Genomic DNA, 288,358 nt, shown 5'->3' with positions numbered 1-288,358 from the left:
CTCTCTGTGCACACACACTTCTTTTTGGCTGCTATGGTCCCTGCATTCCTTCACTAATTTTTGCATTAGCAACAGGATGCACATGTAAATCCACTGTAATCCTTATCTTTGAAGAGCTTAGAATGGGTGATTTTTGCACCTGAGGGCAGGTCTACCCTGGAAGCACTACATCCTGCACCGCTGTAGCCCATCTGGTGAATACGCTCTATGCCAACGAGAGAGCACTCTCCCATCGGCATAATTACTCCATCTCTGTGAGAGTCAGAGGCTGTGTCATCTTGAGATGCTCTCCCGCTGACATAGTGCCAATGTCAGCACTTAGGTCACTGTAACTTGCGTTGCTCAGGGCAGTGTCTTTTTCACATCCCTAAGCAATTTAAGTTAGATTGAGGTAAGCAGCAGAGTAAACCTGCCCTCCGTCTTCCTTTCCTGAATCAGGAACAGCTTCCATTAAGCCAATAGACTTATATTGATCTAAAACCACTGAGAGGGGAAAACAGACCCTGGGATTTAAATCAATTTAATCTGCTACTGCAACTAGCATAGAGAAAGAGAAACACTGTGAAGAACACACAATCTGAGAACTAGTGACAAAACAGAGAGTAAGGTTGTTTGGGCGAATGCCTCATAGGAGCACAGGATTTGAATCTATCCCACTCATGTGTGGGATGGCAGAGGAGGGTCTTGCTGTACCCTTGCCAACTTTTTATTTCTTTTTAAATGTTTGTCCTCTGCAATTTTAAACATTTATTGGACTTGCCAGGACATTTTGTTTGGTGCTGGATTTGTTTCTCGAGTCACTCCTGCTAGCTTCCTTCTTACAATACAGCTCACTTAGCATTAACTTTTCTTCCAATAATCTACTCTTCTGCACTCCACTAACCACAACTGAAAAATTCCTCTCTCAATTTTTACCAACATCACAAGCAACATTTTCCAAAACTGGGCTTGCAGCTTGAAACTGGTGAAATTTCACAGTGTCAGAATTTAAATGAAATTTAACTTTGTACAAACTTGGTTATTTATCAACACAATCATAGCATAGTTTCTCAGACTGGTGAGAATGAGGCGACTGTAAAAGAGTGTCCATTAAAAACACCCACACCAACATGCAGTGCTTACTTATCAGCCTGTTCTGATTAGGTGGGCAGGGGTAATCAGAATATGCAAAGTGGGCATGCAGGTCCTAGGGGACTTTCCGACTCCACTCCTTCTTCCAGGAGGCCCGCAAAACAGCAAGGGGAAAAAGAACAATGCAAAACTTTTTATATGGAAAGCTTAGGAACAAGTTGAAGCTGAGAGTCCGTCATTTTTTGCAAGGAATGCTGGGAATTGTAGATCCCTGGCCTGTGGACTGAAAGAGGTTCCACCCTTCTGTTTGAGGTTCTGACGCATCAGAGAGAGTGAAATAAGACCCTATATATTAAAGGTCTCTTTCACTGTCCTTTAATCTGTAACAGGAATAGGGGGATGGAGAGGAGCACAATGGGATCACAAGATGGAGGAGGTAGCCTTTTGATGGGAAAGATAAATTGTCTGTACTTGATCCTGTTTAGGTTTGGTCCTTTTGTTATTTTCTTAGTGTAGACATCAGTATTTAAAAAAAGTCCATTATGTTAACCCTTATTATCCCTACCTTTAGAGGAAAGAATAGGAGAGAAAGTGAATTTTGAATCCCTTATTAAACGGGTCTCACTCAAGCAATTAAGGACTCCCCGGGTCGCTAAGAGAGAATGCTGTTATAAAGAGGACAGTAAATTATTTTCTTATAGCACATTGAACTAAAACCTAGAGGAAGTTGTCTATAGCCCAGTTTGACTAGCCTGATTCTTAGATAAAATACTTACCCATGTTAGGTATGAACTTCATGTTAAAATTGTACTGTTATTTTAAAACAATTGTTGCTTGCATAGTTTATACTACATTGTGAATTGGGACTAAGTAATAAGGAATTAATATATAAATACAGTTCTGTTGTTTCTGTGACCTAAATTTTGAAATCTGGCTTGATTTCTAATATAACCAAGAAAAGCTGCCTTCTGAAATGCTACCAGCTTTTTTACTACATGCATTAACAAAATTACCAGACATTCTGAGGAAAAGGACTTAAAAAAGGCAAATAAAAAAATCCTCTTTCACTATACTTTTTACTTGTCAGTGACGTGACAAATCTGTTGCCTATGGTGTTTCCACAGTGTTAGAATTTGAAGCCCAGAAGTCTTACTGCGATAAAAAAATCCTGAAATTGACTATAATAATTTGTTCGTCATCAGAATGATAAATCCATTCTTTTTGCTGTTCAGTTATTACACTTTCCATGACAGAGGAATAATCTCATTAATCTTAACTAATTTCTTCAAATGAAACAACGGGAGACTTTTTTCCTTTCAGCTAGCTGCATATATTATCAGCAAGGCATTAATGAAAAGTGAGCCTGAGGGTTTTGGAACATTGGTCACTTGAGTACATATGGCTAAATGAAACTCTGGTGTCAATGGAGTTACACCAGCGATTAACTAAAACTTATAGGCAACCAAACCTGCTGAATGGATAGCATAATCAGCAGCAAGAAGAAAAACCACACTCATTTTTCTGTACCCTTAACATCATTACAAAATAATAAGCAAAGCGTATTATATGCAGACATACCCTTCATCTAAATGGGCTCAATAGATTGACAGAAACTGTGGATACAGTTCTTGCAAACACTCAGTTGCAAGAGAGACACACATTCTGCCACCTGTGATCTTTCCATAGCATTTCTCAGAAACATTGGCTGGCTGGTGCTGGGACATTATCCCCAGAAGAAACATACTCAGGAGGGAGCTAGTCCAAGAATAATTCCACAGTGCAACTCTTCAGTGTATTCATGTGGGCATGTGTACATGCACAGGTGAAGCAGATGGACGAAGGGTGGTAAAACTCAATTACTCAGCTTGTATGCAAATGGAGTAAATTTTCATCATTGGAATGTGATGACTAAAAAAGGAGGATTTGCCACAATTTGCCTATTGGATGCTTATGCCATTGGGTTTAAGCTAGAGTTCATTTACTGTATCCTGTGTGGTGGTTAATCACCTAACATACCTTAAACATGCTCAGTGCAAGGCATTACAAATATCAAGGGTTACAGAAAACAGGTTTGGAAGTCACAAAAGGCTTTAAATAATATTTTTCAAACAAAAGCTCCTTTTTGAAATATTTAATACAGACTGAAGAGTAAACATCATGCAGTCAAGCTTTCAACTAAAGCGCTTACAGATTTAATCCTCAAGAAATTAAAGCTTCATGAAACTGGCGTTACCATTCTTATTTAACAACTTTGCAATATAATTCTTCAACTGCATTCAAACCTAGGAATATCTAGAGAGAGCTGAGCAAATAGAAGTGGTAGAAGAACCAGGAATGAAATGCCAGAGCTCCCCAGTCACCCAAGCATGTGCTGATTAAGGCCCTGTTCCCACAATATTCTGCATAGCTCCAGGACTCCGCCCCCATGTAGCACATTACAGAATTGGGGCCTTATTGAGCAGTCCACATTCACAAATAACTTTCAACTTGCCAAGAGAAAGACATTTGCCTCAGTTCGCTGATTGAAATACCAGGAGGTTTCCTAAGAACTTGATGACGCTGTGGCAAGTACTAGAAATAGAGTGTGCTGCCTACCATATACCTTATGTGTGGATTATGCAAGCGAGTAGAATAAGCACATGAGAGAAAATATTTTTAAAACTCCTATAGAAAATAGTCTCTCTTTAAAAAAAAAAAAATCACTGATAGAGCAAAAGACTCCCCAAAGTTATGAGGGACAAGCAGAACTTTCACAATTAGAATATGCTGTAAGGATTTGAAAGTGCATCATAATTGTCTGTTACACATATTTTTGCTTCTTCCTCTGCACCATTAGGTGTCTCTGCTCTCTATGACAGAATGCTGGAACAGCGGGTGCACTAATCTGGTTCAAATTAGCAATTCCTATTTTCCTAGCACATTTTGGGGAAAAACAACTTGACAATGTCTCTTTAGTTTAATCACAGATTAGTCATTGCCTGCACTATGCTGTCATGACTGGAGAAATCTTGAGTTGCCTGCCCAGAAATGCTTGCCTCATTTTCACCTCCTTTTAGACCTGAGCAATAACTTTCTCCTCTTCTGAAAATTACTATCTTGGCTGCTCAGATTCAAATTAAGACAGACAGAAAAGAGCAAAAGAAGGAAGTAACAGCATACATCGAAAAAACAATATAGAAACAAACCAAAATAATGAACATGGAAGGAAAAACATGAACTAGTATGTGCTATAAGGGTGAAGATGTGCTGGAGAGAAGACAGGTGTGGTGGTACACGTAGATACTAGTGACATAGGGAAAGGTAAGAGATACTATGGAGGCCAAATTTAGGCTGCTAGGTAAGAGATTAATGTCCAGGAGCTCCACAGTAGCATAGTGAAATATCAGCCAGGTGTGGTAAAGGTGAGTGGGATTATTTTTATATGTAATAAATTTCCAGGGAAAACAGACCCATTGGCCATCAGCGAGGATGACTGTATAGCTAATGACAGTAATTAGTAATCTTAATAAAAACCTAATTTTGAATTGATTTTTTCATCTGATAAAATAATGAAAGGGCTCAGCCCAAGCATTAGGCTCCAATCCTACTCCCAATGAAGCCAATGGCAAAATTCCCATGGATTTAAAAGGAAGCAGGATCGGGTCCCCAGAGATTTTGGTAACGTGCAAATAAAAAATGGACAAAAGATTACAGTGATACTGGTGTTTGCTGCAGTTCCAATTACTGGTGAGGATATTTAAGGCAGTTCCTTTTTGAGATGTTTAACTTGCAAGCATTGTAAAATAGTCAAACAAATAGTTATAGGGTGGAAAAAATCTTATATAAACACTTCCTGCTCAGGTATTTCTCTGCCCAACCACAGGGAGATGCTTAGAAATTTTGGTAGCATCTTCCTTGAAGAGTAAAATTCCCAAAACTGTGGATCAAAAGTGGACTTTTGACAAGTGGCAGGGCAAGGAAATAGCTGCTCCGCTACTAGCATGAAATGCTAACCCAGAATCAGGTCAGGGTGAAAAGTATCATAATGATCAAACACCGTAAGTTCATATTAAAGATAAATGTTGCCAGACAAGCACCTGGCTGTACTGAAAATGATTGCATTTTTAAACACAAGTAGAAAACAAAAACAAATGGATTGGACAGAATTTCATGTTTTATGGATTTCTGTAAGGAATCTGATATAGTGCTGGAAGATATCCTAAGGGAAAGCATTAATTAAGTGGACTTGGACTGAAATGCGATTAAATGGATACAGAGAAGGCCATAAAAAAAGCATAATTATAAATAAGAGTCTACATGGTGTGACAGACCCGGACCAGTGTAACAATGAGGCTCTATCAGGTGCTAGCGGCAAAAAGGGAGGAAATAAAAGCAGAAGTAAAAAAAATGCTGGAGTTGGGGATCATCGAAGAATCCCACAGTCAGTGGTCCAGCCCAATCGTGCTGGTGCCCAAACCTGATGGCATCACAAGATTTTGCAACGACTTCCGGCGACTAAACGAAATATCCCAGTTCGACGCGTACCCCATACCTCGCATAGATGAGCTAGTGGACCGTCTGGGTAATGCCTGGTACTTGACTACCCTAGACTTGACAAAGGGGTACTGGCAGATTCCCCTTGCAGAAGACGCAAAGGAAAAGACTGTGTTCTCTATACCAGAGGGTCTTTTTCAATATACTATCCTCCCTTTTGGACTACATGGGGCCCCAGCTACTTCCAGCACCTCATGGACAAGCTATTATGTCCGCATAACAGTTATACTGCTGCCTACTTGGATGATGTGGTCATTCATACCCCAGACTGGGAAACCCACCTGGAGAAGATGGAGGCAGTCCTCGATACCTTCAGGAGAGCTGGCCTTACAGCAAACCCTGCCAAGTGCGCTGTAGGGTTTACAGAGGCCAAATATCTTGGCTACATTGTGGGAAAAGATCTGGTAAAACCCCAAGTGAACAAGTTAGAGGCTATCCAAAATTGGCCCTGACCAAGTCGCAAGAAACAAGTCCGGGCGTTCCTAGGTGTGGTGGGTTATTACCGATGATTTATCCCCCACTTTGCCACAAGGGCAAGCCCCCTGACAGGCCTAGTGAAAGCCTGTGGACCTGATCTGGTGAGATGGTCTGACGCAGCAGAGGAAGCATTCACAGACCTACGGACTGCCCTCTGCAGTAACCCCGTACTGATAGCCCCTGATTTCACCAAGGAGTTTATCCTGCAGACAGATGCATCGGAAGGAGGGGGCCGTTCTATCACAGATGGCTGGGGAGGAGGAAAACCCAATTCTACACCTCAGATGGAAACTCCTTCCAAGGGAACAAAAATATGCAGTGGTGGAGAGAATGCCTCACTGTAAAATGGGCCATGGAAACATTGCGCTACTACCTGCTCGGGCGCAGATTTGTCCTCGTGACCGACCATGCCCCTCTTCAATGGATGCAGCGGAACAAGGAGAAGAACACAAGGGTGACCAGATGGTTCTTATCCCTCCAACCTTTCCAGTTCCATGTGCAACACAGAGCAGGAAGCAGTCATGGCAACGCCGATGGTTTGTCACGTGTGCACTGCCTGGCGTCCCAAGCTGCGCAACCCCTTGGCGTTGAGCAGGGGGGAGGGATATGTGACAGACCCGGACCAGTGGGGTACAGGAGTCTGGTAGAGGGCAAATATACTGGTCACTGGATGAGTAGTTTTCTGTTCCCTGAGTGACCGGAGCAGGGGCTGCACTAGAGTAATCAGGAACCTGCTAGAACCAGTTAAGGCAAGCAGGCTAATTAGAACACCTGGAGCCAATTAAGAAGCTGCTAGAACCAATTAAGGCAGGCTAATCAGGGCACCTGGATTTTTAAAAGGAGCTCACTTCAGTTTATGGTGTGAGGAGCTGGGAGCAAGAGGTGCAAGGAGCTGAGAGTGAGAGGGTGTGCTGCTGGAGGACTGAGGAGCACAAGCATTATCAGACACCAGGAGGAAGGTCCTGTGGTGAGACTAAGGAAGGTGTTTGGAGGAGGCCATGGGGAAGTAGCCCAGGGAGTTGTAGTTATCATGCAGCTGTTACAGGAGGCACTATAGACAGCTGCAGTCCACAGGGCCCTGGGCTGGAACCCGGCGTAGAGGGTGGGCCCGGTTTTCCCCCAAACCTCCCAATTGACCTGGACTGTGGGTTCTTCCAGAGGGGAAGGTCTCTGGGCTGTTCCCCAACCCACATGGTGAATCTCTGAGGCAAGAAAATCCACCTATAAGCGCAGGACACACCAAAATAGAGGAGGAACTTTGTCACAATGGATAGGAATAAGCATCTAATGGAGCCCCCAAAGAGTAAATTTGGATCCTATTTTAAATGATGTAAATTACCTGAAAAATTAAGTAGAGAGCACATTCCATTCACAATAATGCTAAACTAGAGGTAATGCCTAAGAGGTTATGAAAAATACAAAGGCACCTGGAGGTGCTAGAAGTAATAAAGGTGATATTTATCCACTTTACACATGTTTATATGTATTAAATTAATACACTTGGGGAATAAAAAGCCTAATTGTGAATATATAACAAGAGGAAAAGGCTTTGAAAAAGGCAACACCAAAGATGACCATGGTGTGTTAGTAGATGGCAAACTACACACATATGCATGATGCAATTCTGCAACAAAATAACCCAAGTACTATGGACATATCGCTGCCTTTTTACACAAAATCTGGTTCATCCACACAAGACCTAGTTTGCTCTCTGGTACAGGCGTGTATCTCCAAAGAGCAGACTGATTTATGAGTTTGACTTTATGTGTCTCTCAGCAACCTGCACAATAAAATAGCTGAACTGCAAGTATTCTTCTGTCTTTCAAAAACCATTGATTACGGCCCAAAAGGGATGTAATTTGAGAACAAATGGGAAGATTTAGTTACAGACAAATCCTCAAGGCCTGGAGATTCCATTTGGCTGCTGAATTTAACCAGAAATAGGCTGGAAATTTCACAAGAACATGCTCTTTTGGGAGATTTGCATTGCCTCCTGGATTTGGTCATGGTAGAAGCACCTCAAGAAGAAATTTGTTTTCAACAGTTTGGCACTTTGCTTTTTATCCTGATGAAAATCAGGATTCACAGAGAAATGAGAAATAAAAATGATGATTATTTTTTAACCTAGTTCATTGAGCATTCGCGAATGCTCAGATCAGCTCATATTTCATCGGAACTAGTTTGCCCCGGGAAACATGTAACAATGTATTTATCTGGGGTAGAATTTTCAAAGGCCTTTCCATAGGGTTTGTGCTCCTTCACTCACGTAGGTGCTTTATAAAATCTTACTCTTGGATTTCAGACTAACAGAAACCCCACACCAAAAGGCACCTGTCAAACTCTGGGAGCTCTTGACCTTCATTTAAAACCAACACTAATATATGAATTACAACATTTTAATTTTCCAGAGCACCAGCACCACCACTTCTTTCCACCATAGCGCACCTCATCTAGTTATCAGTCAGTAGGCCAGTGTGATTGTCAAAACTAGATGTTTTTCTAAAAGATCTGCTGTAGGAATTATTTGGGGGAATTTCTCTGGCCTGTGTAATACAGGAGGTCAGAGTGGATGCTTCTAGCCTTGGGATCTCTGAATGACTTAGGCTACATCTACACTACAGGGGGGAGTCGATTTAAGATACGCAAATTCAGCTACGTGAATAGCGTAGCTGAATTCGACGTATCGCAGCCGACTTACCCCGCTGTGAGGACCGCGGCAAAATCGACCTCCACGGCTTCCTGTCGACGGCGCTTACTCCCACCTCCGCTGGTGGAGTAAGAGCGTCGATTAGGGGATCGATTGTCGTGTCCCGATCCCCGAGAGGTCGATTTCTACCCGCCGATTCAGGCGGGTAGTGTAGACCTAGCCTTAGAGTCTTCACTCTCACCAGGCAAACCTTCCACTCTCAATTGCCTCAGCCCACCACCAGTGCCTGTCAAACAGATGGGCTTATTAAGGAAACAAGGTGTGTGAGGTAATGCCTTTTAATGGACCAATTTCTGTTGGTGAGCATGCCTGGAAGTTCAACAGATTTAGGCTGTTTTAGGGTTGAGAGTAGAATATTCCCAAGGAAAGGGGCCCTTCACCAAGAAAGCACCTTTCCTTTTATGTGAAGAGCAAATATTGCTTTAAAAATATTCACACTTTTTCAATTTAAGGGGTGAAATTCACCTTAGTGCAGAGAAGCCCTTTGCAATATGCAAACACCACTGGTAAGGGCTTAGCAATGTGGATTAGGTAAATTCCACCCAATGCATTTTAATTTGTCTCAGTGTAAGGTCCTAAATACTCTCTGAACATAATTATTAAAAATGTTCAAGACATTTTTACATCTTTCTAATGGGCCACATTCAGGCATAGAGAAATAAATTCCCCTTTTTATGGGGAATAAGTGCTTGGTAAACTGCTTTTCCCTGGGTCTAGGAACACTGCGTCCTGGTTAATACAAAGGAATGTAGGATCAAGTCCCAGAAATGTGGGTTTTGGGGGTTTTTTTTGTAAAAGAGGGTACACAAGTTACACACTAGCAAGAATTTCATTTCCACGCTTTATTTACTGTTTTTAACTAAAAATCTCAATTCACACAACATAGTATAGGAAGGAAAATCTGCCATGGAAAGCTGACATTGTGCTATGTTTTATGGTGGGGGACAGACGGGGGAGAGGCATATTGTGCTCCCAACTATATAATGAAAAACAGAGGATAAAATAATCTTCTGTCTGTCCTCATCCATTCCATCCTTTACATTGTTAGTGGGAATACAGCAAATATTCCACCCCGCCCCCCAAAAAACCACAGTTTGCTTCTATATGCTACTATAACACAAATAATAATAGCTTTGTACTCTCTGATATTGGAGCCTCATTGTAATAGGTCTGCACAAACACTTTGTAAGAGGCAGTTTTTGCCTGCAAGAGCTTACAATATAACTAGACAACACAGACAAGCTTTGGGAGAAAGTAAGTACTATTAACCCCAGGTGGAGAAGTGAGAGTTTAAGAGTTAGATTCACAAAAGGACTTAGGTGCCCAACTGCAGCTTTAGAAACCTAAATCCCAGAATCAGGCCCCCATAGAGGGGAGCTTACAAAAAGCAGCAGCAGCATGAGGGCACTAACCACTGAGCTATAGGATACTCTGATGTGTGGGGCTCTCTCAATCTGTCCTGTGGAAGCTGTTCCAGTTTGGACAAATAATAAAAGAATTATTGGGCCAGAAAGAGAGCATGAGAATGACTTTGTGGTCTGGTGGCTAGAACACTGATGAATGACTTTGTGGTCTGGTGGCTAGAACACTGACTTTCCACCTGACAGGTGGAAGACCCAGGATCCAGTCATCCTGTTTCAATCATAGGTGCTGGCTTGAAGTGGTTTACATTATATACAGGGTTTTCAGTTCAGTTCAATCGCTCTCAGCACCCCCACTATAAAAGCTGTTCCAGCATCCCTGGTTCCAATTACTTTTTTTATTATTATTTATTTATCCACAGTGATACAGCTTCAAGGGGAAAGGGGAAAATGGGAGAGCCCCCAGATCGGAATATCCTATAGCCTGTGGTGAGGGCACTGACCTGAGAGATGGCAGATCCCAGTTCATATCCCTTCTCCTCTGAGGTGGATGGGGGATTTGAACTGGGGGCATTCTAACACATCTCAAGTAAGAACCCTAATCACTGAGTTACAAGGGAGATGGTACTCCTCCCCACAGCTTCTTGTTTTAAATGGCAGAGGCACCTAACACTAAGAGAGGGTTTGCAGCTGAGAATCCCAAATAGAGGGAGGTGCCTCCCTGTAGCCATTGGCTAGCCCAGGCGAGGAGCCACCGAGGAGGCTGATTTTTGTGAATCCCATTCTGAGGCACCTGTCTCCCTCCATTCATTGTCTAGGGAGCAAAGGCATCTAACTCCGGCTTTCTTGGCACCTAAAAATTAGATGTGGCAACACTCAGCATCACCACACCTAAGTTCCTTTTTGAATCTAGCCCTAAGTGACTTGGCAAAGGTCACACAGGAACTCTGTAGCAGAATCAAGAACTGAACCTAGATCTACAGCATCCAAAGCTAGAACCTTAATCACAAGACATGCATCCTTCTCAATAAGGTGCTCAGAACTGAACGTAATATTCTAGCCATGAGCACACCATTCATTTATGTAACAGCATAAGCTTTTTCCAGTATTATTTTATATCCCATTCCTTAAGTAGCTTAAAGTTTTGTTTGCTTTTCACAGCTAGCAGACGATAACAGTTGCAAGTAAATTCCAGCTACTGACCATCTGACAGGCTTGTGAATTTAAACTGTGATTAAAAACATGCTAACAAAACAGCTGTCTTGTTCTCTGAAAACCAGCAGAAAGATTGCCAATGCAATGCAGATTTCACCCTGTTCTGGAAGGAAGCTTCATTCCTCAAAACCTGTGACACTGTCTGTGTGGGCAGGTCAACAAATCTGATGTCTGGGAATGGATGAGACATGGGTGAAGATGGTTACATGTAAGCAATTATTTTTTTTCACCAGACACAATACAAACCATAATTGGTAGCAAATTACTCAGTCTACCCACAGTTCTGTAGGTACCACTTTGTAATTTGATACATGATCTGCAGTTGAATTTTCATATGTGAGCTATACTGAAAACACTCAATGCCTTTAGAATGCAAAGTAGTACACTGCAGCAGCTGCTAGTGTGAAATTTCAGCTGAGATATGAACAGTCTACTATGTATCCACGTGGCAGTGAATCTGTGATGGGGAGACCTCAAAAGCACCAGAATATCAGTGGAGGATATGGATATGGATATGGAGCAGGTCCTCAAGGAATCCATTCTAAAGCACTTAGAGGAGAAGAAAGTGATCAGGAACAGTCAGCATGGATTCACCAAGGGCAAGTCATGCCTGACTAACTTAATTGCCTTCTATGAGGAGATAACTGGCTCTGTGGATGAGGGGAAAGCAGTGGATGTGTTATTCCTTGACTTTAGCAAAGCTTTTGATACAGTCTCCCACAGTACTCTTGCCAGCAAGTTAAAGAAGTATGGGCTGGATGAATGGACTATAAGGTGGATAGAAAGCTGGCTAGATTGTCGGGCTCAACAGGCAGTGATCAATGGCTCCATGTCTAGATGGCAGCAGGTTTCAAGCGGAGTGCCCCAAGGGTCGGTCCCGGGGCCAGTTTTGTTCAATATCTTCATTAATGAGCTGGAGGATGGCACGGACTCTCAGCAAGTTTGCAGATGACACTAAACTGGGAGGAGTGGTAGATACGCTGGAGGGTAGGGATAGGATACAGAGGGACCTAGACAAATTAGAGGACTGGGCCAAAAGAAATCTGATGAGGCTCAACAAGGACAAGTGCAGAGTCCTGCACTTAGGATGGAAGAATCCCATTCACTGTTACAAACTAGGGACCGAATGGCTAGGAAGCAGTTCTGCAGAAAAGGACCTAGGGGTTACAGTGGACAAGAAGCTGGATATGAGTAAACAGTGTGCCTTGTTGCCAAGAAGGCTAATGGCATTTTGGGCTGTATAAGTAGGGGCACTGCCAGCAGATCGAGGGACGTGATCATTCCCCTCTATTCAACATTGGTGAGGCCTCATCTAGAGTACTGTGTCCAGTTTTGGGCCCCACACTACAAGAAGGATGTGGAAAAATTGGAAAGAGTCCAGCAGAGGGCAACAAAAATTATTAGGGGGCTGGAGCACATGACTTATGAGGAGAGGCTGAGGGAACTGGGGTTGTTTAGTCTGCAGAAGAGAAGAATGAGGGAGGATTTGATAGCTGCTTTCAACTACCTGAAAGGGGGTTCCAAAGAGGATGGATCTAGACTGTTCTCAGTGGTAGCAGATGACAGAACAAGGAGTAATGGTCTCACAGTGCAGTGGGGTATTAGGAAAAACTTTTTCACTAGGAGGGTGATGAAGCACTGGAATGCGTTACCTAGGGAGGTGGTGGAATCTCCTTCCTTAGAGATTTTTAAGGTCAGGCTTGACAAAGCCCTGGCTGGGATGATTTAGTTGGGAATTGGTCCTGCTTTGAGCAGGGGGTTGGACTAGATGACCTCCTGAGGTCCCTTCCAACCCTGATATTCTATGATTCTAGGAGCAATACCTAAAACTGAGATCCCACTCTGAAGAGTTTGGGCCCATATACCTTCCATCTTCATCTTCTAAATCAGAGTAAATTAACTAACTACACGAGTCCACCAGCCTTGTATAGGAGATGAGACAGGAGGGATTAATCCTCTTCCATTTCAAAATAGCTGGTACACCTCTACCCTGATATAATGCGACCCGATATAACACAAATTCGGATATAACACGGTAAAGCAGTGCTCCGGGGGGGCGGGGCTGTGCACTCCAGCGGATCAAAGCAAGTTCGCTATAATGCAGTTTCACCTATAACACGGTAAGATTTTTTGGCTCCAGAGGACAGCGTTATATCAGGGTAGAGGTGTAGTTGACAAGGCCTGAAGAGAGCACAGTTGTGATTCAGATGGCACAAATCTAAATAATGGTTAGTGAGTGGTAATGGCAACAGCTGGCCATGTGGTTGGGGAGAAACCGTACTTTTGAAGGACAACAATCACAATTGCTGCTTTGAAGCTCCAATTCTCAGCTGCCTGTAGGCTATAACAAAAGGAAATGTTGTGGGGACAATAATGGGAAAGGGAAAAGGGTGTGGGTAACAGCTGGCAATGACTATGGCTGGCGGTGAGGCAGGACATGATCCACAACGAAATGTGTTGGGACAAGATGGGAAGCCCCTTCATTCTCTCAGCGATTGCAATAAACAGCTGTGGTGACTTATGAAACAGCTTTGTGCTCTCAATGTAGAAGGCTAGGACACACCTGATGTCCAGGGAATGGAGCATTCGCTCTCTGTTACTGGCACGTGGCTCAGGGAAGAACACAGGTAAAAGTATGCCCTGGTTCACGTGAAACTGGGTGACTACCTTTGGCAGAAATGGAAGAGAGGGTGTAGCTGCACCTTGTCTTTATAAAAGATGGTATGGGGGGGCTCAGGAGTTAGTTCTCTGAGCTCAGAGACCCTTCTGGCTGAGGTTATGGCCACTAGAAAGGCCACCTTCCAGGAAAGGTAGGACAGAGGGCAGGTCATCATGGGCTCGAAAGGAGGCCTCATGAGTGTGGACAGGACCAGGTTGAGGTCCCACTGGGGGACGGGCTGCCACACCTGGGGATAAAGCCTGTCCAAGCCCTTGAGAAACCGGCCCACCATGGGATTCCTGAAGACTGACCTACCCACTGCCCTGGGTGGAAGGCTGAAATGGCGGCCAAGTGCACTTTGATAGATGATATTGCCAACCCTTGCTGCTTCAGGTACAGTAGATAGTCCAAAACAAGAGGAATTGATGCAAAGGGCTGCCCTTCTGCAGAGACCAGATGGAAAACCACTTCCACTTTGGCAGGTACGTGGCACATGTGCAGGGTTTCCTATTTCCCAGCAGAACTTCTCTGAGTCCGAACACAGGAGCTCTAGTGAGTTCAACCATAGAGTTCCCACACCATGAGGTGGAGGGACTCCAGGTTGGGGTGTTGTAGATGGTCGTGGTACTGTTTGATGAGGGCTGGGCACATGGGAAGGGCTATTGGTCTGTCCACTGATAGGTTCAACAGCGTGGTGAACCAGTGCTGACGGAGCCCTGCTGGCGCTATGAGGATCAATGAAGCCCTGTCCTGGCGAGTCTTGAGGAGGACTTTGTGTATGAGAGGGAAGGGTAGGAACACATATAGCAGGTGACTCGTCCACGGAAGGTGAAAAGCGTCCGCAATGAAGCCTGGGCTACGATTCAGAAAGGAGCAGAACTGCTAGCACTTCCTGTTGCTCTGTGTCGTGAACAGGTCTATGTTGGGGAAGCCCCATCTCTGGAAAATTGAGAGCGCAATGTCCACTCTGAGGGACCATTCATGACTGTGAAACGAGCGGCTGAGGCGATTGGCTAGCTCGTTTTGCATTCCTGAAAGGTGCGACGCCTCTAGGTGTATCGAGTGGATGATGCAAAAGTCTCACAGCCCAAGGGCTTCCTGGCACAGGGGAGAGGAGCGAGCACCACCCTGTTTGTTTATATAAAACATTGCGGTGGTGTCGTCCATCAGCACCAACATACACGTGCACTGAAAGTGGGCCTGGAATGTCTGGCATGCCAGAGGAACCGCCCTCAGCTCTCTGACATTGATATGCAGCGATAGTTCTGTATGGGACCATAGGCCTTGGGTTCTGATATGACCCAGGTGCGCTCCCCCTCTGAGGCGTCCATGAACAGCAAGAGCGTAGGTTGTGGTTTGGCAAAAGGTACTCCCACACAGACCACTTGTGGCTGTAGCCATCAGCAGAAAGACTTGAGAATGTGAGGGAGGAAAGTAACTATTCTATCCAGTTGGGTCTCACCTGGGCCTGTACACCTGCACCAACCATGCCTAGAGGGGCCGAAGGTGTAACATGGCATGCTGGACCACGTGTGTGCAAGCTGCCATATGCCCAGCAGTTTCATGCAATTTCTGGCCATCGTTGTGGAGAACCGGCGGAAGTTTTCAATGGTGTCCCTGAGGGCTTGGAAGCGTGGCTCAGGCAAGAATGCCCTGGCTTGCGTGGAGTCCAAGAGAGCACCTATGAATTCTATTCTCTGCGTCGAGGTTAGTATGGATTTGGGCACGGTGAGTATGAGGCCCAGCCTGAGGAAGGTGGCAGGAGCCAAAGACACATGCTCTGCGGCCTGTGCTTGCAACTTGGTCTTGATGAGCCAGTCGTCCAGGTATGGGAAAACTTGCACCTGACATTTGCAGAGGAAGGCTGCCATGACTGCCATACACTTTGTGAATACCTGGGGTACTGCCGAGAGCCCAAACAGGAGCACCCTGCGGTAGTGCTGGCCGCTGACCACAAAGCGAAGAAACCGTATGGGGACCAGAATAATGGAGATATGAAAGTACTCATCTTTCAAGTCAAGGCAGCATACCAGTCTCCCGGATTCAGGGAAGGAAAGATGGAGGCCAGGGAGACCATGCAAAACTTCACTTTCCTTGGGGATGAGGATATACCGGAAGTAGAACCCCTTGCCCCTGAACTCCTGAGGAACCTCCTCTATTGCCCCTAGAGTGAGAAGTGATTGCACCTCCTGCAGAAGGAGTTGTTCGTGAGAAAGGTTCCTGAAGAGGGACAGGAAAGGGAGGGTGAGAGGGTGGGAAGGAACAGAATTGGATAGAATATCCCACCTACACCGTGCTTAGAACCAGTGATCTGACGTAATCTGGAACCAAGCATGGTAGAAGTGGGACACTCGATTCACAAAGGAGGGGTAAGGGATCCAAGTTCCGTACCGGTGCTCGGTCCTCGGGCACACCTTCAAAAGTTAGGCTTCGGGCCAGGGGGCTGTTTGGAAGAACCCTGGCTTTGGCCTGAGGAGGACTGCGATGGGCGCCTCCTATTATTTCTGCCCCGTCTCCTGGACAAGTCCTGCCTCAGGGGCCCTGAGTAGAAGCGGGAAGGGGGCTGTTAGAACTGGCTTTATGAGCTGGGGAGTGGTGTCAATGCTCCTTTCTCAGTACCGGGGTATCCCGCACCAAGGCCAGAGCGCTTTGCATTGATGCTGCTAGTGCAGTTTCCAGTACCAGCTGAGGGCGGAGGGCTGACTCCATTAGGAGGAGCTTCAAACGATAGTCCTGCTCTCTCAGTCCTGGGTCTAAAGCTCCTGCAAATTGAGAACTTGTCTGTCTGATGGCCTTCTCCTAGGCACTTAAGACAAGCAGCATGCGGATCGCCTCTGGGCATAGGTTTCCCACAACCTTCACCCCTGTGACCAAGGCATGCCCCAGTGTCTGGGGAAAACTAGGAGGGGGGGCCCCCCCAAAGTAAGCTTAGCTATGAAACTACAAACTACTACTCTATGAAACTATTTACAACTAAGAAAAGGGGGACCTATACTGAGCTGCTCCAATGACCATCACTGGCGATAAGAAGGAACCGAGCAGGCGGCGGATCGACAGGGACCTATATACACCGCCATGAAGGTGCCACTCCAGGAGACTCCACAGCCGACCCTATGGGTACTGCTAGGGGAAAAACCTTCCGACGATCGTGCATGCAGCGCACACACACACCTATTGGAATGCACATGAGCAATCACTCGAAGATGAACCAGAACTTTCAAACTTGGGTAACTAAGGTTAGACACCTAGATAAATGTGGGCTGATTTTAAGAGATGTTGAGCACCCACAGCTCCCAGTGACTTAATAGGAGCTGCAGGTGATGAACCCCTCTGACAGTCAACCATTCCACTTATATGACTGTCTAAAGATGGGGGGGTTAGGTGTTTAACCTTGGTTAACCAAGTGTGAACATTTTCGCTCTGCTGCTTCTAAGAGCTGCTCCTCCACAGACAAAATCAACCGTGAAAATTTACAACCACTCTATTACAGTTTAGAGAGGGTGAAAGGCAGGTGAATTATCATCTAGATTTTGGACAAACCAAAGGTTGAGGGTGTTTGGATTTAGGGCTTTTGTTTGGGTTCATCTCTACTCCAAAGTATGGTTACCAATGACTAAGGCAAACACTAAAACCAGTATATGTAAACTTAAATACAAAGTGTATGCAAATTTGGGGATTACAAACATTAATAGGATTCAAAGTCATTAGCGTAGGAACACTACAAAACATGGGCACATACAAACAGCAATTCCGTGTCTAGGGATGTAGACATACATCACTTGCAAAACTTATTTCAGGCCCCAAAGCAAAAGAGAAAACTGTATGCAATTCAATATTACGAGAAAATAGGATTCTAACTATGGTCCCAATCTTGCAAAGACTTGTGTATGAGCATTTTAGTATCTAAAGTTAAGCACATGTGTAAGTCTACAGACCAGGACCTATATTCCTAGAAAACTGTGTGTATTCTAATGAGCGTTAAGCTTTGCTGAGTGATCAGAAATTGTACAGCATTAGGAGTTCATTTTATAATTTATTACTGCTTTTATAGATATTAGTTATCATATAATTTGTACTCACTTGCCAATTTAAGAAGTTGGCTATTTAAACCAAATTGAGTCATGACTCTGAAATGCCTGTTATTTCAAAATCATCTTGTAAACAGAGATTACCTAACGTGCTGTTGACATTTACTATCACAATGGTTTATTGAGTCAGTTGTTATCAGTACATGTACTAACTGATTAAATTGCTATTCGAGTAGATACCTAGAAATGAGAGGTGATTTGATAAGGGAGGAATTTTCCACACAGATCTTGGAATCATCTTTAAAAATAAGATTTATCAGTTACAGAATGGATTACTTTACAGCAAGGATGGTCATAGTGGAGTGATGATAATCTATAAGTGTATGAGCAAGCAATTTTATTTATTTTTTGTGCTATTAAAAAAAGGGGACAGTTAACCCTCTGAAAACCAGTCTACTTTTGTAGAGACAAGCAGATGCCCTGCTGGAAATTGTTAAGCACCAACTCTGAAAATGTATGGTGTGTTTTTACTTCTCAGCAAATGAACTGAGAGCAGGTTCTTTTCTGGGAGAAAAACAGGGTGGCCCAGTCTTGAAGCCTTTAGTCACGTCATTAATCTCATCCATTTCAGTGCAGGATTGGTCCCTTAATGTACCGTTAAGAGGACTATCACTGAGGTTAAGAAAATAGACTTTGGTAAATGATATCTGGGAAATATTTAAAAATAACTAGGGAGTACATCAACTCATCTAGATATCTGTCTAGTTTTACAACAGGCTGCATAAAAAGCACTAGCAAAGTCAGTACAAACTAAAATTTCATACAGGCAATGACTTGTTTATACACTTGATGATTACCTGTTCAGTTCATTCCCTCTAGGGCACCTGGCATTGGCCACAGACAGAAGACAGGATACTGGGTTAGATGGAACTTTGGTCTGACCCAGTATGGCCGCTCTTATGTCCTTATGTTCTATGCTCTATATACCATACACTGAAACGTAAGTACAATATTTATATTCCAATTGATTGAGTTTATAATTATATGGTAAAAATGAGAAAGTAAGCAAATTTTCAGTAATAGTGTGCTGTGACACATTTGTATTTTTATGTCTGATTTTCTAAGCAAGTAGTTTTTAAGTGAGGTGAAACTTGGGGGTATGCAAGACAAATCAGACTCCTGAAAGGGGTACAGTTGTCTGGAAAGGTTGAGAGTCACTGGCTTGTACCATGCATGGCTCTAGATAATGCTAATAGTGCCCAAGGTTTTGAATATTTTTTAAGTTAAAAATTTTATTAAAGCTAACGTTCAAAAAATTATGTAATACATAGGTTGAGAAAAGAGTGTCCGGACATCTTCATATAGTGCTTAGATTATCCACATATACAGAGTTTGTTTTTAAAAGTCATATGATACATTTAGCGTACATAATCAGCAATAACCTAAATTTAGGTTAATAAATTTAAGAATACAGTTTAGATATTAGCATCCAAGTATTCGGTTACATCACTCATGAGAAGCTGTACAGAGATTTGGTTGTGGAAAGCCAAATATATCAATGAGTGGAGATTGTCCCTCAGTTATTGAGAATTAGGGTAGGTTGTCCATTTAGGAAACATAATCTATCAGGGAAGTCTTTCAGTTACTTTCCTTGCTGCGCTTCTCATCGGCTTTCCAGCTCATCCCTCCTGGTATTGCCAGTGTCCAGTGATGTGTTCTATGTAGATGTCCCTTGACCATCTGATGGCATCTGACACCATGAGTTGCCACATCAAATGAGCGTAGCACTGACCAATTCCGCATTCCCACAACACTCGCCTGTTATTGGGGTCCCATGCACCCAAGGCTCCGACGATCAGCACATGTCTCTGAACCTGGTAACCCCTAGCTCTCAAGCTGTTGGCCAGACAGGCATATTTCTCCACCTTTCGAGCTCAGGCATTATGGAAGGCCAGGGTCCTGTTCTCAAAAGGCACTGTGACGTCCACCATGATGATCTTCTTCCGGTCCTCGTTGGTGATGATGATATCCGGTTGCAGTTGGCTGTCCACTCTGGGGATGGTGGAGTTCACAGCAACCTTCCCTATGGGTGGTGGGATGGCTCAGACTAGGCGATCTTGGATGGCATTGGGTTGCAGCTGCCAGGCTCTGGAATGGGACTTGCAGCTACACAGGACGTGAGGTAGTGTCTCGTTGGCATAGCTGCATTTTCTACATTGCTCGTCCCAGTTCCCGTGGCGGACAGCTCCATTCAGCGGAATGCAGTTGAGCTGGGCCCTGTGAATTAATCTTCAGTTGGCAAATCAGGTGAAGCTGCCCCCAGGGAGGAAGTGGTTGCTGGTGTCCCATTTGCACGTCACCTCGAATGCCTTGCCCTGCTCCAGCTTCCACTTCAGGTTTTCCACATACTGGCAGCGGATGGCATCCTTCAGGGTGCTCTCCAGTATTGTTCTGGCTTTCAGAGTGAGGATTGTGTGGTCCATGTTCTTCACCTGTGGCACCAGGACTCCCAGCTCTTGGCGTTCCTCGCACCACGTCCAGCAGCCGATACACTTCTCCAGTCGTCGTGTAGCATTGCGGGCACAAGTCCAGAGCGAAGCAAAGTTTTCCCTGTCTCTTCCAAATTCGCTTTCCAGCGAGCCGCTCAGGTAGGTGGTGACATCTTGGTTGGAGGGGGTCCTGGTAATTCGCTTCTTAATGACATCCTGCATGGCACTTTCTGCAATGTTCCTCACCATGGCATCCGGGCATGTCAGGAGGCGTGAGTGATCACTGCAACATCGCACAGATCACCCATATGAGGGACGTTGATGCCATCCTGCCTGTGCAAGATGTACACCAGCTTATTTCTGGCTTTTGGGGAAGAAACGTCCACTTCTTTACTAGCTGCCTGATGGTGTAGTCTGCCTTGTTCAGAGGTACCTTTGCCACGGCAGATCCCTCAGGATGAATGAGATATGGGGGATCAGAAAGGTGTTCAAGGTGTTGACCTTCTGCCATGGTGCCAGTAGAGAGGAGTCAATCCTGGCCAGGATCTCGCAGGATCTCCACAGTGGTATCCTAAGGTGTCTGCTGGATGCGGAAACCCCTGGGCATGCCGAGATGTTGGTATGCTTGCCCGTCCTCAAGGAAGATCATAGGTTTACCCTGGATCTGAAAAGACGTCACCGGGACTGAGTCCCTTCTACTGCCATCGATATGCAGGGATGCGCACTTCCTAGCATTGAAGCGGAGTCCCACCAGTTGGCAGCCTGGCTGGTGATGTCGAGCATTTGTTGGAGACACTCAGGGTTGTCTGCAATCAGGACCAGATCAGCTGAGTAGGCCAGGATATTCACGCTGTTGCCATAAAGGTTGAAACCTAATAGTGCCCAAGGATTTGAATATTTGTTAAGTTAATAATGTTTTCACGCCTCAGCTCATAGAAAGTTGAGAATAATTCCAAATGGAACATAGATTGTTTTTATATCACACACACTTTTCTTTCGTGCCTGCCATTTCAGTCCCACCACAGCTGCTCTTTCCTTTGTGGTGTGTAAGGTCGTTTGCTTTGATTGAGCATCTAAACAGTTGAGTCAGATGCTGCACGGCTTTAGTGGCCCCTTCTGATTGTAGGGCTGCCTTTTTGTTTATCTTTAAGCAGACACACATGGCTCTGAAAAGTGCTGCCCCTGCACTGCAGCCCAGTTCTCCTGTTTTATATCTTAGAGAAAGGCTGAATAAAAAAAAATGCACAATTTCTAATCCAATCATTTGGATGTTAAATAAAAGCAATACCAGCCACAGCCCTGATACTGCAGCCCTGTACAGGAAAATCCCAATGGAGCCCTATTAAACTGTCAGTTATCTCCGCTGCTGATTAATATAGCATTGGAGCCACTAGCAATTGTAACTGGACAGCATGATAGGCATCAGGCAGGGAGAGAGTATAAAGTCGTTGTCTTCTATTAAGCAGAGCACCGGATTTCCTTCATCCTGAGAAATGCTGAGCACCTACAAATCCCTTTGACTTCAAGGGAAGTTGCAAATGCTTTGCACTTCTACGAATCAGGCTTTATATTAGAAATTTTGCCAGACCAACTAACCATAGATTCATAGATTCTAGGACTGGAAGGGACCTCGAGAGGTCATCCAGTCCAGTCCCCTGCCCGCATGGCAGGACCAAATACTGTCTAGACCATCCCTGATAGACATTTATCTAACCTACTCTTAAATATCTCCAGAGATGGAGATTCCACAACCTCCCTAGGCAATTTATTCCAGTGTTTAACCACCCTGACAGTTAGGAACTTTTTCCTAATGTCCAACCTAGACCTCCCTTGCTGCAGTTTAAACCCATTGCTTCTGGTTCTATCCTTAGAGGCTAAGGTGAACAAGTTTTCTCCCTCCTCCTTATAACACCCTTTTAAATACCTGAAAAGTGCTATCATGTCCCCTCTCAGTCTTCTCTTTTCCAAACTAAACAAACCCAATTCTTTCAGCCTTCCTTCATAGGTCATGTTCTCAAGACCTTTAATCATTCTTGTTGCTCTTCTCTGGACCCTTTCCAATTTCTCCACATCTTTCTTGAAATGCGGTGCCCAGAACTGGACACAATACTCCAGCTGAGGCCTAACCAGAGCAGAGTAGAGCAGAAGAATGACTTCTCGTGTCTTGCTCACAACACACCTGTTAATACATCCCAGAATCATGTTTGCTTTTTTTGCAACAGCATCACACTGTTGACTCATATTTAGCTTGTGGTCCACTATAACCCCTAGATCCTTTCTGCCGTCCTCCTTCCTAGACAGTCTTTTCCCATTCTGTATGTGTGAAACTGATTTTTTCTTCCTAAGTGGAGCACTTTGCATTTGTCTTTGTTAAACTTCATCCTATTTAACTCAGACCATTTCTCCAATTTGTCCAGATCATTTTGAATTATGACCCTGTCCTCCAAAGCAGTTGCAATCCCTCCCAGTTTGGTATCATCTGCAAACTTAATAAGCGTACTTTCTATGCCAATATCTAAGTCGTTGATGAAGATATTGAACAGAGCCGGTCCCAAAACAGAGTAAATGGAGTCAACTCTAATATCCTGTGTAGCTCGGCAGGGCTCAATAATTCCTATTATACTGACCAGGACTTTAAACAGGCACTAACAGAGATAGTATCAGAGGGGTAGCCGTGTTAGTCTGAATCTGTAAAAAGCAACAGAGGGTCCTGTGGCACCTTTAAGACTAACAGAAGTATTGTGAGCATAAGGTTCTTATCCACGAAAGCTCACTTCTTCAGATGCAAGAAGTGAGGTTCTTACCCATGAAAGCTTATGCTCCCAGTACTTCTGTTAGTCTTAAAGGTGCCACAGGACCCTCTGTTGCTTCTAACAGAGATAGTAAGTTATGAAGGTACCTAATACTATAAAGCAGGGGTCTCAAAGTCCAGTCCGTGGGCCATCAGCGACCCGAGAACCTCCCCACTGCAGCCCGCGGAGGAGAGACGCATGCAGACACACTGCCAGCAATGACTGCTGCAGGTGCCGCCCCTCACAGCTCCTATTGGCTCAGGGACAGGGACAGAGATAGCATCACTAGTCGCCGGGCAGAGTCAGCCTTTGAGGCAGCATCATTAGTTGCCAAGCAGAGTCAGCCATGGCGGCACCATCACTTTTTTCCCCATGAGGAATATAAACGAGTCAAAATACTGAACACAACTATCTGTTGCACACCTTGCTGCAATCCTGAAGGTTTCAACTGCTCAGTCACTGAGGCCAAACATCAACAAACTGACAGAACTGAAGTGTTGCCAGGTGTCTGGCAAACAGTAAAAACTCTCTGGCAGGCGAAGAATTGTATAAAGTTGTATGACAGTTTTATTATTTCTAAGAAATTTGAAATAGAAAATACAATATAAACATTTTCTTTTCTGAACACCATCTTCAGTGACATTATTGGTCCACTGGGAGGATTTGAGACTGGCACTGGCCCTAAGGTAAATTGAGTTTGAGACCTCTGCTATAAAGGGTTATGTTAAATTAAATTGGGACTCTATTTTGACTGCCACAACAGCAGCCATGGAATGCTGGGACCATTTACATTTATGTGGAAAGGTACCACCCAAAATATTCTCCCCAAGCTGACACTTTAGTTTGTTCCTTAATCACAGAAATTAACTTAATTTGTTCCTTAACCGCCAGCTGGGGAAGGCTAGCGCCCAGCCTTGCCCCTTCCACGCCCCCTGCCGGAGGCCAGAGCACCCTCTCCGACCACTGGCTAGGCTAGATCCCCCGAGCCCTGGACCGCCAGAAGGGAGAGTGTAGCCATGCTGAATGGGAAGCAGGAGGGATGGGCCTGGGGGCAGAGTGTGGGCGGGGCCACACCTGGCTGTTTGGGGTGGCACAGCCTCTCCCAGCCTATGATACCTGCCGCCCATGCTTGAGATGACTTTAGAAAGATTTGCTATTAAAGTGTAGGAGAGACAGGATTCAGCCTCTCTAGCCTACCATTATATCATGCAGGTTTTATTTTGAAACACAAATGGTCTTGTGGCTCGGGGTCAAGAAGCCGACGGTGCTCAGGGTGGTTGGATATCACGCTGCCCTGCATGTATGTCACCTGGGCTCCTTCGTGCACAACTAGGAAGCCAATACAATGAGAGCAAATTTCTTCTCCTAGCTTTTGCAAAGAAGGTTGGAGAATAATACTTAGCAAGTACAGTACACTGTATAAAAGTACACTGAAGTTAATGGGCAAACTCTACTGCCCACGGAACAGCTTTATTTTTCTCCTTGACCCAAAGTGACTTATTTAACACTGAGGGGGTCTTTTCCTCCTCCCCAGATTGGTGGGGTGGGGCAGTACAAAACTTTTCCCCCTGCCCCTCCTCTCCTCTGCTTTTGGGTACTTACCCTGTGTGTGTGTGTCTTAAGGGGTATCACCCTTATAAGGCTTTCCTCAAACCTTCCTTTGACTATTTCTGGACAGGTCTAAAAGTGCCTTTGCAGCCACATGCTTGCTTCTTCTGAGCTCAGCTCTTACTTCCTTTTCCTGTCTCTAAACTCAGCTTCCAAAGTACATTCCATTCCATTCCATTTAAAGACACAGTACCCTCTCCAGAGCCACTCCTGGAGCTAACTTGGTGACGTTTCCAACATTTAATAAAACACATTTATAATATTATTAATCATTTTAAGTGTTAGGAGTCTGCAGTTGCTAGTTATTTCCCCAAAATATTGATGAAAGGCAAGTGGTGATGTTATATATCAGGAATGCTCTAAGGTCGTCCCTTTGGGCAGCAAGGAGTTAGTAACTGAATAACAGTCTTCATGGAGCCTATCCTGGCTCCAAAAATGCTCCTACTAAAGGTTTGCAAAATATTCCAAACATTCAAAAAACAAAATAAACACCCAGATGAGGACAAATTCATCCCTGGTGGAATTCCAATGAAGTTAACATTTATAATCACATGGATTTCCACCAGGGATGAATTTGATGCATGAGTTGTTTACACTCAAAGCAAGGAGGAGTGCCAACACACTGGTAGAAATTGTAAATCAGTAAACAAAATTAACCAGCGTGAATATTGTTCAAACCTCAGAGACCTCTGGAAAATATAGGGGGAAAATCATATCAATTAAATGACTTTGAAAAATGTGAAGTACTGCAGTCCTGTTTCTTAGAGATTTATGACTGAGCAAGGTCAGCATATTAAAAAAACCTCTCTGCTTTGTAATCTACATGGAATATACTTTTTGAGAGAGTTGTGTGGTCGGTATGTTATTGGAGAATTTCACTGGGTTATTCTAATTTCTTTTGATGTATGTATTTCAGGGGCTTACACTTTTAAATTATAAAAATAGCCATCATTACAATGAAATCAAGAAATTATATCAGCTATATATAATTGACAGTCTGCATCTTGGCTGACACACCAGAGATTAAACTAAAGACCTGCTTGAGCTAAAGCTCTGTAGCTGGTGTCTGTGAAAGAAGCATGGCCTATAGATCAGAAAGAGTGGATGGAGTGGTACTCAGACTCACCAGTGGGTCACATACGCACATGTAGCCAATATATTATATGCTTACTCCACTCCTGTCAGTCCTAATCTCCAAATCTGTCTCATTGAAAGGATTTGCTAACACTTGTGTGTAAAAAATTCCAGTGTGTACTGTATGATGTTTCACACCCTCTTCTCCCTTTTTATTTCATTTTTAAAATCATATTATCAAGATTTGTTTTTTTTAGGGGTGGAGGTTCAGGATAGTTCTCAAACTTGTTCCGCTGCTTGGGCAGGGAAAGGCCCTGGTAGGCCGGCCCATATCCGCAGGTTCGGCCGATCGCGGCTCCCAGTGGCCGCGGTTCACTGCTCCAGGCCAAAGGGAGCTGCTGGAAGGGCTGAGGGACATACTGGCCGCTGCTTCCAGCAGCTCCCATTGGTACACAAAGTGGACTGGCCCGCCAGGGGCTTTCCCTGCACAAGCAGCAGAACAAGTTTGGGAACCACTGCTCTACTGCATTATGCAGCCCAGATACCAGTAGGGTAGGTGACATGGGCCCAAGTCCCAGACCACAGCTGAATTAATGCAATCCAGGACCCAAGGTGCGCACAGACACACCCCATGGACCCACCCTTCTGCAGTGCAGTTCTGCACTTATGTGGGGTGGCAGTGGAAGGAGCCACCATCCCAGGAGCCATTTGCTATGGGGGGCCCTTTGGGGGCAGACTGGGGCCTCCCCCTCTCTGGACAACTGCTCCCTGTCTTCAGGTGGGTTGGGGGATCTGTCCTGGAGGAGGGAAGAATCAGCCTCCTTGAAGCAGTGGACTCTCAGGGGGAGAAAAGAAAGAACCAATACCACCACAGCACAGAATGTATGTGGATTCTATAGTGCATGGGCCTGGTGGATCTCTGAGTATGAGCAACAAGTACTAGGATGTGTGGGCTTCAAAATCTTTTATTTGCATGAAAAAATTGCATAAGAAAAAATGCCACAAACCTGAATAAAACCCCAGCCTAAAACCACGCAATGATTTTTGTTAAATGCAATTTCTGAGTTGACAGCGTTTCTTTAACTGCAACCAGCTATAGAGGAACAAATTGCACTCCATTCTCCCAGAGCTCCGCTTGAGATCATGTTATAATGGAAAGAATGCCATGCAGCAAGGTCCAGAGTTGACCGCCATCCCCTTGCGCTGTACGAGACTTTCCCATCCCCACCACAGAAATGGCAATAGAAAAGAGAAATTCAGCTTTGATGAAGAATTGCCAAATCCCAGCCAATAACAAAAGCCAACAGAAGAGGCAGCCAGAGGGTTGTCTATTAAATGTACTATTCACGACAGCGTGTTTAATATTAATAAACTACCACAGAGAGCCCAGCCTCCCCCACCCCAGATCTTGGTTTGCTCTCAACCTTTCATAGAGCTTCACCAGCTGGTGCTGCATTATCTCCCCTGGGCCGGTGGAGACAGGGGGAGGGGGGAGGGGCTGGGGCTCCTAAGTGCCACATTGTCATCACTGCCTCCATTTCCCCGCCAGCCGGACAGAAAGCAGAAGCAGCTGCATATGGGCCACAGCTATGCGCAGAGAGAGCTGGGCCCCAATCCCTGCCTCGGTTAGCCATTGGTAAGATGTGCTCCCTCCCCATTCCTAGGATAGGACCAGCTCACCACCTCCCTGCCCACCTCCAGGATGGGGCAGGCCCACTAACCTCCGCCTCTCCCACCCCCCACGAGCAACCACAGTCTCAGCAGGGAGACAGAAGCAGGGGCACGGACACAACTTTGCCCTTCCCCCAAAGACTTTTTCTGAAATGATGCCCCTGAACTACAAGCACCTCACAACAAAGAGCAACAGTCTCCAACAAATTTTCCTACAATGCATTAACTGTCCAGCATTCAGAGCCCTGTTACCTTTGAGACTGCACATGTGTGGGAGGGAAACTGGCCATGATCATAATGCACATGTGTGTGATTGTGAAATGCTTTTAAACCATATTTAGGGTTATTAAAGTCCTCAGGAAAATGCTGAATACTTTTTTCTCCCCTCTGTTTATGGGTTTGTTTGTTTTTTTAATCTTTTCTGGTACATCTTTTCTTAATTGGACCTTTCACGATCTGTGTGAAAGAAAGGGTCAAAAAGATGGGAATATTTCATCTATCTCCTAAAAGGTTTGTGTGAAACACTCTCTGATCTCTTTTGCCTGTACTCACTTTCTGTTTATTGAAAATGCTGCCTCTTAAAAGCCATCCTGTCGCACGCTTTAGCATGGAAGAGAGTCACTTCCAAAAGCAAACTATTTCACGGTTAGTTTGTAATTCTATCTCCTTTACAGAAAGCAGAAATAATCAGGACCGCCAGTCAGGCCATGTGACTGCAGCCCATTTCTGAAGGCCACAAGTAATCAGCTGAAAGGCTCGCATTCCAGTAACTCAGGAGGGATATTTTGAAAGGCCCATGCTGTGGGAGGATTTCCTAATGTAATAGGAGCCATAAGACTCAAAACACATTCCTACTCTTGTGAAATTACTACAGCTAGACAGCATACAGATACAGGAAGACAAAAGCTTTCTTCTGTTGACTTCATCCCACTTCGGACAGCTGTAATCACCCCATGGGAGGAGAATAGGAAACTCTTAAGATTTTATATTTTAAATGTTCAGAGTTTAATAATTTAAAACAACTGTTCTTTACAATTCTTCTTCTTCAGAAGAATTTTGTCTAAGTTCCAGTTCTGAAGAGTGAAGTGTCCCCCATCATTCTTCAAATTAACAGGGACGGAGGATGTACTGGGCCTGTCTTTAATATTCCAGGCAGAGAATACAATTTACATGTATCCTTGGTGTAGATTGTAAAAATAAAAGAGATAACACTAATTCCGTTAGTCAGAATTGTACTCAGAATTTATTTATGTGGTAAAAGATGTTAAAGAAATTAAATATCAGGGGGTAGCTGTGTTAGTCTGTAGCCACAAAAACAACGAGGAGACCAGTGGCACCTTAAAGACTAACAGATTTATTTGGGCATAAGCTTTCATGGATAAAAAACCTACTTCTTCAGATGCGTGGAGAAATTAAGCTAATAGCTCCACACCGGGGGTGGGGGTCGGGGAGATTAACATTGGGTCTGAGGGGTTTAGCTAGAACTGCTGCAACAACCCTAGTACTTGGGTGGGGTACTACTTCATTGCCATATTGCTGTGTTTTGTTTTAAAGGCGTGGTGGATGGGAGTAAGCAATTCCTTTGTCTGGCCAAGGAATCCCAGATAGGGTGACTCCAGTTGGATATTGGCTCTGATTGGATACCTCTCCAAGGGGGAGTGGTTTCAAGGGACACATTCTCTATGCCAGGCTAAGAACACAAAAGAAAAAGACTTTGTAAACTGTGTTTAGGGCAGGACTAGAAGTTAGAGTTGATAACTCTCAGCCCTCCTTTTGCTAGATATGAACTATTTTAGATACAAGTTGATGGCAAGGTGAGGCCTTCATGGCAAGGGAAACCCTGGCAGCACCTGTATTAAGCATGATTTAAGTAGTGATGTTGTGTCATCACTTTCCTGGCCAGTGTTTAGTAGACAGGGCCATAGGACCACATCCACAAAAGGACACAGATTCCTAATGGCATCTAGATGCCTTAGGCCTCTAAATCCAACATTTAAGCACCACTTAGCTATCACTTAACTTTGCAGAAAACTAAAGTCTACTAGACACCTAAGTGTGTGCAAGTGAGTATGTACACAACACCGCAGTCTAGGTGCCTGTCTCATGTCTATGCCACAGCAGGATCCTCAAACTAGGTATCCCCAGTCTATCTTGTCTGCTCTGAACATGCCTAACCCCACATAAATCAGCTAGGGGTGGTGGGGAGAATGCGGTGGTACCCTCACCCTTCTAACTTTTTTAGGGCAGTGGTTAGTGCACTGCCCTAGGATGCAGGGGACCTGAGTTCAGTTCCACTTCCCCTCTGCCTAATGTGGAGAAGGAATTTGAACTTGGGTCTCCCTCCCTCTGAGGCAAGTACTCTAGACACTGGACTGCAGGGTATTCTAGGGCAGAGCTCTGCTGTTGAAGCTGTTCTATTGTTTCTTAAATATTCATTGGACCAAAGACAGAGTGTGAAAACTTCTCTAGAGCCCTGTGGGCAATGCACTCACCTGGGACCCAGGGGTGACCCAGGCTCCAGTCCACTGCCTCCAGGGACTACTTGAATATTGATACACAGTGGAACAGCTTCAGCAGGATAGATTGAGAGAACCCTGGTGCACAATACCAAATGTCCTAGTGGTTAGGGCACTCACTGGGGAGGTAGGAGACCCAAGTTCCAATCCCTTCTCCTGATCAAGTCAAGGGGAAAATTGAAGCTAGCGTTCTCACATCCCAGGGAAGTGCTCTAACCAATGGGCTGAAAATTATAAGGGGGTACCAACTCCCTGCCCACTACAGTTTCTTACAAAAAATTTCTTCAGGTACCTAACTGCAGGAGAGGTTTTGTGTCTGAGAATCCCAAACAGAAGTAGGTTCCTCCCTCTTGGCCAGACTTAAGCACTTAGGTCCTCTTGAGGGGCAGGGTTTAAGCCACACCCTCTCCTCAGCATTTCTTATTAGTTAGCTTAGGTAGCTCCCTGCTCAATATGCTGATTTCTGTGAATCCCATCCTTGGGCGCCTAACTCTCCTCATGCACAGTATAAGGAGCTTAACTCAGGGCTGTGGGATTCCACTGGGTGACAAGGTGCCTAGAAGTTAGGTGTTGCAACGTCAAAGTCCCTTTGTGGATCTAGCCCAGGGGTAGGCAACCTATGGCACGCGTGCCAAAGGCGGCACACGAGCTGATTTTCAGTGGCACTCACACTGCCTGGGTCCTGGCGGCTCTGCATTTTAATTTAATTTTAAATGAAGCTTCTTAAACATTTTAAAAACCTTATTTACTTTACATACAACAATAGTTTAGTTCTATAGTATAGACTTATAGAAAGAGACTGTCTAAAAACGTTAAAATGTATTCCTGGCACGCAAAACCTTAAATCAGAGTGAATAAATGAAGCTTTGGCAAACCACTTCCGAAAGGTTTCTGACCCCTGATCTAGCCCAACAGGACTGATGGATTCAGGCAGCAATTCTGTTACGACTATGCTGTCACTCACTTTGATAACCAAGTCTTTGACAATGTTATATTGCCATTACATTTCCAGTTCTCAGCGGTTCTCAAACTGTGGGTCATGAACCCCTTTTAGTGGGGCTGCCAGGGCTGGCTTAGACTTGCTGGGGCCCAGGCCTACAGCCTGAGCCCCACTGCCTGGGCCTCAATCTGAAGCCTGAGGGCTTGAGCACTGCGGTGTGGGGCTCAGGTTACAGGCCCCCTGCCTGGGGCTGAAGCCCCCACCCAGGATAGTGGGGCTCAGGCAGGCTCAAGTTCGGGCCCCACTTCTGGGGTCATACAGTAGTTTTTGTTGTCAGAAGTGGGTTGCAGTGCAATGAAGTTTGAGAGCCCCTGCAGTACTGCCAATCCTAAGCATTCAAAAATCACAAGCCAGGCCTCAAAACTCCTGTGACTAATTTTAAATTCATGAAATTAAAAAAAAAAAAAATTTGGATTCTTTTCCTTTGCCTTCTGCAGTCTGAGCCTCTAGAGTGCACTGTATCGTGTATTCAAACGTTTATTCACAGCCATGAGGGATAGAAACTTGCTTTAAAAAAAAAAAAAAAAAAAAAAGCTGAGATTCTCATGTAATTACTTGACTCCAGGGGACAGGGCTGTAAGAAAAAACACTAAATACCATAAGCCTGTTGATAAAATTGTGAGAGATGGCAGCGCTGTGTAACAGTCTTCTGGAAACTATCTGAGTATTATGGTCACAAGAAATTTCCTCCTCCCCTAAAGTCCTGGAATCACAAAGGCTACACCTGATTTATTTTCAGGAGGATCCTCCGCTGCACATCAGTGAACTCGCAGACCTCTCTGCTACTTCCAATAAAAAGTAGCAGCAGCATACGGTGAAAACCCTTATTAAAACCCTAGATTTACAGCCAAAGCAGCCCACTGTATTTTCAGAAAAAAATAACACTAAATAAAGAGAGACTATACTATTTAAAAGAAATAAGCTGATGTCAGGATGTTAGTTCCCTTAATCTTCCTTAAGGCTTAGTACAAGCAGCAGCGGGATCAACAGAAGTTTACACTAAATCTTCAGTATCCAGCACTGTATTTTGCTTTCATGTTACCATAGAGAGAATTGGCAATAAGCAGGTGTACCCACGAGGACAATGGAGAGAGCAAAAATATCTACCGTTTCTCAGAAGAGCTCCTTAGCGCAAACGATTCAGCACTTTACAGTATTGCAATGTCGTCCACAGAAATAAACTACAAGATGCTGGTTATCCTAAATCCACCTGTATCCTTCTACATCCCTTTCTGAAATGGTAAATGTAACATGATCCAGATGGGGAAAATAGAAATAATTCACTATAATATATGAACCATATACACAAGGGAATTATACATATTCACCATAAATATGCTTAACTTGCATCTAATTTTCTGTTCTGTTAGACACCCGCTTTTTAAAATAGTATGGTAACATTGAAAGTATTTTTCCACTTAATTATCAGAGAAATTCAAGAAAGATATAAGATTCAGTAAGCAGTAGGCAATTTTCTTAAACCATACTTGTAAGGAAGAGACAGGCCTTTAAAATACATGGGTATTTTTTTAATGTGATCTTTTAAAGAGAAGCTTTGAATTGCTAAATATCTACCATTTTTATATTGACCTAATGAAGGGTATTAGTTCAGCCAGAATTGTGTTTTGTAAAGTTATTACATGGCATGTGTCCAAACTCTTATGAACTACATCTGGTTCATGATTTTCTAAGATTCCAGATAGATGCCTCTGAGCGGAATTGTCATCTCACAGCTCAGTGAGGGATTTTAAAATACAATTCACAGCTCACCATCCTCAGATGTAGTATATTGAGCTAATAATTGACACAAAACAGCTTTATCTATGACAGTTTGATGAAGTAGGATAAATCTGTCTCTTTAATTATTAAAACAATGACATTTATAGGGAGCTTTTAATTGTTCGTATGACCCAAATTTTACCTAAAATGCAGAGACATTGGAAGTTTTTTAACCCTCCATTCTACTTTAAAGGTGTAATGGACACATACCTCCCATTTGACTCCATACCACAGTAGCTGTGAAATACTAGCATATCAGCTTGGATCTGCTCCTTCACATATGCCATTCCTATCATCCTTTTAAAAACTGTATTTTCTATTTCATAAGGAAACTTGAAAATACTTTTCCAAACTGATGATAAAGCTTTAGAAATGGACAGCAGCAAATCTTCCATGGTGTCTTTTCAAACAGAGCAGTGTTAATATTCAGATAGGCTTTTGTGGTAGCAGTATTGACAACCCCCCAAAATTCAAAATCATGGGTCAAGGCCCTCCACAATAATGAAATATTTAAAATAGGGCTGTGGATTAATCACAGTTAACTCAAGCAATTAACTTTAAAAAATTAATTGCAATTAATCGCACTGTTAAACAATATAATACCAATTGAAATTTATTAAATATTTTTGGATGTTTTTCTACATTCTCAAATATATCGATTTCAATTACAACACAGAATACAAAGTGTACAGTGCTCACTTTATGTTATTTTTTATTACAAATATTTGCACGGAAAAAATTATAAACAAAATATAGTATTTTTCAATTCATCTCATACAAGTAGTGTAGTGCAAACTCTATCATGAAAGTGCAACTTACAAATGTAGGGGTTTTTTGTTACATAACTGCACTCAAAAACAATGTAAAACTTTAGAGCCTACAAGTCCAGTCAGTCCTACTTCTTGTTCAGCCAATTGCTGAGAGAAACAAGTTTGTTTACATTTACGGGAGATAACGCTACCCACTTCTTAATTACAATATCACCTAAAAGTGAGAACAGGTGTTCACATGGCACTGTTGTAGCTGGTGTCGCAAGATATTTACGTGCCAGATGTGCTAAAGATTCATATGCCTCTTCATGCTTTGGCCATCATTCCAGGAGACATGCTTTCATGCTAATGACGCTTGTTTAAAAATTAATGCATTAATTAAATTTGCTACTGAACTCCTTGGGGGAGAATTGTATGTCTCCTGCTCTGTTTTATCCACATTCTGCCATATATTTCATGTTATAGCGGTCTTGGATGATGACTCAGCACATGTTGTTTGTTTTAAGAACACTTTCAGTACAAATCTGACAAAATGTAAAGAAGATACCAATGTGAAATTTCTAAAGATAGCTACAGCACTTGACCCCAGATTTAAGAATCTGAAGTGCTTTCCAAAATCTGAGAGGGATGAGGTGTGGAGCATGCTTTCAGAAGTCTTAAAAGAGCAACACTCTGATGCAGAAACTACAGAAGCCAAACCATGAAAAAAGAAAATCCACTTTCTGCTGGTGGCATCTGACTCAGATGATGAAAATGAACATGCGTCGGTCCGAACTGCTTTGGATCATTATTGAGCAGAACCCGTCATCAGCATTGACGCATGTTCTCTGGAATGGTGGTTGAAGCATCAAGGGACATATGAATCTTTAGCACATCTAGCATGTAAATATCTTGTGACAAGGCTACAACAGTGCCATGCAAACGCCTGTTCCCACTTTCAGGTGACATTGTAAACAAGTAGCGGGCACCATTATCTCCTGCAAATGTAAACAAACTTGTTTCTCTGAGCAATTAGCTGAACAAGTAGTAGAACTGATTGGACTCTAAAGACTGTAGACTCTAAAGTTTTACATTGTTTTATTTTGGAATGCAGGGTTTTTTGTACATAATTCTACATTTGCAAGTTCAACTTTCATGAAAAAGACAATTGAAAAAATATAATTTTGTTTTTTACAGTGCAAATACTTATAATAAAAAATAAATATAACGTGAACACTGTACACTTTGTATTCTGTGTTGTAATTTAAATTTATATATTTGAAAATGTAAAAAACGTCCAAAAATATTTAAATAAATGGTATTTTATTATTAACAGTGCGATTAATCGAGATTCATTTTTTTAATTGCTTGACAGCCCTAATTTAAAACAACAGCCCTAATTTAAAACTTTTTATTTGCCTTCTTATTTTAACCCTTTAGGGATCACGTTGTAAAGCTTTTCTCCTCAACCGTGTGGGCTATAAACTTACTCTTAAACGGAGACTGTCACGAATCACCTGACTTCAGGAGCTGAGGCTTTAAAAAAAAAAACCACTAAATATTATGACTATGGATAAAATCATGCGAGATGGCAATGCAGCAATGTTGATAACATTTCAGTTGACAATATGAATGTTTTACAAAACATTGAAAAGTTAGATATTTTAAAATGTTTCACAAAATATTTCTCTTGCTTTTCGACAGCTCTCTGAAACAGAAAGGGAAATGGGTTCTCTCTCTAAAACTGATGTCCTTTGCTACTCAGATTACAGGATAATGTCTTCAACAGGAGGCTCAGACAATTAATGTTAAATGCAATGAATAAGTAATTCCCTGAGGAATATACTTCACTATTGCTTTTACATTCAATTTGTCAGAGCCTCAGGACACAGCAAAGTTCTGAAACTTCAGCATGTTTTGCAGAAGTTTACAGAAAGCTGAAATGGAAGTTTTTATGTTTATTCAGTTAATGGAAACCCATGATTTTGATGTTCTGGCCTGAGAAAAAGTTACAGGGGGTCAAAAGCAGGGGAAACCCTCAAAATACCATTAACTGTTTGGTTACATTTTTGTGGCCACTTTGGCATCTCTCTGGCATTCCTCTCATCCTGCCAGTGTTTGTTGTTCTTCCTCTCTTCCCTAGTTAATGCATTTACCTCAATTTAGCTAATGAGCAACTCACCCAATGCAGCCATCTCTCTGAAGTACTGCATACTATCAAAGCACTATCGTCCCTTCTTGCCAACCTTTCCATCTGCTGCCACAGTAGGGGAATTGAGAAAGCTCTGCCTAGCTCCAGCCTTGTTGCTGGAAACTCTCTGCCCTCTGCTATTACCGCTAACTCTATGTCTTGCAATAGTACTGGTGACTTTAAACATATGGCAATCCTCCTATCAGATGTTTAAAATTATTATTTTTAAAATGTAAATGTTTGTTGTTGTGTTTGCACAAAAATGTAGCAAAATAATCACAGGTTGGGGAATAAAGATAACTTGTGACCATTTTTACTATTGATTTGCATGATACAATGTGAATAATGTCTGATTTCTCCCCCAGAGCTGAGCTCTGATTATATCACAGCAACCTCATCAATATAGAATGCTTCTGAACTTTAAAAACATATGGAACTGTTACACCATATGTGCATGAAGCATTCACTTTCTCAGTTTGTGCAGAATCCAGAACCATATGTTGGAATGGAGGGATTCCATTTCCTTCTGCCCCTGTTTTGCTAATACTTGTTTTAGAGTCGTACTTTTAAACACAGTTGACAAACCTAGCCCATGAATATGAATTTCTAGATATACACGAGTCATCTTTAGGATTTTGAGTTAACACCCATTTGAGGTGAAAGGGTCAGTTCACACCCTCTTGGAATTATTGTTTCAGGCAATCTGCAGACACTGAGGAAACACTGCTCCATTTACACTCAGTCTGCATTTTTAAAGTTGCCTTCACAGCCATGACGGCTAAAAACAATGTTTTCTATTTTTTGAATGAGAGCTTAGATTCTAGAGCATAATTCTGTGGCAAGGGGCAGAATTTACAGAAAGTTCTATAGAATATAGACACACACACACGGCATGGCCAAGATTATCTATTAAGACTAACAGTGAAAGGTAAAAAAAAAAAATCTGTCTTCCCATGTCAGAGAATCCAGCCAGTAAGTCTAGAAGCAGCCAAAGCAGGGACTGTTGCACTTGGGGTGACAGGGTAAAATATGGCCCAGCTGGAGTCTCCCTCCCCCCAGCTCCCCGTGGACCCAGAATCCCACACCTACGATCTGGGGACATTAGGATCCACATGCTGCCTCACTTCCCCTTCACCATGTGGCCTTTGGGAAAAACTGCAGAGAGCAGCCACCAGAGACTCCAGATGGGACCTTTGGACATTTCTGTGAAAACTGTAGAACATTCTCTCTCTGTGCTGTATGCTGATTGACTGTTTGCTCCAGTCCTCCTCCCACCTTTTCCTCAGTATCTCTTCACTGCAGCTTCACTCCACACCTATTCTATTCTGTATAGGTTTTTATATTACACTCATCACTGTAGTATTAGTGCCGTGTCACTTCTTCCCTCATCCGTCTCCTCAAGTCCCTCTTCCCTTTCCTTCCATTTACTTGATCCCCTCATAAGTAAACCCATTGGGGGAAAAAAACATCATGGAACTAACATGACGTTTGCTACCATAGCATTGTTCACTTTGCTCCCCCCACCCTGAGTCTGACTGGTCTCTTTAGGCAATGTTGTTCCTCATACTTAGGGTTACCATATTTCAGCAAGCAAAAAAGAGGACGGGAGGAGCCCCGCCCTAGCCCCGCCCCTGCCCCTCCCACTTCCCGCCCCCCCAGAACCCCCAACCCTCCCCCCGTTCCTTGTCCCCTGACTGCCCCCTCCTGGGACCCCTGCCCCTAACTGCCCCCCAGGACTCCACTCCCTATCTAAGCCTCCCTGCCTCTTGTCCCCTGACTGCCCCAACCCTTATCCACACCCCCACCCCCAGACAGACCCCTGGGACTCCCACGCCCCATCTAACCACTCCCCACCCCCTGACAGCCCCCCCCAGAACTCCCAACCCATCTAAACCCCTCTGCTCCCTGTCCCCTGACTGCTCCGATCCCTCTCCGCACTCCTGCCCCCTGACAGCCCCCCCGAGAACTCCCAACCCATCTAAACCCCTCTGCTCCCTGTCCCCTGACTGCTCCGATCCCTCTCCCCACTCCTGCCCCCTGACAGCCCCTCCCCAGAACTCCCAGCTCCCCACCCCCCCGCTCCTTGTCCCCTGACTGCCCCCTCCTGGGACCCCTGCTCCTAACTGCCCTCCAGAACCCCACCCCCTACCTAAGACTCCCTGTTCCTTGTCCCCTAACTGCCCCCTCCTAAGACCCCCCCCCAACTGCCCCCCAGGACCCTACCCCCTACCTGTACCCTGACTGCCCAAAACTTTTTCCACTCCCCCCAAAAAGCCCCCCCCCGTTTCTTGACTGCCCCCTCCAGAACCTCCCTGGCCCCCTTACCCTGCTGCTCAGAACAGGGTGTTGGGCTCTGTGCGAGCCGAGCCGGACACATGGCTGCGCTCCCCAGCACAACAAAACCCGGTCCCTGGCCCTGCACAGTGCTGCTGGACCGGGCTGCAGGGGAGAGCTGCCGGCTCAGAATGCAGGGCGGATCCGGCTCCTCTACAGCTGCTCCAGAGTCCAGCCCGGGACTTTCCTGCAGCCCTCCCAGCTGCTCGCTCTGCTCTGCCGGGGGAGGGGGGGAATCCCGGACATTTTGAGTGTTTTACAAATTCCCCCCGGACGCTATTTTTAGAACAAAAAGGAGGACATGTCCGGGTAAATCCGGACGAATGGTAACCCTACTCATACTTCTCCATCTGTCTGTATCCATCTGTTATCTCTTGTCTAACACTCAGATTGTAAACTCTTTGGGGCAGGGATGGTCTTTTAGTTCTGTGTTTGTACAGTGCCTAGCACAGGAATCCTGCTCCATTACTGGGCTCCTAGGCATTACAATACCACACATAACAAAGAAGAAGAATATTAATAAATGGGTTTCTAAAAGTATGGTCAGTGTTGGGGACTGGTACACGTAGTCCATCCAACTCCCCACATCCAGCACACACACACACACACACACACACACACACACACACAAAATGGAATCTAGCAGTAGTTAAAATGCCTTCTTTAGAATGAAGACAATGACTGAGATATTGTCATTCCAAAATACACAGCTATTTCATTAGAATTTGCCAATGCTACCACTGGGATTTGGGAAGAGCTCCTGAGGCAGATGCATATCCAGATTGATAAATACTGAAATCCATTGACTTCAATGGAGCTATGACAATTCGAACTAGCAGTGGACCTACCCCTAATAGAGTGGGACACCTCACCCATCTTTGAACATACGAGTGCAGATCTTTGAACAAGGTGCTAAATCTCATGGCCTCTGAAATTCCTCACCTGTAAAATGGGGGAACTGTCTATCTGAGGGGTTACCGTGAGGCTAAATTAATGTTGGTAAAGCGTGTCGAGATCTTCAGATGGAGGTTTTTATACACATACACATGCCACATGTAGATTTCGCTCATTAACTACAACCCTATCAGGGATAGGAAACATTTAGGAGTGCTTCTTTATTAAATGTCGGGGTGAAATTCTAGCCACTGCAGTCTAAGCGAGTTTCCCCTCTGACTTCATTGTGGTTGGGATTTCACCCCAGTTCTTTATAAGTGACACAAAGTTGATGTAGCCGTCATGAAAAGTTCTCTACCTCCTGAAGTCACTGACTTGGTGATAGTTCATAAAACTTGCTTTGGGCTCCCAAAAGGTACTTCTACACAGCAGCTGGGAGCATGCTTCCCAGCACAGGTAGTCAGACATATTCTAGATCTGCTCGCTGGCACTCTAAAAACAGCAGCACGGCCTTGGCAGCACAAGTGGCAGCTCAGCCTAGCTGCTTGAGTACATACCCAAGGGATCGGGCGGGTTTGCAATCTGGTTGCAGGTCCAAGTCACCACCCATTCCATCGGGATCACACCACTATTCTTAGTGTGCTAACTTAATCAGAGCTAGCCTGTCTGTCTACCTTTGCTGGGAAGCAGCCACCTAGCTGCTGTATAGCCATACCCACAGAGACTCTCAATTCTTTCCCTTTTTCACTTGGACAAGAGATTCTGAGATATATAGTATATGCTGACTCTGACACCAACACTGACTGATTAGTCATTACACCTATCACTAAGGGTGAAAGCACAGTATTGTGATGTTTGCTCTGGTTCTGTACAAGAGATATCATGGTAGCTCTTGCAGTACTCAAACATTGACCCTCTTCTACTTGTTTTTTCACCAACTCTTCATTTTAATCTTTGTGCTATCCTGCTTATTTTGGGATCATTATACTGTATAATAGTCAATGTAATTACAGAGAAGAAAGAAATGTGCTAGAAGAGTTCCTTATTAAAAAGTATATTAACAGATTATAAGGCCAGAAAGTACCACTGTGGTCACTTATGGCTTGTTTACACTGGCAAGTTTTTTCGATGAAACTAATGTCGCCAAGGAAAAATCAACAAAAGCAAACTCGCCAAAGTGTGTCTACATTTGCTCCCTCTGTTGACAGATCGTGTCCACATTTGGGGCACCTTTGCTGACAGTGAGAGCAATGGGACTGTGGGTATGTATCCCACAGTACCTGATGACAACATCCGTTGCTAGGTGTGGTGGGAATGCGGAAATGGAGCGCAGCGCATCCTGGGATGTGCAAAATGTACCATCATGCACCGCTTTGTATCCCACGCCTCCAAAGGTCTCTCGCTTCCTTTCACGCCGTTTTTTCTACTGTCGTTCTTTTGTAGTGTGTGCCAGCATCTGCAGCGAGAGAGGATGGATCCCACACTGGTCTGTCTCTCATCGCACTGTATAACCTCATGGAACATGTCTTCTTTGCTGCGCCTAGGTATTTTTCTTATCTGCTGCAGCCGGTCCACGGGGGTCCGTGATGTGTTCTTTGAGGTCTGTGCTGAACAGAAGAGGGATTCTTACATTCCAGCCAGGGCCGGCTCCAGGCACCAGCTTGGCAAGCTGGTGCTTGGGGCGGCCACTCCGGACAGGGGTGGCAGGTCCAGCTATTCAGTGGCAATTCAGCGGATGGTCCCTCACTCCCGCTAGGAGCGAAGGACCTTCCGCCAAATTGCCGCCGCAGATCGCGGCGCCTTTTTTTTTTTTTTTTGTGGCTGCTTGGGGCGGCCAAATCCCTGGAGCCTGCCCTGATTCCAGCAAACGATTGAAACATTTTAGTAAAAAGGGCATTTTGCTAGTAGAAATCACTTTCTCTGAGACTCTAGGCAGGCACACAGCTCTGTGAGCACCCCAATCATGGTGAGTTTTGGGAGTGCGGGAAGGTGATTGTGCATACTGACAAAAAGGTCATGGCTTGCAGGGCAGCTTTCAAGGGATCTCATTCTAAAATTATCCCACACTTTTTCACAGGTGGCCAACCTGCTGGCTGACATCTCGCTGCTGAGGGTGATCAGAAAAAAACAGGGCTCAGCTGCTGAATGCTTGCAGCTTTCACCCCGGTCTCTATGCAGCTCAGCTATGTGCCGCTTTGGTCCCAGCTCCAGTGCTTGCTAAGGGTACATCTTCACTACCCGCCGTATCAGTGGGTAGCAATCGATTTATCCGGGATTGATATATCGCGTCTCGTTAAGACGCGATATATCGATCCCCGAACGCACTCACCGTCGACTCCGGAACTCCACCAGAGCGAGCGGCGGTAGCGCAGTCGACGGGGGAGCCGCGGCCATTGATCCCGCGCCGTCTGGACCCCAGGTAATTCAATCCAAGATACTTCGACTTCAGCTATGCTATTCGCGTAGCTGAAGTTGCGTATCTTGGATCGATCCTCCCCCCAGCATAGACCAGCCCTAAATGGCACGGTACAGTTTCCTACAATGGGAGAACTAACAAGGCTGCAATCCCTTAGAATCTGCGGCAGAGGATTAACAAGTACCTCTTGGAAACTTTCCAGAGCCTCTCTCTGGAAGATTCTCTGCAGGTCTTGATGCCCATCGACACCCTGCTTGGTCATGCAGATAAGCTACACAGGGCAATGTCCAGCTCACAGAAAATACTACCTGCCTCCTGCTTTTCGATTCCCTACACAAGCCACAGCAACTTACCCGGAATCTCATCTGTTTCCTGCTCCCCATTGAGCACTTCTGGAGTGCAGAAAAGTTCCTGACTGCCTGCCCCACCGGGCAACCCCGCTGGGAGCACCCCATCCTCTTCTAGTTCAACTTCTTTATCCACAATTTCAGCATCTGGGTTACCCCCTTTCAGCTGCATGCGAAGTATCCACAGGGCAATCGGCAAGGATAGCATTCAGCCCTTTATAGAAGCGGGTGCTTCTTAGGTGCACCACCGGAGTGATGGTTCGCCTCCCGCTCCTTATGGTATGCCTGCCTCAGCTCCTTTATCTTCGCTCTGCACTGCTGCGTGTCCCGATCATAGCCCTTTTCACACAAGCCCAGAGAAATTTGCCCATATGTATCCCGATTCCTACAGGTCACTTGCAGCTGTAACTGAATAGACTCCTCCCCCCATATACTGATCAGATCCAACAACTCAGCGGTGGTCCAATCAGGAGCGTGATTGGTGCATAGCCAGCCATGCTCACCTGGGAAGCTCCTCTGGGAAGCGAGCAAGCAGGAAATGAGATTTAAAATTCCCAGGGCTTGCAAGGGGGAGGGGCAGGTTGGCTGCAGGGCAGCGGAGTTCAAACCGTTGACCAGAGCAGCAGCATGGGAATTGTGGGATACTTTCTGGAGGCCAATAACATAAAAAAAACCTGAGGTGTTTACACTGGCTGTTTGTCTACAATAAAGAGAGGGGAAAAGAAAAGTCCCTTGCAGGGATGGAATTTTTTTGTCACCAAATCTAGGCACTCCCTTCCCCGAAAAAAGTGACCTTGCAGTGTGTACGCTATCGTTGTTTTGTCGCCAAAAGCCAGTTTTCAGTGACAAAACTTGCAATTGTAGACAAGCCCTTAGTGTGCCTTCCTGGATAACACAGGCCATAAAACTTCCCTGAATTAATTCCCGTTTGAACTCTAATCTGGATTTAAAACTGTCAGTGATGGAGAAAAGCTTCAAAAGAACACACAATTACAGCAACAGTTTGCCACTGCTAGCTTTGGCTTGGGGGTCACCATAAATCAAAACACACATTGCTAGCCTGCAGATGGGCCATCCCTTTCACTACAGAATCCAGTTACAGAAAAATTGCCCTGGTGAATAGCTATAAAAGAGGTCAACCGAGAAAACTTTTCACCTCTTTGACTCTTCTATGCGACTCCAGTAGTGCAGAGCTATGGAAAAAATTATAACATTTACAGGAAAACAGCCTCCCTTCAGTAGCTGTGGAAGACTTCATTTGGCTCCTGCCAAGTCTTGGGAACTTCAGAAAATCTTAGACTCAATCAACAAATCTCCAAGGAGAAACAATGAGCATGGATTATATTTTGTTATGGGTTACCACTATATACAGTACACTATCCACTATGCACAAAATACTGAGTTAAAACAACTAGTCCAGTCTTAAAAAAATAATCTCAGTACTCTACTTCTGCCTAACCTCCTAAAGGAGAAGGCATTTTTACATGGTATTGAATTAAAGTTTCATACTGTATCTCAAACTTTGTCATGTAAAAATGCACCTATAAAAGGGCTTTCAGACCAAACCAAAACAGAACATGTCTTCAAGCTTAAGGATTCATAATGTAATGATTAAACATCATGAGGGTTATAAAATCAACAATCTAGATAATAGAAAATCACTGCTGGTAAAGTTTGCAGATGGTACAAATATTTATAGAGTAGTCAATAAGGAGGACAGGTTATTGTTACAAAGTGATCTGAATCGTCTGGCAAAGTGGTCACCATCTAACAAAAGGTATTTTTAATATGATCTAATTCAAGATAATACATCTGGGAACAAAGAATGCAGGCTGTAACTACAGGGTGGGGGAGACTGTCTTGGAAAGCATTGACTCAGAAAACAACCTATGGGTTCATCACAGATGAACCCCTCAACATGAGCTCTCAGTGCAGTGCGGTGGAAAAAAGTGCTAATAAGATCCTTGGATGTATAAACGGGAAGAATATCAAGCAGAAGTAAAGAGGTGATCTTGCCTCTGTATGGAGCATTGGCAAGACCACTATTAGCATAGTGTGAGACAAGCTGGCTGAGACAGTATCTTTTATTGGACCAACTTCTGCTGGTGGGAGAGAGAAGCTTTTGAGCTACACAGGGCTCTTCTTCAGGTCTGGATATTCTGAGCATCACAGCTAAGGACAAGGTGGAACAGATTATTTAGCATAAGTAGCTAACACATATTTAAGAGACCATTCAAGGTGAAGTTGCCAGTTAACACCTCTGTAGTCATAGGTCATAAGGGGGAGGAGGTGTTAGAGGGCTACAGATTGTTGTAATAAATCATAAATTTGATTTCTAAAATGTAATTTGATTTGCAATATTGTTCAAGCCAGAGGCTTTCTTCCTCTGGCATGCTTACATAGCAGGAAATTATAGTATGAATTAGATTATCAAATGACCTTGTTCTCATTGTTTCTTTATCTCACTTCAGCAGCTCTGGAGTGTGGTGAACTGCAGCAGTTCCAGAGAATAGTGGCATGTTACTATGGAAGTGCATAAATGCAAAGATGGCTATATTAGTCTTCAATGTTTATACTGAGGCATAATTCTGCACCAATTGAGGAAGCAAGCAAGCAAGATACCTTTGCATTTCAGTAGTTGGCATTAAACAGGGATTGTTTAACAACAATAATTACACACTGTTATGTAAGACACCACAATTGCTTCCCATTAAAACTACAGGAAAAAATGGGGAATTTCAGATAACATGGTAACAGTTTACCAACCCTGTTTATTGGCAACCACGGTGTTACTAATTTTCTTTACACCTCAGTGCAAAGACTCAGCATCTTTATTCCTAGTAAACATAAACCCCTAGTGTATGTCCAAAAACTGGTGGTCAGCCATTAGGGAATCATGTTCACTATGAATAAACGATTGTTGGTCAAAGGGGGGGGGTCTTCTTGCGGGAGACTGTCTACATAACTTTATTTTTAAAATGGGTCAAGAGGTGTCTAGAGCAAAGGAAAGACGCTACTTATTATGAAAAAATAGACATATGAATACCTTCTTAACATGCCCTCTCATTAAAGAGCTTTCAGCTAAGAATAACTGGATACTTAAAGCAGCAAAGAGTCCTGTGGCACCTTATAAGACTAACAGACGTATTGGAGCATGAGCTTTCGTGGGTGAATACCCACTTCGTCGGATGCATCATGCTCCAATACGTCTGTTAGTCTATAAGGTGCCACAGGACTCTTTGCTGCTTTTACTGATCCAGACTAACACAGCTACCCCTCTGATACTGGATACTTAAAGAAAACTATACCTACCAGAACTGTGCTTACAACCAGAGGGGGCATTATTTATGTTGCACTTACACAGACATGGTTTTTGTTTGGCACACTGGCAACCAGCTACCATCATCAGCATCGGTACCTTGCTTGCTGATACTTTTGGAGTGCTCCAAGCCATGCATCAGGCACCTTGACACTAATCTGTTTTCTTAATCTTGACTTGAAAATGTAAAGAGCTCTAAAATTTCCCACCAGCATCTGTCTGAAACTTGACTGCTCACCAAAAGAAAGCAGAAAGTCAGAGCCAATAACAGGAGAGCCAAGATCCATGAGAGGTGAGCAGACAGCACCAGCAGCCAAGAAAACTAGTATTGCCAGAAGCATTATTTCATCTATAGTAATTATTTTTAATCACATTTAAAAAAAGCATCCTGTAAAGTTCTCATCCATGTTGTTAACTGCTTTTGACACTGTCCTCATTAATCACTTCAAACAAAAAGTAGGCAATGTTGTGTTTGTACAAGCAAAAAGCTCATAAAGCTGTGTGTGGTTGCGATGACAGCTGTGTCCTTAACATTCAAAGATTAGAGGCAGGAAGTACATATGATGGAATAAAAGGGCTGATTCAACATTGGAGAGTCTGCAACCAGTTTCAGTAAAGATAGAATGTGACCCTTTGCTAGAGATATACAAGAGCAGCCTGTATACATGGCAGATATCTTGAGGTTCTACTTAGTTGGCAACTGTTGCTGTTCTGTTGGAAACAGATACTGCAGGAACATCAGAAATGATTTGTATGTGAAGAGATCTACTGGCCCACACAAGATGAATATGTGGCAACCCGTCTCCCTCCAGCTCCCAAACAAAGTTTATCAGTCAGTAACCTCATAACATTTACCCTAAGTTGTGAGTTTGGTCAGTATGTTCTGGATGTTGGAACAGAAATTACTTTTAGCACCTGAAAAAAATCAACATTTGTAGCACTGAACTTTCATTTCCAGGGGTACAATATTGCATCCAAGTTATATTTCAGAATAAGGGTCCTAACTGGACAGTGTCAGGGGCTACTTTGTCATTACTGCACAGAGGTAAATGTGACTTTACTCTTCACATCCTAAAATGTATCATCAGATAGAGTTAGAAAGGCATACTCACGGAAGTCACAATTTACTGTTCTCACTCTTTTACTTACCTGGTTTCCATCTTATTTTGCTTTCTTACATTCATGTGCTATTTGTGGTAGGTTTTAGTATTCATATGGAGGTTAAGCAGAATATCATTAAAATTAGTCTTGTTTCTGTTCCCATCAGTTATACCCCCAGAGAGATTTTTCGACACCTGTACAATTTCCTATTTAATACTTAGTTGGTAAAATATCTCTACTATTTAACAGTAAGTACAGCAATTAGCTCTCAGGTAATAGGTAGTAAACTCCCCTTTCCCTGTAGCTTCTACACTGCCCATGCATGTAGCAGCTTCCATTTTCCTAACTAGTTTCCACTTTAGCATTTTCCCTTAGCCCACCAAAAAGTCAAGTTGCAGCCCCCTCCAAACCTTCCCTCTTTTGCAGGCCACTAATTTTATGCCTTTTATAATAGCATAAATGTCTAATAATAATCCATATTAATTCATGTGTTTCTTGGATTATTACATTAATGGTAACTGTTTTCCTCAACATTCATCATGTATTGTTGCAAACAGCAACTTTTCAGCTTTTATATAACTGCTTCTTTATTATGTTCTGCCTTTTCTGTCTTTTAGTTTCCATGAAGTTTCAACAGTTCTTGGCAGAAAGTGGGTAATTTCCATCACAAGCTATTTATCTTTCTTGATGTTTTGCTTAAACAACATCTGGGATTGTTATGTACGTCGCTGCAGAGTCAATAGTCCTATTCTTACAGACTTGAGTAGAGTGGGAAAACTGTTGACATAGGAACTAATATATAATGTTCTACTACATTGTCACAAGCAACAGTGTTCAGTTCAAAATTTGCTGTTGAGGGTAACTCCTCTCTACTTTGACTATTTAGTATTGAAAATTTTGGAATATTTCTTTTTGTTTTTTAATGGCTCAAATCCTAGGTACGGACATATTCAGCACCCTGCACTTTAAGGGGGGGTGGGGTTGTCTGGCTGGCCGGGAGAAGAGGGCAATGCTTTCTGGCTTGGGGGAGGAGGGGAGACGTAAAACTGCTGGAAAAGCAGTCAGTCTGGTGGATGACTCACCACCTAGGAATGAGGGGTTTAAAAAGGTCAGCCTGGGCCTGGCTCCTCCCCTCATTCACTCGGAACAGGCTGGGCAGCAGAGCCTCTGTTGCATGGCTTGCTGCAGGACCAGGTGCAGTCAAATGGTGGGATAGCAGGGGGGAACCCCTTCCCCATTTCAGGACCAAAAAACAGGAAGGAATTGCCCACGGTGGCCAGGGGGAGTGGGCACAGGTTCCTTGCTCCCTAGAACCCTCACGTGGAAGCAGTCTGCACGATCAGTGGGGGAGCGGGGGGGACCACCACCTTCCCCTGTTGCAGAACATAAAAGCAGGCAGCAGTGTGGGACATGGCAGCAGGGTGAAGCAGGAACTGGTTGCCTGCTCCATAAAACTCCCCACGTGGAATCAGTCTGGACGGTGAATAGGAACAGCAAGGGGGGAGCAGTCCCTTCCCCAATTCAGGCCATAGAAACAGGGTGGAGTTGGGACACGGTGGCAAGGGGCAGCAGAAACCCCATGTGAGGCATGAAGCCAGACAGAAGGGACAAAGAGGGCACTGAAACCAACACAATTTCGCATATAGCCCATACAGTGGTCGGGGGAGGGAAGAAACCTCCCACTCTCTTGGAAAGCAGTGGTTGGGCTGGACTGGGGGACAGGAAGTGGATAGGGGGCTACAAGCCATTCCCTGTTTCAGTCAAGGAGGCAGAAACTGGTAAGCAGTCTCAGCATGGCTCCCTGGGGGACACAAAAAGGGGAAAGAAAGAGGTGCAGAAAAGGGAAGGCTTAATTCTCCTTTTCCTCTGGCACCAGTGGAGCAGTGCAACAGGAGAACAGATTCACAAAGGGAGGGAGAGTTAATTAGAGGGGGTATAGGTGCAAGGAGGAGGACTGGGGAGCGGGCTCCTCCATAGAAGTTGCAGTGTACATGAATGTTTAGGGAATCATGGTGGAGTTTTTCCCTGATGTAGTGAGAACACAAAGGGATGGAGGGAATTTGCATCCCATCCCCGCCCCCAGTTAGTTTCGTTACCACAGGAACCCAGCAAGCAATCAGATCTCACACTGGGCGGACCCAGTGCAGTTGGTTAGCCCCAGGGCAAGCCAGGGGCTGAGTCCTTACAGCAGGGGCAAGTGGCTGGGGGAGCCTTGGGTAGTGCACCGGAGTATCAAAGTCAGCCTATCAGGCTTGGGGAAATGGGGGCACCAGGTGCAGCATTTGCTCACCCGAGTGCATTGGATTGTCGCAGACAGCCTATTGGGCTTGGGGAAGTAGGAGCTCCAGGTGCAGCTCTGGCTCACCCAGCTGAGCTAGCAGCATCTGAGGGGGGGCCAGTTAGCATGGAGTGATATGATTAATTAAATATATTGTGTATGAGGTTTTCTCCACAGCAATACAGGCTGTACAAAGCAGAACAGGTCATGCAGATCCAGGACATCCTGCTCAGATGATTTCAGGAGCAATGGTAGACGCACAGGGCAGGGATCACCATCCACAAACCCAGACAAATACTGTTCACGGAACAGGAAGGCCAGTCAGCAATGTGGCCCATTACAGAGGAACAGTTGCTGTGGTACATGCGGTCATTGGCAATCCATCAACTGGCTCCTCCACAATTTCGAATCGCCTTTTGGCCATTACATTTGTCAGTAGGCTAAATGGCTCCCCAGATCCTTGTGGGGCTTTCTTAGTTTGAAGATTTTTGGTGGAATGGTCATGTAGCGGTGGACCCAGGGAGGATTCCAGTTGTCCCATTAGGGTTTCCACACTCAGGGATCTCCTTCACATCCTCAGTGTCATATGTAATCGCGCACAGGAGGTGACCCTATTTAGGGCAGCATTCTTGACAGCATTTTTTGGTGCTTTCAGGATCAGTGATCTAGTGCCTGGGTCCATCAGGGATTCTCCAGGAAAGGCTTTAGAATTTTGTGACATAGGCTGGCACAAGCATGCTGTGATATTACACTGATCAAGTTGGCCGGGGTGCATTCGTTACCCTATGGGAGAATGGTGAGACTGGCCTCTGCCCCGTTGGGACGTTGAGGGCCTACATGGCAATACGGTGGAAGGGAGAAGGCCCCCTTTTTGTACACGGAGACAGGAATCCCCCCACAGCATATCAATAGATTACCATGTTGAGACAGGGGCTAACGAGGTTGGGGCTGCAGGCCCATGAATTTGGTTCCCACTCATTCAGAATAGGGACGGCTATGGCAGCAGCGCAGATAGCCATGGAAGCAGAGGTGATTAAGGCAATCGGGCGCTGGCAGTCTAATGCATACCGAATGTATGTAAGACTGCAGGTGGGAAAATCAACAGTAATTGGTTGTGTTCTCATTTCAGATATGGGACAGCTGGCTATACACTTGAGGGTGTGGATCTGTGGGCACATTATTGTGTTTTGGGTGCATAGGCACACATCCAGGTTGCCCAAGGGCTCCCAGCTGGGATTCAGTGGCAAAGCATTACTCAGTTAGCATGGAGGGGCATGTTTTGGGATCAACTCATACCACTGTTGTATGCTGTGCGGGCGCGTCAGCGACCAGCGGATATACTTGTGATACACCTGGGAGAAAACGATCTGGGGTGGAGTTAATGCTTCGAACTAGGAGGGACCTGATGTAGATCCTGGGAATTCTTCCAGGCGATAACATTGTCTGGTGGGATATGCTTTAGCGCAGGGTCTGGCAGGGAGCCATGAACCCCACCAGAGTGGACAAAACCAGGAAGTATATAAATAGGGAAGTGGCTAATTCTAGTTGGGGGGCGGGGGGAGACAGTAATTTCACATCCTGGCATATTCTATGGGGCACCGGAGTTATTTTAGGAGGATGGGGTGCATACGTCAGACTCAGGTGCTGCCATATTTTTGGCTGATATAAAAGAGGGCATTGGGAGAGGTCTGGGAACTCGGTTGGGTGTGGGGAGGAGTAGCCAAGCTAATGTCTGGCACCTCCTTGTGGAGGATGTTCAGTGCAGGTATTCCATAAATTAAGGCACAAAAGAATGGATAAATGGCTTGGAAAAGGAATTAAGGAGAGGTACTTGATAATTGAGCAAGCCAGGGGAAGTTGGGGACTCCTCTGATTGGTACAGCAGGGAGCCAACCCCCCATCATTATAGTCCACCTTAACCCCTCCTACGAGGGGGGGGGGGTCCCAGCAAGGAAATTGCTGGAGGGACCTAGATGAAAAGGGGAGGGGAGCTGGTGGAAGCCCCTCCCGGAATTGGAGGGTCCTAGCAACGGATCTGCTGGAGGGACAAACGGAAAGGGGTGGGGTGGGGTGCTGAAAAAAGCACTCAATCACTCCCCCCACTGAATTGTTGGGGTTTTCACCTGCACTGCACATTTTATCCACTGGGTTAGCCCCAGTCATCTAATAATAAAGTTGCGGCCTGATTAACCCCATATCTAATGTCTCCTGTCATTCTTTTGGCACAGCCAATCACTCTGTATTTCCTTACGTGGAATTTCAGTAATTCCATGGAGTTTTGAAAACATTTTATCTAAGACTAATTTGAAAGGACAATGTGAAAAGGTGAAAAATATAATAAAATGATTGTATTTATACCTTTTATAGTAGCAGCCCCTTTCCAAAGCACGTCACAAAATCAGAACAAGTGAACTAAGTCCAGCTAAAAATTTGCCTTTCAGCTGGATTCACAGGCCCAAAAGGACTCCAAGCTGCTTAATTAATAGGATATTACATTTCCCTTGGGCTCATATTTTTAGAAAGCTCTATTTGCCTGAAAGCTACGATTAATTTCTTCCCTATTATTGTACATTTGCTGCAATTGTAAACATTTACCATCTAGCCAAAAATAAAATGAACTATCATGACATAAGAACAGCAAGTGAGGCTTACTTTCTAACTTTAGAGTCTGCCTTTCAATATTTTTCCTCTCTTCAAAGGGAGAGGAAAAATCTCTTCTAATTAAGAACAGTTGAATCCTCTTATGATTGGCATATCACAGTAGAAACAAATGTGACAAATGATTGTCCTACTTTTTTATTTAGATTTTTAATATATGCTTTCATTGACATCCTCTGGGATCATTTACAACATTAAAAACAAGAACAAAAAGTCAACTTAAAAGCAGAACACCTCACATGAAAACAAATCTCAAACCCCTAACTCACACCACATATTCAGAAAAAGCTTCAGCAAATAAATAGATCCTGCAACACGTCCAAATCACAGAGTGAGAGAGAGAAAAAAGCAGTTCTTCCTAAGTCTAACTGAGGAAGCCCATTCCCGAGATGAGGATTCTCCAATGTTCCTCTGCTGTTTTACCCCATAAACATCAAATCTGGGAATTAGTAGCTGGAGTTTCCCAGCTGCTCTTCCAAGCTGACAGAACAGAGGCACTCTGGACTAACCCAGGAGCTAACAGCAATACACAGTCTTAGTGTATATTATGAAGAGATGACAGGAAGGACTAATTATTAGAACACTGGCCTGGGACTGGCTGAGACATGGATTTCCTATGTGACCTCAGGCAAGTCATAATCTATACTGTGCTTCAGATCCCAATCTATAAAATGGAGATAATAGGATTGTTGTGAGGATAAAATCCATTAATGCCTGGGAGATGTTCAGATACTAGTGATGAAGGACCTCAATAGATAGCGACTGCTTAGTTGAGGTTTTAAAACAGTTTGTTATTCATCTGATTCTCACAACCAAGCTCTCAAACTTTTTCTACACCAGACTGCTCAAGTGTATGCCCTCATTAGAGAAGATTTTATTTTAATTTAAAGTTGGAAGGTAACTGGATAAACTGACTTACGGAGTCCTATGCTATAACTGATCCCCTCTTCATTATAAAAGAGAATGAAACACTGAAAAGAGGATGGATATAAGCCGCAGGCTGCCACTTTATATCAAGTTATGGCAGCAACTCCCTCTCCAAAACTACCAGGCATTATGAGTCTACTGCAGGGAAAACCAGCCTCAAGTCAAACTAGCAATGGGAAAGGAAGTTGGCTGACCTTAGCCTAAACCCATAAATCTGGTCTACGGGATCCAACTGAATGCAACCACTCTCCCTCTGTGAGGATGAAAGAGGATACGGACAAGGGGTGCTTGAGCCTGGGCTAGAGTTAGGACTTGCCCTGCTCGGCAAACCAGTAGAGTCAATGCCAGAAACCTCCCGCGTCCCATGCTCATGGTTACCTCGGAAAACAGCTGCTTTAAAAATCCCTTACCTGCACTGGACACTATCTGCAAGTGTTTTACTTAGCTTCACTTCTCTGATTATTTGGATATTCTTACCTTCTCTAGCAGATTTTGAAGCTTAGTTACAGCAATTTAATAGTGTTCGTATATTTGATCCACACTAGCAAATCTGTCTTTCTGTGTATCCTTGTTATAGCTGTCAACTTCCTTTCATTCCCTTTGGATCCAAGTGACAAGCTAGTTGTGGCTTGTGTTGCTACTATACAATTATTTATTCTCCTTTGTATAGATACTGGAGCATGATTTCATTATTAACAAAGTGCTACAATAAAGAATAAAAATAGTTTCAGCCCTAAGCAAATTCAAATACACCTCTACCCCGATATAACGCGACCCAATAGAACACGAATTCGGATATAACGCAGTAAAGCAGTGCTCTGGGGGGGTGGGGCTGCGCGCTCCGGCGGATCAAAGCAAGTTCGATATAACGCGGTTTCACCTATAATGCGGTAAGATTTTTTGGCTCCTGAGAACAGCGTTATATCGGGGTAGAGGTGTAGCTACATTCTAAACCCCTCATAAAAGAGAATATCAAATGGAAGCAGCATGGATTAACCTTGCAGTAGCAAAAATAACAGTGGGAATTTTTCCAAGGCTTTGCAAAATTAATTTGTTATACAAAATTTTCCTGCCATAACACTCTATAGTCTGCCATCTTGACTGCAAAGAAAATGTTCTCTTTGTAAAAAAAACCCGACTACACATGCACCAATTATCAGAGGCACCATACATAAAATAAAAGTTAGGCACAAAACCTTACATTTATATTTTCCAGTTGTGAAAAAGCATAAATAAATGAAATGTATAGAGTTTCAGGTCCTTGTGCACATAGAACTTGGTACACTAAGAATCTATACAGCTGTTCAGAATTTAGTGACTACAAGCTTGGCAAGAAAATGTATCAGATGAAAAGTACATTATGGGACAAATCCTGGTCCTACTGAAGTCTATGGCAAAACTCCCAAAAACTTCAGAGGGGAAAAGATTTTGTCCAAAATGCACGTGAAAGATCTGTCTAAAGTACATCTAAAGAAATTAAAGTTTTGTCTATACAGGGACACTCAAGAAAATTAATCCAAATTATCTAAAGGTGTGATTTTAAAGTGAATAAGTTTAATTGCAGTAAACCCATGTGGGACATACTCATTCAGAAGTGAAGTGGCCTTAATTTGATTTAACCTTAATTGGCTAAATTGAATTAAATTCACTTTAATTTTGAACTCACTTTAAATTCACACATTTAGGTAATTTGGATTAATTTTCCAGAATGTCCCCATGAAGACAAGCCATTAGATAATTGACTTCCCCATATGTAAACACATTTATTGTGCATCAATTCAGGATTACGGTGACCATTTACACTTAAATTTAAATCCATGAATGATGGGTGAAAATGTTGTACCTTAAAAATACAATAGCATTATTCCAATAGGTGCATACCTAAGGAAACATAAGAATGGCCAAACTTGGTCAGATCAATGGTCCATCTAAGCCCAGTGTCCTGTCTCTGAACAGTGGCCAATGCCAGGTGCTTCAGAGAGAATGATCCATCCCGTTGCCCATTCTAGCAATCAGAGGCTAGGGACACTTCAGAGCATAGTTTTGCATCCTTGCCCATCCTGGCTAATAGCCATTGATGGACTCATCCTCCATGAATGTAGCTAGTTCCTTTTGAACCCTGTTATAGTCATGGCCTTCACAACATCCTCTGACAGAGTTCCACAGGTTGACTGTGCATTGGGTGAAGAAATACTTCCTTTTGTTTTAAATCTGCTGCCTATTAATTTCATTGGGTGACCCCTAGTTCTTGTGTTATGTGAAGGAGTAAATAACACTTCTTTATTCACTTTCTCCACACCAGTCATGGTTTTATAGACCTCTATCATATCCCCCCCCTTAATCATCTCTTTTCCATGATTAAAAGTCCCAGTCTTATTAATCTCTCCTCATATGGAAGCTAATCATTTTTGTTGCCCTTTTCTGTACCTTTTCTAATACCAATACATCTCTACCCCTATATAACGCTGTCCTTGGGAGCCAAAAAATCTTACCGCATTATAGGTGAAACCGCGTTATATCGAACTTGCTTTGATCGCCAGAGTGCGCAGCCCCGCCCCCCCGGAGCACTGCTTTACCCAGTTATATCCGAATTTGTGTTATATTGGGTCACGTTATATCGGGGTAGAGGTGTATATCTTTTTTGAGCTTGGGGCGATCAGATCTGCATGCAGTATTCAAGATGTGGGTGCACCATGGATTTATAAAGAGGCATTATGATATTTTCTGTCTCATTATCTATCCCTTTCTTAATGATTCCCAACATTCTGTTAGCTTTTTTGACTGAATAAATGTTTTCAGAGAACTATCCACAATGACTCCAAGATCTCTTTCTTGAGTTGTAACAACTAATTTAGACCCCATCATTTCATATGTAGAGTTGGGATGTTTTCCAATGTGCATTACTTTGCATTTATCAACATAAAATTTCATCTGCCATTTTGTTGCCCAGTCACCCGGTTTTCTGAGATCCCTTTGTAACTTCACAATTTACTTTGGACTTAACGATCTTGAGTAGTTTTGTATCATCTGCAAATTTTGCCACCTCATTGACAAGACATGACTTGCATAATTTCTGCAATGGTAAGTTTCTTTTTCTTTAAAATACATTGTACTGACTGGTATTTCTAATGCAATAGTTTGTTCAACAGAAGGCTGGTTCTCTCTAAAGAGACAATTTAAAAAACATTAAAAATCCAAATGAGCTTTATCTGTGTTGAGGAGATCCCAATAGCAGCAGCATGGTTAAGTCTGAACTGAGTTTTGAAGTTAAACGGCTTTAACCACCACTTTTGTTTTTGATAAAGACAAAAATGTTCATCCCGGAATTTATACCATTGACTCTGGGGTATGGATTTAACTATCTGAATAGTATGGAATAAATTCATTCCACATTTTTGGAGTTCAAAGCATTCCAAGAGAACTCCTTTTGAAAATTTTCCAAGGGCTGTCCAACTTTTGTCCAAATTCCCCCAGCTTAATGATGGAGAAAGTCAGAAAGCTGAAGGAACATATTTATAGATGTTCACAGCATCTTGTGCACAAGCTAGTTTCGAAATAGATCCAATAAGGAATTCATACAGATTTTTCATGATAACTGTTTTGTATTTACATTGTAGAAACTGATGATAAAAATGTTCATCACTGAAGGAAGCTTTTCATATTTAATATATTATGACCCATGTCCTAGGTTATTTCTTGAGTCGAGAGCACTGGAAGCACCTCCCCAAAGGAATCCCAAGTTCTATTATGTAGGCACCTTTTCAAAAGTTTTACATTAAACATATATATGCACATATACACACAATTTATGCATCTCTACACACAAATATATGTAACCTCTTACACCTATTTTAGAAAGTACCACTAAGGGGTATTAATATAATATCTGAAAGGTGTTGACTTTACTGTAGTAAAACCATATCCAGGGGTCAAGGATTCAAAGAAATTAGATGAGGAATGGAAGGTTAAATTAACTCTGATGTGTAGGGTGTGCAGAAGATTCTGTACTATTAGCAATCCATAGTAGGGCTGCATCATGTCTGGGCACTGGGGACCTGTGCATTCTGCAGAGGGTGTCATTGGGATTGAGACATAGGTTATTAAAACATATCTAAATTACATATAATAATAATGGTGTTAGTATGTGCCTCATGGCTAATTTCTCTTAATATAATTAAACAATTCAAAAGACAAGAGCAACCCTAGTCAGGACTGCAGCACAGTCATTAATGTGTTCCATGCTTGTCAAATCTGAGCGAGGGCTTAGCGGCACCTGTGTACTAACACACTGCAGAACAAGGCTATATTCCTAAGTCGGCAAGCTAGAGAGAGCTACAATGGTTGTGTCTAGCACCCCAAATAAAGAATACCTTCTGCTTACTACCCGAGTCCTGTCTCTTCTTCATTGTCAGGGATACTACAAGGGCCATAATGCAGAAACAAGTGAACAATCCTGGCGACTAGATCTAAAATTCAGCTGGACCCAGGTCTAAATAAAAACCATTTAACTTACCAAACAGAATACCAGGGGGTTACATACATTTATTTTTTTCCATGTAACAATTGATTAGTTTTGAAAAAATTCCCATTTTTAATACTTTTAATTCCACCTTTCATTTAAAAAAAATCACTAAAAGGACAACCCACAAAAAATACAATCTGTATCTGCTCTATATTTACAGATAACTGGTCACTATTAAGGCACAGATTTAAAACTAACATTTTAATCTAGCAAGTCAAATATTTTGTGCATAATACAACATTGACAACACTGTATATTGCATTGTCATATTCCCTTCATGAAATTAAAAGAAGTGAGAAAAATGTTTTCCAGTGTGTGTTTTTTTTGTGTGCAGCCCTACTGAAAATAATGTTATTACTGGGAAATTCTTCACTTTGGTAATAGATGATATAAGCACTGCTCAGCAAAAGACCACATCAACTTAATATTGTAAGAATTTCAGCTTCCAGATATAATACTGTCAAACCGCATGTTATGTATTTATGAAAAAAATGAAAGAAAGTGACATGTGGAGTTTTTGCTGAAGTAAAATGTTGAAACTTAAAAAAAATTACACAAACTAAGTAGGCAAATGTCTAAGTGGATTTGCTAAAGATTCAATCTAATTTTAAAATATTATGTAAAACTAAACACACAAGTTCATATAAGACTTGATTTTCAAACCTAGGTCTTGCAAGCCCACAAGTGCTCAACTTTGAACAAGTGAGTAGTCTCATGTCAATGGGACTACTCACAAGTATAAAAATAAGCAGAAGAGTAATTATTTCCAGGATCAGCGTTTTAAGCTCTCATAGTTGTTTGATAAAGTTGAGCGTGCCTGAATTATACGCAAGTATCCGATATGTTCATAGACTTTGGGCACAACTTTGTTGCTTACAGCTCTGTGCTTGCAAACTGCATTGTCCTGCAACATTAAACACTGAAAGAGTTAGCTGTTATTTTATTTGCAGTGAAAGTTATTTCACTATACACCATTAAGTGGATATGGCTGAACTCCATACTGAGCAGTTAATTTTTGCTAATTGCAACAGGTCATTTTATTACTGCTTCATCATCTAAGTCCTCAAAGCAATTACCTCTTAAAAATTCCCTTTGTGTGCAAATTTCTCATCAACTGATTTTTTTTCTCACCTTAGAAGATGTATACACAGAAAGTGTCAAAACTATTTCTCACCCCATTTTTGCATAAAAACCAACTACTGTAAATGGTTATTCTAATGTCTTCTGTTAAGAGCACTTGACAGTGGTTTATGTCCATCTTAAAAGGCTTGTACACTGAACATAAATAATACATTACAGTACAAGTAAGTCACAATATTTCCTAGGGGAATGCTTTTCAACAAATTAATGTTTGGAAATGTCATATTTCATTGCAGAAAAAGAGGCACTTTATGATTTCCTTCATTACATGAGAACCCTTCATCAATCCATAACAAGACATCTGAAAAGACACAGAAATAGTATTGCCAGATTTTTTGGACTTTCACAGTATGAGAATGCAATAGTTCGCTCTAGCCATTTATAACATGGACTCTTTGTTGAATACAACTTCTTTCAAAAATAGTTCATCTTGGAGTTCTAAACACTTCCATAGCTGACAATCACAAATCTAAATTAAACAAAAGAGATGCTATTACAGCTATTTCATGTATGTTGCTTAATTGCTGCACGCATAGTCATGTAAGTAATATGCTTCACATAATAAATGGCAACAGTGCTGTCTTGTCAAATTAGATTAGTTGTCTGTTTAATCAAACTGGTGGCCCAAAGCTCTAGTTTGATGAATGCCTTTCATTTTCTACCATAAATATTTAGTAGATCTCAGTTTAAACTGATGCATATTGTAAGGTGTATAGAATCTAAAAAGAAAAGTTTTATATAAATAGATGTCCTTTAGTGGCAGTATACTAAAAATAGGCCTTTGATTTGAAAGAACCATTAAAATCAGTTTTAGCATTACAGGCAGCAGTTAAATATGACAACTGCAAAGGGTTAATATTGCAAGGTCCATTTTGGTCTTTCATTGCATCTGTTACAGTGAACTAGTTTCATTGTAAGCAGATCTAGGCTGCTTCATAAAGAGATAATAGGACTGGTCCACTTGCAAGTGGTTTGATTTTGCAACTTTTCCTCAGATATTTATACATATATAAAAAAATCTACATAAAGACTGATTCCTAGTACCATTATAGTGAGGAGATTTGACTATTGCAGGATCACCTGACAAAATTTGATTAGTGCCAATACAATATTTTATATGGAAATGAAAGAGAAAAATAATTCCCACAGGATAAGAAAACAGAACATGTAAAGTGCAGAAAGACCTCAATAATTATTTTAAGCAGTACCAGAAAATTCCATCTTGATAAAACCAAAAGTTAAGCTCTCTGGCATCCCAGCTCTTCATTTTTCCTTCATTCAACAAAGTAAAAATTCAGTGCATACATTATAGTTATAGGTAATAAAATACTAAACAAAGAACCCTATATTATTATTATTGCAAATGCTGTCCAATCTACAAGAGTAAAACATAATCCACATTTGGTGTTCTGAAAAATGACAGACAAGTGTCTTCTCTCTCTCTCGCGCTCTCTTTTTTTTTTTTTTTTGGCACAAGTACTCGTGCAGACAAAATGCTTTGGTCCTTGATACCCAAACTCCCAAAGTGCAGAGGGTGGTGTGCAGTGAAAGCTGTCCACAGGATTGGCAAGTCCATCTTTACAATTCACTTTGTGAGCCACAATTTAGTGCTACCAGCGACCACTGACACTAGCAATGTCCGAGTGATACTGACGTGGCAGTCTTCCACTAGCTCCACCTTCCAGGAATGAGGCACGTACATTTGATGGATCAAATAGCTTTCTTCGGTTTTTATTCAGTTCTACATGGAAAACAGCACATTTGGATTTTAATATTGGGAGCTGATTCAGGAGCAAAACTACTCTAAATAATGCAATTTCATTATAACATTAGAAGTGGGGAACCATAGCTCCAACTGAAAACTGCAAAGGGAGTTTAGAGAAACAGACATTACCCGAGTTGGTATTTGGTCAGGACACTAAGAATGCCGTGAAATGCTATCAAGAATTATTGTTCAGGCGAAACACAGGGTAATTGTCATAATTTGCTGGAATTCTGAATTCAATGATGGTGCCACGCTAGTACTTTGATGCAGCGGAGGGCCATATTTATTTCCGGGCAGGTGAAGTTTGAAATTAATCCTCTTATTTGAGGGGTTTCTAGGATTAAACATAATGCCTCAAGAGATAATATTTTGCCAAAATCATTTGTACACAAATTCTAAACAAAAAGGCAAAACCATCCTAAAAGTGATGAAATGATCCCAGCTGGAGTGCTTAAAAAATCCTGTTCAAAGCCTGCAAATTCTTCACAGAAAGGAATGCATTATGTGCACATCACATACTGAGCAGCATGTGCACATTATATAATCTGATGTAACAGAGCATGTTGTATACTAACTATAAATAACTGAAGTTGGAAAAATTTATTTCCCCAAAGCACATTGGTTATTTTTTAACACATTAGTAATGTTTTTATAATAAGGACCTGCCACCTCCAATATAGGGGCCATTATTCAGATCTATGTATAAACTTCTCAGTAGAGTCATCACTCATACAAAGTACTTTTTCCAGTCCCTTGTTATAGTGAACAATTTTCTCCATTACAGGTATAATCTTTGCTGCCAGTGATTCAGACAGACTTTTGATGAGTTCTACTGTTCATCTGAATACATTATTCATTTACCCTCTTTAAGCCATAATTTGAAATGCATTCATGAATGACATCAGCAAATTAAAAAAAAATAAATCTGTCATGCTCCACAAAATATCAGAAGAAAGCTTACAATCTTGAATGTAAAAAGATTCACCGCCAAGGAAAACAGGAATCTCAAACATAATTCTATGCAAAATATGAAATGAAACCTTATGCCATTCCAGTCCCTTGAACAAGTTCAAGTTGGTCACTGCTATCCTGTTGTGTATCTTCAAGAGTGGTACTTTGATTTTCCTTTATTGTAGTAAGATATAAGACATTTTAATTACAGCTGGTTGGAAAAAAAATCCGACAAACCATTTTTTCATCAGAATTTGTCCATTTGTTGAAACGGAAATGTTTCGCACAGATTGTTCAACTCAGCTGAAGTTCCTACAGACATTAGGACAGGCCTGTCAGGCAGGTTTCCATCGCATACCTGCCTGTTTACCTACCAGCTCACTTTCCTGGCTCCTAAGCAGCCAGCCTGGTGAGCTGATAGGGAGATGAGAGCATGGAAGTCTTGGCTCTCAATCTTACTGCTGCTTGGTAAGCAGAGTTCCCAGGAGCCCCAGGTTCAGGACAGTGTGCCAGACGGACTGTCTCGGAGTCAGTGTCCCCAAGCTCTATTCCCTTTTACAGGCAATTTTGAAATTTTTCTTTGAAAACCGTTGCAAAATGGAATTGGCTTTCTCTGCTCAGCTCTAATTTTAATAGTACAATACAACACTATGCAGCTAGAATCCTATTTGTTGTGTGGAAGGTATACAGTCCTTACAGTGTCTCAAAATTTAAAAACTGCCTTTTTATTACAAGGAGTGGCTGGTAAGATATGCTCTCTGTGGGTCAGATTGTCTGTCCGATACAGTTCCTTTGAGCTGCTCTAATGACTATGCAAACCAAAACAATTCAACTGAGCAAGGGAAAAAGTACAGTATATTTTTAAATCATGACATTTATAATCATGTATATGTTAAATGCTTTTTATTCACCTGAGATTGCAAGCAGCATTTTCCGTCTGGCACCAAAAGTAGTAATTCCTAGCTCTTTCAAATCTTGATCTGTGAGAGTAAGGAAGGTCTGAAGGTCAATCTATGAACAAAAACAAAGCAAATTAAAATGGGTAATTTACACAACATACAAATCCACAGTCTATAGGAAACCATTTTCTTCCTGTATTGAGAATTACTCCCCACAAACTATTAGCCATAAGTGTAGTGCTGATAGCTTCTTAAAAAAAAAAAAAAAAAAAAGTTACCTTTAACTTTTTTCTTTACATTTATTCTACAAACTCATTTTATTATGCCTATAACACCAACAATTACCAAATTCCAATCAATGACAGTTGGTTAAAATTAAAATGTCAGAAAAATGAGGAAAAAGGGAAATAGACATCAGAAATGTCATATATGCAGCAACCCTTGACTACACAGATAACTGCTTGTTTTAGTACTATGTATTTAAGACAAATAGAGATTAAAAAGTAAAGGTATCATTTTTACAGAAGCATGTAAGATTATGTTGATTAAATGATACTTAATTGCACACATAAGAGTCTATTTTCCCAAATTACTGTAAATGTAAATGGGAATCTCAGATCCAATCATCGATCTCTATAGAAGGAAAGTTTATTTCAAACATAATTATTAATATTAACAGCAATAAATCACAACAGAATGTGGGCTAGCAGACCATGGGTGAGTGCCCCCTTTAAGTGAATTCAAGGACATAGCCTTTCACAACACATCTTGTGTGTGCACAAATATCTTTATTAACAAATACCATGCTTAAGTTCAATGTTATTAATATGTCAAGATAATTTAGTGGAAACCTGTTTAGGTAGGTGTACTAAGGATTGAGAATGGTCATTTCTAAATTGAAGGACTGAATAGCTTTGACAGAATTGTCAGTGAAAATACTGCAGCTAGGAGAGAGAGTGATTTCATTCAGGAAGTACACAAAGGGTTGTAAAATGCCTCTTAAAAAGACTGACCTCTTGTTGTTGGAATACATCAGTGTATTTGCCCAAACCGAGTTTACTGAACAGCTCAGGCAGATCAGACCCCTTAAACAAACTGTTCAGGTTACAGCCATTGCTTCCTGTCAGCGAGGAAATGCAATCCATGTAATTACTGCTGCTGAGATAATGTTCAGCTGAAAGGCAAAAAGGATGTACACTTGACGTTTCAATCACTTCAAACAGCATGTTTTAATCGCCAAATTACCTCAAATTCTATTGTTAGGTGGAATATTCCATTCAGTTGTTTAGTAGAACAGCAATCTGTAGAAACCAGCTGAATTTCAAATGAACTTTTTGTTAATTAAACTCTAGTGGCCATTTTCAGAATATACCTTGTTATTATTGATTAGGGCATGAAGGAGAATGAAAAGGACACAGGAATGTATTTTAAAGCACATTTAAGGCTTTAAGGATTAAGCTGTATTTAAGGCTGTACCTTAATTAACTTTAATGGGGATGGGGCTCAGAGCTTAATATACATAAAGGCGGAGAGAGAATCAGGTCTCTATTCCCCTCCCCCAGTCTATCCAATGCTGGAGAAGACAACTGCACATGAACCTCTTCCCTGTCTCCACAGCCCCCCATACAAATGTAAGCAGCTCCTTTAGGTTTCGTTGGGGATGGAATCCTGGAGTTTCTTCTGCGAAAGATAGCCAGGTAATCTAGCAACTACGCCACTTTTTGTTTGTTTGTTAAAATAGTAGATCTGGGAATATTTGGACTACCTGAATAAATATCACATTCCCCAAAACTACATTAAAAATCCATGAAGGTTGCCAAGTCAAGCACTCAAAACTTAGTAAATACCACAATTACAGTTGTACAAACTTAATTTGGTCCCCTTTGTGTACATGAATTATGATATAGTCTTTACACATTAACATGCCATTTTTTCTACTCGGTGCACAGAATGGTCAGCTTTTCAATATTTCTTTTTGCACTCATTATTCAGCATGTGGTCTCACGGTGTATAGTTATTTACTGCACACCATCCAAATCCTGCACTAAATGCGGAATTATTAATTTCTACCTGGGCTTTTCTATGATGGCTTCATCGTAGCATCTTAGTGCTTTACAGACATTACCCTGAGAGAGGAGGTGGTTATATTATTCTCATTTTACACACAAGAAACAGGCGATGAAGACCCAAAGTGTCAACTATATTTGCGTGCCCAATTTGAGAAGCCTAGTGCCTGATTTTTCAGCACACTTTATAGTACTTTAAATGTTCAAAACACAGCTCCCATCAACTTTAGCTCAGCACTTCTGCAAATCAGAGCCCCAGATGTCTCAAACTCGATACCCAGAAAATGATAAAGACAAATGGCCACATGCAGAAAATTGGGCAAGTCATGTAAACCAGAATTTTTACATTACCACTTTGTCTCTCTCATTTTCTGGCTATCCAATCTGAGACACCTGAAATCTGATTTGCAGACATGCTGAGCACTCATAACTGCAACTAAAGTTGATTGGAGCTGCGTTCTGAACATAACGTGTAATAAAAATTCCATCATGTGGAACTATATTGACCCCCATATGGGTCATGAGCAGGGAGACCCACAGCATAGTCCTCTACCACTTGAGCTGATAAGTGTAACAGGAAGCAGTAGAAGGCTGTTATCTTCTATGTGGGCCTCCTACTAGAGGGCGATGAGACACATTGCCAGTGGCTTTCACAGCTATTTGCTAGATAGCAGAGGAATAATGAGACTCAAGAATCCTGTGTTCAATTGTAAGTTCTGTATGGAATATATTAGTAATTATAGATCCTTCTGCCCAGGCCCTGCAGTACCTTCCTGGTTCTCTTCTGCTCTTACTTCCTTACCTACTGCTTCTTCCACACCCTGCTCCTGTCCATGGCCCCCACTATCCTGTCTCCGCTTACAGCTTCTATCCCCTCCCCTGCACCAACTTGGCTCCTGCCTCTATTCATCCCCTATGCTCCTGCCTCTTTTAGTCTCTCACTTCCTACAGCTCCTGAGGCAGACACCCGGCATGGAGAATTTCAGACAGAACAATTTAAATTTGGCTAAGTTATAAACAATTGAAAACAAGGTCCATTAGTACCAGTGTTGCCTGTAACAAAGGAGCTGGATCCATGTGATGCACACCCTAGCACATAGCAGTTTAGCTCACAGGCAAAGTGTGAAATCACATCCCCTTGCATTACCATAGTTATTTTTATATGCCATTAATTTCACTGAGCTGTTATCTCCGGAGGCCATAGGCCCTGCCCCAGGGCTGATGTCAGAGTGAGGAGAGCGAAATGAAATGACTCCCTCAGCTAGACTGGCTGCTGCCTCCTGAAGACTTACCTGGCTATAAAAAGTAGAACGCTTTAGCGCTCAGTGATTCTTTGTTTTCTTATCTACTGAATTGTGAATGTATTTTAGAAAAGGTAAGTTGGAACCTTAGATAATTTTACTAGATGGGCCCAAGTTTTTGAAGATTTGTACAATGTGTCAAAATTCTTAAATTCTACTAGTAAAAGTGAGGAATTAAAATTACACTTCAAGTTTGTAGATCTCAAACAGCACAATCGAGTACACACAGTTATTGTACCCTTTTCGTCACCTATTGACCATAAAAGGCTTATCAGCCAAGTGTGGGGAAGAAAGGATATTTTTTTAAATCAAAACAAAAAGTACATTTTTGCAGATGTTTCAGGCTCTGAGAAAGGAGCTATGGCTTCTATGGACTGAGCAGCTTTTAGACTTAAAGGTTAGTGTCTTATTAAAGTTTAAGAAAGGATTAAAATGCATTTATTTTATCATTCTGATTACACTAGGACCTCCCTGTGTAAACAACTGACTTCTAGACACTAGGTGAGCTTGATACTGAAGATAGACTATGAAGCTCATTTTTATTATGTTCACTGTAGAAATACCATATGCAGTAATTCATCACTGTGTTAATACCATGTAAATGATTACAAATGCTAGGAAAGAGCAACAACATTTCCTTCTTTAAGTTAAACTATTTTCTCTAAAAATGTGCAATTCTTACTGAATGTATTATCAAATAAACCTGGGATTTAGGCGTTTTAGCACTGATTCAGGAAAACCATAATACAAAAAATAATTAAAACAAAAAACAGCAGAATATTTCTGTCCTCATCCTCCCCGACCCCAACAGTAATGAAACTTATTATAAATCAAAATCTCCCATTCTTCACTTTCTTGCTCCACTCCTTCCTCCCTCCTGGCAAAAAAAGATCAACCTAGAAGACAGACTAGTTGCAAACTGCTTTTGGGTATAAAACAATTTTCATAGAAAACTGGTTTAAAATCTGTTTAAAAAAATCTTTGTAAGATTTGCAGGTTGGATCCAAGGAAACAGGTGTCCAAGGTAATCTGCCAGGACCTACCAAATGTATTGGTGACCCTACTTAAAAATCAATATAATATGCCTTAAAATTCATCAAAGCGTGGCAGCTGGAAGAAGTCATAACTTTCATCAGGAAGCCTCCATCAGATTCAGCTAGTATTTTGCAGTATCTGGATAACACAGCAGAATCATGAGCGTCCAAGGATGAGCTCTTATAAACTCTGTTTTCATAGAAATTTTCACAGAAAAGACAGTAAGATAGCAGGGAGCTTAAAAAAAAAAAAAAAAAGGCTATACTATATCATTTACCTTAAACGTTTTACATTTGAATTGTTTTTTTTTTGTTTTTTTACATTTTATGTAGTATTATACAGATTTTTATTTACTTTGTACTTTTACAAACATAAAAAATCTTTAACATAATTAAGTATTTTCAATTCCTTAAAGTAAATACTTATTATTTTAAAAAATTCAGGACCTCAGGATTAAAGCAAAAAACTTAATCTTCCAAGTCCCATAATTGTATTCCCTGATGAAATGCACTGACAAGATATTACTTACTTGATTTGTTTTGTTTCCGCTTGGGGCTGCCAATTGACGAGACAAATTCACTGTGAACTGAGGGACCGATACCATTTCGATCTCTCCAGTTATCCGATTCACTACCACTTCCCAAATGTTCCCGACTGCTGGACCGTGAGAGAGACATCGATGAACCCTGCAAGAAACCACAAGGAAAATTACTTCAGAACAGAAGTGTTACATTGTGATTTGACAGTTCGTTTCTCTGAAGCAGCCCAGTTAACACGACAGCTTTTCAACAATTTTAAATATGCTGCCTGCAGTTAAATATGAACCAACTAATTATTACAATTTATGCATTTGACAGAACTGCTGTTTTTGTAATAAGTTTAAGCAGAAGTTACTTTTTAAAAAAAACACTAGCTTCATATCAAAATGCTCTATATTCTTAACCGTTTGTCACAAAATTTTTTCTACGGTCTCTTCGTCACACAGCTATCTACCTAGCATCTCTAAGTAACATACAAGTTGCACAGATTACCGCAGTACCAATTACAGTCTACACATTAAATTTGATTGTCTACATTAAGAAGTCAGAAATTACCAACATTAACCAGACACTAGAATCTGAGATGCTGCAGTTAATTCCTGTTTCAGTATCTAGAATTGTATGGGATAAGGGCTGGTAAAGGTTGACTTTTTTGTGTTTGTTTTGTTTTACAGCAGCCACAGTATACATGAAGTATGCATGGGGTGAAGCCTGACTGGGGAAAAGGATACATTTCCACAAAGCGCCAGATGAAAACCTTCTCTCTTGAGTTTATCTTTTATAGAGCTTCTCAGACATTAGAGAGTGTGATGATTGAATAAGTTAATTGGAACAGTAGATGAGAACAGGGCCAAAGCAAAGAGTAGAAGTGACAGGAATTACGTTTTACTATTGTACAGTCTCACTCCTGTAAGCCTTCTAAACTAGCACTATTTTGCTTAGTTCCACCAGCTTCACCAACCCTTTCTAACAAACAGCACAGAGGATCACGGGAGTTTAATAGAGCTGTTCCTTGATACATTTATAATGACAGAGGATAACTGCCATCACTTGAAAGAAAAGTAGAACTATTTTTCAGGTGGACAAATTAGGTTGGTGGACAGTGTGGTGAATATGGAGTGAAAGAAGGGACAGAATCCACGTCTGTTTTAAAAGAAAATAAAAGACTATCTACAATATGTCTGACCAAGGTGGTGATTACAAGTTGTGATACAATAAAACGTGAGCTAGCAATGCTGGGAAATAAAACACAAAGTAAAATATCACAGGGAGAAAAAAATTTGCCCAGTGAGCTTAGTTTGCAAATGAACTTCCCAAATGTTAGCACTGGATATCAAGACAATTGCTATTTACTGAAGAGCAGTTCTTCAGCATATCCCTTCTGGGCCACATCAAGAATGAAAATGTAAGGGGTAAAGTGACCAGGCGTGCTTTCTGATATGAATAACAAAGTCTTGAAAACAGCCAAAGGGAAGCAGGGAATATATTACAAGTGATCTAGGATTTTTATTTTCCCCAGATGTTTGCATAACAGCACATACCGAACTGGGAACTGGAGTCATTGTAAAAATAAGAGTTTAGCAGTAGAAAGAACTGAGGATGTGGTTTGTGCCTGGTCAGGCTCCAAGTGACTAAGGCACAAAACCTTTTTCTTCTGGAATAATGTGTCTGCTAATAAACTTGTAGAAACAGTGAGCGTATAACGGTTTGGAGAAAATGGGAAACAGATTAACAAATATACAAAGACAAATCAGTCTGATAGCCGAGAAGTAATGTTAGCAGTATATTTTATCAGAAAATTGGCTTTGAGTTTCGCTTTACATATATTTCTTCTATGTTTCTGGCTTACACATTCAATACTGCAAACTACCACATGTAGCTGAAAGACATATGTTAACTTTATGCATGCCAAAGGGGAAGCTCCACGCCACACCTTTATTGTGGTTTAACGTGTGTACTGCACCCAAAGTAGTATGGGAAGGTGCCTCCCAGGTCAGTCAAGGTCCCTGCCCAAAGAGCCCACCTACCTAGAATTTGGACAACATGAATGAGGGTGGAAATAAAGAGGAGGTAGGCTTTGGTGGGGCTTGACAGAGTTACAACAGCATAATGCAATGCAAAACAATGTCAGAATTATTACAAATAATGGAGTTTAAGCAGAGGACAGGGCCTTCTCTGTGCAGCCTCTGCCTTAGGCCTTTCAGTAAGCCCTCTGTGAAGTTTACAGCTGCTCTTTCCCAGCAGAGTCCCTAAGGGATGAGGTGCCACTCTCCTTGCACAGGAGTGAATCCCAATGCAGCAACTCCCGGGACAAAAGGGAGTGTGAACTGCACCCCCTGTACTCACAAACGTCACTTTAATGACCCGCAGCAAGCTTATTACAATTTACCTTCATACTAAAGGGATGGCTTTTTTTTCCATCTCATGAAACATAGCAACCAACCTAGGCTAGATTTCAATGACTATTGTAAGATACCGATTCCCTTTACTGATGCACTGAACCAAATTATCCCACTCCTGTGTTGTTCTTAATTTGCTCCAGAAAAGCAATTGTTGGGAACAGATTTTTTTAAAAACTGAAGATTAACAATGGAATTCCCATTATTCTATGGATGTACTTGATATACCCAGTATGTCCAGATACAAGGAGCTTTTTTCTGGAAGAGATTATGCAGTATCTTCAAGCACTAATGCCGTTAAGAATCTCATTTACAAGACTGACTTTTACAAACATATAAACATTCATGTTTAAGAAATGCCTATGCAATTTACTGAAAACATATTTAAAATGTTCTGTAATTTTACATACTTCATACGTAGTTGTCATAGATGGCTTGTACGATACATGATTAGCTCTTCTTAGTTCCTTGATCGTTTCTGCAGGCATAGATTTGGAGAATCCTAGGCCACTCCATGTATTCGTTGGAGTTCTCACTTCTGTTACAACAGGCTTCTTTAACATAGCTTAAAAATACAAAGAAAAAGACCTTTATAAGCATTAAGCTCCATGTATTGACAGATAAATGCATCTTTCAGGCCAAATACTGACATTCTCGACACAAATGGATCACATTAACCCACAGAACGGTACATTCCCAGCATCTCAGATCCCCAACAGGGCCTGATTCCCACCCTTTCTTAAACCACTGTAAGACACGAGTAAGTCCACTGAAGCTAGAGAGTAGTAAACACTGTGCGGAAGGAAGTGAAGAGAATCAGGCCCATGATGTTTAAAGAAAAAAGCAACCATTTTCCGGAAGTGGCAAATGAGTGCAATGTGCTTGTTAAAATTAGTCTGATACTAATTCATCCCCAAGGTTATTACAAGTACCAGAATGTTTCAGATCCACAGTGTTACTAGCAGTCTATGTACAGTACTACTAATAATGTATCTACCATGTAACTTTGAATTTGTACTAATAATATTCTATGAACTGGTATCAAAATATCCCTAAAATACATTTGACATAAATACATTGAGTTCATTGTACTTATCAACTTTTCATTTTAGCTAAAAACATATAGAAACTGCAAAGCTGAACCTTAGAAAAATTCTTTGACCAGTATACTGACAAATAGATGCATGTTAGAAGTCACTGTTTCTTCACATACCTTTGGTTGCTAATAGCTTCTTCTGTTCATAGTCAAATGCCTAAAAATTAAAGGGACACAAAATGTCTTAATTGCTGCTCTAACTAAATGTCATTCCAGTAAACAACTCTTTCTAAAAACAAAAATTTTTATCACGGTCCATGAATTCATCTAGGAAGAATGGTAAGCACTGCACAACAATGTAACAGTAAAACATTCATTCAAAACTAGCTAACTATTCTCTCCCACTTTCATGTGAGGAAAGTTGTAGCAGTATGTGAAGACTGCATAGGTAGTGTTTTTACAAGGCATTACTTGAGACCTTTTTTTCTGAATTGTCTGTTGACTAAGTATTTAAAACTCTAGAAGAAACAAGTCTAATTATAATAGGAAAACAAATAATTAAACAACTACACTAAGTATTATTTTTCTGCACACAGTTCTCTGGACTATACCCTTTGCAGATTAGATTCCATCTTCATTTTAAATCCTTTTATTCAGAAAAGTATCTTGATGTAATACAGGAAAACATGTTATACTGCTCATCACAATGAGAGTAATAAAAATGTATATAATTTTTGGATGTCAATTCTTTAGTAAATTACACTCGTTCTTTCCATTACAGATCATAAATCTGTTCACACAAATATGCATTACAAAAAGGCATTATTTTGCAGAGTCTGATTAGTATAAGGGATATCTGATGTTGTGCAGGGCTTTGGAATGATCCGAAGATATTTTTTTCCCTTGGGAGACTAGAACTTTGGTCATGGTAAAGGTGAACGCTTTGAATCTCAACCAGTGATTGACTATTTGCCACAGAGGCCTATGTAAAGGGCTCATCTATAGTGATAAATTTACCAGCAGAACTATACTGATATGACTATACTGCTAACTTTATGCCAGTATAACCCATGTGGACACACTTATTCTGGTATAAGAGAGCTTTTTTCCATTTTCCCCTTATATCACTTTCAAAGTGAAATAAACTAAACTGGAAAAAGGCACTCTTATTCTGGAATAAGAGTGTGTCCACACAGGGAGTTACACTAGCATATCAGTATAATTATACCAATATAGCTCTGCTGGTGAATGACCCTGTGTAGACACACCCTAATCCACAGGCAGGACTTCACTAACAGACAAAGAGACGAATGCATGTTGACATGTCTTATGAAAAATCTCAAGTAGCATTTCTATGAACATGTCTCTTCTCAAAGCTGTAACATTTTTACGTGTGTGCGTACACACACACACACACACACACACACACACACACACACACACACACACACAGTAAACAAGAGAGATTTAGCTTAGGTATTAGGAAAATCTAACTATCAAGATTGTCAATTATTGGAACAAATTATTTTGGGAGTTTGCATGATCCCCTGTAACTGGAAGTTTGTAAGAACAGGTTAGACAAGCATCTTTAGAGATGGTCTACATATACTTAATTCTTACTCAGCAAGAGATGTGTACTAGATGACCTCTTGATGTCTCTTCCAGACCTATATTTCTATGAAATGAAGTTTATTCCCTGCTTATATTTGTATTACATTTATCTTTTCTTTCATCAGAATTTTGAGAAGCATATTCAGGAGATTTTTTTTGTTTGAATATCAGGTTTTGTTGCTCTCTAATACTTTTTTTGGAGTGCATATACAAGAATGTGATTGGATAAATCCAACTAGATAGGAAAGTTCTATAAAAGTCACAAATGTATTTTATTGCCTATGTGAGAAGGCTGCATAATTCTCGCCATCAAATCATGTCACAAAATATCTACAGAGGGTCCTATGGCACCTTTGAGACTAACAGAAGTTAGTCTCAAAGGTGCCACAAGACACTCTGTTGCTTTTTACAGATTCAGACTAACACGGCTACCCCTCTGATACAAAATATCTAAAATCCACATACAGCCAAAAAAAGCCTAGAAACCTCACAAAGAAAGCCTGAAAAACATTTTATACACATATTGTTTTTTGCTATTATCAGACAATGCCTCTTATAATCAACTGGCAACTGGATTCAGCCTAAAAGAACTGAGAGAAGGGTTGGAGAGAAGAAAGATAGCTATGCAACTTCTGCACCTTCTCATATTCCTAGATACAGATTAATTTGTCTTTATCTAACATTAGATGTAAGCTCATTTATGCTTTACATTACCAGTTTGAAAATGCACCATGTTGTGGGAGGACACTGAAGGTGATAACACTGTTTGATGTTTTTGTCTACAATCCAAATATTGAAAAAAAGTCATGTAGCGGCCAAGCCAGTCACTTCATATTATTTGCACTGGACATTTATCAATGCTAACAATGCACTAGATTTGGGTGTAGAGACAGGTACCTGCATATTTACATATGACGACTGTGGAGCAAGACGCACTCTTTCAGAATTCTGTTGAGCAGCTGCTGCCCTCTCTGCTGCTCGTTCACTACCAGGAGCTTTTTTATCAGCAACGTGATTTTCAGAAGCACTCAGCTCAGTATCAGAAAGCAATCTCTCTGTGGTGCTGGAAAAGTAAAGGCAGTTGTTCTTCAGAATTATCTGTAATGGTTTCAATCACTACTCCATGTTTTAAACAATGAACATTCAGTGCAATGAATAAATGAACTACACTTTCTAGAAAGTTGGTAGTAAATTTGAAGAAAAAACAGTATACAAACATTACCTTTCTAAGAAACATTTTCTAAGGCAAAAAAAGACTTTCAAATGAAGCCTTAGAAAATGCCCCAAGTTCCCCCTTCTCCCCAGAAAACTGAAATGCCTTGCACCTTATGGTCAATAAAGTGAATTGTGATCAGAAGCAAGGCAAGGGAAAGCCACCTCTTTATAACTTCAGTCCCACTTACTTACAAAAGCATCTGGTATTATCAACTTTTCTCTACAAACTTCAGCTATAGTTGTCCGCTTACTTTGAGGAACCCGAAAAGCAATTGTACTTTAGATTTCTAAAGAATTCCTAATAAGGAAAGTACTCCGGACAGACTGCTTGAATTCTGAATACTAAAAAAAAAAAAAAACCATTTATATTTAAAATTAATAAGTCTAGATACTTGAATTTGATCAGCAGGAATTGTCTAGGAAGTTCCAAAGCTGTGTAACTAGAATGAGATGTATATACTGAGACTACTGGGTGGAGGCAACTGTCATTGTTATAAATCAAAATAAATAAGCTAACTGAGCATAATAAAATTTAGGCTGAATGAAGGAATTATTTCTAGGGCTGTCAAGCGATTTAAAAAATTAATCGTGATTAATCGGACTGTTAAAAAGTAATAGAATATCATTTATTTAAATATTTTTGGATGTTTTTTACATTGTCAAATATATTGATTTCAATTAGAATACAAAGTGTACAGTGCTCATTTCATATTTGTTTTTATTACAAATATTTGCATTGTAAAAAACAAAAGAAATAGTATTTTTCAGTTCACCTAAATACAAGTACTGTAGGGCAACCTCTTGATCATGAAAGCTGAACTTACAAATGTAGAATTGTGTACAAAAAAAATCCTGCATTCAAAAATAAAACAATGTAAAACTTCGGAGCATAAAAGTCCAATCAGTCCTACTTCTTGTTCAGCCAATCATTCAGACAAACAACTTTGGTTACAATTAGCAGGAGATAATGCTGCCCGCTTCCTGTTTACAATGTCACCTGAAAGGGAGAAAGGGCATTTACATAGCACTGTTGTAGCCGGTGTCGCAAGATATTTACATGCCAGATGTGCTAAAGATTCATATGTCCCTTGATGCTTCAACCACCATTCCAGAGGACATGCATCCATGCTGATGATGGGTTGTGTTTGATAATGATCCAAAGCAAATGAGCTGACGTGTGTTCATTTTCATCATCTGACTCAGATGCCACCAGCAGAAGGTTGATTTTCTTTTTTGGTGGTTTGGGTTTTGTAGTTTCCGCATCAGAGTGTTGCTCTTTTAAGACTTCTGAAAGCATGTTCCACACCTCATGCCTCTCAGATTTTGGAAGGCACTTCAGATTCTTAAATCTTGGGTCAAGTGCTGTAGCTATCTTTAGAAATTTCACATTGGAATCTTCTTTGCATTGTGTCAAATTTACAGTGAAAGTGTTCTTAAAATGAACAACATGTGCTGGGTCATCATCTGAGACTGCTATAACTTGAACTATATGGCAGAACGCAGGTAAAACACAGCAGGAGACATACAATTCTCCCCCGAGGAGTTCAGTCATAAATTTAATTAATGCATTATTTTTTTTAACGAGCATCATCAGCATGGAAGCATGTCCTCTGGAACAATGGCGGAAGCATGAAGAGGCATATAAATCATTAACACATCTGCCACGTAAATATCTTGCGATGCCAGCTACAACAGTGCCATGTGAACACCTGTTCTCACTTTCAGGTGACATTGTTATTAAGAAGTGGGCAGCATTATCTCCCCTAAATTTAAACAAATTTGTTTCTCTTACCAATTGGCTGAAAAAGAAGTAGGACTGAGTGGACTTGTACGTGCTAAAGTTTCACATTGCTTTGTTTTTGAATGCAGTAATGTAACAAAAAAACCCTATATTTAATAAGTTGCACTTTCACGATAAAGAGTTTGCAATACAGTACTGTACTTGTATAAGGTGAATTGAAAAATACTATTTCTTTTGTTTATCATTTTTTGCAAATATTTGTAATAAAAACAATATAAAATTAGCACTGTACACTTTATATTTGTGTTGTAATTGAAATCAATACAATTTGAAAAGCACAAAAACATCCAAAAAATTTAATAAATGTCAATTGGTATTCTATTGTTTAACAGTGCAATTAATCGCGATACATTTTTTAAATTGCGATTGGTTTGAGTCAATTGCATGAGTTAACTGCGATTAATCAGCAGCCCTAATTATTTCCTAACAGTGAAGACTATTATGCCTTGTTTCTAAAGAAGTAGTGGTGGAAAACCCATTTAAGTAATTTAAAACTGCACTGGAAAAAACACTAAACAATATACGGGTACTAAGGAATACTCCTGCATTGAAAAAATTATTCAAAAGGTTTTTTCCATTGCTAATTTTCTGTTTTTAAACTTTGTCTTTATTCAAGCTTTGAAAATGTAACAGTATTTCCTGAGGATTATTTTTCACTAAGAAAACAAATCTCAAGAACAGTTTTTGTCACAGCAAATTAAAGTTAGCTATGAAAATCTATTGGTGTTACAAAACACACAAAAAATATTACAGAGCTATATGTAACAAAAACTTCTCAGAGAAGCCAGTCTTGGAGAAAGCAAGGACTTCTGATAGGCAGATGTAGAGGAAGGAATTCTTAGATGTCAAAAATGTTTACAATATTAATAACTTAAAGGGACTGTTATAAAACAAACAGTAGTTTATTAAATATGTTTGAAAAATTAGTCTGATTTAAACCAATTCTCCAATATTCATCAATGACTGAACCACGCATCTCACCCCCAAAGAACATGCTAAATATTATAGTTCATCTCTAAATTCTATGATTCTATACTCATGAATGTAACATACTGTAAGTGAGAGTTTTTGGTTCCTTGCAGTAATTCTACTGTTTGCCTCTTAGTACAGGACTGTTTGGAAGAACTCATCATTTGCTTCAGATCACTGGCATTTGCTGAATGTGACGGACTTCTTGGCATGCCCACTTCTACAAAAGCATCGTTGCAGCCTACAAAACCAAGAAAAAAGAGCTGTAAAATAAAACCCTTTCACATACCAATACATTGCTGTACAGTATATTTAGAAAATCAGTAGCAATAATTTGCATAGAATTAAAACTATTTTACATAAAAGGCATATAAAGGGCTAGCATTTAAGGATGTACTAATTTTCGCAAAGTCAGAAAGCACACAACTATACTTCATATATGCATAGAGAATTAGGAGCATTCACATAGTATGTGTACTATAAAACTAAGGGGTATCTTTTCAAGTTATGTGGGATTTTAGCCATATTACAGCAAATAATGTCAAAACTTATAACCTAAGGTTGAAAGTCACTAGTGATTTTGGAGGGCCTCAGTTTCTGGGACCAGTCTGAAACATCTTAAGGGGAATGATTATCAGAAGCTGGATATTCACCACTTTCTAAAAATCCAGAAGCTTTTAATGTATTTTAATGTATGGGCAATCAAAAATTGAGGCACCCAAAAATCACCAGTTACTATTTAAAATCTTAGCCCAAATGTCAAGCTGAAAATTTCTCCATTGGAAACTAGTTTTACTTTTGCAATGAACAACACACAAATAGCTTACTCCCCTTCCCACACGGGAATAAACTATATATGGTGTAAGCCAATTTATACCGGTCTAGCTGCATCCACACTAGTTTTAACTGCCGGTATAGCTAAACTGGTGCAACTATTACGTGTAGACAATACGTAATCCATTGGACAACATGTATTGGGGGGGGGGGGGGCGGGCCAATGCTGTCCTCCAGTGTGGCTGAGGATAAAATGCTGACACAAAAATTAATCTTACCTTTCACAATTTGTCTGTAAAATGCACAAACACCGTCAAGCTATTACCATTACCAACCAGAATAACACAGGTCAAATGCCAAAACTTACCTTCTGCTGTATTTGACTTGGTGGTCACTTGTTCTGAGGTGCTATGACTATTTGTCTGCCTTGATGAATCACTGTGGTTTGTGCTCAACACATTTTCTCCTAGTGATGAGGCAGATAGTGCAGCATACTTGATATTTGATGTCTGAAATTATTAAAAGAACATGTTTAAATAAATCTGTTTCTGATCCCCTTTTCTTGCCATGCAGGCAGGCAGAAAATTCTTATTTGGGATAATTTGGCTTAATGTTTTTCAAGTTACATTTTATGAGCATTTTTATTACAATTTGAAATAAATGATCTTAAAGAGTCACAACAGATTAAAGCAATTAGTTTTTTTCCTAGAGTTTTTCAGAGGAAGCTCATTGCAAACCGAGATCATCTTGACCGGACTGAACATCATGCCACTTACCTTTACATGACCGTTTAAAGAAGTTGAAACTTTTTTGTTCTCGGATTTCATGCCATTGACATGAATGTCAACGGGAGTCAAGCCAGGAGGGGGAGATGGAGTGTTCTGACTATAATTAGGCACTCCAGATAGCAGAATACTAGTTAAAGCAGCTTGCGCAGTAGATGGTATCATCAGATGTGGTATAGCAGAAAAACCTGTAACAAAAATGAAGTCATTTCTGGTTCACTGACAAGTTGAGTACATCAGGCTGAATAAAAGCTGAATTTTATATAAAACCTTTGAATTACAATTATATTGAAAATGACCAATCAAACCAATTACTTAATGCACTATCCAAAACTTTGGATAAGATATTTTTCCCATTTAAAAAAAAAAATCTACAAAGTTGCATGTGACATTATAAAAACACAATTATGTTAGTTTAAAAATCTTCATATTTGGATATTTATGCATTTACAAGAAAATACACTGAATAATTCTTTCCTTCTATGAGACATTAAAGAATGAATGGGTCTGTCTTTTTCAGTTTTCTTTCTAGTGAATAATTAAGAACTAATTTAATTTCTATTTAACATCTACTGACCTGTGGCACTTGTGTTGGCAAGAGATGTTGCCCATAACGTAGGACTGGGCGTGCCTGAACTTGGGCTCTGTAGAGGACTAACAGAACTATTAAGGGCATTCAAGAGTGAGTTTGGAGCAGTAGAGGTGTTGACAGATAAGGCAGTAGGACCTAAGAGACCTGTCAAAACAATTATATCCATTATGCATTTGTTTATACAGGAATTGTAAAGAACATTTTAAAAGGGTTATATTAAGTGTTGGTGTTGATTTTTAAAATATTTTACAAAAATTACAGTGCTATTTCTGCTGAGAGAGCATACACACAACTTAGGACAGGGATTTTTGAAGTGTGCACTTGCAAATGGGGCAAGGGGATTCACCAAAAACCAGTGGCTGCTAAACAAAACTGAGGCGAATCTCTGCACCTTCTATCAATTTGGCTCCCACCACTACAGTACCTAAGTGCCTCTACCTGCTGCTCATACAGCCACCAAAAACAGCTTCTCACTCTTCCCTTTCATGTCTCTCCAACCTTTCTGGGAAGCATTGCTTAAAGGTGATGAGGAGGTAACAGCTACTTTACAGCCCTCCTCCTCTCAGCCAAGTCTTGACTTTCTTTAAGTTGTGCCTTCTTTGGAGCACATGGATGTGTAAGCGTGGAGGAAGAAGGAGAGAGGAAGCAGCATATCCTCACCTAGCAATACCATGCTGCCTCCCTCCACTAGCAAACCTCATCACCCCTAAGAACCCATAACCCCAGCCAACATCCACAACTCATCCACAAAACTCCCCACATTTTGTAAATGTGTAAAGTACTGGTATCATGGGGGAGGAGCATGGTATCAAAATGTAAACAGATGGCACAAGCCAAGATTCCAGCTTCCACCCAAGTCACAAGCATGGATTCTGGGATGCAACCATAATGGATTGCTGAACTGTGAGTCAAAAGAAAATATGGCTAGTTTGATCCCTTTTCTGTCAGTGATGGTCCTACATGGAGAAGGTTTGAGAACCCAAATACGGTGGAAAAAACGTAATATATCTATACATAAGCTTGTACGTATTTTTGGTGAACAAAGATATCAAGCAGTTATAGCTTTTAAACACAAAATGATAATTCCTTCCTGGATTATTTATGGCACAATAATTCTCTTCTAGAAAGAGACGGAAAATATACACACTCCTGGTTTAAGTTTTATACTGACAGACAAGTGCCAATAACACGAGTGAAGAAACAGTTGTTTGCAGTGTTGTTGTAGCTGTATCAATCCCAGGATATCAGAGACATACGGTGGGTGAGGTAATAGCTTGTATTGGACTAAGAGAAGTTGATAACATAAAAGATATTACCTCATCCACCTTGTCTCTCTGAAGAAACAGTGTCATTCAATATTTAGTTACTACAGTCAGAAACAAACATTGCTGCTACCTAAGGCTAACCTTTAAGTAATGTTAAATGGCAAACTATCTCCGTGTAGTCAAGGAGTCTTTTCCCTGTTCATCCACTAAAGTTTCTATTTAACAAGTCAAATAATATCTCCAGGAGTAAGGTGGTTCATTTGGATAAGGGTTTCTCTGAAAGCCATAAATGGGGTGCCACACGACTTATAATCTCTCTCTCACGTATTACCCTACCCGAAAAGGAGTACCTCCCTTTATATACATTAAGTTGAATGGGTAAAGAGTTTAGTTTTCAAATGTCTAAACTTCTCCATCTTTCAGAGGATACACTGAAACTATTCCCACTATCCATTACTAAAACATTGGAGGATGCTCTGTAATGACAAATACTCTTGAAATGTCAGGGTGGGCCTTAAATTTTCCAACACCTAATGCTACTCATAATTCAAAAGTATAGCTGGTCCTGTACTTCCCAGTACATGTGAACTGTGTTTCAAACATTATAAAACAAGAGTAAAGTATATACCAAGTCCAGTGAGTCCTAACCCTGCTGAGGGCAAGATGTCCAAACCAGGACACGAGAGGCCAACGGGGCATGAGATTGTAGATGGATTTGCTGCTATGGTGACTCCATTACTTTCAAGTCCCAGGAGACGTTTCCTTGCCTCATACATATTTAAGGCATTTCGTTCGACACTTTTTACAATCACAGACTGCAAAAAAGAAGAGAGATTGATATGAAGGTATAATATAAATTCATGAAAACACAAATCTTACAATAATGCTTCAGAGCCACAGGCTTGGTCTACACTGAAAAGTTACGTCAGCAGAACTATGCTGGTCTGAGATATGAAAAACCTCACTAGTGACCGACGTAGCTATACCAACATAACCCCCAGTGTAGGTGCAGGTATGTCAATGGAAGAGTTCTTCTGTCAACATAGCTAACTTCATTAGGGGAGGTGGCTGTTCCTACACTGATAAACCCCTTCTTTGTCAGTGCTGGCTGCTTCTACACTATGGGGCTATGCCAGAACAATTATGCCAGTGTAGTTTACACACAGTAAAGACACACCCCCAGTAAAGTCAGAGCACAACATAAAATAGCAGTAACAAAGTCCATTAGTGATTATTCAGGCATTCAGCGGTTGTGGCAAGGTTAGAACATTTTTCTTAATGTTTTTGTTCACCTTTAAAAGTGAAAACAGTCTGTCCCAGGAATACTGCTCATTTTTTTAATTAAATGAAGCTAATAAAGTTAGGAAGGATAATTATGGCCTGACTATGATGATGGAATGGTGCTAACAGCTACTGTAAGCGTCCAAGCTCTATAGAGGGTAGCCAAGAGAGATGGTTGTTAGATAAGAGTCTCATGTTTGCTTCCTATTACATTTACAAGAAACATGCTTCATGCAATAAACAAAAAACATGTTTCTTTTCTATTTGCATTAAATTCAATACAGGAGCCTAGAAGTACAAAATGAAAATGATATAGTCCTTTTTATTGACTTGAAATGTTCCTACATTTAGCATCAAAACCGCTGACATAATGGAATGTTCATCTGACATTTTACAATTTGTTTGTCAAACATTTATACATAATGGATTGGACCAGGATCCAAAAACAATGAACTGGGCAGGTTTAAAGTCAGGTGTCCTCAGTTTAAAAGGATTAATTTTTCAACCATTACATTCATTACCTGCTGCAAAGTTATATGAACATAAGACTTCTCTTTCACCAAATCAGAATAGGCCTAGAGATTGTTAAAAATAACAGGGAGTTGTGTGACTTAAAATTTGATCCTGTAAACCAAATCAAGAGCAGTTTTACTTGTGGCTACTTCCATTATCTTCTACTAAGGGTTTGCAGGATCAGTCATTTAGACAAATCAGATGATCCAAATTTTGTCAAATATTTAATACAAAAAAATTGCTGTAGAACAGAGATAGTATAGTATGGAACATTCAACCTGAAGACATTTTTGTCACGTTTGTAATTCATTTGAAAAAAATGCATTTTGATTGCAAACTAAAATCTAATGAGCCAAATTCTGCTCTTAATGTGTACAGCTTCACTGCAATCAAAGGGTGGCAACTACTGGAACAGAACGTGGTCATATCACAAGTGCAGTACCAAAGCGAAGACAAGACAAATCAGTGAATGGCTCTTTTAAATGCAATATCCAGGAATGAAGTGTTCAATATTTCATATAGCATTATGGGGGTTTTTGTGTACAGAGAACATACCTCATAGTTTGCAAAACTATGTTAGGTTTTGACCAACCTTGCTTGGTTGTTTTGGCTTTGGTTTAATGCTGATGAAGACATCTAGTTGTTCCATTAGTTGAGTTATAATCTGTGGTTCTATTTCAATTTCTTCCTTCATATCAAACATCAGCACAAGAGGAAGGCAACCCTGGAAAGTTAAATCCAAATTATAAAGTACCCTTGTACCAAATACAACATTGGCTAAAACATGACAGTCAACTTTTCCTGTCCTACGTAACACAAGATCTTAGCAGTTCTGACTGAAATGGTGAGAATGAAATTTTACAAGATGAGTATTACCTCCCACAACCCCAACAAGCAGAGAGCTTGACAGTTTGAGGGTGTGATGGTTTGTTGAATAAGAATCTCACCTCATAGTAAACAAAGATTTAACTCAAGTTATACACATTCACTACCCAAAATTAAGGATGTTGGAAGGATCAATTTTTGTATGTATGTACTGTCTAATTGCCACAAACTATTGTCAAGAGAATAGTTAGCAGTACCATTATTTGGTCATATTGTTTACCTTAAAATCATATTTCGGGTGAGAGAAAAAAGAATGTTATAATTGTGAAAAAGAAAATCCCACTGGATTGTCAAATCTTTAATAAAATTTCCCTTTGCCTCACCACTGAGTAGCTAAATCTGTATTTTCAGAGATTAAGCTGCAACACTTTTGAAATTCATGAGATTTTAAAATAAGACAACACTGTAGAGAAGGAAACAATTATTATCATATAGAGTAGCAAATGCATGCTGTTTGCTGTGCAAAAAAGGAAAGAAAACATGATACCTGACCCCAAAAATTTACAATTTAAAATGGACATTGACAGTGCAATCCAAAAACAGTATTACCCATTCATCAGAAAAATGTATATATAAAATATACACATAAAAATGGTCAAACCTTTAAGGACTGCCAACTTGTTGAACGTGCTTCAGATGCTGCTGAGCAGCATGGCAAGTAATAAATCATATCTATTCAGCAGGTATAAGTTCTGCATAACCTCACATATTTTCTTTCCAAAGGGTTTCAAAGTGTCCATAGACTAGACAAGAATCACTTCATCCACCACAGCAATGCAACCAGGAAAACAGCAGCAGTTCAACAGAGTAAAACTACACTACTCAGCAGTTTAGAGCAGAAAGTGAAGGCAGAGGCGGGAAGCAAAGCCACTTATTTAGGTGTATAAATATGGAGAGCACTTTCTGAAAATCTTGGCCATAATATTTTGTCATATTTGACTCTTTTGCTTTACTAACTTTGCACTACTTATATTCCATTCCCTTCATTTCCCTAAAATCTAGCCCTTCATTTATGAAAATAATATTTTGGTAGGTGCCCAGAACTTTTGAAACATTTGACTACTCACATAGGTTCTTGAATATGGACTTTGCAGCACTGACTTTAGGCATCCATTTTTAAAAAAAACCCTGGCATATGTTTAATTTTTTTTTTTAAAGGGACTATATTCAGATAGCTAACAGTGTCTAGAAGAAAATACCCTCCAAATTCACCAAAGTTCAAAAGGGATATTGGGAAAAAATGAAAAGCAGATAAGAATGCTTCAAAAATAATAAATGCCAAGATGGTCAACAGTTACAGGTTAGTCCATATAACCAAGTCAAGCTTAAGGAAAAAGAAAATGACACTATTTTAGGTTATCAGCTTTGGGAAGACGATGAAAAACAGTTTGACTTCAGAAAGTCAACTTGGCTGAAGAAGCCGTTGTCATGAGTAATCATTCTTTGAAAATAACACATTCAAATCAATAATCCGGACTACAACCCATTTTGTTGTGGTAAGAAAAATGTTGAGCACATGTCATATTTGGATTTTCCAACAGCTTTTGTAAAGCCAAAAATGTAATAATTCAATAAGCATTAGAATAAACAAATTCAACTAAAGGTCAAGAAAACAAAATAGCCAACAATTGAAATTTTACAATCTGGAAGTAAGTTTTAATAAGCATGTAACATGATTTGGTGGCTGGACTGTAGTTTTGTTATGTTTAGAACACCTGGGGACGGTATTGGAAAAAGGAAAGAAAGCAAATATGCCCAACCAGAAAGAAGCCAATGCTAAATGGGGAGGCTTTCCCCCCACCCTTAAAAAAAAAAAAAAGCAGAGAGTGTTCTTTGAGGGAAATTAAAGAAACAAAACTAACTTTTCAATATGGAAAATAAATTAATACTTTAAGGTTATGAGCAAATGGATCATAGATAAAATTATTTTATGCAGTCATTGAAATTAAGTTTCTTGAGCTACTGATTAGTGGATACTGAAATACTGAGAAAAACCAAACAAACCCCCCAGAAGACAACATGCTGAGCTTTTAACTGTTGACTTCTTTAAAAAAACAAAACAACTCACTCAAAGTTTTTATTCTGAGTCACAACATACATTTGCTTTTCTTTTATGGTTTGCCATTTACCACTTTCTCATATGGACATTATCTTAACAGCCATATTTGGGCACTAGAGTTGCAGAAAGATCAAAATGTGTAAGCTAGTGGCAAAGTGATGTAGTTCTCTGATTAGAACATATCTGGAATGTGGAAGGCTTTCCAAGTTAGAATTTAGGGGTGCCTGCAATTTATATCTCAATATAAATCATGGCCTTTTCGGTGAGTAAACTTGTGTTAATGTCACGTTTATATTAACATTTACATTTAGGAATAATGCAAATTAATTTTTAATACACAAAATGTACGCACCTTATAAAAAGGAATGTAATATATGTTGTATTAAAATCTTGTTTGACATGTTTGTGTCACATTAAATAATTAGTACATTGGACACATATAGGAATCAATATAAATAATTAGTTTAGATCCACAATATTAGTTTCTCAATTTCATTTTGTGAGAGTTGAATTGCTTTTAAAAGTTATCAATATTACTTTGTAGTTTATCCAGTCTTCATAGACTGAGAGAAACATACATATCACCTACCTCAAAGGGTTGAGCATATTGATTTTGAGGCTTTTGGAATAGTATATCACAAGACCTCTCCCAAATTTTGGTCTCTTTCACTAGTGTTATAGTATCATGCACTGACTAGCACTTCAGTAGTTCACAGGGAGCTTGCTTAGGCTACCCGTTTTGTCTTTGTTGATATTAGGGAGCCATGTAAAGTTTGCTTATAGAAATTGTCAAGCTCAGAGAAATGGCTAAACGGAAAAACAGTTTACACTGTTGTATATTTTTCCATCAAATGTATTATTACAAAAATCATGAGATAGTTTCATTGTCTAGCTCAGAGACAACATCAGCACCTATTTGGCCTGCTTCCAGGAAAGATGAAAGCAGCCAATAATAAATTGGACTATAGCTAGAAAGCTTCTGGTACCACAGAACTCTCAAAAATATAGAAATTTGAGTCCACTGAATGGAGCCAAAAAACACTATGCTGAAATTTATTTTAGAAGATCCAAGGAATGAATGCAGCTATTTATGCCACGCAGCTGACCGGGTTAAAAAAAAGTAGTTAAAGCTTTTAAGTTAGTAAATCTCTCTTGCTCCTACTTTCTCTCTCTCTCTCTCTATACACACACACACACACACACACACACTTAGTTAGTTTCTCCTTTTAAAAATATGTTCAGTTTTGTCATATCACCTAGCAAATATAGGGACTCTAGCATACATTAAAAATATCCATTCATTTTTTGTAACACTTGCTTTTAAAAACACGTTTAGCTATAAAATTGGAAACATGAGTAAATATTTCAAAATATATGGAACAATGCCAGGCTGGACAAACTAAATCTCAATTTGTTCCTCAGTTTAGGTCACTATACTTCTTAAGGACTGTAGACTTTCTGTAGCTCTGAGGAGCTACTGATGTTTTACCATGAGAAAGTTGAATTTTGCAATATTCTAAAAAACGTTCAATAGCTTCTAATCTTTCTTTCCTCCATGTAGCAAAGGGTATTTGAATATTTATATGTTATTCTTACTTATGTTTTGGGGCACTACTGTCTCCCCTATCTTCTCCAGCTTGAATGACAATTGGAGCAGCATACTTTGAAGCTCACTGATGATATATATAGCATAGCTGTCTCTCAATATTTATAAGCATGTCTAGTCAGGAATCAATACACTATTAGATTTTATTATTTGTAATATAGATAACCATGTACACATACATACACTCTCTCTCTCTCTAGACAGTCTCTCTTCCAGTGCAGATGGAGTATGTATGTTGGGGTGGTAAAGGAAGGGAGAATAGCTCAAAACAGTACAGACATGGGGTTTCAGAAGTCACTAATATAAGGGCTTGCAATACCTATGTCTCTAAAATACAAACTTCATTTTTTATTTTTATTCATCTATTGTATATATTTATCTAGTGCAAAGGGGTTACATCTACAAGTGATATTCCTACATTTTCTGTATGTTAGTCTTGATCATATGGTTATTCTCTTTGTTACATGAGATATAAACAAACTCCAATCATAATGCACCCAGTCTTGGCAGTCACAACTCTAGATCATACCCCATACTTCTCCTAGAAGCCTCTATTAAGCTCAGAAACTGTGACTAACGTAGAGATAAAGAACACTATACTAAAGATTATGTTTACTATGAAGAGCTTAACATTCAACCCTTCATACAAACTCACTAGAGATAGCTGTAATTAATTGTAAAACTTGAAAATATTACACAAACAGTGGCTAAAGAGATTGTGATGATGTGGCTAGCTGAATCAGTTATTTCATTTAAAAAAAAACTAACCCATTTTATTCTCAGTGAGGTGAAACACAAATATGCTACTTTTAGAAATAATGAGCAGTTACTAAACACCTTCACCTAATGTTTATTAATTAGTTGAAACCCTCGTGTCACCATATCAAGAGCTCTGTATCAGTCCTAAACCCCAATTGTCACTGTTATGAGACTAATATTGTTGTTCTTAGCATTACAAGACCACCTAAAGGCCACAGTCAGCCACACTAAAGGCTCACTAAGATAGCACTTGTAAAAACAAAACAAATATCCCCCCAATATGGTTAGCTTTGTTAAAGAAATAGTACCACTAATTAGAACTGGCTAAAGCTCAGGGAGATTTGGTTTGCAAGGGATATTGTTATTCACAATATTGCTTTTGTTCTGATTTGGGAAAAAAAGCAAATTTCCTGGTGAACCAGAGATCCCCAATCATTTTGTTTAAAGAACACTGAAATATGGTGTTCCCGAAACAAAATAGGAAATTAACATTCTTGTCAATTTTACTTAGCTGCTTCATAACAGTGAGCCTGACTGGGTTCTCCAGGTTGCTAGGCTCCCTCCTCCAGCCAGAGAGTTCCAGCTCCAGACAGGGCTCTCCCAAGGATGCTGCTATGGAGCATGGAGCTTAGCAGCCCCGAGAGTCCTGGCAGTAACCATGGCTCCAGCTGTGGAGTAGAAAACCTGCCACCTGCAGACTCCTGGATCCAGAGGGTGGCAGGCTCCATGCCTCAGTGTCGGGAGCTTGCCATCGCCCCGAGCCGCAACAGAAGCCTGTCTGTTTCTTGGTGCGTAATGGACTCAGAACAAAACGTTTTGGTCCAGAAAATTGGCATTTCCCAAAGAAAGTATGTTTCACTGGAAAATTTCTGACAGTTCTGCTGCTAACGTAGTTGACAAGACTACAGAATGTAGAACCTGCTAGGATGTAAGCAAGTGTCTCCAATGTATCTGATCATCTGTACTTCCAAGGAAACCTGCCCTAAAAAAGATCATTTGGTCCACACATATGCCACGTAACCTCTCTCACTGGCTCCAGAAAAGCTGCCCATTTATCACGCTAACAAAAAGATGGAAAAAAAGAGGTGGTTGGACATTAATGGAGGAAAAGAACTGCTTATCTCAATTTCTGCCTTCTAATCGGTAACATCACCATCATAACCAATTTTAATTATGTCATTTATATTGGCAAAGCATCTTTTATCATGATAGTGTATAACACATTTATTGATAAAATCAGATATAAGACAACTACAGTTCATAAAAACTATTTCATTAGAGACAGTCAGAATAAGAGCACTCATCTCAATCAGTATTCTGTTATGTAAATAAATACTATTTTTTCTGCTCCAATACAGAAAGTCATTTGCATCTGGATGATAAATACACAGGAACTGGTAGTATTTTCTTTTAGTTACTTGACATTTTTCCTACAGATGTCACTGAAATATTTACCATGAGATATTGTCTGGCAAGACAGACTGACTCAATAGTGCCCTGGAGGTAGACAGTGGATTTCTTTTGTGGGTTACTGGGGTCAGGGAAGTGGATCTGAGCACCAGTTCTCTGCATGATATGTTTGATGTTACTGCCATTTCGACCCATCATAAAGAGATGATGCTGTGCTGCAATATCTAGCTGCGTGCTCACAGGGATTGCAGAGGCCAGACTCCCAGCCAGGTGTTCCAGAAGTATGGCTGTTCCTTCCTACAGACAAATAGGAGAAAATACATTATAGAGAAACAACCAAAACTGCACAGCGGTGGATACAAAATAAGAATTTAATCACATTACATTTGCTTTAGACAGCACACATTTCACATTCCAGAATAAGTAAGCAGCAACATATAAAGGATTTACTAAGAGGGGGTGGGGGGGAAGCAATATACGATTTTGTTTAAAATCAAGTTAACTTATAATTCAGAAAGAGTTGGACTGTACCTAACTTCTCTTGAACTGCATCTGAACTCCACTGAATTCAAAGGAAGTTACGTGCTTTAGAAAATCCCATTGGATACCTATCTGGATCTTTAGGCACCTAAATACCTTTAAAAATCTGGCCTTTTATGTCTTGGCCTCAGTCCTGCGCCTGGTTCCACACAGGTGGAACCTGTGCCCACATGCAGCCACACAGAAGTCAATAGGGATATATCTGAACAAATCTAGTTGCTAGATTTGACCCTTGTTTTGGTCTCTGAAGCCCTAATTGACTTGAGACCTACCTACTTGACACCACCGTCTCTCTCTGTATCATACTGCCACAGCTGTCATCCACAGAAATACTCAAGCTGGAGCTCCCTTGCTTTTAGCTTAAAAGGCTGTTAGCAACATGTCCTGAGTGATTGGCCCCTTCCATGTCTTTTGAATTCACTGTTTCCCCCTTTGTCTGAAATAGCCCAAATTTGTTGACCATTAGGGTGTATTGCAAGTCCACCTATTTAACCAGACATTTGGGGAGGACTCAGGTATGTGGGGAGTTAGGATTTGATTTGTTCATTGGTTTACATTTTTTGCTTACTTGCTGTTTTTGGTGATAGGTGAGATTGGCCCCTGCTCTGGTATAGCTGTTTTTAATTTTGGTTTGCGATATTAATCATTTCTCAGAGTGCCTAAAGCCTGAATAAGGTCTCTGATATATTTAAAATGTAAACTGAAGTAAACATATAAAATTAGGTTTCAAATGGAAAATGTTTTTCTGTAAATACACAAATCCTATTTTATAAAAAAAAAAACAACACCCTAAAACATTTAAGATCAGTGCATCCAAATTGTTAAAATCTATAATAATAAATGCCTTCTGGATCAACCAGGATAGTACAACAAGACACCATTTAAGCAACTAAGTTTTTACACATTTAGGATATCTGGAATAACTTTAGTTAAATGTATTACCTTCACAGCACTAGTATTATTCTGTGACCCTCTAACAATGACAGTAGCACCGTACATTCGAGAACGTTGTTTAAAGGAAACTGAAATGTTATAAGTCTGTGATATATGCTGAATCGTAGGAGAATTAGGATCTGGGATAGGTTGGAGAATTCCAGCTATGGGTAATTCAAACATAAGTACCAAAGGAAGCAGCTCCTAGAGTGAGATTGAGAAAAATCACAGCATGTATTTGAAGCACAATCACATTTACTCAGCCTACCACAACTTTAATAAAAATTCAGAATTGTCTGTCACTCCGCTGAGATAACATTTAGGATATCTACAATCTCCCTGAGCTTTCTTTATAGAAACTTAAGTTTGTTGACATCATCCAAGGCAAGTTGTTTGCTGTCACAAACAAATGGAAAAAATGCATTACCTTGCCAGGGAAAAAAGTGTGAATGTCATACATCGTTAGAAAAATGGCAAAAAAGCCACAGTTTTTTTGCAAATAAAGTAAAAAACAAACAAACAAACAAAAAAACAAAACAAAAAAAAAAAAACCCATGTCACATTCCCACACTTTTCTATACTTACATACCATATATTGAGCTACATTTGTGAAATTTCATGCAGGGATCTTGCTCCATAGTGGGATGGCTGGGGTTAGAAAAACAATGACTTTTTATGGAAAAGCCCTATAAGTCATGCTTTCTGTCACAACCATTATAGCCATCAAATATACAGACTTAATGTATGTATCTGTATAGAATATTAAAATGTTCATAATATGTCATATGGTTCAAAATACAGTTGTGTGAGATATACATAAAATCAAAAGAGATTGTTATGATGGGGGAAATGAGTGCAGAGTGCGATTGGTGGGGATGGATTTATTTTGCTACAGTCCATCACATTACTTGCACCTACTGCATATAACAGTTAAAATTCAATCATAGGCAACTAAATTACCTCTGCAGAGGGAGAATTTAGCACATAATTCTTAGTAGAAGGACTGCAAGATCAATCTGGTTTAAATAACTGACACTAAATTCAGGCTTTAAATCAGTTTAGGTAACATAAGGTGACTAAACATGAGTCACTTCAGTGTTATGTAGTTTGTCCACATGAATGCTAACATTCTTAATATATTTGTAACACGTATGTACACACAACTCATGAGCCCTTTATGCTTATTTTGTATTATTATTTAAAATCTGCTAATTAAAAAGATTAAACAAACAAATGAATGTTCATTGTGAATATTGCTGATATTATTTTCTTGCAATTTTGGGTTTTACGATATGAACTGCTTAGAGACAACAACACAGAGCCAGTCAACTCAGAACTGAACTATCATTTCCCACTTCTATCCCCCAACTTCTTCTATCTCCAGTGTGTTTGAGATGTGAGTTACGGAAATACAGTTACCCGTATTCTAACTCTGGCAGACTCCACTCCAGCTGGCTGTCCTGCAATAGACACCTGAAAAAGTCAGAACACAGACAACATAGTATCATTTTCATATAAATTATCTGAAAAATTCTCCAAATATGTTATTTTTTATATGTATTGTACTTCTGTTGGTGTCTGAGGCATTTTTTAAAACAGTAGTTGAAAACTGAATCCCTCCAGTAAAGGGTTACTTTTGTATATTGATTTTTATGCTACAAACTCTTACAACATTCTGAAAACTTTGAACAAATAATGGAAGAAACTATAATCAAAATTCAACATAGCCATTCAGAATGAACCCTGCAATTACTATTCTGCAACAGTATATTATTCCTTAAGGTTGGAACTGAACACATAATATACTTTTTAAAAATGACATCCTAAGTTGCCACTGGGAGTTTTATGGAACATGCCACTTAAAAAAAGCCTGAATAAATTATTAGTATGCTATAATGACAGACTGAAAAGTAAAAATGTCCTTTAAATTTGGTATTACAGAACAGCAAGATTCTTTTTGGTATATTATAATTCAACAAGCAATCTTCACTCTAATAAAGTTGAACTGCTATTATCAGATGTTTTCATTTTTGTTAGACATCTACAAACTTTAGTTTCTATATAACTTTTAACATGCCAAAAACACCCAGAAATTTAAAAAATAAATAAAAATCAGTAATCCAGATGCCCTGCTTCTCTACCACTTCCTTATACTGAATGATTGTCCTCTGAATATTTGAAAGAATTTGATAAACACATCACTAATTGTCCCTATCTTTTGCAAAAACAGATTTTCTTTCAGTCCACCTAATCCATTGATTTCCCCACCTGATTTAGATATGAAGAGTTAATTTCCATAGCCATCAAGGTATACAAACCAGGCAAAAAATAATTAAACTAAAAATAATTATATAATACTTTAAAAATGGAATAACCAGCTTATATTAATAAGCAGACTTTAAGGCCAGAATGGGACCATCATGATCATCTATTACTTTCCCTTTGCCTTGTCCCCTCAATCAGAGTTAGTGACTCTTGTTCTTCATCTCTGTAACAGAGCACAGCTACCCTCCTGGCTCCTGCATCTGCTAGACTCAGATAAAGTCACTCAGAGAGCCTACCACTGGTGCTTTTATTTACAAGATTGTGCTCCTACCACCTTCTCACTATACAGCTTATACAGCTCCGGGTTCCTTGTGTCTGAACCCAGGAGGGAAGGGCTTTCTCCCAGTCTGCACTCCCTCACTCTCCTCCGTCCCACCATCCCGGCTTCCTTCTTCCCAACCTCTTATATAGGCTAATTGGGCTAGCAGCTGGCCCTCATTCCCCAATTAGGGCAGGTTCTTACCAGCCAGCTCCACTTTATTCACCTAAATGGGGCTGGCATGGCAGAGGGCTGATTCTGAAGTCTTTCTAATCGGCACCCTGTCACAACCTCCAAGCATTCTTGTCAAGTGCATCTTCCAAGCTGACATCGACCTTCTTCATCTCCTTCTTCATCATCCCAAACCACCCTTTTCTAGGTCTTTCTCATGGTCTTTGTATTGTGACTACTAGCTATCGTACTTTCTGGTCAACTTATCCCTTATCTCGTCACCTAACATGATCCAGCCATCTCAGTAGATACTCCCTCAGCTTTCCCGTTATGAGGCCCATACCATTTCATTGCATAGTCTATCAGCTCTTGTCTTACCTGGAATCCATCTGAAAATTCTCATTTTGGCAGTGGAAGAAGTTGTTCTTCTCTTCCTTATTGGCTAGCATTCTGACTCAAATGTCAGAGCAGGCCTAAACACGATCTTGTATACTTTGGACTTATTCTTATAGTAGAAAATTCCTGTCTACTCCCTCCATTTACACCACATGCTCTTCATGTGGTTCTGTGACAGAGCGCTGAAGCCTAACAGATGGATCAGCACTCTGATCACTGTGGCCTCAATTAGTTCCCCTGGTGATGGCTGACTGAGGAAATAGGGAGGAATTAGTTAATCAGATAGGGAGGCTGGATAAGTTAAGGAACTAATTGGCTCATCAGATGTCTGTCTAGCTTAATAAAAGACAGGAAGGACGTGCTGGGAGTAGGGGGCAGGGAGGGAGAACTTGGCTAGCTGGCTGTGCTCAGTCTGAAGGAGATCTGAAGGAAGGGAGATCACTTCCTCCCAGGGCCCCGATAAACAGGGTTTGAAGGAAATCAGGTCATAAGTATTAGATCTGCTGTATTGCACTGTACAGGAGTTGCTGGAGGGGACTTGAATAAATTTTACAAAGGGGACACACAAGAAGAGAGTGAGTGGTTTCTGTGGTGACCAAGGATGGGGAAGAATCTATGCTCCATTACAAGCTCCTAACCTCTGCATGCCCATTCCCATCATGGCTCAACAATGAACTGAGCATCTAAATTGTTGAACAGACTAACTCTATACCACCTAATTTTACTGGCTTCTCAGTGTCCCTCTCAACAAAGCATCACATATTCTGTCTTTTATTGGATAATTCGTAAGCCATTTTCTTCTAATGCAGCCCTCCAGGGGCCTCCTTCTAAACCCCTTTCCAGTGTGGTGTTATCTTCCTGGGACAACATGCTATCATCAAAAAGCAGGCTTCGTGGAGCCTCTCCCCTAATCTCCTACATCAAAGTGTCCACTCTAATCACAAACATGAATAGTGATTCTTGATGTAGACCTATTCTCCCAAAGAATAACTCTGTAGCCACAGTTGCTTCTCACCGCTTTTCTGCTACCCTCATACCTGTCCATGATAGTCTGAAGATGCGTCTCCAGCAGATTGTGTAATTGCAAGCACCACCATAACAATTCTCTAGGAATACATACTGTAAAATATAAATAAAATATTAAATACTTACTTGGTTGCTCTTTTCTGCTTGGTTATTCCTATTTGAGTCTGGAAAATGGATGTGACATCCTGTTTCTTCCATCACTTTTTTAATGTTATTGCCACCTTTGCCAATCACATGAGAATGTTCTGTATGTGAAACGTCCATCTTCAGGGTGACTCGATTACTCTAGAGGCCAAAAAATCTAATTATTATGGGATTCTTCAGTGTGGAATAGCTTAACATCAGTATTTTGCAGTAAATTACATTTATAAAACTATATTATAGACAGTTAGATCATGAGAATATTTTAACAATGGTTTACTGTTGACTGAATTAAGACTTGTTTAATACTGGAACTTTATATTTAATTGCAAAACCATGAATATTTTCTTTCTGATAAGGAAATCAGTGTGTACCCAAATACATTAGACTCCTAATGTTTCACAAATGGCAAAACACTGTTAAAGAAAGGTGAATGAGAGTTGCACTAGACTAAGAAACGTCAACAGAAATATTGATGTGTGTCACAGTTTGCTCAAGGTAAGATATACTTTTTAGTTTTCAAACTTCCAGATTAAGAGTTAGAAAAATAGTGTTTTAATTCTCTTAAATTAAGACCTAGCTTTTAGATTTCAGGATTCTCATTATATGGTTCTTTTTCGGTTGAGTCTGTAATTCTGCCATTTAAAATAATGCATAAAGTAGTTTGATGCAAATAATTTTTTAAAGTCTAAATGCAAAGACAGGTCTCATTCTCTAGTAAGCAAAGTGGTTTAATGAAATAGTATGTTTTACCTCTGAAGACCTCAGTTTGGTGATCTCTAGGTCACCCTACAGCTAGACAGAAATGACTGCCACTGCACAGGAGACGCCTATAATTAGGACAGTGCAAGTCTAGTGGGGGGAGGCGAGATTCAAGAAATAGCTGGCCTCATACAGTATCTAGCTCCAGTTTGTGTGGCTCAGTCTACTAAAACTAACATTTTAAAAATAGAATACAACAATAATAAATTCATGGTTTTTTGAGCCATGACTCAAAATGAGTGCCAATTCTAATAGGTACAATATAAGGAAATTTTTCAACTCTACGATGAGCCTTTATAGTTAGCTTTCATAAGCCTGTTTGGACTTGCTTTAAAATTGCCAGAGGTAAGACAATGATCTCCATTGGACTTGTAATTTTAAACAGGATACACAATTCTCTCCAGTATACTTGTGGTCACAGGCCTTCATAAATAAAAGTTCCCCAATATCAATTGATCTATCTATCTCCTGGACCATAATGGAATCTTAAGACTTACAGCATGTTTCAATACAGAAAGGTCTTTGAAAAGATTTGTGGATAAGATTATAAAATTAATAATTACCCTACGAAATGGAAAGTTCTCAATCAGTTGGAGGTCAATGCTTAACTCAACAGTATATGTCCCACTACTAGGTTTGAAATGCTAGGAGCAGCACCGAGGATAAGGGAGAAAGAGGGGATTTAGACAAAGATGTCAAAACTGTCTTGCTGAATCTGTTCATTTTGAACCTGAATAATAAACTGACTCTTCCTTTTGGACTCAGTGAAATTAGTTTTTCTTTTTCTTTTGAGTATTACCTTGCATTTTTAATATCAATTCCACTTTTGAAATAAGCTTTTAGTTCTCAGTTTGTTTTTCTGTAACATTAGTGTTTGTCCTACATCTAATGATACCAGACACCTCTGTGTTCCTGGGGAACCAGGGTGCAGTATCCAGCCGGACTCATGAAAGACACCTCCCCCACCCCAGCCTCTGCTTAAACCAAAACCCATCAGAAGAAGAAAACTTGCAGAGAGCAGTGAAGGGCATTGGGAGACACACCTAAACCCCTCCTGACAAAGGTGACAAGATTAAGACATCTCCATTAGCATGCAGAATGGAGAGCAAAGACAACTCCCCCAGCCTCATCTGCATGAAAGATGGGACAGAAGACATCTCAATTTACATACAGAATGGACAACAGAGAACCACATTGAATTCTGGGACCAGAAAAAGCAGGGAAGCACTGCATCCTGGGATTCTCTGCTCCAGATGCTAATGAACCTATGCCTGCACACACACCCAGCTCAGCAGTTATCAGACCAATTCTAGTAATGAATCCTTAATTGATATCCAAATACTGAAGCAGCCTAGTTGCATTGTGAGCTCCCTGGAAGAAAACACCACTCATAGCCAAGAGTGATCAGCTCCTATTGTCTAGTCTAAAGAAAACCCTTGAGTCATCAGTTTACCTATAAACAAATCTAGTGTTCTCCTTTGAACCATTGTAATTTCTCTACAAAAATCCCTACTCACCCTCTAGTCAGGGTTCTGATGCTTAGATCCACACTGTGCCTCAGTTCCACTGGAACTCCATCTCCTGACTGATCGTGCTGGGGGCTCTGCCTGTCTACAGCATTCAGAACCCTCAGCTACCACCATCATCTGGGAACCCTGACCAGTTCAAGCCTCATGGAGTGGGTGAGACCCCCCCCCCCTTCTCTCTCTCTCTGTTTTCCTTTCTACCTTAGGTATTAACCTTTAATCATGTATGTTATGTTGGTTTAGTCCTCCTTGTGTAGTTATTACTATTATTCAATAAATAACTTCTATGGTTAAGTTGGTTGCTTCTCTCTCTCTTGCTGAACTTTACTCGTTTGTGTTTTTAGCTTCCCCCATTCACTCTACAGCAACGCTTCTTTTACCTAAGCTAAAGATCCCTGCAGCGCCCAAAATACTGTGGGGTTTGCTCATCAAGTAGGTTACTGCCAGTACAATTGTGTTGTGAGAGTGGGGATAGGGACGTGCTAAATTTGGGACGCATAAGGGTAACAGCTTGAAAGTACTGCTTGACCCAGTCCATGGAGCCCAGGGGCATATAAGGATAGACAGCTTGAAAGTGCTGCTTCCTCCAGCCCAGTGAGTCCAGAGACATATAAGGGGTCAGCTTGACAGTGCTGATTGACCCGGTCCGCTCAGACTTGCTCTGTTAATATACGTGTGGGTGTTCATCCGGTTCTGGGGTGGGAGTAACCCAGCCCTAGGGACCCTAGGTCCTCCAGCATAGCTCCATTGGGAGGGGACTTGCAGAAGGGAGAAGTAGAGCTCCATATGTAAACACAAGTGACACAAGCAGTACATTGACAGGATTACAGAACCCCCTTCCCCAGAGGAGTAACCCGAATAAATGAGCATACCCCAAAGTAATGGGCAAATCTGGTAACACTAAACATTTACATATATAATGCTAAGAACATCATAACATCTGAGGGCAGAGAGAATGACGTGTCAATTTATAATTTTGTCAAACACTTGATCTGTGAACAAAACACCCCCCCCAGCCATTTAATTAGTAAGCCTCATTATAGTCTAATTTCAGACACAATATTTCATTTCTGAAATATCATAAAATTAGGAAAACACACCATGCTTTCCACAATTCTGTACAACAGAATTGGCCACACAATCCACTATTTGCAGTGGAGTTTGCTTTTTTTTTTTTTTTTTTTTTTAAAGAGAAAACTTCAAGTTTTTAGCCAATATGATACGGAAAATTTCCCCCCAAATGTGAACGGAACAGAACCGGAAACAGTGTTGTCTTCTTAAGTCTGCACAAAACTGAAAAACAGTTTCAAACAGAAGTGTATTGAATTAAGTATCAACACCCCCCCTCCCCCCAGGGACACGTTACTAACCATATTATTAATTTTAATGTAAAATTTTAATATAAGCATCTGCTTTTTAATTTCCTCTAAGTTGCTGCAGAATTCAGTGTCACTATACCATAGAAATAGGGGCCTGCACACAGGATTTTGGCCCAGGATTCAATTTTAAAAATATTTTCTTCTTACTTTTGTGTCCAAGACAGACATGATCTTCTCCTTAGCTTCTTTAACATTTTCTTTTTTTCCAGAGACTTTAATATGGGGATCTAAATAAAGAGAAATAAAGATCAATAAACAAGTCACATGGGGAAAAATCTACCAAAATACTTACTCTTTCACTATCAAGCATTAAACAAATAACCTACTTTTAAATTAAAAAAAAAAAAAAAGCTTTTTGTTGTTCCTTTTAAAAAGAAACAGCTACTTTAGATATATTAAAGTTTAAAGATGAGCTAAAGTACCAAACTCTTTTGGAATTGGCTAAATTACTGCAGCATGTTAATAATCAATTAATTCACTCTTCCCACGTGTTTTATTGTGCTCCATAATATCATAGTAACAAACCGTTTAAAAAAATGCAAGATTACACATTACTACTGTGATATTACAAAGCAATCTACTACGGTGTAGACATGCAACAAAACTGTACCAAATACTTCTCTTGTTGAATGCTAGCAATGGGCAACTCACAGCCATTTGATGTCAGTGTTTTTTGTATGCCAGTTTATGCTTCTACCACACAGAACTTAATCTGTGGATGCTTACCAACTCTTAATTATGTGATTAACATAGTTATTTGATCTCTATACTGTTGTTGTTGTTAGTCATTACACCTAATCGCAAAGCATTGGAATGGACATAAAAAGTTCCTTCCTTTGAGCCATTAATAACAATTCGTGCATGAACAAAATATATTTTTACACATTTAGGAGGCATTCAATACTGAGTATCACCTTACTGAAGCTTTTGCCTAATCAGGCCTAAAGTACTGGATGTAAAAACTTAGGTTTTGACCATAAGAGTTTTCAAGTATCAATGAAATATGAGAAGATGATGTATCCCCAATGAGTTATCAAGCAGAGTACAATGACAATAAAACAAAACCAGGGGGTTAAATTCTGAAACTTTTACTCAGTCAAAATGGTCATTGAAGAATCTGGCTCATGGAAGTTACACAGGACTTGGAACTAACCCCAGTGTCCATTAACTGAAAATGACACCTTAAGTAGAAGAGCAGCACCATCTGGTGTCTGGAAATATGAACTACCATAATCAAATATTTCCAAACAGAAACGAGCCCAAACCAGACAACTCTGAATTTCCTTCCAGGTGTCAGATCTGGATTTTGTAGTCTGGATCTGGTCTTGTCTCTTTTCTCCTAAAAATGAGACCGTATGCCTGTTGACAGTGTAGTGTGGCCCTTTCCTCCATAATGGAATTTGCACTTGCTCAAGGAACTTCTAAATCCACTGTTGCACAATGCATACTAATGTGATTAGACCTGGTACTGCATTTTAACAAAAGCCATCCAACATTCTGTAATATGTATGGGCATTCAAATTTTCAATAGAAGGGGAAAAACAGATATACCAACAGAATAAACCTGCCTTTCTTCTATCACCAGAAATTTAAAACAGTCCTTTATTTTCAACTGAGTACAAAAGGTTTACAAATCAAAAAAGACCACTTGAAATGCTTGGATACTGCTGTGTTCCAATACAAGAGAGAGCAGGTTTTATCTCAACAAGTTTTGAAAAAGTTCAACTGAGGAGCGAGGAATGCTGAAATTTTTTTGCCAAATTGCACAGAAATCACAAAAATGCAACATTTTGAGTTCTAGTTAGACTTAAACAGGCATAGTTTTGTTTTTTAATGGAAAACAGTCACAAAAATGTGATGTGCAATCATGGCATTTACAGAAGCTCTGAAATCCTGCTGTTTCAGACTTTCCACAATGGTGGTGCTGAGCAACTCAACAATTTTTTTAAAGGGCATTTTCTTTATTTTTTTCTCTTGTTTTAAGTTCAGCATAACCCAAGTGGTTAAAATATATTTTAGCTCAAAATCTTGAAAAAATATCTACAAGCAATGATTTTTAGAAGCAGAGATCCCAGCACATTATGAATGCTACAAGTATCTGTTTAGAAACGACATAAAAGGATACTTGTATTTTATTGAAAAGTGGATAAATGATTTTTTAACAATATCTTTCAACACACTTCTGACCAATGACAGAAAGTACCTAGGCCACCATCTTGGTATCTCCTGAAACTTTGTGAAACCAACCCACTTCTTTTCTCCAAATAAGCTAGTACTGTTCAACTGATAGTACTATGTCTGCCTGTCTCTGTTTACTAACATGTGAAAAATTAGGTGAGAATAGATTTTGGAAAAAAAATTTGCCATTTTTCATTTCCTTTGGGTTTTTAGATTTTGTTGGTGTTCTCAGACTCACAAATTTCTCAAGTTCATTATACTTTCAGCCTTTATTTTTGTATCCTAAAAAGAATAAAAACAAAGCATTTTAAATTATGTATTCAATTTTCTTCCAAAAACCAAGAAAGAAAACCCAGCTAAGCCAACAATAGAGATTTTGAAACTCAATACCATTTTTATAATCTATAAAATCTGTCAAGATTACAGTCTTAATCTCCATTCCTTTACAAGGTTTCCCCACAATGACAATACAATGTGATTAAGAATGTGCATATGTTGCTAGTCTATAGAATTTACCCTTTCAGACTCAGCCCTCTCTCTATTTCCAACAGGGAAGGGCAATTTATGGGAATGTCTTGCACCTAACTGCTATAATTCTAATTCTTGTAATTATCATTCCTGAGAGAGTTGCACAGGTACTGAAACTATAAGAAGTCCAGTGAAAACCAATATCTGCCCTGTAACATTGAATCACTAAATACTGAAAAGTGGCAAGTTGAATTATCGAGAAACTGCTCAGGGATTCATCCACAGATTCCGAGAGTTTAAACTCAGAACAGAGAAGATCATTAGATCTTCACCTAGTCTAGCCCCTTGTATAGCACAGGTGATTAAATTTCACCTAGTTACCCCTGTATTGAGCCCAGTAACTTATATTGGCTACCTGATATCTTCCACAAAGACATCCAGTCTTGATTTGAAGACAACAAGTAATGGAGAATCCATCAGTTCCCTTTGTACTTTGTTCTAATCTAATGGTGAATCTCACTATTAAAAATGTGTGCCTAATTTCTAATTTGAATTTGTCAGTCTTCAGCTTTCAGTCACTGGCTCTTATTATGCCTTTCTCTGTTTGATTAAAGAGCTGCAATACCTGCTACTTTCTTCCCATGAAGGTTCTTAGTAATCAAATTTCCTGCCAATCTTTTTGATAAAATAAACAGATTGAGCTCTAAGTCTCTTGCTGTGAGGCATCCAGCCCTTGAATAGTATTTATGGCTCTTTTCTGTACCCTATCTAAACGTTCAACATCCTCTTTTAAAATGTGGACATCAGAACTGGACACAGTATTCCAGCATCGTCACCAATGCTGTAAAGAGAGGTAAAATCACTACTCTCCTGTTTACACACCCAAGGTTCTTAGCAGTCCTATTTGCCTCAACATTGCATTTGGAGTTTGTGTTCAGTTGTTTATCCACTATGACCCCCAAATCATTTTGAGTCACTGCTTTCTAGGGTACAGTCCCCCATTCTGTAGATTTGATGTGCATTCCATGTTCCTAGATGTATAACTTTGCATATGACTGTAGTAAAACTGATGTTTGAAGGGGCCCAGTTTACCAAGCAATCCAGATCACTCTGTGACTGCCCTATCTTCATCATTTTTACTACTCTGTCAGTCTCTGTCATCTGTAAATTTTAATCAAAAGTGATTTTGATTTTCTTTCAGATTGTTGGCAAAAATATTGAGCAGTGTGAAACCTAGTTATGAAGTTTACACACTTGAAAATGAAACAGTGGTGACATCAAACAAAAATACTCAATGTGTTATTGCTTTTGAGGGATGGGGGGAGGCAGGCAGATGTCAATAAACAAGTACAGAACAGTGAGTTAGTTAATGGTAGGAAAAGAAGTAAAGGAGAACAAGAAACACTTTTGCAACTCTATTGTGAAAACAAGATCAAAAGAGGAAATAAGCCTGTTAGTGAAGGAGGAAGGAGAATTAAACTAATGACTCCAATGCCAGACTGAACTTTTTACAAAAGTATCTTCAACAACAGAAATGAAGTTTGAATTGTTATTGCTAAAGAACAGGTGAGGGAAAACTTGGATATTTTGAAAATATACATATCAGGTAGTCCTAACAACAAGGTGGATGAGGTAATGTCTTTTATTGAACCAATTCTGTTGGTGGAAGATAAAGAGCTCTGTGAAGCTCAAAAGCTTATAAGCTTGGAAAAGGTAACTAGAATGTCACAGCTAAATACAAGGTGTGACTGATTGTTAAACATAAGGGGTTAACATATAGAAAGAAACCATTTAAAATGAAGTGGGCAATTAACACTCTACAGTCATAGGATAAAGGAGGGGTAATAGAGTCACATTGGAGTATTGAACCATAAAACCATTGTCTGTTTTAGAAGTCCATCATCCACATCTACCACATCCCCGAGAGTCATAAACCACACACCTGACAATTACATTAATTACTTCCTGAAAAAAATCTCCTGCGAAATCCGTAAACATCACATCTACCACAATCTCTCTACCACTGAGAGGACAGCTATACAATCCCTGAAATCCAACCACCAGATACGGATCAAACCAGCAGACAAAGGGGGTGCCATCATAGTTCTCAACCATGATGACATCATCAACAAAGCCAACTGACAAAACTCTGACACCTACTATAAAAAAACCTCAAAGAAGACCCCACACCACAATTCACACAGGAATTTAAGGATATCATGAAATCCTTCCCCAAACAACTCCAAAAGAAACTCATCTCCCACGTACTCACCCCGGTACCCTCTAAATACCTCCAAAATATACAAACAAGAGAACCCAGGCAGACACACCATATCTGACCATGGCATTCTTAAAGAAGGAATATCAGGACTCTCAGAAACAATCCTCAAACCAGTCACCAAACAAAAGGTCAGTTTCCTCCAGAAACTCAACAATATTGACATCCTCCCTCAGAACATTATCCTTGCTACCATGGAGGTCATGTTCCTATACACAAACTTTCCTCAACATGACAGCATCGCTGTATGCCTCAAATACCTACAAGACAATGGACAACACTCACATATCCACCTTAAACTATCCATTTCATTCTCACCCATAACACATCCCGAAAGAAATCTGTCACAAATCCCCTCGTGGCCTTCATCGCTCCCCCTCCTCACCTCACCACATTCAACAGCAGCAGCAGCAAGTCCCCACAGACTAAGACTCACCAACTCAAAATGGCACCAGACCCTGCCAAAACAGATGCAAATCCTACAGACATATCTCCACTACTATGACAATCCATGGGTCCTACACATGCCTATCACACATGATGTACCCCATCCAGCACATCAAATGCTCTAACAACTAAGCTGCTGAAATCAGACAATCATTACGCTCTCAAATGAACTCTCACAGAAAAATGATAAAAAACAAAAACGCCATATCATCATTGGGTGAAAACTTTTCACAAAGCAAACACTCTATCTTCCCTCTCAGTCTTCATTTTCAAAATAAACCTGTACTACACCTTGAAAAGAAAGATGGGAACTTACATTTCATAACTCTGCTAGACACTAAAAACCAAGGTCTCATTACAACAATTTGTAACCTACTAGCCCTCCTTTGTCCTCTGACTACAGGGTGTTAATTGCTCACTTCATTTTGATTGGTTTCTTCCAACATCTGTCACACCTAGTATTTAGGTGTGAGACTCTAGTTACCTTTTCCAGACCTGAAGAGCTCTGTGAACCTCAAAAGCCTGCCTCGTCCACCAACAGAAGTTGGTCCAATCAAAGATATTACCTCACTCACCTTGTCTCTCATATCCAGGGACCAACATGGCTACAACAACACAGTAAACAAGTCCTAATAGCATGCATTCTGTGGTGTTAATGGAAATCAGCTCACAAGTTTACCAACTACTGAATTATTTTTCTTTTAAGAGTTATGAAGAACTGGGAAAATTCTTCTGATTAAGGCCTGTTCTACACTAGAAAATTAGGTCAGTATATCTCTGTTGCTCAGTGGCATGAAAAATCCACGCTCCTGAGTGGCATAGTTAAGCAGACCTAAGTCCCCACATAGACAGACTGATGAAAGAATTCTTCTGTCAGCCTAGCTCAGGGGTAGGCAAACTTTTGGGCCCGAGGGCCACATCTGTGTATGGAAATTGTATGGCGGGCCATGAATGCTCACGAAATTGGGGTTGGGGTGCAGGACGGAAGGAGGGCTCCGGCTGGGGATGCGGGCTCTGGAGTGAGGTCAGAAATGAGGAGTTCAGGAGTGGGAAGGTTTAGGGTGTGGGGGGAGGTGAGGACTCTGTGGTGGGGCTGGGGATGAGGGGTTTGGAATGTAGGAGGGTGCTCTGGGCCAGGATAGAGGGGTTCGGAGGGCAGAAGGGGGATCAAGGCTGGGGGGGAAGGGGGATGAGGGCTCCGGCTAGGAGTGCGGGCTTTGGGGTGGGTCTGGTGAGGTGTTTGGGGTCCAGGAGGGGACTCCGGGCTGGGACCGAGGGGTTCGGAGGGGGATCAGGGCAGGGGGATGGGCACTGGAGGAGGTCAGGGGTGCAGGCTCTGGGCAGTGCTTTCTTCAAGCAGCTCCCAGAAGCAGTGGCATGTCACCTCTCCGACTCCTATGCGGAAGCACAGCCAGGCGACTCTGCCCCATTCACAGGCGCCACCCCTGCAGCTCCCATTGGCCGCAGTTCCCAGCCAATGGGAGCTGCAGGGGCAGCGCCGGGGGCGCGTGTGGAGCCCCCTGGATGTTCCCTATGCGTAGGAGCCGGAGGGGGACATGCTGCTGCTTTTGGGAGCCCCAAGGAGTGGGACAAGCCCCTGACCCTGCTCTCTGCCTGGAGCACGGCAAGCCCCAGACCCCGCTCCCCGGTGGGAGCTCCAGGGCCGGATTAAAACACTTGACGGGCCAGATGCAGCCCATGGGCCGTAGTTTGCCTACCCCTGACATAGCTTCTGCCTTGTGTGGAGGTAGATTACCCAAATCAATGGGAGAACCCCTCCCATTGGTGTAGGTAGTGTGTATACTGAAGCGCTACAATGGGGCAGCTGCAGCAGTACCACTGTAGTATTTCAAGTAAAGACAACACTCAGTATGGCCATTCTTATGTTCTTAAGGTAACTGAAAAATGGAGAAAAGCAAAACTATTACCAACCTTCAAAAAACGGAAAGTGCCCCAGCAATTATTAATAAGTCTAGCGTTTAATTCAAATAAATAGGAGTGTGATGTTGCAGTCTATATGGTTTTTATAAAAATATGATAATAAGTGAATATAATGTAACTGGGATATGCTTCATGCAAAAGGTCTCTTGTAAGGTATCATTACAAAGCTTATAATCTACTGAGTGTGATCATCCTATTTGTATAAATGTATCACTCTTGAATCTAAAACTAGAAATATAAAATAATAACTGAGGGCCTATTGCAATTATGCAAAATATAACTCTGAGGGCCATTAATGGTGGTTTGAAATCTTGATGACTCCCATTAACCAGGACCATTGTCTGCAGATGGCTGTGTTTTACCTGTGAGTCTTCCTGTATATGTGTGTGCTGGCAAGTGGGTAATGAAGTCTTGCAGTGACATGTGATCATGTCACCTGAACTGGAATCCATCTTTAACCTGGTGCTTTTCCAGTGGGGGGTGGGTAGAAACCCAGAGGGACAAAGGGTTCCTGCCTTATGCAAAAGATATTTAAAGGGGTGGAACAGAACAAAGTGGAAGAGAGAGCCATCATGAAGAACCCCCTAGCTACCACCTAAGCTTGAACAACAGCTGTACCAGGGGAAAGAATTGTGTCCAGGCCTGGAAGGTGTCCAGTCTGAGGAAAAAACTTACTGAAGCATCTCTAAGGGTGAGATTATCTGTATTTAGTTTGATTAGACACAGATTTGAGCATTTTCTTTTATTTTGCTTGGTGACTTACTTTGTTCTGTCTGTTACTACTTGGAACCACTTAAAATCCTACTTTCTGTATTTAATTTTTACCTATTAATTAACTCAGAGTATGTATTAATACCTGGGGGAGCAAACAACTGTGCATATCTCTCTCTCAGTGTTATAGAGGGCGAACAATTTATGAGTTTACCCTGCATAAGCTTTATACAGGGTAAAACGGATTTATTTGGGTTTAGATCCCATTGGGAGTTGGGCATCTGAGTGCTAAAGACAAGCACACTTCTGTGAACTGTTTTCAGGTAAATCTGCAGCTTTGGGGCAAGTATTTCAGACCCTGGGTCTGGGTTGGAGAAGACAGGGTGCTGGAGCCCTGAGCTGGCAGGGCAAACAGGGACAGAAGTAGTCTTGCCATCAACTGGCAGCTCCCAAGGGGGTTTCTGTGATCCAACCGGTCACAAGGAGTTCAAACAGAAAAAAGAAAAGTCACTAAACAACTACATAAAAATAAAATCCTAAGCAATAAAGACCCCACAAAGAGAACGAACAAGCATGGCTGCTTTTGGGTAAGAAATATAAAACTGATGGATGAAGTGAATGAAGTAAATATTTTCTATGAGTTTGTACTGGTGTTTTTGAATAGGCATAATAGATAACAAAAGTGAAGCAACGCTTAGAGAGCTCTAACAACACTGATTTGTGTAGCTTGGTAAATATGATGGCATCAGGAGGATGGTAAGATCTGAAAGTGGGGCTTGGGACAGCTTACTTATCTAATGCTACTCCATCATAAAACAATGCCTACTTTAAACCATTTATAAATGACTCTTCCTCTTAGAGCTCATTGTCTTAATTGCTCAGCAATTGTGAAGACTATTATTATAATAAACTGTAGTTTAACCCTTATAATGAAAATTGACCAAACCCTGTATGTCAATGATTTCCAGATCTAATGTGCTCAGTTTAAAAATTAAATTAAAAAAATAGTCTCTCTCCATGCTAGTCCCAAACTCAATTTGTGAACTAAAATAAAGATGGATTCTTTGCTTTTCATTCTTCCTCACTATTATGTTGACAAAATTCTTCTCTCATCATATCTCTGCACTTCCAGTGCCTTCCAATTATTCTCTCAGTGACACCTGTGTAATCTCATTGCTTTCAGTAGCTTTGCACAGGTGTAACTGACTGGCACGGTTATTGAAACCTGGGAAAGATTGCTCTTGATTATGTACAAGGCGGAACAGAATCCAGTTCACATGTCCACGGCTATTTTTCGCTCTGCATTGCTAACAGGAGTAAAAGCTTATTTTACTAAATAAAGGCAACAGATATGAACAAGTAGAAGAAGCGGAGCTGATGAGAAAAAATGTGCTGTTCTTGCACAGTCACTTCATAGCATACAATCCACACTCCTGAGACACATAGCTATGACAACCTAACCCCCAGTGTAGACAGTACTAGGTTGAAAGAAGAATTGTTCTGTCAGACTAGCTACTGCTTCTCAGAGACATAGAATACCTAAATCAATGGGAGAACCCCTCCCATCCTCGTCAGTAGTGTTTGCACTAAAGAGCTGCAGCTGTTCTGCTGTAATGGTTTAAGTACAGACACCCTCAGATATAACAGCAACATGTCTAGGAGTACCATATCTTTGCCACTTTCACCATAATATAATAAAATTCCTATATCCAAATATTAAAATGCACAGCTGAGGTTTGCTACAATATCATCACCATAGCAACCATATAAAACACACAATCAAACTACAAATCCAATCACATTAAATACGCTAACTACGGGGGCTGTCTTAAAAATATGGATTAAAATTATATCCCCAAGAGAAAAGTAACTTTTTTTGAATATGTTACTGTATCTGTCAGTCTTGCTAGTGGAAAAATATTCCAATCGACTTCAATGGAGTCAGGATTTCACCCTCAATTTTATCCTTCTATGTGGCTGTGCACATTTTATAGAAAACTCTCAGAGCTGGACGGTTTACCCATTGGGACTGCTTTCAGAATTGCTATATCACTGGATGGGAGTGAAAAAGAAGCATTTTTTCCTGAACAAAAAAATAGCATATGAAAACGTGTTAAATGATTACTTCACACACACTAAAACCATAACATTCAAAGTGTTACCAATGAATGCATGGCTTACTACACACTTTGTACAAAGCATTAATTACAAATTCAGCTGCTCTGACTTTCTAAATGCTTTGGCAACTGCTGCCATCAACTAGGAGCCAATTACTTTAAAATCCTTGTTCCAAAGGAGTTGTTACTTTTGGGCACTACAAATATAAGGTTGTCCAGCAATTACAGATGACAAGAGATGTCCATTTGTTGTAGAAATTATGTCAGATACTGACTGTGGAATAAAAACCCATTTTCATACAATAATTTACTAACTGTGATTCCTTTATTAATCCAATGGCTATAAAGCCCAGATTTAAGTGTATATAAAAAAAACTTGCCCTTAGAAAAAAATCTTAATTCATTGGACAAAGTTCTGAATTCTATAGATATTGATACACACACTCAGAATAACTTTTCTGTTAGGCATAAGTGTACAATAGATGGAATTAGTATATTTGTAATGGTATACAATGTGCACAGGCATAATAAAACCTTCATTGGATATCTGTAGATTCAACTGGTCCTGATCCACCAAAGCACTTATGCAAAGCTGGATCAGGACTATACCAATGACATCAGTGTGTCCTGAGAAATGGATTGATGCCCTACAGGAAGATATGATTGTGACGGAAACCTGGAACTGGGGAACCGCTGCACCCCCTTAACTCTCCAGCCTGTGCTGTCTCTCACAATGCTTTGCTACTGACAAGCAACAAACCCCTCCAGGTGCTGTTACCACTCAGCACAACAGCATGTGGAGCACCACACCCAGCTATATTGCATGAATCCTTCAAGAACCACTCATAAATCTCACAGAGAAAGGCACCAACTAATTCCCCCCAGCTCCCCAGCAGAGAGGACATAGACCAGCCTTTGTAAACTGAGTTGAGATTTCCCAAGCACTACAACCAAAACACACTTTTAGGTAAAATATAAAACAGATTTATTACTACAGAAAGATGGATGAATATGGGGGCTCCAGGATGCTACTTTGAGGTACAGAGTGTCACAATTATTCAAAAGAATTTCTACCACAAGGAACATCAGTTGTGGGGATCCTACATTCTTATTGAAAAGGATCTCATTTTAGAGAATATGTTGAATGTTTTTGAGTATAAAGCTTTTAACCACATTGGAGTTAAGCAACCCAAAATAATGGTTCAAACACTTCATGATTTACCACAATAGGAGTTACCTTACAAAGTCAGAGCAAATAATGGATGTCAAGTTATGAACAATGAGATAAGATACTGGAAACCTAACTACAAATTTACATATGATCTTTGCTATACAGGTATGGAACAAATTAATGAGAAAAGCTTACTAGCTGCATGGAGATAGGGGTTCTAACTCTGAGCACGTAAGATAAGATAAACGTTACAAATCTGGGAAAGATTTTTCTTATGAAGTGTTAGATAACTGCAGTAATACTTCCACCCTTCCCAAAATAAAGTAAAAACGTGGCTTTCAATATGATCTATTTTAGTGGGGGCTATTTTTCTGTCAAAAGAACTTGAAGAGTTAATCTAATGTCAGCAGCAGTTTTCCTTCCTGAAGAACGGGAGGTTTATGCATAACAGAACTACATATATTATTCAGTGAGTCAAATTTATCACATGAAATAGTAGGAAGCTACAGTAACACGAATGTAAGGATCACCTCAGGAAGTGGTTCCCAACCTTCTTCAGTTTTTTGCATTCCCTGTTTGAAGTGGGTTGCTGGTGCCCCCACCCACCATCCCTTGCTTCGTGAATTAGCACAGTCGCTATCTTCTCTCCTCCTTTTGTGCCCATTCCTCCCGCCCCCCCTTGCAGCTCTATAGGGATGGGGGTTTCATGTGCTCTTGTAGTTGAGCTGAGTCCAGGAGAATGTGAAGTTTGGGCTAGCACTCTTCTGCCTGGCCCTGCAGCCTTGTATTTATGAGCCACTGCCATGGCTGGGTGCACTGGAGCATCTGTGGGAACAACTTTGAAAGGATTTGCCCACAGATTGTTCATTAATGACCATGGAATGGGGAGAATAGCGAAGTGGGCACAATTTACAGTGCTACACAAGTACAGCCAAGAGCGCAGAAGGCAAGCCATGGCATTCCACCTGTCCCAGGCTCCCTCAGAGACCAGTGCTGGGAACTGGACCCAGCTACCTCCATCTCTCCTTAATCTACTTCAAGCAGGTGGAGTTTGGAAAGCCCTAGCCCCTTCAGAACTCTTTTCCTCAAGCAGTCAGCAACAGCCACACCCAAGGCATAAGGTACAAGTCAGGGCCTTCCTGCTGCCCTTTATCCCATTTGTAGGCCATTGCTGCCTACTGACACTTTTACTCAGCTCTGAAACTTGCACTTGGGGTACTGTTTTTTTCATTTGCTCCATTTGACATGGGGTTTCTGTTTCCCACCTCTAAGAAGCCTTTAATTGCCCAATACATTAATACTATCTATTGTGCTTGTTCTTCCTCCTCATCCCCTTCTACTTCATAGACTCATAGACTTTAAAGTCAGAAGGGACCATTATGATCATCTAGTCTGACCTCCCACATGATGCAGGCCACAAAGCCGTCCCAACCCTTTCCCTTGACTCTGCTGTTGAAGTCCCCAAATCTTGGTTTAGAGACTTCAAGTAGCAGAGAATCCTCCAGCTAGTGACCTCTGCCCCATGCTGCGGAGGAAGGCGAAAAACCTCCAGGGCCTCTGCCAATCTTCCCTGGAGGAAAATTCCTTCCCGACCCCAAATATGGCGATCAGTAGAACCCCGAGCATGTAGGCAAGTTTCTCCAGCCAGACCCTCATTGGCCATTGATACTATTTACCAGCGATGGCACACTGTTCGTTTGACTAAAATCCTCAGTTTACTTCTTTCTTTGCTCTTTCCCATAATCCCTTGACTCCTTCTCACCAATCCTCTCCCTAATTCAGCCCCAACAAGAGCCCATTCCAACAAAAGAACACAAACAAAATGCAGCACCCATAAGACTAAGTTTCAATATATAAACAGAATAGCCTGCATGCACATCCCACATCCCCCCAGTTGAAGAGGGACCAGTTCCAGTAGCACCTATCACTACCACCTTCTACAAAGGTTCTTTCAGGGCAGCACTCCAAAGCCCCCCGTTCCCTCAGAGGTGCAGTACCAGCAAAAATTCTCATAATGTTTCTCTTACTCTACAGATACCAGAATCTATATGCTTTCAGCAGAATAATGGAGCTTCCAGGACTCCAGTATCCATTAACAACAAGGTAATGACCTAATCTGAACCCTCATGTCTGTCTTGCACCACTTTGCCTCCTGTTATCTTCTCCATCCACATGTTCCTCCTCTTTCCCATACATCTCCTCTTTCCTTGCATCCTTTCCTGCTTTGACATTACTCCTCCTCCATCACCCTTCTTACCTCATCTATTTTCTCCCTTTAAAAAAAGTACTTTTAAAATTAAAGTACAATCTCTCTCTTGCTAATATTAAAGGCTCACGTATGACAGACAACTTCCTAAATTTGTTTGTAACCTTTGTGCTCTCCCCTTCTTGTGTCCTATCTTAGGACAGGTCTACACCAAAAAGCTCTGCATTGGTATAGCTACACAGGTGTAGCTATACCAGCAAACCCTCCTAGTACAGATGCAGATTACACTGTCAAAAAAAAGTGCTTTGGGCAGTATATCTTATGCCAGTTCAGCAAGCGAAATAAGCTATTCCAGCAAAAGCATTTGTATGCTGGCAAACCGCAGCTTTTGCCAATATAGAAACATCACAAATAATCACACCCCTAACTGACTGAATTTTCTAACAGATTTACATTTAGATTGCAAGCTCTTCAGAGCAGAGACTATGTATCATTTGTTTAGAGACGAAACACTGAATGCTTTAAAAAAAATAACAGTCATGACTATACTAGACTTGGAGGAACTCCAGAAAGTTTTGAAAAGCTAGACAATTGGGCTGCAAATGGCAGATGAAATTCAATATTGAAAATTCAAAGTAATTTTCATTGTTTACATACAATGTGAACTACCTATACACATGTAGCTATTTAGGAAGAAACAGGCATTCTAGATGACAAAAACATCTTTCCAATGAAAACATCTGCTCAGTGATCAACAGTGGTCCAAAGCAAACAATATATTAAGGAGTTTGAAGAACAAGATCATACTGAAAACAAACACCATTATGTAAATGGAAAGTATGCCCTCACCAGGAATGCTACATTCAGGTATTATTTAAATGTTTATATTGCAGTAGCACCCAAAGGCCACAGTCAGGACTAAAGTCGCTCTGTGTTAGGCACTGTACAAACACAAGAAGATGGATGTCTCTATCCCACAGAATCATCCCATCTCATAAGAGGATACCAGAAATGGGATACAAATAATATAAGAAAATATAAATATAAGAAAAAAGGAACATTAATGAAATTGAAAGGCAAGACATTTCAAAGGAAAAATCTTTAAAAGTTAAAAAAAAAAAAACGGAATAAAATACCTAGTTATCCGCCGATCTCATTGTCACAAGACATGACTGATTGGTGCCAAGTGCTTAATACAGTGGTTCTCAACAGGATTAGACATTTATATGGATTAGAACATCCATGGTTACATAAAATGTATAAAGAGTGTTAAGAACACTCATGATTCACAGCAAAAGCCACCAACTAACTGATAGGAGTTAGGAAAATCATCCCTTTTGGGCAGCTTAGACCATACTTATTCATTATGGGATTTCTTGACCCTTCTTCTAAAGCATTTGGTACTGGCCACTATTGTTGGCCCTAATATTGGAGTCTATGCACCACTGGCCTGATTCACTAATTCCTATGTTAATATTTGCAATGGGGAATTCCACTAGCCAGGGATGTGGGACAAGAAACCTTCTTCATTTTCTCTCTTCTCCTCATTATTCCAATCCCCAAACTAGTCTGGTGCCTTCCCAAGCTAAGAAACAGGAGCCTCAGAACCTTTCTACTTTTCCCAAACACTACAGCACATTTTGTTTCTATTTTTAAAACAGTTCTATTATTCAAACTGAGGACTTATTCTCATTTACACTAAAGCTCCTTTATCCCACTCTGGCTCTGTAAAGTGGTCTTAGTGTAAATGATAATTAGGCCCTGAATTTTCAAAACAGAATATACAATATAAAATCTTAGAAAAGAAGGCTGGTCTTGTGGTTAAGACACTGAAATGTGACTTGGAGGATCTGGGTCAATTTCTGCCTCTGATACAGATTTCCTGTGTGTCCTCAGACTAAATTGCTTAATCACATGGTGTCTTAGATCACAATCTCTTTAACCCCCCTTTCCCTCCCTATGACGAAATGGGGGATTTTCTTGTTTGTTTTCTTGTTTTCGGTGGGGTTTCAATGGTTTGTATGCGGAGAGGGTGGGACTCAGTTTCCTTGGGTGTTACTGGTTTAACGAGGTGAGGGGAGAGGGAGTTTGTTGTTACAGAGGACTGGAGAGCGAACGTGGGACCCCAGCCAATGTCCTGAAGGATGGACACCCCAGCGACCGGTGACCTGAGACCCCGAACCGGAGACCCAGCTCAGGAGTTGCAGCCGGTTCTGGCCAGTGGGAGAACAATGGGCTGCAGAGTGAGGAGCCAGTGACCTAACCAGCCGGTTCCAGCCAGAGGACAGAAGCGAGCAGAGGAGGCCCCAGTTTACAACCCTGTTTACCTGGACAGAAGACAATGGACAGAGGCGGGGTTTGGGGCCGGGGAGCTCAGATGCCCAGCTGGGAAGCAGGGGGGCTCTGGGCTGGAGAGGGGGAGCAGGCAGATCCCACCTGGAAGCAGAGAGACTGGGATGTGCTGGGCTGAGGGAGGCCAGGCCTGAGGCCCTGAGAGTTTCCTGTGTTGTGTTCAACTCTCAATAAATCCTCCTGTTTTATGCTGGCTGAGAGTCACTCTGGTCTAGAGAACAGGGTTGCATCAACCCCTTTGGGGGTGGAGGCCCCGGGGGTCCTGAGCGAGTGGACTCCCTGAAGGGGCCCACGGCAGAGACAGACGTGCTAAGGCTCAGAGAGGTGCGGCTCCAGGAGGTGGAGGGGCCTGACCCCGAGAGAGAGTGGACCCCCGAGAAGGGCTGTCACACTGAAAGGGGTACTCCCCACGGACCACACGGGGCCAAGAGTGGGCACAATCTGTGAGTCCGTGACACTCCCCACCCCCCAAAAAAATAGTGCAGGCCTACCTCACGGGTATTGTGAGGAAAAATTCATTAATGTCTGTGAAGCACTTAATCTATGGTGATGGAGGATTTGCAAGTATCTAGACCAGGAGTAGGCAACCTACGGCATGCGTGCCAAAGGCGGCACGTGAGCTGATTTTCAGTGGCACTCACACTGCCCGGGTTCTGGCCACCGGTCCGGAGGGCTCTGCATTTTAATTTAATTTTAAATGAAGTTTCTTAAACATTTTAAAAACCTTATTTACTTTACATACAACAATAGTTTAGTTATATTATAGACTTATAGAAAGAGACCTTCTAAAAATGTTAAAATGTATTACTGGCACGCGAAACCTTAAATTAGAGTGAATAAATGAAGACTTGGTACACCACTTCTGAAAGGTTACCAACCCCTGATCTAGACAAATGTGATTACTATTTTTCGAGTTACACAGTTAAATTAAAAGTAAGGCTCACAGCATTCTGATAGAAAAAGGTCCATTTATTGTGACTCAAGATTACGAAATGTACTATGTGAAGAACTCTAAGCTCCAACCAGTGACTGAGTGGATAAGAAAAATTAAATTTTGAAGGGCTACATCCTACTCTCTCTCCCCTTGTGTCTTTGCTATCTCCCTGCTTTCCCTCTTACTTGTCTCTCCCGACAGAACATCCTTAGAAGAATATTTGTGCTGCTCCTGCATGGAGCATCACAATGAAGCTGGGAAGAAAAAATAAATCCTTTTCAGTTTGCTTCTGCCAGCATTTCATGGAAAACAGTGTAGGTACAACCCCTCAATAAAGGATTTCCTTGCTTAGTAATTTAAACACCCTAAGAACATTAAACTCTGGAAAACATTGCATTACAACAATCCTGCATCCACTGAAGTCTGCTGTTTCCCCTCATTACACTAGAAAGTGATCAGAGTATCATTTGGGTTCTTGCGAAGGAGACTAGAACAACAGGAGAAATTGCTAAATACTGGACAAAGTGCATTGTGGCATTTAGATTTGGGTAGCCATTGTCAAAAAATGATTTGGTGTTTGTCAAAACTTTCATCGTAGAAGTCATGTTAGATTTAAAAAAAATGAATATTCAAAGGCACACTAAGTAATGTGGCTGTTTAATGTGATCACGACTGAAAACAATAACTGCATAATCAGCCCCGGTAAAAAGAGTAATAATTTTATTATAAAATATATTAGCAAATCCTATGTTCAGACCTGTCAATAGGCATGGAAATATCAAGGCACAGCAACAAATTAAAGAAAAGTTTAGAATTCCAAAAAAGAACCAAAAAAAAAAAAAGGCCAGAAATATTAAGCAAGCTTAAACTGATTACCTGTATATTTTAGTATTTTTGGAGAGAAAACTATTGATGACTGGATTTCTGGATCCAGTGACAAGGAAAATGAAGTTGAAAAGAAGACTTCTCTTAAAACACAGGCAGAGGTAAGACAAGAAATAGTTAACAGAACCTAAGACAAAGGAAAGTAATATAAAAAGACAGTAAAAATGGCCAGATTTGAAGGGAGAAGAAGGCGGCCAATGTGGAGAAGGAGAAAACCTGCAAAGAAGAAAGAAGAATCAATTAATTGCAATCATTAAAGGGTTAGATTTTTAATTTCAATTTCTTAAGCTTATATAATTTTCAATTCAGAAATGGTTTTTTGCACAATGTTTAAAAGACTCAAATTATTTATTACAATGTTTTTCCACAAATAATATTGATGGGGATACTTTATAATTGCATTAAGACCTTTGAGGGCATGTGCCATGCTGAAATATTCCCACTTCTTGGATGATTACTCCTTAGCCTTATGCCTGACAAAACAACCAAAATGAGGCGATATCTTAGTATGATACAAACCCTGTCATGTCTTGTTAATTAAGTATGGGAGTAGTGAATTCCCAATTCTTTACTTAAGGGTCAACTGCCACCATACACCTCAAAGCACAGAACATAGGACCACAATGCAGGAAAGAGAAAATGTGAAAAAGATAACATTGCTATGGGATAAATTTAATAGAAAATAACATATTGAAAAAACAGCATTTTTAAGTAATGGAGAATGTCCCTTATGCAGCTCATTATGGTTGTCATTTTCCATTATAGCCTTTTTCTTGGTGGATTATTTTTTGAACTCAAGATTTTGAGGTTTAAGCCTGAAAATTATTTTAATTTTAAATTTTATGTTTGCATTTGCAAAAAATCAGTGTAGTTGTATCTTGTTAAAAAAAAAAAAATCAGTAAAAGTTATGGCACCTCCTATGGCATGAATCTAAGTGACTGAGACCCAATCTTCTTCATAGCTTCTCCCATTATCTATCCCAAGAGCATTTAGTTTGAATCTTTATGCTTCCAGACTCTTTTGCTATGCTTCCTACTGTCTTATTACTCCAGCTAACTGCATTCCAGTGTTTCTTCACTGCAAAACATGACTAATAGAGCTAAGCTTTGCTGACTGAATGATTACAATTAACCCTCTGTTAGTGCACAAAACACAGGCTTTGGGAAAAATCATGAAGCAGAGAATATTGAAACCAGTACAAGTTAAGCTGTAACAAAACTAGACAGAACATGAAAAAAAATTAAAGTGGGAGATTCTTGGGTGTTCATTAACACTACAGATGGACAATTTTTGGTTTTATTTGCAAAAAAAAGTACCAATTTTCTTTGCCCTAATAGACTTCCATTGGGCTTGGGAGAGATATTTTTCAGAGTTTTATTTTCCCTTCCTGGAGATCTGCTTTTTCAATTTTATTATCCTTGAATTATCTTTAAAAAAAATTGGATAGTAATTTTTTGGAGCCTGCTTTTACCTATGTAGCACAAAAAAGCAATTTCCTTAAGTAGCACAATCTTGGATAAAAAAAGCTGAAGCAAAATTCTATTCTAGACCTAGTCAAGTAGCAAAGACTATAAAATTCAATCAACATATGAAAACAGATCCTCACAGCAAGCCACAACAAAGTATCATCAGTGGTTGTTGTTTCAACTCCAGTATCTGAATCCTGATAAGCACATATTTATTATTCATTGGTTAAACAACAACAAAAATTATTTGTCAGGCAGAAGATGTACTATCTTCTGTACCGGTGGATAAATAAGGATCTAGATAACTTGTTCTAGGAACATGGTATCTACAATCAGACACTCAGGGTATGTCTACACTGCAATTAAAAACCCACGGCTGGCCCATATCCAGCTGACTCAGCCTCGTGTGGCTCGAGCTAAGGGGTTGTTTAATTGAGGTGAAGACATTCGGGCTTGGGCTGGGGCCCACGCTCTAAGACCCTGAGAGGTAGGAGGGTCCCAGAGCTTGGGTTGCAGCCCGAGCCGGAACGTCTACACCGCAATTAAACAACCCCTTTGTCTTAGCCCCGGAAGCCCGAGTCAGCTGGCATGGACCAGCTGTGGGTTTTTAATTGTAGTGTAGACATACCCTTAGATACCACAGAATATGCTCCGGGGAGAAAGTTCACGATGCATACCTTAACTCACTTAAAACGGCCTTCACCAAAGAAGGACACTCCACCAGAGAAGTAAACCACCACATGGAATAGACCACCCAAATAACCCAAGAGAACCTATTTCAATACAGAAGTAAAACTCCCTTTGACTGCACGTCTCTAGTTATCACCTAGCACCCAACACTGGAACTCGTATGGAGTATTATCAAACAATTACAACCCATGCTCAATGGAAAACACATCCTGAAAAAGTATCTTTCCAGAACCCCGTCTTCTGGATTTTAAACAACCCTCCAGCCTCTCCAAACTCATCATTAGAAGCAAGCTCCCTGCAGACCAGGGCACACTAAGTCAAAGAGGCACCAGACCCCGCAAAACCTGTAGACATATCTCCACTGCTACAATGATCAACACCTCCCCCCCCACATACCTTTCAAGATCCATGCCTATCACAATATGTGCTATACCTCATCCAATGCACTAAATGCTCCAATAACAACTATATGGGTGAAATGAGAATCACTACACTGTTCATTGAACTCGCACACAAAAAATGATTAAAGCCGAAACCACTACAAAAGCAATCACTCTGTATCTGATCTCTGAGTCCTCACCTGCAACATCTCCAAAAGACGAGGCTGGGTGGGAGCTTACATTTTTTACTCTGCTAGATACTAAAAATCATGGACTGAATAGACACACTGGATGTATCGTTTATTACGATAACCTATAACCCACTAACCCCCCCATCTTTTTTTCCCTCTCCTTTTCCCCCTGTAAGCAGAGAGATGTTAACAGTCCTCTTCACCTTGAAACTTGTGTTAACTACTTACGTTAAATAATCTGCTCCACCTTGTATTTAGCTGTGACACTCTGGGATGTCTACACAGCAAAGAAAAACCCGCAACTGGCCAGTGCCAGCTGACATGAGGGCTGCAGGGCTGTTTTATTACTGTGTAAAAGTCTGGGCTTGGGTTGGAGCCCTGGGACCCTTCCTCTCTGGAGGGAATGAAATGCCCCGCAGGCCTGTGTCAGCTGGCACAGGCCAACCATGTGTTTTTCTTTGCTGTGTATGTGGACATACCCTCTCAGTACATTTCCCAGACCTGAAAAAGAGCTCTGTGTAAGCTCAAAAGCTTACATCTCTCACCAACAGAAATTGGTTCAATAAACTATATTACCTCACATACCTAACAAAGCATACATCTAAATACCAGTATTATAGTGTGTTTTTCAATAAAAAGAAGCCTTGATTTTGTCCTGTTGCTGCCAGGGGCAAGCAGCAGCAGAAAGGTACCGGGCAGTAAGCCGGAGATGTGGGACAACAGCATGTATGAACGGCAGAACAGCAGCAAAGAGGAGTCTATGGATAGGAGAATGGAGATCTGTCTAGAAGTCCTGCAGCTCAGAGACTCATTACTTCCAGAATGATCGATTGGAACTAATATTCCAGGCTTTAGGGGCCTGAGGGGCCCCATGAGACATGGTTATCCTTAGACATTGTACTGGACTACTCTTAGGGGCAGTTAGCAAGTGTTAGCTGAGCTTCCTAGCATGCCCAGAGTATTTACCCCCTTTGGCAGCCCTAATATAGAATCCTTGGCTATTCAAAATATGAAAGTGTTAATGGGGATCCTCACCAAGGCCTAGAGCCCTGAATCCCAGTGCGTGGAATGCCTACATTGTTTGACTCTGAACTCCTGGTATACACAGCATGTTATCAGACATCTAGAAGCAACTGATGTACCACACAACTTGCAGAAGCACCCTGCAGTGGAGTCCGTTATGGTATCATAACTGCTAACGGCAGATGAGCCAAAACCAATAATCAGTAATGTAATACTAGCCTTTTTGGAAGACTGTTCAGATTATTGTCTGGAAAAAAAAAAAAACAATCAACGTGCTTCAATACAGGGAACACGTGTTCAGAAATTGACTCAATTTTTTGCTTCTGAACCTAGCAGAAACCAATTATGTCACAGATAATTGGCATGGGTTCTACATAAAAAGGCAATTGAAATTTTTTTTAATTCCTGTGTTTGTTTTGTTATGTAGGTTGCTTTATCTCGGGTTTGCTATTTTAAGAATCCTATATGAATTATGTATTCTAAAGTGAAAAGTGTCTAAAGTTTTTGAATAGTCACTTTGATACAAAGAAATGAAAAACTCAAATAATTACTGTCATGTGTATCTGCTGTTTCACGGAGCAATATTACCTTTTATGTCAGAGGCTGCTACCTGTCTCCTCCCCGTCTACTAGAGAGAGGCCAAGCTGTAATATCAGCCTTGAGAAAAAACAGAATAATCTGTTTCATCAAGATTAAAAAGTAGAATAAGAGGACTGCCTTCCAGACTACCCCAACAGACAGAGAGATGTGGAAATAAATTACGTTCATATGATTGAGAGAATAGCACCATCACAAAAATAATCTACAATGTAATACAAAGAACTAAATTCAACTCATTAGTTTATATTTTCCACATATTTCACAAATACATTTTCTGGAGTGCAGGAGATGGATAATTGATACCAAGTCTCAAGCATCTGGAGCTGGTTATTGGCAGAGTATTGCAACAACTACAATTAAGATTGCACAAGCATTTTCCTGTTTATAGGTCATGTTTAGCTGTTTATAATGTTTAATTATTTGGGCTGAAATTTGACTGTTCTGTTCTCAGTCCAGAAGTGAAGTTTATGCATGAGTAAGTATTTAAGTAGGCGTTTCTGCGAATAAAAGGAGTGGAAAGGTAATGCATGTTTTTCCTGTATAAAAAGCATTTACAATCTGCTTATCGAATAGGTGTAGCCCCTCATGGTTGGAGGCAGAAACTTAAAATCTGGCAAGAAGATAACACATAGGTCACAGATGTGTTTCTCAGGCTTTGTCTGGACTAGAATTTATAGGTATTAGCTAACGTGTTTGTTAACTGAAGCCTAAGCCAGGGCTGGCTCCAGGCACCAGCCCAGCAAGCAGGTGCTTGGGGCGGCCCAGGGGAAGGGGTGGCACGTCGGGCTCCTCGGCGGCAATTCGGCAGCGGGTCCCTCTCGGAGGGAAGCACCTGCCACTGAATTCCCACTGAAGAAGAAAGCGGTGCGGTGGAGCTGCTGCCGGAGTGACGCCAATCGCAACTGCGATCATGGCTTTTTTCCCCCCCTCCCCACCGGGCGGCAAAAACCCTGGAGCCGGTCCTGGCCTAAGCTTTAATTTGACCAACTTGGAGCAGCAGACACTGCCTTTCCTTTACCAAACTCCTAGATAGAATGTGACTTTAAAACCTTGTCCAGACAAAGTCTTAGGGAGCCTTGTTCATGATTCTTGAAGACCATAAAGGCTATTCAAAGGAAACTTGCACATGCACACTGATTTTTGTATTGTGTTCTCAATGGTTTGCCATGTTATACTGGTTGCATGCGTTAGCAGAGTTTAGGAAATATCAGTGGATTCTGCCTCGTTCCCCACTATGAGCAATGGCATATACTAGGAAATAGAGCTGTGAAGGAGTCCTACCTTCTTTTAATATGAAGTGCAAATTTTGAGTATCAGGGGTCCCAGTAAAGCACATACCTGAATACCTTGTTAGCTGGGTACACTGCTCAATGAGTTTTGCCCTTCAGAGTCTGTTGGACAGTTCAGTTGAAGAACAGAAACTCTGACCTCATTCTCCCTTTGTTTTCCCTTACAAGAAGCGGGAGGGAAGCCCAGATCAGCGCTAGTTCCCAGTTCTGCCTGGCAGGTGCAAGGGGAGTGAAGATCCCAGCCTGGCTTTCAACCCCAGCTTGAGGGGACTGAAATAAGATCCAATAAAGTTTTACTTATTTTGCTTTGCAACCTTAACATTCCTTTCACATAGGTTTTTGTCGAGAATACATTAAAACAGAAGAGATACTTAGTCATCGGTATACTCTGACTGATATAGTGAGAAGAAATTAACAATTTACAGAGAGACTACACAATGAAGAGTTTAAAAGATAATACTGTATAGTAAGGCAGCTAAGAGATAAAATTACTGAAATTAATTTCAGTTTTTAGTACATGCACTCATAAGCTGGTTTTCCATGTGTATATAGTTCATTATCAGTTGTGTTCGTCAGTACCATGCTTTTTGCACTACATATATGGGGTCTACCATTAATAGCCATAGAGCTAATTTTTCATTAAATAATTCCAAAAAATTTATAATCTCACTTAAAATTTCATAACTGTCTGCTTATCCCCATCAAAAATGATTTGCTAGGTATGTGTATTACTGGCTACTATATAGTGTTATATCCATGAAAAGTTCTGGACCTCAGCTCTGTAGAAAAATAGTCCTTAAATGTTTGACAATAGACACGCACACATGTACGTTTCTTTCAATAGTTATTTAAGCAAGGCCAATACCAAAAATGGAGGACCCTAGCAAGGTACAGGTGAGTAGCCTGGCGGGAGGCTCAGAAGGTCACCTACTAAGGTAGGGGAAGGCTTGGCTGCTGAGTCTGTCCCAATCCCTGCCAGAGAGAAGGGATTATTATTGAACTCCCAAGTGTCTCTCATTTTGCACCAAGCTGGGTGCTCTCCTGTAATATACTCTCATTCCTGCCTTTGCCCATGTGTTTTACCATTAGGAAATGCATTTTCAACCCGACAATTTTTTTAAAAGAATTTATATAAGTAAAGCATGTGCGCATGTACAGTATATATGGCAATTGACTTGGTAAGTGATTTTGATACAGTAACTCCTCACTTTAAGTCGTCCCGGTTAACGTTGCTTTGTTGTTACGTTGCTGATCAATTAGGGAACATGCTCATTTAAAGTTGTGCAATGCTCCACTCTTACGTCGTTTGGCTGCCTGCTATCTCCACTGCTGGCAGCCTCACTACGCGCCCTCCTCCCCACAGCGTCTCCCGACCGCCGGTAGACCCCACGGATCAGCACCTTCCCCTCCTTCTCCCGCCTCCTGCCCGTGGCAATCAGCTGGCTTGCAGCGTTTTGGGGGCAGGAGGGAGGGGGGACGATCGAGGACTGGGCACGCAGGCTCCCCCTCCCTCCCCTGCCTCCCCAATGCCGCAAGCCAGCTGATTGCTCTGGGCAGGAGGCAGGGAGGGGGAGCCTGTGTGCCAAGTCCTTGCTCCTTCCCACTCCCTCCTGCCCCCTAAACACCGCAAGCCAGCTGATTGCCCCAGGCAGGAGGGAGGGGGGAGGAGCAAGGACTCGGAGCGTCTCCCCCCTCCCTCCCCTGCCTTCTGCCAGCGGCAGTCAGCTGGCTTGCGGCATTTAGAAGGGAGGGGAGGGAGGGGGGAGGAGCGAGGACGCAGCATGGGAAGTAAAGGCGGAGGAGGTGCGGGGGAGAAGAGGCAGGTCAAGGATGGGGGTTTGGGGGAACGGGGGGAGTGGGTGGGCTGAGGGTTGAGCCCCTCTCCCCCGCCCCCGTCCCTGGTGCTTGCAGAGTAGGGGAAGCTGCCGCTGCTGTGCAACGTGCTTCTCCTAGCCTACAGCACCTTCAGCCTCCTTGCCTGCCTCATCTCCAGTGCCAGTGGGCTGTGCTTGTGTAGGGTAAGGCAGGGGCACCTCCCAACTATAGTACTGTACTGTATGTACAGTATGTTTGTAAACACACAGCACGTGCACACTACTCCTCCCCCCCCAAGCGTAGTATTAAATTGCTTGTTTAAAATTGTTTAAAATGTATATAATGCCTTTTGTTTGGAAAAAAAAAAAAAAAAAAAAATTCCCTGGAACCTAATCCCCCTATTTACATTAATTCTTATGGGGAAATTGGATTCCTTTAACATTGTTTCACGTAAAGTCACATTTTTCAGGAACATAACTACAACGTTAAGTGAGGAATTACTGTACATTAAAACAGTTTCCCAAGAATACTTGTAGATTTGGCCAAGTACTGCAGTTGCAGTCTAATAAGTATTATGTCAAACTTTAACACGAATAAAGAACAAAACTAGGAATAGAGTGTATATACGAGTATATATTATACATACACACATGCTAAATTTACTTATGCTTCTAGGATTTGCTTCAGCATACTAATATGCAGATTTGACATCACCATGTAGAAGTCAACTGATTTTACAAGATATATATATTTTGGAGAGCAGAATTTAAATTTAGTACCAAAAATTCTATACTCTACTCTTTCTTCCCTTTATACACCACATAAAAACAAACAAACAAAAAAACCCATTAAAGCTGTTCGTTAGGCTACATTGTTGGCCAGCATATACTATATAATGTATAATTTAAAACTTTTTGGACTTTTTTTTGGCAGAGACAATATATGGTTTAGATGTTTTTGTTTCACTCAGCTATATCAGTACTTAATTACTCCTATATTTCCTAAACGTACTTGAACTTTTGCCTAAAGTTAGATAAATCATCTCCATCCCTATTCATTAATTACACAGTAATTTCCTTCCATCCTGAATTTTACAGCCCTTGCATCTTGTCTGTCTATATTTAGCCAGAATTTTTGCTGTGACCAACTGCACCTTCGGTTAAAAACAAAACAAAACATCAAGAGTGGGTCAACAGCATTAAGTGGGGGTATTAAAGCTTAACATAACTTACACATTTTAGAAACTTCTTACAACTTCTGCTTGTCCACTGATTCTGCATATTGTGCCGTATGAGAATACAATGGCACTGAGGAGTACTACTATAATATGGCACTAAGAGAAACCTATGGGCTGCTACAGCCATGTAGAAGAATTTAAAAACTATAACAATACAATAATTCCTTGGTAAAAGAAAAGAGAACATGGTTTCCTAGGTTTACTATATAGCAGACATTCATTTCCAAGTCTAGCTTCATCAGGATTCTCTCAATAGCAGTTCTGCTTCCTGTACATATATTACGAGTACAGCAAACTAACACGTCAGCTCTCTGGTTACCTGCACGTTTAGCCATTGGCCAGAGCTCAGCAAAGGTTATGATGACCAAATCTGGTTGCAGGATGCCATGTTTTTTCCATCACCTTCACTTCTGATTTTGGAGAATCAACTTTGAAAAATGTGTTTTAAACTACATGGAGCATTTCAAGATATTACCAGTTATAGATGGTTTTTAAATTACTGTTAGTTCAGAAGGTCAAAAAACTGCAATTTACACAGAGGAAAATATAAGAAAATATCTTTAGAAGACACAAACTTAAAAATTATGCTTCTGTCTGAAAGTGGCTTATTTACTATTGTTATAAGCAATACCTTAAATTACTATAATCAAAGTGGAAAATATTTCTCTATTATTTCAGTTTTCTTACTTTGCACAGTTAATAGCATATGCTCCCCCACACTCCAGGAAATGAAGTTGTAAAAAAAGAAAAAAAAAAAAAAACACAATATTTGGAAGGGGACCACAGCATGTATAGTACCTGAAAATGCTTTAAACACATTTATTGAGATGACTAGATTTCAAGTTGATGGTCTCTCTTTGGCGGTAATTCCCGTAATTTAACTTTGGACATTTTAAAATTTAAACTCAGGGCATGGAGTCTCAGAACTACAGTGCTCTTTCGCTTTGTGTTCAGTTAAAAACGGTCCTGGTACTGCTGTGAAAACTTAGAGGGCATTTGCGTGCACGTAGGAGTTTGGAGTGTTTGTGAAGGAGAGGAATTACGTGCCGGTAAGTGCTGTATTGTCTAGTCCATGTAGTTTCTTATATGGCCTCATCATCACTATTAATGAATGTAAGATGCTCAGTAGCAGATTATCATCATCCTCATTAACAAAAGCACACGGTAGATTAAAGTGATTTGCCCAAAGTCATGCAGAATCTGTGGCTCAGCAGGAGAGAAAAATCAGGTCTCCTGCACCCCAATGGCCTAGCCACCAGAACATTATTTCCACCTTAAACTTTACATTTTGGGGGTTTCACTATTAGTCTCCCTAATGCACAATGTGCTTATTTTCATTACACTGACTTTGTGCTCTGCTTGCAAGGGCTTGGAGCAGAGTCAAGTGATTATTGGCATGATCATCAACATAAATAGTTCTCAATTGGAGCCTGAGCCACAAGTGCCACAGCAAACGTTTGTATTCCAAATGTGAATCCTGTCCACGAGACACATTAAATGTAGACAGACTAACCCTGACATAAGCGTCCTTCTCAAAATGAATTATTTCCATTACCAGCACTCCTCTCTCTTTTTTTTCTTTCCCTTTTGCAATTCTGGAACAGCACATTTTATAATTTAGCTCGTTTCAGAGAAGCTGATTGGTTACTGTGAATCAGTTTCAGCAAGACCATTTTCTTAAATTGCTATAATGTGTGCTTGAGAGTCTCAGAATTAAGTAACAGAGGGTCCTGTGGCACCTTTGAGACTAACAGAAGTACTGGGAGCATAAGCTTTCGTGGGTAAGAACCTCACTTCTTCAGATGCAAGCGAGAAGTGAGGTTCTTACCCACGAAAGCTTATGCTCCCAGTACTTCTGTTAGTCTCAAAGGTGCCACAGGACCCTCTGTTGCTTTTTACAGATTCAGACTAACACGGCTACCCCTCTGATACTCAGAATTAAGTCTGGTCTTCACCTAAAACTTAGGTCTACCTACTTAAAAATGTCATGGCCAGTGCAATGCAGTTCCCGTCTATCAAGCTACTGCCTCTCAAGGAGGTAGATTTACTACCACAATGGAAAACTCCTTCTGTCATTGTAGTAAGTGTCTACACAACAGTGGTATAGCTGCAGCCGTGCTGCTGTAGCACTTGCAGTGTAGACATGTCTTCAGTTCAAGAGAATGGGTAAGATCAATTTTAATGGGGAGAATGGGTAAGATCAATTCCTGGATGTGTATGTGAAATAATCCAACTGCAGATGGTGAGAGACTTAGGGCTAGTCTACACTGGCATCATTAAAACGCTGCCATGGCAGCGCTTTAACGTGGCTTGTGTAGTCATGGCATAGCGCTAGGAGAGCATTCTCCCAGCGCTCTAAAAAACCCACCTCCACGAGGGGCATGGCTCCCAGCGCTGGTGCACTGTTTACACTGGTGCTTTACAGCACTGAAACTTAATGTGCTCAGGGGGGTGTTTTTTCATACCCCTGAGTGAGAAAGTTGCAGCGCTGTAAAGTGTCAGTGTAGACAAGTCCTAAGTCAGTTTGGGGAAAGCGTGTGCTTACAACTGTACAGCAAGAGATCCTGCAGCTGCTGAAAGCCCCAACTGCTAACAGAATTACCAGAGGACAGCCCAGCCCAGCCTTGACTTGACTTGGCCAGGTTGCAACCATCCTTCATGCCTCTTTCACGGGACCCTGTTTCCCAAGTACCCTAACCACAATGGTGTTTGTGCATCACTCTAAGTTTTAGTTTCTACTACTTTTACTGCCAAACTCTCTCTTGGTGTTAAGCCCCTCGTACATTTTTGTTATAGAAAGTCTAAGTCTGCATTTCAGCTCTCCCCAGATTTCCCCACCCCCCACCCCCACCACCAGCCTGAGAATAAACTAAGAATTTAATGCTATTCTTTCAAAAGCAAAGTTAGCTCTGCCCCAGAGAATACAAGGAAAGCTTTCCAGCCCCCCTTTCCTGCTTAAATAGAGCAATGATCAGCTATAGCTCGTATACATTCTGAATTATTTTGGCTTCTCTGCCCCCTTCTTAACTATAACTTGGTTCATTCGCATTATTTCCCTGGAGTTCGTCTCTACAGGTCATTTAGAACCGCACTGCTGTATACTATTTTCTTATAACTACATCTTCCTTGATTACTTACAAATAATCATAATGTATTACAGAAAAACCAGGGGCCATGGTACTAGTTGCTGTATGTACAAAAACAGTCCCTTGTACGACAGTTTGCAGCGTAACAGGAGACAAGAAGCAAGGAGTGAATGAAACCAATCAGAAGACACAGGACTGTTCATTTTGAAAGGAGTCGCTTAATTGTCTCCTTCCCACTGCACCCGTAAGTGTAAGGGAATTAAATGCAATCCTTTCAAATACCAGTCAAGGGTCACCCTATGTAGAGGCTCAGGCAGCAGGCCCACTGAAGATTCATTTAACATATGTTGCTGCCCGCTCCTAGCACGAATACATTTTGTGGATGGATGCACATGTGACTGCTCAGGACAGAAGTAAATCAGCATGGATTGGAGGGGCCAAGTCTTATATCTTGGGCTCGTCTTTCCTGTTGTTCATTTCTTTTCATTTATACTATGCAAAATAGAGAGGGGGTCACCTACTCCTGGGGCAACTCTTCCAAAAAATAAAGCAACAAAAGCTTGTAACGGCAACACAACTGCTGTTTAATTTTTAAAACAGATTAGGCTTTTTTGCAGAGTAAGAAACACTACTCTGATAGTTTCTTATTTAGAGAGAAACTTAACAAAAAGCAGATGTAGCTTATAATACAAAGGCTGCAATACATACTGTAATTCATCTGGTATTCCAAACAATAAACATGATGTCAGCGGGAGACTTGCTTTAAATTTTGATCTGCACTAGACTGAGTAAGTACTGACTGTCTTAGTGACGCTTCAAGGAAAATATTTAGGGCTTCCAAGGTGCTATTACAGAAAACATAAGTTGAAATAGAAAATACTATGTATAGATAGAATATAATATTTAGTAGTTTGTAGGTCACCTCAAAACTTTTTTTTTTTTTTTAGTGAAATGGAAAGTGAATATTTGGAGCAATGATAATTAAAGCTAAAGTAGAGGGACAGAATCTTTGTTTATCCCCAAAACCCAGCCTCATGTACACACACCAGAGTAGAATTTTTCCAGCATTATGCCTCAGCTCTGGCGTGAGGGACCACCCACTCCAGACAGAGATGAGATATTCTTTTTACTCCCTGCAGTTTGGGACATGAACACTGCAGAAGTTGTCAATCTTTGGCAAATTATGAGTAAAATATAGTAAACTGTAGAAGATTTTGGACTTCCTTCAGACAGAGAACACATCCACTTTAAAAAGACTTTTCTGCTTTACCAAAGAGATGCTAAGAGACTAAAGCATATCTAGGCTTTCTTGTTTTAAGTTCTACACCAATACTTAGAAGTAAAAACCTTCTGAAATTAATGTAAAGACTTGCCACTAAATATTTAAGCCAAAAGCCCATTTTTTCTTGTAATAAGTAACTTCTACAATACTGTAACCGTAAAATAAGAGAAAAAATCTCTATTTTCTCTCTAATTTTACAGTTCCACTGTTTCCCCAAGATTGTCAGGTCTTTTAGCCTATATGTGGCTCTTTCACACATTGAAAGTAGAGAAAAAGCATACAGTAGAAGATATAAAAGAAAACCATTTAAAAATAGGAACCGGTGACTGTAAAAAAAACACAACACTGGGAAGAGGACTCAAGGGCATGGGTACTCTGAGGAAAATTCTACTTTTAACTCACTTTGTGACACTGACTAAATTTCAAGATGATGGTGTTCTTTTGAAACACTGAACCTGCTGCAAAGGCTACAAACATATTTGCATATTGTCTATCAGACAGAAAAAACATATACCCATGTCAGTTATTTGTATATGCTTTGTACGAACAAAACATCACCCCTCTACGTCTCCCACCTGTCCCTCTTCCATTCCTTGCAGAGATATACCAAACACAAATAATTTATTTTATATTTCTCCACCACTCACTGCTACATAACTTTAAAAAAATTAGTGTCCCTTTTTATTTTGCTGTTTACGCAACTCTCTTGCATTGTCTGCATGACTTCTGTTTTCCTGCAAATGACTTTCCTTCCTATCTTTCTGCTCTCAATCTTTTCCTCCCTAATTTTCTGTCCCCTTTTCATTTCACTCATTTCCATACCCAGATTCTCCAAGTTCTCAATCCTGGCCCTCTTTCCCAGCTCTTTCCTCACATCACCCATGTTACATTTTTTATTTCCTCTTGCTTATTTTCTTCTGCTCTTTGTTTACTATTCCTTGTTCTGTTTACTCTATGAGTTTAACTCCACTAAAGAGCACCTTGTGCAGTCATTTGCACCTGAGCCCAGTGAGTGCAATGTAAGAGTAAAATGATTCTAAATCAGAATTCTCCATTTACTCACTGTTGGCAGAATGACTGCAAAACATGAAGAGTCATGCCCCAATCTCCCCTTTTTAATCCCTTTTCTTCATTACTGCGCCCACCCTCCCCATATTCTGTTCTCTCTCATCTTTCTCCGCCCTTGAGACTCTCCTAACTTTCACATATGCTTTTTCAAACTCTGCATTCTCTACATCGCAGCCACCCTCAAATCATCTGTCTCCCTCTTAGCCATTGATCTTGTGCCTGTGTCCCTCCCCATTCAGCCAATTAACCCCTTGCCTCCTCTAAATCCTCCAAAACAAATAATCCTGCACAATTCTGCCCCACTTCAACAAATAGGTACTACAGTTCTCTCCAAAATAAGTCTATGAATGGCTCCCCACTCCTTGGCTCAGCAAATTCATAATGTGCATGGCAGGGTCTTTTCTAGGATGAGGACAGTTCTATACAGTTTCTTTCTACTCTCCAGTGCTGTACTAGGTGACTGTGTGGGATGAGGAGCCAACCACATATATTGGCCCTGCTTTAGCTCAGTGGAATACACCTATCTTCATCCACTCTGCAAGCTTCCTTTTGCACCCACAGCACAGCAGAGTAACACCCAGTGTAACAGTCAAAATCTCCATCTATCTCTGCTCCTGCACCTCTTTTCCTTGCAAGGCAACAAGCAGCCAATGGGAGTACTGCTGAACAGCTGCTCAAAGTGCTCCTGACTCACAAAGGCAGTTGCACATGTGCTCTGTAGAAGAGTGAACAAGGATTTGTGGGCACTGCTTTACTGTAGTGAGAAATTGGTAGGACCAGGACTAGGCAAACACAGTCTGAGTAAAATTCTTATCACTTGCTTACAAATATCTGAGCACTGTTTGTCAGATAGCTGACAGTAGAACTGTGAAGCAGTACAGATACATATGGTTTGAGCTGTTTGAGAAGGGGGGAAATAAAGAAATAAAAACAGCATCTAGAAAAGGATTCCCAACCTGTTAATTTTCTCTATGACAGTCCAGACACTTGTGTCATTGTTACTCCCAGCCAGCAGATGGCAACAGAACACTACGGCCAACAGTTTCAAACATGGCTGAATAACTTTAGGCTCCTAAATAGAAGTGGCCTGATCACCCAAAGGTGCTGAGCATTTGCAGCTCCCACTGAAGTCAACTGCAGCTGTACTTGTGACAGTTTGGCCATGTCACCAGAAGTTATCCAAGAACAGTCTGGGATTCTTGCAGAGATGGCAACTGAAGGGTTAATTGCAGAGACTGATCACTTGACAATTTCTTCCCTTTCCTGATCATAGAATCATAGAATATCAGGGTTGGAAGGGACCTCAGGAGGTCATCCAGTCCAACCCCCTGCTCAAAGCAGGACCAATCCCCAACTAAATCACCAATGCAGACACTAAAGTATTTTTTAAAAAAATACATCAGCTGAACAGAAGTATCATCTTTCTTCAAACCTACTGTTATCCCCCTTTTACCCTCTTACTTTTAACTTTTCTTAACCTATTCATAACTTCATCCAATGGAATTACCTATTCTGTTTTTCACTTAAATGCTTAATTAACATGTTGCTATTCTTACCCTATAACTCATGTTACTTTTTAACCCTTCCTACAATACCTTTTGTAGTTACTTTTTAAAATCTTATTTGTTGTTCTCCTCTGGAATGAGCCCCACCCCCCCCTCAAAAAAAAAGTCTTTTTGGGAAAGATCAAGAAGATTGTTCTCCCTTCCAGAGCACAAGTGCTCTTGTTCTCCCTCTCTGTCCCTGTAGATATATTTATAATTTATTTCCCTTTCTCCCCCTTATCCCCCATCTCTCTTCTATCTGGGTTACAAAAAATTTCATTTGATGGATATTTCTCAATTTATTTTTAGGTAAGCACTGAAAGTGGAACTCAGTTACAATTTCCTCTTTATTCTGAGCATACCTACGTTTTCTATCTTTCACCCTTAAAAAACAAAAACAAACTAGTTATTACATGGCAGTCCTTGGTATAAATCTATAGTGCACCAGTTTGCCAAGCAGTAACACGTGTGATCAATGCTATAGAATACTGAAAGTCCCTGAGTGCAGCTTAGCGTACTAGTGCTTCAAAGTGCAGTACATGATGCCATACTCAGGACTTTTCACTTCACTGTAGCAGTGACCACACGGGACATTACTGAGTGGCAAGCTGGGGCACGGCAGATTAATACCCTGGATTGCTGTTCAGTAATTTGCAAGTAGACAAGCTCTCAGTGTGCAGAGCGCTATGTTCTAATATATCCAAGGAAACAAACATCTAACTCAGCTGTTATGTAAAATCAGTTACAAAAGTAAAAATTCAAGGCAAATACTGGTTAAATACAAATTAAGAATGGTGATAAAGGGTCTTCAAGGCTCCTGGTAAATTCAGGGGTCGGCATAACAAGCTGAAAGATTCTAGAAAATGGGAAGCAATGTAGGCAACCTCCAATTTCTCAGCAGAATTGTTAAAATTGCTATTCTAGCATTCATTCTGCTTCCTAAACGTGGTCAAGGAAAATCTTGCTGTAATTAGAATAAAACTGGAATTTCAAAAGTTATGATAATTTTTGAAATTTAATTTTTAAAAAAGGGTCATGGTACCTTACCTCAAAACATCACAACACCCAGAGAGAGAGAGACTTTTCTCCCTATAGCTCCTAAGATAAATGGAATTAATGTCATGACATCATACATCACATGAAGTTTCTTTCCAATGAAGGAAAATATTGTTTCAGTAATTGGGCTTCCCAGTCTGCCATAACTCATCTGTAGGATAATTCCTTCTGTTGATAGGCAGCCAGTTAACAACTGCTTAGTACACATATTGTACTCTGCTTTTCCAACAGTATACCACAGTGGTTTGTGGGAGTGCTAACATTACTCTGGTTGGGAGCCACAACCCATTATGCCAGTAATGCAGCCCCTGACTGAGAAGAAATACGTAGCTGTTTTCTGGAAGTATTATGCCATTTTCAGCTATAATTTTTCTTACCTACACTGTTTGGTTTTAGCTCATGTAAACTGAGGAAACCTATCTTCAAGACCAAAGGAAGGCAAACCAGGGAGGCTGCTTTGATATCCTGTATAGACTCCATTCTTTGATCTACTGCAGGAATCGGCAACCTTTGGCACGTGGTACCTACCGTGTCTGCAGATTCGGCTTATCGCGGCTCCCACTGGTTTCTAATATTTCATGATTAAGGCAACATGACTACATCTGAAGCAGCTTCTCTAACTTTTGAAAGCCAATGCTTTAGATAGCAGGAGCAGTGCTGTACTTTGAAGTTACTCATATAGTTTCTTTCACCAATGTAAATTTGCTGTAGGTATGTCAAAAGAAAGGCTTTCTGAAACCTAAGGATTCTGAAGTTCAAACATTGAGCCTAAATGTCTTTTACAGGAGCTCATATCATCTACTGATCAGAACAAACAAAAGAAAGTGAAGATCCTGGTTTCCAACTTCGAATCTAGGTCAGTCATTTTTGATTAAGCAAAGTAACTTAACTTAACTTTCCTGGGCCTCATTCAACCTGACTCAAAAACTGGGCAAAAAGCAAGTGTTCACTGAACAGCAGATGCTGCTTCTGAGCAGAGTTTTTCAGTATGAATAAATTACATTTTAAACGCTTATATTCTTTGTGAAGTGGCCACATCCATATTTCTCAATAGTTAAGTCTGTTTTCACAATTCTGCAACTGACAGCATGCACAGAATGGACAGAAAGAAGAGGTTACTCACCTTGTGCAGTAAGAGGAGGTTACTCACCCTGTGCAGTAACTGACGTTCTTCGAGATGAGTGTCCCTGTGGGTGCTCCACTCCAGGTGTTGGTGCGTCCCTGCGCCTTTGCTCGGAGATTTTTGCAACAGTACTCATAGCGGCCACGCATGCTCAGAAGCTGCCCCCCCGCTGTGAATCTAGGTTGATAGTACGCATGCGTGGCCGGTCTCCTCAGTTCCTTCTCTACAACAGAGGCCCCCCAACTCCGAAGTAGAGGGGAGGAGGGTGGGTAGTGGAGCACCCACAGGGACACTCATCTCGAAGAACGTCAGTTACTGCACAGGGTGAGTAACCTCCTCTTCTTCTTCGAGAGATGTCCCTGTGGGTGCTCCACTCCAGGTGACTTAAAAGCCGTGTATCTTAAGGAGGTAAGGACTTCGGATCTGATAGGAACGCCGTTGATAGTACAGCCCTGCCCAAACGTATGTCAGATAGAGGGCCTTGAGTAAGGGCATAGTGTTTAACAAAAGTGTGCTCAGAGGACCAGGTGGCTGCTTTACAAATATCAGCCAGGGGAACTTTGCGTAAGAATGCTACAGAGGCAGCCAGAGATCTAGTGGAGTGTGTTCTAATGCCGTCTGGAGGTGTAACCTTCTTCATCTGATAGCACAACCGGATGCACTGGGAAATCCAGTTCGAAAGTCTCTGGGTAGAAATAGGCGTACCTTTGGAGCGCTCCGCAATGGAGACAAAAAGTCTGGAGGAAGTTCTAAAAGGTTTGGTTCTATCCAAATAGAATGACAAGGCTCTGCGTACATCTAGTGTATGCATTGAGGTTTCGAACGAGTTCGCATGTGGTTTCGGAAAAAAAGTCGGCAGGTGTATTGGTTCATTAATGTGGAATGACGAGTGTACCTTTGGAAGAAATTTGGGGTGTAATCTGAGGGTAACCTTGTCTTTAAAAAATATCGTATATGGTGGGTGTGCCATAAGAGCTGCTATTTCTCCTGCCCGTCTGGCAGAGGTAATTGCCACTAGAAATGCTGTTTTCATCGAGAGGTGTAAAAGGGAGCACGTGGCTAGGGGTTCGAATGGTTGTTGAGTTAGGCAAGACAGTACTAGATGAAGGTCCCAAGGGGTGGTAGGTGGTTTAATGTCTGGGTATAAGGTTTGTAGTCCCTTGAGGAAACGCTTCGTGATAGAATGAGCAAAGACAGATGTGTCATCAATTCTGTCGTGGAAAGTTGTAATAGCAGCTAAATGGACCCTGATGGAGCTGAAAGAAAGGCCGGATTGCTTAAGGCCCAATAGATAGTCAAGTATAAGCGAAAGAGGTACCGACGTGGGACAAAGGTGTTTAGCGGAACACCAATGTGTGAATCGTTTCCACTTTTGAAGATAGGTCGTGCGAGTAGATTGCGTTCTGCTATGTAGGAGCACCTTCTGAACTTGTTCAGAGCAATCTAATTCGCTTTGGGAAAACCATGTAGGAACCAGGCCTTGAGGTGAAGCATGGACAGGTTGGGATGGAGAAAGCGGCCGTGTTGTTGAGATAGGAGGTTTGGAATGAGCGGCAGGGAGATTGGTGGTTGAATCGACATTCTGGTGAGGAACGGAAACTACGGTTGTCTGGGCCACGACGGGGCAATGAGGATCACCTTGGCTCGGTGCGTTCATATTTTTATCAGGACCCTGTTGAGAACTGGTATCGGGGGAAATGCATACAGTAGGTTTCGGTGCCATGAGATCATGAATGCATCCCCCAGGGAATGTTTGCCCAGTCCTGCTCTGGAGCAGAAATTGGGACATTTCTTGTTTTTTGTAGTTGCAAAAAGGTCTATTGTTGGGTAACCCCAAGTGCTGAATACGTTGTGAATGGTTTTCTCGTCTATCTCCCACTCGTGGTCCCATGGGAAGCGTCTGCTCAATTCGTCCGCTGTGGTGTTCATGATCCTGGGAAGATAAGCAGCTGATACCCGGATGTTGTTCGCAATGCACCAATTCCAGAGCTTCATAGCCTCTATGCACAGCGAATGGGATCGAGCTCCTCCCTGCCTGTTTACATAAAACATGCATGCAATGTTGTCTGTCATTATGCGTACTTGATGATGTTTGATTAGTGGCAGGAAGTGACGGCACGCATTGCGAATAGCTCGGAGTTCTAGGACATTTATGTGCAGGGAGGTCTCGGTTGACGACCATAGCCCCTGTACTGTGTGGTGAGACGTGTGCACCCCAGCCTGTCAGAGATGCATCGGTGGTCAGGATGAGTGATGGAGCCTGCTGAAGAAACGGGACTCCAGAGCAGAGGTTGGAGTGAACGGTCCACCAGTGTAGCGAATCTTTGACTCGGGCAGGTAGGGAGAGAGTCTTGTTTAAAGAGTGCATATTCGGTTTGTAAACCGTGGCCAGCCACACTTAGAAGCACCTCATGTAGAGGCGTGCATTCTGGACGACAAAAGTGCACGAGGCCATGTGACCTAGTAGTTGTAGGCAGTCTCGGGCAGTTACCTGGGGACTGTTGCGAATGATTGTGGCCAGTTGGTTTATGGAGTTGAAGCGATCGGGTGGGAGAGATGCCAACCCCGTCCGGGAGTCGAGGTCTGCTCCTATGAACTGCAGGTGTTGGGTGGGGCGTAATGTGGATTTGTCTTTGTTTATTTGTAGGCCGAGAGATAGGAAACAATCGACGGTGAGCCGTTTGAACCGGAGAGCCTCGTCGAATGTTGAAGCTTTGAGGAGGCAATCGTCGAGGTAAGGGAATACTATGACCCCTTGTTTCCTGAGGTAGGCAGTGACTACAGCTAGGAGCTTGGAAAAGACACGGGGGGCAGTGGACAGTCCGAAGGGGAGTACCCTGTATTGGAAATGTGTCGAACCGAGGGTAAATCGAAGGAAGCGTCTGTGGGCCGGATGTATAGTGACATGGAAATAGGCATCTTGTAGGTCGAGGGCAGAAAACCAGTCGCCCTGCTCCAGCGCTGGGATTATGGTAGTGAGGGTAACCATCTTGAACTTTTGCTTTTTGACAAATTTGTTGAGCCGCTTGAGGTCGAGGATTGGTCGCCATCCCCCATTTTTCTTTTCTGTTAAGAAATAATGGGAGTAAAAACCCTTCCCTTTGTGTCGTTCTGGCACGATTTCTACTGCTCCCAGATGAAGGAGATGTTGCACTTCTTGGAGGAGTAGCTGCTCGTGAGAAGGGTCCCTGAAGAGGGATGGGGAGGGTGGGAGGGTGGGAGGCAAGGAGAGGAAGGGGATGGCGTATCCAATTGTAACTACCTCTAAGACCCACTTGTCGGAGGTAATGTTCTTCCATTGATGGGAGAAAGGTCGTAGGCGGTGTCCAAAGATAGGTGTGTCGGCTGAAGTGGGGGGCGTTGCTTTCTAAACCCTCGACCAAGGCTTCAAATCTGCCTATTAGTTGGCGGGGGTTGAGGTGCCCCTGCAGAATTTGGACGACGTCGCTGGAATCTTGGTCTTTGACGTTGTTGTTGTTGTTGATGTTCCTGCGGTCTATGGGAGTGTTGTGTGAATGCGGGATAGCATGGCCGGTGGTACGGTTGGTATCTATATTGCCGTCTTCTGGTTGTAGGTGTCTGGAGACCTAGAGACCGGAGGGTTGCCCTTGAGTCCTTCATTGAATGAAGCACGCGTCGTTCGTGGTAGAAGCAAAAAGTTTGTCACCATCGAAGGGAAGATCTTCAATGGTGCTCTGAACTTCGAGGAAAAAAAGGAGGAGGAGAGCCATGAGCCCCGTCGCATGACTACTGCTGTAGCGGTCGATCTTGCTGCTGTGTTGGCTACATCGAGGGCTGCTTGGAGAGCGGTGCGTGATATGCTTTGTCCCTCGGAAACCATAGCTCTGAACTGTTGTTTTCTCTGTTCTGGAATGTCATCGATAAAGTCCATGAATTTATTATAGTTTTTGTGGTCGTATTTTGCAAGGACTGCAGTATAATTAGCTATACGAAATTGTAGGGTCAAGGATGCGTATACTTTGCGACCAAAGAGATCCAATCGTTTGTTGTCCTTGTTGGGTGGGGTGGAACGAGAATACTGTTGTCTAGCCCTCTGGTTCACAGCGTCTACCACCAATGAGTTTGGTGCCGGGTGGGTAAAAAGGAATTCAGAGCCCTTTGGAGAAATAAAGTACTTCCTGTCTGCTTGTTTGCAGGTAGGTAGGCTCGTCGCTGGAGTCTGCCAGATGGACTTAGCGGGTTCTAAAAGGGCTGCGTTAATTGGTAATGCCACCCTGGAGGAAGAAGGGGGCTGTAGGATGTTCGTTAGCTCATGTTGTTGTTCAGTGACTACCTCCAAGCTAATTCTCAAGTCACTGGCAACTCTTTTAAAGAGGTCCTGGAATTTTGCATAGTCATCCGACGGTGTCGGGGGAAGGGGAAGTAATGCTTCTTCAGGTGCTAGCTCCGGCTCTGCTGGAATAGGAGCAGGGCTAGGTTTATCCTGGAAGTGTGACTGTGTTGCCAGGTGTCTCGTGTCACTGGCATATTCGTCAGGGGGTGGCGCTGGATCGGTGTTGCGCCTGGTCGAATGGCCATGGCGCATGTATTCCCGAGGGTACGATGCCCATGGTGTCCAGTATTGCCATGGTGGTGGGTAGGGCATAGGTGGTGCCATCCAGGGGTTCACCCCCCAGGAGGCAGGGTCCTGAGAGTAGGATGAGGTAGTTTTCTTATAACCTCTATTGCCTGAGGTCTGGGGTTGGGAGTCTTGATATGGAGAAAAAACTCCCTGTGGATCTGTTTCCTCCTCACTGGAGGAAAGCTGCTCAGATCCTGACTCAGGCATTGGAGAAGAATATGCATTCATCAGGGGAGACTGCAGGATAGGTGATACCAGGAGATCTGCTGTCTGAGTAAAGTGAAGTAGTGAGGCTCCTGCGTGAGGTGAAAGCTGATCAGGGGGAGGCTGCCGTGCAGGAGCATTCCTCCGAGCAGGGGTTTTGCCTGTGACCTCCCTGTCAGAATGCACCACGGGGGTCGGTGCCGCGGTCGGTGCCGGGCGGGCAATATCAGCCTGCATGGGATCAGGCATGTTGTAAAATGTCGGCACCGCATCCGTCGCGGTGCCGAACAGTGCCGTAATAGAGGCAGGCAACTGGAAGCCTGATGCCTCGGCACCGGAGCCTCGCGCCGCCGCCGCAGCCTCAGGCGGCTTTTGCGCGGTTCCTGAAGAGCCCGGTTCATCAAAGTTACTGAGGCGGGGAAACACAGGCAGGGAGACCGTTGATCTGCCTGGAGAGACTTTGTGCCTCATAACCTTGCTTGGTGAAGAAGGCTGCCCCTTCTTTGTAGATTTTTTCAGTTTTTTTGAGGCGGGGGGGCTGTGGTGGGCAGCGGAGCCGGCTTCAGCGCCTGGGTCTGAAACTGACCCGATAGACTTTTGAAGGAGGAGCAGTTTAAGTTTAAGCTCCCTGTCCTTCCGTGCCCTGGAGCTGAGTTTACAGCAATGGGCACATTTTTGGGGAATGTGAGCTTCCCCCAAACATTTTATACACTTTGAGTGGCCATCTGATAGTGGGATAGCTTCTTTGCATGTAGCACAGCGCTTGAAGCCTGTGGAGCCCGGCATGGCCAAAGTGGCCGCGGCTGACAATTTTTTTTTTTTTTTTTTAAACAGATAAACGGGGTAATTAACTACACTAACAAAGAACTGACAACAAACTAGTTACTAAAAGGGTAATTGTAGCAAGAGTGAGGGATTTCCTAGTGAGTCTGCTGAGCTCCGTCTCAGGCCGGGGACGGTAGAGAAGGAACTGAGGAGACCGGCCACGCATGCGTACTATCAACCTAGATTCACAGCGGGGGGGCAGCTTCTGAGCATGCGTGGCCGCTATGAGTACTGCTGCAAAAATCTCCGAGCAAAGGCGCAGGGACGCACCAACACCTGGAGTGGAGCACCCACAGGGACATCTCTCGAAGAAGAACTGCAGTTTTTCAAGGGTCTCCATATGGGTGTGCCACTTCAGGTGCACATGCACCTTGATCCCTTGATCAGAGATTTTTCCACTAGCAGTGCCCGTTCATCCCAAGCATCGCCCTATGCCTCATGTTGGACACTGAGGATATAGAGGGATGTGTGGGCAAACCATCCTCAGTTCCTTCTCCAACCAAAAGTCTCTACAGAAAACAGCCTGAAGCAAAGGGCAAGGAAGGACAGATAGTGGATCACCATAAGGGGAACACATCTCTAAGAACTGCAGTTACTCCTTCTTTGAGTAGTGTCCCTATGAGTGGCTCCCCTTCAGGTGACTTCCGAGAAGTTTATCCAAAGGGAGGAGGTAGCTTCAGAAACTGGGTCCGAAACTGAAGATACTGCTGCAGTATCCAGAGATACACTGCATCTGATAGAATGGATTAAAGTGTAGCACTTCGAAAATGTATGTGCTGAAACCCAAGTAGCAGCCCTACATATATCAGAGACAGCTACATTCTTAAGCAATGCTGTGGATGTTGCTTGTGACCTGGCAGAATGTGCTATCACACTCAGAGGACAATGAATGTCTACTGTTTCATAACCAGTGACAATACATCCAGATATCCATCTCGATAGTCTCTTTGCAGAAAACATGGATCCCCTGGATCTATCTGCAAAAGAGATGAACAGCCTTGGTGACCTTTGAAATTGACTGGTCCTATCCCAGTAGAAGGCCAGAGCCCTTCTAACATTCAGGATATGAAATCAGATTTCCTGCAGAGAGTTATGTGACTCTCAAAAAAAACCACTGGTAGATGAATAGATTGGTTCAGGTAGAACTCAGAGAACATTATGCCCATATCCTAAATTATTACCTAAAGAAATGTTACCCTTAAAGTATACTGTAAAGGGGGGGATAACCCTGGCTCTGTCCTGTCTGATTTTGTTCATCACCCTCCACCCTTTTGTGGAAAAACACAGAGAAGACCCTTCTTCCTGGACAGAAGAAAGGCAACCCCAAAGAGGGATGGCCCAAAAAAGAGGGCACTTGTTTCTGGAGGTGGAGAAGAAGATCCACCTGTAGCAGACCCCATCTTTGGAATATGCTGTGGAGGACTTGAGTCTAGCTCCCATTCATATTTCTTTGAAATGTCTGCTGAGAACATTGTCTGTGGCGTTCTGAGTGTCTGGAAGGTAGACCACTGAAATTTGGATCTGATGAACTATGCAGCAGTTCCATAGCTTCATGGCTTTGGTGCACAGAGAGGGGTATCTTGCTCCTCCCTGCTTGTTGATATAGAACATGCAGGGCACACTGTCTGTCATGACTCTAATTGATTTGTCCAATGAGAGGTATGAAATAGAACCAGGCTTTCCTGATAACGCTGAGCTCCAGCAGAACGATGTGGAGATTGGTTTTCTGAGTTGTATATCTGCCCTGAGTCATGACAGCATTGAGATGAACTCCCCTATTCCAACAGCAAGGTGTCTGTTGTTAAAACTAATGATGGAGTTGGGCAACAGAAGACTACACCCACACAGATGTTTAGTTGATCTTTCCACCAATCCAAGGAGTTCTTCATTTGCAGAGGAAACGTCACCTGTCTGTCCAAGGTGTGTGACTGGAGAATATGTTGTTCTGAGCCAACATTGAAAGCAGTGGAGACATAGTCTTGGGTGATCGGTCACAAAGTGCAAGCTGCCATGTGTCCCAGGTGTTGAAGACAGTTCGTTATAGTGGTCCGAGGATACTCCTGAATTGTCCATACCAAACCTCACAAGGTTATGAGCCTGTCTAAAAGAAGGTAGATTCTGTCGACAAATCCAAAGAAGCCCCTATGAACTGTATCTTCTTTATGGGGATTAACATGGATTTAACATTTAGCTGAAGACCCAACTCTTGAAACAGAAAAAGGGCCATCTCAGTGGAAGATAGCACTTCTTCATAAGAATGGCCCTTGAGTAGCCAGTCGCTGAGGTATGGAAAGACCTGGATCGACTTCTGTCCTGTCGGAGGTATGTAGTCACTATCATCAGGGCCTTGGAGAACACCCTTGGGGCAGAGGAGAGACAGAAGGAAAGCACTTTCTATTGAAAACAATCCTGGTCTACAGTGAATTGTAGATATTTACTGTGCAAAGGGTGTATCGTTATATGGAAATAGGCATTTTTAAGGTCAAGGGCCGAAAACCAATCCCTCTTCTTCAGTGAAGGAATTATAGCTGCCAGAGTTTCCATCCTGAACTGATGAGACTTTACAAACTTGTTTAGAAGTCTGAGATCTAAGATTGGTCTCCATCCTCCTTTCTTCTTTGGTATAAGAAAACAGAGTAAACCCCTTGCCTCTGTGTGAGAGAGGGACTGGATCAATTGCTCCTAACTGGAGAAGAGAATTCACCTCCTGTCTTAATACAAGCTCGTGAGAGGGGTCCCTGAAGAAGGACCAGGAAGGAGAGTTGAAGGGAGTGACATAACATGGATGATATAGCCTAATGTCATGACCTCTATGACACACTTGCCTGTAATAATCTGCCTCCAGGCAGTCTGCAAAGGGAGGGTGGTGAAAAATGGGTGCATCCCTAAAACGAGAGATATGGGAGGATTTGAACTCTCGACTGGCCAGAGAAAATTGCTGCTTATAAGATGATTGGGTGGTTGTGGAGGGTGGGTGGCCATCTTTGTCTAAAACGTGCGTACTTTTCCTGGGCAATTTGGTGGATCTATGGAATCCAGAGAACTGAGCAGGATGCAATCTCTGAGCAGTGTGTGACCTACTAAACCATCTCTTATTTTAGGTGATGGTATGCCCAGGGAATACCATGGCGGGGACCCATACGGAAATGGGTATGGCATGCAGGGTTGCTTCCACCACCCTTAATGATGGTCGTGATCTTCCCTGTGACGGTCAGAGAATGAGTTCCTCACAGGATATGTTGGGGAACCCTTGACTGAAATAGAAAAGACTGACTGGAAGTCCCCTTCATCCTCCTCAACATCATTCAATGGAGGAGCCCCCACAGAAAAGGCTGGAGAGTCCTGAAGTATCAGAGGACAGCAGCAGCCTGGAAACAGGTTTCAGTACCAAAAGACGCTCAATATCCATGAGGAGTGGGGATTCCAACTCATCTGTTATGGACAGGTCCCTCATGTATCTAAACTCTTGTGGTACTGAGTAGGGACCATCGCTACCAATACAGTAGCTGAAGCGGACAGTACCACTGATGGCAGGCATACTGACATAGGCATCAATATAATCTAGCGCCACTGATTGCTTGGTACTGAGGGTGCCAAATGGGTAGGTGCCGACCGTGGGACTGAGCCAGACAGAACCAGACCAGGGTGCTTATGCTTGCCCTCCTTATCCCTGGTAGAGAGTACCGAAGCTCTGTTAAAGCCATTTGTCTCCCTTGAGCTCTGGGGCTTTCCAGCTCCACTGGTACTGGAGGAGGAGTCCTTCAACTCAAACAGTACCAAACCAAGAGGTCAAGGCTTTGTACACCAAAGATCTTGCAGGGGACGTGGGCTTTTTCAGAGAAGCCTCCTTCAGATGAGAGTCCATACTCCTCTTTTTGGGAGCCCTCTCAGAAGCCTCCAACGACCTCTTCCTCTTAGGGGTAGCCTGTGACAAGGTGTGTAAGGAGTCCTGAATCTGCCCAGAATCAGGTATATAGCAGGGAGAGGCTCCTGACCTGACTCAGACACTGGTCAAGCATCCGCTCCATCATTAACAGTCTGAGCTTAATCATTCTCTTCTTCCAAGGCCTTGACTTGAGGACTAGGCAAATGTGTGACTCCCCCAGACAATGGACACACTCAGAGAGGCCATTGCTCACAGGCAGAGTCTCTTGGCAGAGAGGCAGTGTTTGAAGCCTGGCAAGCCAGGCATGCTCTGCCAGGAAGACAAGGCTCCCCAGGGAGAAAGAAAGAAGAAACAAACCCCTATTCTCTCACTATTAAAGCTTACAACTAACTATAACTAACTACACTAACTATAAGAAGAGTACAAAATAGCCACGGTGGGCATGCTAGAGCTCCATCTCAGGCAAAGGCAGAGAGAGGAAACTGAGGGCAGTTCGCCCATGCATCCCTATATAGCCCTGGTGTCTGGCTGGAGGAGGCACAGAATACATGCTTGGGCCAACTGGGCACTCCTGGGGGGGGGGGGGGGAACAAAAAACAACACTCCAATCAAGGGTTCAAGAGGTTCATGCGCACCTGAAGTGAAGCACCCATAGGGTGCTATCCAAAGGAGAAGTTGGGGTTGCAAAAATTGATATGATACAAGATGTGTTATATTTTTAACACCTCTGGAGATAGTAGCCACTAAAATCAGGTCTTTGTGGAAGTGAAAAGAGGAAATGCATGTTTAATGATTTTTTTTTTTTTAATTCTGATTCAAAAGGGCTAGAAAAAGGTGGTATGTATAATCACTGAAAATTTGCTGTTTCACAGAGATGTGCAGTAGTTTTTTTCCCTTGGTGATTCATTACATAGCATACCTCAAAATTGTGCCTGATCCCATTTACCAAACAGGCCAGGATGTTTTCAATATTTAATCCCAATCATCCTGAGGCAGCTGGCCACTGCCTACAACCTTCTCTCTCCACTTTATAAAACATGTTGTCTGTTTTAATCAGCTCCCCATCTTTCTCTCTCTCATAACATCTCCTACTTATTTTCCGTTTATCTCCATACCGTGTCTTCCCACATTCTATGCCTGCCTAATTCTATTAGTTTTGCTTAGTTTTCCTCAACTTTCAAAAGCAGCATTTACTTTCCATTCACTCTCTCCTCTCTTGCTTTTCCTGTGCTTCACTGCTGAATCACATTTTCCTCTCTTCTATAGTCTCTTTCCTCCCACCAGCCTCAGAATACCCCAGCACCTCTCAATGCGTGTTCCCTTTATTTCACTCCAACAGATCACCTCCCATTACCACCTGATCATGTGCATATAAGGAATGTATCATCCTGCAGGCCTGATTTTCACACAGGACACGCTCACTGATTATGCATGGGTTCATTCAGGTTGCAAAAGCTAGTCAGCCAGTTTCCTTACTGGCAAAAGCATACTACCTCAGCAGTTTGAAAAGCAGTCACAGGCTACAACTAGGATCAGCACCCCATTGTGCTGGGCATTGCGCACAGAAGACTGGAAACTAGAGCTGGCCAGGAAACCTAATTTTAGTTGTGGGAAAATTTCCAGAGTTTTCAGAAATATTTTCATCTCAAATCTGGATAATGGACAAATTGGAAATTTTTGTGGAACTGAAATTCCACAATATTTCATTTCAGAAACATCAAAACACAGTGTTTCCAAAATGCTCTCTGGGATCCCCGGCAGCCCACCGAGTAAGTCGCAGTAGAGCTGGGACCTTGGAAGCAAGATACTGAACTTGACATAATTCTTGTCATTTTCACTGCTGCCCACCACAGTGGTGAAACTGACCAGACTCTTGTTAACTTGACAATAAAATGGTCAGTTTTACCATTGCTATTCAGAGGTGAGCAGCATTGAAACTGACAAGAACTATGTCAAGTTCAGTCCACAGCTACCAGAACTTCCAGTGTCCCTGACTCCATGGCGGGCAGCCAGGGAGCCTGGTAGGCTGAAGGGAGGCCATGAGCCCTGGGAATGTTGACTCCCAACTTCTGAGACTCCTGGCTCAGCAGGCTGCTGAGGAGCTGGGCAGCGAGCTGGCAGGAAACCGGGGACAAACCATTCATGCAAAACATTTTGATTTTAACAAATCAGAAAATTGACCAAAAAACGTTCTCAGAATTATTCCAAACCGCTCTGGAGAAGATGGTCCCTTGTCACAATCTAAAAAGACAACCACTACTACAAATAAAGAAAAATACTTACACACATGCTTAACTTTAAGCATGTGAATACTAAGTCCCATTTATATCCATGGACTATAGACTTGCTTCAAGTTAAACAATGTGTCTAAGTGCTTTGCTGGATTAGGAGCAGAGTGCTCAGCACCTTGCAGGATCGAGTCCCAAAACAATGCACATCTTATACAGTCAATGTTTCAAAAAGCCATTCTATACCAGCATTTACCACCCAGGGATTGGCGTTTTTGGAAAATGGTTGGCTTTTTTAATTTGTGGGAACCCAAGAAGTTACAATAGTACCGGTAAAGAAAACCCAACACTTAAAAATGTAATTTGAGTTTACACACTGAAGAACAAAAACAATTATTTTAAGAAACCTTAAAGTCTGCACCACCTCTTCTGAGTTTTTGGTTCTATGCTGAACTGGAAAGATTTTTTTTCTTTATGTGGCCTTAAATTCTTTCAAGAGACCCCATAGGCTGTGCCCGTTCTCAACTATTAGTATACACACAAAAATATTACTGATTTAATAAAAAGTTTAATGTTTACATAATTTTAATGATAATTAAATACAAAATTATCAGACTGTAAGACACTTTGAAATCAGAATGAATCCTTTTTTTGTTTTTTGTTAAGTGGGGAACCAAAAGAGAGCTGTAAAGGAATTTTGCTTCATGTATAATCCACAGCAAAACTGACACAGAATACCTACAGCAACAGTTCTGTTGTCATGGGGACCAATAAGGAAAAAACATTTAAATGCCAGGATTTTAAAAAACCCTTGCTGAACTGCTATAAAGTCAGATCTACACTTTATATCTTGGGAACCAAAACTAAACAGCTTTAAAAAATTCTGCTGACAAAAGAACACAGGCCTCAATAAACCAGTAGTCTTGAATTCCCCTTCCATTAGCGAGTTCTGACACCAGGCATGCCAAGCTAGAGGATTCAGCTGCCTAGCAGGTAGCCATGGAAACTAAGAGACACACGTTAAGTATGCAGTAAAGCAAGAGAGATAAGACCACAACCGTGCAGTTTAGACTGTTTTCACAGCTGCTGATTCCTTGTTTTATTTCACTTATGGTGGGGGCTCTGGGCTGGGGCGTGGGCTCTGGGGTGCGGCCGGGGATGAGGGATTTGGGGGGGCGGTACGGGCTCTGGGCTGGGGGTGCAGGTTGCGGGATGAGACCAGAAATGAGGGGTTCAGAGTGTGGGAGAGGACGTAGGGATGTGGGCGGGGGTGCAGACTCCGGGAGGGACTTTGGGTGCGGAGGGGTGGGGTGAGGGTGGCACTTACCTTGGGAGGCTCCTTGGAAGCAGCAACATGTCCCTTGGATGCTAGGCATAGGGGCAGCCAGGCGGCTCTGCGCAGTGCGTGCTGCCTCCGCGCGCAGGTGCCTTCCCTGCAGCTCCAACTGGCCAAGGATCCCAGCCAATAGGCGCTGCAGAGCCGGAGCATGGGCAGAGGCAGCACACACAGCCCCCATGGCTGCCCCTGCACTTTGGAGTCACAGGGACATGTTGCCGCTTCCAGGAGCTGCGTGAAACCAGGTAGGGAGCGTGTCAACCTTGCCAACCAGACTTTTAACAGTCTTGTCAGCAGTGCTAACCAGAGCCACCAGGATACCTTTTCAAATGGACAGTTGACTATTTAATGTTTTTAGGGAAGTAAATACTAATAGGAACTGTGTAATCATGGGAGACTAACTTCCCGGATATAGATTGGGGAACAAATGCTAGTAACAATAATAGGGCTCAGATGTTCCTAGACGTGCTAGCTGATGAATTCCTTCATCAAGTAGTAGCTGAACCGACGAGGGGGGGAGGCCATTTTAGACTTGGTTTTGGTGAGTAGTGAGGACCTCGTTGAGGAAATGGTTGTAGGGGACAACCTTGGCTCGAGTGATCATGAGCTAATTCGATTTAAACTAAATGGAAGGATTAACAGAATTAAATCAGAGACTAGGGTTTACAATTTCAAAAAGGCTAATTTTAATAAATTAAGGAGACTGGTTCGGAAAGTGGATTGGGCTAACATATTTATGAATCTAAAGGCGGATGGCGCCTGGGATTATTTTAAGTTAAAGTTGCAGGAGCTGTCGGAGGCCTGTATCCCGAGAAAGGGAAAAAGGTTAGTAGGCAAGAGATTTAGACCGAGCTGGATGAGCGAGCGTCTCAAAGGGGGATTAGGAAAAAACAGAAAGCGTACAAAGAGTGGAAGAGGGGAGGGATCAGTAAGGAAACCTACCTTATTGAGGTCAGAGCATGTAGAGATGGAGTGAGAAAGGCCAAAAGCCGTGTAGAGTTGGGCCTTGTGAAGGGAATTAAAACCAATAGTAAGAGGGTTTATAGTCATATAAATAGGAAGAAAACAAAGGAAGAAGAAGTGGGACCGCTGAAGACTGTAGATGGAATGGAGATTAAGGATAATCTAGGCATGGCACAATATCTAAACAAATATTTTGCATCGGTCTTTAATGAAGCTAATGAAGGGTTTAGGAATAGTGGCAGCGTACAGAGGGGAATAAAGGAGGGGGGATTGACATTACCGTATCCGAGGTAGAAGCCAAACTTGAACACCTTAACGGGACTAAATCGGGCGGACCGGATGATCTTCATCCGAGAATATTGAAGGAACTGGCGCGAGAAATTGCAAGCCCGTTAGCGATAATTTTTAATGAATCTATAAACTCGGGGGTGGTACTGTTGGACTGGAGAATAGCTAATGTGGTTCCTATTTTCAAGAAAGGGAAAAAAAGTGACCCGGGTAACTACAGGCCTGTTAGTTTAACATCTGTAGTATGCAAGGTCCTGGAAAAAATTTTGAAGGAGAAAGTAGTTAAGGACCTTGAGGTCAATGGCAATTGCGACAAATTACAACATGGTTTTACGAAAGGCAGATCATGCCAAACCAACCTGATCTCCTTCTTTGAGAAAGTAACAGACTTTTTAGATAAGGGAAATGCGGTGGACCTAATATACCTTGATTTCAGTAAAGCATTTGCTATGGTACCGCACGAGGAATTATTGGTTAAATTGGAAAAGATGGGGATCGATATGAAAATCCAGAGGTGGATAAGGAACTGGTTAAAGGGGAGACTGCAGCGGGCCATACTGAAAGGTGAACTGTCAGGTTGGAGGGAGGTCACCAGTGGAGTTCCTCAAGGTTCGGTTTTGGGTCCCATTTTATTTAATCTATTTATTACTGACCTCGGAACCAAATGTAGGAGTGGGCTGATAAAGTTTGCGGATGACACAAAGTTGGGAGGTATTGCCAATTCGGAGAAGGATCGGGATATTCTGCAGGGAGACTTGGATGACCTTGTAAATTGGAGTAATAGAAATAGGATGAAATTTAATAGTGAAAAGTGTAAGATGATGCATTTAGGGATGACTAACAAGAATTTTAGTTACAAGCTGGGGACACATTGGTTGGAAGTAACAGAGGAGGAGAAAGACCTCGGAGTCCTGGTTGACCGCAGGATGACTATGAGTCAGCAATGTGACGTGGCCGTGAAAAAAGCTAATGCGGTCTTTGGATGCATTAAGCGAGGTATATCTAGTAGGGATAAGGAGGTGCTGCTTCCGTTATTCAAGGCACTGGTGAGACCTCATTTGGAGTAGTGTGTGCAGTTCTGGTCTCCCATGTTTAAAAAGGATTAACTCAAACTGGAACGGGTACAGAGAAGGGCCACTAGGATGATCAGAGGACTGGAAAGCCTGTCGTATGAAAGGAGACTCGAGGAGCTCGGTTTGTTTACCCTAACCAAAAGAAGGCTGAGGGGGGATATGATTGCTCTCTTTAAATATATCAGAGGGATAAATACCAGGGAGGGAGAGGAATTATTTCAGCTCAGTACTAATGTGGACACGAGAACGAATGGATATAAACTGGCCGGGGGGAAGTTTAGGCTTGAAATTAGACGAAGGTTTCTAACCATCAGAGGGATGAAATTTTGGAACAGCCTTCAGAGGGAAACAGTGGGGGCGAAAGACCTCTCTGGCTTTAAGATTAAGCTAGATAAGTTTATGGAGGGAATGGTTTGATGGGATAACATGATTTTAGTCAATTAATCAACAGCGTGCCATCGCTGGTAAATAGTATCAATGGTCAATGAGGGTCTGGCTAGAGAATCTTGCCTGCATGCTCGGGGTTCTACTGATCACCATATTTGGGGTCGGGAAGGAATTTTCCTCCAGGGTAGATTGGCAGAGGCCCTCGAGATTTCTCGCCTTCCTCCGCAGCATGGGGCGGGGGTCGCTAGCTGGAGGATTCTCTGCGACTTGAAGTCTTTAAATCACAGGATTTGGGGACTTCAACAGCTGAGTCAAGGGAAAGGGGGTGGGTCAGCTTTTGTGGCCTGCATCATGTGGGAGGTCAGACTAGATGATCATAATGGTCCCTTCTAACCTTAAAGTCTATGAGTCTATGAAAACCAGATACCTGGCAACCCTACCTCCACAGCCACTTTAGCCCACTTGGAGGACTTTTCTACTGCTCCTTTCTGGCATGAGGTGTAGCAGGACCCTGAGGCCTCCATAAGGGGGGCCCTGGGCCTGTACAGTGATCCCTGTCAGAGATTCAGAAACACTTTGGAACTGTTAATAGCCACTTCTTCTACATTAGATCAAAGAACACCTCTTACTAATCTCATATCTTTGTATTAATCAAAAGAAGTCTATCATATCAAATGTGGCCTCAATTTTAGGCTTTGTATAAACAAACTTTCACAATATTTAAGACAAATTGAAATGTTTCCAGAAATACTCCTTAAATTAAAATAATTGTTTACATTTTAAATAATGATTTTTCATTACCTATAAGTCAGAAACCATGGCAGTGCATAAAAACCCAAAATGAAAAGGTGAAAAGTGACTTGCCAATTTCTATTCCCCAAGATGAGAAAAATTCAAAAAAGTGGAATAAATATATATATACACACACACACATATACAGTGAAAACTAGTAAGATTATTGCAAGTTAAATATTGTTTAAAATCCTAAGTCTTAATGGTACCATAGGTAACCTGAGAAAGAACATTTTTAACCTTAAAGCGTGCCTATGTGTGTGTGTTGAAACGTTAGAACACAGAAAATAAATGACAATCATATATATTTTCATTGTCACACACCTTTTTCCTTTCTAGGTTATAGTGATATTCACTATGAAGACAAAATATGCATAACAACAATGCTGCTACATTGCTTATCTACTCTTCGTGCATAGCTAATGGCTTCATACTCAAGGTCAGGACAACACATTCTATTCACTACTACAATACAGCACCAAAATAGGTAAAAAGAGCTAGTCATTTTCTAGAATGCCAGTTTTATAATAGGACAAAAGAAAAAAACAAGTAACTGCCCCCCCAATATTCTTTTAATAACTGCAGAAAAATTGTGCATATGTGACAAATATAGACAGGAATGCTCTGACTTATACTATACAGCCTGTCACATTCTCCAATCTTGTCTCATTGCTGCTTTGTACTCCCCTTCGGTCTACGTGCATCTGCGGTCTCTTGTTTTATACTTCAATTATAGGCTCTTTGGGGCAGCAACTGGTCTTGTTTTGTTTGTACAACGCCTAGCACAAGGGGATAGTGGTCCATAACTAGATGCTAGGATAATACAAATAAGCCATTAATTATATACTATGTATATAATTTAAGTGTTGTTTCTGTAACAAGTAAAGATCATGAAAATATAATAAGATTAAAACACTTTCCCTAGAAACAAAAAGATGTTTTAAAGGGGAAAGCCACATTTTTTGTGATGCCTGGTATGGCCACAATTGAAGACTACCTCACCAAAGATAGTTTGCAGCTGGTTTCACACTACTATTACTCCCAGGTCAGCTCTTAATTTAAATTAGAATAAAATTCAGGTCACCTATGACCTGAGGCACATGCCAAAAGAAGTGGAGGCTAAGCAGGGCCGGCTCTAGGTTTTTTTGCTGCCCCAAGCAAAAAAATTTTTGGCTGCCCCCCACCCCAGCCCTTGGCTCTCACCAGTGCCCTCCTCCACCCACACCCCCGGCCGCCCCAGCCCTGTGCTATCTCCCCCATCCCACCTGCACCCCCAGCCCTGGGCTCCCCTCCACTAGTGCTGACTCCACCCGCTCCCCCCTCGCCTCCAGCCAGTCCGGCGCTGGCAGGGTCGGGGTAAGCAGCGGGGATCCCGGGCCGCGCCTCAGCCCAGGGTCCCTCCAGCCAGGGCTCCCACCTCCAGGACCGGCCGGGACCCGGGAGAGCAGAGCCAGAGGACCGCCCCAGCAGGGGGCTGAGGAGCCGGGGCAGGTTAGCCCCAATGGAAGCAGAGCCCCGAAGAGCAGGACGCTGGCCCCGCATGGCAGTGCCCCACCCTCTATGGCCCCGTTGCTGCTGCTGCTTCTGGCCGCCCTGCCACAGTCCCTAGGCGGCTCGGTCGGCTTCGTCCAGCCCCAGCTGCAGCGCTGGGGGGCAGCCGCCCTGCGGCACCTGCAGGCGGCTCCGTGTGCCCAGCGGGGCGGCCCCCAACCCAAGTGTCCCCCGCTTGGAGCCTGCCCGGCCCAACCACAAAGTGTGGGCGCTGCTCCCCCACGGCGCATACCGCAGTGGCCCCAGGGCGCCCCCCGCGCATGACGCGCTGCTGCTGCCAGGGCCGGCTCTAGGCTTTTGCCGTCCAAAGCAAAAAAATAAAAATAAAAAAAAAATGGCCGGAATGCTGCCCCTGAAAATGTGTTGCCCCAAGCACGTGCTTGGTTTGCTGGTGCCTAGAGCCGGCCCTGAAGCTAAGAATTCCTCAGAGGTGCATGGAGTGTAGGGAGTTAGAAAGAGCATGAGGATGAGAGGAACAATCAAGGTATGGGATATCAGAAGAAAATGGGGCATATCATACACGTCTGAAGCCCAAGGAAAAGTAGAACATTTGATGGTAGTAATTTGAAAACTTTTCCAATAAAGATTTATTTTTCCAGACATTTTTCATTTTGGCTCCCTCTCAGTCAGTCCTTGTGGATATTTATGATGAGGTTAAATAAACAAAGGTAATTCTCACTCATGATGCCATACCAAGGGTAATGATATGGCTATTACCATATCAGAATGCAGGATTTTAATGATAATTGTAATTTTATAATTATGCATATATTAAATGCACTGTCTGCTCTCAGGATAAGTGGAATGTTATGGAAGAATATTGGTTGAGATGTATGTGTTCAAAAGGTCAGACATTAAACAGGCTTTCCTATTAAGGTTGCCATGTCATCCCTCAAGAAGAGCAACATACACTGCACTCTCTTCTCCTCCCCCAAAACTGCCAGCATCAGCTCTGCAACGTTCTTAGTGCCTGCTGGCCTAAGAAATAACAGTCTTGAAGTCAGTTCAAATGCTTAGACTAATGTGATGCACGCAAAGCTCTATTAGCCAATCCGGCCAGATGTCAAGTTAAAAAACAGCACAATTATAAATTTTAAATCACGGGTCTCTTGGACACCCAGTAACTGAAAATACAGTTCACAATGTTCAAACTTGGGTGTTTAATGTCCACAACTCCCATTAAAGACAGAAGTATTTGTGGATGCTATGAACCTCTAAAGCCACTTATTCCAATGCCATAGAAAATGGAACAATGTAGGGAAACCAGGAAGCAGAAGTAATTTATATAGAAAAAATTAAAATGAGAAGCACTGTAGACCCCCGTTTCAGAGTTTCACAGGAGACAGACATTTCTATTAAAATACATGATTTATTCACAGCTGCTAGTCAAAAGTAGTATAAATGCACTGCATATTGTATGTTCTGTACAATGCATGATGGAGTGATCTGCAAGTAATCAGTGTTAAATTTAGCTATAAACAGACCATGTTAACTCCTTTTCACCCCCTTTCTGAAAAAAATAGTAAACTTTTAATCTTAGAACAGCATAAAAATTGGGAAGTTGTTCCATGAATATTTTCACCCAGTTTCCAATTACATAATACAACGGAGTCTTTAATTGGAAAATAATCTTCAATTTTAGTATATTTTCTTGTATCTTTTTTCTATTATTATACTCTTCAAAACACCATCACATTGGGGCTCTCAGCTGTAAAATGATAATGCCCTTACGTGACTGAAATGTAGGAGCATCAAATCATTTTTAATTGCCAGGGAACTATTGTGTTGTAACTGGGTTTCCCCAACAGAGGAGAATCTCCAGGGATGTGAAACAGAAAATTATTGGGGGGGGAGGAACAGCAAACTGAGCCCGTTTGCCTTCTCTTTAAAGCGATAAATAGCCTAGTGATCTGATCAAGTAAGGTACGTAACTTTTTAAATTAACCACTGAGTACTGAGGTACCTTCTTTTTAAATAAAAGGTTCTCAATGACCACTGAAAAAAGTTCTGTTCTTGTCTCTGTGATTTGTATTTATCAGAATCATTCTTATTATAAACAGTAAATCTCATTGATGCCAAGAGATCTGTGGTGCTACAAACTTGACACAGATGTTTGTATAATGTTAGGGTCCCAGACTACTTAAATATTCCCTAGAGACATTTCTCATTGTAGTAAAGTTTTCCTACCCATCTGTTGCCACTTCACAGTCCTCTTTATCTAATTTTTTAAAAACAGCCAGACATCTTTTGTTGTGAACCTGTTAGATTTCAGCAGAGTTTGGCTGGTCCATGCTTTGAAAGAGGAACCAAGGAACATCTAGATGCAGCAGAAAGTAGAGTTGGTATTTCAGTTGTTGGCTCTTTTCTGAGTCAGTTCAGAACCAAAACTACCAGCATCTTACAAGAAGGAACATGTTGCTGCAGTGTGGCAGCCTTTCCAGCTTTTACTTTCTTTAAAAAAGAAAGACGGTAAATAGCAGCCCAATACAGTCATCTTTTTTAAGGGGAGGTTGGATGGGGGTAGAATTAGGATCAGCTCTGTCAAACATGAATAACCCTCATCCCTGCTATGATATCCAAGGAAGCTTCAGATGGCTCCTCCATGGCAGCAGCAGGACTCTTTGATCCAGCAGACACATGGAAGGAGAAAAGTAGCAGTAGAAGTCCACTGCAACCAGCATGGTATGGCAAAGGCAGGATCAAGTACCGCAGCAATGCGGAGAGGGGACAAGAGGAACATATAGGATAACCCTTGAAACACAGCAAAAGGATTCTTCCCTCCTCCTACAGACACCCCCTACCTTTCAACCTAATGTGGTAGTACTGTGCTCAACACTCCTGCCTAACTTCCATTCAGTCACATCTATACAATCCCACTGAAGGCCTTGAGGTTTCAGAGGTGTCACAAAAGGGATAATCAGAACACAGTTACAGAGTGATAACTGAGGGCATGATTTGGCCTGCAGCACTCTTTTTTACAACAAGAAAAAGGGCCAGCTTGATTTTCATAGACCACATTGCTTAAAATGTTTTAAAAGAAAGACTTTTTACACATAAACAGCGTTCATTTGGTAGGAAATCAGTGCCACTGTTATTACAGAACTGCACTTGGAAGTATAAAATTAATTGCTCTTCCATTTTCACTGATATTTTATTTTTAAAATGAGGTGCACAAAATACAAAACAACCTCAATGTATCCACAATGTAGCTGAACAAAAAGCATGTTTGCTATGCGGTTCGTTGGCTTTCTGCCAAGCGTTAAGCTGATAAATTATTATTTAAGAAGGGTAACCTTATTTTTCCTCTGAGGGAAATTGAGATTCACTCCAGTTACTCACTCACAAAAGCTATACTGCATAATAAGAAGGGATGCATTTCTTTCTTTTAAGAAATGATGTAATCCTTTAGTGGAACACGTGAGTAAGTTATGAGGTGTTTGCATATGTAACATTTAAAAACTGGCCAAGCTATCATGCTGAACTGCTGTTATGGAAGCCAGGCTTTTATATATGAAACTTCTTTACAAAAAAAATATTAGCACAAACATTAAAAATAACCAGTTTTGATACAATTGAAAATTTCTTGTTGTTTAGTCTCTTTTTACATACAGTGATTGAAAAAATTATTAAGTACTTATTAGGAACAAATACCTAAGAAAACTTTTCTGAACTACATTAAATTAGAGTTCAGCTATATTTGAAAACTATACCTCTACCCCAATATAACGCGGCCCGATATAACATGAATTCGGATACAACGTGGTAAAGCAGCGCTCCGGAGGGGCGGGGCTGCGCACTCCAGAGGATCAAAGCAAGTTTGATATAACGCGGTTTCACCTATAACACAGTAAGATTTTTTGGCTCCCAAGGACAGCGTTATATCGGGTAGAGGTGTATATCAAAACAGCAGATGGCCAATTCACTCATATGCATTCAGATGTTTGCATTTGTATAAAAAAATCTCGTTGGAATCACTCAGATGACAAACTCGCATTCAATATTTGAATTTAAGGGTCACAGAATTCAAACAAAGCCTAGTCCCTAAATTCATTCTAAATTCTAACTTATCCAGTTTCATGCAAATCAGACTTTCAGCTTTGAAGAAGCAATACACTGTAAAATTAAAGAACTTTCCTGCATTTTAATATGAATATTTCTTTGAAAGGCCAAGACCTGCTCACCTGACTTTTTGGGGGGCATCAGTGCATAAATTATGTTGAATTGATATGTTCTGTGCATAAGCAAGAAGAAGAAAATTTCTGTGCTTGTTATTGTCAGGGCAATAACCAATCAAGTCCTGTTCTATACAGCTAATAATGGTAGTGGTATTTTTCCTAACTTGGCTAGAGTTGCTACTATGCCTCTTACCAGATTAAAACCAAGTCATCAACAAAATGACCATAATATATTTGGTTTGGGTCTTCCCTATGTGATCTTCAGTCAATATAACCACACAATGAAATTATCATGCTAGTCAGCTGTCTAAGAGTTCTCTCTACAGTATCTAAGATGTAGGTCCTGAATGAAGAAAAAAAATATCAACTAAAACTCAAACAACTGCAGGGATAGGAATGCCAGCATTGCTAACCCACAGTGATTCATTTCCATCACTTATACCATCAATGCAATTGTATTTTAGGTCCTCTCTCTTCCTCCTCATGCACTCCTCCAATACTTTACTTAATCAGACATACTACTTCTTGTGGGTGCTTCTTTCCTGACATCTTCTCTGCCTGTGCACTAGGGCAGTGGTTCTCAACCTGGGGTCCAGGGCCGCCTGGGGGGCCACAAGCAGGTTTCAGGTGGTCCTCCAGGCATGCCCGGTGTTAGACTCACCACAGCCCAGGGAAGAAAGCTGAAGCCCCACCGTGCAGGACTGCAGCCTGGGGCCCTGAGCACGACCACCCAGCGCTGATTTCAAAGCCTGAAGCAACTTAGCTATGTGAGGGCCCCTGTGGTGTGGGGTCCCAGGCAACTGCCCTGCTTGCTATCCCTTAACGCTGACTCTGGATTTTATATACAGAAAACCAGTTGTGGCCCAGCTGGGCCATGGAGTTTTTATAGCATGTTTGGTGGGGCTCAGAAAGAAAAAGGTTGAGAACCGCTGCACTAGGGAAATGGTAAGAAAATATTCACCAAATAAGGGAGGGGAAAAAAAGAGTAGGAGTAACATTTTCAAACCCACTTCAGTGATTTAGGAGACTGAGGGTTCATCTATATGGATAGCTACTGAGTGGCAAGCCAGGTTTGAATTTATACCACACTAGTCTGCCACATAGAATCATAAAAGATTAGGGTTGGAAGAGACCTCAGGAGGTCATCTAGTCCAATCCGCTGCTCAAAGCAGGACCAACATCAACTAAATCATCCCAGCCAGGCCTTTTTCAAGCTGGGCCTTAAAAACCTCTAAGGATGGAGATTCCACCACCTCCCTAGGTAACCCATTACAGTGCTTCATCACCCTCCTAGTGAAATAATGTTTCCTAATATCCAACCTAGACCTCCCTCACTGCAACTTGAGACCATTTCTCCTTGTTCTGTCATCTGCCACCACTGAGAACAGCCTAGCTCCATCCTCTTTGGAACCCCTCTTCAGGTAGTTGAAGGCTGCTATCAAATCTCCCCTCACTCTTCTATTCTGCAGACTAAATACCCCCAGTTCCCTCAGCCTCTCCTTGTAAGTCATGTGTCCCAGCCCCGTAATCATTTTCGTTGCCCTCCGCTGGACTCTCTCCAATTTGTCCACATCCCTTCTGTAGTGGGGGGGACCAAAACTGGACATAATATTCCAGGTGTGGCCTCACCAGTGCCGAATAGAGGGGAATAATCACTTCCCTCGATCTGCTGGCAATGCTCCTACTAACATAGCCCAATATGCCGTTGGCCTTCTTGGCAACAAGGGTACACTGCTGACTCATATCCAGCTTCTCGTCCACTGTAATTCCCAGGTTCTTTTCTACAAAGCAACATCCCCCATGAACACTGCTACAGCATGCTAAAAATCCTAGAGTGCAGCTTGATGTACTATGCTTTCAAATAGTTGTGAGCTAAAGCTGGACTCTGGGACTTTCAATACACTGCAGCAATGTCCACACAGGATGTTACTGCATGGCAAAAAGGTGCACTGTAAATTCATACCCATACCATGCAGACAATACCTAAGTCTCATTTTCAAAAGTGATTTGGGCACTTAGAAGTCCAAGTCTCATTGAAAGTCAATGGAACTTAGGCTCCAAAGTGCTTCAGTAACTTTTCAAAATAGGATATGGGTGCTTTTGAAAAATCTTATCCTAGAATTAAATGTAAATCAACAGCTCATATCACTCTTCAAAGTTGCATTCACAAAGCATTCTTAAGGATGTATACAATTACTTTTTCATTATTTTGACATTATGGAAGTGTGCCCTTAATTATGAGTCTCATAATGAGGAGAAGAACTTTACACAATTTCAAATTCTCTTGCAAATTTGGCAGCACTGATGAAACAGCAGTGTGCTTGAATTACAAGAATCCAACTAAAATCACAATTTGCCTACTTAACGGATTTTGAACAAAGGAATTTAAATGGCCATAAAAAAGTGGAAACGCTCAAGAAGTCTATATTCTGCTGCTGACGCACAGGCAACTCCCTTTAACATTAATGGAAGCTTGTGTGCACATCAGTAATAGTGCCAACCCCAACAATTCAAAACCATGACTGATACCCCCTGTCAAAAATCATGGTATTAGCTTAATAATTGTGCCATATAATTAAATGATCTTTTGGGGCCATCATGGGATGTTCTTGCCTCAACTTTATATGCACATAATGTCAACACAAAAATGCAGACTGGTCTCCCTGCTGGATAATAGGTATGGAAATCCACTTCCCTCTCTTAAGTAACCACTAGGGTAGGGGAGCAAGGTTAGAAGGCTGAACTGGAAGTAGGGTCTTTGGTGATCAGCAAGAGGTCTGGGCAGTGGGATGAGCTGGGGCAGGGTAAGGATGGAGAGAGGGAGCTGGCAGTAATATGGTCAATAGAAGAGAGTAACTGATGAGCTGGCATAGCATTTAGGGGAGTGAGGAGTATCCAGAGCCCTCCCTGCACCCTGACTCTCCCCATACTCCCCGGCTTTCTCTCATCACCTTTTCCCACTGGCTCATTGTTACCTGTCCCTTGACTCCTTAGTAAGGGGCATCTTCCTCCACCCTCATCTCTCCCTGCTGATTGATTAGTCTCACCAGGTCAGAGCTTTAGATGCCCAAGGCCTGCTGCATGTACTCTTCTTCAAGGCTCTCGCAAAAATCACACTCGGAAAAGAAGCTTTGGTGTTCCTGTGTCACAAAGGACCACAAAGCTGGGGTGAAATTGCCAGTCTTGAAAAAGTCATGAGACTTGGTATGATTAAATTGTCCCATAAGTGTTCAGACTTAATAAATAAATAAAATAAAAATAAAAATAAAAAAGGGTGGGCACCTCTACAGAATACCACTACATTAACGAAGGCAGGGAAAGCAGTAATACCTTCACAGATCTTTAATCACACAATTAATAAAGACCTGAAACCTGTGAAATACCTGCTTCAAGAAATGTAACTTGGTCTTAAGTACAAGAGCACAAACTTCCTTGACGTAGACAAAACAAAGTTCAAGACATCAGATTTTACCTTTATCGTTCACTATCCCCAAAAATGTGCAAATAAGGCATATGAATATACAAGAAAAAATTCCGCCCATTATATCCCCTTGTAGTGAGGGGCTATGCATCGTCCTATCATTACTAATGGCTGTCACTCATTTCTCATTCTCTCCCAAAAGTTTGCGAATAACTACTTCTAACTGACAAAATCTGAACACATGGTTTCCTTCAAAACTTATTTTAGTGTTTGGAAAAATTATATTTGTTTGGAAAATAAACAAACACATGTATTTCAAAATGTTTTATCCTCAGCTCCTCTTCATAACAACACACACTAAAGCATCTGTTACTTGTTAGAGCAGGAAATTCCTCTGTTTTGATCTTTATAGAACAGTTGAGAGTCAGTAATTAACTTGTGAATTCTGGCTTTTGTGAAGTCATACAAGATATTTTAGCAATTTTGTTAAAAACAGAATCTTCAATAGGCAAATTCCTTACATTCTAAACAGATGGAAGGTCCAAACATAAAATATTCTGTGAATCAACTATTTAGGGGGGTATATATCAAGTTTGCTATCATGTATTAATAAATTACCATCCTTAGTAATAATCATTCATAGCACTTTCTGACCATGGATCTCAAAGCTTTATCAACATTTCACAGCCTAAGAAGAAAGAGGTTAAGTGACTTACCCTTTGTGCAATGGTTCCTCCCACACCACAACTTATCTGCAGTGCCAGAAAATATAGCTGGGTCTCCTGACTGCCATGCCCTATCTACTGAACCACAATGCACCCTAGTATGTACACTTTGCATTACAAGTGTTAATGCTCATGTCTAACATATTAACAAGACAATATACAACCAGTCATTCCTGTAATAACATTAATAACTGCCGATCATAAAAGCCAGATGATACAACATTAGTGAGAAAATACTGTAGTAAACCATAAATTATTTTCATGCTAGATTGAAAAGCACACAATAAGGATGTTTTCCTGATTATAGGGGGGGAGGGTTAGATCAATAACAAAAAGCCACAAAATACATCTACCAAGTACTAGCCTACCAAAATTTCAGACTATCTTTACTAGTAAAATTTACTAATTTGGTGATAGTGAAATACTGTCCTAGGATTTAGAGCACAAGATAAATGTGGTGCGGGGTATCGCCATTCAAAGTACTAAAAGTTTTCTGCCTGTCAGTCTGTGGATCAACAATTATTTTCTATAGCTTTTCTATAAGCCTTACTCCTGTTCCTCCCCAACAAAATGACTGTTAATTAGATACTCATTTCCCGGTCAAGAAGATGGGCTACAGTCAGAGGTCTCTAGGGTGACCAGACAGCAAGTGTGAAAAATCGGGACAGGGGGTGGGGGGTAATAGGAGCCTATATAAGAAAAAGTCCCAAAAATCGGGACTGTCCCTATAAAATCGGGACATCTGGTCACCCTAGAGGTCTCAGAACATTGAGTCTGCCCACAGACAGTTGGCTGGTTACACTGTGCTGACTCTCCTTCTCAGTTCCAGCTGCTAAATTTTATGAAATGAAGTCAAGATACATCAAACACTTTGCCAGTATTATTTTTCCATATAAACAATTGCTGTGGCTGCAAATGGGCAATTTATTCAAATGTAAATGGGATGGGAAACAGTGTGGACTATTAAAATGTGGCCACCCTATCTAAAATTTAGGAACCCCTAGGAATAGGTTTTCTCCCTACATATTGTTGTAATGTACTATCTTGTGTGTATGCACACAATTTCCCACATATACAATGACTGATCAGAGGATACAAGTCTTTAGCCCTGATGCTGCTCACACCCTATAGCCCAAAACCTCACTGACCATTTTTAATGGTGTATCACATTGTAGAAATGTCTCATTGGCAATCTACCACCACACTAAGTTTCTTTTGGCATTAAGATTTTCCAAGTTTCTCATTCTCATTATGTGTGCATGCTTTGGACTATATTTCCTCAGTTGTATTAGTTTGCATTTTTCCAAGCTAGATTTCATTGTTATTTTCTGCTCATGTTTCTAATCTCTATAACCCTTTTTATTTCTCTTCTCTCACTGGCATTCCCCCTTACTTCTAATTTAATGTCATAAGCAAACTTCATTAATTCACTTCTTATTTCTTCTCCTAGTTCATTAATGAAGATGTTCAAGTCACCAACACTTAGCACTGTTCCCCATGTGATGAACTGGAAAAATGTCTATTATTTCCTATGGCTATTATCTGTAACTGTTTCCCTGTTCAATTGTGTGATATTGTCTTATATGAATGCATAGAGCTAAATCAAAGCTGTAAAGGGGTTGTTGAGCAGCCATGCAGGAAAGGTGCAATGACACAGATATGACAGCCTCTCAGGTACCCAGCTTCAAAGGAGTTAAGATAACTGGGCCATCAACTAATGAGAGAATATACCTACCTGGCTCCCATCAAGGCAATGACGTTTTGCTCTTTACTAAGCCTGGGATGAAAAGGAACTCAAAAAGCTCACAGACCTTAGAAAAAGGAGAATTTGAGGTAAGCTGAAAGTTGCTGGCCAGGATGCGTGAGTGAAAAGACTGACAGTCAAACATTCAGAGACAAGGCTGAAGCATTTTAGGATGTTCCTCCCAACTCAGAAATGGAGAATAAGCCCGATATGCCTGAGATGTCTGTGGATGGAGAGGTTACGCTTAGGTAAGGAAGCATGTGTGCTTATTTTAAAATCCACTTCTCAAAGCACTGAACCTACCTGTTGGGCAAAATAAATCAGACTTTGTTTTGAGGAAACTTTCTGTCTCACTGCAAATGTATGCTATTACAGGCTCCCGAAGAGAAACACTTGCAGGGTCTAGCCCCAGTTACACTTACTGAATTAACAAGGAGTCTGGTGGCACCTTAAAGACTAACAGATTTATTTGGGCATAAGCTTTCGTGAGTAAAAACCTCACTTCTTCGGATGCATAGAGTGAAAGTTACAGATGCAGGCATTATATACAGACACATGGAGAGCAGGGAGTTACTTCACAAGTGGAGAACCAGTGTTGACAGGGCCAATTCAATCAGGGTGGATGTAGTCCACTCCCAATAATAGATGAGGAGGTGTCAATTCCAGGAGAGGAAAAGCTGCTTCTGTAGTGAGCCAGCCACTCCCAGTCCCTATTCAAGCTCAGATTAATGGTGTTGAATTTGCAAATGAATTTTAGTTCTGCTGTTTCTCTTTGAAGTCTGTTTCTGAAGTTTTTTTGTTCAATGATAGTGACTTTTAAATCTGTAATAGAATGACCAGGGAGATTGAAGTGTTCACTTACTGGCTTATGTATGTTACCATTCCTGATGTCCGATTTGTGTCCATTTATTCTTTTGCGGAGGGACTGTCCCGTTTGGCCAATGTACATGGCAGAGGGGCATTGCTGGCACATGATGGCATATATGACATTAGAGGATGTGCAGGTGAATGAGCCCCTGATAGTGTGGCTGATGTGGTTGGGTCCTCTGATGCTGTTGCCAGAGTAGATATGGGGACAGAGTAGGCAACGAGGTTTGCTACAGGGATAGGTTCCTGGGTTGGTGTTTCTGTGGTGTGGTGTGTAGTTGCTGGTGAGTATTTGCTTCAGGTTGGGGGGTTGTCTGTAAGCGAGGACCGGCCTGCCTCCCAAGGTCTGTGAGAGTGAGGGATCATTTTCCAGGATAGGTTGTAGATCGTGGATAATGCGCTGGAGAGGTTTTAGCTGGGGGCTGTATGTGATGGCCAGTGGTGTTCTGTTATTGTCCTTGTTGGGCCTGTCCTGCAGTAAGTGATTTCTGGGTACCCGTCTTGCTCTGTCAATCTGTTTCCTCACTTCCCCAGGTGGGTATTGTAGTTTTACGAATGCATGATAAAGATCTTGTAGGTGTTTGTCTCTGTCTGAGGGGTTGGAGCAAATTCGGTTGTATCTTAGGGCTTGGCTGTAGACAATGGATCGTGTGATGTGTCTTGGATGGAAGCTGGAGGCATGTAGGTACGTATAGCGGTCAGTAGGTTTCCGGTATAGGGTGGTGTTTATGTGACCATCAATTATTTGTACTGTAGTGTCCAGGAAGTAGATCTCTTGTGTGGACTGGTCCAGGCTGAAGTTGATGGTGGGGTGGAAATTGTTGAAGTCCAGGTGGAATTCTTCAAGGGCCTCCTTTCCGTGGGTCCATATGATGAAGATGTCATCAATATAGCGCAAGTAGAGGAGGGGCATTAGGGGACGAGAGCTGAGGAAGCGTTGTTCTAAGTCAGCCATAAAAATGTTGGCATACTGTGGGGCCATGCGAGTACCCATAGCAGTGCCACTGACTTGAAGGTATAAGTTGTCCCCAAATCTGAAGTGGTTGTGGGTGAGGACAAAGTCACAAAGCTCAGCCACCAGGCTTGCTGTGGCCTCATCAGGGATACTGTTCCTGACAGCTTGTAGTCCATCCTCATGTGGAATATTGGTATAAAGTGCTTCTACATCCATGGTGGCCAGGATGGTGTTTTCAGGAAGAACATCAATGCATTGTAGTTTCCTTAGGAAGTCGGTGGTGTCTCGAAGATAGCTGGGAGTGCTGGTAGCATAGGGTCTGAGGAGAGAGTCCAAATAGCCAGATAATCCTGCTGTCAGAGTGCCAATGCCTGAGATGATGGGGCGTCCAGGGTTTCCGGGTTTATGGATCTTGGGTAGCAGATAGAATACCCCTGGTCGGGGTTCTGCAGGTGTGTCCATGTAGATTTGTTCCCGTACTGTAGCTGGGAGTTTCTTGAGCAGATGGTGTAGTTTCTTTTGGTATTCCTCAGTGGGATCAGAGGATAGTGGCCTGTAGAATGTGGTCTTGGAGAGTTGCCTGGCAGCCTCCTGTTCATAATCTGACCTGTTCATTATGACTACAGCACCTCCTTTGTCAGCCCCTTTGATGATAATGTCAGAGTTGTTTCTGAGGCTGTGGATGGCATTGCGTTCTGTACGGCTGAGGTTATGGGACAAGTGATGTTGTTTGTCCACAATTTTGTGAGGTTTTTACTCACGAAAGCTTATGCCCAAATAAATCTGTTAGTCTTTAAGGTGCCACCAGACTCCTTGTTGTTTTTGTAGATACAGACTAACACGGCTACCCCCTGATACTTACTGAATTGTCACAGTTGGTAGCCAGGAGACTGTACCCAGGTCCTAGTTTGAAAATGAGGGAATTGCAGAATTCCACCCAGACAGGTAAAGGGCCTGATGCATAACATCTGTAGGGCTCCACCCCAAGAGGAGACAGCAGTGCAGTTAGCTTGGTAACTGTGACAACCCAAACACAAGCCAGAACTCAATACATTGCTATTGCTCTACCCTTTGTTCATGGCTTTCGGCCACATTTCCACATAACTGTGTGGATATCCAGGCAGATTTGAATTAATTTTGCATGCAAGACCAAATATCAAATATTTTATTAATTAAAATCTAAACAGTATTATATGTACTGCTTTCCCTTTACCTTTTTTTTTTAATTCTGTTAAAACAACGCAAGGAAACTCCCACTCCCCCCACCGCCTTCTCATTTACATCTCAGGCTATAGCAGCTTGTGAAAGTCATGAAATATTGAGCCTAAAGTAAGCAGAAGAGGATTCAGGTGGAGAACAGGTCTTCATGGAGACTTTGCTTTTTACCACTGATTGTAAGCATTCCTTTCCTACCTATGTGATCCTCACCACTCTGACTACCACTAAAGAAATTTTTCCCTTATGCTTTCCATCTAGCTATTCTTTCCTTAAGTGGTATGCATTCCTAAACACATAGATGTGCTTTCTGTCTCCATGAAGCATATGGGGAGAGGGGGGAAATCTCTCTTAGGAAGTCTCTCTGGCTCGTTAAAAAAATAAGAGCCTGCACCTTTATGAACAGACCTTTTTGTCCTCTCATGAGTTCTTCCTCTGTTTAAAAGGTTACAGGAATATGACCATTTTGGTTTATGAAACGAAAGTTTAAGAGTTTACCATTTATCAGAGATTTTAAGAAGTTTGCAAAGGTGAGAACCTAACTCCATTTTCTGATATCCTCTACTTTGCCACCATAAACATAAAATAACCACAAAAAGTAGTTGAACTTATTGTTTGCAACACTGAAAAAGTCCATCTATCAATATTCTTCCCTTTTGACAAACATTTCCCTTACATTTCAAATAGATTTACGGACAATCCACTTGGCTTTCTCATGTTTACTTTCATCTGTGCACCAGCGGCAACCAAAATGCCCTCAACACTGTGAATCATAGAATCATGGAATATCAGGGTTGGAAGGGACCTCAGGAGGTCATCTAGTCCAACTCCCTGCTCAAAGCAGGACCTAATCCCAACTAAATCATCCCAGCCAGGGATTTGTCAAGCCTGACCTTAAAAACCTCTGAGGAAGGGGATTCCCACCACCTCCCTAGGTAACCCATTCCAGTGCTTCACCACGCTCCTACTGAAAAAGTTTTTCCTAATATCCAACCTAAACCTCCCCCACTGCAACTTGAGACCATTACTCCCTGTTCTGTTATCTGGTACCACTGAGAACAGTCTAGATTCATCCTCTTTGGAACCCCCTTTCAGGTAGTTGAAAGCAGCTATCAGATCCCTCCTCATTCTTGTCTTCTGCAGACTAAACAATCCCAGTTCCCTCAGTCTCTCCTCATAAGTCATGTGCTCCAGCCCGCTAATCATTTTTGTTGCCCTCCGCTGGACTCTGTCCAATTTTTCCACATCCTTCTTGTAGTGTGGGGCCCAAAACTGGACACAGTACTCCAGGTGAGGCCTCACCAATGTCAAATAGAGGGGAATGATCACGTCCCTCAATCTGCTGGCAATGCCCCTACTTATACAGCCCAAAATGCCGTTAGCCTTCTTGGCAACAAGGGCACACTGTTGACTCATACCCAGCTTCTCGTCCACTGTAACCCATAGGTCCTTTTCTGCAGAACTTCTGCCTAGCCACTCGGTCCCTACTCTGTAACAGTGAATGGGATTCTTTCATCCTAAGTGCAGGACTCATCAGGTTTCTTTTGGCCCAATCCTCTAATTTGTCTAGGTCCCTCTGTATCCTATCCCTATCCTCCAGCGTATCTACCACTCCTCCCAGTTTAGTGTCATCTGCACACTTGCTGAGAGTGCAGTCCACGCCATCCTCCAGATCATTAATGAAGATATTGAACAAAACCGGCCCCAGGACCCACCCTTGGGGCACTCCGCTTGAAACCGGCTGCCAACTAGACATGGAGCCGTTGATCAGTACCCATTGAGCCAGACGATCTAGCCAGCTTTCTATCCACCTTATAGTCCATTCATCCAGCCCATACTTCTTTAACTTGCTGGCAAGAATATTGTGGGAGATCGTATCAAAAGCTTTGCTAAAGTCAAGGAATAACACATCCACTGCTTTCCCCTCATCCACAAAGCCAGTTATCTCCTCATAGAAGGCAATTAGGTTAGTCAGGCATGACTTGCCCTTGGTGAATCCTGGCTGACTGTTCCTGATCACTTTCCTCTCCTCTAAGTGCTTCAGAATTGATTCCTTGAGGACCTGCTCCATGATTTTTCCAGGGACTGAGGTGCGGCTGACTGGCCTGTAGTTCCCCGGATCCTCCTCCTTCCCTTTTTTAAAGATGGGCACTACATTAGCCTTTTTCCAGTCATCCGGGACCTCCCTCGATCGCCATGAGTTTTCAAAGATAATGGCCAATGGCTCTGCAATCACATCCACCAATTCCTTTAGCACCCTCGGATGCAGCATATCCGGCCCCATGGACTTGTGCTCATCTAGTTTTTCTAAATAGTCCCGAACCACTTCTTTCTCCACAGAGGGCTGGTCACCTTCTCCCCATACTGTGCTGTCCAGTGCAGCAGTCTGGGAGCTGACCTTGCTCGTGAAGACCGAGGCAAAAAAGTCATTGAGTACATTAGCTTTTTCCACATCCTCTGTCACTAGGTTGCCTCCCTCATTCAATAAGGAGCCCACACTTTCCTTGACTTTCTTCTTGTTGCTAACATACATGAAGAAACCCTTCTTGTTACTCTTATCTCTTGCTAGCTGCAACTCCAAGTGTGATTTGGACTTCCTGATTTCACTCCTGCATGCCTGAGCAATATTTTTATACTCCTCCCTGGTCATCTGTCATTCAGCTTCTTGTAAGCTTCTTTTTTGAGTTTAAGATCAGCAAGGATTTCACTGTTTAGCCAAGCTGGTCGCCTGCCATATTTACTATTGTTTCTACACATCGGGATGTTTTTTTTCCTGCAACCTCAATAAGGAGGCAGAGTGACAGAGTTTTAATTCAAGTATTGCTTCAATAGAAATCAGGTGACACACACTCACCCATTCCGACAACAGTTTGATTCCTTGACCTATTGATCTTAAATACAATCAGTGTCCAGTTCCATAAATAAAATAAAATAAAAAAATCACACTGCTTATATTGTCTTAATTTGGACTTACAAATTTAGACAAAATTGTAGACACATCAATGATTACATTGACAGCCAGTCAAAAGCTTCAAACACATTTAGAGTTCCAGACTACTTTTGTAATTTAAAATAAATTGCTACACAATGTCAGCTAAACTTCTAAAGCTTACAAGACAATTCATATGAGTAGAGAATCAACACTTATCCAAGAAAAATAAAAAGATTAAACAAAGCTTTAAGGTCTAATATTATGGGAAATCACCTTATCTGTGATTAAATTAAATGCTGTTACTTCAGTGTTGACTTTCCCACACACAAAAAAATCAATTTTTTAAAAATATGGAAGTAAAAAGTGTATATACCTTTTTTGGACTTTGCCCCAATCTTCAGCTTGGATGGCCAAGCAATCTGTGTGTTCGTTTCTTCCATAATCTGTTAAAAGAAAAAAAAAAAGTTAATTTAAAATGCAATTCCCCCCACCCCATCATTCTATATTATCTAGCGTTCCTTTTTTGGAGAGATCATGTTCATCTTTTTTACACATGCCCTAGTAAATACATTTGAAAAGTATAGTTAATGATAAGGGGGGTTTGAGATGAGTTTGTGTGTGTGAGGACAGGAGGTTGATGTCTCGTGATTCCAAACAGCCTAAAAGATTGCAAGTAGGAACCAAGGAAGTCACACTTCAGTGGCCTCATCCAGCTGCCACTGGAGTCAAGGGAATGACCCCAATGACTTCAGTGGGCGTTTGATCAGGCCCATAGTGACAAAAAAATCTGTTTTCTTAATTCAAAGTATTTTTACATAAATCCTAGACTATTAACAGGCTCATTTTGAATGCTTACAGACTAAATTACTTCTGCTGTATTCAGTACATGTTGCCTAAGTTTATGTTTCACTATTCTTTAGTTATTTTAAATTTGAAGAAGAAATGTTATCCCTAGAATAGTTTATAGTCCAAAAAATCTTTTGCTTATTGGATTTAGCAGCTTATGCATCCTTTCAAAGTGCTAGAATTCCTATTTTTCTGAAGTCAGCTGATGTGGCTTGCAACTTGCCTATAAAATGTTCACCCTCTGAACATTAACAGAAAAATACAAGTTATCTTGCAAAAAAAAATTCCAATTTTGTGGGCCACATCCTCATCTGATGTGACTGCACTCACTTCAAAGGAGCTACATGAATTTATTCCAATAGAGGATTAGGCTATTTATTGTTCAGCAAATGATTTGCTATTGTGCTTTCATGCCTTACAATTTAATAATATGTAATATTTCATATAGTTTTAATGGCTTCCTTTTCAATTATACCAACAGAAATATTTTTATAACTCAAACAATGCAATTTGTACAGTAAGTGCTTTTGAATACCTTTTTATAAAAAATATTTTTAAATACTTATTTATTGAGCTAGATATTTTGACAAAAAAAATTCCAATCAGCAAGTGGGGAAAAAAATGACAAACAAACAGTACAATTTAATCTATCTTGGCACTGTCCAAAATGAGTGAGAGAGAGAGAGAGAGAGAGAGAGAGAGTGTGTGTGTGTGCGTGTGTGTAAAATTAAATTCCCAAAATAAATAACCAGACCACTTCAAAAAGTAAAATGAATACATTAAGAGAACCAGAAAACATTCCAACATTCATTGGTCCCGTAGAGTAGCAACATCCTGGACAGATGCACTAATTTAAGAATTCCTAAATGTACACTCTCTGCTGCCCAAATCAATAATAGAATTCCTCTACAGTCACAATTTCTAGATTAGCACACCATGTGGAAAAAGTGAAAATATCAGCCAGGACTCACTGTACTACACTTTGTATGTGTTTCAGCAACTATGGGATAATAAAATTCAGCTGGAGGAAGACATTTCCAACAGAGTGAAATTCTATCAGGAATATATACATATTTCTGAGCAGCCTCCAGTCCAGATGTGAAGAAATCCACTGGTAAGAAATCTGAGTTATAGATCAACCAAAACTCCCACTCACATTGACTTCATTTGTATGCAATTGACTTCACAAAGGAAAGACTGGAGCACATAATTTGAAATCTCAGTTGTTTGAAATCTCACTCAGTATTTGAAGTGGTCACACTTTTGGAACTACCAAAGAACGTACGAGTTTAAAAAAAATAAACTAGCAAACCCTTTAAAACATAGGCAAGTCTACTCAAGTACAGAAGGGGAAACAATGGTACTGTGCTATGCTCTTCCTGTCCCTCCCGATTTAGTGGAAGCCATTCTCCACATAGACAATAACATTCAGGGTCTGAAGCTGAAAAGAGCCTAGAAAGGCCAACCACATTCTGCCACGTTCTCTTCAAAGGCAAATCAGCAAAAACTTATGAGTTCTGTTCAATGTCCCTGTCTACCAATGGAGGGTTCTGCAGGCAGTGACCATAATGGGAGCCTTTGACAGCGCAGCTCCACTGCAGACAATGTTAAAGTCGCTTAGCTAGGAGTCAATGTAGAGGCAAAAGGCCTCTATACAGACAGTGATGGCCAAACCCTGTGCTTCTGGGGGGCAGGGAGGAAGGAGAACTTTGCTCATCACAATGGAAAAATCAGAAAAAAGTTTCTTAAATGCATTTTTCAGTCCCTTAGGTGGGTTATTTCAGAAAACTGGAGCCCATGACCACTGTGATGAAAGAACCTCTTAATGCCAACTGGCAAGGGGGGGTGTATCGTGGTTACAGGAATTTCCTGAATCTAGTATCTACGTTCTGGTTCACCTAAGAATGTTATGTGAGGTCTCAAACAAAAAGCTGGCATCACATCGGTCATCCAATATCATTGTGAAATGTATGTAAGGAGTCAGCATATGTTTTTTAAATCTGTATTGGGAGGCTGGTCACCAGCAAAAACAGGTTTTCTGTCAGAAACAGGACGATTAACCATCTATCTGTTTACATGTAAACTGAGTCTTCTCATTCACAATGGTTCTATCAATGGTCTGAACTGAAAGCAAATGAAAGATTACAAAAGAGAGTTCAGAAAGAATCTAACAGGAAGAAAAACACGAGAGGGAGGCGGGGGTGGGTGGGGAGAGGTTCACTTCAAAAGTTTCTTCCATTATATTTGGGAGGCAAAAATGACATGGACATCCCTCACTTAGGAAGTGAATGGACATCGGATTTGCTTCATGGAAGTGGGATCTCAACCAGGCTTGGTCAAAAACACTGGAAACAACCTTGGGTGAGAACTAACCGTTATCCTCTGGTCTAAAGAAGTTTAAGTTTAGTCTCTAGCAAGCCTGTTATGATTTTGTTATATATATATATATATATAAAAAACCATTTGTTTCCAATATTATTATTCACTATCTCTTGAATCTCTCTTTTTTGATGACAAGTTTATTCTTGTTTTCACTATATATGATTAGCTGGGAGGAAAGAGTAAAAAAAAAAAAAAGACAATAAAACAAGGAGGGTGGGATGCTAAAGAGAAAAATCAGCTATGTAAGTGGCTGGCAGGGGGGAAAAACCTCATTGGAATAAAAGCTACACACCACTATTCCCTTGTCCACTCAATAAAAATATGGAATTCTGTATTTGGAACAATATTAGGAGGAAAATCCTTCTATATCTTTATGTCAGACCAAAATGAAATTCAAACCTGTAATCTAAAAGGTGTGCACATTTGGGGGTACAGGAAAGAGACACATTTGGGATTTTCAAAAAAGTCTAGGAGTCAATTTTGAAAGACAAAGTGAATAGGAGTTGGCCGCCTACCTCCTTTAAGCTCTTTTGAAAATGCAAGCCTATATTTTTACTACATTTTACAATATCGAGGCTAATGTCCTATTTATTTCCTCTGACCCTTAACATGAGAGACAGTTACCCTACTTTTTCATAAAGCCTTTGTTGTGATTAGAGAACATTAGGCGAAACAGAATACCATCAGTTTACCAAGACAGCCAGGTCTGGGTGCATATAAATTAAGTATGTTCTATGAGTCCATAATCTCAGAGCAGATATTACAGGGATTTCTCATTTTATATACTATCTCTATCATCCAACTCTGATTAGTAAAGTTTACTGTAAATGTTATAATCAGTTATCAAATAATCTCCTACATAAGTTTGGAAACCGTGTGCAATATGTAAAAAAGAAATAGGAACATGCTTCTTTATTGCACAGTTGCATCTCTTTCTTCATTTTTGCAGCAATACACTCATTCAGTTTCACAGTTATTTTAGTCTTCTAAACTATTTTTACTACTTAAAAAGCTTCCTGTTTTCATTATTTTCTTTCGAGAAATGTGGGTTACTCCTAACAATCAGCTTTAAAAGAATTTAAATTACATTTCTTGATGTAATCATCCTGTAATCAAAAGTAAACTTCAAACACATACACCAGACAGTCACCTACTTTAGTACAACTTAGTTCTTGCAATCTGGAGAGTGAGACTGAGGTTGCATAAAAACAAATTATGACTATTACATATTTTATGATCATTTGCTTTAATTTTTTAACTGAATTCTATAACAGAACTGAAAGAGCCTTACAGAATTTTAGAAAAAGGAAAAAGATGAAGATTTACTATTTATCAAGCACAAAGTAGTTAAATTCAGACGAATCCTAGAACTATGCCATAGTGAGATTCTGCCTCTTACATTACATTCTTTTATTTTGGTTTCATGGTTGTCTCATATTTTGGAAACCAAAATGCTAGCCATCTAGTGATACTTTTTTCCTGAAACAAACTGAGATGCAATCCACACAAAAAAAAAAAACAATCGTGTGTGGCAATCAAAAGACAAGGTGGTTGAGGTAATATCTTTTATTGGACCAACTTCTACTGGTGAAGGAGACAAGCTTTTGAGTGGTCTGGTCTTGGAAAGTCACACTTAAAACGGCTAAAACAAGGTGGAATGGATTATTTAGCATAAGTAGTTAACACATTCTAAGGGATCATTCAAAGTTAAGTGGCCAGTTAACATCTCTGCAGTCACAGGACCAAAATAGAGGGGTTAGAGGGTTACAGATTGTTGTAATGAACCATTAGATCCAGTGTCTTTATTAAGATCATGATTTTTACTGTTTATGCAAAGTTATGAATCTAAGGTATCAGACTCGTCTTTGGAAGGTGCTGTGCAGGTCCCTGTGAGGATAATGATTGAGAGGTTAGATACGGAGTGACCACTTTGTGAAAAGTGTTTGCCTCTGGGTAATACTGTATTTTTGTCTCATCGTTTTTCTGTGAGAGTTCATTTGAGAGCACAGTGATTGTCGGGTTTCACCCACATAGTTATTGGAGCATTTAGTGCATTGGGTGAAGTATACCACATCTGACTGGCATGAGAACAACCCATGGATCTTGAAAAGGTGTGTCGCAGGGGGTATTGATCATCCTAGCACTAGAGATATGTCTGCCGGTTTTACATCTGTTGTTCTGGCAGGGTCTGGTGCCGATTTGAGTTGGTGGGTCCCAGTCTGTAGGGAACTTGCTCTGATGATGAGCTTGGTGAGTTGTCTGAAGGCCAGAAAGTGGGGTTGCAAAAGATTTCTTTCAGGATGTGGTCCCATCAAGTATGGTTGTAGTAGTTTAATGACATCTCATACGGGTTCCAGAGTGGGGGGCTAGGTGACAACTAGGGGTGTGCAGTCAGAGGGATTTTATTTCTGTATTGAAGCAGGTTCTCTAAGGGTATTTGGGTGGCCCATTCCATGATGCAATTGTCTACTCTGGTGGAGTGTCTTTGTTTGGTGAAAGCGGGTTTAGATGTGTAAAGGTATGTATCCCAGGCTTTCTCCCGAGAGCATACGCTGTGGTATCTGAGCACCTGGCTGTAGATAACAGATTTATTGGTGTGTCTGGAGTGGTTACTGGATCTCAGAAGTTAGGTGTGGTGATCTGTGGGTTTTATCTATATACTGTAGTTGTCTGTATGGTTTCACTGCTGAAGCGGATTGTGGTGTCCAGGAAGTTGATGCTGGTGCGGGACTATCCTAGCGAGAGTTTGATGGATGTGGCAATGGAAGGCTTTTATTGGGCAGGGATCAATATAGAGCCACACACTGTGCTGAAAACAAGCAAGAGAGAAGCAGGAGTAGATTTTAAACTTAACCAGATCAGCCAAACAGTAGCAAGTGATAAATAATATGGGTATTTACATGCACTTTAATTACACAAGTACTTAAATTATTAAACATATTGGGTTAAATTCAATACTGGTGTAAGCAAGTGAAACTCTAGAGGGGTCAATGGGTGTTTCACCCACTTACTACAAAGCTGAATTGTTTTGGAAAGGTGTGGATAGGGGAAGAGGATTCCTGCTTATCAGAATTATGTAAATTGGAAGACTGAGTCCCAAGCGGAGTAATTGTGCAGGCAATTTGATTGCAGGGCTACAGCTCTGCTTAGGTTTCCTGCCTGTCATTTGGCATAATAATTGATCATCTAAATGAGGAAGGTGGTTTTTTTCTGAGTGAAAAGATTGATTGATTGGATGGGGCTTCACCAGGGGATGGAACACACAACAAAAAACCTGATCGGCTGGAAGGAGGATGCCTCTGAACTGGAGACAAAGAGGGGCCTGAGCCCACCTGGATGCTGGACAGACTCAGATGGAGGGTGCTGAGACTTTCTATGCTTGAGGTCCTGAGAACTTCCTGTGCTGTGTTCAAACATACAATAAGCCCTTCTGTTTTACGCTGGCTGAGAGTCAGGGCTGTCTAGAGATCGGGGTTGCTTTGCTCCTCTGGGTGTTGAGGCCCTGGGGGTCCAGAGCAAGTGGACTCCCTGAGGGAGCTTATGGAAAGAGACAGGCATGTTGCAGGCTCAGGGGTGCAGTACCAGAAGGTGGAGGTGCCAAAGGGCATAACCCCAAAGAGCTAGAGCAACCATCGGAGAGGGCTGTCACATTGAAGGGGGCTAACTCCCAGGGACCAAATGGAGCAGAGAGAGCCTGGATCCTATAAGTCTTTGACGACACCCTCGGCAGCTGAGAGCTGTGGGGACCGCACCACCCCAGGGTGCAGGGCTGAAGCAGAAAATGCCACAGAGGTTTTTGAAAGTCACAGAATCCGCGAGCTGCATGACAAAATCTTATGCTTACTGCTAACATAAGAAACAAGGGAACATTTCAAGAAATTGAAAGGCCACAAATTTAAAACTGATAAAAGGAGGGTTTTGAAAAAACACAAAAACAAAAAAAAGCCACAGCAGACAGCCTTTGGAAGTTATTGCAACAATATGTCACTGAGATCAGGAACTCAGCAGGATTCAAAACAGTATTTTGCATTTATGAGGCTAACAAGAACATCTAGAGTTACAGTAGTAGGAATGAAAAAAATAAAAATCTACCCTAGAAGTTTGGAAGAGATATAAACCCTCATGCTTCAGAATATAAGCCAGTGTTGGAATGGGTTTAGAAAGAACTTTTCGTTATGGGCAGGTTATTCCATAACTGCCCACTTCAGCGTTTGTAGCACATTGCCTTCGAAGTATCAGGCGGTGGCCACTATCAAACAGGTTACTGGCTAAGAAGGACCACAGGTCTGTTATGGAAGTTCCTATCTTCTTAAATTTGAACCCTAAGAATTGCTTTCCCTTCCCATCATCCCAAAGGAGGCCTCAAAGACCCAGCTTTCTCAGAATTGTCCCAGGGTCATTTTCTCTTTTAAAGGTTGGTACAGTAATTATAGGATACTGACAAGCAGAATCCACCATTGCAAGACTTCACTCTACTCAATTGCTACTCCAAAGCATCCATTACTTAAACGAAAACTCAGGGTTGATGGTCCCAAAATATATTGAAATAACTCACTGTGTTTCTCATTGAAGAATAACTATTATATTTGGTTCCTAAACTTGACTGACAACAGTACAAACTATAATCACAGAGAACTTGATTTCTTTGCAAGTATGAGGGTTTCCCACACTGTACTCCTGTGAGCAGGCTCAGTAAGAAAGCTGAATTGATCACAGAAAGTTAGAAAATTTAACTGTAATCTGATGATCCTTTAAATTTTCTGTCAAAGAATTCTCTTCTGCTCAGAAAACAAAGAAACACAGATTTGTTCAGATGGACAACAGAGTACTAGCACCTTGAGAAAGAATAGAAGAAGTTTTACTTAATAGCCCTATAATTTTAGTTGCAATAAGCAGAACTCAGAAATTTAAATAAATTCTTGTTAGAAATTTAGACTAAGCCCTTAATAATGAAATAAAAAGTTGTAGGCCAAGATGTACAAAAGCGACTAGTCATCTTGAGACATCTAAAACTCATACCCCTTAAAGATATTAAGTTGGGAGCCCAAGAAATGTGGTCTTCAACACTAAATACTTTTTAAAATCTTATCAATAAAATATAAAATAACTGATTAGTATATAGAAAAACCACAGTAAAATAAAATAGATTACTAAACAAGCAAAAGACGGAACTGAAAATCTACAAAGCCATCAGAATAGCACATTGTAGTTTCACGAGAATTACAGTATTTGATTTGCTAAATATTTTCTATGGTTTCTTTCAATTAACCTTCCACCGTTTCCCTTCAATTAACCTGGTCTCTCCCTGAATTACTAGGGTCCTCTTAACAGTGCCTCAAACACTTAAAGAGGACTTGGTGGTGATTAGCACCTTAGAAATCTCTATAAAGAAAGGAAAATGCAAAAGTGGCAAAAGGAGAGGATGTCTGCTCAACAACAGAGAATCTCGCACACATTTGGAGTGGGCATAGATGATTATATACATCTATAACTTATATTAGATACAAGGTCAGTGTCTGAATAAGATTACTAAACATGAATCACCACTAGACACTAAAATATTCCCTTTAGGACTCTTGGTGGACAACCCACAGTTTAAGTTTAGGCAGGTAAGTCCATACCAAGCTAGACATTCCATACACAATTGTTTTAAGAAAGGCAATCGCTTATTTTGGCATACCCTTACTTGTGACATTAACTGTATAATAGATCAAATCAGAAAAAGAAAAAATATAGGGGTTTGTGTAGTAGTCAAACTGCATTTTACTGAGTTTCCAGCAGCTAACCCTAATCTCCATTCATCCCACTGATTCAGTATTATGTGTTGCTCAATATTCCTTTGTCAATTCTAGGCTTGCACCATTTCCTGATATTAAGGATTCAGAGAAAATGTATCTTCTCTAAAGTTCTCATGCTTTCAATTATATCTATTTTAACTATGGAAAATACAATAAAAGTTTTTGTTTTTTTTTTAACAAAACCTCAAATCATTAGGCCAAACATACAAGAGAAAAATCCTGCGTCAAGACTGATCAAACCCAGTTGTGTGATGAATCACTGTTTGTCACTCTCTCTGTCCTAACTTTAAGATCTGAAACAATTTTAACCATATAATGCAACCTGGCTGGAAGCAGCTAGCTTCATCCCTGATGAGCCTGTGATAGAATAACCAAGTCTGTGCTTTCTGATTCCCAGATATCTGCTCCCTGGCTCTGAAATAAATACTGTAGTGTAGTGGTTTCCCCACTCCTCAACTTCATCTTCCCTTTACAATGTTATTTTAAAAGAAAAATATAAATGTATCAATCCATTGAAGTCCATGTCCTCAATGGAAAGATTTTTTTATTAAAACATTTGCAGGGCATGTAGCCATACATATATTGTCTACTTGTTTAACTGATCACCAAGATTTTTTTTGTCTGGCCCTTCCTGGCAGGACACTGACAACTGCACATCATGTAATTGCTGGTCTTGTCAATGGAAGCATGGCTCAAAAAGAATGCCTTTTTCAGTTTTGAGGAGGAAGAGAGGAGCCATTTCAAAGCAGGTAAGAAGCCCCATGTATCTTCCCAACAGCAGTGTTTTCAAATAAATACTAATTTTTTTTTTAGAATAGTCAGTATTTATTCTCAGAGTAATCCATTTTTACTTTCATAAAGTCCGTATCTGCTCATAATACCACCATTTACATAGAGATTTTCATTCAAGTGCTTCACAATAATTCCAACAATGTATCCCTTTGTACGAGTGATTTAATTATAAAGACACAGGAAGTTAAGAGACTTGCATAAGATTACATAGCAAATCAGCAGCAGAGCCAGGAATGAAGTCCAGTAATAGCAAAATAGCGTAGGCAAGAGAAATAAGTGACATGGTTATGGCCTTTAAAATCTGGGCAACTATGCTTTTTCATAAACAAATACTTTTACTAGAAAGGTTATTTTACTGTTATCCTAAACATTAAGCCTTTGTATGCAAGTCTGAAACCCTGTCAAAGAGGTGCATATTAACATTTGTAGGTGAAGAAATACAACCAAATAATCTACTTTATTTGGATAGCTTGGCACAATCTGTATAATAAAATAAAGGTTCTTACTATTAACATTTGTAATTCTCTGTATACATGTTAAACCGCCAAAGATTCATTAGTCATCTTTTTCCTTTCAAAAGGTACATTTAAAACTTGTTTTGAACAAAGCATTCCTAGTAGGTGCTGGTTAGGCCTCTGCTGGAGCACTGTGTTCAATTTTGATCAACAATGTATACAAAGGAGGTAGAGAAACTGGAAAGGCTCCAGAGATGAGGGACAAAGATGATCCAAGGGATGGAACACAAGCCATAGGAACAAAGACTGAAGAAACTGGGTATATTTAGTTTGGAAAAGAGGAGATTAAAAGGGTGGGGGGGGAGAGAGAGAGACAGGATAGTAGTGTTCAAATACTTGAAAGGCTGCCATAAAAGATGGAGAAAAGTTGCCACAGAGGACAGAACAAGAGGAAATGGGTTCAAACTATAGCATAGCAGATTTAGATTAAATCTCATAAAAAAACCTTCCTAACTGTAAGAACAGTAGGAGAATGGAACAGACTGCCTAGGGAGGTTGTGAAAGCTCCTTCATTGGAGGTTTTCAAAAAGAGGCTGGATAGCCATCTGTCTTGTATGGTTTAGACACAACAAATCCTGCATCTTGGCAGGGGGTTAGACTAGACTTTTGCTGTTTAAAGCTTTTTAAATAGTATAGAAAGAACTCTAGTGAGCGAAGTAGAAATAGAAGAATTTACAGAGCTTTATAATTTAGAATGATAAACAAGTCAAACTTTAAAAACCCAGTGCAGAGCAATTCCTTCTCCCCTTCCCCCGTACCCGAAAAAAAGCTACGAGAATCTTTATTGTATTACAGCCAGGGGTGAAAGTAACTTAAAGGACTTACTGGTATGCCGGAGTCCTGAGCGGGGGCGTGGCCTTAACTGGAAGAAGTGGGGCCTTTCAAGAGTTAAAGGCCCTGGCTCCAGCTGTGGCTGGGAGCCCCAGGGCCTTTAAATCACCCCAGAGCTACCAGCTGCAGAGGCGGCTGGGAGCCCTGGAGCTCAGGGGCAAATTAAAGGGCCCGGGGCTCCGGCCGCCACGGAGCTCCAGGCCCTTTAAATCACCATGGGAGCCCAGCTGCCGGAGCTCCGGCAGCACTTTAAAGGGCCCGGGGCTTCCTGCAGCAGCTGGAGCCCTGGGCCCTTTAAAACACCGCCACGGAAGCCGGTCCAGTACTGGCTCTTGCCAGTACGCCGTACCGTACCAGCTTACTTTCACCTCTGATTACAGCATTTACTTTCATTTTGGAATATAAAATATATTAGAACCTCAACTATTCTAACTGCCCTCAATTATTTGGAACAGATTTCTGAGTATTAGAATTATTCTAGGTATTAGAATTCCCAGATAACTGCTGTAAATCAATTTTATATCCTGAAGAAAAGCCAAATCCCTTCAGAAGGGATAATCAATTGAAAATAATTATTTGGTGTTTGTGTACCTAAACATGACCTGCATATAATACTTTATATCCCTGCTGACCAGTTTTTATGCCACTCATGTGGTGATTGGTCCTGCTTTGAGCACTATGGGTCTCCACCATTTGCTCCGTGACTCTTCAACCACCCCCAGGGCCAACATCATATCGAGCTCTCTCCTCACCGTCTCCCACGTCTTCCTGGGGAGTGGGCGGTGGGCATCCCTCACTTTGTGGCCGGGGACGGTGGCTGGTCAGCATGGTCTTCCCGGGCTGTGTCGACAGGACTATGGGGAAAGCTGAAATCAGTTGTTGTACCTGCTCCCGCTGGACTGGGTCAAGCTCCAGGCCTATGGCCGCTGTCCCTGGTTCCTCTGGTTCCCCCGCCAATGGCCCTAACTCGGGTTCTGGAGGGTATGGGGCAATCATCAGGCCCCCCCGATCTCTCCAGGCCTTAAGAAGGTTTACATGGTAGACCTGAGTGTCCTTCCTTCACCCCAACAACTGCACTTCATAGTCAACAGGCCCAATGCGTCAGATCACCTCAAAGGGGCCTTGCCACTTAGCTAGCAGCTTAGACTCGGCGGAAGGGAGCAGCAAGAGAACGCGGTCTCCGGGCTCAAAACTTCTCATCTTGGCCCTTTTGTTATGTTGCGCCTCTTGGTTACATTGGGCTTTCACCAGATTCACCCGGGCCAAGGCCCCCAACTCTCAGAGCCGCTCTCTTAGGTGGAGGATGTACTGGACGGATCCTCTGACGCAGGTCTCCCGCTCCTCCTAGATTTCTTTTAGGAGGTCTAGAATTCCCCTGGGCTTCCTCCTGTAGAGAAGTTCAAAAGGGAAGAACCCTGTGGAACCTCTTGCATGGCAAAGAGGAGAGCTGGGAACAATTTATCCCAGTGCCGTGGATTCATCCACGAATTTCCTTAGCATGGCTTTCAAGGTTCCATTAATTCTCTCTACCAACCCACCCGTCTGAGGGTGGTAGACTGAGGTCTTAAGCGCCTGGATATTCAGCAGCCGGCACAACTCTGCCTTTAGTCTAGAAGTCACATTAGTCCCTTGGTCCATTAGTATCTCCCACGGCAGGCCGACCCGAGCGAAGATCTGCAAGAGCTCGTTAGCAATGACCGGAGCCATGGCGGACCATAATGGTACCGCCTCTGGATACCATATTGCATAGTCGACCACGACCAGGATATACTTGTGGCTCGAGCTACTCTTCTTCAAGGGCCCCACTAAGTCCAAGCCTATCCATTCAAAAGGTGTCCCAATCACCGGCAAGGGCACTAGGGGGGCTCTTGGTACGCCTTTTGGGCCAGTCTTCTGGCATTCGGGGCAGGAGGTGCAGTAGTCCCATACCTCCCTATGGATGCCTGGCCAGAAGAACCTCTGGGCCACCTGTTGTAGCGTTTTCTCCCTCCCCAGGTGCCAGCCCATGGCATTGAGTGAGCTAAGTGGAGCAAGTTTTGCTAGAACCGCTGCAGGACCAACAGCTGGCGCAGGTCTTCCTTCGTCTGCGGTTCCTGGACTACCCGATAGAGTAAATCTTGATGGATCTCAAATTGGGGTACTTGCTGCCGGCGTTGGGGCCCCGTCTTCCTCACCGGGTGGTCCAGTCGCCTGTTCCCAGGCCCGACTGAGGGTGGTATCCCCCCGTTGCTCTTCCAGGAAGTCGGCGTCTACCTTTAGCCATCTATGGTCCTCTCCCGTCGGGGCCTCGGTAGGGGTCCGGCTTCCCTCCTCTATCTCTGGATTCCCCGAGGGCCCCTCCAGGGGATCGTCCGCCACTGGTTGGCCTAATAATCCAGGCCTTCTAGCACACCCTCCACTTCTCCTCCCAGGCTGCGTACCCCACTCCCGCAAGAGGTCAGCAAGGCCCGGCCAGTCACGTCCTAGGATCACGGGGTAAGCCAACTTTAGGGCCACCCCAACTAGACACCGCACTCGGTGCTGAGCAGCCTCGAGCTGCACCCAGATGGTGGGGTATGGCTTCACGTCCCCGTGAATTACACTGCAGGCTGATGGGGGCCCCGGTGGGCCTGGAGGGCTTTACCAGCCCAGCCCGGATGACCATCTGGCTACACCCAGAGTCCACCAAGGCACAGGTAGATGTCCCGTCTACTTTCACCAGTGTGACTATCTTCCTCGGCTCCCAGCAGCCCACACCTGCCCATAGTTACAATCCATGTATGGACACTCCCTCTGGAAGTGCCTTATCTGTCCACACTCATAGCACTGGTCCCGCTTCCCTTCTTCGGTTGGGGTGGGGAGCTGCCCTGCCTCCCCGGCGCGTCATCTTGACTTCTTGCGAGGTCCGATCCGGATGGGTCCTTGGCGCTGCAGGTCGTGTGGGCCCCTGATGGCTGGGCATATCAACAGAGGCCTCCCCCGTCCACCTTACAGGCCCCCCCGGGCCGGGTTCAGGTTCCATTCACCCAAGCCCCCCTTTGGGGCTGGTCTTCAGTTCTCCCTCTACTGCCAGGTAATCCTCCATTAGGAGGTCGCCTCCACGAGGGTCCTGGGGCGGTGTCCCTGCACCCATTTTCTCCCCCCGGTGGGAAGAGAGTCTGCCGGAACTGTTCTAGTGCCACAGCTTCAGCTACCTGAACACTTATCCGTCTTTCTGGTTCCAGCCACCTCCAACAGAGGATGCGGATTCGCTGGGCCACGGCTTGTGGTCTGGCTCTTGGTGTGTACCGTTCTCTGCAGAGTCGCTGGCGGTAGGTTTCAGGGCTGACGCCTGTTTGGTCTAAGATGGCGGTCTTGACCTTTGAATAGTCCAGTGCGTCCTGTGGATCGAGGTTACGGTACGTTACTTGAGCTGGGTCCGTCAGGTAGGGTGCTAAAATGGTGGCCCAATGTGCGGGGGGCCATTGTACAGCAGTTGCAACCCGCTCAAAAGTCACCAGGAAGGCCTCGGGATCATCCCCCAGCCCCATCTTTGTTAGGTGCACTGGTAGTCGTCCGAGCCCCTCACTCGTGCTGCCCCCTGCAGCGCCTAGGGGAGGACTCAGTGCCTGTCCTATCAGCGTTGCCATCTGCTGCACCAGTCGCTCCTGGTTAGCCTGTTGTTGGGCGGTCAGCTCTCGAATCAGCTGTTGCTGCTGCTCTTGTTGCTGCGCCGCTTGCAACTGTTGTTGTGCTGCTAACTGCTGGAGCAACTGCACTTGCTGCTGCTGCTGTTGCATCGCCTGCTGCTGCTGGTTCTCCAGCAGCCATTTCAAAAGCTTCTTGGGGTCCATTTTGGGCGTCTGGGTCCTTGTCTCAGTCCCTGTTCAATGCCCACATTCTCCACCAGTTGTGGCGGACCGTGTACCCCAGTGCCCCTTGTGGCAGGGCTAGGATGGGGTGCCGGCGCCTCACCATTCTCAAGTCCTAACGTCCGCCTCTCTGCAGGCGGTCAGTGGCAGCCTCTTGGCCTTTCTCCCTATCACCACCCCATCGGGCGTGGTAGCGCGACCTAGCGGTCGGAGTCTATATAAACCCCCTTACAGGCGGGGTAGCGCGGCCTAGCAGCCAGAGTCCATACAAACCCCCTTACGAGCAGGTTAGCCTGGCCCAGCGGCCAGAGTCCATATAAACTCCCTTAAAAGCGGGGTAGCATGGTCTAGTGGCCAGAGTCCATATAAGATCCCTCACGATTCAGGGTGAGGGGGTAGGGGGACTCGGGCCCGCCCTCTCCACCGAGCCCCAACCCAGGGCCCTGTTAGGGGCAAGCTCTCCTTGTCCCTCGCTCAGTGGGGATCTGCCTGCAACACGCCGAGCATCAATGCAGCGCTAACACTGTTGGTCTCTCGAGTTCCCCTGGCTCACATCCTACCGTGAATACCAGTTCATCTGCGGCGGGGGGTCCTCTGGTCTGTTCCTCCCCTGGGACGACCTCCGTCGGGGTCTCAGGTAGTGCTCGGCTTGACTGACTCCTGGATCCTGGCTCGCAGGCCCTCCCCCCTGCAGGAGCTAGCAGCATGCATCCTTCTCCTCTGGCGGTCAGCCCCGACTGAGCTGATCTGCAGGCTTTCATATCTGATCTCCAGTTGGAGCATGCCCAGCAGAGCTTCTGGGGTGTGGCTTCCTCTGCTAGGAAGGAAGGGTTAACCCCTGCTGTACCGGTGCGGGGCCGCTCTGCCCCGTCACAGAGACAAACACACAAGCGATTTAATAACTGCAGTGGGTGCACGCTGATGTAAGTTAGGTCGACATAATTTTGTAGCGTAGACATGGCCTTATTGTAGTATAGCCACAAAATAGCCAATAATATATTGGCAACCAACACCACCTTCCAACATAGTGAAATAAATAAAAGAAAGCTGAAATGCTTTGACCGGGTAGTACTTCATCAGAATTTGTAGTTTGAAGTCAATGTGACTTGTGCTCCTAAATCACTATGGTACTTTTAAGAACATTAATCATAGGTGCCTAAATATGGACTTAGGAACTCCTAACAAAACTTTGACCTATGTGCATAAAAAATTCACATGAATCCGTTAAAGTATTGAAAATTTAAATAACTTTTCATTGTTAACACTGAAGCAATTTGTTTCAAAATGACAAAGATGACACCACAGAAATATCTAATAAAAATACTCATGCTTTCCTTATGCTGCAAAAAATGCACACAATTAACTTTAAGCACTACTCTAAGCCCAACAAGATTATTCATCTGAGTAAAGTTGCATGCCTATTTAATTGTTTGAAAATTAAAGACCCTATTTCTGAAATGCTGTGTGGAGGATTGTTTTTTTGTTTGGTTGGTTTTGTAACAGTTTTGTAAAATTCTAATAAGATACCTTACCTGTAGTCGCAATTTTAAAAAAGCAACATTTATAATTTAGTTCATTATACATTTATAATCTGAAGTTACTATGTCACACATTGCAAAAAGTCATTTCATAAAACCTCAGCCTGATTTAAAATCAATGATAAAAATACCTAAGTGATTTAAATGATGACTACAATCACTCCAACCTGACAGTCAATTAAATTTTATTCAATATTGAGTGCACCTAGCATTGTTTGCACACTATTAAAAAAAATCTTAAGAGATCAGCCAAATTAGACTTAACCGTTTCCACATAGGCAGACCCTTCACACTTGCATTGATTGGCAATGCCTCTGGTATCACCAGCTGTCTATTGTAGAATGTTGGCAAGAGGTCACAGTAAGAATCAAAAGGTAAATTATGCAAATTAAGAATTTAGTGTAGCGTTTATAGCACTTAGTTTTAATCACCTTTAAAGACAAGGGATTTGGATTTTGCTTTTCATTGTGTTTCAGTTTTTAACAATCCATTAGTGACAAAATAAAAATACGTAGCACAGAACTTGGTGGAGCAGAACACAAATTCTGCTTATTAAACTATTTTATCCAACACTATATTAAAACACTAGAGATGATCTGATTTTGTGCCAGAATCATAAAATTTAAACTAAGAAAGCAGTTACTAAAGGTTACGTTATTTCAGTGAAGAAATATTTGTTTAGTTCACCTAGCAACTATTGGCAATTTTGAAAGGACATTTATATATTCAGTTGTCTGCCAATTTGCCAATATGCTTTTGATTGTAAAGTAACTTCTAATGTTTATAGTAAGCTATCAATCACATTGCTTTATTCTTGTGCCATTTTTATTTACCCCTCTCTACTGTTAAAATGAACCCATTTGTTTTCCTTACATCCCAATAAGTGGGTCTACATATACATTAAATGCTTTGTGAATGCAATACATTTTTGTATTCTCTCTTTATACATATCTGTGTGTAACTGCAGTACCTCTCCTATGGTATCTGCATATTTCACATCTCTAAAAATCAATAATTTAAAAAAATCAATTATTTTCCCTGAAAGCTAACTACTGCCCTCAAGACTTGGCTGCAATGTTATGTCTTTACACTGCTATATAAAAATGTTTAGCCCAAATGAGCTGAACTGATTTAACCTGTATTTTATTTTGAGATAGGTCTATACTGCAATTAAAAACCCCCCAGCAGGCCCGTACCAACTGACTTGGGCTAAGGGGCTCAGGCACTGTTTAATTGCAGCATAGACATTCGGGCATGGGCTGGAGCTCTAGAATCCTGTGAGAGGGGAGGGTCCTAGAGCCCAGGCTCCAGCCCAAGCCTGAACATCTACCCCTCAATTTAAACAGCCTCTTATCCCAAGCCCCATGAACCTGAGTCAGCTGGCCCGGGACAGCTGCAGGTGCCTAACTGCCTTACAGACATACCCTTGAAGATCACCAAACCCTTCTTTCCAGCGTGCTAAGGGTAAGTCTTGTCTTCATGGGTGAGAGGGTTTCTTGTTTATCAATCGTGTTACTGCCATTAGTTTAATATGACTGAAAAGCCCTGGCAAGATGGAAGCAAACATGCCTGAAGCCATGTTAGCTGGCCACGTTGTATGCTAGGCTCCCATCTCGGTTTCCATTCTCTAAATTAGAGGTAGTACGTTTTGAGAAAGGATATAAGGAGGATTGGGAGATGTTATAGTGGAAGATAAGGAAGGAAATACTAGACCAACATGGGAAAAGGATGCAGAAGGGGCAAACAGACAGATCGGTTTGAAGAAAGATCTTGGGGAGAGAGGAGTATAAAAGGAGACAAAGGCAGTGAGCCAAGTTGTGGACAAGTCTTAAAGGACAAAATCAGGAGCTTGAGTTTTATGCTGGAGACAGATGAGGCAATGGAGAGACTGTAGGCCAGGCTGAACACAGTCACAGTGCTAGGTAAGAAATTATTTCTCAGAGGAATTTTGGATGGATCCGAGATGGGGAAAATGGATATCTGGAAATTCCAAATCTAAAACATATGTTCATATTAGATCACCTCATTCTTAAGTTTAAAATTTAACTGAGTAAGGGGAAGACGGGTAGAATAGAGAAATAAAATTAGCTATTTAAGTTACTATAAAATGTAAACATAATAGTTTCAGATCCTTGCAAAATTTGGAACTCTTAAATTAACCTTGCAAGCCATAAAAGTAATTGGAAATCCATTTTCTTATAATTTAATTTTATCTTGTTTGATCTACACTTAACATTGCCTTGAACATGCAGAGGAATACAGTGTATAATGAAGGAAAACATGAAATTCACTGCATTGAGTTGTGGGGGGATGGAAAGGGCAAAGGACTACCAAACTGCTTAATCTCAGTTTCATTAAGGAGTCAAGGGGTATTGGTAAATTACACTTGTCTATGCCTGGTTTTGAATCCAAGTGGATAGTTATTGAGAAGAGCAGAGTTCTCTCAACATAACCAGTTGACTATTGTGGCTTATTCACAAGTCTGAGGAAGTACAAATACCTCCAGCAAACCAGATACTATCTAGCCTCCTTCAGGGTTTTTGCTCCAAATTAGTCAGTCATCAAAAAAATAGAACCACACGTTTTCCTTTCTTTCTCAGGGGGTCTGTAGTAACCCACCCTCCACATATTTAATTCTACCTATAGTAGCTAAGGCTCTATCCAAAATGAAGGAAAGTCTGCAAGGGGGCATAACCTGCTCCTGCTGTAAAGCAGAAAGAACAAGAACTCCTGTTTCCACTGACATCCACCACCCTACAAAGCACAGGACAGACATTCCAAAAAAACATGAGTTCCCTAGCTACAGACCAAGAGCTGCCCAAGGCTCAGTACAGTCAGGCATGGGTAACAGGAGCAGAAGTGCCCTCTCCTCACTGCTAAAGTATCAGGAGAAGAGGATCATCAACTCACCCTAAAACCTTTTTACCTACATTGGAGATAGAGCAGCAGCAGCCACTTTAAATATAGTACATGACAGGGAGTGCCACCTGAAGAGACCTGGTGTTTGAGAAGCCAGCCCCAGAACACATCAGTGGTATGAGAACAAAGATTCTGAGATCTGGTGGGGAAATACAAATGTAAGAATTACAGAGGAGCCAGTGAAACTCAATCCAGAACTCAGACCAAATCTGTGTTCTTTTTGTAAAGCTGGCCTGAGTTTTAGGGTCATCAGTGAACCCCCATCTCAAACCTAAGTTGGCTTGAGTTTCTTTAGTAATGTTTTGCATTGCTCTTCTTACAACCTTCCATATGAATATCCTTGTTTTATATTTTTCTTTGCTTAAAAGGTGTTTTTAATAAATTTACAAGGAAGATTATTTTCACAAGCAACCAAATGCCCATTTCGTTTTACTGTGATAATTTTATGCATTTCAGTAAATCATCTGGGGGCAATGTGTTATATTTATTCTGCAGAGATCACAAACAAGCTAATTCTAAATAGAAAAGCTCTGCTATTTTATCTTTTACACACACCATCTCTCCATGACCCTTACCAGAGGAAAAACAGATGATCTGCGACTCCTAAAACAGAAGAAAGCCATTTTTAATCAGAGAAAGTGCTGAATACCTCCATTTGATGTAGGAAATGGGATGTTACTGTGGCCATGTATAATCACAATAATCAAATCACAATTTTACAGATACATTATAAACCCATATTAGAAGTGTTTTATCTGCAGCATAAAGTGTTTGCCTCCATATTTTAAATATTATTTTGTCTCTTCGGGGAAGGAAATTCACAGTTCTAAGCACTAGTTATACTAGGTGGTCCCAATGCATCCCCAAACTTTACAAATCTGAACCAAATTTACAAATTAATGCTGTTGTGTAGAAGAAACCTTCAATCTCCCAAATGGTGAAAAGGCAGAGTGACGAAACACAAGGTAAGTGTTACACTATAAAATATAAAAGTATGGATCCAATGATCCTCTGACAAAATTTTTAAAGCAATGACCCACAGAAAGAGCTAACTTTATGATAAAGATCCAGCTTTTCCCAGATTCCCCACATATATCCCAACATAATCCAGGAAATCACCTTTGATAAATATTGTCCAATCTTTATTCAGGCTCCACTGTATTAGCAAATAAACTGCTGTATCACCTGAAGTTCTATGAAAACTCTTGAGACACTCCACAAAGCCTGAGACGAGAGAGAAAAATTTTAGCCCCCAATTATGCAAATACCTGTGTAGGAAGAAGCCTGCACCCCACATAGGGCAGTAATGAAGATGAGGTTTCACTCAGGTGCAAGGGCTTGTTTGAATGCACGTCTTGCAGGGTTGAGGTCTGATTTCCCAGGTTATACTTAATTGTGACGTATACCAAACTATGAATCCCTCTGTTCATTTCCTTCCTTCATGGGCCATGGGGAGAACAAGATTGCCTGCACTGTCCTCAACATGTTTATAACAGTAGCAGCTCTGAATTAAGTTAATGACTATAATCAAACCTCATACTTAAGGGCTTCAGCCTGCAGGAGTGAAATGAATTTTTCCCTGAGGCACAACTGTCTTGATGTTGTCTAGAGTGCTTTCCCCTCACCCCCTTTCTCTGAAGCGTCAGAGACTGGCAACAGTTGGAGACAGTATTACACAGAATCCTCTTTCTTGATGCCTGGTTGGCATGTCTTGTTCACATGCTCAGGGTCATACCGACCTCGAATTAGGTCAAGAAGAAATTTCCCCCCAGGACAGAGTTGCAGGGGCCTTTGGGGTTTTGTGAATTCCTCTGTAGCAAGGAGTGTGGTTCACTGGCTGGAATCATCAGGGCACATCTCCCCTATTCAATTCCTTGCCACTGCAGGGGCTTAAGGAGTTAATAACCTTGGTCTCTCTTGCCCTCAGCCTGTGGCACTGAATTCAGTCTTCTGAGGGCTGCAATGTTTTAGTCTAACTAAAGCCTTTGGGCTCAATATAAGGGTATCTGGATGAAATTTAGTGGCCTGTATAACAGGGCAGACTAGATAACCTAATGGTCCATTCGGCCTTTAACTGCATGTAACTATGAAACTACTGGTTTGTGAGGAATTTGTACACAAATACAATAGAACCTCAGAGTTACAAACTGAGTGGTAAATCACACACCTCATTTGGAACTGGAAGTACACAATAAGGCAGCAGCAGAGACCAAAAAGAAAAAAGCAAGTAATGTGTTAAATGTAAACCACAAAAAAAGAAAGGGAAAGTTTAAAAACAAAGATTTTACAAGGTAAGGAAACTGTTTCTGTGCTTGTTTCATTTAAATTAAGATGGTTAAAAGCAACATTTTGTTTCTGTATAGTAACGTTTGACTTAGTACAGCTTTGAATGTTCAGTTGTAAACTTTTGAAAGAACAACCATAACATTTTGTTCAGAGTCGCAAACACTTCAGAGTTATGAACAACCTTGACTCCGAGGTGTTTGTAACTGAGATTCTACTGTACCCTAGTACCTAGGATTTTTTTTTTTTTTTTAAATCTCAGTCTATGTGAAGGACAATATTTAAATAAGCTACAGGCTACCCTATATGGCCTTTTAAATAAACAAGAATTAATATTAGCATAGCTTTAAAAAAAATGCTTTTGAGGCAAAGCGTTTGCTTCAGTATTGCAGAAGCCAAACACAGATTTTCTTCAATCAGACTATTTGGCTTGTGTGTATATTAAAATGAGTTACCATACTTATCCATTTTAAATTCTACAAACTCAATCAATGCCCATGGCATGTTAAACTGACAGTTTTCAGATGCCTGGCTCATCCACATCCACGTATTTAAGTTAACTATTATTTAAAAATGTGTAACATTTTCTGAAAGAGCACTTCTATACTATTTCTAATTGAATTCAAAGCAAATACTGAGAATTCTTTCCCCTAAACTTCTCACCACAAATAAACACTATCATTTTGCCATCTGCACTTTTAGTGCAGGGATTTTAGGCATACACACTTTAAAAAAAAAAAAAAAAAAAAAAAAAAGTCAGTGCCCTGATGTAAGAGACTTGATAAAAGTGGTTGTATTGGAGTAAAAGTGTCAATATGGTGGGGGCGGGAGGGCATAATTTTTTCTCTGTAATTTGGGATATCTGCCATTTGCTTTATTGGCGTAGTTACAATGTAATATTTCAGGGCACAATATAGCAGTACTTACAGAAACTATAATGAAAGACAACCAAGTTTCACTACATTGTTTAAACTGGTTATAGTTCTCATTTAAAAATAGGGTAAAAGAAATGGGAAATGCCATGAGCAAAGAAAGTGAACCTATATCCCTAAGCTTTTAATTAAAAATATTAGACAGACTAATGAGTTGCAAGAATAAAAATAGGTAGATCATAAAATTAATCAAAGTAGGAGTTTTATATATTACTTATTTTTTATGGCATCACCCACCATAATATGTAAAAACGTTTACTAACAAGATCAGGGTATATAGTAACTCCTCACTTAACGTTGTAGTAATGTTCCTGAAAAATGCAACTTTAAGTGAAACGATGTTAAATGAATCCAATCTTCCCATAAGATTTAATGTCAATGTGAGGGGTTAGGTTCCAAGGAAATTTCCACAGACTGAGGAAGGGAGGGGGAGGAGGCGGAGAAGAGGAACTTGTGCAATTCTCCCTTGTAAAGTCAGCCAAACAAAGTTATAAGAGAGCATTGCACAACTTTAAACAAGTATGTTCCCTAATGGAGCAGCGACGTAACTTCAAAACAACGTTAAGCAGGAGGACATTAAGGGAGAAGTTACTGTATAGGCAAAGAGAAATATAGTGTGACAGTCACACACCACACAAAGAAACCCAGAATCTTTGCTATGTCAAATTTTCAAATGTTTTCAAAACTGTAGTTTTCATTCAGAGCTGTTATTATATTACCAGGGATTAAGAGGGGATTATATTGGTCTAAAACAGATAGTGAAACTGATTAAATACTGGACAATAATTGGAATCATCAACAATTATTGGACTGATCATGCGTCACAAAGTTAACTTACCTTCTATATTAAAATCAATAAAAAGATGTAAAACAGGTTGCTAAGACAACTTGAATACAAACTTTCAGATTACAAAATGTCCATCCCAATCACTGATTTATAAAATTATGTAACAGCAAAGAGAAATGAAGAAAATTTCTCTTATACTACATTTGCTCAGTAGCAAACTCCCTTATTGTTAGGCTCCACATTATCTGAAGTGTATGCAGAGGAATGCTCCCAAATCCTGGGGAATAAAGACATCATATTTTAGGGGAGCAGGTACCTAAGGGTAGATGTTAATTTGTATCCAATTTTTAATGTATCAGATAAGGATGGAAGGAAGAGTCCAGAAACTTCTGAGGGACAGTTTACTTAAGAGGCCCATTTGCTTCTGTCAGTTCTCTCCTCGTTTTAAATTTGCATTAACACAATTCTATCAAGTGTAAAGGGCAGTCTTCAATTTAATTGTACTATTGTGAAAAAGAGCTCCCTCTCCAGTGAACTGTTTCTGTACTAGGAAAAATCTTGTGATAAACTTGTTGTACAATGCCTCAAAATACAATTTCAGCACCAGGTTCAGAAATCCTGGTAGGTCTTAGAACCTACTCTACTATACAGTGAAACAACTTTGTATCCACTTCTCCAATGGATTTGCAGCTTTTCCTTTTTTTAAATATATGTTACTATCCATATTAACATTGCTTTTTAGCACTTAGGTTTAATTTTTTCTGCCCTTTCCACTATGGCTTAGAAATATTATCTCTAAAGAAAGCTAGTTCTTTCCACATTCTGTTTCCTAATTAAATACATTTTTAAAAATCAGAAGATACAAGTTAATAAGATGACTGCTTCAGTGTGAACTGATAGGTTCAAAACAGATGATCACATTCGAAAAAATGTTTTACACATGAGCTAAATACACACTAATTTTTATAAGACCATTATACAAGTAACAGTGACTATTTTACAAGTCAAAAACGAAAACAATTATATTAATTTCCATATTTTCTGTTGAAGCCCAAAACATCTCTGGAAAGGTTTTTTTGGACCATACTACTCTACCATATTCCTGTACAATCCCTTACCATTTTTTCTATAGGGTAAGAAAACCTACCAAGTGCAAATCTCAGCCCTGGTCTACACTACGAGTTTAGGTCGACTTTAGCAGGGTTAAATCAAATTAAGCCTGAACACGTCCACACGACGAAGCCCTTTCTTTCGACTTAAAGGGCCCTTTAAACCGGTTTCTTTACTCCACCTCCGACGAGGTGAATGATGAAGATAATGAAGATAGCTCACAGCAAGGAAGCGGAGAAACTGGTTTCCCCAACAGTCAGGATATGTTTATCACCCTGGATCTGGAACCAGTAACCCCCAAACTCACCCAAGACGTGCTCCCAGACCCTGAGGGCACACAAGGGACCTCTGGTGAGTGTACCTTTGTAAATATCACACATGGTTTAAAAGCAAGCGTGTTTAATGATTAATTTGCCCTGGCAATCGCGGCCAGTACAGCTACTGGAAAAGTCTGTTAATGTGTATGGGGATGGAGCAGAAATCCTCCAGGGACATCTCCAGAAAGCTCTCCTTCATGTACTCCCAAAGCCTTTGCAAAAGGTTTCTGGGGAGGGCTGCCTTATCCCGTCTGCCATGGTAGGACACTTTACCACGCCAGCCAGTAGCACGGAGTCTGGAATCATTGCATAACAAAGCATGGCAGCATATGGTCCCGGTGTTTGCTGGCATGCAGACAACATCCATTCCTTATCTCTCTGTTATCCTCAGGAGAGTGATATCATTCACAGTCACCTGGTTGAAATGGGGTGATTTTATTAAGGGGACATTCAGAGGAGGCCGTTCCTGCTCAGCTGAACAGAAATGTTCCCCGCTGTTAGCCACGCGGTGGGGGGGGGGGTGAAGGGATCATCCCAGAGAATTGGGTGTGCGTGGGGGGGGGGAGGGGGATAGTTGGGTTTGTGCTGCATGTTAACCCGGAAACCCCAGCCCCTCCTTTTACATTGCAAACCCATTTTAAATGGCCAACCCAATGGGTCCTTGGTATGGGAAACGAGAGCGCTACTGTTTGAAGCAATTCCCACATGTTATGAGGATTAAAAAAGCCAAAAGATTGTGGCTTACCATGGCTGCCTGCAAGCCGAATTCTGTTGTCTGGCACCGCGTGAGTGATCTCTCACACCAAACCGACAGGCCCTCAATACAAGAGGAAAAATGTGACCTTGTAATGAAAGCACATGTGCTGTGTAATGTGAACAGCAAAATTTAACATGAAAGAGTGTACCCATTGTTCTCTAAAATGTCTTTTTTAACCACCTCTCCCTTGTCCTCCACCAGCTGCTAATGTTTCTCCTTCGCAGAGGCTAGCAAAGATTAGAAAGAGAAAACGGTGGACTTGGGATGATATGTTCACAGAGCTCCAGATGTCCTCCCACGCTGATAGAGCACAGCAGAATGCGTGGAGGCAGTCAATGTCAGACTACAGAAAAGCACAATATGAACAAGAGGAGAGGTGGCGGGCTGAATCGCGGGATGAACAGAGCAAGTGGCGGGCTGAAGATGATAGGTGGCGTCAGCTTGCAGACAGAAGGCAAGAGTCGATGCTCCGGCTGCTGGAGCATCAAACTAATATGCTCCAGCGTATGGTTGAGCTGCAGGAAAGGCAGCAGGAGCAGAGTCCGCTGCTACAGCCCCCGTGTAACCAACAGCCCTCCTCCTCAAGTCCCATTGCATCCTCACCCAGACGCCCAGGAACACGGTGGGGGGGGCCTCAGGCCACCCAGTCACTCCACCCCAGATGATTGCCCGAGCATCGGAAGGATGGCATTCAATAAGTGTTAAAGTTTTAAAGTTTTAAACTGCAGTGTGTCCTTTTCCTTCCCTCCTCCCCTACCCCTCTCGGGCTACCTTGGCAATTATCCCCCTAGTTGTGTGATGAATTAATAAAGAATGCATGAATGTGAAGTAACAATGACTTTATTGCCTCTGCAAGTGGTGCTCGAAGGGGGGAGGGGAGAGTGGGGTGGTTGGTTTACAGGGAAGTAGAGTGAACCGGGCAGGGGGGGCGGAGGGTTCATCAAGGAGAAACGAACAGAAGTTTCACACCGTAGCCTGGCCAGTCACAAAACTGGTTTTCAAAGCTTCTCTGATGCGCACCATGCCCTGCTGTACTCTTCTAACCGCCCTGATGTCTGGCTGCGCGTAATCAGCAGCCAAGCGATTTGCCTCAACCTCCCACCCCGCCATAAATGTCTCCCCCTTACTCTCACAGATATTGTGGAGTGCACAGCAAGCAGCAATAATAATGGGGATATTCTTTTCGCTGACGTCTGAGCAAGTCAGTAAGCTGCGCCAGCGCACTTTTCAACATCCAAATGCACATTCCACCACCATTCGGCACTTGCTCAGCCTGTAGCTGAACAGGTCCTGACTACTGTCCAGGCTGCCTGTGTACGGCTTCATGAGCCATGGCATTAAGGGGTAAGCTGGGTTCCCAAGGATCACAATAGGCATTTCAACATCCCCAATGGTTATTTTCTGGTCCGGGAAGAAAGTCCCTTCCTCCAGCTTTCGAAACAGACCAGAGTGTCTGAAGACGCAAGCCTCATGTACCTTTTCCGGCCATCCCACGTTGATGTTGAAGGTGAAACGTCCCTTGTGATCCACCAGGACTTGCAGCAGCACTGAAAAGTACCCCTTACGGTTTATGTACTCGGTGGGTTGGTGCTCCGGTGCCAAGATAGGGGTATGGGTTCCGTCTATCGCCCCACCACAGTTTGGGAATCCCATTGAAGCAAAGCCACCCACTATGGCCTGCACGTTTCCCAGAGTCACTACCCTTGATATCAGCAGGTCTTTGATTGCCCTGGCAACTTGGATCACAGCAGCCCCCACAGTAGCCACTGGGAATCGTCCCACACCTGCAACACGATACGGTCCCACCAGTCTGTGCTTGTTTCCCGGGCCCAGAATCGGCATTCCACGGCATGAACCTGCCCCAGTAACACCATGATTTGCACACTGCTGGGGCCCGTACCTTGTGTGAGGGCTGTGTCCATGTCAATTTCCTCATCACTCTCGTTACCACGCTGCAATCGCCTCATCGGCTGGTCCTGGTTTTGCTTTGGCATGTCCTGGCTCTGTATATACTCCAGGACAATGCGCGTGGTGTTCATAGTGCTCATAATTGCCGCGGTGATCTGAGTGGGCTCCATGATCCCAGTGCTATGGCGTCTGGTCTGAAAAAAGACGCGAAACTGACGGAGGGAGGGAGGGGCGACTGACGACATGGCATACAGGTACAGGGAATTAAAATCAACAAAAGGTGGCTGTGCATCAGGGAGAAACACAAACAACTGTCACACAGAATGGCCCCCCCAAAGATTGAACTCAAAACCCTGGGTTTAGCAGGCCATTGATTTCACAGAGGGAGGGGGAAGCAAATGAATACATCTATTTTTTACATCTTAAGCTGGCAGGGTGCAGCATGACTGATAGCCCTCGGCATCTTCTGGGTGCTTGTCAGAAGATACTGTACTACGATTGCTAGTCATCATCGTCAAGACGGTTCAATAGGACTGCCGGCAGGACTGAGTCTCCAGGAGACAAAGCATGTCTGCCCAGGTGCCTCTGATTGAACTGGAATACGACGATGGTGTACTAAGATTGATATCCGTCATCTACTGGCAAAAGGCAAGGGGCTGCTGCTGTGTAGCAATGCAGCCCCACGTCTGCCAGCACCCAAATAGCCGATGAAGGCTACCAGTCATACTGCACCGTCTACTGCCAAAAGGCAATTAGCTGCTGCTGTGTAGCAATGCAGTACCACGTCTGCCGGCACCCAGATGACATATGGTGACGGTGAGCTGAGCGGGCTCCATGCTTGCCATGGTATGTTGTCTGCACAGGTAACCCAGGTAAAAAGGCGCGAATCGATTGTCTGCCATTGCTCTGACGGAGGGGGGAGCCTGACAGCTGTACCCAGAACCCCCCGCGACACGGTTTTGCATCATCAGGCATTGGGATCTCAACCCAGAATTCCAATGGGCAGCGGAGACTGCGGGAACTGTGGGATAGCTACCCACAGTGCAATGCTCCAGAAGTCGATGCTAGCCTTGGTACTGTGGACGTGGTCCGCCGGCTTCATGCACTTAGAGCATTTTATGTGGGGGCACACACAATCGACTGTATAAAACAGATATCTATAAAACCGGCTTCTATAAATTCAACCTAATTTCGTAGTGTAGGCATACGTCAGCCTCCTGCTTCATAAAGGGGCCCTGGTCCTCACTGGTGTACGATTCCCACAGCACAGACCTTGCAGAGGGAGCTGGTTAGGATGCCTACCAAGGATCCCCTCAAGTCCTGGCACAGAAGATGCAGCTCCATCCCTGGTGTAACACCCTGTGCTGTGGCCCACAAGACAACCCTTGTGGCTTTGAGGCAATGCTTCAAGACTGTCTGTGTAACGCCAGTGGCCAAGAAGCCCAAACATTTGGAGGGCACAAAGTTATCTTAAACGACCAACCCTTTCCCTGGACCGAGTGTTCTTTGCCGCATCAAAGGTGCAGCAAAAAAAAAAAAAAAAATCTCATGCACAATCTCTGTTTAAGGTCTGATCATTAGAGCAGGGGCCACATTTTAATGTGTGTTTGTATAATGCCTATCACAATAGGGCCCCAATATTCCCTTTAAAGGGTTTAAGGCACTAAAAAGTGAATATAACCATCTAGAACGTTATTTAAATAATCTTATATTTATTCTCGACATTCATTATGTCTAATAAGGTTTGAGCAATCTTATTTAGATTAGCTTTAACAGTTGAGTATCTACTATACAACATAAGGTATTGTTTCATTAATTAACATGCTGAATTTATTGCAAATTCTAGAAGCTTAAACTCTGTGATCATGCATCATATTGGGTATCAACCACAAAGGTCACAAAAAAAATACTCATATTAATTCATTCTGGGAGCAGTTGTAAGCCCACAATCATTAGACTTCAAAATTATCTTTACAAACTGGAGATATGATCCAGGGGTGAAAGTAACTGAGGACACTTACCAGTACAGGAGGGGGTGGCTGACCCCTGGAAGGGGCGGGGCCTCGGGTGGAAGGGGCGAGGCCAGGGGGGTCAGCATCCCCCAGCCAGCCCTTGGCCCGTGCCGCCCGGGGCTCCCGTGTTGATTTAAAGGGCCTGGAGCTTTTAAATCACCAGCCCCAGGGCAGCTGCTCCCTTTGCCCCCGCCAGCGGCCAGGGAGGGCAGAAGGAGCAGGGACGTTAAAGTGCTGCAGGGTCCTTTGCCGCAGCTGCACTTTAATGTTGCTGCACCCTCCCCCCAGCCCCCGTCGATGGCCCTGCCAATGGGGGGGGGGGGGGGGACGGTGCAGCAACATTAAAGCGCTGCCGCGGCAAAGGACCAATCTTAAAGCACTGCCTCTTTAATGTCCCTGCCCTTTTTCCCTCCCCTGTCGGCGGCTCTGCCGGTACGGACCCTACCGGCAGGGCTGCTGATGGGGGGAAGGGGCAGCAATGTTAAAGCGCTGTTGTGGCAGCACTTTAAGGACGGTCCTTTGCCGCGGCATATTAGGAAACAACTCATTTAAGGGTTATAGCAGCATATTTCGTTTATTTACTTTGGCATAATATGTAGAATTGTGCCTTCTCTGCACTGCTCTGAACCACACACACACACACACACACACACACACACACACAAGGTTGGCATAAAACAATTTAAGCTTAATGAAACTGTTGGTTTTTAGAAATTTTTGTAAGCTACCCTAAAAGCAAAAAAGGTCAACTTTGAGGTTGATCTATTGTGTGTATACACAGACAGCATAATATACTGCAGTTATATTTATACACATACATATCAACCAAGTGTATTTGCATATGCACATGGCAACTGCATGTTTTCCATCTTACTATAATTCAAGAAGAGATAAAGGGAATTTGCCCAAACTTGTTTAAAAAAAAAAAAAAAGTAATCTCCAAAATAGAAAATCAGCCCCACAGACCAACGTTTTGGAAAGTTACAGCACTCTCTTTTACAGTGTTAAAGAGCGCGTCAGACAGCTTCCATAATACTTTTGCTACTGCCCTCTGCATATAATTACCAAAGGTAACACACATAAAATAATGTTTTTGCTTTCAATTACTGTTCATGGAAAACGCACTGAGCTAGGGACAATGTGATGAAAGATGTGATTAGGAATACTTATTTACTATTCACTCAAGTAACATTTCAATCACTACATTTTCTGTTAAACTGCTACTGTTTTTCCAACATTTGATTACAAATTGGTTTATGGAAAATACTTCTTCTAAAAGAAAGTCATGAGGTAAGTTCTCTGATGTCCTTTTTAGTTATATATTACATTGACAAAAACACTAAAAAATACCACCAGTGGACAATATCCTGTCTTAAGCAACCACTTCACAGTATTCTCAAAATTATGAGTGCAACCTTTGCCAACAACTGCTTTTTCCTTGGGTCTGGGTAGTTTCAGAAAATCACAAATCATGTAAAAACACTAAAGAATTTTTCTTTAGTTTCATTAACACTCTACTGTGATAAGTGTGAACAGCAAAGGAAAAAAAAACATCCTGGCATCCCAAGGTCTAGGCCACTATAAGCAGATTTTGCTCTAGGGTTTGAATATAGTATCTATATATAATGCATACAAACCAGCAACACCATGCAGAATACCAATGGGACAATTAAATGGGTAAAAACTTTTTAAAAATGAGTTAGTTCTTTTATTACTCAGATGGGATTTCAAATTTTCCAGTAATTGTGAAGCAAATATCTGGCACAAGAAAATGGATTAAGCATCTTTCTTTCACAATTATAATGGATGATGAACCCAGAAAGAAAAAACAAGTTGTACAGAACACATTTGCCTTGAACTGGGATGGAATGAAACAGTCATACTACCCCAAGAGAATTTGACCCACTGCTACATATGGAGGCTCTAAAACTATTTTTGAATGGTCTGTAACACCAAATGCAAGTTGGACCCTTTCAGTGAGGAACATGTGGGATCCCGAAACATTTGAAGGTCTGCCTGGAACTCAGAGAAAAAGTCACTAGATGTCCACAAAAAAAGACAACGAGGAGTCCTTGTGGCACTTTAGAGACTAACAAATTTATTTGGGCAAAAGCTTTCATGGGCTAGAACCCACTTCATCAGATGTATGGAGCGGAAAATACAGGAGCAGGTATAATACATGAACAGATGTGAGTTGCCTTACCAAGTGTGAGGTCAGTCTAACGAGACAATTTCAACAGTTTCACTAAATACTACTCTGTTTGCCCCCACAAAACCAACTCCTGTCTGTATGTTCTCATTTTGAATTGTAAGCTCTTCCGGGATGGGAAACATCACCTTCCTCACTGTATGTGAAGTGTCTTGCATATCTCTAATGCTACATAAATAATAAGCTTCTTGAAACAAAACTGGACTTTTTCTGACAAGTACCATTCATGTTTATAACGCCTGATCCAGATGCCATTGAAGTCAACAATAGACAGACTCCAATTGACTTCAGTGGCATCTGGATCAGGCTCATGGTGTGGAATAAATATGTAATATTGTGTATGCCAAGTTCCATAAACATCATTTACATGAGAAGTATATAGTTAAACACCAACGAATTATTCATGGTTGTCATTGAGCTGCACATCAACAAGCATTGTAGTAGTTGCAGCAAGAGGGAGCTCAGATCATGAGGGAAATCTGATACTTTACTCCAATCGCATCCATCATCTACCTAGCTCTCTTCACATCATTATCAACGTTGAATGCTTTTAAACAAAGTCTAATCAAACTATGCAGATTAAAAATTATTGCTAACACTATGGTAATTTGAAAATGATTGAAGGTGTGTTCTTTACTTCTTTTCTTATAAAGTAATGTTTTGATAGAAAAAGCTCAGCAAATGTCAGTCACAAACAGAATTTTTCAGAAGTTCTTAAACATAAAGGAACAGAGGATTAATGGATTGATTGATCTATTTATTTTGCAGTTTTAACTGCCTGCAGACATAGTACAGAACAAAGCTCAATGGAAGGCATCTCGGGTATTATCCCAAAAGGTATCCAACAAAACTATCTGCATGGCCACAAGAAAAAAAATGTCACTAATATACCAGAACACATTGTTTTTATAAGTGGCCTATTTACAGAAAAATTAATAGCTGTAATGTACAAAGATTCTGTTTATTTTACATCCTCTCATATCTAATTAAGGATAGGAAGAAATGGAACTTAAACACAGCCCGTAACATGCCCCCTAGTAACATGGTTGTGGATGCCATCTTAGCTTGCTCTTTGTAGCCAAGTGCCCCATGGTGGAGAGAGAATGGTAGCTTATTCTACAAACACAAGGTCCGTTACCAATACTATGATATTTCTGCTAAATTTCTCAACAGTGAAATAATTCATGTTGATTTTTAAATTGTCTTCATTAAGCCCCAGCATTAAACCTTCAAATTACAGGTGAATGGTGCAGTTCACACTTTTAAGAGCTATTGTTTCAGTAGGAAGATGGAGGTGGTCAGCACTGAACCAGCTCACGTTTGATAGATTACCTTCATAACCGCACTAGAAACTTCAGTTAAATTGAAAGAGTAAATTTTGCAGAAAATGATGGGCCCATCAGGGCACAGATTATAACATAACATCTTCAACTGACTCAGTTCAATCCCTGCCTGTTGAGCATGGGCAGCACGTGAGCTCCCCATTTGCGTAGGCTAGCCCCCAGCCCCATCCCTTCTGCCCTCCACCGGAGCTCTGAGCCCCCCGCTGCAGCCGGAGGAGCCCCGCCCCAGCTGCCCCAAGTCCCAGCCCAAGTTCCAGGATGCCGGTTGCCCTGCCCCAGCTGCCCCAAGCCCTGGCTAGCCCAAACACCACCCCGCCTGCCCCGGCCAACCTGAGCCTTAGCCGGATTTGTGGGAGAGGCTGAGCAAGGGCAGGAAGAGAAGCAGCACCACGAGGGAAGAGCAGGACATGGGAGCGGGGCCTCAGAGCGGAGCATGGGCACGGCCACACCTGGCTGTTTGGGGAGGCTTAGCCTCCCCTGGCCTATGATACCCGCCGCCCATGCTGTTGAGCCTTGTCACAGGAGCTTATGGGTTTCCTAAAACTCAGACAGCTATAGAAAAGAGATTTGGTAGGAGTTTAACTCCAAGTAACAATCCATTAGCCGTTTGTTGGGCCATCTGCAAAAAAACAATGCTGTCTCACTCCCTCCAGCACTGACCTTCTCTTCCCCTACATGCAATCCTCCATATCTGAAGCTCCTGACATCTGCAACAGCCTTCCTGTGTCTCTCCCCCATTGTCTCAGTCATTTCAGCATCTCAGTCATTTCAGCAGTCAGCTGAAAATATCTCTCTCCCCTTCCCACCTTTCTTATCTGTGTTTTGGAGAGTACAGTTTATATGGAAAGACACTGTAAAAAACAAAGTTGCATTGTACTGTACACATGATATACCCATCTGATCCTAACATTACTACTCAAAGTTGCAGAGACAGGCACTTCCCTCCTCCACTCTTCACAAGGCCTATGCCAATATGCCCGCTGAGAAAATTCTTATTAAAGACATTTTAAAAAATGCATTACATATTACAGCTTTAAATTTATATTAAGTAATTCTCAAAGTATCCTGAAGCCTTTGTACTGAAACATGTTGAAATGCCACTGATCACTTTCCTTCTTGACCCACATAACCTGAAGTACACATGAGATACTTTACATATCCCTCCACAAACTTGGCTTTATTTATGTCACATGACAGAAAGGAAAAACATTAAGACTAATTAAAGGAAACTGGACAGACAGTGAGTAAACCATGAACAACTGCCCAAAGAATTGTAAAAAAAAAAAAAAACTAACTCTGAAAATAGTTTCCATGTGTTTTGATTAGATACAGTATTGTGTGCAAGTAAACACACAAAACTTGTAATTTTTTTTAGTTAAACTTTTCTATAAGCCACAGAAGATAGATTGAATAGGATCAAAGTAGTCTCATCCTGCTATATGAACAAAATAGCCATATTTTATAGGACGATTTATTAATATCCTTACATGCAGATCCTACATACAGAGATAAATCAGGACTCACTTCCTAGTAGATTAACAATCTTGGTAATGTCTTAGAAACAAATCAAACATTATAACAAATGGCACTGACTACTGTACAACTGCCATGAGGTTCATTACAATTACAGTACACGTAGGCAGGCTTTATTTATTTTAATAGTGTGACTACCATATGGAAAGTATCCAAATACAAAAGCCAAATGTGTAACCTAATCAACCTCCCCACCCAGGAAATAGTCTGTGTAGGACTTCAGAGACCGTCAGCTATTTTGTACAAGAAAAAACAGAAGTGTGGAAAAAAGTAGTGCTGTAAAGTTGACGAAATGTGCATTACTGCAGCTGAGATTTGTTTGCCGAGTTTAAAATAAACTGAGGTAGGTTACAATGCAACCTCAAGGAATAATATTCATTGCTGACACATCATTGTCCTTCATACATGTTACTCTTTTGAAGTGAAATTTGGGAGTCAATGTGACAATCAGAGTCCAGACACCCCTCCAGGGGAGAGCAGAAGGTTAAAACCCCCAAAATGAGCAGGTGAACCAACTGATTGCATATTGTATTATTGTACTAGAAAACTATGCCAAGTAAGGACTTTTATGAAAGCTTTTAATGTTCTGTACTTGATGGTCTTTGTGAGATATGTATGCAAACTGTAGTTATGAACCTATGTACATATATAGAAAACTGTGCTCATAACCCAAACTACGCCACACAGTAGGGATGGGCATCTCCCAAACCAGCTGTTCCCAGGAAACTAGCTCCAAGTAACTATCCATTGTCCAGCCCAGGAAAAGACAATGATGGGCCATTAGAGTTAATAGGGAGCGATTAAAACATCCAACTATCAAATCAAGAGGAAATTTCCCCACTTTGAATAGTCATGAATTATCATGGACAGAGAAAAAAGGAAAATGCCTTTTAAAAACACACTTAGGACAGAAAGTGTGGACCCAGACAATGAGGGACAGTCTCCATGTGGGAGGCTGTCCATGAACACTAAATCCCCACCACATTTGGGGGTAGGGTGACCATATTTCCCTATGCTGAATATGGGACACCTGGTAAAATTACTCGTATTCAAACAAGTTCAACATCAATCAATCAGAATTATGCAGAACAAACATTCAAATTAACATCAAGTTGACTGAGCTCCTGTTGAAAAGAAATACTGCGTAGTAGGATTATTTTTATTTACCCATCTTTAAAGCTTTAGGATTCACACGGGGAGAGATGACACACACAAACCCTGTACACCTCTCTCACATGCAGGGGAGACAGGGGGGACGGACAACCGACCTGACCCTCCCTGCCAGGCGCTCTCCACCCTCTATGCCTGGCTGAGCCCCCGGGATGGACTCACCTCTCCTGGTATCAGGTGCCACGTCTTCCCGAGGTGACACGTGGGGGGCATATATGGTCACATGCCCCTCCTCCCCCAGATTTCTGCCAGGGTTCACACCAGAATGTGGCCCCTAGCCGCAACCTTTTGGCGCTGTGCGGGAGGGATGGGACAGGAGCTCTTCCAGCCGCAGGGGAGGAAGGGTAGAGGAAGGGATGACCTGGCCCTGTCCTTTGCAGAGCTCAAATCTCTTTCCCTCCCCATCCCTCCATGGTGGCTGCTGCCTTGTTCCTTCCTGCCCACACAGTGTTGAAAGGCAGCTAACAACTCCAGGCTGCTGCTGGTCACAGACATAACCCAGCTGCCTCCTGTCCCCCAGCTATAGTGCAGGCAGGAAGTGGTTAAGCCCTAAGGATGCATTGTGCACCAGGGCCCAGGGAACCTGACTGCAGGGCAGGATGGATAAAAATCAATTATTTAAAAAAAAATCGGTTTATTATTTAAATCGGATTTTTGAGGGAAAAAACCCTATCTAAAGTTTTAATTAAGATACATTATAGCTCAAAGATATCCCATCATTGAATAGACAATATATTCATGTAATGTTTAAGAAAAGTTTTGTAAATGACTTCCAATAGTTCATGGATTAGGGACCCAATCTTATGGGGTTCCACAGGCTTCTGTATAGATTATTTAGTTTAATCTTTCTATCTACCCAATGGGACTCAGTGCTCAGTCTAGAAGATACCATCAGAGATGCTTAGTTTTGCAGTTCTCAAAGTGTGGATTGTGTCTTCAGAGATAACATGCTTGTTAACGCAAAAATGTTTTTAAATAAATAAATAATATATAGAGGTAAGAAATAACAGACTTCAACTCTATTGTCCCTCTGCAAATTTGTGTACACAGAGTCTATCCCTTACTTCTCTCTAAAAGTGCAAATTTTCAAAAAGTCCAATGCATAGAAGATTGTTGGGGGCGGAATAGATCTGGACAAGGAGAAGTCTGGAGATAAATGTGAGAAGCGAGGGACATATGCTTGTTTTGTTTAAATAATACATGCTTGCTGTTGAAGAAAAAAATCCAGAATACTTAACGTTGTTGTTTTAGTTAAATAAAACAATTTAAATGTCTGTCTGGTGATGTTCTCCTCCTAACACAGCATGGCAAGAAAATCCTCCAAATATTAATAATTAACTTGTTGAATTGGAGATAGTTCACCTCCCAATGACTTCATAAATATCTGCTTCAATTACCTTGGTAAATGAAATAATCAAACAATCATTCATTTTCTGATATAGCTGTAAAACTAATCTGAAAAGTTTTCAAAATAAATCCCTGTTTAAAAATGTATATTGTGTACCTTCTAAAAACGAAACCTACATCTATCTCTGAGTTGTGAAGAATATGTATTAAGGTTATAATAACCAACAAGAATGCACTTTTCTGTAGAAAACCATGATTAAATCGAGTCTTCCTGACTAGTGATTTAAACCATGATTTAAATCAATTTGATTTAAACCAAATCCACCCTGCTGCAGGGGCTTCAGCAAACCTGGTCAGAGAGGTGACTCAGTAGTGTGTCTAAGGAACAGAGCAGCTCCACACGCTCTGGAGGCAGGACCCGGGGGAGGGGGGGGGAGAGAGGAAGGGTGGGATGAAGAGGGTGTCTAGCCCCTGCCCAGGTGGCTGCTGTGGAGCCTGCAGGGTTGGGGAGAGAACAGGCTGGAAATCGCTTTCCCCTCCCCGGCACTCCAGAGCGTAGCTGAGGGGCAGAGAGGCTTCCCCGTGCCAGCACTATGCGGGGCTTTGACACAGGCAGGGTTTGACTCCTCCTGGCCAGTGCACCAGGCCAGAGGGTCTTGGGTTTTCCCGGGGCGCTGGCCCAGCCAGAGACAGTGGGGGAAGGAAGGAGCCTGCCAGCCAGGCTGTTGGTGAGCTGAGCACTCCGACCAGGGGCTGATTCTCCGCAAAGTGATGGGAGCGGGATGTGCCATGCCAGGGGGAATCTGGAGGAACAGCAGGGCGGGGGGGAGGTGGGTGTGATGGGGTGAAGCAGGGAGAGGACAGCAACAGGGGGAGCACATAAAGGGCCAATGGGTGGGCAGCAAAGGTGACATGTAACCGGCCACTGCCCGGCCCCTGCCCACACTCACCAGCCCCCACATTACATAGCCAGTACCAGCCGGAAATGAGACAGGGGACAAGGCCCTGCTGAGCGAGACCCAGCATGCAGCAGGAGCTGTGCTGATACACTATGGGGGGAGCAGCCGGCCCCGCATGCTGCAGCTTTGCCCCGCCAGCAACCTTGCACATCCACCCACATCATAAGCCACTGGACCCTCCCACTCACCGCTGGTGGGCGGGCAACTGGCGAGCAGGGATCCAGCCAGTAGCAGGACCCACCTGTACTGATGTGGGGTGGGGTGGGGGGAGGAGGGACAGAAAATATGGGACAATTTGACCATTTTTGAGAAAAAGTCAGGACACCTGCAGGAGGGCTTAAATTCAGGACTGTCCCTTCAAAAATGGGTCGTCTGGTCACCCTATTTGGGGGTATGCAATTAAACTGTTCAAAGGCAATAGGTAAAAGTTTTATTAAAACAGGGGTTTCATCTAATATGAAAGTGTAAAACCTGAGATTGCTTATTTTCTGTGTCACTTATGTATATGTTTGCTTTCCATTACTATTTCATCTCTGAATGTGTGGTTTTTCTGTTAAATAAACGGTGTTTATTTTTACCCCCAAGCTGGTCTCTGGTGTGTAAACTATGTGAAGTGTGCACACCAAAGGAGGCTGGAGGGCTGATTTCACTCCTTCAGAATTGATGAAACAGAGGGAGACAGTCCGAGTATCTGGGAGGAGGCTGGACTGGAAGGGCTGTTGGTGTCACCTTGCTAGGAGAAACTGGGCTGGTGCCAAAATGAGACTTTGTGCTTGTGGGCAGGCTATTGGTGTCAGGGAATTGAACCATAGCTGAATAGCATGAAAGCCCCTAAGGTTACAGGGCATTGGTGACAGAACCCGTTGAGCCTTAAAACGTCACAGAGTGTAATTTATATTATTTCAGTAACAACCATGAAAAACTATTCTTTCTGGTGAAATATGCACTTCAAATCACTAAGTAAACTGTGTGTATATTTTTAATCAAATTGCTACAGAATTTCTAAATGAAGTTATATAGCTCAAACTGTACTTAGCCACAAGAAATCTTTACTCAATTTACATCCCATTCCACATCTAAAGGAAAACATTCCTTACAAATTCTTTCTACTTCTATTACAAAGAGAAACAAACAGAACATGGAAAATGTGGTGTTGTAGCTATGTTGGATATTGTAGAGACAAGCTGAGTGAGGTAATATCTTTTACTGGACCAACTTCTGTTGGTGAGAGACACGAGCTTTTGATCATATACAAAGCTCTTCCTCAAGTCAGTCTCTTACAACTCTCTCACCAACAGAAGTTGGTCCAAAAAAAATATATTACCTCATCCACCTTGTCTCTCATGGAAAATGTGCCATTCAGATAAAACAAAATGCGTATCTGCAAATGCAATATAATGTAAGGGTGGCGGAGGGGAGAGAAGAGTTACTGAGATAACTTGCTTTCTCCAAATGGATTGCCTTCACAGAGCCATACTAAGATCACATGCCCTACCATGGAATGATTTCAAAGCATGCCGAGGTCCTCCATTCTACAACCACGTGAATAGAAGTCCTTATTCGCCAACTGTCCCTTGGATCCTTTATAACCCTGACACAGCCTTTATAGTTCCAGGGCAAAAGATCACATCAATAGGTATCCATAAAGGTAATAATACATGTAGAGAATAGAACTTACTTCAGTAACCTACCTCTTTTCACCTTTATGATACTTTCTTTATAGACTCTCACAAAAGAAACTAGCTAGCAATGACAAGGAGGCCTATGGGAATTACTACTAATTGAAAAGTGAACAAATGTACTGCTTCCCTGCATGGAAAATCCAATCTGATCTGGACTCAAAAGAATATTTTTGGAAAGTTAAGAAATTAATTCTAGATAGCAGCTTTGTGGAATCAATCAGCATACTGCAAAGGGATTCTGCAGAAGCTGCTGCTCACTGTGGATAAAAATTGATAATTGTATTTAATAAAACAGATTTTTTAATATAAATTAAATACAAGTTTATATTTAAAAATGAACCTATTCAAAATTAAAATATGAAATGGTGAAAAGCTATATTAAAGGCCTAAATTTACTATAATCTATTAAAATCATTTAAATTAAATTAAAAGAGCAATATTAATACTGTCTATGGGGGGAGGAATAGCTCAGTGATTTGAGCATTGACCTGCTAAACCTAGGGTTGTGAGTTCAATCCTTGAGGGGGCCATTTAGGGATCTGGGGCAAAAATCTGTCTGGGATTAGTCCTGCTTTGAGCAGGGGGGTTGGACTAGATGACCTCCTGAGGTCCCTTCCAACCCTGATATTCTATGATTCTGTGATTAGGCAGTACATGTTTGCTGCTGAAGTTATACAGACAGTCAAACCACCAAAATGTTGGAAATGACTGGAAGCAGAGGTGATGCGTTGGGGTCACATGCCCCTTGGCTTTTACTAAGCATGCTCACATGGACTAAGTATGCCCAGTAACACTGCTGAAGCTGGCTACCCTCACACTGTCCCCCGCGACCAACTATCAGCAGGCACGGTCATCTCTCCCTGGAACCAGAGATTGTTGAAGTGCTAAAACAACTTTTGAGAGCAGTAGTCTTTTCTGCATGTGCAGGGAGGATACTTTCTTTATTTCGGTTTATTTAACTAGTTCAGTTCAATGATTGTTCATTCAAGTTAGTTCATACAAAGTTAAGGAAGCAACTAGTAGTTAAAAATACAGAAAAGCTTGTTTTCATCTTCCAATCTATGAATAAAAAGTAGGCATGAGAGAATAAGTCTGGATTGTACTAGTATTAAGGTTAAAACCCATTTCTGATCAAAGCTTGTGTATGCATGGAATCTGTAAATAAAAGATTAGGCCACTATTAACCTTTTGTTGCTGTCCAGTAATTTTCACTCTTAAAAAAAATAAACCCATTTCTTGAATATATCATTCACTAACTTCCCAGCAAGAGCTTCAAGTTCTGGTATATTTATTAATCAGGTAGAACCAAGAAATCATAGAATATTTATATATCAACTAGTTGTATAAAAAAAACGTCATGGACTAAACAAGTTCCAAGCAATTTCCAAATCAAAGATTGTTTGACACTACTTGTTCTCTACAGTACAGACAGAGTACACAGCAAACTGAACCTAAAAGCATCAGGACATATAGACCTCAATTAAAATAACATCCATAAAACTGTTTACAACTGGTCTTGAAAAAGTATTTGCATAACTCACTTTAACATTCATTTGCTACCCATTTTCTTCTCTTTGTGGTTCATATGCTGTCAGAGTTTTTTTAATCTTCTATGGTGTCTCAGCAACTGTCTAACCACATGCCTTCACTGTGAGACACACAAATTTCCTTCTTAGAGACACTCAACATATCTTAGAAGAAAACTTGTTCTCAATCATCTTAGAATCTAAGTTCCAAATCCTGTCAATGTTTGAAACTGCAGTGAAGCATTATACTAGTCTAAGGGCTGGTCCAAACTAAGCCCCCAGTTTGAACTAAGATACGCAACTTCAGCTACGTGAATAACATAGATGAAGTCGAAGTATCTTAGTTCGAACTTAAAGGTACTTACCGTGGGTCCACACGTGGCAGGCAGGCTCCCCTGTCGACTCCGCCTACTCCTCTCGCGGAGCAGGATTACCGGCGTCGAGGGCGAGCACTTCCGGGATTGATTTATCGCGTCTAGACAAGACGCGATAAATCGATCCCAGAAGATCGATTGCTTGCCGCCGAACCAGCGGGTAAGTATAGATGTACCCTAACACTACTAATGCATCTTAAGGGTTTTTTTTTTTTTTTTAACACGTTAGACTTCACAACATCATCTAATAAACCTCTAGTATTATAAAATAGATTATGGTAATAATGTATAGTATGTTTTATATAACAAGCCAGAACATTGTTCAATCTGGATAGAAACATTTAAATCTGGAGTAGCTGGAGAGGACATGTTGATACAAATGATGAAACACACAACCATTCACGTGACAATAAAGAAAAAAGTCTGCTATGCAGGTCTCCAGCCACCTATTTTGTTCAATACTTAGATGGACCATCGCTGTTTCATGCAATATTACAGAAACCAAAAGGCATGTGAAAGGTCTAACAAATCCTGGCCCCACTGAAGAAGTCAGTGGCAAAACTCCCACTGGCCTCAGATGGGCCAAGATTTCGTCCTTTGAATATTCAGGATAATTGTTGCCATTTCATGGATGTTCAGTTATACCTTTTGTTCATGACACTCAAAGAGTTGGACTGAATGTGACAGTAACAAGGAAAAAATATTTATCTGTAATTTTGTTTCTTTGAAGGTATCTCATATGATTATCATTCAGGGGGGTCATGCTGCCAGTTCAAGACATGACCGAATTCACCTAGCTCTAAAAATTATTGACCCTAGAAAGAAAGCGTTCGATCTTCTCCTGTCCTCACCCATGAAATACAAAGGCCAGTTTCACACCTCTAGATCACGCTGTCTCATCCTCTGGGAAGTTTCTCTAATTTCATGGAAAGCAAAATCTTCCCAAAAACAAGTCAGCTGATAAAAATGAACTATAAAGGCATGGAAAGTTTTGGAATTCAAGAACATTTTGAAAGACTTAGGAAAGAAAAATATTACTTCCAGAATAGGACTCCTCATAACTATCTGAGAATATACATTCTACAGCATATTTGGGAGAAAAGGGGCAATGATGTTCAGTTACTTAGGTAGTCTTCTCTCAGGGTGATGTAACTCAGTTGAAGAGGATAAAAACAATATTGAGAATTCTGTTCCTCAAGACAACTTGACAAACAATGCCTTCTGTATTGCTGCTGTTTGTTGGCCTTCATGTAATTTCATCTTCCCCTCACTACGTATTTACATCTGTCTAATAATGGGCTCTGAAAGAATGTATTTACAGTCAAACTTACTATACTGTTTACTTTGTGATACATACCCTGTAATAAACTGAGATTAAATCTATTATATGCGATACATATGATACCAAATATACATTCTACTAAAAAACTACGGTAACAATAAAAAAACATGTTAATAATCACCATGGCTAGGAAACTAAGGAATATTGTGGACGTTACATCAGAATATTCATTAGAGAGTACTCTAAACTAAATATCAATTTCACCATAATTTGAAGTATAATTCTTCCAACCATAATGTACTGAATTACTGTACTTATCAAACATAGGATTGTAACAAAGAGGTTTCTTACCTTCTGAAAAAAATCTTCTCCACTTTTGCCTTTGCCCTCAGCAGCAGCTGTAAATAAAATGACATTTATTAACAAAATAAATCTAAGAAATAGATTTACAGCAGCCAACTTTTAATATTATTTGAACAGAGTACTACTGAAATATAAATTCACACACATGCACATTTATTTCACTTTAACATTTTGCACTACTGTGAAATCATAACCAATCATCTTCAACTACTCATTTTTCTTATTAAATATGCAAACAGGGCTTTGGAGCAGAGCTCGGAGCTGGAGCGCGGAGCAGCTCTGGAGCAGTGGAGCTGCAGGTTTTTGCCTGGAGCTGGAGGGGAGCCGGAGCACAGCTCCAAAGCCCTGTATGCAAATAGCTTTCATAAAGAGGGACTAGTATCTAGAACAATAGTTCATGCAGTCCATTATCTCTGGAAACTTAGGCTATGTCTGCACTACCTCAGTAAGTCAACCTACACGAATAACGTAGCTGGAATCGACATACCTTAGGTCAAGTTACCATGGGGGGTCGATGGGAGAAACTAACCATTGACTTACCTTACTCTTCTTGTCAGGGGTAGAGTACAGGGGTCGACTGAAGAGCGATCTGCTGTCGATTTGGCGGGTCTTCATGAGACCCACTAAATTGACTGCCGGTGGATCAATCTCAAAGCATCAATCCCAGCTGTAGTATAGACATAGCCTGAGATTCAAGTTCTGGCAGAGGGCTGTATTTAGTTTCTATTGAAACTAATGAGAATGGGTTCAGACTCTTAATTTAAAAGTGAAGATTTATTTTGTAGCCTCAGTCTAATCATTCATATCATGCAAACACAGTGATTGATTCATTGGTCATCTCTGCTCAAAAGAAGTCTAGGCCCAGAAAGACACAGTGTTTACAGATCAATATTTGTAGTGAACTGCAAAGCAACAGTGACCATTAAGTTAAACCCTGAAACATGTTCAACAATACTACTAACTGGTTTTCAATTAACTATTTTTAAATGCTAACCTTAAAAAGCTTTTATCTTAAATATTTTTATCCTTTATGTAATCCTCTTGGTACTTCCTGGTTCATTTAACTATCAATATATCACCACAAATACCAGAAGCCTTTTTGAATCCTACGCATAATTCATGGTATTTGTGCTGTGAATAAATGATGAAACAGCTACATTTATACAGTGAATTTCCAAGGTAAACAATTTAATTAAGTATTTTTATTTAACACTAACCGATTTCAAGGAACAATATATAAAAGCTTTTTATATATTTGTGACTTATTTATGCTACAACTTACCACAAAACTTAAAACACACTGGATATTCCAGAACAAAGTTAATTATTCCCAAACATAAACACTTAGTTAAGAAGGAATTCCCACTGGAACTACATGCTCCTTAAACTTAATTACGTTACAGTAAAAACTCTAAACGGTCATTCTGCTTTTCATGTGAGTACTGTTCACATAGAGAATGGAGATCCAATACTCCGACAGCCTACCCTTCTACTATGGAAGAGAAATTACAACATTTTTTCATCTCTCTCTTCAGTATTCAGAGAACACTCTCGCACTACATGACAGAGAACCGAATCTAAAAAAATATTACATATTAGAAACTTGTATTATATGTATTTCTTTCAACATCTCAAGTTGAAAAAGACACCATGCTGCAAATATAAACCAGACACATGTCTTTAACAATTCAGGTCAGAGGTCTCAAAATAACAAGAGAATTTAGTCTCACTACTTCCCCCAGACTAACAAACTGAACTCTACTGAAATCTATTTCATTTTCATTTGTGATTAAGGATGTGAAAAGTTTCTCAATTTATTGTAACACACCTAACATCAACACCTAGTACTGAAAGCATTAAGCACATTAGAAATGCTCATGTGCTGATATAGAGTGCACAATTAAGAGTGAGTGTGGTATTGTAGAGGTGTGGTCCTTCACATGAGATCTTCATTCACAGCTCATTGTACAATACCTTGACATCCAGGGGGAGGAAGAAGCTGAAGATTGCATGACATTTTTTGAAGGAGAAATGGATGACTCTCCTGTCTTCTCAGTCTTTGTGAGGTATTGTTGAGTTTATTAAAGTGTTACATTTGTCTATGCAAGTTAATGCTCCACCAGTACGCAACACATACATTTATTTATAATATGTTTGAAAGGTGATATATTGTGACCCTAAGAGCCCCTTTATGCCAAGTGGCAAAGGAACAACACACTGTCAGAATATTTACTCAATGTTTTGCAAGGTATCATACATAAACTGGTGACACACTAGTCATGAATATCACTGTGCGATGTACATATGGCTGCAGATAAAAAGTTGGGTCTGAGTGCTGGAAATACATGTTCTTAAAACATATTGTGCAAGGAGTTGATAAACTACTTGACAAAAGAATGTGCATCTCCCTTTCTGCAGGGATCAAGCTAACAGGCCGATGAGAAAACAGCACGACTTAATTGCAAGCAAAGGACAATGAGAGCACATTTGCATCTTACACAAACAAAGGGATCAAACCAATCCAGAAAGCAAGTTGAGCGGAGGATGAAGAAGGGGCTTGGTGCCTGCACCCGGAAGAACAAGCAGCATAGAAGAGGAATTTTGTCTGGGTTAACTTTTCAAAGAATACATTTCAAATGTTTTCTGGGTTAAACAAATGGAAGAAAGGGGACTCCTGTGTTATCCATCACTGAGGGAACACAGGGATCAGCACACTCCGATTCTGTGAATGGTGGATTCTCCAGCATGAGGAGCTAGAGATGCTGATCGGTCAATGTAGGTAAAAAAGCTGCTAAGCCAAAAAATATAGCCTGCTAAAATTAAATTTTAGACACTAGAAAGCGTGTGATTCTTGTTTATAACCATATCCGTCTCTTTTTCTCTTGCTTAGTATCACTTAAATCCACGTCTTCATTAATAACCTTGTGCCTAGTTTTACTATAAACAATCTCAGGGCCGTGTATTAAAGTAAAACATGGACCCTCAGCTAAACTGACAGGCTAGTGTGTGCAGTTTCTTTGGAGGCAGCAGACTTGGTAATTTCTGTGAGTGATCAGTGAAAAAGGGACCGGACACCGCAAAGACACAGCTCGGGGGAAGTGGGGTTCACTGAATGTTACCTACAAGGCAAGGTTTAGACTGACAGAGAGAGTCTGGAGGAGTTTACTGGTGAGACAGACAGATTGATGTGGGAGGAAAAGTTCCAGCAAAGCTCTCTTGCTGAGGCAGAAGGGTAACACAGTGGCTTACAGTTCTGGTGCCCCAAGTGTATATCATATATATAAAACAAGATTTTAATTTATTTCTGATAAATAGCTTGCTATGTATCAGGAGATCTGGTCATGATTCTCCCTGCTGGGTTATCACACATAGAAGATATTCACAACTGTGGCTCAAAACATTATTCTAGAGGTTCCTTGTTTGGTTTTGTGGAGAGGGAGGATTTTAAGCGAAAGGAAAGGGAAAGAAAAAAAAACCTGACCCTATCCATCTTACATATATTAGAAACTCCACTGGAGGGTTTATGAACTCTGTAAAGCTACTAAAGTTCACTTACTCAAGTCACAAAGTGATTTTGTTCGAACACACTTTCTCTCTCAACAGACCCTCCCACCCTTTATAAGGAAGCAAGCAAGGGCAGTATTCCAGAAAGATACAAATTTCTTAAAACAAGCTAGTAAAATGGAAACTTTTTGGAACCTTAACTGTAACTGTTTCAGCCAAGTGACCCCTATGGTCAAATAAGTGTTAATTAGTGTCTATAGGGGAAAAGTAGTTAGCTCACTGCAACCTAATCTTACCCTCTTTTTCTAACCTATGCAAATCCTAAAATAATTGTAAGCCTTATATGCCCTGACTTTTGAGAAATAAAATTCAACTTTAAATACTGCATTGTTAATCTCTCACTGCCCACTTCCTTTCAAGTGGCCTCCTACAACATGCATTACCGGTTATATTTAACACTCTTTCCCAACTTGTATTTAGCTCAGCCACTCTGATTTCCTTTGCCAGACCTGAAGAAGAGCTCTGCGTAGCTTGAAAAATTGTAGTTTCCACCAACAGAAGTTGGTTCAATAAAAGATATTACCTCATCTACCTTGTCGCTAAAAAATGCTTTAGAATTTACTTCCCATAAATGTTCTTCCCACAGTAAACTATTTCTAATGTAAATCAAAAACACTGTCAACCCCACTTTCATTCAGAATATTCTTGAATTGCAGACCTAGGAATCCAAAGAGTGAGTTACTGCAGAAGGCGTAAAACAAGGAAACAAGAACAAAACCAAAAAAAGGCTATTTGGAGACACACGCCCCTTTAGAGCCATGAGTTTCCCTGTTGGGGAGGGGCTAATCATTATGAACATTATTCTTGTGGAAAAGGAAAACAATTCTATCTTTCTGCTACTCCAACAATAACATACTACTCTATCTAGAATCAAAAGTTTTACCAGGTCAGTAGTAACACATTGGCCTAACCTAGCCTTGTGTTGTAACTATAGGAACAGCCCATGTTTTTAACAAACATGAAGGCTTCCATGCAATGAGCTACTCTTGACTGAGATATTGTTTAACTTACAAATATTAGTGTTAATTTTTTGCAATTAGAAGATGGAATATAAATTATTTATATTCCAGTATATAGTAATCTATTATCCCTAACAAAAGCAGTTTCCATATAACACAAAATGCCAGTAATAATTACCAAACTCCTGAAGCATGACTATTTAAATGTGCATAGTAAGCATTTCATATTTTAAGCAGTACTACTATGTTTATAATAATTTCCCTATGCCATGCAATATTTTATATCAAATTTTCCCTTTTCAAGAAATACAGGATCATAAATGTTCTGTCCAATAAAAACAGCAAGAAGTTGAACCAGGTGTTAACTATTATGGTACACATGAACTACAGGGTTTTGTCTATTTAATTACTGAATCTTGAAAAAACACAATTGTAAATTCTCCCTATATCATATGGAAAAATGAATTTGAATCTCTATGTTAAATGTTGTTTTAATTCTGAAGAGTTTTCTGTTACATTATAGGACATGTTTTAAAGGAATAAAACCCAAGATACACAGATTAAATTTAAGTTTTGTTTAAATGTAAAAGTTACCATAGATTTTTGGTCTATTTCATACAGCAGCTCATGTCTTCATCATTTTTAACCCTTGGATATCAGGAGCTGAAATTTCTGGCCCATAGCACTTAATATAATATGCATTGATAGTAAAACTTCTGAATTTACCAGTAACCAAGAGTTCAATTTCATTTGATTATTTTTCCTTTTTCTGCATCAATATTCATTGCACTCTTATGAGAACAAAAATTATATGATTATAGCTTATCTATGCCACATGGAGGCAAGAATTTAGTGCAAGCAACCAGCTCAAATTCAGACAGAACGCTAAGAAAACTGTATCCACAGAAGTGGTAATAGTCTAACTGGATGTTATCTTCACATCAAGACAAACTAATCAATTTTATGGGGTTTGAAATAAATGGGAAATAATCTATTTGCAGATATGTAATGGACTTTTGACTTATTTCTTCCCTACCTTTCTTCACTGAATGAAATGAATCTACAACACACAATTCCCACACTACAGCCATATTGTGACACACTTCATGCTAATGAGATCCCTGACCTTTCTTCTAAAACTGCAAGAAGGGTGCCAACTATGTGGTGGTTTTTGTGATGTGTACACTCGTCCATAAGGAAAAGAAAAACCCAGGCATATTTCACAAAACAGATACCAGATGGTAACAACTTTTTATTAGGCACCTGGGCTGAAATCAAACCAGAAACCTAGAGACAAAATGGCTGTGTGCGCAATTAACACAAAAGACCAAATATAACATGCAACACACATTGAAAACCTCTTCAACATTATACCAAAGTACTATAATAATGTAATAATGAATATCCAAAGCAGAACACTTGGCCACCCAAGCAAATGGAATGACAAAGCAAGACTTTCTTGGGTAGGCTCTCCCTCTAACATCCAAAATAAGCAATTCCTTAATTGTATTAAAAGCTGTATTAAAATTGTATACTAGGAGACTGGTGGTACATACTGAGGATTATTTGGTGGAGTTGCAGTGATATATTAATTCAAAAAGTAATCCACTAATTATGTTAAATATGGTCTTTTTAATGCATGGTAGATCTTTAGGGTATGCAATAGGCTTCACAACATTTAACACCAAAGCTTTCTAAAGTAGGTGCCTAAAATGAGACACTTAAATCTAATGTTGTACCTATTCTGAGACCAGAGGACTAAACCTGCACTTCTTATGCACTAAAGAAAAATAAAAGAGTATTACATTGCATTAACAGGTCAAGGAACTCTTTAAAGAGCCAGAACTTCATTATTTTACATGTGTACTTTCTTACTCTTGTAGAATAGTCAATTAAGTACAGCTGGAGTAGTTTCAGCTTGCTCAGAAAGGGGCAATAACAAGACTATTAAAACATATTTGGGTGAGTTGCATTGTATTTTTTTATATCAGAAATAATCTGATATGCAAAATATTAAGAAATTATTCATAAAAGATGGCCAGACGTGCTATAACTTTTTAGAAACTTATTTAACTAATATTACACAAAGCCGAACAGATTCAGAATACAGTGTTTTCTCACTAGAGTATTGTAATAAGGACTCCTGGCACCCAGGAAGTTTACTGACTGTGGCTTTATTTAAAGCTTCTTAATATATGATGACAGATTTCTAGAATTCACTTGTTCCAGAAACATTGGGTTACTGATACTTAAAACAACTAGAGCAACTAACAGTCAGACTTCAGAAGATCTTCAATCTTGACACTACTCTACCTTTCTAGGTTACTTTCAATGGTCCTGACACACTACTCAAACAGTCTTTTAGAAAATAAAACTGATAAATGCCTGCATCACCCAAATACATTGAATTTTAGCATAGGCAGATGCAGTAGTTTGTGTACTATTTATGATTTTTTCATTCTGCTCCTGTGAGTTCAAGCTCATTCCCAGGTAAACCACCATGAAAAAACCCTAGACTTGCTAATTCATAATAAAGAGAATTAATAAATATGAAAATTTCATTAAAGAATGAGCAGCTGAAAGAGCATGCTGTCGCACCGGTATAAAGTCACATGTGTGAAAAAGCCAAAAATGACCAAGAACTTAACGTTTAGGTGGTAACAGGCCACAAATCCCAATAATAATTTAACCTGGTGATATTCTTGAAAAAAAAAAACAAAAACAAAAAAAAAACCCACACTTCTCAGTCATGTTTCTAGCTGTTTCCATTGCTTCAGACTGACTCAGATGTTTTAAGCTTTAGAATGATGTTTAGGATTATGCTGTGTACTGGTGTGATGGGTTGTGTGGATTTGCACAGATAGCGAATTAGGGGTCTGTGGTGTGGAGTGAGGCTGTATATTTGGGGTTATTGTATACGCTAGATGTTGCATACGTTGTTATGTTGATTGGTGTCTGGGTGGGATTATGCTGGGAGATGTGCTGGTACGCTGCTATCAGGGGCTAGGTCTGTTTCATTATTGTGTGTGTTAGTCATGTTGTTGTGGGGGCTTTTGAAGAGCTATGGCAGTTCAGCCAAGTAAATTCACCACCTGTGCAGTATCCCTCATACAACCACTGAAATTAGGTGTAGAGTAAGAGTGGTGATTGGCTAAGTTAGTTCGGCTCTCACAATTGTTTAGGACTCTTGGCATGGCACAGATACACACATTACTGCAGCTGTACACCACATGGGTATAATTCATAAATTCAAAATGACTGGGAATTTAAAGTGCAGGGTAGTTGACTGTGAAACCCAGTGATGATTGAATCTGGTGATATTCTAAACAAAAAACTATCCTTGTAGCTGTTTCCATCGCTTCACACTGACCCCGACATTCTAGGCTTCAGAGCAATATACCAAGTGACAACCCGGGAATCGATAAAGCATATTACAAATAATTAAGAGCATTTTAAAAGAAGCTCAGAAAATTCAAAGCACAGAAAAATCCTCCATAGTGCTCTTTTTGCATCGCAACATGAAGGACAGAGTGAAAGACATAATTCAGTATTCTGGTAACTACTATAGTACCATCTTCTTAAAACACAGGGTGTAGCCAATTATTTCATTTTATCATTCATTTGTTGTGTGTTATGTGATGTTATAATCAACTCATATGTGATGTCATATATAATCACTGTTTGCTAAATAAATTTAAATTGTAGGATTATAGAAGTACCAGATTAATCAGTAGTCAGAAGGGACACATTTGCATTAGGTATCTAAGTAGGGCTAAAACATAAGGCCTACAGGCTCAGGCCTGTAAAATATCAGCTTAGCCATACTAGGCCACAGGTTTAAGAAAGACTTGACATAAGTAAGTGACCAAAAAATGACCCTATGCTACAAGATTATAGGAAAAGGTGCATCAAGGGGTCATAATGCGAAAAATTAAACTGTAAGAGTAATTTTGACTACAAGATACCCGGTAATTACATTTTTCTAACAATGCACACGCACACAGTGTTAGGTGTAGTCAAAATGACAAGATAAAAGAGGGCTCCCAGATTGGGTAAAATGAGTTCCCTACAGGAAAACTCCATCAGGAACTATCCCCTCTACTGATGATCAATTGGCAAGGCATTCATCAAACCTTAAGAACATTGTTAAGGATGTAAGTATGACTATATTTGTAACTTGTGCCTAGGTCTCTAAGTATTTCTATATGCTTGGGTAATCATAACCTTAATTTTAACTTCAATAAAACTGATAAAGCAAACTAGACCTTGTTCTTGTTAATGTATGTGTAGTCACTATCCTTGGGTCTTTAGAGACTCTAAATCTGAAGCAAGTAGCAGAGGTGACTTTCACTCTGTTGAGCTTGAAACCGCAGCCACCAGAGCCAAACTCACAATGGTGTAATACAACATTATTAAATTTAGTTTAAATAAAATAAAAGGCTAGAGGGAAACTTATATTTCACTGTCTTTTAAATGCCACTGCACACAACTCCAATAAAATAAGAGTCTCCTGCCATGAGGAGCTCACAACCAGAAAGATCAACACATGTAAAGCAAATGGAACCTGTTAACATTTTTAAAAAATACCTAATCTCACTCTTCTCATCTACAGTAATGTACTTGATTGTTATCTGTTAGTGTATGTGGGCCTCATGGACAAAAAATGTCTAAGATAAATACTAAGGAAAGGGATGGGGACTTGGTGCAGACAGTGGAACTGAGAAGTTACATAACAAAATGAAGCAAAAACATGACCGGGAAAAGGAAAGAAAGGGCTCAGTGAAGCTTTCACTGGTGACAGAATACATCAAGAAGAATGGATATGATATGAAACAAGATCTAAGATGCAGGGTAGGTAGTGATGTGTACATCCTTGAAGGCAAGGAAGAGACATTTAAACTTGATAATGGTAGGCAGGAAAGAGGAAGATCTATCCAAAGAGAAGAGAGACATACTCAGATTGACAGGTGAGCAAAATAATTTTAGCTGCTGCATTTTCTAGAGTCTGGATAGAAATAATGTGAAAACCAAGAGAACAGAAGAAAACTGCAGTAATATACTAGAGGTGACCAGAGCCTGGACAAGCTTAACTTTCAGTGTATGGTGTCAGAAGTACTAGTAAGTCTTAACAGCTTCAACTCAGTGGGAAAAGAGGGGGAATTAAAAGAGAATCTGATGAGCAGTCCACGGTACTTGAAAACCGTGAGAGGACAAATAAGGAGCTTGATCGAGTAGCAAGTAATAGGGGATGACATACAGGAGAGAGATGAGGGAATGGACACAGAGTCAGGTGTGACAAGTTAGATGTGAGAACCATTACCATAGAGATTATTAGCATGCATGAATTCAGCTGTCACAAAGGGATAGAAAGGGGAGGAAAAAGAGAAGAAACCAATGACAGATTCCTCAGAAGACTAGAACCCAGCATGGGAGAAATCACCAAAGCAACACTGAAAGTAGATGTGGAGCAACAGGAGGAAAAACAAGAGACAATGGCCAATACAATCCTAACAGTGTTTGCTCCACAAGCACAGAGAGAAACTCATTTGTAAACAAAATTTCCACTTTTTCACACTGAATTACCTTTGATCTCTTTCAAGACTTCATAATTAGGCAGCAACAATCAACCACCATGACCAAAACTAACCAATACAGTAAAGTCATATTACAGGCTATTGCCTTGTCAGAATATTTTAAACATCAGTTATTTTAAAGTTGCGTAACTGTAAAATCCATCCAGAACCAATAACTTAACAGACACCACTTGTACTATTTAAATATATTCTAACCTTTTTCTCATTTTGTAAAACAAATCAATCTCTAGCAAAGAAGCTTTCTGCCAAATTTCAGCATGGAGCAAATATTTACAACCAAATTACAGATTGAAAACAGGCTGTGGGATAGGGGGTGCCTTCTCTCCTTTAAAGAGCCTCTACAGGAATAACTCATTCTTCAGGCTACAGACCTGGGGTCCTTGGTGATCTGGGGTGCAGCATGGCTCAAGATTAGGGATACCAGGTGAGGGTAAGGAAGTGAATGTTTTATTTCCTGCCAGCTCAGACCATGTGTATAACACTCAGGGCATGTCTGCATGGGGAAATAGACCAGTATAGTCCCATGAAATAATTCTTCCTTAAAGAAAAAGAAAAAAATCTCTCCTTTGTTTTTATGGAATTTTGTGCTAATTTTATTTTCTCCTGTCTCCGAGGGGGATGAAGACCCTGGGAGGTGGGAAGATTACAGAGATAGGTCATCCTACACTCACATCACAGTAGCAGCTCCTGTCCTGCAGGGCTGGGCCTGGTTTCCCGGGCTGGGCATTGCACCTCAGCACACAGAGTCGCAGCGCCACTCCCAGGTTTGGCCTGGATGCCCTCCTGTCATGACGGAGGGGCAGCCAGGCCAAATTTGAGGGAGTGGCACTATGACCCCTTGCGCCAAGTCACAATGCCTGGAACAGGGGCCCCACCCCAAAAGACAGGAGCTGCTACTGCAGGGTGAGTTTTTCATTTTATGTCATTTTACTATATATTATTTCTCATTTACGAAAAACATGGTACGGGCTCTACTTATAGTTATGTCAAAATAGCTATGTAATAATTATCCAGGCACAGCTATACCAAAGTAACTCCCTGTGTGGAAACCATTCTGGAATAAAAGTGACCCTATTCTGGAACTATGACTTGGCTTCCAATTTCCCCATGTAGCCAAACCCTGATTATAAAAGGCTCTCCTAAGGTAGCATCTTTAAGCAATCATACTAGAGATACATGCCCCTATCCAATGTAGCAAAGGTAATAAACCATTTATGAGGGCATTAAAAAGCATAGTGTCAAGTATCAGAGGGGTAGCCGTGTTAGTCTGAATCTGTAAAAAGCAACAGAGGGTCCTGTGGCACCTTTGAGACTAACAGAAGTACTGGGAGCATAAGCTTTCGTGGGTCAGAACCTCACTTCTTCAGATGCATCTGAAGAAGTGAGGTTCTGACCCACGAAAGCTTATGCTCCCAGTACTTCTGTTAGTCTCAAAGGTGCCACAGGACCCTCTGTTGCTTTTTAAAAAGCATAGATTAGGAAGAGGCAAGTGAATACATCAGGCAGGAAGATTTGAGTATCTTATCCCAAATGTGTGCAAGGCAATTAATCTGCCCTATTAAAGCTATGCTATTAAACAATTTCAGCTATCTCTGTCCATCTTCTACATAGTCATTCAGGTATGTTGAAGAAGGATTTCAATTATCTATGATGGATCACTTATGAAGGAAATTTCTAGCTGGAATGTCCTTTGCAGATCCAATGTCTGGAGAGGTTCTGGCTAATTAAAAGTATGCTTACTCCAATGGAGAGTTTTACTATGCACACTAACAAAATTAAAGTGTGTGTAAAAGAGGTATTAGATCACACAACTTTCTTCTCAATGGAAGTCCGGTTGGCCGGACCAATTCACAAGAGAAGCTGAATGACATGCTAAAAATGTATCTGAAAAGATCCTATGTGATATGTAAAAAGGATCTGAAATTTCACAAGGAGCACCATCATTTTACTGGAATATTGAAGACGTACACCTCACCACTACTATGGGAAAACACGGTGTGACATTATTGAGGTGAACTGTGACCCTACAAATCATTGTTGCAACCAATGTCCTATATTTGCACCAAATCTTGTACAAAGGAGGTCAAGTAAGATGTCTATGGAAAGGTTATAATTTGCTGGTTATGATTATGCGGTCTGTATGTGTGTATCCTTTTTGTATTTGAAGTTATGAATATTGGCTATGTACTTGTATCTCAATGTGTTTGATTCTAAGTGGCATCAGTGAAGCATTTGGTCAGCTTCTTGAGAAAGGACTATTCTGAGTAAGTGCCCAATTAAGAAACACGTAACTGACAATGGACTTTGGGAGACACCAATCCACATTTGAGCTTTCCTCGGAATGTTAAAACTAACATGTAAACAATGGCGTCGGCCTGCAAAAAACTGAAACATTCATGGACATGTGACTTGCCCAGGTGGCTACAAACTCCATCTTGTTGCTGTGATTTTGCACAGAAGAACAAAGGGGTTTCTGCCAACAAGAGAGAGAATATAAAAGGCCCTGGAAGCCCCGCCCCCCATTTTGTCTTTATCTGGCTCAAGAAGTGTCTTCTCCACCCCAAAGAGATGCCTGAAAGAAACTGGAACAAAAGACTGCAACTATGGGGGTGGGAGCGATTGCTGGACCAAGGCCATAAACCACAACGTTAGTCTGAAAAGGATTGGGCCCAGACTAGGAAGGATTCTAGTCTGTGAAAGAAGCTTATTGGAACATCTCAGAGTGAGATTTACTTGTATTCAGTTTCCTACTGTATTAGGCTTAGACGTGTGTGTTTTATTTTATTTTGCTTGGTAACTTACTTTATTCTGTCTGTTATTACTTGGAATCACTTAAATCCCACTTTTTATACTTAATAACATCACTTTTGCTTATCAATTAACCCAGAGTAAGTAATTACTATCTGGGGGAGCAAACAGCTGTGCATCTCTCTCCATCAGTGTTATAGGGGGTGGAGAATTTATCAGTTTACCCTGTATAAGCTTTATACAGAGTAAAACTGATTTATTTAGGGGGTTAGACTCCCAGAAAGACTGAATACTGGGTGCTGGGAAAGTCCCTGTTAACTGAGAAGCCCCTGGGCTAAGTGAATCTTAGTTTCTGTGCACTGCAGGGGGCGTGGCTGTACCTGACTGAAATGTCTAACTCAGAAAGATGTGAGTAGAGAGAAGCCTTATCTGGCAGGGGGGATTTGCTCTCAGTGGTATCCCAGCACATCTAGTGACAGTCTTGAGGGAGTTTCAGTGACCAAACCCGTCACACATGGACCTTATGGAATATGAGATAATCCATAGGTACAAAATCTTTCTCCATTACACTTGAGATTTCCTCTATCCTTTGTGTCACTTGGGCTTACAACTCTAGAGTTATTGTTGATTGCTTCTCTCCTCTCCCCTATGCCCTCACTAATTCTTGCTGTTTCCTGATAAACTTGTAAAATCTGCCCTTGCCTCTTCCAAAACATTGGTTGACACCATGGTTCTCTTTGACATGGAATACTGTAATCTCTTCTCCAGTCTTTTAGGTTTTGTCTACAATGGCAAATGAAAAACAAAACTTTTGTCATTCAGAGGTGTTAAAAAAAGCACACACCACCCCAAAAGACAAAAGTTTTGTCGACGACAAGCACTGGTGTGAACAGCGCTTTGTCTACAGGAGCGCTCTCCTGCTGACAATGCTAACGCCACTTTTGGGGGTGGAAGTTTTTTGTTGTCAAGAGAGCTCTCTCTCCTGCCGACAAACAGTAGCTATACTGCACGCCTTTTAGCAACACAGCTGTAGCGACATAGCTCTGTCCCTAAAAGCTGCGTAGTGTAAACTCTCAAATCTGCAGTTCTCAATCTATCCAACATTCAAAAGCTACTGTAAACTTTTTCTCCCACCAATGTGATCATGTAAATGTCTTCACCTCACCCATGTGCTAAAGTCTCTCCAGAAGCTATATCTTTCAACAGTGTTAAGTTTCATGCCAATTAGGAAGTTTCTCAAAGATTCACATATCTACATAGTATTTAAGGTTGCAGCATAATAGGTTTTGGGACCCAGTGGAAAGAGCTTGAGTGCTTTTTTTTGGTAAAGTAGGAAGAGCAGTAATTGGGTGAGTATCAGAAAAAATTTTCAGGCAAATGAACTGCTCTTCATCTGACCATTTTGGACTATGAATGAAGAATTGGACGGATGGGAACTGTTTCAACTGGAGCCACAAGCACCATACCAGACACTCCAGGCTATGAGTAATAGACTGGTTGCTGTTTCCCTCTCTCTTCCTTTTAATCCCTTTTTTTGATGTCCTTTAAATGAAACATCTTGAGATAAACAAGAGACAAATCTGGAAGAAAGATCTAGATTCAATGGAGAATGGTTTTAGAATGACCACACCCAAATCTATCTACTTTGCATTATATCTGGATTAACATTATTGCCGGTTAATATTTCCTTAAAACTGATTTCAGTTGAAGGGCTCCAGAAACATTAACATCTATACATGAACATACATTCATAATTCACTGTGAAGAAAGTTCCTGCATTTCCATGTATGTTGAAAGGTTACTGTGAAAGTGTAGATTTTTTAAGTTTAGGTAAAGTTGTTACAAATCTTACAACACACACACGGACAGAAAGAGAATCAAGCTATACTAAGGCATAAATCGTTCTCATTCAAAACCTCCAAACTTTTGGATAAAAGTTAAGATATGTAAATTATTGTAACTGGTTCCTTTAAAAAAAGAAAAAAATAGTGGTTGGGATTTTTTTAATTAATATAATAATTTCTAGAGTCTAAACTGTATTTACCACTCGTGATATTCTAAGAGCTTGTGTGATTAAATTGGAAATGAGAGCCAGATGCGCTTAAGTCTGACACAGAGCTACGTAAGGGTAAGATCTGGAGGAGGAATGAATTGCTCACCTCTTGGTGATGGTCTTGGAGGTTACTGGAAATTAGCTTAACCACAAAAAATCCGAACAACACCTAAAGGGAAAGCTAAACCAAATTCTTGTGAAACAGTAAGGGTCTTGGGCCATTGAAAGGCCTCCTTTTTTATTTGTGAGCAGTGCTGTCCTGTGTTGCAGCTGCACACTACACATGGGAAGTGGCTTAAGTATTGAAATCGATCAGTAGCACATTGTTTGGGACTTCATATTAATCCTATAACGATTTTTATTTAAGATTTACTACTAATTTTTTATTTTCTATTCCCATAGACTCACTTGATTCCGGTTGCTGGAATCAAGTGATTACTTACATAAGAGTTATAAAGGTAAATTACAAGACACCAATGTGCTAGTGACTATTTCTGTAGGAAAGTGGCACCTAGACTGTAAAATGATGTCTTGGCCAATCCTGCACAGGGTTGGCTGCACAGGGCCAAGCATTGGGAAGTTCTCAAATCTCACTTTACATTGCTGAATGGTTGGTTTCCCTGTATGAGGAATTCTGACTACTCAAATTTTGCAGTGGTTTTGTATTCCCTGGAAAGGAAGGTAGGATTTTTAGCATGCCTAATCAGTTGGCACCTGCTTGATATACACAGGCTTGTTCATCTGGGTGACTGCATTTTTCGGGGGGGATTTGTTCAGACATTCTTGCAAAGAATAATTTGGCCTAAAATTTTTATTCAGTCCCTCGAGAACTCTCACTAGGTTTAAGTCTGCCTTTTCTAATTTAAGACACAAGAAAGACACTACTGTGTAAAAGAGCCTGTGGACTGTCATTATCAACATAGTTCTTGATTATGATAGTACACATTTTATGCCTTCTCTCTCCTTAGCAACATTAATTTGTTTTTGATTCAAATCATTGAATTTCTCTAATATTTCCAATTTAAATTTCATTTCCCAATTCTTACCTGATATAGGGAACATACATGCATACATAAGTCGCACATTTTAACAAACTGTTTACAGTTGTATATAAGCAAACATGTACAAGGGATGTGTACAAATCTGTTTCCGCCAAATTAGTGTGTCTACTGTATCTCCATGACAGATCATGTTGTTCTGCTTGCCAAGTCCACTGAAAACTTAGCTTAACAGCTCATTAAAGAATAATCATCACATCAAATAAAGGTCTATCAACTGATTAATGTGATTTTAAAATGTTATGCCATTCATAAATAACTTTAGGCAGCATGGAATACTCGCTTTCCTGAACATGCTGCAGCTGCACATGTTGTGACTGCACATTACACATGTGGAGGTGGTCTAACTATCGAAATCAATCAACAACACATGGTTTGAGACTTTACATTAACCCTATAAGGATTTTTATTTAAAGAGATACTACTAGTTATTTCTTTTCTATTCCCATGGACTCAAACATACCAAGCAAGAATCTCATGATGCCAGAAATGCATATTTCAGACCTTTTAAAATGACACAGGATTTACACTCTTTTTTTTTTTTTTTTTTTTTTTTTACAGTGAATCAGAGCAAAAGAAAATGTGACAAGATGAAAACAATGAAAGACAGCAGTCAGAGTAGAAACGGTCTGTCACCTTTCTAGGTGCATGTTGGTTTTTCAAAAGAGCAAATAAAACACTTTTTTCACCCTTTTAAAACTATTCAGTATGGAGGAGCCAGTTATGACTCCAGTTAAGGGGGCATTCAATTTTACACTTTAAGTAGGAATTTATCCTCTTATGTATGAAAAAGTATAGTGTATTCTCCCCAAGATGAGAGCACTTACTCTGAGTAGAGGACGAAATTTCTGAGAATTTACAAGTACTTCCACTAATTAGCACAACTTAAAGCCATGACAAGACAGACAGGCTAACCGTTATGACGCAGAAGACAGACCATAACAGTGATGCCAAATCTTGTCATTTTATTTGATAGATGGTATTTTTCTTAAAGCGCCAGCTACTAAAAATCAAGTGATTAAATGAGATTCTCAGCTCACATTTTAAAAAAAAAGTTTCTAGCCCTCCTGCGGAGAATGATTCAAGCATAATTTAAAGGACCAGAAGACAAAGAAAAATACCACCTTTTTTGGTATTTAGCCTTGACATCCAACTTATAAGATTTTCTCAATGTATGCAGAAAGCTGAACAGCTGTTTTGCATGTTTTGCAGATTTCCTGATAGAACCTAATAGAATACTTCTTAAAGATTTTATTTAAGATCTAATTTGTTTTTAGTCTTAACCTTCTCTCAGGAAAAAATGTTGAGGAAGCTCCAAGAGAGTCATTTCTGAATGAAATCTCAAACAGTACATCTAACACAGGGGTCGGCAACCTTTCAGAAGTAGTGTGCCAAGTCTTCATTTATTCACTCTAATTTAAGGTTTTGCGTGCCAGTCATACATTTTAACATTTTTAGAAGGTCTCTTTCTATAAGTCTATAATATATAACTAAACTCTTGTTGTATGTAAAGTAAATAAGGTTTTTAAAATGTTTAAGAAGCTTCATTTAAAATTAAATTAAAATGCAGAGCCCCCCGGACCAGTGGCCAAGACCTGGGCAGTGCGACTGCCACTGAAAATCAGCTCAGGTGCCACCTTCGGCACGCGTGCCATAGGCTGCCTACCCCTGATTTAACATCTAGTTAGCTAAACCGGATACTGAAAGAAAAACAAGCATTTTAAAACCTGGGAGCATAAATTTAGATACCTAGATCAAAGCACTCCAGTTTTCCCATGTTAAGTCAATGAGAGCTGTGGTGCTCAAGTTGCAGGTGCTCAGTCTCCAAGATAGAACGTTTTGGCCTATGACCTTAACACTTACAATGCATAAGATTTCAAGAAATCTTAAGTTCATTCCAATTTTACCAATATTCCTGGTTCCAGCGATATTCTGAAATCTTAAAATGGAGACTAATGCTAGAATCACAATGAGCTTTTTGTATGTGCCCATCGTATCTCATCTCCACATCTGATGGATGTCCAAAGGCAGCAATATTTTGATTATGTATCTTGGAATCAGTTTTTGAAAGTAACTGGAACCAATAAACCCTTGGACTGTTGACTGGTACTTCTAGGCCTTCCTATAAAAGGAGGAAAGATCGCGAAAAAGAAAAGATGGCTACATTTTGGAATAACTGCAAGTTTATTTCTCATCTTTTGATAGCCATAAGATGCTTTATAAAATCCTTCACACAAATAACTTTGCCTAAAAGATCTGGAATGTGTTTACCATCCCAAAGTTTATTAAAAAAACCCAGAAAAATGTGTTCTAGTGACTTCTATTCAATTAGGCTTCCTTCCTAGAATCTGTGGGAGAGGAAAGGAGAATATTTCAAAAACAACCAAGACACTTGACAACTAACTGTTACTTTATTATGAGATCATTACAGTCTTCCCCTGAAACATGAATAGGCTGCCTATTTATCTCTGGCTACTTCTTTCACTCTGTCTGTAGTGTCCATGTTTAAGTTTATTTATTGTATTATAATTAGGACTGTCAAGCAATTAAAAAAATTAATCACGATTAAGCACACTGTTAAACAATAATAGAATATCATTTATTTAAATATTTTTGGATGTATTCTACATTTTCAAATATAGATTTCAATTACAACACCGAATACAAAGTGTACAGTGCTAACTTTATATTGTTTATTACAAGTATTTGCACAGTAAAAAAAAGAAATAGTATTTTTCAATTCTCCTAGTACAAGTACTGTAGTGCAATCACTATCATGAAAGTTGAACTTACAAATACAGAATTATGTAAAAAAAAAAAAAAAGCAACCCCCACAAAAACCTGCTTTCAAAAATAAAACAATGTAAAATTGTATAGCCTGCAAGTCCACTCATTCCCTCTTCTTGTAAAGCCAATTGCTCAAACAAGTTTGTTTACATTTGCAGGAGATAATGCTGCCCGCTGTTTGTTTACAATGTCATCTGAAAGTGAGAACAAGAGTTCTCATGGCACTATTGTAGCCGGTGTCGCAAAGATTCATATGTGCCTTCCTGCTTCAACCACCGTTCGAGGAGACATGCGACCATGCTGATGACGGGTTCTGCTTGATAACAATCCAAAGCAGTGCGGACCGACGCATGTTCATTTTCATTATCTGAGTCAGATGCCACTAGCAGAAGGTTGGATTTTCTTTTTTGGTGGTTTGGGTTCTGTAGTGTTGCTCTTTTAAGACTTCGGAAAACATGCTCCGCACCTTGTCCATCTCAGATTTTGAAAGGCACTTCAGATTCTTAAACCTTGGGTCGAGTGCTATAGTTATCTTTAGAAATCTCACATTAGCACCTTCTTTACATTTTGTCAAATCTGCAGTGAAAGTGTTCTTAAAATGAACATGTACTGGGTCATCATCCGAGACTGCTATAACATGAAATCTATGGCAGAATGCGGGTAAAACAGAGCAGGAGACATACAATTCTCCCCCAAGGAGTTCAGTCACAAATTTAATTAATGCTTTTTTTTTTTTTTTTTTTTTAAACAAGTGTCATCAGCATGGAAACATGTCCTCTCAAATGGTGGCCAAAGCATGAAGGGCAATAAGAATGTTTAGCATATCTCGGACAAAAATACCTTGCAATGTCAGCTACAAAATTGCCATGCAAACGCCTGTTCTCACTTTCTAGTGACATATTGTAAACAAGAAAAGGGCAGCATTATCTCCTGTAAATGTAAACAAACTTGTTTGTCTTAGTGACTGGCTGAACAAGAAGTAGGACATTGTTTTGTTTTTGAGCGCAGTTATGTAACAAACAAAAAAAAATCTACATTTGTAAGTTGCACTTTCACGACAAAGAGATTGCATTATAGTACTTGTATGAGGTGAACTGAAAAATACTATTTCTTTTGTTCATTTTTAGAGTGCAAATATTTGTAATCAAAAATATACATTTTGATTTCAGTTACAACACAGAATACAATATATATGAAAATGTAGAAAAACAACCAAAATATTTAATAAATTTCAATTGGTATTCTATTGTTTAAGAATGCAATTAATTTTTTTTAAATCGCGATTATTTTTTTTTTTAGTTAATCGCGTGAATTAACTGTGATTAATCAACAGCCCTAATTATAAAGTCTCTTCTGTACTCCATTTTATTATGTGCATAAATATGGGTATAAGTGAGTAATTTCAGGCACTCATGTTTGAAAATAATGGCCTATGTTTTAGTTTCCAATTGTACTATTTTCTAGGCCTTTGAAGAATCTTTATTCATAGATTATATAGCTCATAAAATAATATACCTCATAAAATACACGCAATATAGGAAATAAAAAGAAAGCTCTGAAATTAAAACAATTGTATTTCTCTAGCAAAAAACAAGCCTCTCAGAGGCTAAACCATCTATACCAATTATTTCAATTAAATGAACAAACAATTGGTCTTGATTAAAAGAGGCCTGAAAACAGTGGAATCTGAAACGGAACTAGTAACAGCTGTAAGTCAAAAAACTCAGAATTTGGTCTGAAAATAGACACTTTGACATAATACCATTTTCACTAAAAGATTCAAAAAGTGTTATTTTTGTTTCAATGCAGAGCAAATATAAAATTTGAAACCTCCAGAGCTGCTGTAAAATGCCCTCTAATCAACTATAATCTAAGGTTTTTAAAAGTTCCACCTCTACCAAGACAGTGTAAGAGGCTGCCAGTGGGGCCTAGTGGCTCCAAGATAAGGAGTCCCACTGTACATTTTAGGCTTGGCAAGCTGGTAATTTGACCACTTCTTATTCGACCCTGGTCAAATATTGTCCAATATTCAAGCAAGCATGTCCTGTTGTAGGCAGCGACCTACCTTTTCTATTGCATCATAGTGCCATCTGTTAGCAAGTCTACTTAAATGTCTTGATCACTCACTTTACTACATGTTAATGCCACCTGCTGGGAAAAAGGTAAAATAACTTAAAGCTGAGCGTCTTGATCAGCTGGAATCACCTAGAACAAACTTTATACATACATTTATTCGTATAGCAGGCATCAACACACATGGCAGTTTACACAACGAATTAAACAAGTTAAAAGACATGGTCTCTTCCCCCAAGAGCTAACAATATAAACTGATGAGTCAAACACACAAATTAACTCAGAAGGGAACCAGGGAGGAAAAGGAGGGTTCAGTCATTAATCCTCCTCCCCCAACACAAAGAGAAAAGACGCACAACCACTAAGCCTCTCCCCTTACAGCAAAAGTATCACAGCTATTAGACCCCCTTAACACCTTCTGCACCACCCGCTTCTTCCCTCTTAACAAGAGTCCCCTTCATAACCATACATACACACACAAGCATCCCCAGCTAAATCTTGCTGATGGCTTCAAACATTCTATGCTAATGAGGGAGAGGGTGACATCTTTGTAGAGGCCCTTTACTTCCTGCTCTTTTCCTCCTCCTCCCACTACTTATGAATCAATTGGTTGCGCTTCAGGGAGGAGGGGCTACCAGCCTCCCACCCTTCCATGTGCTCTGGGAGTCTATAAAATGTCCTTCCTAGGAGGGAGGAGGGCAACATGCCCCCAAACCATTTTGATTGTCTAAAATTTTCTGGAACAATGACCATCAGAAACAGCACTGACTGGGTATTAGTAGATTGAAAAACAAGAGATCCTTCATACTGAAAGAGCATTGCAGAAGTAGTGAGACATTAATAACAGTAGTGAGTCATTAATAAGAGTAATGATGCAGAGTTGACTAACATGAATGACAATGAAAATGAAGTTAATTCCCTGTCTTCATCTTCTAATAAGGATTTTGCTACTCCATCCACTTCAGCATTGAAGACTTCTGCTCTCCTTGAAAAGTCTTCACGTGTTAGTACCAATTTGATGAAGAGGTTTTGGGATAGAATGTCCCATAGTAAGAAAAACAAACATAATCATACATTTGCTAACAATATTTATGCCAGCAATACATTTCATGTAGTCAAAAATCCTTATATGCTAGAACAGGGCTCGGCAACCTATGGCACGCGTGCCAAAGACGGCACACGAGCTGATTTTTAATGGCACACTGCTGTCTGCCAGGGTCCCGGCTGCCGGCAACGCTCAGCCCGCTGCAGAACCCAGCCAGGCCTGCTCCTCTCCGCCCCTCCCGCAGCCGTTTGCATATGCTTTCCTGACGTCAGTCACTTCCGGCAGGAGGTTGTGTTTCCGGGTTAGCTGTGTCCTTGGAGTCTGAGTGGCCCTGTTGGCACGGGCAGGAAGAGGGACCCGGCCCCACAAGAGTTGCAGCGCCCGCGAGGCCTGTAAGTGGGGAAGGGTCCTGTGTCCCAGCTGCGCTGTGTGCCCGCCCGCCCTGAGCACAACTGACCCCGCTCCCTGGACTCAGGAAGGCTGTCCCGGGGTTGGAGCCACGGTGCCGGGATGAGCTCGGCTCTGTACTGGGGCAGGCTGTGTCCCACAGCCTGAACCCATGCCCGGGGGGCTGTGGCTCGCCACCTGCTGGACCCTGGGAACAGCTGGGTCGCACCTCTTTCCCCACCCCAGGTCACTGAACCCTGCTCCCCTCTGGCATTGAGGGCAGAACCCAGGAGTTCGGAGCCCTAGACTCCGTCTGCACCTCCCCCCTCGAACAATTAGAGCCGAGCTGGAAACCTAGGAATCCAGAGGCCTCGCTCCCAGCACTCCTCCCCCAAGCGTCAGACACCAGCCCCTTCCTGGAGCCCAGGAGTCCCAACTCCCACCCCGCTCCCTGCCCTACTCCCCCACACACTCCTAAGCCTCTGCCCTGACCCCTGCACCCCCCCACAACCCCAGCCCTGACTCCATCATCCCCACACATACCCAGCCCCGCCATGCCCTGACGCTTGCACCCCCTCACATGCCCCAGCCCTCTGCCCTGACTCCTGCACCCTCCTCACACACACCCAGCCCTGACTCCTGCACTCCCACACATACCCATCCCCACCCTGAGCACCAAATTGGAGCTCCTGCACCACCACATTCCCACCTGTGCCCCTCATACCAAATGGGAGCTGCCCAGGTAAGCACTCCACACCCAAACCTTCTACCCCAACCCTGAGCCCCCTCCCTCATTCTAGCTCCTGGCCAGATCCTACACCCCAACCCCCAGCCTGCTCCTTCACCCCCAGTCCTGTGCTCAGTGCACTCCCACCCTCAGCTCAATAAAGAGAGAGAGAGAGAGAGAGAGAGAGAGAGGAAGAGAATGGGCTCGAACCAGGGAGAAGGTAGGGACCCACTGTATGTGGGCAGGGCCGGGACTCCAGACCGGCAGCAGGCTGAGCCGCTCAGCCCACTGCTGGTCTGGGGTCCCGGCCACCGGCCCCGCTCAGCCCACTGCCGGTCTGGGGTTCTGGCTGCCGGCCCCTTGCCAGCCGGGATCCCGGCTGCCAGTCCCACTCAGCCTGCTGCCAGCCTAGGTGAACGGAACCCCAGGCCAGCAGCGGACTGAGCGGGCTGGCGGCGTAAGATCAGCATTTTAATTTAATTTTAAATGAAGCTTCTTAAACATTTTGAAAACCTTGTTTACTTTACATACGACAATAGTTTAGTTATATAATATAGACAGAGAGAGACCTCCTAAAAATGTTAAAATGTATTACTGGCACGCGAAACCTTAAATTAGACTGAATAAATGAAGACTCGGGACACCACTTCTGAAAGGTTTCCGATCCCTGCGCTAGAAATTTTTCATATGCTGTGTCCATGTGCTCGATACAAGGGAACATGTAATATTTCATAAGTAGGGACCATTCACGGTCCATTTTGGTCAATTTCACAGGATTTTTAAAATCATAAATTTCATTATTTTAGATATTTAAATCTGAAATTTCAGTGTTGTAATTGTAGGGGTCCTGACCCAAAAAGAAGTTGTGGTGGGGATGCAAGGTTATTATAGGGGGGATTGTAGTACTGCTACCCTTACTTCTGCACTGCTGCTGGAGGCGGCACGACCATCAGAACTGGGCGGCCGGAGAGAGGCAGCTGCTGGCTGGGAGCCCAGTTCTGAAGGCAGAACCACCACCAGCAGAGGGGAGAAGAGGTGAGGTGAGGTGAGGTGTGGCCACCCTTACTTCTGCATTGCTGCTGGCTGGGTGCCTGGCCAACACTCACTGCTCTCTGGCTACCCAGCTCTGAAGACCCCCCTGCAACTCCCTTTTGGGTCAGGACCCCGAATTTGAGAAACGCTGGTCTCCCCCATGAAATCGGTATAGTATAGGGTAAAAGCTCACAAAAAACCTGATTTCACAGTCTGTGGTACGTTTTTCATGGCCGTGAATTTGATAGGGACCTATTCATAAGTGTTCAAAGCAGAGAGGACGAGAGTGAGGAGAGAAAGAATTCTGACTTTGATAACTGCCAAACACACCAAAGCTCTACTTGCAATAGAATGAGGACTGAGGCATTCTTTCCATTTGTTTAGTGTTCAATCCTCTTCCAATGTCTAACCACTCTTTTTTCTTGTACAAGCATACCAATAGATATTGTATGGTACGTTAATAGGAGAAAACGTAGCAAGGCTCTAAAAAAAAAAAAAAAAAAAAAAAATCAAACAAAAACTCTACAGCTTCAGATAAAAACACTCTTCTTTTCAGATAGCCCTGCTTGCTATGAGTCATTCACAGATGTGAAGTTAAAGGACAGGAGCCAAGTTTAGGTCAAAGACAATGTGTTACACAGCAACCAGTTTAAGTCTGTTTCTCTGCAGTTTACATGCTTTATGTTACAAAGAAAACTTTTTCTGACCCAACATTGAGACACTGTCAGAATGAACAATCGTCAAACTCACAAACATCCTTGCTGATTTGATGTGCACCTTGATCTATGAGGGGAGAATTTGTTTTTAAAAAAAAGTCTTCCCCACAAAAACCAGGGTTACAATCTTAAAATCCCAAATAAAATGGGAGCAAAAAAACAAAACAAAAACACAGACACAGAGAGCGAGCTTGTTGGGGTTATGGAGTTAGATATAGTCACACTGCTCTTTGATAAGCCATCAGGGGAGTGACACTGACAAGTCCCCTACTGTCCAAGCAATCCAGAAAGTATTTGTTTATGCAACATACTCATTTCTCTCACACACACCCCAAAACAAAACCCCACAGCCTGCGTTTTCCAGATTAGAGCCTCCCCTCTGAAAAGATGGAGTATTAAAACTGTTTGCAACTCATTTTGGCAGGCATATAGGTTCCCTGTGATCCTTAGTAGGAGGGAATGTATGAGTAGTTTAGATGTCAAATTTTTAACTTGAGAACTTTGGACAGTGACCTCATATTTAGCCTTAATCAGCTGGATTGAAAACAGAAGGATCACCTAAAATATATTATCTTTCCTAGAGATTGTTCAAATACATGGGTGAACCACAAATTACAGATTAAAAAGAACATTTTTGATCAGCTAGTCTCCATCCCACTTCAAATACAGGATTCCTCACAGTTTATTTTCTACTATTTGTCCAGTTTCAATGTTCTATATCTACTATAATTTTCCGTATACAAAGTAATTCTAAATATACACACACAAATATACAAAATTTAAATATATACACACGCACACACACACACACACCTCATCTCTTTTGATTAATGCTCTAAATGTTAATCATATCTTTTCTCATTTTGATGTACTTATGTGGTATTCCCAAAATCTGCAGCAGCTGAGGTGTCTGATCATGCATTTGTACCATATTCTTTAATAAATTAATGATCTGGAATTTTAGTTTCTAAGTAGAGTGCAACACTCAGTGTAGATTACATTTATAATGCATCAGACAACTGAAATTCTTACTGAAACAAAGACCCCTCTAGCAGATATGCAAAATAATAAGTGACAAAGAAAGTAAATGTGGTGCTCCAATACATCCTTTTATTAAACAAGAATGAGGAAATGGTTATTAAATTGAAAAGCAAAAGATTTTAAACAGACTAAAGTAAGTCTTTTATACAAAACAAAATTAGGGCTATGTCTACACTGCCCAACAATTCAGACTACAGGGGTGTGAATAGCAATGTGCATCAAAGTGTTGCATTGAAACTCCTCCATGTAAGAGCTGCTCACACCCTAGTCCAAACTGCAGGGCAGAGCAGACAGGCCCAAACTGTGAAACTCACTGCTATAAAGATATCACAGGCCAAGTGTTGAGTAAAATTTACAACAACAAAAAATTAAACATTAAAGACCCCAACCCTGCAAATACTTACAAGGTTGAAGTTGAGTATGAGTAGTCCCACTGAACTAAGGACATGTATAAGGATAATGAAAACATCCAGTTACATTTTCATAAATTAAAAAATGGAAGGGATTATACAAATCCTTATACTTTGAAGTATAAGCTGACCAATGGAACGGCATAAAAATTCTTAATTTGTAATGTTCATGATTTTCAAGATAAATATAGGAAGTATTTTGTTCCAAATTGGCTAATTCCTGGATCTCACTGAGATTTATAGAATCTAGCCAGGTTTGAACAAAAATCAGCTAAATCAGTAAAGAATTCACAAAATTTTAGTTCTGAATACGAAAGGATGTTTTGTGAAACAGATCGAGTTCAAATGCCTGAACCAATTTCATGCAAACTTACAAACTGCAAAACAATTGTATAAAGAATGGGATGGGGGAGCATCATAGTAGTACTTGAAAAGGTGCTGTGCCAAAATACATTGTTACTTAGTCCACCTCATTTTTAATACACAGCTTTTGTAATCTTGATTTCCAAGGTATCATAAATTTAGCGACGTAGCACACTGCAACTGAAATCAGTGTTAATTCCCCAGCCATTACCACATATATTGTAAACAAGTAATCCAAATAATTATTCAAACCACATATTACTACAAAATCATAACATTATCAAGCTACTTTTTAAAGTTTATTCATGGTTATCAAGATCTTCCTGCTTTCAAGAGACTGAGGAAATGAAGTCATTGTTTAGGTAAGAAGATCAAAGCACACCAGAAACAGAGCATCCTGGTAAAGGTGAAGGAGTTATATTTTCACAGCTGTTTATATCTAGATGTTTTCAAAATCTACATCCATCTTTCCTTATTACCTTATTATTTAAAAAGAGGGGATTAAAAAAAAATGGTGTACAGCTCCTTGATTCAGAATTAAATAGAACCACCACCAACTTGGTTCTTCTTTTATAAACAATAAAAGTAAGATGCCAAGTTGTATAGTTAGGATTTCTAGATAGGATTTATTGCAAAATAAAGTTTGCATTGTTTAAATTGTAATAGCAAAATTTAGTAGTGACCCCATGCTAAGTGTCCGTTTTTTAAGGTCAGATGACTATACAGAGAAATACACACAGTGTTAACCTTTAAACTGTATTGCTACTATTTTCACTCCAATCTGCAGATTGTTTTGCATATTAAATATCAGGATGCAACTGCTGAGGACAGTTTTTTCAATCTGTCTATCAAAAGTTTTCCAACTCTTAAAAGTTAAAGTGAATGTTGAGTGAAACAGCTCCATTAATCTTACCTCTTAAATTCAATCATTACTGTTTTAGAAATTCCATACCTCTTTTCACTCAATGCTAGAAAGTCACTTACAGTACTGGATTGAGGGAGAAGGCTAAGTTTCCCTTTCTAGCTACCTTATCAAGATATGCATATATTCTAAATTGAAAACAGAAACACAAAATACTAAGTATAATGCAGACAAGTTCTACTTGTAAAAGTTCACCATCGAATTCTTAGTAGGTTGTCTTTTATTATTTTTATTATTAAAGTCTTGCTCATAAGAGGCCTTGGTCATCATCCTCTTCTGACACCAGCACAACTAAGTCCCATTGTACCAGCACATCTCTGTGAATTTCATGTGAATGTTCAAGGAACATATAAATGCACAGAAAAAAATTAAACCACCCTTCGACAGCAACTATTGAAAAAACATAGTATCTTGTTCTGCACAAATCCTTTTTCTAATTTATAGAGTTATTATTCAAAACTTAGTTCTCAAAATACTTCAAATAAACTAGCTAGCAGAATCAATCATGACCTGTAGTAGACTACTGAAACATTTTCATTTATACAAATAAAAAGCATTATTGGGAAAACAAACTTCTCTCCATTTATCCACACAAAAATAAGGCATTTAATATGGAAACAGCAATAAACAAACTTCTGCTAGAGTGACAGATAAATGAATATTCCATGAAAATCTGAAAGTGAGTACTACTGCAAACTGGATTATAAAAACTGAGCTTTAACGTTTAAAAAAAAAAAAAAAAAAAAAACACCTCTTCTTTCCACATAGTATGTTTTAGGGCTTGTCTACACAGGAAGTTATTCCAGAAAATCTATTACTGATTAACTCCACGAATGGACGTTTTTCTAATGGAATTAAACAAATTCAGAATAAGGCCTGTAATTCAGGATTAAGATAATTTTGGAATAAAGCACTCTATTCCAGAATAAGGGCATCCATAAATAAATCAATCAGGACTAGTTATTCTGCTTTAAATTTACACCCTATCTTGTTTTGAATTAGTTTTCATGTGCAGACAACCCCTTAGGTATGTGCCCATCAGCATAGTAGCTGGGTGCCAATGGCCTATGCCAGTCATAGACATTTCTATACATTTACAACTTGCTTGGCAGTTATTAGAAGAGATCAGTAATCTATCAGTAATGGTAACTGTCTTTTTCCATATTTGTCTTGTTTACCAATCCAGGATGATCACTGTAGGGGAAGTGACAAATTGTACTTAGAAATGTAAACTTTTTACCCCATACAGCAGCCCAAAGAACTCAACAGTAAGAAAATGGCACATCCACTTTATTGCATATAGGAAAGATGTGGATGTCTCCAAGAAACCCACCTTCCATCTTGATGGATATTTGAGTGACAAGTCATCTTGTTGGAATGCCATTATAACCAACAAGCAAAACACAGAAAGAGTAGTCACATAAGTGATCCAATTACACACTGACATTTTATGAGAGGGAACTATTTAAGTCTTGGCTCCTAATCCTTCTGGACTCAAAAAAGCCATTTGGCCTCAAATGTTTACTTTTGTACGGAGGTAAAATTTAAAACTCTAAAATTTTGAAACATTCTTAAAGGACTGAAACTTGAAAGAACCAAACAGTCCTTTCAATCAGAAAAATATCAAGACAAAAAACCTGATAGAAATACGAAATATATGAAGAATTAGACATACACAGCACATTCCTCTAGCCATTAAAACAAGAATGCATTTTTCGAAAGTCTGTGTTTAAGGAAGCAGACAGCTGGCTTAGCGGCAGTAGAGGGTAAACTTTCAACAGCCAAAAACAATCTGATTTCAAGTCCATCTGCTACATGACTTTTCCAGAATGTAAGACACTAAGGCTCTGTCTACCACTGGGATTTGAATCATGTTTGAAAACAAGTATGAATTCTATTTAAACACAATTCTCTCTAAGCAGGTTTCAAATATGGTGCAGCTGGCCAGTGCAAAAGGGGCCTGTTTTAAGACTATCTTCAAAGTGACGTATGTGTCCATAGGACCTGTCTAAAATGTATTTAAAATTATCAGCCAAATGGAAATCTTCTAACAATTCCATTAACAGCAAAAATGATAAAACTTTATCCCCAGGGCAGGATGAATGAAGAGACTTTTCACCCAATTGAAACCTTAAGTATTTTTCTTTAAAGTTCTCCATCTACCACGTTCATATGGAGTGAAGTTTCTTCATATGATTATGAGTTGGGTGCAACGTTATTATGGGTTGAGTTTTAAATTCCACTCAGATTGACAGGTGTGAACTCAGTCTTCAGTTAACATAAATGTAAGCATAAACCCCCACCAAAGACAAAAGGTGTGTGAGAACCTGCCTTGGAGCTTCTGGATGAGTAGATTGGTGTGGGAAGAGAGATCACAGAAACAGAGAATAGACAAGAAAAGAGAGGGAAAGGCAAGAAACCCAAGCAGGAACCTGTAAGCACAGCGTGACCCTGGAGAAAACTAGAGAGAGAGCTTCTGGGTCTGGTGTTGGCTAGAGGTTTGGGGGCTGTAAGCTAAGAAATTGCTCCTTTTGTTCTTGGTTTCTTCTGCATTTAGAGGCTCAGGACTTTGTACATTGCTTGTAAATAAACAAGATTGCACCAAAGAAAACACTAAATTTCATCAATTTCTACTTTGAACTAGAACACTCTCAGGGCTCAGAATTTTTACTAGCTGCTCAGGTTGTACAGGGACAATGATGTAGACTATCAAATATGCCCTCACTGTATCTGTATGTTGTTGTAAGTCTTTGAGGAATACTTTTTAAAAAGGGGGGAAAAACGGATGCAAATAGATGATAGGAACCTGCATCATACCCTTAATCCCCACCCCTGCTCCAACACACACACACACACACACACACACACACAGTTTGTCTCAGGCTAAACTCATGGAAGGGGGACAAAAAAAATCCAGGAAACTCCAAAGGTTTTACTTCTAAGAATTTCCTTTGATTATTCCCCTCTACGAAAAAGAATTTGAGAGGCCAAAGCCTTCAAACTTTGTCATCTGTAGGAAAAGCAGAGTACTGCAGTGTGCTGTCTCCTTCCCCTCCCACAGCAATAGAGCTTCCTCTAGAGCAGTGTTTCCCAGACTTGGGACGCCGCTTGTGCAGGGAAAGCCCCTGGCGGGCCGGGCCGGTTTGTTTACCACGTCCGCAGGTCCGGCCGATCGTGGCTCCCACTAGCCATGGTTCGCTGCTCCAGGTCAATGGGAGCTGCTGAAAGCGGCGGCCAGCACGTCCCTTGGCCTGTGCCACTTCGGTTCGCTGCTCCAGGTCACTGGGAGCTGCTGGAAGTGGCACGGGCCAAGGGACGTGCTGGCCGCCGTTTTCAGCAGCTCCCATTGACCTGGAGCAGCGAACCATGGCTAGTGGGAGCCACGATCGGCCGGACCTGCGGACGCATCAGGTAAACAAACCAGCCCGGCCCGCCAGGGGCTTTCCCTGCACAAGCGGCGTCCCAAGTTTGGGAAACACTGCTCTAGAGCAATGCTACCTTTGGTCTCTCTTTCCAGACAAATTCTTTCCCATCCATCCCCACTCCACCTCCACAAAGTGGTAGGTGAAGTAATGGAACTGGCGTTAGTACTTCATGGAGCACCATTAACTCCTGCTCAGATATCTGCATAAAAGGCTAACTTGTGGCACAGGAGGTTCTGTGGAATTGAAGACAGGGGAGTAGTGTTTTGCAGAGCTATTGTTCTTCCATTGTCTGTGCTCTCCAACCCAGGTTTCCCAGTGTCTTCTTTACTCATATACCAGGTGCGAGCATATAGAACCTAGCCATTTCTTTAACATATATGCTGGACAGTGAACGAAAAAAGTGTTGAAGGACAAGAGTCACAAACTTATGTCTATTGTCTCTTATTTTGTTTTGCTACATAATGATTAAGAGAGTGAGGCTACATATACCAACCAATTCTTGAAGGTGTCAATACCACAGGGAGGGGAATTATTTAGGATTGTACAAGCATGCAATGTATTTCAAAGACAATGATCGGAAAGAGGTGACATGATACACCCCAGATTTCACATACATAACAGAGGGCTTTGTACACAAGTACAATTTTTTTTTTTTGCAATTTGGATGCACATCTTAACTCAAGTTATTGAAGGATGGGGGAGAGAGGGTAAGAAGATGTGTCAATGTTTATTCAAAGTTGATCCCAAGGGAGGGGCTAGAAGGTTTGGTATATGAACATTTGAATGAAGTTGATTCTTTGTCTATTAATTGGTTTCTGAAGATTGTTTGACAGGGATAACCACCAGAAACCTCTAATCCTAAATTTGTAGGTCTAAAGATCAGAGGGGTAGCCGTGTTAGTCTGAATCTGTAAAAAGCAACAGAGGGTCCTGTGGCACCGTTGAGACTAACAGAAGTACTGGGAGCATAAGCTTTCGTGGGTCAGAACCTCACTTCTTCAGATGCAAGTAATGGAAATCTCCAGAGGCAGGTATATATCAGTGTGGAGATAACGAGGTTAGTTCAATCAGGGAGGGTGAGGTGCTCTGCTAGCAGTTGAGGTGTGAACACCAAGGGAGGAGAAACTGTTTCTGTAGTTGGATAGCCATTCACAGTCTTTGTTTAATCCTGATCTGATGGTGTCAAATTTGCAGATGAACTGAAGCTCAGCAGTTTCTCTTTGGAGTCTGGTCCTGAAGTTTTTTTGCTGTAAGATGGCTACCTTAACATCTGCTATTGTGTGGCCAGGGAGGTTGAGGTGTTCTCCTACAGGTTTTTGTATATTGCCATTCCTGATATCTGACTTGTGTCCATTTATCCTCTTGCGTAGTGACTGTCCAGTTTGGCCAATGTACATAGCAGAGGGGCATTGCTGGCATATGATGGCATATATAACATTGGTGGACGTGCAGGTGAATGAGCCGGTGATGTTGTAGCTGATCTGGTTAGGTCCAGTGATGGTGTTGCTGGTGTAGATATGTGGGCAGAGTTGGCATCGAGGTTTGTTGCATGGGTTGGTTCCTGAGTTAGAGTTGTTATGGTGCGATGCGTGGTTGCTGGTGAGAATATGCTTAAGGTTGGCAGGTTGTCTGTGGGCGAGGACTGGCCTGCCTCCCAAGGTCTGTGAAAGTGAGGGATCATTGTCCAGGATGGGTTGTAGATCACTGATGATGCGTTGGAGAGGTTTAAGCTGAGGACTGTAGGTGATGGCCAGTGGAGTTCTGTTGGTTTCTCTTCTGGGCCTGTCTTGTAGCAGTAGTCTTCTGGGTACACGTCTGGCTCTGTTGATTTGTTTCTTTATTTCCTTGTGTGGGTATCGTAGTTTTGAGAATGCTTGGTGAAGATCTTGTAGGTGTTGGTCTCTGTCTGAGGGGTTGGAGCAGATGCGATTGTACCTCAGTGCTTGGCTGTAGACGATGGATCGTGTGGTGTGACCGGGGTGGAAGCTGGAGGCATGAAGGTAGGCGTAGCGGTCGGTGGGTTTTCGGTATAGGGTGGTGTTAATGTGGCCATCGCTTATTTGTACGGTGGTGTCCAGGAAGTGGACCTCCCGTGTAGATTGGTCCAGGCTGAGGTTGGTGGTGGGGTGGAAGCTGTTGAAAGCATGGTGGAATTCTTCTAGGGTCTCCTTCCCATGGGTCCAGATGATGAAGATGTCATCAATATAGCGTAGGTAGAGAAGGGGAATACACTAAGAAACTGCACCATCTACTCAGGACACTCCCTACACTAACACAGGAACAAATCAACATACCCTTAGAGCCCCGACCGGGGTTATTCTATCTACTACCTAAGATCCACAAACCTGGAAATCCTGGACGCCCCATCATCTCGGGCATTGGCACTCTCACTGAAGGACTGTCTGGATATGTGGACTCCCTACTCAGACCCTACGCCACCAGCACTCCCAGCTATCTCCGTGACACCACAGATTTCCTGAGAAAACTACAATGCATTGGTGACCTCCCAGAAAACACCATCCTAGCCACTATGGATGTAGAGGCTCTCTACACAATCATCCCACATACAGATGGAATACAAGCTGTCAGGAACAGTATCCCTGATGATGACACAGCACAACTTATTGCTGAGCTCTGTGACTTTATCCTCACGCACAATTATTTCAAATTTGGTGACAATATATACCTCCAGACCAGTGGCACCGCTATGGGCACCCGCATGGCCCCACAATATGCCAACATTTTTATGGCTGACCTGGAACAACACTTCCTCAGCTCTCGTCCACTCATGCCCCTTCTCTACCTACGCTATATTGATGACATCTTCATCATCTGGACCCATGGGAAGGAGACCCTGGAAGAATTCCACCATGCTTTCAACAGCTTCCACCCCACCACCAACCTCAGCCTGGACCAATCTACACGGGAGGTCCACTTCCTGGACACCACCGTACAAATAAGCGATGGCCACATTAACACCACCCTATACCGAAAACCCACCGACCGCTACGCCTACCTTCATGCCTCCAGCTTCCACCCCGGTCACACCACACGATCCATCGTCTACAGCCAAGCACTGAGGTACAATCGCATCTGCTCCAACCCCTCAGACAGAGACCAACACCTACAAGATCTTCACCAAGCATTCTCAAAACTACGATACCCACACAAGGAAATAAAGAAACAAATCAACAGAGCCAGACGTGTACCCAGAAGACTACTGCTACAAGACAGGCCCAGAAGAGAAACCAACAGAACTCCACTGGCCATCACCTACAGTCCTCAGCTTAAACCTCTCCAACGCATCATCAGTGATCTACAACCCATCCTGGACAATGATCCCTCACTTTCACAGACCTTGGGAGGCAGGCCAGTCCTCGCCCACAGACAACCTGCCAACCTTAAGCATATTCTCACCAGCAACCACGCATCGCACCATAACAACTCTAACTCAGGAACCAACCCATGCAACAAACCTCGATGCCAACTCTGCCCACATATCTACACCAGCAACACCATCACTGGACCTAACCAGATCAGCTACAACATCACCGGCTCATTCACCTGCACGTCCACCAATGTTATATATGCCATCATATGCCAGCAATGCCCCTCTGCTATGTACATTGGCCAAACTGGACAGTCACTACGCAAGAGGATAAATGGACACAAGTCAGATATCAGGAATGGCAATATACAAAAACCTGTAGGAGAACACCTCAACCTCCCTGGCCACACAATAGCAGATGTTAAGGTAGCCATCTTACAGCAAAAAAACTTCAGGACCAGACTCCAAAGAGAAACTGCTGAGCTTCAGTTCATCTGCAAATTTGACACCATCAGATCAGGATTAAACAAAGACTGTGAATGGCTATCCAACTACAGAAACAGTTTCTCCTCCCTTGGTGTTCACACCTCAACTGCTAGCAGAGCACCTCACCCTCCCTGATTGAACTAACCTCGTTATCTCCACACTGATATATACCTGCCTCTGGAGATTTCCATTACTTGCATCTGAAGAAGTGAGGTTCTGACCCACGAAAGCTTGTGCTCCCAGTACTTCTGTTAGTCTCAAAGGTGCCACAGGACCCTCTGTTGCTTTTTAGGTCTAAAGAGTCACCAATGCTCAGACTGCTAATTATTCTGTTATATTATTACACATGCTAAGCATTTTATTTCTTAAAATGCATAGCAAAATTTGAGAATAAAGCCTTTTGTGTGATTTATAAGCAACTAACGCAAACTTTGAATTATAGAATGAAAGTTGTCATTAAATCATCAGATGTCAGCACTAGATTTAAATACTTCTGGAATGTGACAGAATCTTTAGTGTAATAAAACTATAACCTATATGCTTGCATAGTATTGATTTTAAGTCCATAAAACATTATAAGTAGTCAAGCTTTTGAAAAAACTGAAGTAATACTATCTTCCAGATTCTAGACTCTAATTGGGTCAAGTGAACTGTTTTCTTGCCTATAAAGACCAGCGCCGTAACAACGTTATAATATAGTTTAGCCCTGTATACACAGGCAAAACCATATCATAACAGTCTCCCCTTCTTCCCAACTGCTCTACTTCTCTTTCCCCTCAACAAACATAGTAAACTTCATTGGATGAAGAATCACAGAGATTCATCTATCAAATAAATTGTTTCATACATCATATGAAAACAATTAAGTCAAAAATGTAAAATTCTGTTTATACAAAGCTGTGATGCAAACCAGGACAGCAAACTTTAATGAAAATTCACTACTTCCTTTAACTAATGATTGTGAGTAAACAAGGCGGCATAGTTTTGAAGCTAATCAATCTTAATTTTGATTTATCGGTTGATTTAGCTTGCTGCCTTGGTGTTAAACATTTTTATATTCAAGTTCCTTATTTTCATTTCTAAGCTTCAGGAAAAAAACCCTCTAAAAATGCTGCTACAGTATCAAAAACACTAAGTTCATACCAAAAAAGCTAGAATGAGCATTGAAAACTTAAGGGATGTAAAACATCAAGTGAAGGGAAGTGAAAAACTAAAACAAAGAATGTTTGATTTCTGCCAAAAATCTTGAAAAACAAATGATAAAAAAGTAAAGAATTAATTTTTGGCTTACTTCTGCCCCCAGTTCCTGTGTGGGAGCTCTAAGCCAAGGAACATTATATTTCTTCACACAAAAATATTGAACAGCAAGATGTAAAGTTAATGTGGATGATTTAATATAGTTTTGGTTTAAAAATAATTTGCTTTACAAACAAATATGGTACCAAATTATTACTAGAAGCTCCAAGAATCTTTTAAAGATGTTCACTAGAACACGTATTTTTCCTACATGTTTTGGCAACATTGAGTATCTTGATTGCTTTTTCAGTGTTCATACAGTACTAAAACAAAGTACTGTACAAAGAACTCAGGATAATTTAAGAAACTGAATCCAACTCCAAGCTATATTAAGGGTTTGTCCACATTAGAAAATTTTACTGCATTAGAGCATGAATTTATAACATCAATTTTAAACATGACATCATTCCTCAGACAAAGATGTTTACGATTAACATGTCAGCTGGTCAATGACAATGTGAACCACAGAGTGGATCCTAGAATTAATGCTGACTAGCTGACATGTTAAACATGCAGTGTAGACAAGGATTGTCATGTCTTATGTTAAAAACTCATTCTGCTATATTTTATGTAATTTCCCACTTATAGACAAAAATCTATAAAGCGGTCAGCTTTAGGATTCTAGTATCCTCTGTAAGGGGACCCTACCCTCTCAAACTCTTCTTCTTACAATCTAAGTTCCTCTCCTCTACAGTTGTCCGACACAAATTCTTTCTAATCTTCCCCCCTCAACCACGTTATTTCATTCCCATACTCAATGTGAGGAGAAAGAAGTAATAATGTAACTGGAGTCAACAAACCTTAGTTTGAGTTACCGCGGGGTCTACACTGCAGGGGGTCGACGGGAGAAAATCTCCTGTCGACTTACCTACCTCCAGCAAGAAGAGTAAGAGTACAGGGGTCAACTGGAGAGCAATCTGCAGTCGATTTCACGGGTCTTTACTAGACCCGCTAAATTGACCACCGGTGGATCGATCTCAGAGTATCGATCCGGACTGTAGTGTAGACCTGCCCTTAGTCACAGTAGGAACAAGCTTCAGGATACTATGCAGATCTTTCCTTTACTCCTTCTGAAAGTAGCCAATTACTTCTCCCATCCCACACCTGACCCTCCAACATGACCAGTTCCCCTACCCCTTTCACTAGGAAGAGAATTCTCTTACAAGAGCCAAACCCTCACCCCATGTATGTATATTTTATTTGGGGGATAAACCCTCATCCATTTTTTGAATTGGGGAAGGCAAGAAGCCTCTGTAAAAGGAAGGAGAAAAGAAGAACTTTTTCTTCCCCCTTAAAATCCAACCTCTTCAGGGAAAGCCGATCATCTCTCCTCACCAAGATTAGGTCTCTCCAAGGAAACAGTTAAGAGGTCTAATCACATCAGAGACAGTACTAGCGGCCAAAAGTGCCCTGTTTAATAAGAAAGAGCAGCATTCTGAAACAAAGGTAGCCACTGAGCCATAAGCAGGAAGCTGGCTATGTGTAACTATGAAAAGAGGAGTGTCTAAGCACAAATCTCATACGAACTCTCCACTGGATATCACAAGCCTGGCTAGAAAGTAGAGCCAAGTCTAACCACTTTACAGGAAAAGCAGCTTCCAATTATGTTTTAAAGTTTAGCAAGAGTTTATATTTGTCTGGTGTTTCTGTTTTTGTATGGTTGTTCTGCTAACAACACAGTCATTCTGTCAACTCAAAATGTCTCACTGGTCTACATTTTTTAGACATTTCTCAGCTTCTCCTCAAACAAATTATTTCTAATACAGTAGTATCAGAAGGCCCAGACTGTTGATCTGGACCCTTGTGCTATGCTCTGCACACACAAAATAAAAATGAAAAGACCAGGCCCCAAAGAGTTCACACTGTGCCATGCTTGTGTGTGGACCCAAGATGGACATGCAACAACTGAGAGGAACAATTTTAGCACAGTACATTTTTTTAGTGTAGACAAGGTCAATTAGAATAAGTTTCACCTTGGGTATACACCAATATTTAAACACATCTCCAAAGGGGAACTCATCAAATAGGTGTACTTGAACTGCCATTGCCACTTTATGTGGATCTTTCTGGTGTTAAATCTCTCACAATAAAGCATTACTTCACTCTAATATTCGATAGGACAGATGTATAGGTTTAAGTGCTTCGACACATATTTTCAAGACCAGAGAATAATTGTAAAGGTATGCTAAAAGAATTGTTTAATAAAGTATTCTGGTTATATTTAAACATTTACAATAAGCTGACCTCATTTTTCATAGTTTTAAACTTAAACGATCCCTTATGTTTCAAACACTGGAATAACTTCCCATTTCTGCCAAGAAATTGTTCAATTATCTAGGGATGTCACCAAAGTATATTTAATTAAAAAAAAAAAGAAAAAAAAAAGAAAAAAAAACCCTTAGTCCAAAAAAAGCATTTTCTGGCTGTTGCTCAGGGACCAAGGAATAAACCCTCATATGTTAAACTGTTTATGACATTCCAAAATTTCAGTTACCAAATATATACATACATATACACACACACACACACACACATTAGGCTCTACAGTTGTTATATTTCAGTGTTCTGCATGTGTATATTCGTATTTCAAAGGTTTGTTTATCAAGCCCTAAAGATTTTGTAAAATTCGCTCAACGTTTCTGCACATGGACCTGATTATGAACAGATTTTTCTCTTATCTGTTATTCACATACACTGCTGAAGAAAATTCTTCTAAGAAAAAAAGTGTATCCACACGTATTGTATTTACAGTTTACCAGAAAAGCTATTTATTGGGATTCTCTCAGCCACATAAAAGTGTTTACAAAAGTTTGCTCTATATCCAAAATTCCTACATCCAGACACTTTAAACAGCTAATTACATACATACACACAAAATAATTAACAAAAACAATAAATATTTTATTCTTATGGAGCATTTTTCATCCAAGATTATACAGCAAGTTGGAAAAGTAACAAGTTGATTTCCAGTCTCGTTCATTCATAGATTTCCAAGGCCAGAAGGGATCACTGTGATCATCTAGTCTGACCTCCTGTATAGCACAGGCCACAGAATTTCCCCAAACTAATGCCTAGAGCAGATTTTTTAGACAAGCATCTAATCAAATTGATTAGCATCCAAGATTATCACCACGAGACCACGCTACACCCCATAACATTAAAACGGTCACCTTCACAGATGAAATATGAACAAGTTTTCTTTGTTCTAGGACAGGGGTGAGCAAACTACAGCCCGCAGGCCGGATCCAGACCCTCAGGCCTTTGGATCCGGCCTGTGGGATTGCCCCCTGTGGTGCCACAGCCCAGCGCCACTCTCAGAAGAGGCCCCCGGGCGGGGGGGGAGGGGCAGAGGGCTCCGTGTGCGTTGCCCTTGCCTCCAGGCACCGCCCCCCACAGTTCCCATTGGCCAGGAATAGGAAACTGCGGCCAATGGGAGCTTCGGGGGAGGTATCTGGAGGCGCAGCAAGGGCAGTGCACGCAGAGCCCTCCGCCCCCCCCCCCCCCACACACACCCTCCCAGGGGCCGCAGCGCTTCCTGGAGTGGCGTGGGGCTGGGGACAGGGTAGGCATGCATGGAGCCTGCCCTGGCGCACACCACTGCCACCTCGGAGCCGCTTTAGGTAAGTGGCGCCCCTCCTGCACCCTGCCCCTCAACTCCCTACCCTAAGCCCCCTACCTGCACCCCACACCCCTCCTGCACTCCAACTCCCTGCCCTGAGCCCCCTCATACACCCCTCACCCCTCCTGCATCCCAACCCCCTGCCCTGAGTCCCCTGCTGCACCCCACACCCAACCTGCACCCCAACCCCTGCCCTGAGCCCCCTCCCGCACCCCAACCCCTTCCCTGAGCCCCCTCATACACCTCAGACCCCTCCTCTGCCCCAATCCCTTGCCCTGAGGCCCCTCCTGCACACCGCACCCCTCCCACATCCCAACCCCCCTGCCCTGGCCCTGCATACAATTTCCCCATCCAGATGTGGCCCTTGGCCCAAAAAGTTTGCCCACCCGTTCTAGGACATAATTAATATAAATAACGTTTACGTGTTTTAAACTGGCTGGAAGGAACAGAAGGCATTGCAGCCACATGGCTTTATTATAATCTCAGCCTTCCAAATATTTGGAGCAGTGCTTAATTTGTAATGAAAGAGGCGTCGGGGCTCAAGCAATCAGGTGTCGGACTCAAGCAAATTTTTTACATTCAAAACTGATGCGGCATGCCCAGAGGTGCCAGGGCTATGAACTGCCAAGTTAAAAGTGCCAGGGATCAGCCCTGGCACAAATTAAGTATTCATTTGGTATTAGAAAGGAACACTCACATGGTTTTCCTGAAAGTTCAGAAAGCTCAATGGTGTGGAACAGGGCCGGCTCTAGGTTTTTTGCTACCCCAAGCAAAAAAATTTTTGGCTGCTCCCCCCGCCAGCCCTGGGCTCTCTCTCCCCACCCCCCCCAACTGCACGCTCCTGCCGCCCCAGCCCTGGGTCACTGGTAACTCGCTCCCAGGGTGGGTCATTCAGCAGGAATTTTGGATGTGCACAGAACACAGACAAGATTGGTTCCCATATGATTACAGATCTGCAGTAAAGTGGAACAATTTTCAGCTTGTGTGATTGAAGGATATCTGGATGCATATTATAAAACTATCCTACATACATGAGGAAAAGTTGAGGTGCCTTTATTATTCTTTTGTTCCATTCTTTGTTTCTATGGGGAATTTGCCAATGCAATATCACTGTCTTCCTTTTAAACAAATAAAACCAAAAGCAATGGCTGTTGAAAATAGCAATTCCAGTCCTAATAACCACTGGGAAGCATCTCTTGCTCAATTTATTCTACTTTTTCTACAGCAAGTTACAGTGGATCAGTATATTTGATTTGGGGGAAATGAAGTAACAGTTGCCCAAATTGAGCTTGAGCACTCCTGAATTTTGAGGTGTTCAAATCTGGAAGGCAGGTGCTAGATTCCTTTTCTGAATATTAGCTAAATCTGGAAAGGAAAAGTCAATTTCTGCTTCCATGGCTCAGAAGTGTAAATCCTTCTACATGCCTGGTAATGTATCTAAAGCTGCCCAGGTCCAGAGCCTCCCCTCCCTTACTTTTCATTTTAAATTCTAGTGGGATCCACGTACCTCCCTTGCTAGACTTCAGATAGAGAGGTGCACTGTCCATTTAGTCCACCCAATTCTTTCTTTGGGCAAGAGCCCAGGGCTGGGGCGGCAGGAGGTGTGGGTGCAGGGGGAGCGGGAGGAAAGAGCCCAGGGCTGGGGCGGCAGGAGATGCAGGTGGGGGCCAGGGCTGGGGCGGCTGGAGGTGCGGGTGCATGGAGGGGGAGAGAAGAGCCCAGGGCTGGGAGAGAAGAGCCCAGGGCTGGGAGAGAAGAGCCCAGGGCTGGGAGAGAAGAGCCCAGGGCTGGGGTGGCAGGAGATGCGGGTAGGGGGAGAGCCCAGGGCTGGGGCAGCAGAAGGTGCGGGTGTGTGGGGGGGTGAGAAGAGCCCAGGGATGGGGTGGCAGGAGATGCAGGAGGGGAGAGAGTCCAGGGCTGGGGCAACACGGGCGTGCGGGGGAGCCAGGGCTGCGGTGGGGGGCGGCAAAAAACCTAGAGCTGGCTCTAGGTTCACAGCAAGCTGCAGCATGAGGTTTCAGTTCCACACTCCTTCCCCTGCCCTTTCCTGTTAATTGCAGCCAAGGAAATGCTGGGAAATGTAGTTCTTTCCCTGCTCCAGGGCTGGCTCTATAGGCAGGGAGCTAACTAAGGAACTACAGCTCCCAGAACCTCCTGTTGGTTCTCAGCTCCCATGCTGGATTCTTGCGCCCCTGCAAATTTGCTGCCCCAAGCAACTGCTTGCTTTGCTGGTGCCTAGAGCCGGCCCTGGGTGTGGAGGGGTGGGGGAACAGCAGCCAAAAAAAAGGAGATATGCACTCTCTCAGAAGAATAGGTTTTTGTAAAACCATTAATTTTAATTTATTTATTAAAGTTTTGTATTAAAATGCAAATATTATAGTTTTGTATTAGAATGCAAATATCTATGCACACTGTAGATCTGAAATGGCTTATGGCATCCATTTTTCAGAGTCCCAGTTTATGCTCCATCAAGCATCTCAATTACCTTAGCATACAGGTCAGATGCAGTTTCTTCAGAATACATCTCAGTCTACTAAAGTTTTCCATAACATTAAAATGCTTCAATGCACCACTTAATTGACCTAATATTAGTTTTATTTTTAAACTAAGGATTTCATTTTTTACATTTCTTAAGACAGTTGGCCTTAACTTTCCAAATTTCTTATGTTCAACTGCCACATAAATATATACATACACACTGCAAACAGAATACAGCCAGTAAAAATAGATATAATCAAAGCCTCCCATTCACAATGTTATTAGGGAGTGGGGTAACACAGGTTAGATTATGCCATCAACTGTATTTCACGACAATCCTAAAGACACTTGGTTAACACAACGGGGGCGGGGGAGTAAATATTTAGCAATATTGAAGCAACACAACTCTAAATTCTGAAGAAGAATATGACAATTAAGTCTTTTTTAAAATAAACTATGGAAATATGTATCAATATTAAATTTGGACTAAATCTTAAACTTCACTACTGATACAGAATACAATAAAGATAAACCCTAAATCTCTATACAGTAGAAAACTAACATGACAAAAATTAGGTAGTCCAACCTGGATCTTTGACAGTTTCATTATTTGTGAAAGATTTTACTGGACTCTGTTACAGTCCTTCTAAACAGGGTATTTTAAACGAAAAGAGGAATTTCAGAACCAGTTCTATTTACTGATTTCATTTCGTGCTCTGTAGCTACTTAATTACTCAAATGCTATCTAATTCAGGCCAGATCTATCTGGCACACTTCTAAATTCCAAAGGTACTAGAATCACTTTTAATCTCAGATGAAATGTTTAAACAATCCTCATTTTTCAAGTGTTAATTGAAGCCCTTCTTACAAAAAGTTAAAAATCATCACTTCCTTCCAAGGATAAAATTCAACCAGCTGAATTCAGGGTGAATCCAGTGCACTGACTACCCGCTCCGCCAAGCAGGCAGCACAGAGATTCTGCAACATAAATCAGCATAAAAGGGTGCATTTTGTTGTCTTTTGCCAGTCACCTTGTTGCTATGAAGATAGTTCAGCCTGCCACTTAATATTGCATAGACAAGAGATCAAATTTGTATACAGGGGAATTAAGGGATGGTAAAAGAATTAGCTGTTTTACTTACACATTTACTCAAATTAATTGTTACTTAAATGTTTTAAAAATGGAAAAGAATTTTTCCTAATACCATCAGTCTAGTCATTTCACTATCATTTTTTAAAAAAAAGCAAAGACGTTATTTTTAAAAAGCTCCACTCCATTTTGGCACTTAGAATAATAAAAAGCCACAATATTATAATGGTCATGAAGGAAAAATTAGGTTAGCTTCACAGGCTGATACATTTCACAGTTCAACCAATGGCATACTTCAACAGATACCCACTAACTTCTTAGAAAATTAAAAACACACACACACACACGCTATTTGTGATGAAAAATGCAGTAAAAAAATCAACAGAACTAGAAACAGAGCCTTCCATATCTACATATTGTAATCTGATTAATAGGGCCCTACCAAATTCACGGTCCATTTTGGTCAATTTCATGGTCATAGGATTTTAAAAAATCATAAAGTTCGTGATTTCAGCTATTTAAATCTGAAATTTCACAGTGCTGTAATTGTAGGGGTCCTGATCCAAAAAGGAGTTGGGGGGGGGGGGAGGGAGTCACAAGGTTATTGTAGCAGGGTTTCGGTACTAGTACTCTTAATTCTGCACTGCTGCTGGACTTCAGAGCTGGGTAGCTGGATAGCGGCAGTTGCTGGCCAGGATCCCAGCTCTGAAAGCAGAGCTGCCACCAGCAGCAGCGCAGAACTAAGGATGGCATGGTATTGCCACCCTTAGTTCTGTACTGTTGCCTGCAGAGCTGGGCCCTCAGTCAGCAACCACCACTCTCCGGCCGCCCAGCTCTGAAGGCAGCAGTGCAGAAGTAAGGATGGCGTGGTATGGTATTGCCACACTTACTTCTGTGCTGCTGCTGCTGGCATGGCACTGCATTCAGAGCTGAGCGCCCAGCCAACAGCTGCTGCTCTCCAGCCGCCCAGCTCTGAAAGCAGCACAGCAGTAAGGGTTGCAATACTGTGACTCCCCCTAAAATAACCTTGCAACCCCCCTGCAACTCTCTTTTGGGTCAGGACCCTCAATTTGAGTAACTCTGGTCTCCCCCGTGAAATCTATATAGTATAGGGTAAAAGCATACAAAAGACCAGATTTCACAGGGGGAGACCAGATATCACGGTCTATGATCCGTTTTTCATGGTCATGAATCTGGAAGGGCCCTACTGATGAATGACCTTTAAAGCATACTGATTACTATGTACTTTTCACAGAACACAATTCTTACAGAAATTCTATCGTATCCTCTTAATGGAAAAGTGAAATGAGACTTCATGAAGACTCCAAGGCCTGATCTGTACAGAAGCTTCGCAAATGGAAAATGGAAGGCTCCTGGTTAGCTTATGTCTACACATGTTCCCAGCAGGCAAAAAGCCAAGAGAGGAATTGAGGCTTGGTACTTGCTTAAATGAACAGTGGGTTTTCTCTTAAATGTATGAGAATCTTGCATGCAAACCTACTATCCACAGCTGAGTGGTTATCTTTCAAAAGAAAGATCTTTAACCAAATCTAATCATTTTTCAGTAATCATACATTCAACTTTTTATTTGTATTACAGCAGCACCTAGAGATCAGGGCCACATTGTGCCAGGCACAATACAGACATATGGTAAGAGAGAAACCTCACCCAGAAGAGCTGACATTCTGAACATGCAAGACAGACAAAGGGTGGGAGACCAAGTGACTTGCTCAAGATCACATTGTAGCAAGTGAGTGGCAGAGCGAGCCAGGGAACCCAGGTCTGACTCCCAGGCCACTAATCGATCCTTACTTGACGGCATTTCCTCTACTCAGTATCCCATATTCCCAAATTTCACGACAAGATTGATACACATCACTTCAAATCTAACAAGCTGTTCTTTGAAATGACACGAAAAAATCAACACTGATGTTTAAAGAATGCAAGAATTGAACTGTTTACATTTTACCAGCATTTTTAAGGTAGGAGAAACAAACCAAGTTTTCAGCAAGATCCTAGCAGATGTTTCAAATTGCTCTGGGGACAGGCATCAACTCTCATACTGTAATATGACAACCCTGTAATATGACAACTATAAAGTGAAATTTTTAGCTGCACTATTCTTGCTGCCTACAAGCTCATCAAGTATTTTTGACCTAACTTAGGCCACTGAACATGGTTAAAATCAAAGTTAGAAAATACAAAAGGTAGTGATCCCAAATCAATGCTAAACACAGCAACACTGTACAGTCTAAATGCATAGCATTTTTCTTGCTTAAATCCAACACATCAAGCTACAAAAATAAAATGTACAAGACTAGAGAATGCCAGGTTGTACATGCGTTGCAAAGTTATGTTTAATATAGGAACTTTTAAAAATTTAAATTAATAAAACATTTTTCCATGTTAAAAGTTGGAAAACCCTGAGTTTATGATTTTAAATATACCACCTTTTACATTCAAAAACTTAAGTGAGTTCAATGTTATGACCTAGTTTGTTTTTAAGAGGTATTTTTAAGTATTGCACCAATTCCTCCATGAAGTGTGCGCTCCTTCAGATGCGCCAATTATACACTCGCACACTTAAGAGGCGCTGGTGGGATTTTCCCAAGATCTGCACTGGCACTTCCATCGTCAGGTCAGGCGTAATTCCTGACCATCCAATGGGACAAAAGAGACCAAAAACTGATGTGAGAAGCTCATCTACTCCACTTCCCAAGTCAGAAGTGACAGGGGAACCACTACATAGGCACACGTATTTCAAGATTCTCAGGAACCCAGAGCCTTGGTGCCTGCTGGAGTGCAAAAGTCCAAGAACCAAAAAATCCAATGTGTACACATACCAATTTCTAAAACGTGCAACAAACATCTTCGCATATTTTACATCGTATGTAGCACTTGAGAACCAACTCAGCATATAGAAAACTAGATAATATACATTATACATACACAATCTATTTTCACAATAAGAAGAGCTGTTCTCTGCTGCTGTTGTCACAGAGACCGAGAGCACCACGGCCATGAGAGTGCAGTGCTGCTACTGGGCCACAAAAGTGCATAGCTGATTCTCTTTTCCAGCCCAACAGCCCATTCCTCACTTGCACACTCTAATGTAAGCAACATCCAATCCCGTTTACCCACCTCCAGCCTCCCACTCTGACTAAGAGAGAGACATATATACATTCCCTTGCAACCTACTCACCAGGCCTGACTCTTTCTACATACACGCGGACACACATAACAGGATTATTTTAAAAGGTTGACAACCCTAACATAAGCATTATTGGTCAATCTTGCACCACAATGGTGGCAGAATACTCAGATCCTTCACAGGAAGGATGAAAAAGGTGACAGTCACAGCACTACAGCTACCATCATGGCCAGTTCCCTGTGCATTCAGGGATCTATTAAGATCACATCAGCAAGCAGGTGTTATCACACTAGAGCTGTGATGACAGCCACTTTTTAGAGATTCCCCTGTGGGTTTTTTTTTTTGTTTGTTTGTTTTTTTAAGTTGAACAGTAGTGTCTAAGGCTGAAGTTCCACTATACTCCATTGCCAAGTGAATAAACATGTTATGTTTAAAATAAATGAAGGTACTGCTGTTGATTACTTACTTCTGCCTTTACAAAAAAAATACCTCCTGCAATTCCAACAAAACCTCAACATAAAACCCAAACAGAACACATTATTGGGGAAAACATTCTATACTGAACATTCTAAACATCCTTTCCAAATAAAAACAAGATCACTGGTAAATCAGCCCCACTTCACGTAAATCAGTTATGCAAATCAATGCAGCACTGTATCTGGTCATTTTACTAACCCCATGTAAAATGGTCATGTTGATCTAAACTAGAAAAATTAACACCTGGGCATTAATATCAGACCTAACCTGGAAGGAATGCTACTTTTATATAATATATTTCAGACTTCAAGAAACTAGCCAAGTTTTTAAGGGCCTCATCCAAAACCCATTGAAGTCAATGTAAAGATTGCTGCTGATTTCAATGGACTTTCAGTTCAGGGCCTGCAAGGGCCCTGATCCAAATGTCGCACTGCTTGTAGAAGTTCATTATCCCACTAAAATAACTGTATAGTAGGGATCAAAGTACCGTAATTACTGCATTCTAGTTCATTCTGTTCTATGAAACTTATAAATGTACATCTCCCCTTTCAACTCATTCAGCTGTTTCAACACAATCTAGTAGTTTTGTCCACTACAAATGTTCATAACTCCATGGCTTACACACAGGAGGTGGGAACTTTGGAAAGGAAGGCTAAGTCTCAAAGAAGCCACCTTTTAAGTTTGCACATTTAATCACAAACACGATTCCTGAAACTACATCAATTAACTGAATGGGAAGCACTCAGACTTTAGACAGCATATTAATTATGACTCCCACATATTTAGAACTAGAAACTATTTTTAATAAATTAAAATATTTCAGATATGATATTTAGAGCTACAGAGCACGCCCATCACTATTTTCTACTGTCAAGCATTTAAAGTGGATGTTTCACTATAGTTAAGAAGCACTTCACAAATAATTCTACTACACAAAGATCTGAAAATAAGAAACAAGTATGTTTCATTGCTAAACAGCAGACAGGCACAAAGCCAAACAGCCTGAAATAAGTACTCAAAACAGGGCAGATTTTCCAATGGAGGTAAAGATTATAATATAACCAAAAGGAATGTGCAAGCCAGCAATACTTAACTCAGCAGTTCATGCCAAACCATGATAGCCTGTTGTACTACTTAAAAAACACAGAAACTTGAGAAAGTGATATTATTACAATTGTTAACGGAATGCAAGAACATTTTTAAACTACAAGTCACCAAAAATCATTTCACACACACACACAGATATAAAAAAATATAGAAAAGTCTAGTCAGTACATTTGGGATTTGAAAGCTAGAAAAATATCTAAAACCTTTTCGGCTATACATATGTTAACACCAAAACTAAATGCTATTAGAAAGGTTCCACTTACCACACTACTATGTGTTTATCCAGAATACTTTTTATGCATTGGAAAGTAAAAACGACAAGAGTCAGAGATTTTAGTAGAAGAACTTTTTAAGCGTCTACAAAGAGAGATAGTATCTTAAATTTTATTCTTCTTAATGAGTCAGTGTGAAGTTCTCACTAGCAAAGACTATTACAGGGAAGACAGCCTTCTGCTCTGCATCTCTGCCAGCAACACTTGTACATTTGACATTTCAAATGTCAGAACGTTGTCAGTCGAATTCTAACTGCCCATGTCTGAAATTACCAACATAGTACACCGTTCTTTATATCAAAGGATGGCAAAAATGTTCCTTTATACAACATATTCTAGGTAGTTGATAGCTATCATTATTATACCTTTTTCTTAAGATTCTGATTGGTTTATGTGATAAATTTCTGTCTTTGCCAATCACTGAAGCATCTTTGCCCCTTATGTTAAAACAGTTCATTTCCAAATGAAAAATACTAAAAAGGAAGCTTAATAATCAATTTTGTTGCACAATTTAAATCCAGCTTTTACAATATACATTTATAGATACTATACAATTTGCCAGTTTTACAAGGACTATAATGCCCTATAAAATCAGGCATCCACTATTTGAGTTTGATTGTGCAACAAAGCAGCTACCTAGCACAAAAACTACTAAACTCAGGTCTTCAGTGAGTACTCTTCTACTGTAAACCATGATTGTATTAAAACAGAAGCTCTCAAACTGTGGTCCACGAGCTCCATTCAGATGGTCCGCAAATAGTTCTCTCTAAGGTGCGTGCCTGGGTGGCCACACACAAGAGAATGAAGGGTCACCCACCTAATTAGTGGAGCCGCGCAGGTATGGCTCCACTAAGTAGGTGTCTGGACCCTGAGAAGACGCACATGTAAGGTGAGGTGGTGGCCTTGGGGGGAATAAGGGGTAGTGGGAGGGGGCAGTAGAAAAAGGGGGTGGGGGGAATTTGGGATGTGCAGGGCTGTGGCAGCCAGAGAAAGAGGCGATTTTCCCCAACTCCAGGGCTGCGGCTGCTGGGGAGAGACGGCCCTCCTTCCCAGCCTCAGCTCTGTGGCTGCTGTGGTGGGGGACAGAGGGCACATCCATAGCATTAGAAAGGTAAGACTACTGATATTAAAATATGAGTTCTGCACTTTTATTTATAGAACAAAAAAAGTTTATTATTAAGGTTGTTTTTTTAAATATAGCGCTTTTATCCAAAGTGCTTTACAATAGTTAGCTAACAGTACAAACAACATTTGGAAAAATCATTAAGTGGTCCGAGACTCTCAGCAATTTTCAAGTGGTTCGCGAAAAAAAAAAAAAAAGTTTGAGAACCACTGTATTGAAGCATAAGGGCTGAGTATCAACACAACTTTGCTAGGATTTTTGTAGTCCTAGTCTTCCTTCTCTAGGACTTTCAATATTCCAGACAGCCAAACTTAAAGTATTATAGGCTAAATAAATGAAATCAAAATAGTAAAGGGGAAATGTATTAACAGAGAATTCAGTATTACCCTGTCAGCAGAACCAGACTCTGTTATAGGAATGTGGGTAGTATGAGAAGAAAACTTCCATACCTATTTGTATAATTACTGAAAAGAGTGTATTTTCCTTATCCAGTTACTTATAGTTTTGCATGAAAGATCATTTGAGAATAGAAAAAAAATATGCAAATGATCAAATACAGAATAACCAGGCCTTGTTTGAATTATTGCTGAAGTATATCAGACACAATCATCCACCAGCATAAATTCTGAACAAAGCAATCTCAGGCATTTTACTTTCAGTAAAATATGAATTCAAAATGCAAAAGAAATATGATCATTAGACTCTAATTTAGAAGCAACTTTATTAAGATGAACTGTTGGAATTATTAGAGCTACATTGCTATTAAAGTTTTTGCCTTACCCCAGTCAGAAAGGACTGATATGTACTCTGGAGAAAGGTATTCCCAGTTTGTGAGCATTCATTCTTGCAGGCAACAAACATTCTGCCAATCAGCCAGAGGATAATAATCAGAGGAGAGGATCTAAGAAGAAAAATTGTGCCCATTGGGAGCTTGGAAAGAGGGAGGAGGATGAAAAAATAATAAGCTATGCAGAATTATCAACAATTATTTGAGAGATTTCATAGAATCATAGAATATCAGAGTTGGAAGGGACCTCAAGAGGTCATCTAGTCCAACCCCCTGCTCAAAGCAGGACCAATTCCCAGCTAAATCATCCCAGCCAGGGCTTTGTCAAGCCGGGCCTTAAAAACCTCCAAGGAAGGAGACTCCACCACCTCCCTAGGTAACGCATTCCAGTGTTTCACCACCCTCCTAGTGAAATAGTTTTTCCTGATATCCAACCTGGACCTCCCCCACTGCAACTTGAGACCATTGCTCCTTGTTCTGTCGTCTGCCACCACTGAGAACAGCCGAGCTCCATCCTCTTTGGAACCCCCCTTCAGGTAGTTGAAGGCTGCTATCAAATCCCCCCTCATTCTTCTCTTCTGGAGACTAAACAATCCCAGTTCCCTCAGCCTCTCCTCATAAGTCATGTGCTCCAGACCCCTAATCATTTTTGTTGCCCTCCGCTGGACTCTTTCCAATTTTTCCACATCCTTCTTGTAGTGTGGGGCCCAAAACTGGACACAGTATTCCAGATGAGGCCTCACCAATGTCGAATAAAGGGGAACGATCACGTCCCTCGATCTGCTGGCAATGCCCCTACTTATACAGCCCAAAATGCCGTTAGCCTTCTTGGCAACAAGAGCACACTGTTGACTCATATCCAGCTTCTCGTCCACTGTGACCCCTAGGTCCTTTTCTGCAGAACTGCTACCTAGCCATTCGGTCCCTAGTCTGTAGCAGTGCATGGGATTCTTCCGTCCTAAGTGCAGGACTCTGCACTTGTCCTTGTTGAACCTCATCAGGTTTTTTTCGGCCCAATCTTCTAATTTGTCTAGGTCCCTCTGTATCCGATCCCTACCCTCTAGTGTATCTACCACGCCTCCTAGTTTAGTGTCATCTGCAAACTTGCTGAGAGTGCAGTCCACACCATCCTCCAGATCATTAATAAAGATATTAAACAAAACCGGCCCCAGGACCGACCCTTGGGGCACTCCGCTTGAAACCGGCTGCCAACTAGACATGGAGCCATTGATCACTACCCGTTGAGCCCGATGATCTAGCCAGCTTTCTATCCACCTTACAGTCCATTCATCCAGCCCATACTTCTTTAACTTGGCGGCAAGAATACTGTGGGAGACCGTATCAAAAGCTTTGCTAAAGTCAAGGAATAACACATCCACTGCTTTCCCCTCATCCACAGAGCCAGTTATCTCATCATAGAAGGCAATTAGGTTAGTCAGGCACGACTTCCCCTTCGTGAATCCATGCTGACTGTTCCTGATCACTTTCCTCTCCTCTAAATGTTTCATAATTGATTCCTTGAGGACCTGCTCCATGATTTTTCCAGGGACTGAGGTGAGGCTGACTGGCCTGTAGTTCCCCGGATCCTCCTCCTTCCCTTTTTTAAAGATGGGCACTACATTAGCCTTTTTCCAGTCATCTGGGACCTCCCCCAATCGCCATGAGTTTTCAAAAATAATGGCTAATGGCTCTGCAATCTCACCCGCCAACTCCTTTAGCACCCTCGGATGCAGCGCATCCGGCCCCATGGACTTGTGCACGTCCAGTTTTTCTAAATAGTCCCGAACCACTTCTTTCTCCACAGAGGGTTGGTCACCTTCTCCCCATACTGTACTGCCCAGTGCAGCAGTCTGGGAGCTGACCTTGTTCGTGAAGACAGAGGCAAAAAAATCATTGAGTACATTAGCTTTTTCCACATCCTCAGTCACTAGGTTGCCTCCCTCATTCAGTAAGGGGCCCACACTTTCCTTGATTTTCTTCTTGTTGCTAACATACCTGAAGAAACCCTTCTTGTTACTCTTAACATCTCTTGCTAACTGCAACTCCAAGTGTGATTTGGCCTTCCTGATTTCACTCCTGCACGCCTGAGCAATATTTTTATACTCCTCCCTGGTCATTTGTCCAATCTTCCACTTCTTGTAAGCTTCTTTTTTGCGTTTAAGATCAGCAAGGATTTCACTGTTTAGCCAAGCTGGTCGCCTGCCATATTTACTATTCTTTCTACACATCGGGATGTGTATAGACATTTCATATTAATTCTGTATGAAATGTTATCATTAAAGCCTAAAAATTAATCAATAATTGCCTTATCAATTACTTTGTACAAAGTCTGTATACAGTCAAATAAGGTTTGCCTTTTTGAAAATTAATCAAGATAGACCACAATCTTGGGAAATCATCAGCATAGACAGGGACAAGTCATGTTCAACATTAGACTAACTGGGCATGGGGACCAACTCAAAGAACCTCAAGTCACGTTCTACCTTAATACAGTGTTCTATTGCAAGCAAGCCCGGGGGACCAATGGCAAATTTCTAGGGGCTTCAGGGTTCAAAGCAACAATATTCTGCCTTCTCCCTAGATGAGTACAAGGCAATGCACCGAACGGTGACCTATCCAAACAAAGTACTTCTGAACAGTTTCAACAACAACACTGTTGACAACAATGAGCATATTTAAAAGTGAGTATCTATTGGATCAAAAAGGAGTCCTGTCAAGTAGGACTATGGCACAAACGTGAGAACTTAAACATGGGGGGAGGGTCTAGTTTTTGGTGTGTTTAGGTATTTTTGCTTGCTTGGGTTCTTTTTTGTTTGTGTTTTGTTTTTTTAAAGGTGGTGGTAAATTGGATGTCTTGACAGAGACACATTCTAATATTTTCCCACACTGCAAGAGAGGATAACGAAAAATAAGTATCATTAGGGAATCTACAGAATTTCCCTACTATACTTAACTAAAATGTTAATTTTAATTGCCTTGATACTACAGTGTCAGACACATCATAAATATACAAGATATGTATATACCAATTGTTCTCAACCAGGGGTATGAGTACCCCTGGGGGTACTTAGAGGTCTTGCAGGGGGTACAATAACTCAACTAGATATTTGCCTCATTTTACAACAGGCTACATAAAAAGCACTAGCGAAGTCAGTACAAACTAAAATTTCATACAGACAATGACTTGTTTATACTGCTCTGTATGCTATACACTGAAATGTAAGTACAATATTTATATTCCAATTGATTTTTTATAATTATATGGTAAAAGTTAGAACGTAGGCAATTTTTCAGTAATAGTGTGCTGTGATGCTTTTGTATTTTTCTGTCTGATTTTGTAAGCAAGTAGTTTTTAAGTGAGATGAAACTTCGGGGGTAATGCAAGACAAATCAGACTCCTGAAAGAGGTAACAGTAGTCTGGAAAGGTTGAGAACCATTGCTATATACCATACACAGATGTACAATATTCAAAACCTATTTTGAGGTATGACACAGAAAGCACATTATATCTATCATCATTTTAAAAATTGATTTAGAAAGACACCTAATCTATTAATGTATGTTGCGGTTGGTTTGTTTGAGTTTTGTTTTTATTTATTTATTTAATATTAAGGCCATCTTGTCTGTAGATTTATTCATAGCTGCTGCCTTAGTCAGACTACACTTTTTGGACAGCTTTCTGTAAATTTAATCTTTTATAGTGCCCCGTTGTTATGGTAATATTTTTGTGCGTCAAATTAAATTAATATTTTGGAATGGATTTTCTTAATTGAGCGTTTGCTAAGATTTAGTTTACAACAGCAACAAATGTATTATGAAAGATTTTCTTCCAATATGTCACTACTGAAAGAATCATTGACATACTGTTTGACTCCGGCTTCCTTTTTGCAAAAATAATCTGTCTAATGAGATTTGTTCACAGATCTACACTGAAAAATGTTCTACATAAAAAAAAAAATCTGTATACCACGCTATATAGAGTACATAGTAAAGTATGCATACAAAATAGAGTTTCACTAAATGTATATCATCATTAGGAATATCAAGCAATAACACTGGACATAACAAAAAGGAAATCTGACCATATGAGCTATTTAATGTGTTCCTATTGGTATATTTCTAAGGCATTAGAGTAGTTCTGTTCCAAAGACCATTAGAAACCCTGGTAAATCAAAGTTTATACTTTCACTCGATGGTTATCTCCAATACAAAAAAAAAAAAAAAAAAAAAAAAGGAAATTCAGTATTGTCTAGAAGCTGGATCATAGTAATGTGAACATAGATTTCTGGGTATTATTGCCAGCTCTACCGTTGACTTGCTGGGGCACTTTGGCAAAGTCACTGTCTGTGTTTAACTTAACCATCTATAAAAGGAGCATAGCAGCATCCAGCAGGATCAAGAGATTTTATTCATGTTTGTAAAGCACTTTAAGATAGTTGGGTGGAAGTGCTGTGAATATAAACTATTAATTGAAGATGTAACTTTATTCCATAGTACCTTTCCTGAATTTTTCCAACAAACTTAATTTTACCAATATTCCATCTCTGATGGAGAAAGACTAATTTATTATGCTTGTCTCTTTATTCCATTTCCTAACAAGTCTATTTTTTCCGTCAAGAATACCAATTAACTAGAAATTAATTCAATATGATGGTAGTCAGAGTTTTTACATTTACAAAAAAATCTTGTTACTGTGAATTCAATATGCTATTGTTCAATATACTACTGTGTGAGGGATACAATTTAAATGATCTATGGCACATGCATGCTAGGCTGAAATAACATACAATATCACAATTTTTTCACTTAAGTTATACATATGCATTAATCACTGGATGGCACAGCTATATAATCAGACTGGATTCTGTTTATGAGGTTTGTTTTACCCTCCCACCCTTACCACCTCAGGCAGTAGAAAGACACAGGCTGTGGGATGAGGTAATGGAAGTTTATTTTACTGGTGGAGGAAAAGTGAAGAAAACTTTCTATTTTCCTACAGCACTCTTAACTTGTGACATTTGTTCACGAATACCTCCTCTTTTGAGTGTCTATGTGCAATTTACAAAATTTAGTTTTAAGACATCTTTGATGAGCACAAGTTTAGAATTAATTCAGTTAGTTATAACAAAAACTGTATGCTTCTCTGCATTCTTTATTACATAATGAGATTTCTCTACTAGTAACAAAATATTAACTGGTTAAAGATTAACCTACCCCCAGGAGAGAGAATCTCATTTGAAACAAATTCCAAACATTATAATTAGCAAGTCATACCACGGTTTTTGGGCAGACAATCCAGTTTTCCTAGTTACTTCATCCAGCATCCTCTTCCCTCTCCCCCCCCCCCCCCCCCCCCGGACCACCACCATTGGTGTTAAAAAATTTAAACAGACGTTCCATGATGGTCATGATGAGTAAAACATTTTCAGGAAATTAACTGAACAATTTTAGCTGACAGATTCTTTAAAAAGCAAAAACAAAACAAAAAAAAAACAAAAAACCCACACCTTTTATTTTTAGGAGTTGGTTCACTACTGGCATAACTCTAGCTAAAATAAAATGTTTTCTCCAAAACATATCCAAAAAAATAGTGCATTTACTTGGAATTAATTTCTTCCTTATCTCATCCTCAATCTCTCTACCATTTTTCCAACTTTATTATTTTAAAATTACAAAATTCCAATTACACTGATTATAATTCAGGGAATATGAATTATGGGACCAGATTTTTTTCTTCCATTTTGTTTTCCTGTTGTCAAAGATTACATTTTCTAACATTGCTTTAAGTTACTCAGTGCATTTTCAAGTAATTCAGAAGGCAATAAAAAGCACTATGTTTACAGATTTAGAATGACTGCTCTCATGCATAAGAGCAAATATTTTCATTCGTGAAATAATACATAAATGAAGAGCTACCAGTCTCCTGTTATGATTTTTGAAAAATGCAGCCTGAACAGTTGAAAAAGAAAGAAAGTCAGTCAAGTATACAGTATTTATACATCACACAATTATAAGTGGCCATAAAATTATGTGGCTTGCACAGGCCATGCTAAATGCATGCTAATAATGTACTCCTGTTCCTCCTCTTAAAAAAAAAAAAGAAAGAAAAAAAAGCTCGATCAACTATCATGTGTCATTCTAAACATTTAAGAAAATAAAATTGCACTTTTTAAAAGTTCCATAATCTCATTCAATTCAAATATGCTTTATCCTCTCAGAAATTTTAAAGGTAACAGTTTGCAATTCAGCTCCATTCTCATTGGAATAGAGCAAAAGGTATTAGAAAAGCTAAATAAATTACACAACTGTGAAAGATACATCCACCTTTAAAACAATATTTTCTATTTGTATTAATATTTTTTCAAAACCTGTTTTCTTAAATTTCACGAGAGTGACATAATTCAAAACACAGTGGAACAAAATGCAAGAAACAATACAAATGTATAACAAATCCTAACGCTAACACAAACATCATCAAACATTACTACTCATATATATCTAATAAGTTACTGTTTTCAAAACTAAGTTTTTTCACCTAAAATAACCTCTAAATCATTTACCTTAAGAGTACACTACACTATTAGGTGTATTATTTTAGTGATATGGTATGGATAATATATATCAGTTCAAAAACTGCACTGCAACACTCCAACTAAAATGGAAAAATATTAGATCAAATTAGAATATAGTCATTATTTAAAGGACTCTGATATTCAAAAAAACTCCAGAAATGGAAAGTTTTCTTGCAATTCTGAAACCTTCCATTTTATGAAAGCTCACTATGCTAAGTAGCAAAACACTGTCCTATTCCTGAAAAATCTGAAATGCTTCAGATGAGCTGAAAGCTCGTTTTTGTTGGTTTAAAGTCTTTCCAGTAGCCCACGACATTCAAGATTACCTTGAAACCTTTTACAACCTCTTTTACAGTTTTCACAGTAGAGCAAGGCTTTATTTCAATACCAGTAACGCTAATAGCGTTTATAGTTAGGATGCTGCTGGTGAAACCACAGAACTGCGAAGTGATGTTGTTAGAGACAGAATTTGACACCTGTATTAATAATAAGTGAGATTTTTACGAACTGAGGGTAACTCAAGATGAATTTTGCAAGAGATTTAGGTGACACTAGAGCTCAGTCTCCACCGCTTTATGAAAGAATCCCTTCCCACCCCCAAGAGGAGTTCGGTTTGTAAGCCCTGACATCTGCAGACAGCAGAGAGTTTATCCACATCTGGGATTGGAAGTGCTAGGGAACAGGAACGGGGAGAGGGTGGGGGTGGGGAGTAAGTTTCAGAGCCAGGACATTTCAAGTGTTCTCTCTGGGGACCGTTCCTAACGCGGTCTCTTAGGGGCCGCTTTGAGGAGAAGCGCAGAACCTGGAACATCCCAGCAGGAGCAGCCATGCTACGCCCCCCTACCCGGGGTCAAACAGCAAGTGTCCCAGCTCCTGGGGGGTCCAGCAGAGGCGAGTCCACAACTGGAGTCCCCGCCTGCGTCCCAGCCCTTCCCAGCAAGAGGGGCAGGCCCCGGGCCAGCGGCTGGGCACCCCCTGCCAGGGGAGAGACCAGCCGCCTCTCGCCGGGGGGACCCGCTGGAGCCCACTGCGGGGACGCGGCTTCCCCAGCGCCACACGCACCTCCCGCCCCCGCTAGCCCAGTAGCGGGAGACAGCGCTCCCCTCCCGCGGCCCCAGCCCCCGGCGGCCAGCGCCTTCCCCGGCCCGGGGCTCCCCCACGCCCGCGCCCCCCGCTCACCTTGCAGCATGGCCTCCAGTTTCTTCCTGTCCACCCGGAATCGCTCCTCGCCCCACTCGGGGCTGCGCAGGGGCCGCGGGCCAGCCGAGTCCTCCTCGGAGCCGGGCAGCGGGGAGTCGGCGCTCCGCTCGCTGTTGGAGCCCGGGTCGGAGAGCGGCTGCGGCAGGTAGCCGCTCAGCGGGTCGCACTGCGCCGCCATGGCGCTGCCGGGCGGCCCCCGCCTCTGCTCCGAGCCCCACTCGGCCGCTTCCCCGCGGGACGCTATCTGCCCCCACAGCCGCCCCCGCGCCTCATCCCAGCCGCTGCCTGCCAGAGTCCCGGCCCCGGCGCCGCTGCCTGCGCCCGCCTCTCCCTCCGGCTCCCCGCCGAGTGCGCCAGTCCCCGGGCCGGCCGCGGCTCTGCGGCGCCCCCACCCCGCCCGCAGTCCGCACAGCATCTCCGCCTCCATTGGGCAGCCCGCGGCCCGCCGGGAGGGGCAGGGGATATCCCCGGGCCGGGGGAGGGGGCAGGGGATCCCGGGGGAGGGAGACCCTCGGCATGGGGGTGGAGGGAGCCTGGCGGCGCGGGGCCGGGATCCCGGTGAGGGGCACCCAGCACTGGCCACTGGGATCCCCGGCCCCTCCTGGGAGCGCGGGACTCACCCCATCATCGGGGTCAGGAGATCCCCATCCCAGAGAGACCCCATCACCATGGAGGGTGGGGGGAACACGCTACAATGGGAGCACGGGATCTCCAACTCCGGGAAGACACCCCATCGGTGGGACAGAGAGATGCTTATCCTGGGGGGCACCCCTTCATGGGATGGGGATCCCCTGGAAAACGGAGTCGGTGACACCATCATTGGCAGGGAGATCAACATCCCAGAGGGAGACTCCCCATCATTAGAGTATAGAGATACTTATCCTGCATGGGAGCCACACCCCATCCTGAGACAGAGGGATCCCCATTCTCTTGGGGTGAGTAGTCTATCGTGGAGAGTAGGTGAACCTCCCCCTAGGGGAAGAACTTCATCATGGGGGGGAACAACCAGAGGGAATACCCTGGGTGCACTCCATAATGGGGATCCTTATCTTAAGGGAGACACTCCACAGTGGACATAGAGGGATCCCTGTTGTGGGGGAAGAGAGCCCATAATGAGAGTATGGGTGATTCCCATCTCAGGGGGGAGATACCCATCATGATGGCACAGGGAGACCCATCCTGGAGGGAGCCACACATGGCAGGGGGGCAGAGGGATTTTCATCAGAGGAGGAGGGGCAGGAGGATCCCAGCAAAAGTGGAGATACCCCCTTATTAGGAAAGAAGGGGTCTATATCCCCACCTGGCGGATGCCGCATCATAGGGGCAAGCAGAAATAGGACATCCCCAGAGAAGTCAGTGAATAGTATTAGAACCACAAGTTGTGGGGACTCTATGTCAGTACAATGACTGCCTGCAGGGTTGGGGCCATAGTCTTCTCAAACAGTAAGCACATGCTTCAATGTTTGTAGGATCAGGGCTCATATGACTATATCATTTAGGAAGGAGAAGAAAAAGAGCAGATATAATAAGATGATATAAAATGATGAATAGTGAAAAGGTCAACTGCCTGATCTCACTTAATCTGCTACAAAATAAAAATTAAGCAATAACAAAATTAAAGGGATGTCACTTTAAAATTGGCCCCAGTCTAAACTTTCAGAACCTAAGCTCTATACAAAATGTTCCTACATTGCATTTGCAGTTTTGAAAACCCAAACAACACAGAAGGTGTAACAAACAAACAACACGCTGAAATTGACTTCACTGATTTTTCATTGTTGAAACTGAGAGAAGTGCAAACAGTAAATAAAAAGCATTAGGAGTGGGACATAAACTAAATGTTTAAATGCCTTTCACTTTTGATACTCTAACTTGTAGTAATATATGTTAAGAAAAGTGTTTGTTTACAACACATGGGGACACAGCAGGTGATGCAAATTAGCATAACTCCAGCTAAGAAACTGGCCCAGGATTTTTAAATTCAACATGTCCCTTTAAGCGAATAGCTTATCAAGGTTCAGTAAAATAATATGCATTTATATGAATAAGAGTGTATCTGTGGTTACACTAGTTAGGATTAAAAAAATAAGGGTTATCAATCCTCAAACTTCAGGGCATAACTGATTGCCATCTAGATCAAGGAAAAAAGCTATATAATAATATATTCAAGGCTTGTCTATGTGGAAAAGTTATAACAGTATAAGATAAACTGTGATTTAGTTTATGTCTTTTTGGAAGCAGTTTAAACAAAACTGGAAAAAGCCATTCTTATTCCAGAATAAAAGTGTCCACACAGGGAGTTATACTGGTATAACCACAGAGATTTAGGCCTGGTCTACACTATGAGTTTAGGTCGACTTTAGCAGCGTTAAATCGAATTAAGCCTGGACACGTTCACACGACGAAGCTCTTTCTTTCGACTTAAAGGGCCCTTTAAACCGGTTTCTTTACTCCACCTCCGACGAGGGGATTAGCGATAAAATCGGCCTTAGCGGGTCGGAATTGGGGTAGTGTGGACGGAATTCGACATTATTGGCCTCCGGGAGCTATCCCACAGTGCTTCATTGTGACCGCTCTGGACAGCACTCTCAACTCAGATGCACTGACCAGGTAGACAGGAAAAGCCCCGCGAACATTTGAATTTCATTTCCTGTTTGCCCAGCGTGGAGAGCACAGGTGACCACTCAGAGCTATCAGCACAGGTAACCGTGATGGATTCCCAGGATCACAAAAGAGCTCCAGCATGGACCAAATGGGAGGTACGGGATCTGCTCGCCATATGGGGAGATGAATCAGTGCTAGCTGAACTCCGTAGCAGTAAAAGAAATGGCAAAATATTAGAAAAGGTCTCCAAGGCCATGAAGGACAGAGGCCATAACAGGGACGCACAGCAGTGCTGCGTGAATATTAAGGAGCTACGGCAAGCCTACCACAAAGCCAGAGAAGCAAATGGAAGGTCTGGGGCAGAGCCGCAAACTTGCCGCTTCTACGCGGAGCTGCATGCCATTCTAGGGGGTGCAGCCACCACTACCCCAACCATGTGCTATGACTCCCTCACTGGAGAAACACACAGGGAAGAGGGTTCGGGGTACGAGGAAGATGAGGATGGAGGTAATGTAGATAGCTCACAGCAGCAAGGAAGCGGAGAAACAGCCAGGGTATCTTTGTCACCCTGGACCTGGAACCAGTAACCCCCGAACTCACCCAAGACCCTGAGGGCACACAGGGGACCTCTGGTGAGTGTACCTTTGTAAATATTACACATGGTTTAAAAGCAAGCGTGTTTAATGATTAATGATTAATTTGCCCTGACAATCACGGCCAGTACAGCTACTGGAAAAGTCTGTTAACGTGTATGGGGATGGAGCGGAAATCCTCCAGGGATATCTCCAGAAAGCTCTCCTTCATGTACTCCCAAAGCCTTTGCAAAAGGTTTCTGGGGAGGGCTGCCTTATTCCGTCCGCCATGGTAGGACACTTTACCACGCCAGGCCAGTAGCACGTAGTCTGGAATCATTGCATAACAAAGCATGGCAGCGTATGGTCCCGGTGTTTGCTGGCATGCAGACATCCATTCCTTATCGCTCTTTGTTATCCTCAGGAGAGTGATATCATTCACGGTCACCTGGTTGAAATGGGGCAATTTTATTAAGGGGACATTCAGAGGTGCCCGTTCCTGCTCGGCTGAACAGAAATGTACCCCACTGTTAGCCACGTGGGGAGGAGGGAGGGGTGAAGTGATCATCCCAGAGAATTGGGTGGGCGGGGAGGGGGGTTAGTTGGGTTTGTGCTGCATGTTAACGCGGAAACCGCAGCCCCTCCTTTTACATTGAAAACCCATTTTAAATGGCCAACCCAATTCATGCTTGATATGGGAAATGAGGGCGTTGCTGTTTGAAACCATTCCCACATGTTAAGAAGGTTACAAAAGCCAAAAGACTGTGGCTTAACATGGCCGCCTGCAAGCCGAAATCTGTTGCCTGGCACTGCGTGAGTGATCTCTCACACCAAACCGACAGGCCCTCACTATAAGAGGAAAAATGCGACCTTGTAACGAAAGCACATGTGCTGTGTAATGTGAACAGCAAAATTTAACATTAAAGAGTGTACCCATTGTTCTCTAAAATGTCTTTTTTAACCACCTCTCCCTTGTCCTCCACCAGCTGCAAATGTTTCTCCTTCACAGAGGCTACTGAACATTAGAAAGAGAAAACGGAGGACGCGGGACGATATGTTCACGGAGCTCCAGATGTCCTCCCACGCTGATAGAGCACAGCAGAATGCGTGGAGGCAGTCAATGTCAGACTACAGAAAAGCACAATATGAACGAGAGGAGAGGTGGCGGGCTGAATCGCGGGATAAACAGAGCAAGTTGCGGGCTGAAGATGATAGGTGGCGTCAGCTTGCAGACAGAAGGCAAGAGTCGATGCTCCGTCTGCTGGAGCATCAAACTGATATGCTCCAGCGTATGGTTGAGCTGCAGGAAAGGCAGCAGGAGCAGAGACCGCCGCTACAGCCCCTGTGTAACCAACAGCCCTCCTCCCCAAGTTCCATAGCTTCCTCACCCAGACGCCCAAGAACACGGTTGGGGGGGCCTCCGGCCACCCAGTCACTCCACCCCAGATGATTGCCCGAGCATCAGAAGGCTGGCCTTCAATAAGAGTTAAAGTTTTAAAATGCAGTGTGTCTTTTTCCTTCCCTCTTCCCCCTACCCATCCCGGGCTACCTTGGCAATTATCCCCCTAGTTTTGTGATGAATTAATAAAAAATGCATGAATGTGAAGTAACAATGACTTTATTGCCTCTTCAAGCGGTGCTCGAAGTGGGGAGGGGAAGGTGGGGTGGTTGGTTTACAGGGAAGTAGAGTGAACTGGGTGTGGGGGGCGGAGGGTTCATCAAGGAGAAATAAACAGAAGTTTCACACCGTAGCCTGGCCAGTCACAAAACTCATTTTCAAAGCTTCTCTGATGCGCCCTGCGCCCTGCTGTGCTCCTCTAACCGCCCTGGTGTCTGGCTGCGCGTAATCAGTGGCCAGGCGATTTGCCTCAACCTCCCACCCAGCCATAAATGTCTCCCCCTTACTCTCACAGATATTGTGGAGCACACAGCAAGCAGCAATAACAATGGGGATATTCTTTTCGCTGAGATCCGAGCGAGTCAGTAAGCTGCGCCAGCGCGCTTTTCAACGTCCAAATGCACATTCCACCATCATTCGACACTTGCTCAGCCTGTAGTTGAACAGGTCCTGACTCCTGTCCAGGCTATGTGTGTACAGCTTCATGAGTCATGGCATTAAGGGGTAGGCTGGGTCCCCAAGGATCACGATAGGCATTTCAACATCCCCAACGGTTACTTTCTGATCCGGGAAGAAAGTCCCTTCCTCCAGCTTTCGAAACAGAGCAGAGTGCCTGAAGACGAAGCATCATGTACCTTTCCTGGCCATCCCACGTTAATGTTGGTGAAACGTCCCTTGTGATCCACCAGGGCTTGCAGCAGCATTGAAAAGTACCCCTTGCGTTTATGTACTCAGTGGCTTGGTGCTCCAGTGCCAAGATAGGGACATGGGTTCCGTCTATGGCCCCACCACAGTTTGGGAATCCCATTGCAGCAAAGCCATACACTATGGCCTGCACGTTTCCCAGAGTCACTTCCCTTGATATCACCAGGTCTTTCATTGCCCTGGCAACTTGGATCACAGCAACCCCCACAGTAGATTTGCCCACTCCAAATTGATTCCCGACTGACCAGTAGCTGTCTGGTGTTGCAAGCATCCACAGGGCTATCGCCACTCGCTTCTCAACTGTGAGGGCTGCTCTCATCCTGGTATTCTGGCGCTTCAGGGTAGGGGAAAGCAAGTCACAAAGTTCCATGAAAGTGCCCTTACGCATGCAAAAGTTTCGCAGCCACTGGGAATCGTTCCACACCTGCAGCACGACGCGGTCCCACCAGTCTGTGCTTGTTTCCCGTGCCCAGAATCGGCGTTCCACGGCATGAACCTGCCCCAGTAACACCATGATTTCCACATTGCTGGGGCCTGTGCCTTGTGAGAGGTCTACGTCCATGTCAATTACCTCATCACTCTCGTCGCCGCGCTGCAATCTCTTCCTCAGCTGGTCCGGATTTCGCTTTGGCATGTCCTGGCTCTGCATATACTCCAGGACAATACGCGTGGTGTTCATAGTGCTCATAATTGCCGCGGTGATCTGAGCGGGCTCCATGATCCCACTGCTAGCTATGGCGCCTGGTCTGGAAAAAAGGCGCAAAACTAGTATCTGACGGACCAGGGGAAGGAGGAAGGGAGGGAGGGCCGAGTGACGACATGGCGTACAGGTACAGGGAATTAAAATCAACAAAGGTGGCTGTGCATCAGGGAGAAACACAAACAACTGTCACACAGAATGGCCCCCCCTAAAGATTAAACTGAAAACCCTGGGTTTAGCAGGCCGTTGATTTCACGGAGGGAGGGGAAGCAAATGAATACAGAACAAATCTATTTTTTACATCTTAAGCTGGCAGCCGACGGTGCAGCATGACTGATAGCCACTGCAGTACGACAACGACGGATACCAGTCGTAATATACCATCTTCTACCAAAAGGCAAGGGGCTGCTGCTGTGTAGCAATGCAGCCCCACGTCTGCCAGCCCCAGATCGCCCTCGGCCTCTTTTGGGTGCTTAGCAGAAAATACTGGGTGATTGGCAGAAAATAGCATACTACAACTGATAGCCATTATCATCAAGACAGTTGCATGTCTGCCCAGGTGCCCATGATTGACAGCCAAGGCAAGGGGCTGGTGCAATGCAGCCCTACGGCTGCCAGCCCCAAAGCTACCAGTCATGCTGCACCGTCTACCGCCAAAAGGCAGTTAGCTGCTGCTGCTATGTAGGAATGCAGTACCACATCTGCCGGCACCCAGATGACATATGGTGACGGTGAGCTGATCTGAGCGGGCTCCATGCTTGCCGTGGTATGTTGTCTGCACAGGTAACCCACGTAAAAAGGCGCAAATCTATTGTCTGCCGGTGCTCTGATGGAGGGGGAGGGGCCTGATGACATGTACCCAGAACCCCCCGCGACACTGTTTTGCATCATTCAGGCATTGGGATCTCAACCCAGAATTCCAATGGGCAGCGGAGACTGCGGGAACTGTGGGATAGCTACCCGTAGTGCAATGTTCCGGAAGTCGATGCTAGCCTCGGTACTGTGGACACGGTCCGCTGACTAGAGCACTTAGAGCATTTTATGTGGGGACACACACAATTGGCTGTATACAACCGATTTCTATAAAACCGGCTTCTATAAATTCGACCTAATTTCGTAGTGTAGACATACCCTTAACTATATTGGTGTAATTATACTAGTATAACTGGAAACATTTCCCATGTTGACAAGCCTTCAGCTGATGTATCTGCCTTTCCACAATGTGTACTGTGGACTCAATTCATTATATGCCAGCAGGAGGATAGAATGGATGACTTAAAATACTTTTCTGTCTATAACATCTATGATTCTATGATATGATGAGAGATCATCACTATGATGATTGGCAATGATCAGTTGTACATGCTGATGCTTTAAGTTCTGACAGTAACTTTTGAAACCACTGCATGTGAAGTTTTATCTTGATTGTAGTCCTTGGATAGTCTAGAGGACACTAATGCTGTTCTAGAGTGGTTCCTTTCTTTCTTATCTGAGAGTCACGCAGTGTGGTTCTGTGCATTTATGCCCTTGTTGCATCCCGTCTGAAAGTTTGTCTACATGTAAAAGTTATTCCAGAATAAAGGAGTGAAATTAATGTGAAATAGCTATTCTGGAATAACTCCACTTGTAGACAAGCTCTGACACATAGAGTGTAATCTGTCTGGGGCAGGACTGTTTCTTTTACTTGTTTGTACAGGATATAATAGTGCCCTAATCCTTAAATTGGTTTCCTAGATGCTTGCATATAATAAATAATATATAATTATAATAAAAATAATAATAATGCTAACATTAATTCATAACTGCTCTTAGGTATCTCTCGTATGGGGTTCCTCAAGCCTCTGTTTTGCTACAAGTATGAGAAGGCATTAACGGAGATAGTGAGGCAATTGGGGCTATAGTGTCTTCAGTATGCGGATGACACACAGCTCATGTCATTTCCATCATATCTGGATAGTGCAGTGCCTGTGCTTACATCACTGCCAGGCCGAGATGAACTGAAAGATGATTGTTACTGGGGCATGGGGAGAAAGATTTTGAGCTTTTGGCAGGGATGGTTCCGCTTCAGTTAATGGTGGTTTGCCTTTTCTCAAGAAGTGTACAGTTTAGGGGCTGTTCTTGACCCCTATCTCTTGCTGGAATCTTAGGTGCTGTCAATGCCAAAGAGCACCGTATATTATCTTGAACTCTGCAATGTTTGCGATCCTTCCTTTCAGTTCCGGACCTCATCATTGCAGTCCAGACCTTTGTGACTTCTAAACTGGATTACTGTAATGCTCTTTACAATAGTCTTGAAGGCAGCTCAGAAGTTACAACTGATTTAGAAAGTGATTGCTCACCTGTTATCCACTGTTAGCTGTAATAAATGTGGAAAGTCACTTCTTCAGGAGCTGCACTGGTGTTCTAGTTGCCTCCAGGTGTGATTCAAGGTGTTGATTTTGATTTATAAAGCCCCACATGGGTTCAATTCTGGCTACTTGGGACACTACTTGTTTCCCAGGTGCCATCCTGGCAGTATGTCTTTTGGAGCACTTAAGATTTGACATTTATTAAACATCCAGGTAGCAAAACATTCTTAATGGCAAGCCATCAACTCTAGCACTTGAGTCCCAGTGATTTGACAGCATATGAAAGTCATCAGGACACAGTGTGATACCCATATCTCTTACCAAGAATTTGCTTGTAGGATAGTTTGGAAGGATATTCATTGGAGAGGGAAATATCATTTTCCTTCTTGGTTAAGAGTCATACATTTTATGGTTGTATTCAGTTTTTTGTATGCATTTAGAGAGGTAAAAAGAGGCATAAGGCATATTTTATAAATTAGTATAAATAAAGGGAAGTAATCCAGTGTAATACTGATGTTACCCAAATTCCACTCCGTGCCACACATGTGGAAGAGGTCAGTGCTCACATCAAATCAGCTTGAAGTTGAAAGGACTCTGATATTCCATCCCAGGTCATCAGCAGCCAAAATAGTATCAATTTTTAGCTGTTATAGAGGCCGGGATAGGTAGGCAATATGGGCCTGATTTTCAGAGTGAAATGTGTCTGTAATTCCTCTTGAAGTGAATGGCAGTTACGGTTGCTTAGCATTCTGAAAGTTAGGCATATACAGTAGATATTTTTACCCTGTCTGCCCCTGCTCCACAGAATTCATCCATAGGCTGGTGAAATGTATAGTCCTAGATTCTCAGTGTAGGAGTTCACCACCTTTGCATTTTATCAAATCTCTCAACTAGAGCCAAGGAGTGCACCTACTTTTCCACATATCTGGCTATGGTACATATCACACAGCATATTATACAGCAGTATTTTTTTCATCAGCCATGTAAACAATAAAAGAGATTATGGGTCTCTTTGAAAATGATTTATCCAATTTAGTTCCTAACCATTTCCCTTAAATTGGAAATAAACCCACTTCATGATGTGGTTTTCTACTAAAAATAAAAAGAGGACCCTTTGTTTCTTTATTTAAGTCCATGTAAATTGGCAAAAAAACCAAAACCCACCCAGTTTTGGTTATTACAATTTGTACTGATTATATATACAGCATAGTGTCCTGTACTGTATAAAAATATTCTATTTCTCCTATATAGTTCAACCGAGGGATAAAATGTAAATTACACAGAGAACTTAATCTAAGTAGAAAACCACATTCTTAATGGTTAAAACAATATTGTATGTGGATACAACTGGGGAGAATGGGAGGAAGTTGGCAGATACTGGATCTGATGGCTAGAGAGAACATCAGTTGAAATTGACTTTGGCACACAACTTATGCTGGCCATTTTTGTGTGGCTAGTAGCTTGATCAAAGAAAAGAATAACAGGATCTTTCTCATTTTGGCATATTGCTCCTATTTTCCTACATTCTTTCCTCCCTTTTTTCATTCTAGTCTCTTTTCCTTACCACATATATACATAACAGCTACAAATCTCAGAAAAAACATAGCTATATAGATAAATGAAAGGGACTTTTGACATAGCTTTAATCTGACCTAACCTATATAGAAAGTCTATTGCATGATACACAAATGGGAGTGAAATGGATACCATGAAGGGAAAATTAAGCAGGATCCATGAATCCTGAGATATGATCTGAATCTCATGGAGCCACAAAATTTGGATCCATAGGGGATCACTGCTAGAGAGTGTTTGGGTCCAGTACTAGGCCTGAGGAAGCATTGACAGGGCAGTGAGAACCACTAAATAGTGGATTTATGGCCCATCTCATGGCAGCAGCTGCACTGTGAAGCTAAATACTGGCTGCACACAGAAGGGGGAACAATTGTGCTTGCCTCCTTTCCTTTTTCCTTCCCCTTCCCCTGCTAAACCTAGTCATCTGTTCACTTCGATTTGGCCATTTATGGCTTGAAGAGGATAACCTACTAGCCTGAGATTATGGTTGAAGACCCACTCAGATTACATTAGGGGTAAGTCCGTGCATAGGGTTCACCAGGCGGCAGCCAACCCAGTCTGCATGTGACTCAGCCAGGTGCATTAGGCACCTGTAGCATTTGCAAAGGCTATCTATGCCTGCCATTTCCACATTCTACAAACCCAGGATGCTTCAGCCAATCACAGGAGGACTACAACCTGCCAAGAGGCACAGAAAATAGCCCCAGAGTTCTGAGATAGGGGGTTGAAGAAGAAAAGGGGGGATATTGAATTTTAAAAATTATATATTAATAATTTTATGGAGGGAAGTTAATTCTGTTTTTTGCTTATTTTAGGTGAAGTTTTAGTGTTGATGTTGATTGTATACATATATTACGGCTCTTTCGCCTGCCTTACTGTATTTATTTATTTGGATTTTTAAAACATAAATTAGCACCCATATAAGCTCTGCAAAAGTAACAGGTGAAAATGGGCTGGATTGTGGTACCTTTACTCACCTCACTTCACAGGTAGCTGCCATTCATTTCAGTATCTAAGGGAATCACAGTCTGGCCCAATATAAGGGAATGCTCTTCTATGCCAAGCTAAGATACCAGCAAATAAAAGCCCTCCTCAACAGAGGTAAAACCCACCAGCCCTCAAATTCCTGGAAGAAAAGGTGGGCCTTTCCATGTGTTCTGAATGTGAACAAACCTAGACTCTGGTAAACCACAAGGGAATAAATTCCAGACCCCAGTCCCTCTCATGGAGAATGCCCTCCTAGTGGCCTCCTCCCTTTTTCAACTGCTCATCTCAGCTGAGACAGTAATGCCCAGGGGATGATCTTTTAGATCACCAGGTACCAAACCACTTAAGATAGGTTTGCCCAATTTGTGACCTAGAGACCAGTTGTGTCCCTCAAAACTCTAAACTGTGGATATGAGGGTAATTGTTTGGCAGAAGATGTGTATTTGTTTATAAGCTGGATGTGTGTTCTCTGAATCATGTCCCGTGATTCCCTATTGCTAAGGGGAAGAGGTAGGAGGCATTGCTTTTCCCACAATATCCCCTGGAAGCCTCACCTCTAATGTGAGTGTAGGAGTTCAAATATCTCTGTCAGAGCCTAGGGGAGTGCCTAGCAAAGGATGGATTCTCTTCCACACATGATTACACAGGGCAACCCGGGCAAGGGGATGGGGGAAAAGGAGAAGCTGAGAAACAACATCAACTTGCAGCTCCCTGATTCTCTGCCCCAGCCCAAATTACAGTAACCTGAGACTATGCTCAAGCTGGTGCCAGCTGCAATTCAGCACATTCTAGCTACTCCCCACCTCTGACACGCTCCTAGTGCTGTGCGGAGGGAAGCTTAGAAGCTGTCTGTATCAACGCTAGACCCTCTGGGGACTCTGATGTCAGGGGAATCCCCACAGGGGCCTTGCAGATAGTTTCCTTTTACATCCTCTGATTGGAGCAAAGGGAGTGGAACAAGACAGAGTGTCTGCCCTGAGGTACTGATTGTGTCCTCTTGACTGTTTGAAGAAACATGTTTGGCTGCGAGGCTAAAGAGATTAGACACCATTGCTTTAGGGCAGTGGTTCTCCACTAGGGGTACACGTATCCCTGGGGGTACGCAGAGGTCTTCCAGGGGGTACATCAACTCATCTAGTTAATTGCCTAATTTTACAACAGGCTACAGAAAAAGCACTAGTAAAGTCAGTACAACCTAAAATTTCATACAGACAATGACTTGTTTTTACTGCTCTATATACTATACACTTAAATAGAAGTACAATATTTATATCCAAGTTGATTTATTTTATAATTATATGGTAAAAATGAAAAAGTGAGCAATTTTTCAGTAATAGTGTGCTGTGACACTTGTATTTTTGTGTCTGATTTTGTAAGCAAGTATTTTTTAAGTGAGGTGAAACTTAGGGGTAACAAGACAAATCAGACTCCTGAAAGAGGTACAGTAGTCTGGAAAGGTTGAGAGCCACTGCTTTAGGGCCTTATACTGTAGGTTAAAACCAACTCTACTGTTTAACAGAGCTGCTTAGCTTATTTGGCATTTTTGGTTTTTTTCCCCCCAAAGATGAGCTATATTTCCAATAGGCTTTATAAATGCTGCTATGGGTGTGTCTGTATGACCTGCATGTAGTATTTGTGATTGGGATCTGATATATTGATATATGGTCATACCAGTAATTGGGAGACTCTGTGCAACTTGCTGAATTTGTCAACTTAGTAAATAAATAAGCAATTTTACAAAGGGAAATGTATTTTACAAAGCTACAATTGGTTCATTTATTTTGACAATTGCAGTTTAGTTTTAATTACATGAAATTATTTCAGAATATTCTATTAAAATGTACTTGTTTCAAAAATTATATTGTAGGTAATGTGAGATCCCACTACCACAGTCTGCTGTTATGTTTGCTAAGAAATTGGCAAAGGACATCATTTTAATGCAAATCATAAGGTTCATGCTTAAGCAAAATCTGTGCTAATGAGATACTATTCAATGGGTCATATTCATCTTTGACATAATGTGGAGCTACACTAAGCATTAAGTTGTAGATTTGGGGAAATTTGTTTAGTAAATTGTATGTCTTTTTCTGAGTGATCAGGGTATGTACAATAGTATTCTCTTAAAGATAATTGGAAATTCCCAGATTCATTATGAAATGGTATCTAGTGAGCACACCAAGTATTGATGAGTAGAACCAAAGTCAATTGTAATGATTTTTTTTTTTCAAAAGTGAACCAAGAATTTTTCCTTTTCCTTAAAGCTATGTGTAAAAATTAGTTTGCAATGTATTCAGTGTTCAAGTCTTGCTTCCTCTCCTTGTGGATTAGTATAACAACAGTAATGGAAATCCATTTTGTAGTCCCTGATTCAGGAAACCATCTGTATTCAGGAAGGGAGATGTAGAAGAACCTCAAAGGATCATTGAGTAGTCAAAATGCATCTCAAGGAGACAATATTTAACATTTCTTCCTTACAGTTTAGTTGTGGACCCTTGTTTTTACTTTTTAAAGCCAAGGAAAACAACCCTAGTAGTCAGCAAAGACTTTGTCTGTACAGTACTCTGATCAAACGTGACCCTCAGCTAGTATAAACTTAATTAAAATCAATGAAGTTATGCTGTCAGTGGAGCTAGGATGATTTACGTCAGTTGACAATTTGGCCCCAAGTGTTTATTACATGAACTCCCTTGGATATAACTGTCAGGATACAAAAATGGTTCTAGTACCCAAAAGAATTCAAACCAAAGCAGAGAAGAGGATCATTGGCAGTTACCTGCTATCCTAAAATGCTGCAGCCAAAAAGCAAAAACTTAAGGAAATGACTCATAGTGCTCAAAAGAAAGAAAAACAGCCTAGTAATGGCAAGAAAAACTAGGATAATGTAGCCATACTGTTGAAGCAAAGGTTACTAGTCCTCAGAGACAGAGACAGGAAGCACTGAAAATGACTGAATTACATTCCTGACACGAGTCTGCAATATTGTTATCATCAGGTTATGGACTGTAAATGGCCAAGAACTTTGATAGTTTTGAAGGGACAAATGTTGCTCTCAGTTATGTGCACACAGCTCTGTTGAAGTGAATGGGTTTGCACACAGAATTTGTCCCAAAGATCTCAGAATCACAAGTATTCTTTGCCTGTTTTTTGACAATGATTAGTATTGTGACACATGGTGTCCAGCTTATCCAGTAGGTGCCTATCTCCCAGTTGTGCCTTTGAAAGTCTCTCCCATGAATTCTACCTGATGTTACATTGAGGATTTCAAGTCCTAGAGTGTTGTTTGTCTGTTGTACATTTATTTTAAATCACACTTAATATCAACAAATACATATTTATTGACAAGAGAAGAGAAAAAATCCATATGACTCTGACCCAGCTTCCTTTACAAAGGCCTATGAACTTCGTACTGAGATATTAATAAACAAAACAACGAGCCGTAAAGTTAAACATATAGCTTACCCAGACTTATAATTTAAAATATTGCACTTAGGCATAGAATCCATTTGAAAAAGAGAGCATATTAGGTGCAACAGTTATTTAGCATTTATTCAAAGTCATTAACTTTGGAATTTAATAATGATTCAGCTTCTGACTCAGTAGCATTACCTTCAGCCAAATCTCCCTTCCTACCACAGGAGTGCCTGAGCCAGAACCCCTCATTAGACCAGAGTGGGGCAATCTTTGTGAAGACTCTGGAAATTGTTCCTCTCCTTGCTCTGAAATAGCTGGAACTTGATGACCTTCCAGGCATATTACAAGGATGTCTGTTTGATAGGCTCTGTGGAGCGGGTTGAGGATATGCTTCCCATAGTGATAAAGGGTTGGAAAGGAGTTTCTGTTGAAACAATTACTTAAATGCTGCTGGGGTTTTATTGTATCGTTAATTATGATGGGCATCTATTATTTAAATCTAAATACATAAATATTTCAAATATCTTGTCACTTCCACAAAGTTGTCAGGACTTGATCCTTATCCCAAATGATAGAAGAAAAGTTACTATTAAAGTGCAAAATAAATAAATAAATAAATAAATAAATAAATAAATAAATAAAATAAGAGAAAGTTAAAATAAAAAGAAAATATATAGATAGAGGTGGTGTTTAGTAGGGAATTGTATTGATTTTAAGAATATGAAGCAGTGGATCAATTTTCCCCCAGCTATCCTTTCTAATACAAACAACACAGAGCTAAGGAATTAGTCCTTTACAAACTGTGTAGCAATCATAATATGTCATTGTTTTCCTACATCTCAATACATTATGGTGCAATAATAAATTATGGTGCAATGGATAAAAGTGCTCTTTAGAGACCTTAATCCTACTAAGAACTGGCAAGTGGACATGGATAGAAAGTGAAGTACAACAGCAAAGTTATTGGTGGGAAAATCTGCATCAGAAGGGGCCAACATATTGACGTGAGTTAAATAGCAAAGAGAACGAAATGAAGAATTGGCATAGACTAGAAGAAATGGATACTTCCAGAGAATATTACCTAATGTCTATGCATGTTTGTATTATAAAGAAACATAGTTTAGCAGAAGTGTAAGTCTGGAGCTGCATATAATATCAAGTAGACATGACCTCAAGGAAATAGTCATCTTTTGTAAAGCCTGACATCAGAAACGCTTTTCTGGAGTATCCTATTTTTTTGCTGTGCATTTTTCAGGCAAGGAAAGAGACCAGAGATGTTTTTCCATAATGCTAAACTGGAGACAAGTTAGGTATTCTTGTAATATGTCATGATTTTAAATTTAGTGGATGTTTAGTGATACTTTCTGTAGTATTTGTCTAGGTATATATGTTCAAGGGAGATTTTTAAAAGAGCAAAGGGGAGTTAAAACAACGAGGAGTCCGGTGGCACCTTAAAGACTAACAGATTTATTTGGGCATAAGCTTTCATGGGTAAAATACCCACTTCTTCAGATGCATTGAGTGAAAATTACAGATACAGGTATAAATATATATTGGCACATGAAGAGATAGGAATTACCTTACAATTGGAGAACCAATGTTGAAAGCCAATTTAGTCAGGGTGGATGTAGTCCACTCCCAATAATTGATGAGGAGGTGTCAATACCAAGAGAAGGGAAATTGCTTTTGTAGTGAGCTAGCCACTCCCAGTCCCTATTCAAGCCCAAATTGATGGTGTTAAGTTTGCAAATGAATTGTAGCTCAGCAGTTTCTCTTTGAGGTCTGTTTCTGAAGTATTTTTGTTGAAGTATGGCTACTTTTCAATCTGTTATCGAGTGTCCAGGGAGATTGAAGTGTTCTCCTACTGGCTTTTGTATGTTACCATTCCTGATGTCTGATTTGTGTCCATTTATTCTTTTACATAGAGACTGTCGGGTTCAGCCAATGTACATGGCAGGGGGCATTGCTGGTACACGATGGCATATTACACATTAGTAGATGTGCAAGTGAATGAGCCTCTGATGGTGTGGCTGGTATGGTTGGGTCCTATGATGGTGTCGCTAGAGTAGATATGGGGACAGAAAAGGCAACGGGGTTTGTTACAGGGATTGGTTCCTGGGTTAGTTGTTTCTGTGGTGTGGTGTGAAGTTGCTGATGAGTATTTGCTTCAGGTTGGGGGGCTGCCTGTAAGCGAGGATTGGCCTGCCTCCCAAGGCTTGTGAGAGTGGGAGATCGTTTTCCAGGATAGGTTGTAGATTGTTGATGATGCACTGGAGAGGTTTTAGTTGGGGGCTGTATGTGATGGCTAGTGGTGTTCTGTTATTTTCCTTGATGGGCCTGTCCTGTAGTAGGTGATTTCTGGGTACCCATCTCACTCTGTCAATATGTTTTCTCACTTCCCCAGCTGGGTATTGTAGTTTTAAGAATGCTTGATAGAGATCCTGTAGGTGTTTGTCTTGTCTGAGGGATTGGAGCAAATGTGGTTGTATCTTAAGGCTTGGCTATAGACAATGGATTGTGTGATGTGCCCTGGATGGAAGCTGGAGGCATGTAGGTAAGTATAGCGGTCATTAGGTTTCCAGTATAGGGTGGTGTTTATGTGACCATTACTTATTTGCACTGTAGTGTCCAGGAAGTGGATCACTTGTGTGGATTGGTCCAGGCTGAGGTTGATGGTGGGGTGGAAATTGTTGAAATCCAGGTGGAATTCTTCAAGGGCCTTCTTCCCGTGGGTCCATATGATAAAGATGTCATCAATGTAGCATAAGTGGGGGGGGGGGGTGCTAGGAGACGAGAGCTGGGGAAACGTCGTTCTAAGTCAGTCATACTGTGGGGCTATGCAGGTACCCATAGCAGTGTCACTGGCTTGAAGGTATAGGTTGTCCCCAAATCTGAAAAGGTTGTGGGTGAGGACAAAGTCACAAAGCTCAGCCACCAGGTGTGCCATAGCTACATCAGGGATACTGTTCCTGACAGCTTGTTATCCATCCTTGTGTGGAATATTGGTGTAAAGAGCTTCTGCATCCATGGTGGCTATGATGGTGTTTTCAGGAAGATCACCGGTGCATTGTAGTTTCCCCAGGAAGTCAGTGGTGTCTCGAAGATAGCTAGGAGTGTTGGTAGCATAGGGTCTGAGGAGACAGTCCAAATAGCCAGATAATCCTGCTGTAAGAGTGCCAATGCCTGACATGATGGGACATCCAGGATTTCCAGGTTTATGGATCTTGGGTAGCAGATAGAATATCCCTGGTCAGGGCTCTAGGGGTGTGTCCATGTAGATTTGTTCACATGCTGTAGCAGGGAGTTTCTTGAGCAGATGGTGTAGTTTCTTTTGGTACTCCTCAGTGGGATCGGAGGATAGTGGCCTGTAGAATGTGGTGTTGGAGAGTTGTCTGGCTGCCTCCTGTTCATAATCCGACCTGTTCATGATGGACTACAGCACCTCCTTTGTCAGCCTTTTTGATTATAATATCAGAGTTGTTTCTGACGCTGTGGATGGCGTTGCGTTCTGTACAGCTGAGGTTATGGGGCAAGTGATGCTGTTTGCTCACAATTTCAGTCTGTGCACGTCTGCGGAAGCACTCCATGTAGAAGTCCAGTCTGTCATTTCGACCGTCAGGAGGAAGTAGGTAGGAGGGTTCCTGTAGGTGAGTGCACTGTTCAGTGGTGTGTTGAAAATATTCCTTGAGTCAGAGATGGTGAAAGTTAGGCACTCAACTGCCATTCAAAGTCAATGGGAAACAGGCACCTTACTTCCCTGTGTCACTTCCCCCAAAACCTCTCTCTTCCCAAGATTTTATCTTTGATCAAGATTGCTAATGATTGTGCTGACACTGCTCTAATCTGGGTTTCTGAGAGTTGTGTGGGAGCAGTTATTGGCTGACACACTCATTGACAACTCATCTCTGCCCTTACAGGAGGTAGAAGACAGTGAAAGCAACCCTGCTTGTGCCTTGGCATCTAGACATGTCTAAGGCTGCTGTCTTCCTCTGGAGCAGTGCCACAGGGTTTGGGAAAACTGTATTATTCGTCTGATTTGTATGAGTTGTATAGATATGACTTCCATAGAAAACTACATGATAAAAAAGTGAGGGGGCACTGAGAAGGTTAGATGGCTAATGGTATGAAGCCCAGTTATACTTTTATTTTTTTTAATGCAACCATGAAAGTTTGGTGATATTTTACTTTTCTTGTCTTGATTCATCATGCTAGTGTCTGTAGATATAATGTTATGGTATATATGGATGAAAGAGGAAATAGTTAAACAAATTCCCATATCTTTTTATCCCTAGCACATCGATTTTTAAATTAAGATGAATAACTAACTGGACTCAGTTAACCTTTGGGAAAGGGCTTTTAATTATTAACTTAAACAGTAAGTGGGAGTTTTACTTATTCTGGTAAAAGAAAATTAGTTATGCATTTTATAATAGACTAAGGACATTTTATCTGATTTTACCTTTGTATTTCAAATACAAATTATCTTTCAATTTAGTATACAAATGTAACATTTGAACTCAGTGGGCCAAATTCATTCTGGGGGTGCACCATTGATTCCATTCAGATTAGATGAAGGATGAATCTTCCCAATGCCTTTCATTTAGGGTCCTCTTGTAGCCATCTCCCTCTCTCTCACACACACAATTGTGTTAAACATATTTAAGGCAAGAAGATGAGAGTGATTTAAGAAGGTTGATCTAGGAAGCTTTATTCTTCTAAGGCACAACAAAAGTACAATATAAAGGTTGGTATAGAAAAAAAAGTGTTTTAGATTGGATTTAATGTCTAATTTACACATTTCCTACACATATCACAGGAAATAAGCAGTGCTAGAGATGCAACAGGCTAGAAAGGCCTGGGGTAATGCTAAGCCTGAGGAGATCTGTGCTTAAATAAGGGGCAATGCACAGATATGACAATGCAAAATGAACCACTAACCTGGAAGTGCATCAACAGTTACTGTACTCATTCTGAACCTGAACATGGGGCCACTCTCAGCTGGTAGAGATGGTTGTACATCCATTTCCTCCAGCTGGGGATCTAGCCCAAGATATACATGCTCCACTTCCTCTGTCAGTGTAATAGTCACTCCAAATAGGATCACCATGGTATTCAGGCTCCCAATAGACAGGCAGATTACAGATATCAGAATATTAAACTGGCTCCAAGGATGTATACACCATAACATCAGCATAAGATGTTTAGTTGACCAGGTTTATGCTCGCAATGTCACAGATACAATCACTTTGGAACACAAGGAACTACTAAGACTGTGCATGCATATGAGCTTTCGTAATTCATTGCAGGGATGTTGGAAGGTGGATAAAGTGTCAAGGGGGATATTTCTCATTCAGTATGGCAGTAGTGGACAGGTGTCCTGCAAAGAGAGTACCTGACTCAGAAAGGCAGTTAAGCACATGCCTAGTTTTAAGCATGTGAGTAATCCTGTTGAAATCAATGGAATTACTAAAGTGCTCCAATTTATGCACGTGCATAAATGCTTTGTGGGAATGGGGTCATATACCTTAATTCACAGTGAGAATCAAGTGGAATGAGTGAGCTGAGCGACAATATTAGGCATCAGAAAAAATACAGATATAAATATAAATTCAAGAACATAAGAATGGCCATACTGGATCAGAGCAACGGTCAATCTAGTCCAGTATTCTGTCTTCTGACAGTGGCTGGTGCTAGATGCTTCAGAGGGAGTTGACAGAACAGGGCAATTTATTGAGTGATCTGTCCACTGTCGTCCACTCCCAGCTTCTACCAATCAGAGGTTTAGGGACACGCAGAGCATGGGTTCGTGCCCCTGATCATCTTGTCTAATAGCCATTGATAGACCTATCCTCCATCAAACTTACCCATTTCTTTTTTTGAACCCAGTAATACTTCTGGCCTTCACAACATTCCCTGGTAACAAATTCCACAGATTGACTGTGCATTGTGTGAAAAAGTACTTTCTTATGTTTGTTTTAAACCTGCTGCCTATTAATCCCTCTTGGTTCATGTGTTATGTGATGGGGTAAATAAAACTTCCTTATTCACTTTCTCCACACCATTCATGATTTTTGTCGACCTCTATCAT

General features: G+C 41.5%; 1 protein-coding gene across 1 annotated transcript; it reads right to left on the bottom strand.

The window, feature by feature from the left end:
* Window positions 1–56,716: 56,716 nt before the first annotated feature.
* BICC1 (BicC family RNA binding protein 1) lies at window positions 56,717–268,055 on the bottom strand. The gene is made up of 21 exons (XM_054034620.1): window positions 267,733–268,055; window positions 209,852–209,898; window positions 166,892–166,961; window positions 96,978–97,057; window positions 93,149–93,307; window positions 90,265–90,318; window positions 88,855–89,049; window positions 87,418–87,669; window positions 81,246–81,377; window positions 79,488–79,674; window positions 77,580–77,738; window positions 76,994–77,190; window positions 76,585–76,726; window positions 75,528–75,684; window positions 72,356–72,521; window positions 70,025–70,064; window positions 69,222–69,376; window positions 66,403–66,559; window positions 62,485–62,645; window positions 61,484–61,583; window positions 56,717–59,597 (listed from the first exon to the last, which is right to left on the bottom strand). The coding sequence occupies exons 1-21, from the start codon at window positions 267,929–267,931 to the stop codon at window positions 59,467–59,469; spliced, it is 2,940 nt and encodes a 979-aa protein (XP_053890595.1). The 5' UTR covers window positions 267,932–268,055; the 3' UTR covers window positions 56,717–59,466.
* Window positions 268,056–288,358: the final 20,303 nt, after the last annotated feature.

This window comes from Malaclemys terrapin, chromosome 7, assembly GCF_027887155.1.
Source record: "Malaclemys terrapin pileata isolate rMalTer1 chromosome 7, rMalTer1.hap1, whole genome shotgun sequence".
Lineage (NCBI taxonomy): Eukaryota > Metazoa > Chordata > Testudines > Emydidae > Malaclemys > Malaclemys terrapin.
This window is presented reverse-complemented; position numbering and strand designations above follow the sequence as displayed.

Coding starts and splice junctions, on each gene's coding strand:
- BICC1 (XM_054034620.1), bottom strand. CDS start 267,931: ATGGCGGCGCAGTGCGACCCGCTGAGCGGCTACCTGCCGCAGCCGCTC. Junction 89,050..90,264: donor CTGCCAGAGTTAGAATACGG/GTAACTGTATTT, acceptor ATCTCACTCTAG/GAGCTGCTTCCTTTGGTACT. Junction 66,560..69,221: donor CTATGACAACTACGTATGAA/GTATGTAAAATT, acceptor GGTTTCTTGCAG/GGTTCATCGATGTCTCTCTC.